At 44.3% G+C, this 288,358-nt stretch overlaps 4 protein-coding genes across 7 annotated transcripts; 2 read left to right on the top strand and 2 right to left on the bottom strand.

Annotated features, from left to right (window-relative positions):
- Window positions 1-9,392: 9,392 nt before the first annotated feature.
- gabpa (GA binding protein transcription factor subunit alpha) lies at window positions 9,393-72,616 on the bottom strand. 3 transcript variants are annotated; one of them, XM_068041254.1, is made up of 11 exons: window positions 72,478-72,616; window positions 62,704-62,769; window positions 50,831-50,926; window positions 49,409-49,556; window positions 42,968-43,052; window positions 41,758-42,003; window positions 38,334-38,528; window positions 33,150-33,206; window positions 26,224-26,364; window positions 17,666-17,858; window positions 9,393-9,974 (listed from the first exon to the last, which is right to left on the bottom strand). In XM_068041254.1, exons 3-11 carry the CDS (start codon window positions 50,899-50,901, stop codon window positions 9,743-9,745), a joined length of 1,368 nt encoding a protein of 455 aa, XP_067897355.1. In that variant the 5' UTR covers window positions 50,902-50,926; window positions 62,704-62,769; window positions 72,478-72,616; the 3' UTR covers window positions 9,393-9,742. The 3 variants fall into 3 exon arrangements, with proteins under 3 accessions (XP_067897355.1, XP_067897353.1, XP_067897354.1); XM_068041252.1 differs by having other exon boundaries at window positions 41,758-42,006; XM_068041253.1 differs by having other exon boundaries at window positions 41,758-42,006; window positions 50,831-50,983.
- Window positions 72,617-72,807: 191 nt separating this feature from the next.
- atp5pf (ATP synthase peripheral stalk subunit F6) lies at window positions 72,808-81,680 on the top strand. The gene is made up of 4 exons (XM_068041255.1): window positions 72,808-72,967; window positions 79,061-79,261; window positions 80,944-81,068; window positions 81,561-81,680. The coding sequence occupies exons 2-4, from the start codon at window positions 79,092-79,094 to the stop codon at window positions 81,587-81,589; spliced, it is 324 nt and encodes a 107-aa protein (XP_067897356.1). The 5' UTR covers window positions 72,808-72,967; window positions 79,061-79,091; the 3' UTR covers window positions 81,590-81,680.
- Window positions 81,681-83,582: 1,902 nt separating this feature from the next.
- Window positions 83,583-171,759, bottom strand: LOC137374713 (junctional adhesion molecule B-like). Of its 2 annotated transcripts, XM_068041256.1 has the most exons (10): window positions 171,521-171,759; window positions 134,271-134,336; window positions 115,254-115,367; window positions 113,535-113,684; window positions 106,072-106,274; window positions 100,978-101,080; window positions 99,272-99,379; window positions 98,734-98,749; window positions 95,282-95,324; window positions 83,583-87,020 (listed from the first exon to the last, which is right to left on the bottom strand). In XM_068041256.1, exons 1-10 carry the CDS (start codon window positions 171,567-171,569, stop codon window positions 86,988-86,990), a joined length of 885 nt encoding a protein of 294 aa, XP_067897357.1. In that variant the 5' UTR covers window positions 171,570-171,759; the 3' UTR covers window positions 83,583-86,987. The 2 variants fall into 2 exon arrangements, with proteins under 2 accessions (XP_067897357.1, XP_067897358.1); XM_068041257.1 differs by lacking the exon at window positions 99,272-99,379.
- A 32,558-nt stretch (window positions 171,760-204,317) lies between these two features.
- On the top strand, window positions 204,318-240,501 carry mrpl39 (mitochondrial ribosomal protein L39). The gene is made up of 10 exons (XM_068041259.1): window positions 204,318-204,564; window positions 212,206-212,412; window positions 214,363-214,502; window positions 223,123-223,222; window positions 224,083-224,150; window positions 227,739-227,851; window positions 229,473-229,538; window positions 231,322-231,475; window positions 235,459-235,506; window positions 235,665-240,501. Exons 1-10 carry the CDS (start codon window positions 204,522-204,524, stop codon window positions 235,713-235,715), a joined length of 990 nt encoding a protein of 329 aa, XP_067897360.1. The 5' UTR covers window positions 204,318-204,521; the 3' UTR covers window positions 235,716-240,501.
- Window positions 240,502-288,358: the final 47,857 nt, after the last annotated feature.

Below are 288,358 nucleotides of genomic sequence, written 5' to 3' on the forward strand. Positions count from 1 at the left end.
TTGTGTGCAGAGTAGCACAGCGATCGATCTTGTAGTTATGACTAGCTTGGCTCTTTGCTTTCCAACTGATTTCTTCAACGTCATCAGCAGGCTTTGAACTACTGACTGCTTGCCCTTTCCATCAAGAAGGCAGCTCTTGGGTGTCTTCAAGACAAAAGACTTGCCTCTGTATTGCATCTTTCATGATGTCAAGGTGTCCTAAAGTGTGTGGCAGCCAATGAAGTACTTTTGAAGTGCAGTCACTGTTGTAAAACAGGAAAACATATTACACAGCAAGCTCTCCTAAAAAGTGGTGTGATAATGACCAGGTAATGTGTTTTAGTGATGTTTGTTGAAGAATAAATATTGGCTGGGATACCAGGGAGAACTCCCCTGCTCTTCTTACAATAGTAACAGGGGATGTTTTACATTCACCTGAGAAGGTAGACTGGATCTTGGTTTAACATCTCATCTAAAAGACGGCACCTCCTATAGTGCAGCATTCCCTCAGTACTGCACTGGAGTGTCTTGCCGTGGGAGATGGTCATCGCTGCCAGGGGGGGTGGGCTGTCCTCCAAGGTGGGCTCCTTCTTATTTGAGCTCACTAGGAGGCTGCCAGGCCTGGCGGCATCTCCATGTGGCAGTGGGCCCTTTAGGCGTTGTTAAATGCCAGGAGAGGTGGGAAGCAGCCCTTAAGTGGCGGTTATTTAAATGGCTTAATTGGCCTCTCAGGGGACTTCCTGTCCGCCAAGCTTCTCGCCGCGGACAAAAATGGCATGGCGGATGCCACCCATACCATTTTGTGTGCTCCCCGCCTTGCAGACTGTATCCAATGGCCGGATAAAATCCAGCCCAAGCAGTTCTTGTAAAGGGTAGTTGAAGCCTCTTTGGATCAGTCAAGAACCATCACGAGATAGATGAGGTTCAACACCAACACCTTGTGTTTATATAGTATGCTTAATGTGGTAAAATGCTGCACAACATCAGGTTTGCAGCACCATGGGCAGATTTAAAATCTTTCACTTAGGATTGAGTTGAACTGCTCATTCTACAGTGACAAATACTAACATCTTGTTGAAGATGAAATCTGAAAATGTAGGCGTATCTCAGTCACATGCTGCTGCTTTAGTCCAACACCTTCTCTTCAGAGCCTCAGATCAATAACTGGAGAATTCACGCTGAGACCAAGTGGGCCCACATCAGAGACGCCATCTATGAGTCAGCTTTGACCACCTACGGCAAAAGTGCGAAGAGAAATGCAGACTGGTTTCAATCTCATAATGAAGAGCTGGAACCTGTCATAGCCGCTAAGCGCATTGCACTTTTGAACTACAAGAAAGCCCCCAGCGATTTAACATCCGCAGCACTTAAAGCAGCCAGAAGTACTGCACAAAGAACATTTAGGCGTTGCGCAAACGACTACTGGCAACACCTATGCAGCCATATTCAGCTGGCCTCAGACACCGGAAACATCAGAGGAATGTATGATGGCATGAAGAGAGCTCTTGGGCCAACCATCAAGAAGATCACCCCCCTCAAATCTAAATCGGGGGACATAATCACTGACCAACGCAAACAGATGGACCGCTGGGTTGAGCACTACCTAGAACTGTACTCCAGGGAGAATGCTGTCACTGAGACTGCCCTCAATGCAGCCCAGCCTCTACCAGTCATGGATGAGCTGGACATACAGCCAACCAAATCGGAACTCAGTGATGCCATTGATTCCCTAGCCAGCGGAAAAGCCCCTGGGAAGGACAGCATTACCCCTGAAATAATCAAGAGTGCCAAGCCTGCTATACTCTCAGCACTACATGAACTGCTATGCCTGTGCTGGGACGAGGGAGCAGTACCACAGGACATGCGCGATGCCAATATCATCACCCTCTATAAAAACAAAGGTGACCGCGGTGACTGCAACAACTACCGTGGAATCTCCCTGCTCAGCATAGTGGGGAAAGTCTTTGCTCGAGTCGCTCTGAACAGGCTCCAGAAGCTGGCCGAGCGCGTCTACCCTGAGGCACCTACCCTGGCTTTCGTGCAGAGAGATCGACTATTGACATGCTGTTCTCCCTTCGTCAGATACAGGAGAAATGCCGTGAACAACAGATGCCCCTCTACATTGCTTTCATTGATCTCACCAAAGCCTTTGACCTCGTCAGCAGACGTGGTCTCTTCAGACTACTAGAAAAGATTGGATGTCCACCAAAGCTACTAAGTATCATCACCTCATTCCATGACAATATGAAAGGCACAATTCAACATGGTGGCTCCTCATCAGAGCCCTTTCCTATCCTGAGTGGTGTGAAACAGGGCTGTGTTCTCGCACCCACACTTTTTGGGATTTTCTTCTCCCTGCTGCTTTCACATGCGTTCAAATCCTCTGAAGAAGGAATTTTCCTCCACACAAGATCAGGGGGCAGGTTGTTCAACCTTGCCCGTCTAAGAGCGAAGTCCAAAGTACGGAAAGTCCTCATCAGAGAACTCCTCTTTGCTGACGATGCTGCTTTAACATCTCACACTGAAGAATGCCTGCAGAGTCTCATCGAGAGGTTTGCGTCTGCCTGCAATGCATTTGGCCTAACCATCAGCCTCAAGAAAACGAACATCATGGGGCAGGACGTCAGAAATGCTCCATCCATCAATATTGGCGACCACGCTCTGGAAGTGGTTCAAGAGTTCACCTACCTAGGCTCAACTATCACCAGTAACCTGTCTCTAGATGCAGAAATCAACAAGCGCATGGGTAAGGCTTCCACTGCTATGTCCAGACTGGCCAAGAGAGTGTGGGAAAATGGCGCACTGACACGGAACACAAAAGTCCGAGTGTATCAGGCCTGTGTCCTCAGTACCTTGCTCTACGGCAGCGAGGCCTGGACAACGTATGCCAGCCAAGAGCGACGTCTCGATTCATTCCATCTTCGCTGCCTTCGGAGAATACTTGGCATCAGGTGGCAGGACTATATCTCCAACACAGAAGTCCTTGAAGCGGCCAACACCCCCAGCTTATACACACTACTGAGTCAGCGGCGCTTGAGATGGCTTGGCCATGTGAGCCGCATGGAAGATGGCAGGATCCCCAAAGACACATTGTACAGCGAGCTCGCCACTGGTATCAGACCCACCGGCCGTCCATGTCTCCGTTATAAAGACGTCTGCAAACGCGACATGAAATCGTGTGACATTGATCACAAGTCGTGGGAGTCAGTTGCCAGCATTCGCCAGAGCTGGCGGGCAGCCATAAAGACAGGGCTAAATTGTGGTGAGTCGAAGAGACTTAGTAGTTGGCAGGAAAAAAGACAGAGGCGCAAGGGGAGAGCCAACTGTGCAACAGCCCCAACAAACAAATTTCTCTGCAGCACCTGTGGAAGAGCCTGTCACTCCAGAATTGGCCTTTATAGCCACTCCAGGCGCTGCTTCACAAACCACTGACCACCTCCAGGCGCGTATCCATTGTCTCTCGAGATAAGGAGGCCCAAAAGAAAAAAGAACAAAACGCACTTTAAAGTTGAAATATAACCAGAATTCACAGATGTACCAACATCTGAAAAAATGGGTTAATTCTTCCAGTGAAGGGCCTTTGTTTAAACCTCTTCCCTTACTCAGCAAATGCAAGATTTGGCACCACCTTGTGGTTAGGGAAGCTCACTGCATGGAAAACAAAGAACTTGCATCATGCCTGGGAATAAGAGGCAGCTGTTTAAGACGTAGTGAGGCTAGCAGCTACTGTCAGTCTAAAACTGGATGGGGGTGGAGCTCTGAGGCAGGGTGCAGCTTATAAATGTTCCCTTAGCTCAGTCAGCTGTGAGTCACAAGGCTTGAGCCCTGATTAAGGATTTAAGTGCGCAATCTAGACTGAGACACTACAAGCATTGTTCTTCAGAGGAGATGTGAAACCAAGGCCCTATCTGCATGGCCTTTGGTTTAGGCAGATGGTGAAGATTCCATGCAGTTATTCAAAGCTCCCCATCCTGGGAAACATTCCTACTTTAACAAACACACCGCCAAAAGCAGCTTAACTGGGGCTGGGGGGAGGGGAGTGAATTACTTTTGTCTGTCATATGAGACTGATTCACTTTGACTACATGCCCTCTGGTACTGTTTGTGCTCTCATTTCCAGTCCAACAGCTGTCTTACATTTACATCACCTTTACTTCTCAGCTTGGGCAACCCGAGTGTGCAAACATTTTATGAAATTACTTTTCTATTTTATTACATTTGCCAAAACTTTTCCATGAATATTCCTGGGTAATTTTTGAGTGTAATTTGTGAGTCCTTATTGTATGTTGGTTGCATTGGGCACACTGAGAAAAACCCATGGCACCAACTACGGATCCTAAAGTTTAACTAGCTATGTTGATGAAGATTTGCATTGACTAGAAACATTTAGTGAATGGTCAATAACTACACGCAGGCAACAAAGCGACCAAGTTTGGCAGAGGCCAGCCCTCTGGAGAATGTCACACAACCAGCAATATGTGATAGACATTGTTATGGCCAGGTGAGGAAGGGGTCTCGGGCTCCCCTTTCGCCCCTTCTCTGGTTTGACTGCAAGTGTTAATCATTTATTAACACAGTGATCGAACTTACCACCTCAGTGAGCGCCTGCTCCTCGAATGTAACTGCAAAAGAACCAAATAGGTTTTGACTTTAAACAAGAAAGATGCAAGTTTATTACTCTTAACACTCTAAACTGGTTAAAATTACTAAAAATACACTACACGTTCACGCGAGAGTCACACACACCATTAGATTACAGAGGTTGGAGTCGAGTCCAGAAAAAAATGGAATTTAAATAGAGTTTTAAATCTCAAGTCCTCAGTTGAAACTGTAGTCCTGAACTCCTGGCTGGGCCACGTACAGTTGTGGGCTTGCTTCTTTCAGGTTTCCTGAAGGCAGAAGAGGGGTTTGATTCTTGTCCCCTGGTTGTTGGGTGTGGCGGTCTGCAGGCTTGAGGGGCTTTCCCTGTTGCAGCTGGGTCTTCTCTCGATATTCACTGGGAGAGAGGGAGATAGAGAGACCTGATTCGTTGATGGTCTTTCAGTTACTCATCTCTGTTTTCTGCATGACAAAACTTAACCTCTCCAGAGCTGCACAGGCAGTCATATGACATTACCAAGCCTCTTTGTTGTTTTAATAAGGTCTTTCAGGAATATTCTGAGATTCAGGGTGTTAGAATGACAGAATAAAACAGTGCAGAAGAGGCCCTTCGGCCCATCGAATCTGCACCGATGCATTAAAACACCTGACCTGTCTACCTAATCCCATTTGCCAGCACTTGGCCCATGGCCTTGAATGTTATGACGTGCCAAGTGCTCATCCAGGTACGTTTTAAAGGATGTGAGGCAACCTGCATCTACCACCCTCCCAGGCAGGGCACTCCAGACAATCACCACCCTCTGGGTAAAAAAGTTCTTCCCCAAGTCCCCCTTAAACCTCCCGCCCCTCACCTTCAACTTGCGACCCCTCGTAACTGACCCTTCAACTAAGGGGAACAGCTACTCCCTATCCACCCTGTCCATGCCCCTCATAATCTTGTACACCTTGATCAGGTCACCCCTCAGTCTTCTCTGCTCCAGTGAAAACAACCCAAGCCTATCCAACCTCTCTTCATAGCTTAAATGTTCCATCCCAGGCAACATCCTGGTGAATCGCCTCTGCACCCCCTCCAATGCAACCACATCCTTGTTATAATGTGGCAACCAGAATTGCACACAGTACTCCAGCTGTGGCCTTACCAAAGTTCTGTACAACTCCAACATGACCTCCCTGCTTTTGTAATCTATGCCTCGATTGATAAAGGCAAGTGGCCCATATGTCTTTTTCAACCACCCTATTAACCTGCCCTTCTGCCTTCAGAGATCTATGGACAAACACACCAAGGTCCCTTTGTTCCTCGGAACTTCCCAGTGTCAGGCCATTCATTGAATACTTCAGTGACAGACTACTCTTTCCATAGTGTATCACCTCACACTTTTCAGTGTTAAATTCCATCTGCCACTTTTCTGCCCATTTGACCATCCCATCTATATCTTCCTGTCACCTAAGACACTCTACCTCACTGTTAACCACTCAGCCAATCTTTGTGTCATCCGCAAACTTACTGATCCTACCCCCCACATAGTCATCTAGTCGTTTAAATAACAATAGGGGACCCAGCACAGATCCCTGTGGTACGCCACTGGACACTGGCTTCCAGTCACTAAAACAGCCGTCTGTCATCACTCTCTGTCTCCTACAGCTAAGCCAATTTTGAATCCACCTGTCCAGGCACACTTGGAGGGGGTTGGTTCTTTCGAAATCAATGGGTGTAGATGGCCGCTGGCGACCGTGAAAAGGCCATTGCAGGTAATTAAATCACCGAGCATCCCATTGTTCTGGCTAGGTTGAGGCAGATGGGTCATCTCCAGTCCAGTCTTTCGGTGTTTCAAATATAAATTGCCATCTTGGCTGCCAGTTTACTTTTAAAAAGTTACTCGTAAGAATTTCCAGTAAAAGTCTAATGCAAGATTCCAACCGATGAAATTAATATTTCCCATTTGGCATACAAGGTTTTCATGATACATATCTCTGCTCATCTATCAAGCGGAGGGAAGGACCTTATATTTGCCTTCCCATCACATCATCTACCTCCAAAATGAATTTAAGATTTTAGAGGGACATAGACTTAAAATTAGAGCGAGGCGGTTCAAGGATGATGTCAGGAACCAATTCTTCAAAGGGTCGTAGAAAGCTGGAATTCTCTCCCCCAAAAGCTGTTGAGGCTGGGGAGCAATTGAAAATTTCCAAACTGAGACTGAGAGATTTTTGTTGGGGATGGGTATTAAGGGTTACAGAACCAAGGCAGGTAGATGGAGTTAAGATACAGATCAGCGATGATCTAAATTAAATGGCAGAACAGGCTCCAGGGGCTGAACGGCCTCATGTCCCTATGTACCACTTGAGAGAAGTAAAGCTACTCCTGCCCTCTCCTCCTCTCTAATTAGATTGCAGGTAGTGGAGGTATGGCACCTCCTGGAAGTGCCTTGCTGAGGTCCCCGATACTGGAGTTTTGGCAGGTTATTTGAGGAGGAGGATTGGGGGAAATCAGTCAATTCTGATCCTATTTCAGTCCTGCCATTTGAAGCTCAATTCTCAGATACTTCGGAATCCGTATCGTGGTGGAGGGTCACAGAAAAAATTTCTACCGGGCGATAAACCCAGAAATTACATTTAATATTCAGATTGAGCACAAGCGTTCAGCTTAGTGTGACAATGCCAGATTTAATTGCTACTTTGTGCCAAGTGAGCAGCAATTACAAGTTATATAGTGCCAAATAGGGCAATAGTGAAACTTTACAATTGGCCTCTGCCAGTGGATTAGTAATCACAGACCTCCCATCTAAACTATAACACTATGTAATACTCTTTACATGCAGCACTTTCATTAATGTCAGTAATGGCTCAGTTGGTAGCACTCTCAGTTCAGTCACAAGATTCCCTGTTCAAGTCCCACTCCAATGAAGGACTGAGGGAGTGCTGCACTCAATCAACATCACCAAAAACGGATTACCTGGTTGTCATCACATTGCTGTTTGTGGGATCTTGCTGTGCTCAAATTGGCTGCCGCGTTTCATGCATTACAATATTGACGACAGTTCAAAAGCACTTCGAGATGCCCAGTGGTCATGAAAAGTGCTATAAGTTCTTTTCCTTTTTTTAAAAAAAAGACAACAGGAATTCAGTGAGATAGGTGTGCCTGCTCCCGACAGCATGTCTATCGTTGGTGTGGTGTTCGACACTGCCACTCGTAGATCATTCTCCATTTCCAGACGGACCTGCACTTTGTCTTCATTGCTGTCAAAGTAGAAAATTATGTTTCAAAAATGTACATTGTTAGGAATGGTAACACTTTCATTGCTTCATTTACCAATTCAGGGTACTCAGCAGCAACAGGTAGTGAAAACTGGGAAGGTGTTTGTTCCTGAAACTTAATTCTCAGCGAGTGGCCACAGGACAGTTCCACCAGCTCCTCTTGTTTTTCCACTTGAGCAACAAGATGACGCAGTAAATGTTGAAAATGGATCCCAAACCTAACTGTACTTATGTTTATATTTCCAAAATAAACACTGAAGTACTCTGCCAATGTTGCAAAATGAGCAATCATCCTTTCACACACAGAACTGTCATTGTCTTTGCTTCCAGGAACTCAGTAGTTGGAATAGATCTGAAACTCCATTGATTAGAAATATTTGCAGCTAACGCAGGGTTGTGCACATATAGAAAAGCCTACAGCTCTTCACAAAGCTCAAAAGCTCTTTCTAGGATGCTCCCGTGAGATAGCAGACATACTTCAGCAATTTTTCCTGCCCCGCACCCATTTCTGAACGCAGCTTTGCAAACAGACATGAATTCACAGGTCTGGACTTCACAAAATTCACAGCCATTATAAGCTGCATTTAACAGCCTGTAATTCAGGTTCCATGCTTTTTGAAACGAATGCTTGGTTTGTCACCATTACCTGTGGTTTTATGGGTCTTATTCTGGCAACACCACCACTGTCTGCGCAAACAGCAACAGCATCCTCATTGCTCGCCTCATAACATCTGACAAAAAAAGAAAAGCTTCTGAAATTTCCCACAAACACAGTGAACATAAAGTAATAATTGTGCTGCAGTTGTCGCATTTGAGCTGAATTGCAAACTGCTCACATTCATGAATCCTGTCAATTGGTATTTCAGATCTCTTGAAAGCTCCTCGATTCTTCTATTGTCTTTAGAAAGTGGGATGGCCTTCAACATTGTGTTATGTCTTCAATTATCATCTTGCCCATTTATACAGCAGCTGAAACCAGCATCTCTTCTCTAGTATGGGTTTTCTTGCTTTTAACGATCTGAAATTGTTAAGAGGAATGCTTTCAGGACCATTTGCAGAACAGAGGTTCTATTTGCCATTTGAGTGTTCTGATAACTTTTTTTAATTCAAAGAAGTCTTTCGATTTTCCTTTATATTCTGGATGCCTTGTAGTGGTGTCCTTAGAACCCAACTCTTTTACAAAGTTTCTATTCACCATTCCCAATATCTCCTTCCTTGGTTTGGTCAGATTATGCTTTTGTGGAACTCTACGGAATGTTTTTCCCTACATAAAATCAAGTTGTCCTCGTCATCTTATCTGAAGATTGCACCTTCCACACTGCCAAAGGGCTCCCAACTGAGACGCGCAGGATAAATGAGCTATTAGCAGAGGTGGCAGTGGTAGGGAGTGGGGAAAAAGTAGGGAGAATGTTTACTAAAAGCCTCATAAAACCACACTTCCAAGCCCACCTTTAGGAGACGGAAGAAATGCTGAGCTGGGAGGGGTAGGAGTGGCCATCCAGCATAACAATACTGTTTATAAGTGCAGGTACATTAATCACACGTGTGAAGATTTGAGTATACCTTTTTTATTCAAAATTCACATAAGGGTAAAAATATCTGCAAAAATAACTCAAAAAATTTGATAGAATAAGGTGAAGCAGGTACACTTGTTTAATATACCATGAAGTCTGCTGCTAATGCTTGCTCCATTTTTACACTGCTAATGCAGTGTACATATAACAGTGGGACAGAGAGTCCCTGCCTCGACCTCCCTCTGAGGCAGCTCATTATGTTTACACTGTACAGTCCCAGAAGCTGAAGGAGGATGAAGTCACTCGACCCGACCAGGATACCAGAGAACAGGCGCCATTCAAAGTTGGAGAAAAACGCCTGTGCACACCAAGCTTCAGGCCTTAGATAGGATACTTCAACTGTCTTTCTCAGTCTGCAGGGAGGCTGCAGCCAGCGTTACTGTGGTGACTGGCTGTCCTGCCATACCGTGGATTTGCATCTTGGCCAGTTTCTTCTGTTCGCACTCTGTGACTAGGCGGTTCAGCTCCGCTGCGCTGTAGCCAATCAGCGTCTTCAAATCGCATACAAATTTATAGACGAATCTCTTCCCCTGGACCTTACATATCATGTCTCCATCGTAATAATATCTGGGCAAGAAAGAGGACCAGAAATTAAACAGTACACAGATACAAGACTCAGCATTTCCTTCCTTCTACCATCTCCAAGCTTTTCAAACCAAAGCCAGAAGTCACCTGATTGCTACTTCTCCCTCTAGTTTTCTTCAGCTGCTTTCTGAACTACAGCCTTTGCATGCAGTTTCTTCAAATAGAAGAAACCCTATGGACTATTTCCTGGGTGAAAATCACCAAATCTCCACCACTGCTGCTATAAACTGGCTGTTTGCACGTTTTGGAACAGCTGGGAGGCTACAGCAGGGTTGATAACTCTCAATTCACTCCCCACAACACAAACCTGCTAGTCTTTCTCCCATCAGCTCTCCTTTTCTCCTCTGGGTAAGGTGAATGGTGCTGAATGTTTGTGCTCTAACAGTCACAAATCTTGGATAAACACAGGTGTAATTGTTGATTTAGTGAGTCCCGCTGACTGTGATGTGAAGGCTGTGGGCAGCTGGGAATGAACCAATGAGCTGAAAGGCCCCGCTTCACAGGAACTGGTGATGCTCAGTATCTGAATCACCAGCAGTCGCTTGCCCTCTTCCTGAAAGTGTGGACTCCAGACAAGCTCATAAGATAATTGATGACTTTTCCCTGATAATCTAAACTAATATACTCCTCCAAATTGTAGACCCTTTCTCTCTACCTCCATCTCCCCACCCACCCTTTCTAATAAACATAAAGGAGAGCCAAAGAGATCCCAGACCCTTTTTCCTCCTTCCTGCCTTTGATATGCAAGCACAACCTATTCTTATAGCTCATGTTAAGTGGGAAAACAGATGGATATAATCTTTGCTGAGAAAACATGAGCATTGCTACAAATTTGCCCTGCCACTTTCTCCTCAGTACAGTAAAAGCTTTGTTATCCGACACCAAACCAAACGGCAAGCGCTATTATCTGGCGTTTCCAAAATCTCTCAAAAGCTCTCCCGGGCCGAGTTTTCCTGAGTGCAGCCGATTGTCCTTGGCATTAGTTAGTGATGCTTGTTGGAAAGGGCTGATTTGCACGTGTACTGCAGGTATATTGGTGCACTGACACTGTATGATTAAGCAAAATTAAAAATCTGCTTTCCCTGGGTATCCTTCGGTCTTTCGGTGATAACTTTCAGAATGGAATATCATTGCCACCGGCCTTGCCAAGTACAACTCTTCAGTGGAATTTTTGATTATCGGGCACCTCTTAGATCTGGTACATGCCGGATAACAAAGCTTTTTACTGTATATTGTTGCACCATCTAACATTATGAAAAAAACCCAAAAAGACACAAACAGAAAATAGATTGTCAATTACGCTGGATTCTTTCACATATAAGTTTGAGAGGATACAATTCGCCAAAATTAATGAAAAATAGGATAGCAGTGATTTCAGACTCTCTTTTGTAAGAAATTTCCACGAACTTCCACTGTGAAAACTCCTCACATCAAATAGCGATTAAATTCCACCCTTAGGTAAAAGTTACTTACAGGAATTAGACTTGTGGCTTAGAAACATAGGAGCAGCAATAGGCCATTGAGTCCATCGAGCCTGCCCCACCATTCAATACGACACCTTCAATGCCATTTTCCCACAGAGAGAAAGAGCAGCTTAAAGCAGAGCTGCAACAGGCAGCAGAATGCTTCAAGGTATAATGCTCCAGTCCAATACAAAAGTGGGATGAAGGGCACATTATAAGTGTGACAAAGTAGTTTCGAAACAATTTTTGTTGGTGGGAAGCCCCTCTGCTGGGAATGATCATTTCACCTCCTCAGAGTGGATTCCTTACTTGCTCACTGACTCACTGAAATTTGCATGCCTGACAACTGCAGAGTAACGAGAATCTCTTAAAACACCTGACCTACATAATAAATCAAGCTGCATATTTACAATCTAGAGCTCACAGGAGCATTAAAAGGTTTGAATGAGCTAGCATAGAGAAGAGAAACTATATTCAAGCAAATATTGAAGACAAGTCTAGAAGACTACAGGTTAAATTGTGACAGTATAGGACAAAGGGTCATGAGCAAAATGGCAAATTCAGCACGGAGGTCAGGATGCTCTCCACATAAAAAGGTTGTCAAATGGACTACACATCTGTGCAGTGTAGTGGAGACAGAGACCTTGGAATCATTTAACACCTTGAAGCTGTAATTGTAGGACAAGTTGACTGTTCTTCCTAAACATATGATCAGATTGGAGTTTGTTTTGTTATCTTTGTGAAGTAGAAACAAATACAATTTAGCATCAATGGGCATGGTCAAGAGGCAACTACCGAAGAGGGCTACGAATGTCAGAAATAAACTTTGGTTGGGGAAGAAGAGGAGAGAGACTGATATATAGAGAAGCACAAGAGTAGGAGTATGGGGACGGAAGGTGAGATGAACTGTAGGGAAATAGTCCACAGGCACCCAAAAGATGAAGTGGGTTTCCTTGTGCCCACCACCAGCCCCCACCCGGGCTGGGGAGGGGGGGGGGGGAGCTGTTCTCAACCACAAGTGTGGGGAGGCGATGTCGTAATGGTAATGTCACTGGACTGGACTAGTAATCCAGAGGTCCAGGCTAGTCCTCCAGGCACATGGTCTCGAATCCCACCATGGCAGATAGTGAAATCTGGAATTTTTAAAAAAAGCTAGTCTAATGGTGACCATGAAACCATTGTCGATTGTTGTAAAGACCCATCTGGTTCGCTAATTACTTTTAGGGAACGAAATCTGCCGTCCTTACCTGCTCTGGCCTAGATGTGACTCCAGACCCATGGCAATGTGGTTGACCCTTAAATGCCCTCTGAAATGGCCTAGTGAGACCAGCGGTGTTTAAAAAGTGCAGCGACAGCGGGAAAGGAGGAGACTGAGTGAGACCAGCGGTGTTTAACAAGTGCAGCGACAGCGGGAAAGGAGGAGACGGAGTGAGACCAGCGGCGTTTAAAAAGTGCAGCGACAGCGGGAAAGAAGGAGACTGAGTGAGACCAGCGGTGTTTAACAAGCGCAGCGACAGCGCGCCCGAGTTTTGAAAGGGGAAGCCAACAGTGACATCACAGGAGAGCTGCAAGGTGATTGGTAGGTGAGTAGAAGCTGTTAGAATATCTTAAAAAATAAGGGGTAAGTTTTTTTTTGTCGAAAATAAAACCTCTGGAGATAAGGTGAGTACCACTAAAGTGTTTTTTTAAAAAAAAAGAATTTTAGACTGAAGTGGGTAGATCAAGGCCCCGAGTATAATTAGTATTTTTTAATTCAGGGAATAACGAATTAACCCAAGGGTAAGTCATGGCCGGAGCGCTCAGCCCCGTGATATGCTCCTCCTGCGCTACATGGGAAATCAGGGACGCTTCCAGTGTCCCTGAAGACCATGCGTGCAGGAATTGTATCCATCTGCAGCTACTGACTACCCGCATTATGGAGCTGGAGCTGCGGGTGGATTCAATTTGGAGCATCCACGATGCTGAAGACATCGTGGATAGCATGTTTAGTGAGGTGGTCACACCGCAGGTAATGGCTGCACAGGCAGAAAAGAGATGGGTGACCACCAGACGGAGTAGTAGGCGCAAGCAGGTAGTGCAGGAGTCCCCTGTGACCATCCCCCTCTCAAACAGATATACCGCTTTGGATACTGTTTGGGGGGGGGGGGGGGGGGGGGGGTGTGGTGGGGAGATGAACGCCCCCCCCCCCCAAGGGGATAGCAGCAACAGCCGAGTTCGTGGCACCACGGAGGGCTCTGCTACACAGCAGGGGAGGAAAAGGGTTGGAAGAGCGCTAGTGATAGGGGATTCTATCGTAAGGGGTGCAGATAGACGTTTCTGTGGCCGCAAACGAGACTCAAGGATGCTATGTTGCCTCCCTGGTGCTAGGGTCAAGGATGTCTCGGAGCGGCTGCAGGACATTCTGAAAGGGGAGGGTGAGCAGCCAGAGGTCGTGGTCCATATTGGTACTAACGACATAGGCAGGAAAAGAGATGAGGTCCTGCAAAGTGAATATAGGGAGTTAGGCAGAAGGTTAAAAAGCAGGAGCTCTAGGGTTGCAATCTCAGGATTACTCACTGTGCCACGTGTTAGTTGAGGGTAGGAATAGGAGAATTAGGCAAATGAATGCATGGCTGAAGAGCTGGTATAGGCGGGTGGGCTTCAGCTACTTGGATCATTGGGATCTCTTCTGGTGCAGAGGTGACCTGTACAAGGAGGACGGGTTGCATCTAAACTGGAGGGGGACCAATATCCTTGCGGGGAGGCTTGCTAGCACTACTCGGGAGGGTTTAAACTAGTCTTGCAGGGGGGTGGGACCCAAAGTAGTAGTCTCTCAGATGAGATAGTTGAGGCAAATGTAGAGGTTAAAGCAAGTCCAGTAGGCAGGCCGGGCAGGGGCAGGACAGGGAGCGTGAAAGGTCTGGTAGGCTAAACTGCATTTACTTTAATGCAAGCAGCCTTACAGGTAAGGCAGATGAACTCATAGCGTGGATTGCGATATTATAGCTATTACGGAAACGTGGTTGAGGGATGGGCAGGACTGGCAGCTCAATGTTCCAGGGTACCGATCTTTCAGGCGTGACAGAGGTAGAGGTAAGAGAGGAGGGGGGAGTTGCACTATTGATTAGGGAGGACATCAAGGCAGTACTTAGAGAGGCCATATGGGTAGAAATTAGAAATAAGAAAGGGGTGATCACTTTGATGGGATTATACTATCGGCCCCCCAATAGTCAGAGGGAAGTGGAGGAGCATGTATGTAGGAAAATCACAGATAGGTGTAGGAATTATAGGGTTGTAATAGTAGGTGATCTTAACTTCCCCAATATTGACTGGGACTGCCTTAGTGCTAAGGGATCAGAAGGGGAAGAATTTGTTAAGCGTGTCCAGAATAGTTTTCTGGAGCAGTATGTGGATAGCCCTACGAGAGAAGGGGCTACACTCGACCTCCTCTTAGGAAATGAGGATGGGCAGGTGTTTGATGTCAGTGGGGGAGCACTTTGGGACCAGTGACCATAACTATTAGCTTCAAGATAGTTATGGAAAAGGATAGGGCTGGTCCTCAGGTTGAAGTCCTAAATTGGGGGAAGGCTAATTTCGATGGCATCAGACAGGAACTCTCAAAAGTTGAATGGGAGAGGCTGTTTACAGGTAAAAGGGACATCTGGCAAGTGGGAGGCTTTTAAAAGTGAGATAGGAAGAGTTCAGGGCTGGAATGTTCCTGTTAGATGGAAGAGCAAGGCTGGCAAGTTTAGGGAACCTTGGTTGACGAGGGATATTGAGGGTCTAGTCAGGGCAAAGAAGGAGGCATATGTCAGGTATAGGCAGCTGGGATTGAGCGAGTCCCTCGAGGAGTATAGGGGATGTAGGACTACACTTAAGGAAGAAATTAGGAGGGCAAAAAGGCGCCATGCGATTTCTCTGGCAGATAAGATAAAGGAGAATCCTAAAAGATTCTATAAGTATATTAAGAGTAAAAAAGGGTAGCTAGGGAGAGAGTAGGTCCCCTTAAGGGTCAATGTGGCAACCCATGTGTGGAGCCACAGGAAATGGGCAAGGTCTTAAATGAATATTTCTCGCCTGTATTTACCGTGGAGGTCATAGAAGCTAGTGAGTTCAACGGAGGGAACAGCGATATCCAGGAGCATATCAACATTACAAAGGAGATGGTGTTGGAGGTTTTGAAGCATATTAAGGTGGATAAATCCCCAGGGTCTAATCAGGTGTATCCTAGGATGCTATGGGAAGCAAGGGAGGAGATTGCTGGGGCCCTGGCAGAGATTTTTGTATCATCGTTAGCCACGGGTGAGGTACCGGAAGACTGGAGGATAGCTAATGTTGTGCCTTTATTTAAGAAGGGCAGCAGGGTTAAGCCAGGGAACTAAAGGCTGGTGAGCCTTACATCAGTGGTGGGAAAGTTATTGGAAGGGATTCTGAGAGACAGGATTTATATGCATCTGGTAAGGCATGGGCTGATTAGGGATAGTCAGCATGGCTTTGTGCGTGGGAAATCACGTCTCACGAATTTGATTGAGTTTTCCGAGGAGGAGGTGACTAAGAGGATTGACGAGGGCAGGGTGATGGACGTTGTCTACATGGACTTTTGCAAGGCCTTTGACAAGGTCCCGCATGGTAGGCTGGTCCAGAAGGTTCGAACACATGGGATCCAGGGTGAGCTAGCAAACTGGATACAAAATTGGCTTGGTGACAGGAGGCAGAGGGTGGTAGTGGAGGGTTGTTTTTCAGATTGGAGGCCGGTGACCAGTGGTATGCCGCAGGGATCAGTGCTGGGCCCTCTGTTGTTTATCATACATATTAATGACTGGGATGTGAATGTAAGGGGCATGATTAGTAAGTTTGCAGATGACACCAAAATTGGTGGTATAGTGGACAGTGAAGGTGGTTGTCTAAGGTTACAATAGGATATAGATCAACTGGGAAAGTGGGCAAGGGATTGGCAAATGGAATTTAACGCAGACAAGTGTGAAGTGATGCATTTTGGGAAGTTAAACCAGATGAAGGCGGCGTATGGCATGCTTGCCTTCATTGGCCGAGGCACTGAGTACAAGGGTTGGGAAGTCATGTTACAGTTGTACACAACATTGGTCAGGCCGCATCTGGAGTACTGTGTGCAGTTCTGGTCACCGCACTACAGGTAAGATGTGATTAAGCTAGAGAGGGTGCAGAAAAGATTCACAAGGATGTTGCCTGGTTTGGAGGGCTCGAGTTATAAAGAGAGATTGGATAGTCTAGGTCTGTTTTCCCTGGAGCGAAGGAGGCTGAGAGGGGTCACGATAGAGGTATATAAAATTATGAGAGGCATAGATAGGGTAGATAGCCAGAGTTTGTTTCCCATGGTAGGGGTGACTAAAACTAGAGGGCATAGATTTAAAGTGAGAGGGAGGAGGTTTAAAGGGGATAAAAGGGGCAAATTTTTCACAAAGAATAGTGAGTATCTGGAATGAGCTGCCTGAGGTGGTGGTGGAGGCAGGAACAGTAGCAACATTTAAGAGGCATCTGGACAGGTACTTGAATGAGCAAGGCATGGAGGGATGTGGAATTAATGCAGGCAGGTGGGATTAGTAAAGATAGGCATTATGGTCGGCATAGACGCAGTGGGCTGAAGGGCCTGTTGCTATGCTGTACGCCTCAGTTCAAGGGCAATTAGGTATGGGCAATAAATGCTGGCCTAGCCAGCAACACCCACATCCCATAAATGAATTAAAAAAAAAAACTGACCTCAGCACCCTTTGCTGGTGGTGATGAAAATAAAAATAAAAAAAGATAGCAAGATTTCTGTTCCAAATCCAAATGATCCTTGCTGTAGAGTCTATACATGTATTTGTGCGCCCATGACGGATGTCAGCCAAGGACAGGATCAAGCTGGGCCATAATGCGCCCCATGGCCAAATACCTTGCTGTCATTCACTGTGTGGGCTCATATGGGAAGAATTACCACTTCAGCAAGTCACTGGACAGTGACTGTGAAACTACAAGTCATCATAGAGAATAAAGAGCACATTTAATAGATGACCAAATTTTGGATTGCACTTACATTGGCCTAAGAAACAACCAGGAAACACTGGCATCTTAATGAATTGTCACTGACCTATGGCTGCATCATGTAATTATTAAACCATCTGAAAGCACACAATCCTATCAATCAGTCAGAACTGCCGGTACAACTGAATTATAAAAATATCGGGGTGATGCAGCTTTGCTCAGTTTACTTACCTAAGTGCACGGCTCAGTTTCTCATAGTTCATGGTGGGCTTGTTTTTCCGTTGACCCCATTTCTGAGCTACCAACTCTGGCTGGTTCAGTTTGAACTCCCCTTCGTCTCCAACCCATGAAATGCAGTCTCGTGCATCTTTGTCTGTCAGAAGCTCCAGGAGAAACTGCCAGAGTTGGATCTGCCCATTGTTCCCTAAAGGCACAAAGCATACAACTCATTATCACACATTTTTGCATCAGTGCTAAATACACAGTATAAATCATCTTGGTGTTTTTAGATGTATATATTAGTGCTTCAAACATAGACAATTAATATGCTGAGGGCATTAAGAGCTACACGCAATCCAAATTCCCTCCCCTGAAGGCCATCAATCTAGCAGCTTTCTGTGGTTAATTTTCTGGTGTTTTCCTGTAAATTGCCAAATTTATTGATTTTAATTTCATAAATTGCTATGGAGGGATTTGAGCTCACTGCTTCTGGGCTACCTACTAAATGTGCTTTTAAAAAAATTCACAGGATGTGGGCACCTCTGGCAAAGCACCATTTACTGCCCATCCCTAATTGCCCGGGAGAAGGTGGTGGTGAGTTGCCTTGAACTACTGCAGTCCATGTGGTGTAGTTATACCCACAGTGCTGTTAGAGAGGGAGTTCTAGAATTATGATCAAACAACGGAGAAGAAATGGTGATTTATTACCAAGTCAGGATGGTGTGAGATTTGAAAGAAAAACTTATAGGTGTTGGTGTTCCCATGCATCTACTGCCCTTGCCCTTTTAGATGGTAGAGGTCGGGGGTTCGGATGGTGCTGTCGAAGAAACCTTGGTCACTTACTGCAGTGCATTTTACGTATAGATGGGACACACGGCAGCCATGATGGAGGGGCTGAATGTTTAAGGTGGTGGATGGGGTGCCAATCAAGCAGGCTGCTTTGTTCTGGATGGCATTGGAGATTCTGGTGTGCTGTTGGAGCTGCACTTAGCCAGGCAAGTGGAAAGTATCTTATCACACTGCTCGACTTTGCCTTGCAGATGGTGGATTCTCAACAGCATGTCTGGATTGTTCAAAACCAGGTCTTAACATAAATCAAAGGAGATTCTTTCAGAAATAACATAGGCTGCATCTGTCATAGGGGACAGTAACAGCACAAATCTCACAAATTCCTTACCACTTATTCTTGAGGTGGATCATTTTCCCATAATGCCCATGGACTAGGACTGAACTTGGAGAAGCCTGGCCACAAGGAAAGGTTGGACAGGCTAGGCTTGTATCTGCTGGAGTTTAGAAGAGCAAGAGGCGACTTGATTGAAACATACAAGATTCTGTGCAGTCTTGACAGGGTGGATGTGGAAAGGATGTTTCCTGTTGTGGGAGAATTTAGAACTAGGGGTCACTGTTTAAAAATAAGAGGTCGCTCATTTAAGCCAGAGATGAGGAGAAATTTTTTTCTCTGAGGTTAGTGAGTCTTTGGAACTCTCTTCCTCAAAAGGCGGTGGAAGCAGTGTCTTTGAATATTTTTAAGGCAGAGGTAGAAAGATTCTTGATAACTAAGGGGGGTGAAAGGTTATCGGGGGTAGGTGGGAACGTGGAGTTGAGGCTGCAATCAGATCAGCCATAATTTTACTGAATGGCGGAGCAGGCTCAAGGGGCAGAGTGGCCTACTCCTGCTCCTAGTTGAACATGCATACATTCATGCAAACATGAGTTTTTGTTTTAAATAGATGGGTGGATTGGAGCGAGGGGCAGGGGGGGGGGGGGGAAAAAAAAAAAAAAGAGAAACCGATGGAGAAGTTGCCAAACCTCTACCAATGCCACTCGAGATAATCTCGAGGGGTGGTAAGCAAGAAAAAACCCAAGGTGATTCTACGTTCAGGCAGTGGCTGAGCACAACAATAGACAGGAACGCCAACAGGCTAATCTACCATCACACCAGGCTAAAGAGGATTATTTTTTAAACGTTAACATTTGGTAAACACATGATTTGGTGTGGAATTGCGCCATTCTGACGTGAAGATCCAAGATTCGATCGCCAATCGGCATAGAGTTATAACTCTTGGCTGGGTCACAATTAGGGTACAATTGGGCTTAAAACCCTTGGATTAGAGAGCAGAAATAGATAAACAAAGCTTTATCCAGTGAGCTCACATACATGGGTTTTTAGATGAGCAAAGAACCAGGCACTCTGCTCCACCAGCCACCTCTGGGGTAGGACAGTCCCCCAACAACCACTTCCTAGCCTTCAATTAAAACTCATACAAGATAGCAACCAAAAATCAGCCCCTTCTGCAGAGGGAGGAAAAAAGGAAAGCAACATTTAAAGTCAGCACTCTCTTCACAGTTGTCCAGGCATGTCAGCTCATCTGCAAGCACTTAGCTCAGTAGTTTGGGATTGAGGTTATCGAGGGAGAAAGCCCAAACTTTTCTCTCTGTAGGCCACACAGTGTGGACCTGATTAAGAATTTATTCACCATTGAGGCACCATCAGTGGGAACAGCCCTTTTCCAAAACTCTAGCCAGTACAGAATTATACAGGATGAACAAATAAAAAAATACAAGCACAAGATTGCTTAGGCATTGAGGGTTAAGTTGTCAGGCCATGCAGCTGCACATTTCCAAACAGCAGGAAACTTCTGTGTTGCATCAGCTTATCTCTTCACAAATTGGTGTCAGATTGGCACATTAGACTAGCAAAAACAAGAGCACAAAGAATTGGAGGTGACCTTGTGACATGGATCAGTAAATGTTTGGGATATAGGGTTCATTCACTGATTGGCAGGAAGTGAAAAGTGGTGCTCCCCAAGGTTCTGTACTGAGACCTCAGCTTTTCCGCATATTTAGTAATCGTTTGGATGATGGAATAAGAGTTGTATATCCAAGTGAGCAGGTGATACTACGTCAGAAGGCACAATATGTTGCGTGGATGGAAGCAGAAGCTGCAAAGAAACAGACAGATTAAATAAGTGGATTGCCACTTGAAGGCAATAGACTTACAGGGCTGGGGAGTGGGACTGACTGAGTAGCTCTGTGGAGAGCCGGCATGGACTCGATGGGCCGAATGGCGCCCTTCTGTGCCGTAAATGACAAAGTATGGCAGGTGGAGTTCAATGCGGCAGACTGAGAGATATCCATTTTGGAACACTTACTTCATGGCGAGAGGTGGATTTAGGTGTTGTTACGATCACCTGGTTTATGATTTGTATTAATATTTTAGTTTTGGAGAATTAAATGTGCAGCTGTAAGAATTTCAAAAAGTTGGAGACCACCCAAGATTTAAAGTTCAAAGATGTCTCCATGAGACAGAGAGCCATAAAACTTGATTCGTTTAGTTTGAAGTTGGAAGCAGAACATCTGGAAAATATTGCTTTGTTTTATTAGCGATATCAATTATTCATGTGAATATCAGAAATCAAAGATGTCTTGTGAGTTGGAGGTAATTAGCTTAACTTGCTATGGGATATGGGACATCCCATATCTACCACAAGCTGTAGAGACAGATGCAGGGAGTGCCTGTTGGCGTTTTGACCTGTGTGCTTGCTGACAAGCGGTTGACTTTTGGAAAGCTGTTCACTTCAGACAGGCTGCTGGCCACAAAGAAAGTAGGGGTCTTTTGGACAGCTATTGGCTTTGGGCTCAGGAGCAAGGAAGCCATCAGGAACCAGAAGAGTTTCTGTTTTGAGTAAGGTCTGTGCTCAAACTGGGAAGTCCAGTTTCAGGAAGTGTTGGAAGAGAACTGGAGGATTTACCTAGCCGGAAGCAAGAGGGAGAATCTCTGCAGATCTGAGACTTTGGAAGATAGCAGAGAAACTAGGGAATAGAATTGAATTCCTAAGAGCTGTGGTATGCTTTGGATTGGTCTAGCAGAAGTGAACAAACTATCGAGATACTGTAACATATAGAGGAACTCTTGGGGTGGAAAGTAAAAGTCAGGCGAGGGTGTTCTGTTGAGATTTAGAGTTTGAAGTATACGACTTCATGTTCTGTTAAGATTTTAAGTTTAAAATATAAATGTTTCCAAATAGTGATGTTTAGTAGTGTTTTGCTTTAACTCTCAAAGCTTTTTGTTTAAAAAAATGAAATCTTGTGGTATAATTCTCTCAGTGATAACTTTTAAAAAGAAAAAGGTTAAATTGCCTGTTAACAGTTCTCAACAGGATCGTAACAGTTTCCATTTACAAAAATCACTAAAAGCTAGTGCAGTGGTACAAAAAGTTAATGGGACGATGGCCTTCGTCTCATGGGCAGCTGGAATGCAAGTGAGAAAGACTGCATGATATTGCGGCTTAAAGGGTTACATGATGACGACAGGTTGTGTAAACCTTGAGCTTAGAATGCAGAGGGTTGATCTAATCAAGGTGTTTAAAATGATAAAAGGATTCAATGGGGTAGACACAGAGAAATGATTTCGTCTGGTGAGGGGAAATAAAGAATGATTATCTTGGAGCTAGGCCATTTAGGAGTGAAAATCTGGAGTTTACACCCAAAAACGTCTATGGATACTGGCTTAAATTGAAATTCTCAAGACTGACATGGATATATTTTTGTTAGGCAAGAGTATCAGACCCACCAGCTGTCCATGTTTCTGCTTTAAAGACATCTGCAAATGCGACATGAAGTCCTGCGACACTGACCACAAGTCGTCGGAGTCAGTTGCCAGTGAGTGATCGCCAGAGCTGACAGACAGCCATAAAGGAGGGGCTAAAGAGTGGCGAGTCGAAGAGACTTAGCAGTTGGCAGGAAAAAAGTGTAACAGCCCCAACCAATGTTATCTGCAGCACCTGTGGAAGAGTCTGTCACTCCAGAATTGGCCTTTATAGCCACTGCTCCACAAACCACTGACCACCTCTAAGCACTTACCCATTGTCTCTTGAGACAAGGAGGCCAAAGAAGACTATCAAGAAATATGGAGAAAAGGATCATACCACCGAATAATACAGTACAGAAGAACATAAAACAACTTAATAGGAGCAGGAATGGACAATTCAGCCTAGAGTCTGCTCTGCCATTCAATACGATCATGGCTGATCTACCTCAAATCTACTTTCCTGCCCACTCTCCATATCCCTTGATTCCCTGAAAGATCAAAAATCTCTCAGTCTTGCATCCATAACCCCCTGGAGTAGATAATTCCAAAGATTCACAACCCTTTGAGTTAAGAAATTTCTCATCAGGCCTAACTAATTGACCCCTTATCCTGAGATTGTTCTAGATTCCCCAGCCAGTGGAAACCACCTCTCAGTGTCTACCCTGTCAAGTACCTTCAGAATCTTGTATGTCTCAATGAGATCACCTTTCATTCTTCTCAACTCCAGGAGTAGAGGCTCAATTTACTCAGCCTCTCATTATAGGACAAACCTCTAATCCCAGGAACTAATGTAGTATACTGCCACCAATGCAAGTTTTTCCTTCCTTCGATATGGAGGCCAAAACTGTGCACAGTTATCGGGGTGTGGTCTCAAAGTCCTATAGAATTGTAGCAAGACTTCCTTATTCTTGTACTCCAATCCCCTCGAAATAAAGGCAAATATGCGTTTTGTCTTCCTAATTGTATGCTGTACCTGTGTTAACTTTGTGCGTCCCTTAGAACAAAAGAAAATTACAGCACAGGAACAGGCCCTTCGGCCCTCCAAGCCTGCGCTGATCCAGATCCTCTATCTAAACATGTCGCCTATTTTCTAAGGGTCCGTATCTCTTTGCTTCCTGCCCATTCATGTATCTGTCCAGATACATCTTAAAAGACGCTATCGTGCCCGCGTCTACCACCTCCGCTGGCAACGCGTTCCAGGCACCCACCACCCTCTGCATAAAGAACTTTCCACGCATATCCCCCCTAAACTTTTCCCCTCTCACTTTGAACTCGTGACCCCTAGTAATTGAATCCCCCACTCTGGGGAAAAAGCTTCTTGCTATCCACCCTGTCTATACCTCTCATGATTTTGTACACCTCAATCAGGTCCCCCCTCAACCTCTGTCTTTCTAATGAAAATAATCCTAATTTACTCAACCTCTCTTCATAGCTAGCGCCCTCCATACCAGGCAACATCCTGGTGAACCTCCTCTGCACCCTCTCCAAAGCATCCACATCCTTTTGGTAATGTGGCGACCAGAACTGCACGCAGTATTCCAAATGTGGCCGAACCAAAGTCTTATACGACTGTAACATGACCTGCCAACTCTTGTACTCAATACCCCGTCCGATGAAGGAAAGCATGACGTATGCCTTCTTGACCACTCTATTGACCTGCGTTGCCACCTTCAGGGAACAATGGACCTGAACACCCAAATCTCTCTGTACATGAATTTTCCCCAGGACTTTTCCATTTACTGTATAGTTCACTCTTGAATTGGATCTTCCAAAATGCACCACCTCGCATTTGCCCTGATTGAACTCCATCTGCCATTTCTCTGCCCAACTGTCCAGTCTATCTATATTCTGCTGTATTCTCTGACAGTCCCCTTCACTCTGCTACTCCACCAATCTTAGTGTCGTCTGCAAACTTGCTAATCAGACCACCTATACTTTCCTCCAAATCATTTATGTATATCACAAACAACAGTGGTCCCAGCACGGATCCCTGTGGAACACCACTGGTCACACGTCTCCATTTTGAGAAACTCCCTTCCACTGTTACCCTCTGTCTCCTGTTGCCCAGCCAGTTCTTTATCCATCTAGCTAGTACACCTTGGACCCCATGCGCCTTCACTTTCTCCATCAGCCTACCATGGGGAACCTTATCAAACGCATTACTGAAGTCCATGTATACGACATCTACAGCCCTTCCCTCATCAATCCCTTATTTTTTTTTTAGATTTAGAGATACAGCACTGAAACGGGCCCTTCGGCCCACCGAGTCTGTGCCGACCAACAACCACCCGTTTATACTAATCCTACACTAATCCCATATTCCTATCACATCCCCACCTGTCCCTATATATTTCCCTACCACCTACCTATACTAGGGGCAATTTATAATGGCCAATTAACCTATCAACCTGCAAGTCTTTGGCTTGTGGGAGGAAACCGGAGCACCCGGAGGAAACCCACGCAGACACAGGGAGAACTTGCAAACTCCGCACAGGCAGTACCCAGAATCGAACCCAGGTCCCTGGAGCTGTGAGGCTGCGGTGCTAACCACTGCGCCACTGTGCCGCCTATGAGAACATCCGAGACTCCTCTGAACATCGATATTTAAAAGTATACCACCTTTTAAAAAAATATTCTGCTTTTCTATTCTTACTACCAAAGTGAATAACGTCATACTTCCCCACATTATACTCCATCCGCCACCTAGCTGTCCACTCACTTAACCTGTCTATACTTATTTGCAGCCTGTATTCTTCTCATAGCTTACATTCCCACCTAACTTTGTATCATCAGCAAACTTAGATAATTGCTCTGTCGCTTCATCGAAGTCAGATTATAAACAGCTGAGGCCCCAGTACTGATTCCTGTTGCACTCCACTAGTTACAGACTGCCAACTTGAAAATGCCCCATTTATCCTTACTCTCTGCTTCCTGCCCATTAACCCATTCTCCATCCATGCTAATACCCACAACTCCATGAGCCCTTATCTTGAATATAAACCTTTTGCATGGCATAGGTGGCAGCCATTCGGCTTATTGTGGCTGTGCTGGCTCTTTGGCAGAGCTTCCAATTGATCCCACTCCCCTGATCTTTCTTCATATCACCATCACTAATCTTGATAATCTTTGAGTTTCTTCTTGTCTGGCGCTTATATTTATATTGGAATTCATTAGCATTTTAGGCAATATTATAAACCACAGAATACAATTCAGTGGCTTGCTAGGGACGGGATTCTAGTGGATTAACAGCTTGTTATTGACTGTTATAATAATTAGTGTTTAACAGTGATGGATTGAGATTTTACATATTGTAAGCCTTCATATTAGTTTTATAAAACAGGACATCTAAATTTTAAAGGATACTGAAATGTACAACACCTTGCATTAATATAGCATCTTCAACACAGAAAACATCCCATGAAGCTTTACAGAAGGGGGAGTGTGAATAACTAAAAGGGATAAAAAGGGACAGACACTGAGCCACAGTCGAAGTATTAGGAAAAATGACTAGGAGCTTGTTCAAAAAGTTGGGCTCCAAGAATATTTTAAAAGATGGAGAGAAATGAAGAAATTTAGTCCAGGATATGAAGCCAAGGTGCCTAAAGGTTCTGCCACCAATTGTGGCGAGATGGGGTTGGATGAAAAAAAAAAAGATTTGAGGACCAAAGGACGCAGTGTGAAATGGGAATAAGTGACCAAAAGGCTCTGCCATTAATCGTATGGTAATGAAAATCTGCCATTAATAGTGTGGTGATGAAAATGGTGGCTGGGGTGGAGTTTGCAGGGTGGAATGCACATAAGCCAAGAGTTGCAAGGAGCAGAACATTTAGGCAGTAAAGATAATAGATCCAACTGAAATGGCAGAACAGGTTAGAGGGGCTGAATGACCTACTCCTGTTCCTATTAACACTGTTAGTATATTATGTTGCTCAAGGATCACCAATATTAAAACCCACTTGCTGCTCTAATCTCTCCTTACCTGTCCTATTCCCAGGTGAACTTCTATCTTCACCAGAGATCCGTGGAGCACGTGGGACTTTGGCAGACTTGGGTGTTCCGGTGAAGACTTTGATGGTGGTGGGAGTTGCTGACTGCACAGTGGCAGGAATTATTTGGACAGCTGAAAAGAAAGTATTAAAGTGTAAGTGAGCTGCATTAGGCAGATGGTGCACAGAACCTCACACCAATGTTCAGCTCACAAAATGAAACCCATAATTTACAGAACTACATGGACACCAGTTAAGGTGGTTAAATTCCAACAGCTCTTTCCCTTTCAGCAGCAAAATACAGAAACTCATGAAAATAGAGCTAGAGCTGAAGCTAAACATTTACAAACGCCTTCCAATCTTTCTTCAAAGTCAAACTGACCTCAAGCCGTACTTACTTCGAGAAAGTAGACTGTGACCTTAAAAGCTGGATCGCTTAAACACTGGTGCACCTTAGCAGAACATATTGCAAGTTACATGGTAAAACACTCCATCATTATAAACAGTACATCACACTCCAAGTAACGCTGCAGGGTGTTTTTGCATAGAATTTACAGCACAACAGGCCATTCAACCCTACTGCTCTGTGCTCATGTAGGGAAGCCCAGCGAAGACGAAGGAACAGTGATGTATTCCCAAGTCAGGATAGTGAGAGACTTGGAGGGGAACTTGCAGGTTTGAAAGATGCTGTTTGAAGCAGCCTTGGGGAGTTGCTGCAGTGCATCTTGTATATGGTTAAACACTACATACATGCTAATAAAAGCAAAATACTGCAGATGCTGGAAATCTGAGATAAAAACAAGAAATGCTGGAAATACTAAGCAGGTCTAGCAGCATCTGTGGAAAGAGAAGCAGAATTAACATTTCAGGTCAGTGACCCTTCTTCAGAAATGACCTGACAATACACAGTGTTGCACGGGGTGGATGGCGTGCCAATCAAGTGGGTTGCTTTGTTCTGAACGGTCTTGAGCTTACAGTGTTGTTGGAGCTACGCTCATCCAGACAAGTGGAGAGTATTCAATCACTCTACTGCCTTGTAGATGGTGGAAAGGCTTTAGGAGTCAGATGGTGAGTCACTCACCGCAGAATTCCCAGTCTCTGACCTTCTCTTGTAGCTAGTACAGTTGAGTATCTGGTCGTTGATAGTGGGGAATTTACAACGGCAATGCTATTGAATGTGAAACATAGAAAAATAGGAGCAGGAGTAGGCCATTCAGCCCTTCGAGCCTGCACCGCCATTCAATATGATCACGGCTGATCATCCAAACTCAGTACCCTGTTCTCGCTTTCTCCCCGTATCCCTTGATCCCTTTAGCCCCAAGAACTAGATCTAACTCCTTCTTGAATATAGTTAATGATTTGGCGTCAACTGCTTTCCGTGGTAGAGAATTCCACAGGTTCACCACTCGCTAGGTGAAGAAATCCCTCCTCATCTCAGTCCTAAATGGCTTACACCTTATCCTTAGACTGTGAGCCCTGGTCCTAGACTCCTCCACCATCGGCAACATCCTTCCTGCATCTAGTCTGTCCAGTCCTGTTAGAATTTTGTACGTTTATATGAGATCCCCTCTCATTCTTCTAAACTTTAGCATATACAAGCCTCATTGACCCAATCTCTCTTCATACGTCAGTCCTGCCATCCCAGGAATCAATTTGGTGAGCCTGCCCTACTCCCTCCATAGCAAGAACATCCTTCCTCAGATAAGACGACCAAAACTGCACACAATACTACAGATGTGGTCTCATCAAGGCCTTGCATAACTGCAGCAAGACATCCTTGTTCCTGTACTCGAATCCTCTCGCTATGAAGGTCAACATACCATTTGCCTTCTTAACTGCCTGCTGCACCTGCATGCTTACTTTCAGCGACTGGTTCACAAGGACACCCAGGTTTCGCTGCACCTCCCCCCTTCCCAATCTATTGCTGTTCAGATAATAATGTGCCTGTTTTTGCCACCAAAATGGATAACCTCATTTATCCACATTATACTGCATCTATGTATTTGCCCACTCACTCAACCTGTTCAAAATCACACTGCAGCTTCTCTGCATCCTCCTCAGCTCCCACTCAGCTTCATGTTGTCTGGGGAGATTGTTAGATTCTGTCTTGAAGAGGTTCTTTGCCTAGTACTTGTGTGGCATGAACGTTACTCGTCACTTCTCAGCCAAAGCCTGAATGTTGTCCAGGTCTTGCTGCATGTGGTCACGAACTGCTTCGTTATGAGAGGAGTTGCAAATGGTACTGAATATTGTGCAATCTTCAGTAAACGTCCCAATTCGAACCTTATGCTGGAGGGCAGGTCATTGCTGAAGCAGCTGAAGATGGTTAGGCCAAAGACAGTACTCTGAGGAGCTCCTGTAGTGATGTTCTGGGACTGAGATGACTGGCATCAAACAACCACAATCATCTTCCTTTGCACTGGATATGACTCCCGCCAGTGGACAGGACATTCCTGGGTCATTTTCCACTGTCAGGTAGATGCAAGTTTTGCAGCTCTATTGGAACAGCTTGACTAAACGGGTGGTTCGTTGTGGAGCCCAAGTCTTCAGCATTACAGCCAGGATGTTGTCAGGGACCATAGCATATGCTGTAGCCTGTGCATTCAGGACGGTGCTGAGATGGATCATCCACTTGGCATTTCTAGCTGAAGATGGTTGCAAAAATGTTTCCGCCTCCTCTTTTGCACTCATATTGGATCCACCATCATTTAGGATGGGGATGTTCAATGAACTTCTCCTTCCATCAGTTGGTTAACTGGCCACGACCATTCATGACTGGATGTGGCAGGTCTGCAGAGCTTTTATCTGATCCATTGGTTGTGGGATTGCTTAGCTCTACCGCATGCATGTAGTCCTGTACGATAGCTGTACCAGGTTGGCACCTCATTTTAGGTACACCTGATGCTGCTTCTGGCATGCTCTTCTGCTCTCCTTGTTGAACCAGGGTTGGTCTCCTGGCTTGATGGTAATGGTAGTGTGGAATATGCTTGGCCAGGAGATTACAGATTGTGGTTGAATACAATTCTGCAGCTGCTAATGGCCCACAGAACCTCATGGATTCCCAGCTTGATCTGCTTCAGAGAGTCAGTCATTTACAGCACAGAAGGAGGCCATCCATCTCATCGAGTCCATGCCAGCTCTCCACAGAGCTATCCGGTCAGTCCCACTCCCCCACTCGATCCCTGTAGCCCTGCAAGTCTATTTCTCTCCAGTGGCCATCCAACTTCCTCTTGAAGGTCATTGATTGTCTCTGCTTCCACCGCCCTTGTGGGCAGCAAGTTCCGAGTCATTACCACCCACTGTGAAAAAAAAGTGCTTCCTCATATTCCTCTGCACCTTTTGCCCAAAACTTTCAATGTGTCCCCCAGTCCTTGCACCATTTGTTAATGGGAACAGCTTTTCCTTGTCTAACTTATCTAAGCCTTCATAATCTTGTATACTTCTATTATATCTCCATTTGATCTCCTTTGTTCGAAGGAGAACAAACCCAGTTTTTTCAACCTAATCTTGTAACTAAAATCCACTATCCCTGGAACCATTCAGGTAAATCTCCTCTGCATCCCCACATCCATCCTGAAGCGTGATGACCAGAACTGGATGCAGTACTCCAGTTGGAGCAAGGGTTGGCATCCCTCCATCTACAAAAGGTGATGGACACGCAGCAAACAATCTATTTAGATGGGGTGTCCTCTCTTGGTGCACCTTTGCCGATGGTTGTGAAGGTCAATCCTTGAGAGGCAGGTTCTGCTACAACTGCCGCACGTGAAGCTGCCACATGACACGGAGTTGTTGTTTTTGATGTTGGCGCTTGTTGCCAAGCTGCTGTAGCAACTGGTCATCGAGGCAGTGCACACCAATCCACAGGATGTGTCGCCATTTTCCTCTTTCGCCAGTTAGTGACTCCCAGGTGCGATAGTCGACATTTAGGGCCTTCATGTTACACTTTCAAGCATCCTCGAAGCAGAGCTTTGGGTACCCCACTGGTTGTCTGGCCCCAGCTACCTCACCATACAGAAGGGCATGTGACTATCTTCCATCCTGCGGATGTGTCCGGTCCATCGAAGCCGCCTCTGTTTGATTGGTGCCAACACACTTGGGAACTCTGCCTCTGAGAGGACTGCCACATTTGAGAGATTTTTGTCCTGCCAGAATATACTCAATGCGCTGCAGACGGCGAAGATGGAAATTATTGAGCTTCTTTTCCTGGTACATGTAAGTCGCCCATGTTTCACAGCCATACAGCAAAGTGCTGAGAACACAGGCCTTATAAACCATCAGCTTGGTCCTAAGGGTCAGCTTGGTGTTATCCTATGCACATTTTGCAAGTTTGCCAAAGGTAATAGCTGCTTTCCCTATGCGTGCAGAGCTCCGCATCAAAGGACAGATTGTCTGTCACCATGGACCCAAGGTAGCAGAATTTGTTAACCACTTCCAGTGGGGAGCTATTTAGTGATCAGGGGCAGAAATGCATCACCTTGTCCCATAAGTCTTTGTTGCTGAGTTTCTGTGGAAGCAACTCATGTAGCATCAACGTAGAGGAGTTCTCTGATCAAGATATGATGTGTTCTGTCTTAGCTTTCAGCTTTGATAGATTGTAGAGCTTGCCATCTAACCTAGTGTGCAAGTAGCCTCCTTTCATATCTGCAGGGAAGGCGACGGTCAGGAGCCATGGAGATGATGATGCCAAACAGAGTTGGGGCTAGGACACAACCCTGTTTCACTCCATTCTTCACACAGAAACTGTTGGAAATGGAGCCATCAACTGTACAGAGCAGTGCATATTGTCATGGAAGGCGCAGACGAGTCTGAGGAGCTTCAGTTGGACAGCCAATTTTCCCAAAATCTTGTAGATCCCCGCTTTGCTGATGGTGTTGAATACCTTAGTGAGATCTACAAATGTAAAAGGGGTATACTCTGTTCCCTACACTTCTCTTGTAATTGGCATATGGAGAAGATCACATCCAGAATAGATCTGCCGGCACGGAAACTGCACTGCTCTTCCGGGCATGCTCCGTCTGCAAGTAAATTGAGTCTTTTAAGTAGGATCCAAGCAAAGGCCTTCCCCATGACACTAGGGAGTGAGATGCCCCTGTAGTTGTTGCAGTCTCCTCCGTCGCCTTTGTTTTGATATAGTGAGATGATTTTGGCATCACGCATCTCCTGCTAGAAAGTTGGAGGTTAACCAAAGTGTTATACAAGGTTCAGCATAACTTGCACACTTTTGTACTCAATGCCTCTATTTATGAAGCCCAAGATCCCATATACTTCACTAACCACTCTCGCAATATGTCCTGCCACCTTCAAAGATCTATGCACATGCACTCCCAGGTTCCTCTGTTCCTGTACACTCTTTAGAACTGTGCCATTAAGTAAACATTGCCTCTCCCCATTCCTTCTGCCAAAATGCATCACCTCACACTTGTCAGTATTAAATGACATCTACCACCTGTCTGCCCACTCCGCTAACCCATGTCCTGTTGCAGGCAGTTCATATCATCCTATTTGCCGCACCTCCAAGCTTGGTGTCACAGGCAAATTTTGAGATTCTACTCTATATTGCAAGATGCAAGTCATTTATATGTAGCAAAAAAAAGATCTGTTGTAAATCTACCCCAGTGCCACATAACATGATTGGCCAGGGGTGAGGGGGCATGTCCTTCATTTCCACATGGACTATGCGGTGATCACTACCAATAACGGTTATGGATGGATGAGTCTGTGACAGGTAGACCGGTGAGGATGAGTCAAGCATGTTTTCTCATGTTGGTTCTCTCACCACCGGCTGTAGGACCTGTCTGGCAGGTATGTCCTTCAGGACTCGACCAGCTCAGTAAGTAGTGCTGCGACTAAGCCACTCTTGGTGATAGACACTGAAGTCCCTCACGCAGGGCATATTCTGTGCCCTTGCTGCCCTTAGTGTTTCTCCCAAGTGGTGTTCAACATGGAGGAGCACAGATTCATTAGCATCTACTGTCCTCCCTCAGCTGATTAGCAGGTCGCTTCCTTGCCCATGTTTGACCTGATGCCACAAGACTTCATGGGGTCTGCAGTCAATATTGGAGAACTCCCAGGGCAACTCCCTCCTGACTACACACCACTGTGCTGCCACCTCTGCTGGGACAGGACATACCCAGGAATGGTGATCGAAGAGTCTGGGATGTTGGCTGAAAGGCAAGATCCTCTGAGTTTGGCTAAGTCAGGTTGTTGCTTGACTAGTTGGCACGTCCCCAGGAGGACGACTTTGAGGGGTTGACTGGGCTGGGCACCGATGCACAACAGACTGAACCAGCTACACCATTCGGATCCAGTCCAGACTGATGGGATGAAAGTCTCCTCTCGATGTTGGCTCTAAGGTATATGTATGAAGTTAGTCGAGCACACTGTCAACTCTGTTCCAGTGGGTATAAATAACCATCTCAAGGGATTGCTGTGACATGACACCCTATTTCCACATTTACCACAGGTGCTGGTGCACAAAATGGAAGGAGTAATTTAACATGATCCGCTTAACATCAGAAATCCCATAACCTCATGTAATAGAAAACAAATTGGTCTCAGTCACCGTATACATGTGGGGCCAAATATAAAAATTGTGGAAATGCAAAATGTAGTTCCCAAAATGTCAAAAACACATTACAAGAAAAACACAATCTCGACTTAAGCTGTGACCCAGATAATAACAAATCACTTGCCCGTCAATAACTCAGCAAATCTAAAAGCCTTACTCAGAGAGTCATTAATGTAGCTGATGGAAGTTGAAAGCTTGTGAAAATCAATATGGAACTGTTGTAAAACATGGCTGTTTATTGGTCAAATGAGCAAGCGGAGAGTAAACAGTTAAGAATTAAAACAAGCAATAGACGCACAACATATATTCTCTTTCTAATGCAGAAAGATGTATTTCAAGTCAAGTACTCACGTTGGTCAATTGTAACGGTTGCTATTTCACCCGTGTGCTCCTGGCTTGCCAACACGTCTGTAGGGCAGAAACAAGCTTCATTAATTAATTTACCAAAGTAGTTTAATCTGTCTGTTCAACTAACCTCACTATACCCCCAAATACAAAATGAAATTCTGTTGTGTGTGCAAATTTATTCAGTGAAAATGTTAGCTTCAATCATAGGTCTGTGCTGAATTAGGTGCTCAGCAGGGGCAAATAAGATGTTAGAATTAGGTTCAACACACCCCATATGGGTACGTAAGGGATGGGGAAAAAGGGCAGCAGGGGTGTTGGGAGATGAAGAATCAGCCAGGGTCATGGAAGAGGGAGACACACAGACATCTATTTGACAGCAGTTCCCAAACCTGTGACCTCCACTACCTAGAAGGACAAAGGGAGCAGGTGCAAAGAAACACCGCCTCCAAGCTTCCCCCACCCCCGCAACTCCCAAGTCACACGATCTGACTTGGCCATATATCAATTTTCTTTCATTGCGTTGGATCAAAATCTTGAACTCCCTATCCAATTAGGAGAGTGGGAGTAACTTCACCACACTGACTGCAACAGTTCAAGGCAGCAGCTCACCATCTTAAGGGAAATGAAGGATGGATAATAAATAAAAGCAAAATACTGCTGATGCTGAAAATCTGAAATAAAAACAGAAAAAGTGCTGCAAAAAACTCAGGTCTGGCAGGATCTGTGGAGACAGAAGCAGAGTTAACGTTTCAGGTCAGTGACCTTGCACCAGAAAAGGTGGATAATAAATGCTGGCCTTGCCAACGGATGCCCAAATAGCAAGGATAAATTCAAAACTTATATATATTGTATATATTGCATGTCTGGCAAGGACAGGATTAGCTGCAGTGCCAAAAATGCTGTTGGGGCAACTGAAGGGCATGAAATAGTTAACCATGATGTACAGGAAAAATAAGTTAATTGAGACTTTGACTCATGATCAGCTTGGAGGACATTAACAACTGGACAATGCCATAAGTCAACTGAAATTATACATCCTGATCAGTTCCTGGCAAGAATGGAAGACACATTGAATCAATCGTCACCATAGAGGATACACATTACTTACTCCCTCCCATTTCCTGATTTACAGCTATTTCTGGGAAGTTAAGAAAAATACAATTACCAGGGAAGTGGTACTGAACAAATTGTTGGAGCTGCGGGCTGACAAATCCCCGGGTCCTGATGGACTTCATCCTAGGGTCCTAAAAGAAGTGGCTAGTGAGATAGTGGATGCGTTGGTGTTAATTTTCCAAAATTCCCTAGATTCAGGGAAGGTTTCGCTAGACTGAAAAATAGCAAATGTAACTCCTTTATTCAAAAAGAGAGGGAGACAGAAGGCAGGAAACTACAGGTCAATTAGCTTAACATCTGTTGGAAGAAATGTTAGAAGCTATTAAAGATGTTATAGCAGGGCACTTAGAAAAGTGTAAGGTAATCAGGCAGAGTCAACATGATTTTGCGAAAGGGAAATCATATTTAACCAATTTATTGGAGTTCTTTGAAGTAGTAACATGCCATGGATAATGGAGAACCAGTGGATGTACTGTACTTAGATTTCCAGAAGGCATTTGGTGAGGTGTCACATCAAAGGTTATTGCGGAAAATAAAAGCTCATTGTGTACGATTAAAGCTAACATTTTGGCATGGATAGAAGATTGGCTAGCTAACAGGGAACAAAGAGCAGGTATAAATGGGTCATTTTCTGGTTAACGAGATGTAATGAGTGGTGTGCTGCAGGGGCCTCAACTTTTTACAATTTATATAAATGACTTTTCAGAAGGAGTTTGAATTTTCAGAAGGCGCTCGATAAGGTGCCACATAAAAGGTTATTGCACAAAATAAGAGCTCACAGTATTGGGGGTAATGTGTTGGCATGGATTGAGGATTGGCTAATACACAGAAGGCAGAGAGTTGAGATCAATGGGTCTTTTTCAGGTTGGAAAGTCGTAACTAGTGGGGTGCCATAAGGATCAGTCCCAGGGACTCAACTATTTACTATCTATATTAATGACTTGGAGGCAGGGACAGAGTGTAGTGCATCCAAGTTTGCTGACGATACAAAAATAGGTGGGAAGGCATGTTATGATGAGGACACAAAGAACCTGCAAAGGGATATAGACAAGTTAAGTGAATGGGCAAAAACTTGGCAGATGGAATTCAATGTGGGAAAGTGTGAGGTCATCCACTTTGGTAGGAAGAATAAAAGGCAGATTATTATTTAGATGGAGAAAGACTACAAAATACTCCAGTACAGAGGGACCTGGGTGTTCTTGTACATGAAACACAAAAGGTTAGCATGCAGGTGCAGCAAGTAATTAGGAAGGCAAATGGAATTTTGGCCTTTATTGCTAGCAGGTTAGAGTTTAAAAATAGGGAAGTCTTAGTGAGGCCACACCTGCAGTACTGTGCACAGTTTTGGTCCCCGTATTTAAGGAAGGATATACGAGCATTGGAAGCAGTTCAGAAAAGGTTCACTAGGCTGATTCCTGGGATGAAGGGGTCGTCTTATCAAGAACGGCTGAACAGGTTAGGCCTTTATTCATCGGAGTTTAGAAGAATGAGAGGTGATCTTGCAGAAACATTTTAAGGGGGCTTGACAGGGTAGATGTTGAGAATATGTTTCCACTGGTGGGGGAATCTTGAACTAGAGGACACAGTTACAGAATAAGGGGGCACACATTTAAAACTGAGATGCAAAGAAATTTCTTCTCTCAGAGGGTGGTGAATCTCTGGAATTCTCTACCTCAGAGTGGTGGAGGTTAAGTCATTAAATGTACTTAAGGAGGAGGTAGATAGATTTTTGAAATCCCGGGGATTCGAGGGGTATGTGGAGTAGGCCCAAAAGAGGAGTTGAGTGAGGCCTGAGACAGATCAGCCATGATCTTATTGAATGGCGGGGCAGGCTTGAGGGGCTGGATGGTCTACTCCTGCTCCTATTTCTTATGTTCTCATGACTTGGATGAAGGGACTGAAGGTATGGTTGCTAAATTTGCTGATGACACAAAGATAGGTAGGAAAGTAAGTTGTGAAGAGGACATAAGGAGACTATAAAGGGATATAGGTAGGTTAAACGAGTGGGCAAAGATCTGGCAAATGGAGTATAATGAGAGAAAATGTGAAATTGCCCATTTTGGCAGCAAGAATAAAAAAGCATATCTAAATGGAGAGATTGCAGAGCTGAGATGCAGAGGGATCTGGGTGTCCTAGTGCATGAATTGCAGAAGGTTAGTATGCAGGTTCAGCAAGTAATTAGGAAAGCTAATAAACTGTTTATTTATTTAGAGATACAGCGCTGAAACAGGCCCTTCGGCTCACCAAGTCTGTGCCGACCAACAATTACCCACTTATACTAATTAATCTACATTAATCCCATATTCCCTACTACATCCCCACCATTCTCCTACCACCTACTGACATATAGGTAAATTGGACATTGTAAATTGCCCCCATCAACCTGCAAGTCTTTGGCTGTGGGAGGAAACTGGAGCACCTGGTGGAAACCCACGCGGTCACAGGGAGAACTTGCAAACTCCGCACAGGCAGTATCCAGAACTGAACCTGGGTCGCTGGAGCTGTGAGGCTGCAGTGCTAACCACGGCGCCGCCCAAATTATCATTTATTGCAAGGGTAACAATGCAAAAGTAGGGAGGTTATGCATCTGTTATATAGGCATTGGGGAGACCACATCTGGGAGTACTGTGTACAGTATTGGTCTCCTTATTTAAGGGCGGATGTAAATGCATTGGAAACAGTTCAGAGAAGCTTTACTAGACTAATACCTGGGATGGGCGGATTGTCTTACGAGAAAAGGTTGGACAGGCTAGTCATGTATCCACTGGAGTCAAGAAGAGTAAGAGGCGACTTGATTGAAACATACAAGATCCTGAGGGGTCTTGACAGTGTGGATGTGGAAAGGATGTTTCCCCTTGTGGGAGAATCTAGAATTAGGGGTCACTATATATAAATAAGGGTTCGCCCATTTAAAACAGAGATGAGAAATTTTTTCTCTGAGGGCCGTGAGTCTTTGGAACTCTCTTCCTCAAAAACGCAGAGGAAGCGGTATCTTTAAATATTTTAAATGCAGAAGTAGGTAGATTCTTGGTAAGCAAGGGGGTGAAAGGTTATTGGGGGTAGGCAGGAATGCAGAGTCAAGGTGAGAATCAGATCAGCCATAATTTTATTGAATGGCAGAGCAGGCTCGAGGGACTGAGTGGCCTACTCCTGCTCCTAATTTGAATGCTTGTATTAACACCTGAACAATGCCATGAGCTAAGCGCCCATCACTGTGAATGAAATCACATTATCTTTATGCTGTGAAGACAGCAGGAAAGGAGGTGAGGAGTTGTCTCTGATCTTGCAGTTCTGCATAGCTCAGGAGATTGAAAGACCAAGAGGTGTGAAATAGCATATGACTGAAACACTACAAGAAAAGGACAACATCAGCTCATGGGCACTGCAGTTAGGCGAAGAATGGGACCGGTCATCTACGGATCCAGGCCTACACTCAACATTGGTAATGACCAGTTGCGTGGGTGATTCTAAGTTTCAGCCAAATCAAAGGGGTTTGTAATGTGGTTTTGTTGGTCTAATAAACTAACGAACTCAGGTTGAGCCAAAACCTGTTTGTCACGTGTATTTTGTTCTTGTAATTCCGGGGTCAAAGAATCATTGTAAAGGGAGGAAGGAAACTGAAACCCTTACACTACTGTAGGGAGAGCTCCAGCATGAAAATGTTTGTGGCTACTGAGCAGGGACAGGATCCGACTCTGCTGCAACACCTAAAGTTGAAAAGCCGACCAACATCATGGCTTGTGTCATGTTGAGGAGTTCCTGTACTTGCCTCTGATATGAGCGAGAGGGTTAAAAATAACGAATGAAAGGCAAGTAGATGAGAGTGAGAAAATACATAAAGATGACAAAATAGAAAGTGAACAAAATTCTGAATGAATGGAAAGAAACTAGACACAAAAGTGGAGCAAAACCATGCTCATGACTTAAAGTAGGACAAGTACAGTTAATTTGGGGCCTGCACCTATTTGATTACTGGTGACACAATGTGACTCTCTTCAAAAGAAAGTTCAATGATCAAAATTCTAATCTTCAGCCAGTTGACAAGGTCATGCATTATTTTGAGATTTTACTCACACTTCCTCAGCAATTCCAAGTGGCTCCACAGAATTTCTCCTTTTGGTACTCTCTGCAGGAATTCCTCCTGGCTGAGGGCACACAGGTCTTTCCCCAGAAAGCTCAAATCCTTCACATCCACGTCAATCATGGCAAACTCCTTCATTACCCACACGGCCCAATGCAACACCTGGTCCACTGACCATTGAATTGGATCTAAAGCAGGAAAATATAGACAATACAACCAGATGAAATTCATGCAAAGGATGTTAGTTCTGTTAACATTCTATTTAAATGCACAGCTTTTGAGGAGTTTTTTTGTACCCTATCTCAGCAACTGTAACCCAGAGTACAGCCAACACTGGCGTGAACTGTTGAGATTTTCTAAGTGTAACCACTGAAAGCTTTTCTAGGGAAGGGAGAAGCAGGGCAGCTTAGAAGACCTCAGATGAAGCTCTACATACACCAGGGGAGAGAAAAAAATTTAAATTAGCTAAATAGAAACATCTATTTCAGTGGTTACAAGGAGCCCTCAGCAAATAGAACGCTTTCAATGAATACAAAATGGAGGTTATAGCAGTATTCTGCACTTCAGTCAGTATGACAGAACTAGTCTTTTCCCAAAGCTGAAGATAAATCCCCATAAAGTGTCCTCCTGCCCAATGACATTCCAGCTTCAGAATCAATCCAACACTTGGTCAATAATCACAACCTAACAGCACTGTGGGTGCACCTACACCATATGGACTGCAGCAGCTCAAGGTGGTGGCTCACTACTGTCTCAAGGGCAATGAGCAATGGGCAATAAATGCTGGACTGGTCAGCAATGCTCACATCCTAAGAATGAATAAAAATAAATGGAAAGGTATCCAACAAAGCATTTTTTAAATTTTCACTGATTTACGAGCCAAATGATGGAGCAATTGCCACAATACTGATCAGAAAGGAAGACAGAAAGTCATTTACCAAGTTTTGGTAAAGTCAGTATTTTTGGTGAGCTTGTGTTTTGGACTAGACCGTTGACATCTTGTGACTTTATCTCCCTGGTCCTAACAACACAAGGATAAAAATTTATGATTAAAGACTGGAGACATAAATGGGTCGTCATTATAGATCAGGCGTGGGCCCTGATACTTGGAGAGTTTGGTCATTTTATAATGAGCTGCTAGTCCTAGAGCTCTTGTGATGAGTTACTCTGGAAATACATTATTAAAATTGCTACAGGGCTTTTTGAAAAAGAGAAATAGACCCAACAAGCATTTTTTAAATTGATACTTTGGCTTTTATTCCCCTGCCAAGTGGGTGACTCATTACTGGCATATGGCGTCCTGGAGACCAGTCATCATTTGGTACCGCACTCAACTGGCCATTATTTTTGTGTCTCTGCTTTGAGTGGCAACAGACTATTCGACTATGAGAGGCAGTATAACAGAGCTTGATCCTATCCTCAAATGCATTTGCAGTGGCAGTTGCTGGCTAGTGAGTGAAACAGAACTCGTGAAAATTTTCTGGTCCTAGCCCAGGGCAATGAGATGAAGTGAAGCAGCTTAACCCAGGAGAAGATCAGTAAACAACTTTTGGTGGTGTGGAGAAAAGAGAATAATATTTCAACGTAATGCTTCACTTAAATAGCGTAGCATCTTTAAACACTAATGCACTCAGCTACAGTGCCAGGATATGGGCTTGTGCTGTACTTTTCACCAGTGAGCTCCTGACCTTAACTAGAATGTGGTGATACGGAAGGAAATGAAAGATGGGTGCTTTCCCACAGAAGGTTAAAATTGGGAGTCAGTTGGTTCTATTGTCCGTCAATCATGGCTTGGAGCAGCGGCAAGAGAACAACTTTCCAAGCCATTCCCTTGCCTAAAGAAACACCATGATTTTGGCAAGGGCAAGAAGGGAGGGCAGGAAGAGAAATCAAGAGAAGAAAAATTTCATAATGGTGATTAAAAAGATAACTCCAGAAATCAGATGACCTATCAGCTGCTTCTTGCAATATGTTTGTCGTCAGTATTCAATGTTTTATTACATTAAAGGCGATAGAATAAAACACGAGAACAACTTGCATTTACCTAAGTTTTTGAACAACGAAGCATATTATCTAAATGGAGAGAGATTGCAGAGGGATCTGGGTGCCCTACTGCATGAATCGCAAAAGGTTATTATGCAGGTACAGCACGTAATTAGGAAAGCAAATAGAATGTTTTCGGTTATTGTGAGGTGAATTGAATACAAAAGTAGGGAGATTATGCTTCAGCTATACAGAGCACTAGTGAGACCACATCTACAGTACTGTGTATAGTACTGGTCTCCTTATTTAAGGATGGACGGAAATGCATTGGAGGCAGTACGGAGAAGGTTTACTAGACTAATACCTGGAATGGGCGGGCTGTCTTATGAGGAAAGATTGGACAGGTGAGGCTTGTATCTGCTGGAATTTAGAAGAGTAAGAGGCAACTTGATTGAAACATTTAAGATCCTGAGGGGTCTTGACTGGGTGGATGTGGAAAGGATGTTTCCCCTTGTGGGAGAATCTAGAACTAGGGGTCACTGTTTAAAAATAAGGGATCACCCACTTAAGACAGATGAGGAGAAATTTTTTCTCTGAGGGTTGTAAGTCGTAGGAATTCTCTTCCTCAAAAGGCAGTGGAAGCAGAGTCTTTGAATATTTTTAGGCTATAGGTCATAGATTCTTGATAAGCAAGGGGGTGGAAGGTTATCAGGGGTAGGTGGAAACGTGAATTAAGCAGTTCAACCATGAAGTTATTTAATGGCGGAGCAGGCACGAAGGGCCGAGTGGCCTACTCCTGTTCCTATTTTGTATGTAACGAACACTGCCAAGATAAAATCAAAGTGAATATAAAATTCAGGGCCTGCTAGTTGTAAGGTTCTGCTCTAAAAGAGTCTGGATAGACCAAGGCCTGGACCACAGTGTGAAACTACTTCCAAGTTGCCATCGGATTCAGGGAAGCCATTTTATATCGGATATGGGAAATAGAAAATTGCCAAACTAGTACATTAGGAGGAGCTTTTGTGATAATGGGGATGATGTTCACATTATTAGGGCAGAATAAAGGGAGCTTTACTGAGCAAGTACCTAATTTGGGAGTATTTGAATTAGGGAATTTCCATTCCACAGCAATTGACGTCTCACCTCGATCAGCAAAACATTTCAAAAATAAAAACACAGCCTATTTACACAGCTCAGGAATTTTCCATCACATGGAGTAGTTGAGGATAATAGGATAGAAGCATTTCAGGGGAAGTGAGAAAAGTACATGAGGGAGGAATAAATAGAAAGATAAATTAATAGGGTGAGATGAAGGAAGGTAGGAGGAGGCTCATGTGCAGCATAATTCCCAGTATAGGCCAGTTGGGCCGAATGGCCTGATTTTGTGCTGTACATAGAATTTCATATAACCAGAATGTAAAGTCAATTCCATACCATATGGTATTCCAAGATGCTCCTGCTCTTTCCGATAACCCTCGAGGGCTGCAGCCCATCGCGTCACTTGCTCAGATGTCTCATCTGGTATTGTTGTTAGCTGCTTTGAGCCGTCCAGCATTATCACTTGCGCTTCCTCTACGAGCTGGGCTTCGGTAGCTGCCTGATGTGCATCAGGGTCAATTACAACTTCAACTGTTTCAACTGGCTTAACAATCTCCAGGATGTTCAGTTTTGGTTCCACTCCTGCTAAAAGTACAGCACTTAAACAAAAGTAATTGTAGAAGACAGGTGTCCCTCCCCACCAACAAGGTAGGCAAAAGGCCAAACTACAAGGCAACATTAATAAACTTGCAGAATGGGTGTGCAATTGGCAAATGAATTTCAACATAGATAAGTGTGAGATGACGCATTTTTGTAGTAAAAATAAGGAGGCTTCATACTGTTTGGAAAAGAATCATCTAAATGGGGTAGAGGAGCAAAGGAATCTAGGAGTGTAGAAAGACAAATCAATAAAAAGTAGTGACACAGGTTTAATAAGGCCATTAAAAAAAAGCAAAAGGACTGGGGATCATTTCTACAGAGATGGATTAAACTAGTACAGAACCTTGATTAGGCCACACTTGGAGTGGTCTAACTGTTCTGGTCTCCATATTAAAAAAGGTACTGGAGAAAGTGAAAAAAAAATTTACAACGATGATACCGGTTTCCTCCCACAGCCAAAGACTTGCAGGTTGAGAGAAAAATTGGCCATTATAAATTGCCCCTAGTATAGGTAGGTGGTAGGGGAATATGGGCTTAGTGTAAATGGGTGGTTGATGGTCAGCACAGACTCGGTGGGCCGAAGGGCCTGTTTCAGTGCTGTATCAATAAATAAATAAATAAAAGATACCAGTACTGAGTGGTTATTTTCAGGAAAGGCTAAAGGCACGTTAAGATGGGATTCTGATCGCTATCCTCATGCAGTTACATTCAGATCCAGTTATGCTCCTGACAGCTGAAAGGGGGAGGGTGACGAGGAGGCGGAAGAAAAAAAAATATATAATGGAAAACACGATCTGGGAATATGCCAATAAATTTCTGATTAAGCTCCCTACAATCAGTCTGGTTAGGTCATGCTTCCTGATTAGGAAAAATATGTCTGTTCTTAGGCCTTGAACACAGCATGCAATGCAAGGTCAAGCTGTTCTAAGATTTAGGCCAAGCTTACCTTGTCTGGAAATGACTTCCACGCTGAGTTGAACAGTGCCATCAGTTTTCACTCCTTGGTCAAATAAACTGCGGTTAGGATCCAGCTATAACAGAAGATAGACAATACAAGAAATGTTATTAGATGCAAAGGGTATCCAAATCTAATTCATTAGATGCGATTCGACTGCAGTAGGAAAGGTTGGGTGTTATACAAGTTGAAGCTAGTAATAAACTAGAGGCAGAGAACTAACTGTCCACAGTGCAAAAACAACTGTTCTGCTGGAAAGGAGAGATTAAGCTTCTTAAAACAAGTATTCAGAAATAAAACAAGCTGTTAGCTTTGCTCCGATGTCCTCCAAGCAGACAAGTTTAATGAAGGATGATTAGAAGCGTTCAAGCTTACAGCACTGAAGATAATGTGACCCATAGTGTAAGTACTGGCTCTTTGCAATCCCATACTAATCTATCTTCCCTGTTCTCTCCCCATAACCCCATACCTTCCACTGCTTCAAACATTTATCCACCTTTCCCTTAAAAGATACAATTATCCCTGCCTCAGCCACTCACTATGGTAAAGTATCCTGTGTTCCAGTAACCCCATGTAAAGTTTTTGTCAAAATTGATGACCCCTGATAACATAGCAAATAGTCCTTTGCTGTTCACTTTATCAAAACCCTTTATAGCTCAGGAAAGGAAATCAGCCATCCTTACCTGGTCTGGCCTATATGTGACTCCAGATCCACAGGATTGCGGTTGACTTTCAACTGCCCTCAAACAGCCTAGCAAGCTACTCAGTTGTATAGGGATGTGCAATAAATACTGGCCTTGTCAGCAACAGCCAAATCCTGTGACTGAACTAAAAATATATGCAACAGAAGGTGTCAAAATCAGTTGAAGGACTCGAGCAGAAAGTGAGAGAGAAGTTAAGTGAGGTAACAAACCCAGTCGAAGAGGCAAGTTTTGAGCAGACTGCCGAAGCTGTAGAAAGAGACAGCAAGAGATGTAGGCAGAGATTTCCAGAGCGCAGGGAATGTTATGGCTGAAGACTCGGGCTCTGATACTGGAGCAGAGGAAGATGCAGTGCAAACCAGAGTTGGAAGAGCACAGGCTGTGGCATGCCAGGATTGTAAGAGTCTTTTGAGGGACATGAAGTAGATGATAATGATTCAGGAATAGATCTGTTGGGTAGGGAAGGAGCCAATGGAACTCAGTGAGGACAGGGTGTTTGGAATTTAAAACTTGGTAAAAGGACAGATTGAGCACCAGATATTAGACAAGTCTAACATTTTTCACACTCGACATTTCATCTACAATTACACTCCAAGTTTTCTTCTCGTCTCCCCAGGTTATGCGCCAGCAGCAAAAGTGATAAGCAAGTGGCTCTCAGCCTCTATCCACAGCCCTTTGAATCAAGATAGCAGCGATAGTGCGAGCGAGGTCTCAGCTGGGAAGGTGAGTTTCAGCATAAAATAACTTACCTTTTGTTTCGGCGGACACGGGGACTGCTGGGTAAGTAAACATATATTCGGGCAGTGGCTAAACCCGAAACACTACACGTGTAGTGTCTCCCACCAATCCTCCTCCTCTAACCAATAAAAAAAAAAGGCCTCTTGTGTGGAGGGTTTGGTAAGGTAAGGTTTTCCTTTTTATAAAATCTCTGTTGTCAATTTAGAGCAGAGGGGATGGAAGCAAGGGCAGTTGCATGCTCCTCTTGCAGGATGTGGGAGGTGAGGGTCACCACTGGTATCCCTGCAGACTTCACCTGTGAGAAGTGCACCCAATTCCAGCTCCTCGCAGACCACGTTAGGGAACTGGAGCTGGATGAACTTCGGATCATTCAGGATGCTGAGGGGGTGATAGAGAGCAGTTATAGGGAAGTAGTGACACCTAAGTTACAGGATAAAGGTAGCTGGGTGACCGTCAGGGGAGGGAATAGGCGCACAGTGCAGGGATCCCCTGTGGCCGTCCCCATCAATAATAAGTATACCGTTTTGGATACGGTTGGGGGGGGGACGACCTACCAAGGGAAAGCCACATTGGCCAGGTCTCTGGCACGGAGCCTGGCCCAGTGGCTCAGAAGGGAAGGGGGGAGAATAGGAGAGCAATAGTGATAGGAGATTCAGAGGTTAGATGAACAGACAGGAGATTCTGTGGTCGCGAACGAGACTCCCAGATGGTATGTTGCCTCCCGGGTGCCAGGGATGTCTCGGATCGAGTCTACAGGATTCTTAAAAGGGAGGGGGAGCAGCCAGAGGTCGTGGTACATATTGGTACCAATGACATAGCTAGGAAAAGGGATGAGGACCTGAAAAGCGAATATAGGGAGTTAGGTTGGAAGCTGAAAGGCAGGACGAGCAGAGTAGTATTCTCAGGATTGATACCGGTGCCACGTGCTAATGAGGCTAGAAACAGGGAGAGTGCAGCTGAACACGCGGCTACAGAACTGGTGTAGGAGGGAGGGATTCAGATATGTAGATCATTGGGATACCTTCTGGGGAAGGTGGGACCTGTACAAGAAGGATGGGTTGCATCTGAACTGGAGGGGCACCAATATCCTGGGCGGGAGGTTTGCTAGAGCTCTTCGGGAGGGATTAAACTAGTTTGGCAGGGGGATGGGAACCGGAGCTACGGATCAGTGGATGGGGTAGCTGTTGAACAGGCAGATACCGAGTGCAGAGAGTCTGCGAGGAAGGTTAGACACTTGACAGGGCAAAGTTGCAGCCAGTATGACGGGCTGAAGTGTGTCTATTTTAACACAAGTGTCAGAAATAAGGGTGATGAACTTAGAGCATGGATCAGTACTTGGAGCTATGATGTTGTGGCCATTACGGAGACGTGGATATCACAGGGGCAGGAATGGATGTTGGATGTTCCGGGGTTTAGATGTTTCAAAAGGAATAGGGAGGAGGTAAAAGAGTTGAGGGAGTGGCATTGTTAATCAGAGATAGTATCACAGCTGCAGAAAGGGAGGTCGTCGAGGAGGGTTTGTCTAGTGAGTCATTATGGGTGGAAGTCAGAAACAGGAAAGGAGCAGTCACTTTGTTGGGAGTTTTCTATAGACCCCCCAATAGCAATAGAGACATGGAGGAACAGATTGGGAGGCAGATTTTGGAAAGGTGCAGAAGTAACAGGGTTGTTGTCATGGGTGACTTCAACTTCCCTAATATTGATTGGAACCTCCTTAGTGCAAATAGTTTGGATGGAGCAGTTTTTGTCAGGTGTGTCCAGGAAGGTTTCCTGACTCAATATGTAGATAGGCAGAGTAGAGGGGAGGCTATGTTGGACTTGGTGCTTGGCAACGAACCAGGCCAGGTGGCAGATCTCTCAGTGGGAGAGCATTTCGGTGATAGTGATCACAACTCCCTGACCTTTACTATACTCATGGAGAGGGACAGAAGCAGACGGGATGGGAAAATATTTAATTGGGGGAGGGGGAATTACAATGCTATTAGGCAGGAACTGGGGAGCATAAACTGGGAACAGATGTTCTCAGGGAAATGCACGACAGCAATGTGGAGGTTGTTTAGGGAGCACTTGCTACGACTGCTGGATAGGTTTGTCCCGATGAGGCAGGGAAGGGATGGTAGGGTGGAGGAACCTTGGATGACAAGAGATGTGGAACAGCTAGTCAAGAGGAAGAAGGAAGCTTACTTAAGGTTGAGTAAGCAAGGATCAGACAGGGCTCTAGAGGGTTATAAGGTAGCCAGGAAGGAACTGAAGAATGGACTTCGGAGAGCTAGAAGGGGACATGAAAATGTCTTGGCGGGTAGGATTAAGGAAAATCCCAAGGCGTTCTACACTTATGTGAGGAACAAGAGGATGGCCAGAGTGAGGGTAGGGCCGATCAGGAATAGTGGAGGGAACTTGTGCCTGGAGTCGGAGGAGGTAGGGGAGGTCCTAAATGAATACTTTGCTTCAGTATTCACTAGTGAGGGACCTGGTCGTTTGTGAGGACAGCGTGGAACAGGCTGATATGCTCGAACAGGTTGAGGTTAAGAGGGAGGATGTGCTGGAAATTTTGAATGATATGAGGACAGATAAGTCCCCGGACCAGACGGGATATACCCAAGGATATTACGGGAAGCGAGGGAAGAGATGGCTGCGCCTTTGGCGATGATCTTTGCATCTTCACTGTCCACTGGAGTAGTGCCGGATGATTGGAGGGTGGCAAATGTTGTTCCCTTGTTCAAGAAAGGGAATAGGGATAACCCTGGGAATTATAGACCAGTCAGTCTTACGTCGGTAGTGGGCAAATTATAGGAGAGGATTCTGAGAGACAGGATTTATGATTATTTGGTAAAGCATAGTTTGATTAGAGACAGTCTGCATGGCTTTGTAAGGGGCAGGTCATGCCTCACAAGCCTTATTGAATTCTTTGAAGATGTGACAAAACACATTGATGAAGGAAGAGCAGTGGATGTGGTGTATATGAATTTTAGCAAGGCGTTTGATAAGGTTCCTCATGGTAGGCTCATTCAGAAAGTAAGGAGGCATGGGATTCAGGGAAAGTTGGCTGTCTGGATACAAAATTGGCTGGCCCATAGAAGTCACAGGGTGGTGGTAGATGGAAAGTATTCAGCCTGGAGCTCGGTGACCAGTGGTGTTCCACAGGGATCTGTTCTGGGACCTCTGCTCTTTGTGATTTTTATAAATGACTTGGATGAGGAAGTGGAAGGCTGGGTTAGCAAGTTTGCCGATGACACGAAGGTTGCTGGAGTTGTGGATAGTGTGGAAGGCTGTTGTAGGTTGCAATGGGACATTGACAGGGTGCACAGCTGGGCTGAGAAGTGGCAGCTGGAGTTCAACCTGGAAAAGTGTGAAGTGATTCATTTTGGAAGGTCGAATTTGAATGCGGAATACAGGCTTAAAGACAGGATTCTTGGTAGTGTGGAGGAACAGAGGGATCTTGGGGTCCATGTTCATAGATAGCTCAAAGTTGCCACCCAAGTTGATAGGGTTGTTAAGAAGGCGTATGGTGTGTTGGCTTTCATTAACAGGGGGATTGAGTTTAAGAGCCGTGAGGTTATGCTGCAGCTCTTTCAGGCCCTGGTTCGACCACACTTGGAATATTGTGTTCAATTCTGGTCGCCTCATTATAGGAAGGATGTGGAAGCTTTAGAGAGGGTGCAGAGGAGATTTACCAGGATGCTGCCTGGACTGGAGGGCATGTCCTACGAAGAAAGATTGAGGGAGCTAGAGCTTTTCTCATTGGAGCGAAGAAGGATGAGAGGTGACTTGATAGAGGGGTACAAGATGATGAGAGGCATAGATAGAGTGGATAGCCAGAGACTTTTTCCCAGGGTGGAAAGGGCTATCACCAGGGGGCATAATTTTAAGGTGATTGGAGGAAGGTTTCGGGGAGATCTCAGAGGTAGGTTCTTTACAGAGTGGTGGGTGCGTGGAATGCGCTGCCAGCGGTGGTAGTAGAAGCAGATACATTAGGGACATTTAAGCGACTCTTGGATAGGTACATGGATGATAGTAGAATGAAGGGTAGGTCGTTGGTTTGATCTTAGAGTAGGTTAAAGGTTCGGCACAACATCGTGGGCCGAAGGGCCTGTACTGTGCTGTACTGTTCTATGTTCTATGAAAGCATTGGGGTTAGGCCACAAGTAGAGTACTGTATCCAGTTTTGGTCATCACACTTTAGGAAGGATTTGAGAGTCCAGAGGAGATTTACCAGAATGGTTCCACAGGGATTTCAGTTACAAGCTTATGTTGGAGAAGCTGGGGTTGTTCTCCTCAGAGCAAATGAGATTGTGGGGAGATTTGATTGAGGTGTACAAGATTCTGACAGGTTTGGCCAAGGTGGACAAAGAAAAACTGCTGCCATTAGCTGATGGTACAAGGACTTGGGGACACAGATTTGAGGTTTTGGGCAAGAGATGCAGGGTGGATGTGAGGAAAAACTTTTTTTTTTTAAAATGCAGCAATGGGTAATGAGCTGGAACTCACTGCCTAGGAGGGTGGTGGAAGCAGAGACAATGAATTATTTCAAAAGGAAATTGGATGGGCACTTGGAAATAAAATTACAGTGCTGTGGGGGATAGAACGGGGGAGTGGGATTGACTGGATTGCTCCAGAGAGCTGGCATAGACTCGACGGGCTGAATGGTCTCCTTTTGTTTATTTTCTATTCGTTCGGGAGATGTGGGCATCACTGGCTATGCGAGCATTTATTGCCCAGTCCTAATTGCCACTCAGAAGGTGGTGCTGAGATGCCTTCATCTGCTGCAGACCTTGGGGTGTAGGTGCTACAATGACTATGACTCAAGTACTAGGAATAACTCCATTGGCTTAAATGTCTGGTACCTACTTAGCAACACCTAGCACCCACAATGCTGCAACATGAACTAGAAGCTCATCATCATAGAAAATTGGACAGCCATTTTCATCACTGACACAGCATGCATGCTCCAAACATTTGCGTTTTGAAAAAAAATCAAATTTTTTTTCTTTACCAGAATCTCTTGGAGACAAATTTCATGTGCTTCCAAGGAACACTGAAGGCGTGGCTCTAACAGCTTTTTGAGGTTTCCAACAGGTTCGTTGATGTCAATGGACTGGCTCACAAACTCTGCTGTGGTAATGGCTGTCTGCTCTGCAATGCTGAATAGAAAATAAAGGGATTAGAAACTCAAAAAAGAAAATCAAGCTTATTTTGGTCCATAATTAGAACAGTTCTTTAAACGAACTGATATAAACAAACTATATAAACTGAGATTGGATCTTATTTTAAACTTTGTGTTGTGTGCGTTCCATGTAATAAAGGAAAAACACTCAGATGTTTGCCGCAACAACTCACCTCCTGTGCACAGTAGGCCATTCAGCCCCTCGAGTCTGCTCCGCCATTCAAATCGATCATGGCTGATCTATATCTTAATTCCATTTATCCATTGTAGCTCCACATCCCTTGATGCCCTCACCTAACAAAAATCTATCAATCTCAGTCTCGAAAGCGCCAAGCGTCCCTGAGAATTTACAGCCTTTTGGGCAAGAGAATTCCAGACTTCTATTACTCTGTACGAAAAGAGTGCTTCCTGATTTCACTCCTGAGCAGCATAGTTCTTAGAATAAAATTAGGTCTTCTTGTTCTTGATTTCCCCCAGAGGAAATAATTTCCTTGTATCCACCCCCATCAAATCCTTGCAACATAGTAAACATCTGGATCACAACACCTCAATCTTCTATACGCAAGGGAATACAAACCAAGTGTTCAATTGCTGGAACAAGAGTTAAAAGAAAACTTGACAACATGGTTACCCAACATTGTCCAACAATGTCCAACATTGGCAGGCCAGAATTCGTCCTGCCAATCTACCTGTGGCTTGGCTATTGACAGCTCCCCGTTCGACAGGTGGAGGGTGTAGGTGATGGCCCGATGTCAACGGCTGTCAATTGTGAAACTGACAGCTATGTTCTTAAAAAGGCTGCTCTGGAAGAGACGACAAAGGGAATTTTCTCACCTCCAGTCACGGCGACGATGAGGAAAGGCCTCATGAACAGTTTACACTGACGGGCTGGATGGAAACATTTGGCGGGCTGGATCCTGGCCCGCGGGCCGTATGTTGGATAACCCTGTGGTAGAGGCTCATTGTTTGGAGCCAATCAGCAGTAGCGTCACTCTGCATTTAACTACATTGTACTTGCTCTGCGAGTGCGGATACCTGTTGCTAAAAATACCCACTTCCCAGCAGCAGATACTCCGCTCCACACAGTGAAAAAAAATAATCTATCTTCCAAAAGGAAAATACACAAATGAAACAAAATCACTAAGCAAAATCCAAAGGCTCTTTAAAACATTCAAGCAATTGCATTAATAAACCCATTGAGGGATGGGGTGTAACAGAACGTGCTATCTGTAGAAACATTTCCCAACGTACCTCTCTTCCGTGCAATGCCGCTTCTCCTCGCCATCTATTTCTATTTCTATTTCTGCTGATCTCTTCGTCATGGCTGTGGAATCGGGAACTTACAATCTGCATTTCAAGTAAAGACAGACATCTTTCAGCAAAGAAAGTTTTGCATAATTTAATCTGAAAAATAAAGCATGTACAATCGGGTTGAGAAGCTGCAGATTTAAAATGTATTGTCAAAATGACGTGTTCCTCACCTCATCATTCTTTCATTCTCTCTCACTGCCCTGACTCTATTCTCATCTTCGAGGTGCTGACTCTTTCAGCTTTAGGCTGCAAGTTGTTCTTTGGTACCCATTATTTATGCATGAATTGAAAGGTCACAGACCTGTAACGTTAACTCTTCTGCTCTCTCCACAAATGCTACCAAACCTATGAATTTCCAGCATTTCGTCTTTATTTCAGATTTCCAGCCTCTGCATTATTTTGCTTTTATTTATACATGAATATTCATCAACATCTTTCAGATGAGATGCCTTCCCTCAGCCACTCGCTCTCCCCGTCCGCTCAGCTATTCGCTCCCGTCCCACTGGCCACTCTGCCACCTCGGCCACTTGCTCCAGGCCTCCCTGCTTCCCCCGCCCCCCCCACCCCAGCCGTTCGCTCCAGAGCTCGCCACTGCTCCCCCTCTTCCAGGCCAATCGTTCCCCCCCCCCCCCAACCTCGCTCTCCAGTTGCATGTTCCCTGCTCCCGCCCCTCCCCCACCACCTCAGCCACATGCTCCAGGCCGTGCTGCTTCCCTCTCAGCCACTTGCTCCCATGTCACCCCGCTCAGCCTGCCTTGCTTCTTCAGCTGGCGCAGCAGGGTACGATTGAACATGGGAGCGAGTGGCCAAGAGGAGGGAAGCAGCGCAGCCTGGAACGAGCGGCTGCTGGCCAGGGGTGGGGGAGAAAAACGGCGAGGCCAGAGCAAGTGGCTGAGGGAAGGCAACAGGGAACGGGCGGTGAGAAGATGGGCGTAGAAGGGAGCAGGGGACTATTGGAGGTGGCATGGAGGCGGTGATAGCAACCATTTTCGGGTTGAATTTGTTTGCAATAAATTGAGCAGCACCATCTTTAATCCTGGCAGCTGCCTGAGAGGTCGCCGACAGTGACGTTTCAGTGGATGAGGCTGCATTTGTGTATGTGCTAGTACTGCGGCACCTAGTGGTTGCATTGTCAAATGCAGCCTAAATAAAATCATAGTATTCTTGACAACACAGCCAGCAGCTGATGTCAGACTGCGCCAATCTGTGCAGATGGGCTCTTGCTCTGCGTTCCGCACTGCCAGGACTGGTTGGCACATGCGCAGATGATGTCATCGCAAACAGGGCGAGAGAGCGGGGAGAAGGTGGGGGAAGTGGGAAGAGAGCTCTCCTCCTCAACCCCCCCCCCCCTCCCTCCCTGGCCATTGTGTGCTGCCATCTGTTTACGTTGCCTGTGTGTGATTATTTGAGCAGCCCCATCTTTAGTCCTGGCAGCTGCCTGAATGTCTCACACTGACGTTTTAGTGGCACAGGCTGCATTTGCGCATGTGCAACTGCAGCGCCACCTAGTGGTTGAGTTGTCAAACGCAGCCAACTTTAAAAAAAAAAAAAAAAAAAATCGCTTCAGAATCTACCAACACCCGGCTAGCTAAAGGCACTAATTAGTACAGCACTGAGCCACACAGATAAAGGAGTTGCATCTCAGTCTGTGGCAAGTAACCAGACTTTAACAAGGCCAGCAGCTGGGGGACTACAATTGGTTTCAGTACCCTGGAATTAGAGAGAGGGAGAAATTAATGGTTTTAAAACAGCCCCAATCACAATGCAGAGGTTCTCAACTCTTGATCGCTAACCCAGTGAAAGTACACGCAAATGTGGCCATCTTAAACCTGCTTTAAAATCACTAATTAGCAGACTACACGATGTAAACAGAAAGGTTCCTGTAAATCAGGATCCTATCTGTTTGGTCTGCAGGAACCAAATTAAACAAGTCACATTCAAGCTGGGAACAGGTTTATCAGTGTTGTATCGGTCACTGGTGAAATTAACTCCTCCATTTTTTTCAGAAGGGGAATTTAATTTTTGTAAAGAGAGGAGAGATTTATTGTTTGAGAAAGATAGGGAAACATTTGCATGGGTATAGGGAAACAGTAGGGGAGTGGGACAGGCATGGTGGGCTGAATGGCCTCCTTCTATACTGAAAAATTGACCCAAATGCAATCTGAGAACACCCCAACCATCCTCTGTAAAATAACCATCTTTTAAAATAATTCTTCGGGTGTGGCCACAACTAGTAAAGGTAATGCATAATACCCATTTAATTGTCCCAAGGGTATTAAAAATCAACTTCACAGCATGGGATTGGAATCACAGTTGGAGCAGATCAGATAGGGATGATTAATGAGCCAATTAATGACAAACCAGCAGCCACCATGGTTGATTTTTTGATGCCAGCTCAGAAATGATCAGATTTACTGAATTCAGTTTCACTACTTGGTATGGGGAGGCAAGTGGGAATTTGAGTACTCAGTTTCTGGCTTGCTAGTTTCAGTACTAAAACTGCTAGGTTACCATTGTAATCTAGTTTTATAGATTAAAAAAAAAATGACCACTTAAGTAAGGTATGCGCAAGTATTCTTGGCAGAAAAGGAGAGAAAAAGTGGAATATATGTCAAATCATCAACATTTTGTGCGAGCAGAGAGACTGTCTCGCTACTTAAAGAGAAACAGATGGTGACGTGCCCACACATCTAACATCTCCACGACTGACTGCACAGATTTTGATCTTTTACTTTTGATCAGCAACACCATACCCCTTCGACACCAAACGCACAATATGTTTTTGTAATTCGCATAACCATGACTGAAATAATCCACACGACTGTCAGTTTGGTTTTTTGCTTTGAGATCAAGACAGATTTAATTTTTATGCACCCGCTACAAATTAGATACCACCAGGTCTCTAGTCAGCAGAAATGCCCAACTCCTGTACAGAAAACATATCACTTGGTTAGAGACAAAGAATCATTTGAGACTCCTTGGTGACCTACCAGTGTTTCGCTTAGTGATACATGGACCCATAGAATGGTTACAGCACAGAAGGTGGCCATTCGGCCCGTTGCATCTATGCCAGTTCTCTGCAAGAGCAACTCATCTAGTCCCACTCCCCTGCCTTTTTTCAGTAGCCCGCAACTGTTTTTCTCTTCAGATAATTATCCAATTCCCTTTCGAAAGCCACGGTTGGATCTGCCTCTCAGGCAATTCATTCCAAATCCTAACCACACACTGCATAAAAAGTTTTTCCTCATATTGCAGTTGCTTCTTTTGCCAATCACCTTAAATCAATGTCTCTGGTTATGAATCCTTCCACCAATGGAAACAATTTCTTCCCATCTACTCTGTCCAGCCCCATGATTTTGAACTCCTCTATCAAATCTCAATTTCTCTGCTTCTAAGGAGACCAGACCCAGCTTCTCCAACCTTTCCACGTAACTGAAGCTCCTCATTCCTGGAACCATTCTCAATCTTTTCTGCATCCTCTCTAATGCCTTAACATCCTTTTGAATTGTGGTGCCCAGAACTGGACACAATACTCCAGTTGAGGCCAAACTAGTGTTTTGTACAGGTTTAACATAACTTCCTTGCTTTTGTACTCTGAGCCCCTATTTATAAAGTCCGGGATCCCACATGCTTTTTTAACCGCTTTCTCAACCTGCCCTGGTACCTTCCATGATTTGTGCACATATGCCCCAGGTCCCTCTTCTCCTGCACCACATTTAGAATTATACCCTTTAATTTATATTGCCTCTCCTCATTCTTCCTATCAAAATGAATCACTTCACACTCTTCTGCATTAATTTTCATCTGCTACTTAGAGTCATAGAGTTATACAGTACAGAAACAGGCCCTTCGGAGCACCGTGTAAGTGTCAGCCATCAAGCACCTAACTATTCTAATCCCACTTTCCAGCACTCGGCCCGTGGTTTGTAGGCTACGGCATATCAAGTGCTCATCTTTGTAGTACTTAAATGTTGCGAGGGTTCTTGCCTCTACCACCCTTTCAGACAGTGTCCCAGATTCAAATCATCCTCTGGGTGAAAAAGTTTTTCCTCAAATCCCCTCTAAACCTCCTGTCCCTTACCTTAAATCTATGCCCCTGCTTACTGACACCTCTACTAAAGGAAAAAAAGTTTCTTCCCATCTACCATATCTATGCCCCTCAATTTTGTATACCTCAATCAGGTCCCCCTTCAGCCTTCTCTGCTCTAAGGAAAACTACCCTAGTCTATCCAGTCTCTCTTCATAGCTGAAATGCTCCAGCCCAGGCAACATTCTGGTGAATCTCCTCTGCACCCTCTCCAGTGCAATTACATCCTTCCTATAGTGTGGCGACCAGAACTGTACATAGTACTCCAGCTGCAGCTGAAGTAGTGTTTTATACAGCTCCATCATAACCTCCCTGCTCTTATATTATATGCCTCAGCTAATAAAGGCAAGTATCTCATATGCCTTCCTAACCACCTTATCTACCTGTGCTGCTGCCTTCATGGATCTATGGACAAGTACACCAAGGTCCCTCTGACCCTCTTGTCTGCCCATTCCAGCCTATGCTCTCGTGAAGTTTATTATCCTCCTCACAGTTCATAACACTTCTAAGTTTTGTCATCTGCAAATTTTGAAATTGTGCCCTGCATAGCCAAGTCTAGGTCATTAACATATATCAAGAAAAGCAGGGGTCTTAACACCTCTCTCCGGTCTGCTCGGATTTCTTTCTCAAGGAACTGAAGACACGTGAACTCCAAGAGAGAAAAGTCTCCCACAGTGAACAAGGTTGAAGAATACTGGGTCCCAACGAAAAGCAAGACTATTTACAAAAGGACTACAGTGAGCTTGAAGCACAGTAAACAAGAAACTGTTCTGACATTGCCTCAAACCTCTATTTTTCTTCTGCTCTTTTCTGTCCTATTTGCAGGTGTGCATTGTGTGCGCATGCTAGCGTGGGCTCGTCGTATAACAGTAGGCATTAACCGTATTAGAGTTTAAGTTTAAGCTTCAATAAATTTCACTTTTCTTCTTTAAACCTAAGAAAGCCTGTTTATGCTCATTTCTTTGCCTTATAATTGGAAAGTGAACAAGGATTCACCAAGAGGGAGCTCAAAACAGTGGTCCTATTACAATAAGACCAGGTGAAGATAGTAAAATGACTCCTAGACACCTTTATCACCTGGTTGTAACATTATGGAAGACTTTTAAATTCCTTTTTATGCTGGTTGACAGTCTCGGTTCATACGCTTTCTCTGCTACTTGCTTGTTTTTTCACTTCCCCCTCCAAACCTTCTATATTCAGCCTGGTTCTCAATTGTATTATCCACTGGATATCTGTCATATGCACCCTTTTTTGCTTCATCTTACCCTCTAACCCTATCATTCAGGAAGCTCTGGATCTGTTTGCCCTCCTTTTCCCTTCGTGGGAATGTACCTCAACTGTATCCGAACAATCTCCTCTTTAAAAGGCAGCTCACTGTCCAGTTAGTTAGTTTTGCCTGCCAACATTTGACCCCAATTTACTTGGGCCAGATCGGTTCTCACGCCATTGAAGTTGGACCTCCCCCAATTAGCTAGCTTTACTCTGGATTACTCCTGGTCCTTTTCCATAGTTAACCTCAACCTTATGATGCTATGGTCATTGCCCCTTAAAAGTTCCCCTACTGACACTTGATTGACTTTCTGATCTATATCAGTTGTCACAGGTTTGATCTCTAAACTACACACAATTAACTGTTCCTAGTAAGTCTGACAGCAAAGGCACTATAATTAACCACAACACAGCTGGCTTGTTGGAAGAAGGGCGAGGGAGGTGGCTAGTAGCCAGGGTTCCCAATTCTGATTGCTACTCATTGATCCCAAAATGAAAGTGCACGTGTAGACGTTGGGCGAGTGCAAGAATCCTTAGTGGTCAATTGGAAAGAATTTGACTGGTTTAACACTCTGCACCTGTGGCTTTATACCAAAGAGAGTTTCTTAAAGAAATTAACACCTTCTTTGGCAAACCTTGACAAAGGGTCTCCCAACAGCATAGTGTTGTTTTTGCCTGATGGTTGACATTTTCCTCTATGGGAGATGTCAATCTGCGCTGACATATAGTTACATAAGTGCCAGCCACTCTGCATTATACTGAACTGGACATTCATCATGTGAACAACCAACCAACCAGGGTGATGGGGAAGAACAGGGGCTACATCAGATCCATGCCAAAGCTCGACATTTCACACACATCTTTCCAGCAATCAAACCTTGACCAAATTAAATTCTTCCTAATTTTCAATCCCGATTTACATGCTGACTCAAACTCTCTGAAATAATCCCAAATCGAGTGAGAACTTGAGGTCACCCCCGCATCAGCAGATAAATGGCACAGAATTTTTTTTTAAATTAAAGACAATTAGTTCCACTATTATTTTCTCCCATAGCTTTTTGAGGCTGTTTGAAATTAATTCACCTACATTGTACAGAAAAATTTATTTCTGGGAGGAAAAGTGAAAAATAAAAAGCATTCTGCAATGTTCATTTGCAAAGCTCAAAGCCAGCAGTGAGCTGATCTAATTAGGTTGCACAAAGAGATTCAATAAGGAATTCAGGTGAAACTTCTTTGCTCAGAGAGTGGTTAGAATGTGGAGCCTGCCACCACACAGGGCAGTTGAGAAAAGCACAGATGAATTTAACGGGAAGCTGGATAAACACGAGGGAGAAAGGAACAGAAGGATGTAAATGCGTTGGAGGCAGTATAGGGAAGGTTTACTAGACTAATAGCTGGAATTGGTGGGCTGTCGTACGAGGCAAGATTGGACAGGCTAGGCTTGTATCCGCTGGAATTTAGGAGAGAGGGGTGACTTGATTGAAACATACAAGATCCTGAGGGGTCTTAAACGGGGTGGATGTGGAAAGGATGTTTCCCCTTGTGGGAGAATCTCAAACTAGGGGTCACTGTTTAAAAATAAGGGGTCGCCCATTTAAGACAGATGAGGAGAAATTTTTTCTGTGGGTCATGAGTCCTTGGAATTCTCTTCCTCAAAAAGGCAATGGTAGCAAAGTCTTTAAATATTTTTAAGGCAAGGGTAGATAGATTCTTGATAAGCAAAGGGGTGGAAGGTTATCAGGGGTAGGTGAAAATGTGGAGTAATCAGTTCAGCCATGAACTTATTGAACGGCGGAGCAGGCTCGAGAGGCCTACTCCTGCTCCTAATTCGTATGTTATGCCAATAATAGGGTAAAATAAAGAAGGGTGTAAGGAGGATTGTGTGGAGTATAAACATCGCAGTGATCAGTAAGGCCAAATTGCCTTTTTCTGTGCTGAAAATCCTATGATGAGTGAATAATCTAAGCTGACACTCCAATGCGGTAGCAACAATGCTTCATTATTGGAGGTGCCATCCTTTGGGTGAGATATTAAATAGAGATATTATCTGCCCGTTCAGATGGCCGTTAAAAGATCCTTGACCTTATCTCAAGAGTAGGGAGTTCTCCTGGTTCCTTGCCAACAGTTCGTCCTCAACCACCAACAGATCAACTAGTTTTTTTTGGTCTTTCATGGGATGCAAGTGTTGCTAGCAAAACCAGCATTTGTTGCCCATCCCTGATTGCCCTCAAGGTAATGGTGAGCTGCCTTCTTGAACTGCTGCAGTCCATCTGGTGTAGTTACACCCATAGTGCTGTTAGGAAGTTACAGGATTATGACTCAGCGACAGTGAAGGAGCAATAATATATAGTTCCAAGTCAGGATGGTGTGGAGCTTGTAGGGGAACTTGCAGGTGGTGGTGTTCCCATACATATGCTGCCCATGTCCTTTTAGGTGGTAGAGGCCATGAGTTTGGAAGGTGCTGTTAAAAGGAGCGCTGGCAAGTTGCTGCAGTGCTCGTGGAGGAGGGAATGAACGTTGAAGGTGGTGGACGGGGTGCCAAGTCAAGCAGGCTGCTTTGCCCTGGATGACGTTGAGCTTCTTGAGTGTTGTTGGAGGAGCACTCATCGAGGCAGGTGGAGAGTATTCCATCACACTTCTGACTCATGCCTTGTAGATGGACAGGCTTTGGAGAGTTACTTGCTGCAGAATTTCAGCCCCGACCTGCTCTTGTGGCCACAGTATTTATATGCGGATCCGGTTAAGTTTCTGGTTAATGGTAACCTCAAAAACATTGATGGCGGAGGATGCAGTGATGGTAATGCCATTGAATGTTAAGCGAGCTGGTTAGATTCTGTCTTGTTGGAGATGGGCATTGCCTGGCACTTAAGTGGCAGTTAACATTTGTGCCACACATCAGCCTAAGCCTCAATAATGTCCAAGTCTCGCTACATGCAGGCACAGACTGCTTCAGTATGGAGTTGCGAATAGTACTGAACAGTGCAATCACCACACTTTCCCACTGCTGACTTTATGAAGGTGGAAAGATCATTGATGAAGCAGCTGAAGATGGTTGGGCCCAGGACACTAACCTGAGGAACTCCTGCAGCTATGTCCTGGGGCTTAGATGTTTGGCCTCCAACAACCACAACCATCTTCTTTTGTGTTAGGTATGACTTCAACCAACCAATGGAGATTTTTCCCACCGATTCCGGTTGACTTCAATTTTGCTAGGGCTCCTTCATGCCACAAGTGGTCAAATGTCGCCTTGATGTCAAGGGCAGTCACTCTCACCTCACAAATTAAGATAGATTATCCACTTTTGGACCAAAGCTGTAATGAGGTCTGGAGCCAAGTGGCCCTGGCGGAATGCAAACTGAGCAGGTTATTGCTGAGCAAGTCCTGCTTGATAACATCAATGACACCTTCCATCACTTTCCTGATGAGAGCAGACTGATGGTAATTGGTCAGATATACCTTGGGCAATTTTCCACATTGCCGCATAACTGCCAGTGTCGTAATTTTACTGTAACAGCTAGTTCTGGAGCACAGATCTTCAGTATGACTGCCGGGATGTTGTCAGGGCCTCTGCTTTTGCTGTATCTAGTATCTTTAGCCGTTTCTTCCTATCACGTGGAGTGAATCGATTTGGCTGAAGACTGACAGTGATGCTGCAGACCTCAGGAGGAGGCAGAGATGGATCATCCACTCACCATTTCTGGCTGATGATTACAAATGCTTTAGCCTGGTCTTTTGCAGGATGTTGCTGGTGCAAAACGCCAGCTTTCATAACACAGTCAGTGTGTTCAAGTAATCAATTGTATGTGCTATGACCTCAGTGAGTGAGACATTTAATGCTAAAATAGGACCCAATTTAAAATTACAAGATTTCTAGCTTTAAGACTATCATAACAATTAAACGAAAAGAAATCCCCATTAGCCAAATAGTACTTTATAAGTAGCTGATACCCCAGATTACAAAGAAAGGTATTTTCTTATTAAATACTTGAAAACGTCACACCACACAGACGTTAGTTATTTTTGATGGCAAAATCCTTAGTGGTTAAAAGTCCCAAACTCCTCCCAGTATCAATGGATTGGGTCTCCCAGACCTTTTCAAAAATTAATATTCTCTTCGCTCACTTCCGACCTGGACATCCGTGAATAGGGCAATTCCTGGTGATCTGCTGGTCTTCTACTTCTTTTCAAGCTTCAACTTTCAAAACAGGTTTGCGTCTTTGCAGCCTTTTACTGTATCAGGCTTCCGAGAGCAGGTGTCTGCTCTCTCTTGAAGCTGCAACTGCTGGGTGTCTGCCTTATAGCCTGCAACCACTGGTTTCCTCGCTTACAGCCCATCTTCTTTCAGAAAATCTGTTAAATTTATCTGGACTCAAAAATCAATAGCTTGAAGTGTGGTTTCACAGAGCCACCAGGGCCTTCCATTGTTTCCAGGTGTTAACAGCTGCTTGATACATTTGCATCTTCAGAATCACTGACTCCTCAATTTACGACCAGCAAGTTGGGGAGGGCAAAACTCATTGTTCTTCACGTGTTACCCCTGCAATCTCTTTTAAAAATGTCTTTGATCGGTCTTGTCCTTTAGTAGAGTGTACATGAGGTCACATGAACTTCCGGACTCTATCTTAAATTTGTAAAAATCTCAATTTTTTAAAAACTTAATCATGTTACAAAGTCCAGGGTTCATAACACATGTTCAGATATTTCAGTGTAAAGCATGTACATACTAAATGTATATACCAAAGTACTAGTCTGGGCAGAAGTGTGGCAACTAGATAGAAAATTGTGCACAATTCACAACAAAACAAAAAGCAATGCAAACAGTGAAAAACAGTGTAAACAAAAAGATATTGGAAGTAAGTGGCCTCCTAGTGGCATAAATGACTAACTGCGCAGTAGGTCAGTCAGCCTCGGAAAGAGAAATGTGGACTAATGATTCAGATGGGGACACTTCAATAGAACTGCTGACGGCCACTTTTGACTGTACCTGGAGACAGTATAGTGTACATACTGCACAATAATAGTTTAAGTCCAAGATTTCCTATAATGGTGTCCCAATAACACTACAACTCCAAAACCAACAGCAAATATTCTTTTAGTTCCTTCATAAGCAATTATTATTACCTAAGTAAACTAATAGGGCTGTAATCCACAAGAAAGAGGATAGCATATTCCTTGCTCTTCATGCACTATGCACATAGACTAAATAGGACAAAAGGTTATCTCTGACTCTTTGCATCCTCCAAGCTGCATAGGCTTCAATGCCACAAAACAGATTTTGTAGGCCACAATGCATGATCAAGGCTGAAAGAGTAAAATGGAGGAACAAAATCAGGAACTGGTGATTAGGTGATGCCAACATTGAAGGGAGGGAAGACTGGAACTGGTAAAATACTCCAAGGGTTGGAGGTCCTAGGGTAAAAAACAAGTTTAGAGTAAGAGGCGGCGCAAGAGTCATAAGTTCAACATAGAGATGCAAGGAAGAGAAAGATTACATAGGATGTCGTATTTGTATCCTAGACAGAAATTCAGAGGACCATTAACCATAGCAGCACTGATTATGACAGACAAGTCAGGAAGATGGGGGTACGAAAAGGATTGTCTATTAGATGACTATATTTTTCTTGAACTCAGCACTTTCCTCACTAAATACCACATGTTTTCCTGTGCGCAAGATTGTGAACATGAAATGATGTTACTTGTCCAACGACACTATTTGAAAGTATGAATTTACCTTTACAAGTGATACCATTGTGTTTTTAATGCCCCTTTCATATCACTGTGTAACCAACAGCAGACTTGACTTATGTAACAATAGTAATATAAATGAGCAGCTGACCCTCTGGAGGCTGCAGGGCAAATGTTGCAATGAGCTGAAACTGTGTTAGGTTTTGGCCTCGGGCCACTTGTACAGGACACACGTGCTCCTTTTTACTTCTCTCCTCCAGAGATTGGGAAAGGATCACCAAAAAGATGAAAGCAAAAGCACAGGTCTTTTTAGGCTTGTTGCACATGTCCCAAAGTTAGCACAAAGTGAAAACTCAACAGTCAGAATACCCGAGGAAATATGCATGATAGAAATACTTTGAATACAGATAATTCTGCAATATAAAATTGGCCAACAGGTTGATTTTGCTTTTAAGTAGTGCGAACTGTTGAGCTACTGAAGCTAGGGCTGCCATCTGGACCCAAGGAGGCATAACAAGGGCAAGTGATTTATTAGCACTTAGCAAAAATCACATTTTAGCTGTAGCATGGGTGTTTTGGTGCAACACTGCAGTATTGGGCAGGAAATCAAGCTACGCAAGTTAAATGCAGAAATTTATAGGATGTGATTCCTCCATAATTCACCTCCTTCAGTAATAAGATGTCTATCACAACCATGGAGCATAAAACAAATTTCACAAATTCCATTATAAAGACAAAGGTTACATAACAGAATTCTGTATTGTAGACTTACAACGCCAAGCTGCAACTTCAAGCTGCCCAGTTCTGAAAAAGGTTGAAAATGGATCCAGTAATGCTTCTGGAAAAAAAAAAGTCATACAAATTCAAGCCTTCATAACAACTTTCATTTATACAGTGCCTTTAATGCAAAGTAGTAACCCTCAATTAGAGGAAAACTTGATTACTTAATTTTTAGAACAAATAAATACATCACAAACTTGTAATGCAAGTGGCTAACTTTTATACTTAAAAAAGTTCTTGAAGTCCAACTATTATAATTTCTCTGTCACTCCAGCCATTTCAAGCTCAAGTTGTGTGTGTTGTCTTTTTACTTTTGGTGGATGGCTGGTTCTTTGGCTAATTTATCCCAGCTGGATTAAATAGCACAGGACATACTGCAAAGCCAAAAACAGACTTAGTAACCAACTGCATCAGTCCAAAGGCAAGCCAGAAAACTATTACCTGGCGACCCACGGGACTCTGGCTACCTGAAAACATTGCATCAGGACCCTAGAGGAGTGGCACCATATAGAAATGAACACAATATCAAATTTCACAGGTAGGACCATATTTAGACGAAAGTAAATTTAAAAAAATCTTTAATCAGAAAGGCTTTACTCTCAACAGCACTGGTTGCCTTGTAGATGGCATGCTCCGTCTGTCTTTAAAACTGCCTCAAAAAGGAGGAAGTAGCTGCAAGTTGGAGATTGGCTGCAAATTACATCCACAAAGGCTTTAAACCTGCTCAATAACCACAGACGCTACTTTCTTCACAACCAGCATCCAGAAATCTAGCCAGCAACATGTCAATTTATAATTCATTCTTGCCAATCCCTAGTTTCCCTGAGAACTGATCTAACATACAAGGCCACTTCAGAGTTCAGTTAAGAATGGTGTGGGACAGTGAAACTGGGTAAGGAAAGCAGGTTTACTTCCCTAAAAAAAGGACATGAATGACCCAGTTAGGTTTTTAATGACAATCTGACAGCTAGTACTCTAAAATGAAAAATTGAAGCTTTTTATTTCAGATATTTTAAAATTCTGGTAGCATACAGCTTTTAGCCCGAAAAGATATGCGTGCTCCAAGCTGTCAGTAACACAAGGGCAGCAGAACACATTATAGCATCTTCCTTCCAAACTCGCGACCTCTACCACCTAGAAGGACAAGGGCAGCGGATACATGGGAACACCATCTGCAAGTTCCCCTTCAAGCCACACACCATCCTGAATTGGAACTATATTGCTGTTCCTTCACTGTCACTGGGTCAAAATCCTGGAACACCCTTCCTAACAGCACAGTGGGTGTACCTACACTCCAAGGAGTGCAGCAGTTCAAGAAGGCAGCTCACCACCACCTTCTCATGGACAATTAGGGATGGGCAATAAATGCTGGCCTAGCCAGCGATGCCCACATCCCCTGAACGAATAAATTAAAGCATAAACATACTGCGTCTACGGTTTCACACTCAGCAAGTTAAAATGAGCTCTGCTAGCGTAAGCAAAAGAAAAAACCTTGCTCACAAATATCAATTGATTAATCAGTTTTAAGTCCATCATCCTCAGCTTACATTGGGGAAGCCTATATATAGTGTTCAGTAGCCATATACCCATCGATCATACATAGAACCAGTCAGAATACAATTATGTCTTAATTGCCAGGACAAAATGTTTTTATTTCAATTTCCAGCATCTGTGGTATTTTGCTTTTGTAGTACACAGGCAGAGCTAGCTCACAATAATGTCCTGTGCCACAAATATTCAAAACACAGATCAAGAACACAGACACAAATTCCTGTGCTCACATGAACACAAGAAATAGCAGAAGTAGACCGTATGCCTGTTGAGCCTGCTCTGCCATTCAACACGATCGTGGCTGATCGAAGGTTTCAACTCCACTTTCCTGCCTACTTGCCATATCCCTTTATTTCCTGAGAGACCAAAAGTCTGTCTATCCCAGCCTTAAATATATTCAACGATGGAGCATCCAAAACCCTCTCGGGTAGAGAATTCCAAAGATTCACAACCCTTTGAGGAAAGTAATTTCTCATCACAGTCCTAAATGATCGGCCCCTTATCCTGAGACTGTGCCCCCGTAGTTTAGATTCCCTGACCAGCTGAAACAAACTCTCAGCATCTACCCTATCCAGCCCCTTCAGAATTTTGTACATACTGCACCTATCTAAATGCATAGTCACAGTACATAAGTGCACTGTGCAACATACACATCTAAAACAAAAACCACAACTCTACTCCTCAGCAGAGAGGCAAAACACTCAAATCACCAAACTAATCCATCGGTACAGTCCTGTCCTGAAAGATTTACTTGTCACAGTTTGTTTCTACTTGTCACTGTTTCTGGAGACAGTTAGTTCTACTTCAATATAACATGCACCCACTATGTGGAGATAGGAACATTACTGAAGCACTGACTCAGATTGTGACTGATGCCTTTCAGTAACAAGCCTTCAACACATGCTCCTTGCACTCCCACACCCAGTAAACATGTTGAGCAATGATCAAAATATGTCTCAAAGATAGCAGTGTTACTGTAGAGCAAACTTTTGGGTTCTGCTAGAGCAGGGACTTTTCAGCTACTGATTCTCCGATAAGCTTAACTTATTTTAAATGATTTTAAATATACGGTTTCTCTTTTACTTAATTTCCCTCTCCAGTGGAGAGGAAAGCACATGGATAATCTTTTCTAGAGCTGTTTTTGATCTGATCATTCCTCCCAACTTGCTTGATCTTATGGTATAAGGAAGCTACAAACACAAAGCCAGTTCGCCCTCATTTGGAGCTAGAGGAAATGGGAAGAAGTGGGACTTTTCACACAGTAATGTAATCACCCACGCACAGAGGGAATAGGTCAAATGGCCTCCTTCTGAGCTGTAACCAGTCTATGATTCTATAATTAGGGTTATGTCAAACACCAGAACATTCAAAGCACTCTTAAGGTGAAAAGAGACGTCTGGTTGAAGTGGGAAGACAAAAAGAACTTGCATATACATAGCACCTTTCACGACCACAGAACTTTCCAAAGCACGATACAACCAATGAAATACTTTTGAAGCGTATTCACGGTTGTAATGTAGGAAATGCATAAGCCATGCAACGCAACAAGCTCACACAAACAGCAATGTGATAATGACCAGATAATTTGTTTCAGTGATATCAAGGATAAATACTGGCCAGGACAAAGGCGAGAACTCCCTGCTCTTCAAAATAGTGCAATGATAACTTTTACACGCACCCGAGAGGGCAGACGTGGTCTCTGTTTAACGCCTCATCAAAAAGAACCCCAGAGAGTACTGCACTCCCTCAGTACTGCAATGGACTGTCAGTCCAGATTTTTGTACTCAAGTCCCTCAAGTTGGATGAACTCACAACCTTCTGACTCAGACAGCAGTGCTACTCAGTGAGCCACAGCTGACACTTATAAGGGGAGGGTGGATGTTGAGCAGTGTGCATGAAATGGTAGGTCATCCTGAATATCAAGTCTTTATAAAAGGAAATCAGGGACCCTTGATGGGGAGAAGGGAAGAGGAGTTTTCCCCATATTTGTTAGTTCATCGTCACAGGCGCCTCAAGGGATCATCGGCCGTTGAGAGAGAAGAGACTGGGCTCCTGCAGATCCTCATCTCTACTCACATCCTGGCCTGTTCTGAAAGAAGCTGAGGGAAAAGAACCGTAACAAAACATTGGCAGCACTCCAGGGGAGAAAGTCATGTCCAATATATCCTGGGTTCTTCCCACCTATTACCTTCAATTTTCTGCCCTCTGTCCTGAGGCAGGGAATTGCGCTGCAATACAGCTGCACAGGTACCGAAGGCCTCCTTCTCACCGATGCCTCATCCAAGATGCCATTCTGGATATGCAAGCCTAGTCAATGAGTGTAAGCGGGCTATTGAACAATGAAGGATGTCAAAGTAGCACTTGATTTTATTCACACTCAAGTCTGGTCAATAGCAACGTCTAGTAAGGGTGACAATGATCAGAAGGGCGAACTCTGGCTGGTAATCCTCTAGCCCAAAGAAGCTGACCAAATGCTGTCCCAGCTGAGTTAGGCTCAGCCCGGACCGGACCCCAAACCTGCAACTTGTAGTCTCAGGCAGTGGGGTTACCCACCAAGGCCTCAAGGGAATTAATAAGCTGAACTAAGACACAAATCAACTGAAGCACAATTAGAAAACAGCTACTACACGTGAACAGTATTCAGTTACAAAAGCTGCAAGCAATTGTGAACCAGCTTTAATGCATCCTAATCCAGTAAAAGGAAGATAGGAACAGGAATAGGCCGTTCAGCCCCTCAAGCCTGTTCTGCCATTCAACAAGATCATGACTGATCTGTACTTTGATTCGATCTACCCAACCTGGCTCAAAATAGAAATACAGAATAGTACAGCCCAGAAGTGGGCCATTCAGCCCATTGAGTCTGTGTTGGCTCCTTTGAAGAGCAATCCACTCGCCAGCTCTTTCCCCATATCCCTTCAATTTTTTCTCCAAGTATTTCTCCAATTCACCTTTTTAAGAGACTACTGCATCCACCACTATATCAGGTAGAGCATTCCAAATCCTAACCATGCAAGTTATGTAAAAATGTTTTTCTTCTTTTGCCAATCACATTAAATCTGTGCCCTCTGTTTATTGACCTGGAAACAGTTTCTCTATCTACTCTATCTGAACACTTAATGATTTTAAACACCTCTATAAAATGTCCTCTTAGCCTTCTCTGTTCTAAGGAGAACACTCCAGCTTCTCCAATCTAATCACGCCACTCTAGTCTCTTGAACCATTCTCGTAAATTTCTTCTGTACTTTAACCAAAGTTCCACGTTCTTCTTGAAGTGTGGTGCCCAGAATTGGATGCAATACTCCAGTAGGGGAGTAAGGAGCATTTCATCTAGGTGTAGCATAACATCTTGGTTTTTTTGTACTTTATGCCACTATGTACAAAGCCCAGAATTCCATATCCCTCAATGCAAGCAAAAATGTACCAATCTCAGATTTAAAATTATTAATTGCGCTAGTGCTACTGACTTTTGTGGGAGCACCTTTCACACTTCTATCACCCTTTTCATGAAGAACTGCTTCCTAACTTTTCTCCTGAATGGCCTAGCTCTGATTTTATGATTATGTCCCCTTGCCCTAGATTCCCCCAAGAGAAAAAGTCTCTCTGTGTACCCTATCAATTCCTTTTAAAATCTTGAAAGCCTCACTCAACTCCCCCCTTAAACTTCCCGATTCAAATCTTACACATTGACTGCCAAGGACTTATGCACAAGTAATGTCTAGAAGCTTCAATAGGAAAAACAGGTCTTGCCCCCAGCAAGGGCAAGTCACCAGGCACTAGAGAAGTCCCACATCCATCACCAGACAGCAATGTCAAATTTTAGCTCAATTTTTGAAACCAGATCTAAAACTAATATTTTCCTTTGTTCTGACACACACTATTACTACCAAGAAATGTACTGTTCACTGAGTGCAGGTTCTGCTTCATAAATCCAGAGAATTTAACTAAGGTTGGCAAGACCCAAACACCTGGGATCTCAAAAGTGTGCCCGAGTTAACCAGCTAAAACTGCACAGCACTTGCAACATTCTCACTGCTTGCCCCAGTCAGGGCCACTTACCAGTTGGGGCACTGGATTGTAGTTTTTGGGTGTGAAGTGTTAAGAACGTCAGTGACCATGCGTGTTTCATTAATGAGCCAAGCAGGCCAGTGGCTGGCAGTACAGAGGACAAACCTGGCTCAAGCATCAAGTCTGCCATAGTGGGCTCACCCAGTTCAGAACTTCCATTGCCTGACATGTCATCTTGGAGGCACCTGTACCATTCTTATCCCGCATTCAGGGAGGACAATCTTCCGACAACTAATGGATGTAGATTTGAGTCGCTGCAAGCTGTGCAGCAGATTCCTGGAACTTTCCTCAAGTGGCTTGGTACATGGTGTAACTCACCATAACATGCAAGCACCATGTCGACAACTTACTGAACCTTGCGTGAACACATACCATACCTGGTCTATCAGTGGTTCAACAATTGAAGGTGCTGAATTTCAGCAGAATCTAGTGCTGCTTTGCACCACAGTCATGCCAGGCACCAAACCCCGGGTATACAAACATATTTTCTCATACTGAGCCCCCTGGTAATACCTTCCAGCAACAATCTTTCAAGGCTCAGAGCTTCCTCTTTAATTAGATGCAGGGCAGCTGTTGACACACCAGCTACTTCGATGCTTTAAAAGGTTGAGGTACATGTATCAGGCATAATGTTATGCACCAGGATTATGCATCACCAAGTGCCTGCTGTTTTCATGAGGAGCTCCGGCAGAGAAATACCCAGAATAAGGTTAACCCCTCCAGGATATGCAGAAACAGGCCAGTGTCTGAGATAAAAACAAGAAATGCTGGAAATACTCAGCAGGTCTGGCAGCATCCGTGGAGAGAGAAGCAGAGTTAATGTTTCAGTTCGAAGAGTCACTGACCTGAAACGTTAACTCTGCTTCTCTCTCCATGGATGCTGCCAGATCTGCTGAGTATTTCCAGCATTTCTTGATTTTATTTCAGATTTCCAGCATCTGCAGTATTTTGCTTTTATTTCAGTGTCTGACAGAGCCCTCCCTACTTACCCTTTCTTTCAGCCACAAGTCCATTTCACAATTTGATGCTGGATTAAATCAGTTTAAGATAGCTTCACCAAGCCCACAAATTTCAAAATCCAAATGTTTTCTCTCTTCCCGACCAATGGTCCCTGTAGGTTCCAAGTTTATCCCTTTCCTGAAGGTGCTGACACTTTTTAGGAATGGTTCTACTGGTGATGGGTGGCCTTTGACACCTCACCAAAATAGCTATTCATGTGCAAGGCTACTCTGCAATTTATCTCAGTCAAGCCACATGATCTCTGCATCCAATGTTTACACAGCACACCTTCTAGCAGTGGATACAAACAGGAATTCTGGGCAACATGTCCCTTCGAATGCTGGCTCCAGTTGTGGGTTTAGTTACATACTAACGACTAAATCGTTTTTCATTTTTCTGTCAAACCCGCAGATTAGGTGCCAATGCTCGTAGGAAAGTACAATAAGTACCGACAGTTCAGGCAAACAGGATGATTCCACACCCTGATATAAGATTTAGAAAACTCATCACCTACACAGAGTTTCAATCTCAGCTACACTGATAATAACATCACAAACCAAATAGACCATGCACACAGGGAAATGAGCACAGGAACCACGGGGGCTTTAATCTGCTCTATTCAACACAGTTAGGATACTAAACCATGGACTATCACCTCTTGTATACTTGCAGGGATACACAAAACCCTTGGGAAGAATCCCATCCACCTCCCACCCCACTATGATAGACAGGCAAGGAGTGCAATAACCCTGACAACACAACCAACAATAAGACAAGGTATTAACCTAGGAAGGACTGCGCCCACATGCATCAGGCAGTGACTGTATTAATCCCGATGTATTCAGACCACAGAACCTGGGCTCATGCCCCATACACAGACATAGTAGTAACTGCACCAATCCGATTGACAAGCTTCCCATGTTGATGGGCACAAATGCCAAAAGTGTGCTTTGCTAAAGTCAGGGCACTAACTGCTGAAAACTGCATATGGGGCAGTGACGGGAGTAATTCCTAAACAACTCCACTCTGTGTATGAAGCAATAAGCAAATGAGCTGCGAGTTAAAGGGAATGTTAGTCCATTAGACGGCCATTTCTCCTGTCAACACCAGCACCGAACCACTGGGGGCTCCGACTCCCCGGAGAGGGGGACATAGTCCCCTTGTGCGGACAGACACCGAGCCCCAGGGACAGGGGGCACAGTCCCCTTGTGCGGACAGACACCGAGCCCCAGGGACAGGGGGCACAGTCCCCTTGTGCGGACCGACACCGAGCCCCGGACAGGGGGCACAGTCCCCTTGTGCGGACCGACACCGAGCCCCGGGGAGGGGGCACAGTCTCCCCGTGCGGACCGACACCGAGCCCCGGGGAGGGGGCACAGTCTCCCCGTGCGGACCGACACCGAGCCCCGGGGAGGGGGCACAGTCTCCCCGTGCGGACCGACACCGAGCCCCGGGGAGGGGGCACAGTCTCCCCGTGCGGACCGACACCGAGCCCCGGGGAGGGGGCACAGTCTCCCCGTGCGGACCGACACCGAGCCCCGGGGAGGGGGCACAGTCTCCCCGTGCGGACCGACACCGAGCCCCGGGGAGGGGGCACAGTCTCCCCGTGCGGACCGACACCGAGCCCCGGGGAGGGGGCACAGTCTCCCCGTGCGGACCGACACCGAGCCCCGGGGAGGGGGCACAGTCTCCCCGTGCGGACCGACACCGAGCCCCGGGGAGGGGGCACAGTCTCCCCGTGCGGACCGACACCGAGCCCCGGGGAGGGGGCACAGTCTCCCCGTGCGGACCGACACCGAGCCCCGGGGAGGGGGCACAGTCTCCCCGTGCGGACCGACACCGAGCCCCGGGGAGGGGGCACAGTCTCCCCGTGCGGACCGACACCGAGCCCCGGGGAGGGGGCACAGTCTCCCCGTGCGGACCGACACCGAGCCCCGGGGAGGGGGCACAGTCTCCCCGTGCGGACCGACACCGAGCCCCGGGGAGGGGGCACAGTCTCCCCGTGCGGACCGACACCGAGCCCCGGGGAGGGGGCACAGTCTCCCCGTGCGGACCGACACCGAGCCCCGGGGAGGGGGCACAGTCTCCCCGTGCGGACCGACACCGAGCCCCGGGGAGGGGGCACAGTCTCCCCGTGCGGACCGACACCGAGCCCCGGGGAGGGGGCACAGTCTCCCCGTGCGGACCGACACCGAGCCCCGGGGAGGGGGCACAGTCTCCCCGTGCGGACCGACACCGAGCCCCGGGGAGGGGGCACAGTCTCCCCGTGCGGACCGACACCGAGCCCCGGGGAGGGGGCACAGTCTCCCCGTGCGGACCGACACCGAGCCCCGGGGAGGGGGCACAGTCTCCCCGTGCGGACCGACACCGAGCCCCGGGGAGGGGGCACAGTCTCCCCGTGCGGACCGACACCGAGCCCCGGGGAGGGGGCACAGTCTCCCCGTGCGGACCGACACCGAGCCCCGGGGAGGGGGCACAGTCTCCCCGTGCGGACCGACACCGAGCCCCGGGGAGGGGGCACAGTCTCCCCGTGCGGACCGACACCGAGCCCCGGGGAGGGGGCACAGTCTCCCCGTGCGGACCGACACCGAGCCCCGGGGAGGGGGCACAGTCTCCCCGTGCGGACCGACACCGAGCCCCGGGGAGGGGGCACAGTCTCCCCGTGCGGACCGACACCGAGCCCCGGGGAGGGGGCACAGTCTCCCCGTGCGGACCGACACCGAGCCCCGGGGAGGGGGCACAGTCTCCCCGTGCGGACCGACACCGAGCCCCGGGGAGGGGGCACAGTCTCCCCGTGCGGACCGACACCGAGCCCCGGGGAGGGGGCACAGTCTCCCCGTGCGGACCGACACCGAGCCCCGGGGAGGGGGCACAGTCTCCCCGTGCGGACCGACACCGAGCCCCGGGGAGGGGGCACAGTCTCCCCGTGCGGACCGACACCGAGCCCCGGGGAGGGGGCACAGTCTCCCCGTGCGGACCGACACCGAGCCCCGGGGAGGGGGCACAGTCTCCCCGTGCGGACCGACACCGAGCCCCGGGGAGGGGGCACAGTCTCCCCGTGCGGACCGACACCGAGCCCCGGGGAGGGGGCACAGTCTCCCCGTGCGGACCGACACTGAGCCGCAGGTGATACCCCACAGACCTCACTCACCGCTCTCTTCTCCCTCCCTGAGTCTGAAGCAGGGACCTGGATTTTCCGTTCTATCCGCCACTGATCCGCCGGGAATTTTATTCCAGATTTTTGATGCGCCAGCCCGCTCGCGAGAACCGGAAGCCCACCCTTCCATTTCCGGTGGCACCAAATCCATCCCCGGGCCGATCTCAATCTGTAAATTAATATAATAATCGGTGATTTGCTGACAATAAAACCACACCGGTCTTTAATCTGCCGGTGAAAAACAGCAGGATTGTAAATAGAATTTTTTAAAAACATTTGCCCTTTAACCCTGTGCAGAAACACTTCCGGGTCACCGTCCCTTCGACGCAAATTTTAACAGAAGTTTTTGAATTTTTGTTGACTTTATGTGTGCTTATTGAATTTGTTGTGGTTATTTGGTCACAGTTGTAATTTTGAATTAGAGTTTAATTATTTGGTGACCATTGGCCCCCCCTGATGCTTTGCTGCAGTTGCTGAGGGCAAGGTGAGTGTCTGAGTTGCTCGCTGTTGGTAATCCTTCTTTTCAGGGTTTGATTCATAGATAGGTATATTTTTGTTTTTGGGTTTTAATTTTCCCTTTTCCACTTGCTTTTAAAAACAAAATTGTAGCTCAGAGGAAATTTAATGAGAGCTGGTAAAAGTCTTGGAGAATCCTCCTCCCACCGCTCAGTGAGGGCAGAAAGTTGAGATCATTCACCGAAGGGCAATGGGAGAACTTAGAATTTTAAAAAAACTAACTATATCTAGTTATGCGGATATCTTTGGTCATTTGTTCTAATTTCGCTTAATGTGGTTCCATGTCACATTTTGTCCTATACCACTCCTCTGAACTGCTTTGGTACATTTTACTATGCTAAAGGTGCTATATAAATGCAAGTTGTTGTATGTAGAGGCTTGTTACTTGGAATGCAGTATCAGAAAGAGTGGTAGGAGCTGAATCCACAATAGATTTTAAAAGGGAAGAGATAAACATTTTGAAGAAGGAAAATTGGGAAGTGTCTGATGTGAGGGATTTAAATGGATAATGGTAGTTCAGAGGAACTTTTTACAGAGAGGCAGCACAAGGAATGCCTTGGACTGAATGGCCTCCTCTCATTGTGTAAAATTCCAGCAAGTCTTTTGATTTGCTTTGTAACTAGATTTAACTGTTTAATTCTTTTTTAGTCTTGTCTTTAGACCCCTCCCTCTGGCCCCAAGAAGATTTTTGTAACAAGGTTGTCACTTGTTTTGTTTAGTGTCACAATGATTTGGGTTTACACTGGAATTTCTATAAGTTAAAATCAGAATATATGTATCAGGGCGACGCAGTGGTTAGCACCGCAGCCTCGCAGCTCCAGCGACCCGGGTTCAATTCTGGGTACTGCCTTTGTGGAGTTTGCAATTTCTCCCTGTGTCTGCGTGGGTTTCCTCCCACATGCCAAAGACTTGCAGGTTGATAGGTAAATTGGCCATTATAAATTGCCCCTAGTATAGGTAGGTGGTAGGGAAATATAGGGACAGGTGGGGATGTGGTAGGAATATGGAATTAGTGTAGGATTAGTATAAATGGGTGGTTGATGGTCGGCAGAGACTCGGTGGGCCGAAGGGCCTGTTTCAGTACTGTATCTCTAAACTAAACTGTCAGTTGTTCTGACCTGCCTTATGATGTGGAAGCCTTAACTACTCAAGATTTGGGATGAATTTTCATCAGCAGCATAGCACCGTCAACTCAAACCAGCACCCATGTATTATCTTAACTTGGTCTGGCTTTGGGAAAGGGGTGGTCGAAAGATGCTAAAATTAGTATGAATTATTCTATTACAAATAGATAATGGTCCAAATTTTTTGGGTGTTGGAGTGTTAGTTGGGCAACTAGCATACTATTTGTTGGAAATGATTTATCTCTGATCTTGCACTTTTTAATTTTTTTGGTGGGCAGGAGATGGGAGAATGTCTACATTCAAATCATTGAACGGTTACAGCACAGAAGGCAGCCCTTCGGCCCATTGAGTCCCTATCAGCTCTCTCCAAGAACAATTTAGCTCATCCCACTCCCTCACCTATTCCCTGTAGCCCTGCTTATTTTTTTCCCCTTCAGGTGCTTATCCCTTTTGAAAGCCACAATTGAATCTGCCTCCACCATACCCTCGGTGCATTCCAGATCGTAACCGCTTGCTGCATAAAAATAGTTGGTTCTTTTGCCAATCACCTTAAATTGGCATCCTCTGGTTTTTGACCCTTTCGCCAATGGGAACAGTTTCTATTTACTCTGTCTAGACAGTTCATGATTTTGAACATCTCTATCAAATTTCCTTTTAATCTTCTCAACTCAAAGGAGAACAACTCAGTTTCATCAATCTAACCATGCAACTGAAGTTCCTCAATGCTGAATCATTAAATTTCATCTGCCACATGTCTGGCCATTCCACCAGCCTGTCTTTGTCCTCTTGAAGTTTATTGCTATCCTCTTCACAGTTCACAATACTTCCAAGTTATGTGTCATCTGCAAAGCTTGAAATTGTGTCCTGTGCACCCAAGTTTAAGTCATTAATATATTAATCAAGAAAAGCAGTGGTCCTAGTACCGACCCCTGGGGAACCCCACTGTATATCTTCCTCCAGGCTGAAAAGCACTAATCTCTGTTTCCGGTCACTCAGCTAACGTAATATCCATGCTGCCACTGTCCCTTTTATTCCTTGGGCATACTTTGATAAAGTGCCACATAACAGGCTTGACAGCAAACACCTGCTGGAAGTCTATCAACTAACCTCATCAACCTGTTACCTCATCAAAATCTGCTTTCCAAGAGTTTTATTCTCTAGCCATCTATATTAAGTGCTTTCTTCCCATTATTGCAAAAATGTTTTTTTTATAAAATTGAAGCAAAATACTGTGGATGCTAGACCCATCTGAAATAAAAACAGAAAGTGCTGGAAATACTCAGCAGCTCTGGCAGCATCTGTGGAGAGAGAAGCAATGTTAATGTTTCAGGCCTGTGACCTTTCTTCAAAATTGTAAAGTTGATATTGCCTATGGCTCCTGGAGAAACATTTTGTTTCTATTTTGGGGTTCTAGCGCTTTTGTAAGTGCTTTATTATTTTTTTGTGTTATGCAGATGGATAAGTGGCTTCTTGGTTACCAGTTCTAATGTCTGGTGGTTTTGAAGCCTGTCCTTTAGTTTTCCCTCTGCTGTTTCTGATTTGTCACATTCCTTGTCTGATGAGCAGAAATTTCCTTCAATGAAATATTGAGAAGGTTGAAGTCATTGTATTTTGTCCCCACCACTGACTCCATTCCCTGATCACCATTTTCATTCCTGGCAACTGTCTGAAGCTGAGCTCGACTGTTCATATCTGAGTAGAGCTTCCAATCACATGTCAGTTGCACCTCCACCTCTGTAACATCGCCCAACTGACTCTGTTTCAGCTCATCTGCTCCTCATGCTTCTGTTATCTCCAGACATGACTATTTCACTGCACTCCTGCCAACACCCCCATCTTCCACCCTATATAAACTTGTGCCCTTCCTTTTCTCTAATTTCTTACAGCCCTCAGATATCTGCCCTCCTCTAATTCTGGTGTCTTGCGTATCCCCATTTTAATTGCTCCACTATTCATGTCTGTGCCTTTAGTTCCCTTGGCTCTGAGCTTTGGAATTCCCTCCCTAAATCTCTTGGCCTTCCTGTCCTTCATTAAGATGTCCTTAAAATCTACATCTTTGACCAAGCTTTTGGTCACCTGTTCTAATATCTCCTTAAAAATTATTTTTCTTGCCATTGCTCTTAAGTAACTTGGGACACCTTGCTATCTTAAAGGCGCTATATAAATGCAGATTGTTGGTGAACTGGAATTCAGTGCTCTCTTTGGGACATGTCTCTCGTGCATTAACCTCATCCTGTTCCTCATTCAATAGTAATATTTTTCTCTTATTCAGCACTTCAAAAAGATTTTCCATTTCCCAGTTTTCTTCCCCTTCCACAACCATAAAGACATTTGCTCATGCAGGAGTACGATGGCATAGGTGTTCGTGCCTTTTTGTGCGAGCCTAGAGCCAGTGAGTGTTGGGAGGATATTCATATATGTGGGGCATCACAGAGGGGCTTGATCCTGTCCATGAATCCACCTTCTAATTTTTACTGAATAGCAGTCAGTAGGGACCCCAGCATGATTTTGTTTCCCATTTACTACCGTGGGATCTTTAACAGCAACTGCAGCATCTCCACCAGTACTCCAGTTATGTTCTGATAATGCAGCACACACTAGAGTGGGGGAGGTGAAAGCACATAGATTGCACTTGGAACCTTCCTTGTCCGTATGGCTCAGTACTGGGGCATCCATTTGTCAGCAGAGCCATCTTCGGGTGGGTGTGAGGGAGGGCAGGATTTAACCCAATTCCTTTTTTTTAAACAAACAAAGTAGAAAGTTATAGTGAAGTTAAAATAAGGGTACACGGGCAGAAGAACAAACAGTTTAAATAAAAGAACTTCACCCAGTAGGTGGTGACTGTGCAGAACATTCTGCGCATTGAGGTTGATAATTCAGAACAGGAGATACTTGGAGCCATACTCTGCAGAGAAAGAGATTGAGGGCTATGAGGCAGCAGTTTTGGGCTCAACCAAGTGAGCTGCAGTCACCTCTTCCAGTCCTGCTGGTTGCTCAAACTTTTCACAACTCTGGAAATAATTTGATTTATTGCTTTGCATTTTACTTTAATATATGATTTATTTATTTAGAGGTACAGCACTGAAACAGGCCCTTCGGCCCACTGAGTCTGTGTCGACCAACAACCACCCATTTATACTAATCCTACATTAATTCCATATTCCTACCACATCCACACCTTCCCTCAATTCCCCTACCACCTACCTATACTAGGGGCAATTTACAATGGCCAATTTACCTATCAACCTGCAAGTCTTTGGCTGTGGGAGGAAACCGGAGCACCCGGCGAAAACCCACGCGGTTACAGGGAGAACTTGCAAACTCCGCACAGGCAGTACCCAGAATCGAACCCAGGTCGCTGGAGCTGTGAGGCTGCGGTGCTAACCACTGCGCCGCCCTTTTCCTTCAGCTACAAGGGTCAATTAATCTACCAATGTTCCTCTGTAGCTCCGATATTGAGATTACTTTCCCTTTCTCTTAGCCATTCCCTATACCTTGACATCTAGCTTGATGACTGAACTGAGGTTAGGACTTCATTTATAAGCTGAATCCCCCCCATCAACATCCTGGGGGTTACCATTGACCAGAAACTAAACTGGAGCAGCCACATAAATACCAAGGCTACAAGAGCAGGTCAGAGGCTAGGAATCGTGCGCCGAGTAACTCACCTCCTGACTCCCCAAAGCCTGTCCACCATCTACAAGGCACAAGTCAGGAGTGTAATGGAATACTCTCCACTTGCCTGGATGGGTGCAGCTCCAACAACACAAGAAGCTTGACACTATCCAGGACAAAGCAGCCCACTTGATTGGCACCTCATCCACAAACATTCATTCCCTCCACCACCGATGCATAGTGGCAGCAGTGTATACCATCTACAAGATGCACTGCAGCAATTCACCAAGGCTCCTGCAACAGCACCTTCCAAACCCGCGACCTCTACCACCTAGAAGGACAAGGGCAGCAGTTGCATGGGAACACCATCACCTGCAAGTTCCCCTCCAAGCCACACACCATCCTGACTTGGAACTATATCGCCATTCCTTCACTGTCGCTGGGTCAAAATCTTGGAACTCCCTTCCTAACAGCACTGTGGGTGTACCTACACCCCAAAGACTGCAGCGGTTCAAGAAGGCAGCTCACCACCACCACCTCAAGGGCAATTAGGGATGGGCAATAAGTGCTGGCCTAGCCAGCGACACCCACATCCCATGAATGAATAAAAGAAATGCACCAGATGATTTCACTGATAAATTCACTGACTATTGTGTTATAGAGGGGGTGCAACGAAAGTTCATTAGACTGTTTCCTGGGACGAGGGGATTGTTCTAGATTGAGTAGCCTAAGCCATTATTCCCTGGAGTTTCGTAGGATGGGAGGTAATCAAATTGAAGTATATAAAATTCTTCAGGGATTGACAGGGTAGGTGCTGAGAAAATGTTTCCCTTGTCTGGGGAATCGAGAACATGGGCACACAGTCTCAAAATAAGGGATCAGCTATTTAGGACTGAGATGAGGAGAAACTTTTTCCCTCAAAGCATTGTGAATCTTTGGAATTCTGTACTCCAGAGAGCTATAAATGCTCAGTCGTTGTGTATATTCAAGACAGGGATCGATGGATTTTTGGGTACTAAGAGAATTGAGAGTTATGGGGATAGTGCAGGAAGGTAGAGTTAAGTTGCAAGATCAGCCATGATATTATTGAATGGCACAGCAGGCACGGGGGATTGTGTGGCCTACTCCTGTTCCTATTTTTTATGTAGAACCCATACAGACCAGGAAGGCCCCAGTTTTGAGCTAGCTGATCTTGCTCGGTGCTACAATTGGCTTTGCTCTCTTGTCCGGGGACAAAGGGAGGGAAATTTTACGGTTGTGCAGAGGTGGGGATGTTTGCCTATCTGGACGGTTTTATACACCATGTATTTTGTTTTCTGCAGTGTTAGCTCTGATCCACTCAGCCGCGTCACCATGATTCTGCACCGCTTGTTCCAGTTTTCTACTGTTCTGCGATCTTCGCTTTCTGTTGAGCTCCGGCGAAATATTGGGTTCACGGCAGTGGTGTTTAACAAGACTATAAGCCTTGACCCTATCCAAAAACTCTTTGTCGATAAGATCCGAGACTATGATACTAAGAGCAAGTAAGTAACTAAAAACAAAATAGACTTGCATTTGTACAGTGCATTTCGTGCCCTTGGTCATCCCAAAACACCTTACAGCCAATGAAGTATTTTTGAAGTGTAACCACTATTGTAATGCAGAAAATGTGATAGGCAATTCATGCACAGCAAGCTCCAACAAACACCAATTTGATAATGATCAGATAATTTGTTTTCATATAATAAAGGCAAAATACTGCAGATGTTGGAAATCTGAAATAAAAACAAGAAATTTTGGAAATACTCAGCAGGTCAGGCAGCATCTGTGGAGAGAGAAGCAGAGTTAACTTTTCAGATCAGTGACCCTTCAGCAGAACTGGATTGTTCTGAATTGGTTTGAATTTGTTTCCATGATGTTGCTTGAGGGATAACCGGGGGAGGGGGGAGGAATCCCCCCTGCTCTTTGAAATGGGAACATGGGATCTTTTAATATGGGAGGACAGACTGGGCCTCGGTTTAACATCTCCCATCTCAAGTGGGCATAAAAGATCCCATCAAAGTACTTGGGACTTGAACCTACAATGTCTGACTTGGGTGAGAGTGCTACCAACTGAGCCACAGCTGACACTGCAAGTGCTATATAAATGCTGTCCAGTCTGTCTCCGAAGATGTTGGATAACTGGTGGCAATGGGAATGCTGTTTAGCTCTCCCCCCACCCCCCCCCCCGCCCCCCCCAACCCCACTCTAAGGAAGTACACTGAGGCCAATTGTAGCATACTTTCTGCTGCCCCAGCTGAAGTTGGCTAACTCAACAAAGACCAGCAATGAATTCACCCAAAATGTTGTGAATCTTTGGAATTCTCTACCCCAGAGGGTAGAGGTTGCTTCATTGTTGAACATATTTAAGGCTGGGATAGACAGATTTCTGGTGTCTCAGGGAATCAAGGGGTATGACGAGCGGGCAGAAAAGTGGAGTTGAATCCTAAAATCAACCATGATTATTTAGAATGGTGGAGCAGGCTCGATGGACCATGTGGTCTACTCCTGTTCCTATTTCTTGTGTTTCTATAGTGTCTTGTCTGCAGCATCCTGAAGATCTGCATTCTTGCTTTTTGGAAAGGCAATAGTCTCTACTTTTCATTTCTCCTCAACCAGAGGAGAGGGAAGGGAAAAACAACAGCAAAAGCAATAGGAAGGTTTTATTTTTCAATTGAGAAACCTAGGTGAAAACCCAAGACTACGAAGACAGCATCGAGGCTGAGCAGTAGGTGAGGACATTGAGGAGGAGTGATAAGGTATCTTTAAATTTGAGTTCGAGGAGGAAGATTGCTTTCGATTCTAGGAGAATGTCATTTACACTTAATCCAATCAGTTAATATACCCAGATTTTCAAAGTGAGAACATAAGCAGTTTGAGGGAGGTACGTAGATCTACCAGTGAGTAGTTGTGGAAAAGAATGAATTACAGTAGGAGATAGAGCCGAGTGAGTCACGAGGGAGGTATAATATTTAAATAGAATTATTGGATATTCAGGTGGGGTGGGGGATGGTGAATGCATGCTGCTCCAGAACCAAAGAGGTGCAGCTTTCATCTAATGCTTTATAATGATACCAGCAGAATCACTTTGGTTCTGAATTGATTGCAATGATGGGTAATGTCTAAATGTGAAAGCAAGATATTTGATGTCAATCTTAGCGTTTTCCTCCCTTCCCTATAAATACAGGAAAGCGGGTGGTCCTATTGACGCTGGTCCAGAGTACCAGAAGAACATGGATGCGGAAATTACCAAGCTGCAACGGCTCTATGGGGGAGGAGACCTCACCAAATTCCCAGACTTTAAATTTGAGGGTAAGGTGTTCTGAAAGATACAAACTGTAAGCAAAGGAATCCTGGGCTCCCTGGGCAAACTTGGCATGTGTCTGCGGACTCCTTGGCAACCTTCGTTGCAGCCCGTTACCACTGTGTAAATATCGGACAGTGCTGTGCAATGTGAATTACAGCAAGGTTTTAAAATACTTAACGTTCTAATTTCAGAGCTGTGGTACCTGTGTATGTACAGGTCCTGTGCTAGTGGGCTGTTTCAGGACAGATTCTTGCTGGCCTCTGCAGTGCCGAGCCAACTTATCTTAACTTTTAAGGCTGCTGGAGTAGAAAAGCATCTCTCTTCTGATGACTGAGTGACATGGACTAGCCGTGGCATAGGGGCTGGAAGATTAGTTTCCAGTGAGGGAGTGGGGTTTGGAACAGCCAAACAAAGTATTAATAACTTGCATTTAAAAACAAAATCGGAGGGAAAGGTTTTCCAGTAAACTGTCTTTTTATTTATTTTTTGTCATTTAGAACCAAAATTTGATGAAATCAGCAAGTGATTAGTGTCTTCAGAAAGGAAGGGACCCTTCGTTCTTCGTTTGTTTCCTGCGACTAAAATTGTAACTTAATAAATTCTATTGGATTAAAGTACTTTTTAATGTCATGTTGATTACTGTAGACTGAGTGTGTCCGTTCTGTATGTGCACCCGATAAACTAGTGTCTGGATGAATCAGTTGGTTTGATTTCCTATCTCTGCCTGCTCCCTCGTCCATACCAGCCTCGAACTCCTAGGATTCTTGTTCAGATGCCAATCTTTACAAACATATGAATTAGGAGCAGGAGTAGGCCATTCAGCCCCTTGAGTCTGCTCCGCCGTTCAATACGATCATGGCTGACCTGATTGTAACCGCGACTCCACATTCCTGGCTTTGTAAATGTTAGGCACGCTGCTTCCTTTCCTCTGCGTCAGTGTAAGAATACACTCCACTTCTCTCTTATTGATTCATTTACCGATGGCGACAGTGGCTGTGAAATCTTTGCCCGTGTGCCATACTTGTAAAGAATTGGAAGTTACTTTTTTAAATGAGAAGCTGTATCCAACAAACTGAAGCCACCCACCTGTTGGAGATGGGGCATACCGTAGAGGGATCTGTTTCCCTCTACAGAGTGTCTAATCTTTGTAGACTGTGATTTAAGGTCCAAATTCATGTTCCCAATTATTTACATGAACCTTACCTTGCTGATACTAAGAGACTTTGATGAATAAATTTTATCAGAACACCAATGAGGCAATGGGAGTCGAACCTCCAGGCCTATGAAAGGTAAATGGGGCAAACCAGAAAAGTTTAAATGGAAGAATTACTTGGACTGGATTTGGTTCATGGGGTGTAACGTGGGCCCTTTTTCTCAGTAATGGGGCTGTTTATCGCCATGTTTAAAAAAAAAATTACTAACTTACTGCATTGGGGTTTAATACACCAGATGTTATACTTGTAATAACTTTAAATGTATACATGATAGCAAACTAAATGGCTTATGTAAACATAATTCAAAGTATTTATTAATGCTATATAAATATATTTCAATTCATGCACTAAAACTGACATGGTGACAGTAGGAAAAAGTGTTATGGCTAGGTAGAACTGGAGTGCATAACATTAGCATTAAAAATAGTTATGAATTATGCTTTAATATGCCATTTGTTATATGTACATCTAAATTTAAACTTTGTTAAAAATTGAAGCTGCACAAGGACTTCATAAACACCCTGCACTGTGTGTGTGTGTGTGACTGTCTTCTTTGGCCTCCTTATCTCGAGAGACAATGGGTAAGCGCCTGGAGGTGGTCAGTGGTTTGTGGAGCAGCGCCTGGAGTGGCTATAAAGGCCAATTCTAGAGTGACAGGCTCTTCCACAGGTGCTGCAGAGAAATTTGTTTGTCGGGGCTGTTACACAGTTGGCTCTCCCCTTGCGCCTCTGTCTTTTTTCCTGCCAACTGCTACGTCTCTTCGACTCGCCACACTTTAGCCCCGCCTTTATGGCTGCCTGCCAGCTGTGTGTGTGTATAGAATATATGTATTAGATGCAATGGTAAATTTTTGTTGACCATTTTCAGGAGCATAGATTGATAGTGGGAGTGAATTTCTCTCAGGGTTCTTTCACTTTTAAGCTAAAACTTTGGTGGAAGAACGATGGAAACCCCAGATAACTGGCAGGTAAGTGGGCGAATTCATCCTCCAATAAAGACAAGTATGCATTTATAGATTATGCATCTTTCAGGACATCTCAAAGTGCTTTGCCAGCCAATGAAATATTTTTGAAGTGGGGTCACTGTTGTAAGGAGAGATTATGTTGGCTATGATTGAAAACAGGTAGTGCCGCACAGTTCAAAATCAGAATGTTTAGTTGGTACTGGGTCATTTTTTTGTGATTCTTCAGTATGTAAAGTTGTGTCCAGAGAATGAAACTGTGCTTGTGAGGGGAATCAAGAAGTTTTACACACAGTCACTAACAATTGAAAGTTCCACATACTGTTTAATCAGTGTTAGAAAAACATTAGTGGCAAAACAGGACCTTGGGTTTAATGTTAACTCATTACTGACTCAAGTTATTAGCAGATAAACTGTTAAAATTACAAGATGTGCTCTGTTAAAAGTTAAAGTATTTATAAAAAAATCTTGTTGGATGTTATACACAGCAACAAAAAGTTTATCTGTACCAATTCAAGTTACATACCTCAAAGCAGCTAAAAAAAAATGTAAAAAGAGCTAGTTTTAACTCATTTATAAAGAAACAACAACAGAAAATGCTGGAAATACACAAGACCCATCAGCACCTTAAAGACAAAGGATAGGTTAATGTTTCTGACTTGGCCCTTCATCAGAGCAAACTGGAAGACGAGTAAACCCTTTTTATAGCAACTGTGTTCACATTTTTCTGGCTTCAGACCCTCTGCAAATACTGATATATTCCTGGGAACCCACCTGGAAATATGCCATAGGGATTCCCCATGCAAATACTGATAGTCTTGGGGACCCTCCCCTCTAAATACTAATATCTTCCTGGCCACCCTCGTTGCTAATACTGATACTGTCCAGGATCACATGCAATATTTATAAAATTCTCACGTCTCCTGCAAATACTGATGCAGTCCCATGCATTCCGCGGCACCCTCTCCCAATTTCCTGAGAGAGTAAATAAGTTACTGTAGGAACAGGAGTAGGCCATTCAGCCCCTTGAGCCTGTTCTACCATTCAGTCAGATCATGGCTGATTTTTACCTCTACTCTATTTGCCTGCCTTTTCTCTTTAATCCCTTGATACCCATACCCAACAAAAATCTAAGGAATCTCAAGTCTTGAAAATTGCAATTAACCCAGCATTTACAGCCTTTTGGTGGAGGGAATTCCAGATTTTCACTAACCTTTGTGTGGAAAAGTGCGATCCAGTCCCACTGCTGAATGGCCTGGCTCTAATTTTAAGATGACGTCCCCTCATTCTTGATTTCCCTCACCAAAGGAAAAAGCTTCTCCATATCTACCCTATTGCATAACTCATCATTTTGAACACCTCAATTAGACCATCCCTCAACCATCTAAACTCAAGAGAATCTGCCCTCAATTTAACCCTTTAATCCTTACTCTAATTCTGGTGAATCTGTGTTGTACCCCTTCCAAGTCCAATATATCCTCAAGATGTGTTGCCCAAAACTGAACATAGTACATTAGGTGGGGTCTGACCAAAGCCCTAAACAATTGAAGCATCGCTTTTGAATTCCAACCCCTCTTGAGATAAAGGCAAATATTCCGTTTGCCATTTTGATTACTTTTTGTACCTGTGCACTAGTTTGATTTGTGTGCATCCCTTTGCCCCTCCACAGCTCTGAGTGTTTTCTGGTACATTAAGAAAACTGACCGATTTGTCTTTCTCAGATTCAAGATTCAAAGTGGATGACCTCACACTGCCATGGCCTGTTCCATTCAGTCTCTCTACGCATAGGAAATCAGTGCCATCATTATAGAAAAATGTTCATTAGTACTCCAAGAAATTAATATCGAGCTAATAAATCAACAAATATAGAGAACAAATATAGAATACCTTAGGTCTTGAGCCACTTTGCTTGCAGGCACCCAGATATTCACTTATGGGATCCCATGAGGTCTGTTTTAGTTTTATACATCTGGGGAATTTGGAGAGATCGCTTCTTAATGCTGTTGTCTGTGTTGTGGCTCAGGGATAACGCTCTTGCCTATGACTCCAAAGGTTATGGCTTCAAGTCTCACTCCAGAGACTTGTGCACGTAATCTAGTCTGACATGCCAGCACAGTACTGAGGGAGTTTTGCACTGTCAGAAGTTCCATCTTTTGGATGAGACATTGAACCAAGGCCACGTCTGTTCCCTCAGGTGGGTGTAAAAGACTCCCATGGCACTATTTTAAAGAGCAGAGGGGAGTTCTTCCCAATGTCCTAGCCAATATTAATCACTTGATCAACATCACTAAAACAGATTATCTTGGGATCGAGCGGGGGAATGGTTCTGACTGGATTGTTCCGTGGAGAGCTGGCATAGACTCAAAGGGCCGAATGGCGGCCTCCTGTGCTGTAAATCACTAATATCATTGTGGGACTTTGCAGTGCAGACATTGGCGGTCACATTTCTGATATTACAACAGCTGCTACACTTTAAAAATACTCCAATACCTGTGATGCGCTTTGGGACGTTCCGAGCTTGTAAAAGGCGCTATGTAAATGTAAACCTTTATTGGTGGTCAAATCCTAAGTCAGAACATCAAGATGTCTGTAATTTGTGGTATATGCAAGTTAATGGGGGCCATGGTTTTAAATAAATATTAGCACAGACAGGTTTGAGGTGCCTGGGTTTTTAGGGCTGGATTGCAAGAGGTCACAGACACCCACCGCTGCCACTGCTTTATAGGAGTGAATCAGTAGGTGTGTAGCTAAAGAAAGAAAAAAGGAAAGAACTTGCATTTATGTAGCGCCTTTCATGACCTCAGAACATGCCAAAGCACTTTACAGTCAATGAAGTACTGTTGACGAGTAGTCACTGTTGTAAGGTGGGAAATGCAGCAGCCAATTTGTGCCCAGCAAATAGCGAGGTGACCAGACGATCCCTTTTTAGTGACATAAGTTTTGGGATAAATTTTGGCCAAGACACTGGGGAGAATTCCCTATTCTGGTTAAGTAACGTAAAAGTTAAGTCAGAACTCCTGACTCATGCTTGATTTCCAGCATTTGCAGTTCCTTTCCCTTTTTTTTTGAAAAAACTAATAGGAAATTTAACTGTAGAAAAAGAAATCCCTTTCTGTTATGTGCCAAGACACTCTTTAATGGAAGGTGGAGTTTATGGGACTTTCCTTTTTTTTTTGTGGATAGGCAGTGGTTTATGTGCACGACCATGAGCCAATAGTACCTTCAAGCATCAGACATAGGATAATGTCTTCAACTGGAGGATTCAAAGCTACTTTTGAGCATAAGTCATTGGGGTAAATCTTGACTTTGAGCAATATTGTAGAAGGGGTTATAAGTGATAGAGTCAGCATCTGTTTTAATATCTCAATTCTTATCAAAGACAATCATAGAGATGTAAAAAGGATTGCCAGCTCACTGTCAACAACTTACATTTATATAGCGACTCAAACGTAGTAAAACATCTCGAGGCGCTTCACAGGAGCATTTATCAGATACTGAGCCACATAACGAGATATTAGGGCACAGAGTAAATTCTAAGGATCATCCGAAAAGGAGCAGAGAGAGGCAGAGAGGTTCAGTGAGGGAATTCCAGTGCTTGGGCCTAAGCAGCTGAAGGTAATTGGGGATGTGCAGAATTGGAGGAACAAAGTCAAGATTTACCCCACTGTTCTAAATACAAGCCAAATATTCTTTACAGACATGAATAGTGGTTTGGAATTCTTCACAGATGTATTGTCCTTCTCTCTGCTTCAGATAACAAAAGACTTGGTATGTTTGAAATCCTGCGATAGTAAAGAAAAAAAGAAAATCAGATACTGTAAAATAAAAATAAACAAGTGAACCAGCTATCACATGCTGGTTTCTTCTGAACTGGAGCTGGAAGTTTGGAAGTCCCACCAAATCTGCAACCTCCCCTCATCGACAACTAACTGACCGCAGGATGTGCTTACTTGCAGCCATTAGACTTGGTGGCTTTAGAAGGGTGGGGTGAGGGCAACGTGAAACCCCTTCAAACAGAGAAAGTCGCAAGGTTACTCGCTGGAAGTATTATTACTGATCCTGTTGTATCCTGTCTGCCAAACTGCAACAGCTGCTTTAAAAATAGCAAGTTTGGTGTACACTACAAGGAATAGGAGACCCTGTGTATATTATAGAGGAATAGCAAAGGCGTAGAAAAAGCTTTGATGGAGTGAAGTATTATTACCATGTTCTGGTCTCTCCCTGCTACCTGACTCTGTCTTGCCTATTTGTTGAACAGAAAACTGAGTGGAAAATGGCCAAGGTATGTCTTGTCCATGATGAGCAGTAAAAATCCAATCTGGTCAATTGCCATCACATCAGTCTACTCTCAATTAAAGGCCTGCTCAGGTTGGGGAAAAAGAACCCGACCCAAGCCCAAGTCCCTCCAATTTCGCCCCACGCCCAACCCGACCCGAGCCCGAACCGACCATCCCTTTACTTAGCTTCTGACTGGGAAGCTCCATGAAGCTGCAGCGCATGTGTGATGATGTCATAGTGATGTCACTCGCTCACTGCGCAGACTCAGTTTCGTCTCAGCTCAGGTAAGTTTTTTATTTTTAATACTTACCAGCAGAGCACTTACTCACATCCTGATCTGACCCGAGCCCGAAAGCCAGACCCGGAAGAGGGGCCTGACCCGACCCGGACCCAAACCCGACACGTGTCATCAGGTCCCTTCGAGCTCGGGTCGGGTAGCAGGCCTTTACTCTCAATCAGCAGAATACTGACGGAAAGTGTTGTTGACAGCGATATCACAGACACTTCCATGCCAATAATCTGCTCAGTTTGGCTTCCACCAGGCCCAATCAGCTCGAAACCTCATTGCAGCCTTGGTCCAATCATGAAGAGGAGCTGAATTCCATAGATGAGGTGAAAGTGACTGCCCTTGACATCAAGGCAGCATTTTGACCTGAGTGTGGCATCAAGGAATCCGAGTAAAATTGAAGTCAATGGGAATTGGTGGCGGCAGGATGGGTAGTCTTCAATGGTTCAAGACATACCTAGCACAAAGCAAAATGGCTGCGGTTTTTGGAGGCCAATCATCTCAACCCCAGGACATTGTTACAGGAGTTCCTCAGGGCAGTGTCCTGGGTTCAACCTCTGCTTCATCAATGACCTTCCCTCCTACAGAAGGTCAGAAGTGGGGATGTTCACTGATGATTGCACAATGTTCAGTACCATTCACAACTCCTCAAATATGGAAGCAGTCTGTGCTACCATGCAGCATTCTAGACAACATTCAGGCCTGGGCTGATAAGCAGCAAGTAACATTTGCACCACACAAGTGCCAAGCAATGACCATTTCCAACAAGAGAGAATTCAACCATCTCCCCTTGACATTCAACAGCATTACCATCACTGAATCCCCCCCATCATACATCCTGGGGGTTACCACTGACCAGAAATTTAAATGGACCAGCCAAAAAAATACTGTGGTTACAAAAACAGGTCAGAGACTGGGAATTCCGCAGTGAGTAACTCACTTCCTGACTCTCCAAAGCCTGTCCACCATCTACCAGGCACAAGCCAGGAGTGTGATGGAATACTCTCCAACAACACTCAAGAAGCTCGAGACAAAACAGCCCACTTGAGTAACCATTCACTGCCGTAAACATTCACTCCCTCCACCACCGACGCACTGTGGCAGCAGTGTTGGTCATATACAAGATGAACTGCAGCAACTCGCCAAGACTACTTCAGCAGCACCTTCCAAACCCACGACCTCCACCACCTAGAAGGACAAGGGCAGCAGATGCATTGGAACACACACTGGAAATTAGGAGGGCGAAAAGGGGCCATGAGATTTCCCTGACAGATAGGATAAAGGAGAATCCTAAAAGATTCTATAAGTATATTAAGAGTAAAAGGGTAGCTAGGGAGAGAGTAGGTCCCCTTAAGGATCAGTGTGGTAATCTGTGTGGAGCCACGGGAAATGGGCAAGGTCTTAAATGAATACTTCTCGTCCATATTTACCGTGGAGAAGGTCATGGGAGTGAGTGAGTTCAACGGAGGGAACAGCGTGATCCAGGAGCATATCAATATTACAAAGGAGGAAGTGTTAGAGGTTTTGAAGCGCATTAAGGTGGATAAATCCCCAGGGCCTGACCAGGTTTATCCAAGGATGCTATGGGAAGCAAGGGAGGAGATTGCTGGGGCCCTGGCACAGATTTTTGTATCATCATTAGCCATGGGTGAGGTACCGGAAGAATATTGTGCCTTGATTTAAGAAGGGCAGCAGGGATAAGCCAGAGAACTCCAGGCCGATGAGCCTTACATCATTGGTGGGAAAGTTACTGGAAGAGATTCTGAGAGACAGGATTTATATGCATTTGGAAAGGCAAGGTCTGATTAGGGATAGTCAGCATAGCTTTGTGCGTGGGAAATCATGTCTCACAAATTTGATGGAGTTTTTCGAGGAGGTGACTAAGAGGATTGACGAGGGCAGGGTGATGGACGTTGTCTATATAGACTTTAGCAAGGCCTTTGACAAGGTCCCGCATGGTAGGCTGGTCCAGAAGGTTTGAAGACATGGGATCCAGGGTGAGCTAGCAAATTAGATACAAAATTGGCTTGGTGATAGGAGGCAGAGGGTGGTAGTGGAGGGTTGTTTTTCAGATTGGAGGCCAGTGACCAGTGGTGTGCCGCAGGGATCGGTGCTGGGCCCTCTGTTGTTTGTCACATATATTAATGACTTGGATGTGAATGTAGGGGGCATGATTAATAAGTTTGCAGATGACACCAAAATTGGTGGTATAGTGGACAGTGAAGAAGGTTGTCTAAGGTTACAACAGGATATTTCATCGGGAGTTTCGGTGGAGCAGGGACTGCTGGGTAAGTAGAAACCTATATATTTGGGCTGTTTCTGAACCCGAGACACTACTCTTGTAGTGTCTCCCACCCGCCCTCCTCCTCTTACCAAAAAAAAGGACTCGGTTGTGTGTAGGTAAGGTAAGGCTTTTTCTATTTCTCTTCTTGTTTTATCGTGTGATTGGTTAAAAACTTGGGAATTTAGAACAGTGGGAATGGAGGTTAAGGCAGTTGAATGTTCCTCCTGCAGAATGTGGGAGGTAAGGGTCGCCAAGGGTGTCCCTGCTGACTGCATCTGCGGGAAGTGCACCCAGCTCCAGCTCCTCGAGGACCACGTTAGGGAACTGGAGCTGGAGCTGGAGGAACTTCGGATCATTCGGGAGGCGGAGGGGATTATTGAGAGGAGTTATCGGGAGGCAGTCACACCTCAGGTAAAAGAAGAAGGTAGATGGGTTACCGTCAGGGGAAGGAGAGGGAACCAGCAGGCAGTGCAGGGATCCCCTGTGGCCGTTTCCCTCAACAACAGGTATACCGTTTTGGATACTGTTGGGGGAGATGACTTACCAGGGGTAGGCAATGGGATACAGGTCTCTGGCGCAGAGTCTGTCCCTGTTGCTCAGAAGGGAAGGGGTAAGAGGAGCAGAGCATTAGTCATTGGGGACTCCATAGTTAGGGGAACAGATAGGAGGTTTTGTGGGAACGAGAGAGACTCACGTTTGGTGTGTTGCCTCCCAGGTGCCAGGGTACGTGATGTCTCGGATCGTGTTTTTGGGATCCTCAAGGGGGAGGGGGAGCAGCCCCAAGTCGTGGTACACATAGGCACCAACGACATAGGTAGGAAGACAGATGGGGATTTAAGGCAGAAATTCAGGGAGCTAGGGTGGAAGCTTAGAGTGAGAACAAACAGAGTTGTTATCTCTGGGTTGTTGCCCGTGCCACGTGCTAGCGAAGTGAGGAATAGGGAGAGAGAGGAGTTGAACACGTGGCTGCAGGGATGGTGTAGGAGGGAGGGTTTTGGTTTCCTGGATAATTGGGGCTCTTTCTGGGGTAGGTGGGTCCTCTACAAACAGGATGGTCTTCCCCTGAACCAGAGGGGTACCAATATCCTGGGGGGGAGATTTGCTAGTGCTCTTCGGGGGGGTTTAAACTAATTCAGCAGGGGGATGGGAACCTAAATTGTAGTTCCAGTGTGCAGGATGTTGAGAGCAGTGAGGTCAGGGATAAGGTTATAAGGACACAAGAGGGCACTGGCAAGCAAGAGCTTGGTTTAAAATGTGTCTACTTCAACGCCAGGAGCATCCGGAATAAGGTGGGTGAGCTTGCAGCATGGGTTGGTACCTGGGATCTCGATGTTGTGGCCATTTCAGAGACATGGGTAGAGCAGGGACAGGAATGGATGTTGCGGGTTCCGGGATTTAGATGTTTCACTAAGAACAGAGAAGATGGTAAAAGAGGGGGGGGTGTGGCATTGTTAATCAAGGAAAGTATTACAGCGGCAGAAAGGACGTTTGAGGACTCGTCTACTGAGGTAGTCTGGGCCGAGGTTAGAAACAGGAGAGGAGAGGTCACCCTGTTGGGAGTTTTCTATAGACCTCCAAATAGTTCCAGAGATGTAGAGGAAAGGATAGCAAAGATGATTCTTGACAGGAGCGGGAGTAACAGGGTAGTGGTTATGGGGGACTTTAACTTTCCAAATATTGACTGGAAATACTATAGTTCGAGTACTTTAGATGGGTCTGTTTTTGTCCAGTGTGTGCAGGTGGGTTTTCTGACACAGTATGTAGACAGGCCAACCAGGGGCGATGCCACATTGGATTTGGTACTGGGTAATGAACCCGGCCAGGTGTTAGATTTAGAAGTTGGTGAGCACTTTGGTGATAGTGATCACAATTCGGTTAGGTTTACCTTAGCGATGGGCAGGGACAGGCATATACAGCAGGGCAAGAATTATAGCTGGGGGAAAGGAAATTATGATGCGATTAGGCAAGATTTAGGATGCGTAGGATGGGGAGGGAAACTGCAGGGGATGGGCACGATCGAAATGTGGAGCTTATTCAAGGAGCAGCTACTGCGTGTCCTTGATAAGTATGTACCTGTCAGGCAGGGAGGAAGTTGTCGAGCGAGGGAGCCGTGGTTTACTAAAGAAGTTGAAGAGCTTGTCAAGAGGAAGAAGAAGGCTTATGTTAGGATGAGACGTGAAGGCTCAGTTAGGGTGCTTGAGAGTTACAAGCTAGCCAGGAAGGATCTAAAGGGAGAGATAAGAAGAGCAAGGAGAGGACACGAGAAGTCATTGGCGGATAGGATCAAAGAAAACCCTAAGGCTTTCTATAGGTATATCAGGAATAAAAGAATGACTAGAGATAGGTTAGGGCCAATCAAGGATAGTAGTGGGAAGTTGTGTGTGGAATCGGAGGAGATAGGGGAAGTGTTAAATGAATATTCTTCGTCAGTATTTACAGTGGAGAAAGAAAATGTTGTCGAGGAGAATACTGAGATACAGACTACTAGGCTGGATGGGATTGAGGTTCACAAGGAGGAGGTGTTAGCAATTTTGGAAAGTGTGAAAATAGATAAGTCCCCTGGGCCAGATGGGATTTATCCTAGGATTCTCTGGGAAGCCAGGGAGGAGATTGCAGAGCCTTTGTCCTTGATTTTTATGTCGTCATTGTTGACAGGAATAGTGCCGGAAGACTGGAGGATAGCAAATGTTGTCCCCTTGTTCAAGAAGGGGAGTAGAGACAGCCCTGGTAATTATAGACCTGTGAGCCTTACTTCGGTTGTGGGTAAAATGTTGGAAAAGGTTATAACAGATAGGATTTATAATCATCTTGAAAAGAATAAGTTCATTAGAGATAGTCAGCACGGTTTTGTGAAGGGTAGGTTGTGCCTCACAAACCTTATTGAGTTTTTTGACAAGGTGACCAAACAGGTGGATGAGGGTAAAGCCGTGGATGTGGTCTATATGGATTTCAGTAAGGCGTTTGATAAAGTTCCCCACGGTAGGCTATTGCAGAAAATACAGAAGTATGGGATTGAAGGTGAATTAGTGCTTTGGATCAGAAATTGGCTAGCTGAAAGAAGACAGAGGGTGGTGGTTGATGGTAAATGTTCATCCTGGAGTATAGTTTCTAGTGGTGTACCACAAGGATCTGTTTTGGGGCCACTGCTGTTTGTCATTTTTATAAATGACCTGGATGAGGGTGTAGAAGGGTGGGTTAGTAAATTTGCGGATGACACGAAGGTCGGTGGAGTTGTGGATAGTGCCGAAGGATGTTGTAGGTTACAGAGGGACATAGATAGGCTGCAGAGCTGGGCTGAGAGATGGCAAATGGAGTTTAATGCGGAAAAGTGTGAGGTGATTCACTTCGGAAGGAGTAACAGGATTGCAGAATACTGGGCTAATGGGAAGATTCTTGGTAGTGTAGATGAGCAGAGAGATCTTGGTGTCCAGGTACATAAATCCCTGAACGTTGCCACCCAGGTTAATAGAGCTGTTAAGAAGGCATATTGTGTGTTAGCTTTTATTAGTAGGGGGATCGAGTTTAGGAGCCACGAGGTCATGCTGCAGCTGTACAGAACTCTGGTGCGGCCGCACCTGGAGTATTGCGTGCAGTTCTGGTCACCGCATTATAGGAAGGATGTGGAAGCTTTGGAAAAGGTGCAGAGGAGATTTACTAGGATGTTGCCTGGTATGGAGGGAAGGTCTTACGAGGAAAGGCTGGGGGACTTGAGGTTGTTTTCGTTAGAGAGAAGGAGGAGAAGAGGTGACTTAATAGAGACATATAAGATAATCAGAGGGTTGGACAGTGAGAGCCTTTTTCCTCGGATGGTGATGGCAAACACGAGGGGACATAGCTTTAAGTTGAGGGGTGAAAGATATAGGACAGATGTCAGAGGTAGTTTCTTTACACAGAGAGTAGTAGGGGCGTGGAACGCCCTGCCTGCAACAGTAGTAGACTCGCCAACTTTAAGGGCATTTAAGTGGTCATTGGATAGACGTATAGATGAAAATGGAATAGTGTAGGTCAGATGGTTTCACAGGTCGGCGCAACATCGAGGGCCGAAGGGCCTGTACTGCGCTGTAATGTTCTATGTTCTATATAGATCAACTGGGAAAGTGGGCAAGGGAGTGGCAAATGGAATTTAACGCAGACAAGTGTGAAGTGATGCATTTTGGGAAGTTAAACCAAGGCAGGACATATACAGTGAATGGCAGGGCCCTGGGGAGTGTTGTTGAGCAGAAAGACCTTGGGGTGCAAGTACAGAGTTCCCTGAAAGTGGCAACACAGGTAGACAGGGTGAAGAAGACGTACCGCATTTGGAGTACTGTGCAGTTCTGGTCACCACACTACAGGAAAGATGTGATTAAGCTGGAGAGGGTGCAGAAAAGATTCACAAGGATGTTGCCTGGTTTGGAGGGCTTGAGTTATAAAGAGAGATTGGATAGGCTAGGTCTGTTTTCCCTGGAGCGAAGAAGGCTGAGAGGGGACATGATAGAGGTATATAAAATTATGAGAAGCATAGAGAGGGTAGATAGCCAGAGTCTGTTTCCCATGGTCGGGGTGACTAAAACTAGAGGGCATAGATTTAAGGTGAGAGGGAGGAGGTTTAAAGGGGATCAAAGGGGTAAAATTTTTCACACAAAGAATAGTGGGTATCTGGAATGAGCTGCCTGAGGAGGTGGTGGAGGCAGGAACAGTAGCAACATTTAAGAGGCATCTGGACAGGTACTTGAATGAGCAACGCATAGAGGGATATGGAATTAATGCAGGCAGGTGGGATTAGTAAAGATAGGCATTATGGTCGGCATGGATGGGGTGGGCCGAAGGGTCTGTTTCTATGCTGTACGACTCTATGACACCACCTGCAAGTTCCCCTCCAAGCCGCATACCATCCTGACTTGGAACTATATTGCCGTTCCTTCACTGTTGTCGGGTCAAAATCCTGGAACTCCCTTCCTGACAGCTCTGTGGGTATACCTATGCCACATGGATTGTCGCAGTTTAAGAAGGCAGCTCACCACCATCTTCTCAAAGGCAATTAATGATGGGTAATAAATGCTGCCCTTGCCAGTGACACTCACATCCCAAGAACGAATAAAAAAACAGTTTTGCAACTCAAGTTTTCTTTCAGCAGTGACGTACATCGATGCCAAGGCATCAACAATCCTCCTCCCATACATACACACTCACATATCGCATTATTTCAAACTTACTTCAGTAGGTGGAGAAGCTGTCCTGTGGTTGGTGCTATTTCCCCTGTGGAAACACAAACGGCAAGTGAGTACAGTATAACCTGAAGGGGAGAAAGGATCAGAGAGTCAGCAAGTGATTCGGCGAATTCTTGGGGAAAGAAATGAGGAAAGCCAATAATATATTTGAAGTGTTATAATGTAGGAAATACAGCAGCCCATTTGCACACAGCAAGCTCCCACAACAAGTTGTGATAATGACCAGGTCATCTGTTTATTCGAGAGGTTGGTTGAGGGAGAGATATTGGCCAGGACATAGGAGGGAACTCACCAGCTTGTCTTGGAAATGGGATCTTTTAGGTTAACAAACGCGCATTGTTTCAAAGATTTTATGACAGAGTATGGGAGTAAATGTACCTGGTGGGACCGTAGTTGGCAGGGGTAGGCTTGATGGCCTGATGTTCTTTCTTTGTGCATTCGGTAAAGAAACAGTTACACAAAAATAGAGGCAAAGATAAAGAACGAAACTACATTTATACACAGTTTATCACATTCTCTGAATGCCTGAAAATAGTTCACATACAGTGAATTACCCTGGTGCGATGTGACTGTGCTTGCGGTTCATAACCCTGGATCCAGGGCAATGTTCCCTCTAATTTCCCTTCACTGTGCACGGCCCATTTGTTGCAAGGCGTGGTCCCTTTAAGATTGCCCCTTCAAAAGGAACCACTGCTTGGCACACTCCTGATTGCTGTGTGGCTGCACACTCGCACAGCTTAGAGGGATGCAGGCAATCTCAGCACAGCAGCTGGCTATTATAAGTCGATGAAGCTTCCTTTCAGCTGTACTATGGACTTTAAAAGGTCAGTGTTTCTATTCCCCCGAGCTTTGTAAAGCATTTACTTTTTATTTGCTTCTGTCTCCCTTACCACCTTCTTCACAAGTTGTTGAACAATGCTGCAGCAGGTTTTCACTGCTGTCTACAGCTCTCCAGTATTCTAAACGCACACCTATTCATCTTTGAGTGCTCCACTACAGAAAATGACATGAAAGTCACAGGGAGCATACAGTGTAGACTCACCAAGAGGATGTGCCAGGGATGGAAACCAGTTACGAGGAGAGACCCGAGATTCTGAGACTATTTCCACCGGAGCAGAGAAAGCTAGTTTAATAGGACTTATTTTTTAAATTATCAAATATTTGATACTGTGAATGAGGAATGGGTATTTTCTCTGGTTGGGGTGTCTGTGATTAAGGGGTCATCAATTTAAAACTGAGGAGAGAGATGAGGAGATATTTCTTTATGCTAAGGATTGTTGCAGTGTGCAATGTTTTGCCACAGGATTGAGGGAGAGTCCAGTGCATCCTTTCAGAGAAAATTGGATAAATATTTGACAGAGAGAACAGTACAAAGCTGTGGGGATACAGTAGGGATGTGGCATGAGATTTTGGGTTGCCCTAGCAAAAGAGCTGGCAGAGACACGATGGGCAGGATGGCCTCCTTCAGTGCATTTAACATTCCATGGTGGAACCCTACATGCTTTACTTTTCTGTCTTCCTATCTCCCACTCTACCTGCTGCAGGAGTTCAGCCACTAATCTCTTCCAAAATCACTTTGTCTTGCCTTCTCTTCCCGTGCCTTCAAACGGCTCTTTTCAACAGTGTCCTTGAGATTTCTCTCTCCACCCCCCGAGATTCCTGACTTACTGTTCAGTGCTCATCGCTCCCGCCTAAAATGTGTTCAGCTATTGAAGGGGCACTATATAAATGTAGGTCATTTGAACCTGGGGAGGGAGTGTGGGGATAAGTTCCAAGCTGGATCCTGTCCTCATGTGATATTCACACACGCACATCTTGCACCTGACTCACTGCATAGTACACAGGAACAGGAGGAGGCCATTCAGCCCCTTGAGCCTGTTCTGCCTTTTTTATTGGATCAAAACTGACCTGTGAGCTAACACCATACACCCTCCTTTGCCCCATATCCCCTAATACATTGGGTTATCAAATATCTAGCAATCTCAGATTTGAACTTAATAATTTATCAAGCGTCAACTGACATTTGCAGAAGAGAGTTCCAAACTTCTTTGCGTGTAGAAGTCTTTCCTAACTTCAGTCCTGAAAGGCCTGGCTCTAATTTTTAGGCTATGTCGCCCATTCCTAGAGGAGCAGGCTTTTTCCCATAGGAACAGGAGGAGACCATTCAGCTCCTTGAGCCTGTGCCACCAATTAGGTTATGGCTGATCTGTATCATAACTCCATCTACCCACCTTAGTTCCATAACCCTTAATACCCTAATAGCCTAAAAAATATCTATAATCTCAGATTGGAATTTCAATTGTACCCTAGATGCAGTAGCTTTTAGGAGGAGAGTGTTCCAAATTTCCACTATGCTTTGTGTGAAAAAGTGCTTCCTGATATCACTCCTGAATAGCCTTGCTCTAATTTACACGTTACAGCCCCTTGTTCTGTAAAGGCCTGCTCAAGTGATCAAAAAAGCCCGACCCAAACCCGACGGAACCACATGGGACCCGAGCCCGACCCGGCCTGAGTCCCTCCATTTTCCCGCCCCCGAGCCCAGCCCAACCCAACCCGCCCTGACTCGACCACCGGAATGTTCCCTTTACTTACCTTCCGGCTCCCAATCTGCCAGAAGCTGCAGCATGAGTGTGATGACTCAAGTTTCCCTGCTGAAGCCCCGGACTTGCCGTTCAGGTATGTTTTTAACTTTTAACACTTACCTTGCTGTGTGTGTCCGGCCCGACCCCGCAGACCGGACCCGGAAGAGCGGCCAGACCCGACCCGAACCCGACATATGTCATCGGGTCCTGTCGAGTTCGGGTCGGGTAGCAGGCCTTTATTGTTCTGGACTCTTCCACCAGAGGGAAATAGTTTCTCTCCACCAACCCTATCAAACCCTTGCATCATCTTAAGCACCTCAAATAGATCACCCCTTAATCTTCTTACTGTTCCCAAAGCCAAGGGCACGAAGAGAAGCCAGAGTGTGCAGACTTGACTTATCTCAGCTAAGGTGACAGTCGGGGCTTGGGGAGAAATAATTTCTGCCCACTCCCAATCGCTATCCAGTCACTCCAGTTTAAAATGAGCGTGTGTGTTGAGCAAGGAGAGGATGAGGCCCAGGCTGCGAAGCCCCTACTGCCCCTTAAATACTCCACTTGTCCACGTGTGAAGAATGGTCAGTTGAATAAGGTAGCAGGGGGTGCCCGATGCCCCTGCAATTGTATCTCATGAAACAACCAACAACGACTTGCCATTAACATGGTAAAACGTCCCAAGGCGCTTCACAGGAGTGATTATCAAACCAAATTTGACACTGAGCACAAAAGGAGATATTAGGACAGCTTGGTCAAAGATCTAGTTTTAAGGAGCATCTTCTAATGGTGGAGATGTCAGCTTCAGGAGAGGAGGTGGGGTGCGGGGAAACTTGGGGGTAAAGGAAAAACCCAGTTACTTACTTAGATGACCTTGATTCTGTGAAGAGAAAAACAAACCAGAATTAATATTTAACAATTACAAACAACATTATGAATGGGAAACATGCTTTGGAACAAATATAAAACAAATCAAACAATTGAAATAAATATGAGAAGGAGGAATGCTTTTGTAGGACGGATGGTTATACAAATATTGTTTGATGTTAAAATTTACAAGAACAAGTCACAGCTCATTTTACTAGATTTCTGCATCAAATATTTCCCCTTTCTCTCCCCTCTCTCAATTACTTCCCTGTCTCTCTTGAAGATGAAGACTCTTACTGGCAGTGTAGTTCTATGGACTTCATTCACCTTGCCTCAGTGGCCATTCTCCATGTGTGAGCCTTGAGGGTCGGCATCACCTGGCTATTTGACTGTGGAAGGTATCGCAGAAAAGCCCATTCTCATCAGAGCTCCACACATGTGCAGCTCACTCAATCTGCCCCCTTGCTCACAGGAGATAAATCATTTCCCAACAATCCGCTACAGACACTGATCCATGAAACAAGACATTACTCACTCCCTAAGTAGCCCTTTCTGTGGGCATAGTACACTCCGAGCCCGCACAGTGACAGTACCAAGGCGATGATTACTACGGTGATGACGATTGCACTGACGTCGAGATCATCTGTGAACAAGTGTGGAGGGTGAGTGTGAGGCAAACAATCTCATCAATGGACAATATGAAGAAAAGAAAGGAAGAACTCACATTGATATAGTGACTTTCACACCCTCAGAATGTCACAAAGTGTTTTACAGCAGTTATTTGAACCAGAGGCTTTGAACTTTTAATCAATTCTTTAACTTTATGAATGTTCTTTTAATAGAAGAATGCTAACTTTATTATTAAGTATAAACTCATTCAAAAAAAGACACATTTATGCAGCACCTTTCACACGCGCAGGACATCCCAAAGCGCTTTGCAGCTTTACATCTCGCTTTTGTGGTGTAGTCATTGTTGTAAGGTGGGAAAGCAGTTTGTGCACAGCAAGGCCCAACAAATAGCAATGTGATATTGACCAGATCATCTGTTTTTTCCAGTTGGCTGAGTGGGAAATATTGGTCAGGACACCAGGGAGAACTGCCCTGCTCTTCTTCGAAATAGTGACATGAGATCATTTACGTCCACCTGAGAGGGCAGACGGGGCTTTGGTATAACAGCTCATCCAAAAGACAGCACCTCTGACAGTACTGCACTGGACTGCAGCATCAGCCGAGAACTTGTGCTTGAGTCTCCAGAATGAACCCACAACCTTCTGACTCAGAGGCAAGAACACTATCCACTGAGCCATGGCTGACAGTTATGCATTGAAGTAATGAAGATGGCTTCTGGTATTTCATCGATATTTGTAAATTTATGAAGGGTTTTGGTACAGCGAATATGGAAAAACTATTTCCCCTGGTTGGGGAGTCAGTGATAAGGGGGTCATCATTGTTATTAAGAGTGAGGAGAGAAATTATGAGAATATTCTTTACATCGCAGACTGTTGGTACATGGAATGCTTTGGCACAGGTTCTGGTTCTGGTTAAGGCAGAGGCCATTGTATCTTTTAAAGGGAAATATTTGAAGCAGAAGAAGATACAAAGCTGTGAGGAGACATTAGGACGTGGGTTAAAGAGGCAACACAGACACAATAGCCGGAATGGCCTTCTTCCCTGCTGTAAACTTTCAGATTCTATCTCTGGTCTTAGCTGCTTTTGCTGATCTTTGTTGGGGAGATTGTGGGAGTCTAGGGGTCACAAATAGAAGATAGATACTGATAAATTTAATAGGGAATTCAGGAAAATCTTTATCCAGATAGTGATGAGAATGTGTAACTTGTTACTACACGGAGTAGTAACATGGATGCATTTAAGGGAGATCTAGATAAACATATGAGAGAGAAAGGAATAGAAGGATATGCTGATAGAGTTAGATGAAGTAAAATGGGAGGAGGCTTGTGTGGAGCATAAACATCGACAGAGCCCAGTTGGGCTGAATGTCCTGTTTCTGTGCTGTATGTTTTATGCAATTCGTAAAGATTCTGATTCACACCCAAGAATGTTTCTACATGAACCAAGCTGACAAGCAAAGAATACAAAAGATGGGAGGACATGGTGATGTTATTCTGGTCTATAAAAATCAGTCTTTAGTTAGGCTCCATTTATGGCAAAGAACTCCTTCCTCTCTTTAACACAACAAGACAGGGAAATGCATGATCTACGTACAAATGCGGCAGCACTTACTGATTTGCATGAACTTAACAGAACATCTCTGTGTCTGGCCAACTCCATTATTCGCTTCACAGAAATATGATCCACTGTTACTCTTTCTGACAGGATTAAATGTCTGCCAAAGCAAAAAAAAAATGAAAAATAGGAGCATACAGACATGGAATAAAGATCATTGCTTGGTTATCATCTCCACCTGGTTTCCAAATTCATTTCACATTGTGAGCTGGTTCCCAAGCAGAGAAACCATTCTTCTAGTGCTGGTCTCCTAGTTTTAGAGACAAGGAGGCCTTTTATTTTTAGTATTCATGATTGGACAGTATGGAGCTGGATTTTAATTTTAAAAAACTTTGTACTTGTACAAACAGACCTGTTTCCTTAATATGCAGAACTTTCCCACCTCAGTTGGGATGTCCGGACTGGGCAAAAAGTTGACACCCAATGTTAATTATATATCAATTTGGTGTTTAATTATATTCAGGTGAAGGGCATTAACTGGGGATTCACTCATGCTCATATATATTGGAGCAGGCTGAAACTGAGGTTGTTGGATTGGAGGTTTATGATATGTAATATGTGTCTCTGTATAAAGGCTCCAGTTCTGTTCTTCACTACCTGGCTATCTGAGTTGTAACACCCAAACTCCAAGGATGACAGTCAATATCAAGCATCATTGCTAAAAGTTGTTCTTGGGATGTGGGTCACACTGGCAAGGGTACATTTGTTGCCCATCTCCAGATGCGCTGAGCTCCCTTCTTGAAGAGTCACCCATAAAGTATCAGATTGAAGTTACATATAGGCCAGACCAGGTAGGGGTCACCACATTAGTGAAATAGTTGGATTTTCACGGTCATTGATTTTCACCTGGTACCAGCCCACTAATCACTAGACTTATTCATTGCAATTTCCCATGGTCGGATTTGAACTCATGATCTTTGGGTTGCTAATCCAGTACTATAATCACTACCACACTCTGTAAGCAATGACATACCAAATCTTGGCTACAGTGTTTGGACCCAACTCTTGAGAATATATTCTTACAGAAACCAAATGCTGAGCGGTTAGATTGATAGGTACTACGATGCCACAATTACATGGGCTGGGATTTTACCCTTGGCGGATGGGAGCCGTCCACCGACTGAAAAGTCGGTGGCAAATTTGCTTCCGCCTGGCCTGAGGATCTGACCCTTATTTTGCAGGTGTCGGGCTTTAATTGGTCTGAGGCAGGACTTCCGCCCGCTTGAGGTAGGAAGTCCCGCCTAATAGAGCTGCCGGCCAATATGTGGGCCGGCAGCTCTCTGTCCCAGCAACGCCACCGGGAGTGGTGACGACTGCTGGGACTGTAACCCAGCTGCGTGAGGAAAATGTCAGGGAACCCCAAAATGCAGGTACGTTTCTGTGATCGGTCGGGCCCGGCGAGGCAAGGGTGGTCGATTGGAGGACCGGGGTGTGTGTTGGGTGTTGGCAGTGGTTGGGGTAGCGGGGGCAGCCCACCGTCGGGCACAGGGTGCCCGATCATGAGGCCACCCCACCCCTCAGGATGCCAGACAACCACCTGCTTTTAACAGGCGGCTTTTCTTTGGCCTGGCTGCCCGACCAGCCACGGGTAAAATCCCCGTGGAGGTGGGTGGAGTAAAGCATGACTACCCGACCCGAATCCGACCAGACCCGACAACATGTGTTGGGTTCGGGCTGGGTCGGGCATTCAAGCTCGGGTCGGGTCCGGCTGGACGTGGACACAGTGTTGCCTTGCTCAGGGAGGGAAGTAATCTTCAAAATTAACTTCATTACAGTAGTCGGGTCGGGCGCAGAAAAAAAATCAAAGGACTCGGGCCTCTATCGGGTTCGGGTTGGATGTGGTCGGGTCGGGCCAGGTCAAATTTCAATTTCATACCCGAGCAGGCCTTTAGGGCAGAGGCCATTAAGTGGCCACTTAAGTGCCTTGACTGGCCTGGGGTTGGCAGGCCATTTTTAGCTGTCGCTGCCCTGCGTAAAGTGGCGGTGGAGGCAGGAGCAGGTTGAGAAGGGCCCCCTGAGCCTCCCACTCCATTTTACGCCCCCCCCCCTCATCACCACCTTCCACTCTTTGGGGAGGCGTAAAATTCCGGGCATGCTCTCGCTGTCAAGGAGTGGGAACTGAAACAGGCTTGAGCCCATTTCCACTAACTTCCAGCATGAAGCAGGACAGGCTTGCTGCGAGCATTCATATAGGAAAGGAGGAGAGGGAAAGACTAGCTGATCCGTCCAGCTTGTCCTGTTTTGGCACTCCTGCACCCCATCAACCCCCTCCCACAGGCACGTAATCTTCTGAGAGAGAACCTTAGAGATCTGATTAAAAATAAAAGCGGGGTGAGGAGGAGAATTTTTTTTTAATGCAGCGAGTTGTTATGACCTGGAATGCACTGCCTGAAAGGGCAGTGGAAGCAGATTGAATAGTAACTTTTAAAAGCGAGTTGGATAAATACTTGAAGGAGACGCATTTGCTAGGCTGTGGGGAAGGCAGGGCAGTGGGACTAATTGGATTGCTCTACCAAAGAGTAGCCACAGGCACAATTGACTGAAAGTGCACAGAAGGAGGTCAATCATTCTATGAAGTTCCCTCTCAAACCGCAAAGTGATCAAACAAGCTCTAGGAGGCAGTGGTGTCTGAATGGACACAACCCCCAATGACCCACCTGTAGATATGTTGGCCACTCTCAGGAACTCACCCAGGTCCCTTTCTGAACCCTTGTAAGGAAAACACACACACTGACTTGTCAGCAACTTAATGCAGATGTCAATGACTATCTCCAGAAAGACGCATCTCCTATCATCTAACCTAGCTCTATGTTTACCTAACTTGCACTCATGCCACTTGACCTCCCTAACCTATCTCGCTCAAATAGTCCATCCACTTGGACAGAATCTAATCCTTTCATTATTTCACACACCTCAATCAAATCTCTTTGAAGTGAAAAGACCCAGATCTCTTAGCGTATCATGGTAACTCAAGCTAGTTGTCAATTTAGTGGCCCTCCTCTGAACCTTTTCTTGAGCCTTGATATCACCCACAATGTGAGGAGACCAAAACTAGACGCAGTACTCATCTTATTCTTTCTCTCACTTTCCAATGTCGGATTACAAAGCCAGGTGTTAGAAACACGGTCCTTGTGGGCAGAGCAGGGCAAGAGGCCCTTCTGTTGCTGAAAGTGGAATGTCCCAAACTCCAGGACATTTGAGGGAAATGAACAGGCCGGCCAGCATTTCCCTGGATGCATTCGCCTGTGACAATGCTTCTCACTGTATCTGTGGATATATTAACTTGTGACTAGGCTTGCTATCATCTCCTGACATGCCAACTCTTCGCGAATTTTCACAAGAGACACGATTTCTCAGCCAAATCCAGCCTCACTCAGGATCTCATGACAGGGCTGTGAAATCTTGCGATTTTTTTTGCTGCTGATGTTTGCTCGGGGAGCCAGACTTGGACCAGCTGCTGACTCTAGAACAGGAGTGGCAGCACTACCTTTCTTTCTTGGCTCAGGCACTCCAAAAGCCTTAACTCTTTGGCCTAATTTTCAAATTCCTGCACACTCTACTCCTCCAACACTAAGCTTCTTACTTTTTTTTTCACTCCTTCACTATTGATGGCCCCTCATGTACCACTACAATCCTGCCCTCTCTATTCAGTTTGCTTTCCCCAATCTGCTTTAAAAAAGAACTCTAAAAACACTTTTTTTCTACTATGCTTTTCACTTCCTAACCTACTCTTTATTTTTAAACTTTCTCCTCTGCTTACCGTCCACTATTTTGCACTCTTCAACGTAAAGCACTTTGAGCTGTGTCCCTGCATTGGTAGTAGTGTAGAATTGCAAATTGTCTATTGGTACTAAAAGAGCAGCTCAGCTGTACTGTTCACTGAGTATCGACTATTCTGCATGTCTCTGTTATATTAAATTATTTCAAACATGAAAATAATGATTAAAACTGATCATTGAAACTAATAATTGAAATCATTACATTTTCTGGGTGGGAGCGTATATATAGTGATAGACAAGGTATTACAATTGTGTGGGACAGGCTGGATGGACTAGAGGCTCTTTACCTGTCTGTTATTATCAATATGTTTGTATTAACGTAACTGCCACCATCATACTTTGAATAACACAAATTTAAAGGTGAAAATAGTTACTCCACTGTAGACAAATGTATTTTTAAAATACTAATGCATTCAACTGGGACATGTGTGTTAGATTTCATCCAATAAGAAGGCAGCTGTTTCAGCCAATAGTGACAGTGGTGGACGGATGGATCCTTCCTGCATCCCAGTGGATGTATTAGCCCGTAACTAGGCCTATTGCCTTCTCCATTTATATATTAGCCTGTGACTAGGCTTCTCACTATCTCCATGGCTGCATTAGCCTGTGACTTAGCCTCTAACTAATCTTCAGTAAATCTGCGCAGTATTTTCAGCCAGTTGACACATTTTTGAGGGAGGGGCAATTCAGTCAAAAATCATCAGATCAAAATCACACAAAGAAAAGGCACATCAGCAGCCACTTGTGACTTAGCAGTTACCTGAATCAAATGTTTTAAACTTTTAACCAATCCCTTTACTTTATGAATATTCTTTTAACAGAAGAACGCTAGTGAACTTTATGAGGAGGTATAAACTTATTTAAAAAAGAAAAGGAAGACGTGCATTTGTATAGCACTCAGCCACTGAAGTAGTTTTCTTTTCAAAGTATGGCCAATGATGTCATGTAGGAAACGCAACAGCCAAATTGCACAAAGCAAGCTCCCAGAATTATATAATCTGATTATATGATATTGGTTGAGTGATAAATATTACACCAGGGAGAACTGCCCTGCTCCTCTTTAAATAGTGCTGTAGGATCTTTCACGTCCACCTGAGTGGGTAGACAGGATCTCCATTTAATGTTTCATCTGAAGATGGCACTTCTGACAGTGCAGAACTCCCTCAGCACTGCACAAGCTTCTGCCTCAGAGGCAGAGTGCTACCCAAATGGCCACATTTGACCAAAGCAAGAACAAGTGAGGTGGACATTTTAAGCCTCACCATTAACCATAATAGCATCCCCAGAACATTCCCCAAAAGTCTCCCTTTACCAGTAATCCAGTCTTTCGATTCACTGTGTAGGATATGTTTGTGACAGTCGAATCCTTGACAGGAAGATCCAGGAGTTTTGTGTTGTCTTTGTACCAGATGTACTGGGAGGGCGGTGAGCCCTCTGACTCCTTGCAGGCCAGCACGACCATCGACCCCGACATCGCAGAGCTTGGAACTTTACATATGGGAACAGCCGGCGGCACTGGCAATGAGACAGTAGAGATGAAGGGTGCACTGCCATGTAAATCATCAAACACCAAGAATGCATTCATAACTTGTAGTGTGTACCATCTACAAGATGCACTGCAGCAACACACCAAGGCGTCTTCAACAGCACCTTCCAAACTCACGAACCTCTACCACCTAGAAGGAAAAGGGCAGCAGACGTATGGGAACACCACAACCTGCAAGTTCCCCTCCAAGCCGCCCACCATCCTGACTTGGAACTATATCGTCGTTCCTTCACTGTTGCTGGTTCAAAATCCTGGAACTCCCTTCCTAACATTGTATTGACAGGCAGAGAGGTCTGGGTGTACAGGTCCACAGGTCACTGAAAGTGGCAACGCAGGTGGATAAGGTAGTCAAGAAGGCATTCGGCATGCTTGCCCTCATCGGTCGGGGCATAGAGTATAAAAATAGGCAAGTCATGCTGCTGCTGTACAGAACCTTAGTTAGGCCACACTTCGAATATTGCGTGCAATTCTGGTCGCCACACTACCAGAAGGACTTGGAGGCTTTGGAGAGGGTACAGAGGAGGTTTACCAGGATGTTGCCTGGTGTGGAGGGCATTAGCTATGAGGAGAGGTTGGAAAAATTCGGATTGTTTTCACTGGAACGACGGAGGTGGAGGGGCGACATGATAGAGGTTTACAAAGTTATGAGCCGCATGGACAGAGTGGATAGTCAGAAGCTTTTTCCCAGGGTGGAAGAGTCAGTTACTAGGGGACATAGGTTTAAGGTGCGAGGGGCAAAGTTTAGAGGGGATGTGCGAGGCAAGTTCTTTACACAGAGGGTGGCGAGTGCCTGGAACTTGCTGCCGGGGGAGGTGGTGGAAGCAGGGACGATAGCGACGTTTAAGAGGCATCTTGACAAATACATGAATAGGAAGGGAATAGAGGGATACGGACCCTGGAAGTGCAGAAGGTGTTAGTCTAGGCAGGCATCAATATCGGCGCAGGCTTGGAGGGCCGAATGGCCTGTTCCTGTGCTGTACTGTTCTTTGTTCTATCACTGCGGGCGTACCTACCCCACATGGACTGCAGTGTTCAGGAAGGCAGCTCACCACCACCTTCTCAAGGGCAATTAGGGATGGGCAATAAAAGTTGGCCTTGCCAGTGATACCCACATCCCACGAATGAGTAATAATAAAAAAAGGACCATGAATGTAATAAAATGTCCCAACATGATTCATAGGAGCATTATCAAAGTATGACACCAAGCCATGTAAGAAGGTATTAGTGCAGATGACCAAAGGGCTTTGTTTAGCTAAAGCATGACTTAAATCCTCACATTCTATTCATCTAGATATAAAGGCTAGGAAGTTAGGTTTTAAGAAGCATCTTAAAGTAGGAGAGGTAGAGAGGTGGAAAGGTTTAGGGAGGGAATTCCAGAGCTTAGGGCCCTGGCAGCTGAAGGCACAGCCACCAATGGTGGAGAGATTAAAATCAGGGTTGCACAAAAGGCCAGAATTGCAGGAGTGCAGAGATCTCAGAGGGTTGGAGGAAGAACTATGAATGAAGGAGGCCATTTAGCCCTATTCCACCATTCAATAAGATCATGGCTGATCTGTGACCTAACACCATATCCCCGCCTTTGCCCCATATCCCTTAATACCTTTGGTTAACAAAAATCTATCAATCTCAGATTTAAAATTGCCATTTGCAGAAAGGACTTCCAAAGTTCGACCACCCTTTGTGTGTAGAAATATTTCCTAATTTCACTCCTGAAAGGTCTAGCTCTATTTTTTAGGCTATGCCCAATCATCAGAAATGGTTTCTCTCTATCTACCGTATCTGTTCCCCTTAATATCTTGAAACTTTTGATCAAATCACCCCTTAGACTTTTAAATTCCAGGGAATACAACCCTAGTCTGTGTAATCGCTCTCGTAGTTTAACCCTTGAAGTCCAGGTTTCATTCTGGTAAACCTATACTGCACTCCCTCCAAGGCCAATATATCCTTCCTAAGGTGTGATGCCCAGAACTGCTCTCAGTACTCCAGGTGTGGTCTAACCAGGGCTTTGTATAGCTAAAGCATGACTCACATCCTTGTATTCTATTCTTCTAGATATAAAGGTCATTCCATTATCCTTTTTGACTATCAGGTTACAGAGATAGGAAGGGGTGAAAACATGGAGGGATTTAAACACAAGGATGAGAACGTGGACTGAGAACCAATGTACGGCAGCGAGCACAGGGATGATGGGTGAACGGAACTTGGTGTGAGTTAGGATATAGGCTAAATGCATCTTTGCTTCTCGGTTCTGGTTTCCGGAGAATGGTGCTACACCGGCCAACTGGTGGCGTTCATTCCCCTGCCTCTGGCACGGTGCTCCTGGCCAGCGGTGCAGCCTGTGAATTTGGTGGCAATCTGCAGGACCATGATAAAGTGGGTCTCTGTTGCCACAGAGACAAGGCATTCAGTCTTTTTAGATTCCTAGGTCAGTTGCAGAGGGAGAACTGGACTCGGCTGCCTTTCTGTAACATTAAAGTGCCTTCGGTTAGACTTTGTTGGGTACAGATATCAAGTATTATGATCACAGGCGGTAAACGATTGAATGGCCTACTCCTGCTCCTATGTTCATTCTACAGTGAATGATAACAAAAAAGGAAGAAAGGACCAGCAAACCCACCCTACCCAGACTCCGTGGAACCACGCTATTTACTCTCCCTCGAACCTCACAATCTCCTGCAAGAGCCAAAAACAAAAACCCAGAAGGAAATCTGCGGCCAATATCATCATATAGAGTATCAAGGAAAAAAGACTTGCACTTTTGAAATGTAGTCACTGGTGTAATGTAAGAAATGCAGCAGCCAATTTGCGCACAGGAAGCTCCCACAAAAAGCAATGGGATAATGACCAGATAATATGCTTTAATGATGTTGATTGAGGGGTAGATGTTGACCAGGCCAGCTCCCCTGCTCCCTTTTGAAATAGTGGCCCAACCAAGACGATAGACGGGTCCTCAATTTTAATATCTCCTCTGAAAGATAGACCTCCAACAGTGCAGCACTCCCTCAGAACTGCACTGCAATGTCAGTTTAGATTTTTATGCCCAGATCTCAAGACTGAGAGTTGAATCCACAACCTTCTGACTCAGAGGTACAAGTGCTATTCACAGAGCCACAGCTAACACTGGGCACTAATAAGCAGCAGATTTGAGAGAATTGGTGAATGTTAGTGAAAGGCCTTTTAAACTGTCAATATAAATTGTTCCAGGGGACAATTAGGTCATTTCTGAAGAGAGGAGATATAGTGGTAATTCGGATGGGTGGGGCTAGTCTCAGTTAAGGGAACAAGCACCTTGGGCCTAATGTGCTCATGCACTTTTTTTTATTCGTTCATAGCAAGACCAGCATTTATTGCCCATCCCTAATTGCCCTTGAGAAGGTGGTAGTGAGCTGCCTTCTTGAACCACGAGAGGACATGGGGCGAAAGTACACCCACAGTGCTGTTCGAGAGGGAGTGCCAGGATTTTGACCCAGCAACAATGAATGAACAATAATATAGTTCCAAGTTCTAGGTGGTAGAGGTCACAGGTTGAGAAGGTGCTGGTGAAGGAAACTTGGCAAGTTGCTGCAGTACATCTTGTAGATGATACGCACTGCTGCCACTGTGCGTTGGTGGCGGAGGGAGTGAATATTTAAGGTGGTGGCTGGCCTCCTGAATGGTGTTAAGTTTCTTGTTGGAGCTGCACATATTCAGGCAAGTGGAGAGTATTCCATCGCACTTCTGACTTGTGCCTTGTAGATGGTGGACAGGCTTTCGGGAGTCAGGAGGTGAGTTACTTGCTGCAGAATTCCCAGCCTCTGACCTGCTCTGAAGCAACAGTGGCTGATCCAGTTGTTTCTGGTCAATTGTGACCCCCAGGATGTTGATAGTGGGGGATTCAGTGATGGTAATGCTGTTGAATGTCAAGGGGAGGTAGTAAGATTCTCTTTTGTTGGAGATGGTCATTTCATGACATTTGTGGGGTGTGAATGTTACTTGCTACTTATCAGCCCAAACCTGAACGTCCAGTTCTTGCTTCATTCAGGCACGGACTGCTTCAGTATCTGAGGAGTTGCAAATGGTACTGAACATTGTGCAATCATCAGTGGTCATCCCCACGTCTGACCTTATGATGGAGGGAAGGTCATTGATGAAACAGCTGAAGATGGTTGAGCCTAGGACACCACACTTTTTACACAACACCTCTCACCAACATCTTGAAGTGCTTCCCTAAATTATTTTTGAAGTGCAGCTATTTTGCACACATCATGATCCCATGAACAGAATGAACCAGGTAACGTTTTTTGGTGTTGTTGATTAAGGGAAGAATGTTGGCCAGGACACTGGGAGAACCCTCTGCTCTCCTCCCAATAGTGTAAGGGGAATTTTGATAATTGCCTGAAACGTGAAACTCGACCTTGATGTTAACACTTGACCTGAAGCATGGATTTAAGCTATTGAAAGACTGTTTCTATTGATCAAGATTATGATAAATCACTGGGCTCCAGAACTCATTATAGCCTTGGTCCAAATATGGACAAATGAGCTGAATGCAAGAGGAGAGGCGAGAATGACAGCCCTCAACATCAAGGCAGCATTTGACCGAGTATGACATCAAGGAGACCTAGCAAAACTGGAGTCAATGGGAATCAGGGGTGGGAAATCTCCGACGGTTGGAGTCATACCTAGCGCAAAGGAAGATGGTTGTGGTTGTTGGAGGTTAATCATCTCAGTCCCAGGACATCGTTGCAGGAGTTCCTCAGGGTAGTGTCCTAGGCCCAACATCTTCAGCTGTTTCATCAATGATCTTCCCTCCATCATAAGGTCAGAAGTGGGGATGTTCGCTGAAGATTGCAGTGTTCGCGATTCTTCAGATACTCAAGCTGTCTGTGTCCACATGCAGATCTGGACAACATTCAGGCTTGGGCTGATAAGTGGCAAGTAACATTCACACCCTACAAGTGTCAGGCAATGACCATCTCCAAAAAAGAGAATCTAACATCTCTCCTTGACATTCAATAGCATTACCATTGCTGAGACCCCACTGCCAACATCCTGGGGGTTACCATTGACCAGAAACTTAACTGGACCAGACAAAAAAGTACTGTGGCTACAAGAGCAGATCAGAAGCTGGGGATTTTGCAGCGAGTAACTCACCACCTGACTCCCTAAAGCCTGTCCACCATCCACAAGCCACGTCAGGAGTGTGATGTAATACTCTCCACTTGCCTGGATGAGTGTAGCTCCAACAACACTCAAGAAGCTCTACACGATTCAGGTCAAAGCAGCCCACTTGATCAGCACCCCATCCACTACCTTAAACATTCACTCCCTCCATCACTGACGCACAGTGGCAGCAGTGTGTACCATCTACAAGATACACTGCAGCAACTTGCCAAGGCTCCTTCAACAGCACCTTCCAAACCCGCAATCTCTACCACCTAGAGGGACAAGAGCAGCAGATGCATGGGAACACCTGCAAGTTCCCCTCCAAGCCACACACCATCCTGACTTGGAACTATATCACCATTCCCTTCACTGTCGCTGGGTCAAAATCCTGGAACTCCCTTCCTAACAGCACCAGATGGACTGCAGCGCTTCAAGAAGGCAGCTCACCACCTTCTCAAGGGTAATTAGAGATGGGTAATAAATGCTAGCCTTGCCAGTGATGCTCACATCCCATGAAAGAATAAAAAATGTTATTAAATCACAAGCTGTGGAAACCCAGTGATTATGGCACGGGACCAGCTACCCAAAGGATAATGGAGAGCAAATAAAATAAGGCAGGCTGTATTGACCTACCCCAACCAAAGTTTTATTAAGCCACAAACAGGGATTTTATGCAGTACCATTTCAGCACCAGCAGAGGACACTGGAGCACCATATATAACAAAGAACATCACTGGCCACTTGACCCCAAATCTCCTGTCACAGTCCTAACCGCATATTAAATCACTCCAGTGTTTTTAACTTCCATTCCTCTCCCTGGAAGATTTCTCTAAATATGTAGAACTCTTTGATCAAATAATTCCTTCCCAATATGTGCATCAGTTTTAAACTTATTTTCACTTGTTTAAATTTAAGTTCTTAGAGTCTTGCAGTACAGAAGGAGGCCATTCAGCCCATCGCGAAAGTGCTATCCAATTAGTCCCACATCCCTAGGGGTTCTTTCCCCACAGCTCTGCAATCTTTTCCTTTTCAAGTACGTCTAATTTCATTTCGAAAGTTACTATCGAACCTGCTTCCATCACCCTTGCAGGCTGTGCATTCCAGGTCACAGCAAGTCACTGCATTAAAAAAAAGTCTCCTTAGTGGGCGGCGCAGTGGTTAGCACCGCAGCCTCACAGCTCCAGCGCCCCGGGTTCAATTCTGGGTACTGCCTGTGTGGAGTTTGCAAGTTCTCCCTGTGTCTGCGTGGGTTTCCTCCGGGTGCTCCGGTTTCCTCCCACAAGCCAAAAGACTTGCAGGTTGGTAGGTAAATTGGCCATTATAAATTGCCCCTAGTATAGGTAGGTGGTAGGGAAATATAGGGACAGGTGGGGATGTGGTAGGAACATGGGATTAGTGTAGGATTAGTATAAATGGGTGGTTGATGGTCGGCACAGACTCGGTGGGCCGAAGGGCCTGTTTCAGTGCTGTATCTCTAAAACTAAAACTAAACTAAATCTCCACTCTGGCTGTTTTGTCGATTATCTTCAATCTGAGTTGTCTGGTAACCAGGCAAGTGACTAAAAGCCTGGTCAAAGTGCTAGGTTTTAAGGAGGGTCTTAAAAGAGAGAGGCAAAGAGGTTTAAGCAGGGCATTCCACAGCGAAGGCACAATATGGTTTAAGGCACAGTTGCCAATGGGGCGGGGGAGGGGTGGAAGGACAAGAGGCCAGAATTGGAGAAGTGGATGGATCTCGGAGGGTGGGAAGAGGGCTGGAGGAGGTTACTGTGATGGAGAGGGGTGAGGCCATGGAGGGATTTGAACACAATCAAGTGAAGAGGGGAGAAGTTTTTTCTTTCCAAATCATTCCAACAAACTAAATCTGTAGCTGCATGCATTTCTGTGGGGCAGCTGATTAGTGCCAGTAGGTATCAGTCAGACACTCAGAGTCATCAGCATCAATCAATAGCTAGAAACCTAAAATATCCAGAATGTCTGCGTTCAGAAGCTGATGGGACTTGCTATGCAATTCTAGCCACTTTCTTTCTGAATTGCGTGTTTAAAACAAAGTGACCTATGACCTTGCGCAGTTCATCACAGCTCACCTAAGACAATGAGTTTGAATGCTGTTTCTGTGAAGACCTTCGTATCCTTCTTGGCTGTCACTTCACAGCGGTAGGTGGCCATGTCTGCCCGGGTCACTTTATTTAGTACGATGCTTGACCCTCTCATCGTCGCCCGGTCCTTATACTTCTCTTCAAGAGGGAAAAATAGACACAAAAATAAACTCAGCAAAAGATCAAAAAAAATACTTGCATTTACATAGCCTTCCATGTTATCAGGACTCCCCCAAAGTGCTTCACGGCCAATGAATTTTGTTATAAGCAAACACAACAGCCAATTTGTGCACAGCAAGCTCCCACAAACAGCAATGAGATAAATTGTCAGTTGTCAGCTGTGGCTCAGTGTATCTCTCTATGACTCTATGACTGTTTTGAAGAGCAGGAGAGTTCTCCCCAGGACTTCAAAATAATGCATTGGAATCTTTTAGGTCAACATGGGAGAGCAGAAGGGCCCCCAGTTTAATGTCTCATCCAAAAGACGGTTTTAACTCTCAAAGATTAGATGCCACTTTGAAAGGAACCATTAGCTCAATGGCGGTGGACTGCTGAGTAGAAAGAACAGCCAGCCATCCTGCTAACACAGGGTGAGGAAAGGGTAAGGTCACGTGCACAATGACCCACAACATTCCTCCTCCCCATGCCTCTGACCATACACCCACTGCTGCTGTTACCTCAAAACTTGACTTCTCCCACCTTGCTTCCTGAGCTACGGCTTAAACAAACTCCATCTCACTCAAACCTCACACCCTGTTCTGCATTACATCCTGCGTGCCCAGCACCCCTGGTCTTGCCAAGCTCCACTGCTTCTCATCTGGAGATTCACCTACACCAAAGTTGCCCTGACCCACCTCCATCAACCACATTCCTCAGCTCATTCAGAATTCTATCACCAGGGCCTCCCCATGAAGAAAGTCCTCTACTCCCACGCTCCTTCATCTGTTCTAGTAGTTTCAAGATTCTCCTGCTTTCCTTCAAAACCTCTATCGATTTTCTCCAGACTCCCTCAGCGTCCCTCAGACACATGCTTATTCATTGCTCCCTCCACTGCACCGTTTCAGTGAGGACAATGCTACCCTCTATATCTATAGCCCTAAATCCCTCCACCTAGTCTCTTCTCTCCTAAACACCCTTTTCTATGACTATGCGTTTGGTCCTGCTTCTTCTTGCTGAATTGGCAGAATCCTCCCTCCAGCCCTCACCCCTCCTCACAATCCCTTATTCCGCTTGCACCTTCCACTTAAATTCTTCAACTCATTCCCATCCTTCCATTTTGATCCCCCAACATCAACTTTCCAGTCCAACCTCCCTCAGCCTGTGCCCATCCAGTCCAATCTCTCCTGCTGTGCCCATCCAGTCCAACCTCTCCCAACCTGTGCACATCCAGTCCAACCTCTCCCAACCTGTGCCCATCCAGTCCAACCTCTCCCAACCTGTGCACATCCAGTCCAACCTCTCCCAACCTGTGCCCATCCAGTCCAACCTCTCCCAACCTGTGCCCATCCAGTCCAACCTCTCCCAACCTGTGCCCATCCAGTCCAACCTCTCCCAACCTGTGCCCATCCAGTCCAACCTCTCCCAACCTGTGCCCATCCTGAGCAATCTCTCACAACCCGTGTCATCCCATTTTTTTCCCTACCGGGAGCAGTCAGTGCGACAGCATTTTGCTTGGAACGCCGAGCATGCCCACGTTTCAACACATACCCACGAGAGAACCTTCAAAGTACACGAAGGAGATCTGTTCTCCTTTGATTTTCTTCCACTCCAGCCGAGCGCTATCATCTCTTTCCAGGATGTAATTACAGGGGAGAATTGCCGCTGGGAACAACAAGAAGAGGACAGTTAGAGTGGGGTGGAGTGAGGGTGGGGTGACGATGGTGGGGCAGGGGGGAATATTCTCTAACACTAACGCACACAATGTTTGAAAGTCTTTTTAACAATTCTCCAGCTCTCCTGCTGACGGTTGCTGGGTAAATAGCCCAACTGGTCATTAGTGATATGTGAACCCAGACAGTGCGGAATGACAGGCGATTCAAAGTCCCTCATTCCTGGTATCATTCTGGTAAATCTGTGCTGTATCCTCTTCAAGGCCTTGACCAGGGTATGCGATGAAATAGAAAAGCTATACAACAACCAACTACACAAAATACAAATCATGCTATCAAATGTTAGATAGGAACAGGAAGAGGCTATTCAGCCCTCGAGCCTGTTGAAGCATTCAATTAGATCACGGCTGATCTGTATCTCACCCACCTTTCACCCATATCCCTGCACACCCTTACCCAACAAAAATCTATTGCTCTCAGCCTTGAAAGTTTCATTTGACTAATTCAAGTCATAGACACACAGCAGAAAAGACGGCCATTCGGCCTATTACATCTTTGCCAGCTATTTGAAAAGACTATTCAATTACCCCTCTCCCCTGCCCCATCACTGGGCTGAAATTTCCCAACTTGAAAAATTTTCCGAAGGCGGGACCATTTGTGGGTCCCGTCCCCACTCGCTTCCGCAGTGTGCCTGCCAGCTTAATTTTACAGGAATAAAAGCAAAATACTGCGGATGCTGGAAATCTGAAATAAAAACAAGAAATGCTGGAACCACTCAGCAGGTCTGGCAGCATCTGTGGAAAGAGAAGCAGAGTTAACGTTTCAGGTCAGTGACCCTTCATCGGAACTGACAAATATTAGAAAAGTCACAGGTTATAAGCAAGTGAGGTGGGGGTGGGGCAAGAAATAACAAAGGAGGTCTAGATTGGACCAGGCCACATAGCTGACCAAAAGGTCACGGAGCAAAGGCAAACAATATGTTAAAAGACAAAGCATTAGTACAGATTAGCTGTTAATACACTGAATATTATACAGCAGCAAGTGCAAACCTGAAAAAAAACAGTGGGTAAGCAAACTGAACAAACTAAGATGAAATGAACTCAATGCAAAAAAAAGATTGTAAATAAAAAAGGAAGAAAAAAAATAACTAAAGATGAAAGTGAAATGGGGGGCTGTCATGCTCTGAAATTATTGAACTCAATGTTCAGTCCGGCAGGCTGTAGTGTGCCTAATCGGTAGATGAGATGCTGTTCCTCGAGCTTGCGTTGATGTTCACTGGAACACTGCAGCAATCCCAGGACAGAGATGTGAGCATGAGAGCAGGGGGGAGTGTTGAAATGGCAAGCAACCGGAAGCTCAGGGTCCTGCTTGCGGACTGAGCGGAGATGTTCCGCAAAGCGGTCACCCAGTCTGCGCTTGGTCTCCCCAGTGTAGAGGAGACCACACTGTGAGCAGAGAATACAGTATACTACATAGAAAGAAGTACAAGTAAATCGTTGCTTCACCTGAAAGGAGTGTTTGGGGCCTGGGATAGTGAGGAGAGGGGAGGTAAATGGGCAGGTATTACACCTCCTGCGATTGCAGGGGAAGGTGCCATGGGATGGGGACGAGGTGGTGGGGGTAATGGAGGAGTGGACCAGGGTGTCGCGGAGGGAACAATCCCTTCGGAATGCTGACAGGGGAAGGGAGGGGAAGATGCGACTGGTAGTGGCATCACGCTGGAGGTGGCGGAAATGGCGGAGGATGATCCTTTGGATATGGAGGCTGGTGGGGTGAAAAGTGAGGACAAGGGGAACCCTGTCATGGTTATGGGAGGGAGGGGAAGGGGTGAGGGTAGAGGTACAGGGAATGGGCCGGACACGGTTGAGGGCCCTGTCAACCACAGTGGGGGGAAATCCTCGGTTGAGGAAAAAGGTCATATCAGAAGCACCGTCATGGAAGGTAGCATCATGAGAGCAGATGCGTCGGAGACGGAGAAACTGGGAGAATGGAATGGAGTCCTTACAGGAGGTAGGGTGTGAAGAAGTGTAGTCGAGGTAGCTGTGGGAGTCGGTGGGCTTATAATGGATATTAGTAGACAACCTATCCCCAGAGATGGAGACAGAGAAGTCGAGGAAGGGAAGGGAAGTGTCAGAGATGGACCAGGTAAAGGTGAGAGAAGGGTGGAAATTGGAAGCAAAGTTGATAAAGTTTTCCAGTTCGGGGCGGGAGCAGGAAACGGCACCGATACAGTCATCGATGTACCGGAAAAAGAGTACGGGAGTTTGCCATCCAATTTGGGATGACACAGGGGTCATGGAGGTTCGCAAATCCATTAAAAGAGCACAAGCGCATTTCACATCAATATGTGTAAAAACCTTGTTTGCAAATATCAGATGACGTATCAGAGAATGTTGATGAAGGAAAAGCAATAGAGGTTGTCTATATGGAATTTAAGAAAACATTTGACAAAGTACCACATAAAAGGCTGGTTAACAGTTGATGCTTATGGAATAGGAGGGTTGGTGTCAGCTTCGATAAAAAAAATGGCTTAAGGACAGAAAACAGCAAATCATGGTAAATGGCTGTTTTTCAGAATGGAGGAGAGTAGTCATTGGTGTTCCCCAAGGTTGAGTCTTCAGACCACTGTCTTTTGATATATATAAATGATTTAGATATTGGAATACAGAGTAAAATCTCAAAATTTGCCAATGATACCAAACTTGGAGGTGTGGCAGACAAATAGGATGATACCAATCGACTGCAACAGGACATAGAAGGGCTAGCAGAATGAGCAGACAATTGGCAAATGGAATTTAATACAGAGAAGTGTGAGGTGATACATTTTGGCAGAAGGGATAGGGAGAGGCAATATATATGTAATGGCACAGTTCTAAAGAGTGTACAGGAACAGAGGGATCTGGGGGTGTATGTGAAGGTGGCATCTTTGAAGGTGGCAGGACATATTGAGAGAGCAGTTAGTAAAGCGTTTGGGTTACCTAAATAGAATAGTTGAGTACAAAAGCAGGGAAGTTATGTTGAGCCTTTATAATACTCTGGTTAGGCCACAACTGGAGTATTGCATCTAGTTCCGGTCACCACACTTTAGGAAGGATGTGAGGGTCTTTGAGATGGAGCAGAGGAGATTTACCAGAGGTTCCAGGGATGAGGGATTTTAGTTACAAAGTTAGTTTGGAGAAGCTGGGGTTGTTCTCCTTGGAGCAAAGGAGATTGAGGGGAGACTTGACTGAGGTGTACATAATTATGACAGGTTTAGGTAAGGTAGACAAAGAAAAGCTGTTCCTGTTAGCCGATGGTACAATGACTAGGGGACACAGATTGAAGGTTTGGGGCAAGAGATACAGGGGGAATGTAAGGAAGAACGTTTTTACACAGAGAGTGGTGATGACCTGGAACTCGCTGCCCATGAGGGTGGTGAAAGCAAAGGCAATCAATGATGTCAAAAGGAAATTGGATGGACACTTGACGGAAACAAATCTGGAGGACTACGGGGATAGAGCAGGGAAATGGGACTGATTGGATTGCTCGACAGAGAGCTGGCCGAGTGGCCTGCTTCTGCACCATAATGACTCTATAACTCTACGGCAGTTCCAACCCTGAGCAGAAATCACTTGGGCTGAGGGAAGCAGTCATGGACCTCGATTTTCACGGAAGCAAATTGCTAATTGGTTGGAGGGTGGGATTGGTGACCAATTAGTTAACGCGGGGGTAGGAATGGAAGTGGGACTGTGCAGGTGCTGGCCCTATTTAAATCCGCCACAGCAGCCATTACTGTGGCTATGATGCGAGAGAAAAAGCAGAGGGCTTGCACTTAGGGGCAGGGCTGCCCCTCGCTTAACCGACACTGACCTGGAGGTCCTCCTTGAGGTAGTGAGGGAGAGGAGGTACGTCCTCTTTCTTGAAGGTGGCAGGAGTAGGCCACCCTTCCAAACTAAGCAGGCCTGGACAGAGGTGGCTGAGAACGTGAGCAGACAAAAAGTGGTCAGGAGGGGCTGGGTGCAGTCCTGGAAAACTCGCACTTTCTTCGCTCTTGCAAGATAAGTGCAAATCCAGACCCTCATGACAGGCCTCTGGATATTCATTCTCCAGCAGACACTCCACCTGAGGAGGCTGAGGATGCATGCTGCTCCTCAACATGGGAGGAAAGTGCGTCTCGGGTACCGAGGACCAGTCAGCACTGATACATGCAGCTTTTTATGTCAATGAGCTGCTGGCATTGGCCAAAAAGGCCAGTAGTGCTTCATTTCTCTCTCTTTTGTCCTTGCAGGAGAAAAGGGCACACAATGCCTGAGAGAGGGCACTGACCAGAGGAGGAGTGCCCCATCTGCACATCATCTGCCATGGAGAAGGGAGCCCCAGGAGCAAGAAAGAGAAGGCGAGATGTGTATTCCTGGTGGAGAGGGTGAAAAGATATTGCAACCTGTAGATGAAGGGGGTGGAGTGCACTCCTCCCCGTCCAACAGCATGCTGAAGACTCAGCTACATTGGGAAACCCTGCAGAGGCTTCAGCTCTCAAAGGCTAGTTCTCAAGAACACTTCTTGTGCATTTTGCATGTTCTGATGTGGAGGGGGGAAGTCAGAGTCCTGTGATGGCACCGAGGCAAGCACTGCCAACAGAGACGTCAGAACAAGCACCGTTACATCTTACAAGCACACTCTCCACCATTACAGATACACCCACATCGGTGGGTCCTCATATGAGATTAGTTAGGGTGGCACTGGGTGAAGAGCATGTGACGAGTGAGCAGGAGGAGGAGAGAGAGGCAGAGGCAGCTGTGGACAGTCCCCCTCGGATGATGGAGGTCAGGCGCAGACCTGCTCAGCTGGTGTAAATACAAGGTCTCAGGAGTCACAAGAAAGGAGACTCTATTTAAACCAGCAGCAACCGATGTGCTCCCACATGTCAGAGTTCCCTGAGGCAGTGTGGGGTTATGAGCTGAGAATGGAGTACTCCCGCATTGAGCAAGTGGCCAACCTCATGGAGAGTCATATGTGGCAGCCCTCTTATGAGTGGATGCAGGAGCAGCACAGTGACGTGCACAGAATGCATACCGCAGTCTGTAGCATTGACCAGTCAGTGGCATTGGCGGTACAGAGATACTCGGAGTGAATGCCAGTTGTGCCGCAGCTTGTGGTCCCCTCCAACCATCCGGAGCACCATAAAAAGGCTGAGGCAGTCACTAAGGAGGGTGAGGGAGCCTTCCCTCATGGGGCGCCATCATCATCATCAGCCTCTTTGGCCCCTCTGACTGAGGGACCATCTATGCAGCAGATCCCAGTGACAGAGACTGCCCCTGCATTGACACCAGTGCAGCAGCTTCACTGGCACTTTCACAATGAGGACGACCGCCGTTTACATCTAAGCAAGCAGAGACAAGCAAGCAGGCTGCCTCCATCTCAGCCGTGGCCACAAGTGGAGCACTGCGTAGAAGTGGCCGAGAGCAGAGGCCAGTGCATCAGGTACAGCACTGAGTAGGTCATTGGGGTTTATTCCACCTGTAAATGTGCACTTTTTCTCTTATTCAACACAATGTAAATATTGACCTATGACGTCAGACTTGTGAACTTCCATTCTTTAATGGTGACAGTGGAAAAGAGGAAAGAGGTGGTGAGAGGAAGCAAGGGTATTGTAGGGGGACATTGACAGATGTGGATTATTCATTGGCGGTAAGAATTGATCTATTCCAGGCTGCATCTTCAATGGAAGTGCTCTCACAGGCAGCTCAAACTGAGTTCCTGACCATGTCGTCCTCCTGGATTAGAAGTGCCCAGCTGAAATGTACCTGGATCACATGATCCCCAACATTGACAGCATCCTGACAAGACCCTGCGCCGGCCCTGGCCACTGTGACTGACTTCTGTGTAACATTGAGAGAGCAGGACCGAGGCAAAGTCTGCCAGAAGCAGACATCCCAAGGTGAATTGTTGGGCCTGGGAGGGAGACACATATGTCACACTGCAGCTTTACCACAGTTTTGCAGCTTTGCTATCTTTTACACAGATGTCTGCTGAATTTTAGTCTACATTCTGAGGAAAGAAATATAATTCTGTAGGCCTTTTCAAAGACACAGATGACCAGGATTTTGGTTACAGAATGACCTCCCCTTTACCATAAACAGCTGGATTCACTGCAGGCTTCGGTTTACCTAGAATCAGGTCGACTAATGATTCTCACACAGCAGTGGAATCAGATTTCTATCCTGCAGAATCTTTGTGTCACCTAAGCAAGATAATGTTAACTGGCCACACTCCCTCATCCATTATTTCAAGAATAAATCATTGATGCTGCTGATATTTCCATAATGGCAGGCAATGAAGATGATGAGGGATCCAATACAATCATTAATTAGAAAATTAAATATCCTAACAAGTAGAATACAGCATTAGTCATTCTGGATTACTCACGGTCTCTGACATCCAGTTCACATCCTACCACATAGCGTATATGTTTCCCTAGTGACTAATTCATCAATTCACAGGTAGCAGCAGAACACGCACCTTACAACCAATGCACAGGCGTTGTGGAAACCCAAAAGTCCCTGTGCGGGCCAAGTATAAGTCGGCCTATTTAAACTACTGCGCAAAAAAAAACGTAAAGGGGCCATGCACTTAAATAAATCACCCGCACATTCCAGAAAAAAGAGGGAACACTGCCTATGACCATGCGCATGTGCACACTGCGTGGAATCTTCCCAGCCTCGTGGAGTCGGCTTTGGAGGCGGGAGAATAGGGAAAATTGGACCGCAACGTGTTGGGTCTGCTCCCCGATGTATCTATCTATCTATCTACAGATACAGCACTGAAACAGGTCCTTCGGCCCACCGAGTCTGTGCCGACCAACAACCACCCATTTATACTAATCCTACATGGCCCTCCTGCCTTGGGCGCTATGGCATTGGAAGGATGAATGAGAATGGGCAGAGACTGCTTGAGTTGTGTACCTATCATAACCTCTGCATCACCAACTCATTCTTTCACACTAAACCCTGTCACCAGGTTTCATGGAGGCACCCAAGATCGCGTCATTGGCACCAGCTAGACCTCATCGTCACAAGGCGAGCCTCCTTAAACAGTGTTCAAATCACACGCAGCTTCCACAGTGCAGACTGCGACACCGACCACTCCCTGGTGTGCAGCAAGGTTAGACTCAGACCAAAGAAGTTGCATCATTCCAAGCAGAAGGGCCACCCGTGCATCAACACGAGCAGAATTTCTCATCCACAGCTGTTACAAAAATTTCTAAATTCACTTGTAACAGCCCTTCAAAACACTCCCACAGGGGATGCTGAGACCAAGTGAGCCCACATCAGAGACGCCATCTATGAGTCAGCTTTGACCACCTACGGCAAAAGTGCGAAGAGAAATGCAGACTGGTTTCAATCTCATAATGAAGAGCTGGAACCTGTCAGAGCAGCTAAGCGCATTGCACTGTTGAGCTACAAGAAAGCCCCCAGCGATTTAACATCCGCAGCACTTAAAGCAGCCAGAAGCACTGTACAAAGAACAGCCAGGCGCTGCGCAAACGACTACTGGCAAAACCTATGCAGTCATATTCAGCTGGCCTCAGACACCAGAAACATCAGAGGAATGTATGATGGCATGAAGAGAGCTCTTGGGCCAACCATCAAGAAGATCGCCCCCCTCAAATCTAAATCAGGGGACATAATCACTGACCAACACAAACAAATGGACCGCTGGGTTGAGTACTACCTAGAACTGTACTCCAGGGAGAATGCTGTCACTGAGACTGCCCTCAATGCAGCCCAGCCTCTACCAGTCATGGATGAGCTGATACAGCCAACCAAATCAGACCTCAGTGATGCCATTGATTCTCTAGCCAGTGGAAAAGCCCCTGGGAAGGACAGCATTACCCCTGAAATAATCAAGAGTGCCAAGCCTGCTATACTCTCAGCACTACATGAACTGCTGTGCCTGTGCTTGGACGAGGGAGCAGTACCACAGGACATGCGCGATGCCAATATCATCACCCTCTATAAAAACAAAGGTGACCATGGTGACTGCAACAACTACCGTGGAATCTCCATGCTCAGCATAGTGGGGAAAGTCTTTGCTCGAGTCGTTCTGAACAGGCTCCAGAAGCTGGCCGAGCGCGTCTACCCTGAGGCACAGTGTGGCTTTCGTGCAGAGAGATCGACCGTTGACATGCTGTTCTCCCTTCGTCAGATACAGGAGAAATGCCGTGAACAACAGATGCCCCTCTACATTGCTTTCATTGATCTCACCAAAGCCTTTGACCTCGTCAGCAGACGTGGTCTCTTCAGACTACTAGAAAAGATTGGATGCCCACCAAAGCTACTAAGTATCATCACCTCATTCCATGACAATATGAAAGGCACAATTCAACATGGTGGCTCCTCCTCAGAGCCCTTTCCTATCCTGAGTGGCGTGAAACAGGGCTGTGTTCTCGCACCCACACTTTTTGGGATTTTCTTCTCCCTGCTGCTTTCACATGCGTTCAAGTCCTCTGAAGAAGGAATTTTCCTCCACACAAGATCAGGGGGCAGGTTGTTCAACCTTGCCCGTCTAAGAGCGAAGTCCAAAGTACGGAAAGTCCTCATCAGGGAACTCCTCTTTGCTGACGATGCTGCTTTAACATTTCACACTGAAGAGTGTCTGCAGAGTCTCATCGACAGGTTTGCGGCTGCCTGCAATGAATTTGGCCTAACCATCAGCCTCAAGAAAACAAACATCATGGGGCAGGATGTCAGAAATGCTCCATCCATCAATATTGGCGACCACGCTCTGGAAGTGGTTCAAGAGTTCACCTACCTAGGCTCAACTATCACCAGTAACCTTTCTCTAGATGCAGAAATCAACAAGCGCATGGGAAAGGCTTCCATTGCTATGTCCAGACTGGCCAAGAGAGTGTGGGAAAATGGCGCACTGACACGGAACACAAAAGTCCGAGTGTATCAGGCCTGTGTCCTCAGTACCTTGCTCTATGGCAGCGAGGCCTGGACAACGTATGTCAGCCAAGAGCGACGTCTCAATTCATTCCATCTTCGCTGCCTCCGGAGAATACTTGGCATCAGGTGGCAGGACCGTATCTCCAACACAGAAGTCCTCGAGGCGGCCAACATCCCCAGCTTGTACACACTACTGAGTCAGCGGCGCTTGAGATGGCTTGGCCATGTGAGCCGCATGGAAGATGGCAGGATCCCCAAAGACACATTGTACAGCGAGCTCGCCACTGGTATCAGACCCACCGGCCGACCATGTCTCCGCTATAAAGACGTCTGCAAACGCGACATGAAATCCTGTGACACTGATCACAAGTCGTGGGAATCAGTTGCCAGCGTTCGCCAGAGCTGGCGGACAGCCATAAAGACGGGGCTAAAATGTGGCGAGTCGAAGAGACTTAGTAGTTGGCAGGAAAAAAGACAGAGGCGCAAGGGGAGAGCCAACTGTGCAATAGCCCCGACAAACAAATTTCTCTGCAGCACCTGTCACTCTAGAATTGGCCTTTATAGCCACTCCAGGCGCTGCTTCACAAACCACTGACCACCTCCAGGCGCGTATCCATTGTCTCTCGACATAAGGAGGCCCAAAAGAAAGAGAAAAAAGAACATTAATCCCATATTCCCTACCACGTCCCCAACTTCCCTCAATTCTCCGACTACCTACCTACACTATGGGCAATTTATAATGGCCAATTTACCTACCAACCTGCAAGTCTTTGGCTGTGGGAGGAAACCGGAGCACCCGGCGGAAACCCACGCGGTCACAGGGAGAACTTGCAAACTCCGCACAGGCAGTACCCGGAATTGAACCCGGGTCGCTGGAGCTGTGAGGCTGTGGTGCTAACCACTGCGCCACTGTGCCGTCCCGATGTGTTCCTGACTTCAGGAGATTTCTTGGAAGAGGGCTCCCTATGGCAACATATGCCCGACCCTCCGCGGCAGGTTGCCAATCAAGGCCTCGCTTTGTGTCAGAAGTCCAGAAGCTTATCAGAGGTGGCCTCATAACGGGAGGTTAGAGGGCATCGGAGGCTGTGACCATGGAGCTACAGCCATGGCCTAAAGCATTCCTGTGAAGGGGCTCTCCTTCCACACTGATGGCTTTAACAGCTCTGGGCCTTCCTTTTTTTATTAACTTCTGTGAAGCCTTTTGAGAGCGACTCTATTTTGAGGCACCCTTGCACTTTCCATCTGCCTAATATATTAGCATCAGTTAATGGACAGGAAGCAAAAGGTAGGGATAAATGGGGCATTTTCAAGTTGGCAGGCTGTGACTAGTGGAGTGCCGCAAGGATCAGAGCAGGGGCATCAGCTACTTACAAGCGATATTAGATGAAAAGATAAATAATGTATCTAAGTTGCTGATAATACAAAGCTAGATGGGAATGTAAGCTGTGAGGAGGACACAAAGAGGGTGCAAAGTGATATAGACAGGTTAAGTGAGCGGGCATCAAGGTGACAGATGGAGTAGGATGTGGTCGTAAGAATAGAAAAGTGGAATATTTTTTTAAAAGGTGTGAGCTTGTAAATGTTGATATTCAGAGGGACTCGTGTGTACTCATACAAGGAACTCAGAAAGTTAGCATGCAGGTACAGCAAGCAATTAGGAAGTTAAATGGTATGTTAACCTTTCTTGCAAGAGGGTAAGAATACAAAAATAAATAAGTCGTGCTACAATTGTACAAAGCTTTGGTGAGAGCACACTGAGTACTGTGTGCACTTTTGGTGCAGCAAAGATTCACTAGATTGGTTCTTGGGATGAGAGGGTTGTCCCATGGTGAGATGCTGAGTAAATTGGGCCAATCCTTTCTGGAGTTTCGAAGAATGAGAGGTGAACTCATTGAAACATATAACATTTTGAAGGGGCTTGACAGGGTAGACAGTGAGGTTGTTTCCCCTGTCTGCGGAATCTAGAACACAGGGGCACAGTCTCAGGATAAGGGGATGATTGTTTAAGACTGAGATGAGGAGAAATATTTTCACTGAAAGGGTTGTGAATCTTTGGAATTCTTTACCCCAGAGACTTGTGGTTGCTCCATCATTGAACATATTTAAGGCTGAGATTTTAGTGCCAGAATTTTACATTGGGCGGAAGGCCCCGTCCACCGGCCGAAAAGTCGGTGGCGAGCTCACCTCCGCCGGGCCTGGGGAGCCATGTCGGGAATTTTCGCTCTCCAGGCCCTTATTTGGTCTTGAGCGGGACCTCTACCTCCTTGAGGCAGGAAGTCCCGCCTAATGGAGGTGCAGCCAATCAGCAAGCCGGCAGCTCTTCATCCCAGCAGAGCCACCGGGAGTGGTGGCCACTGTTGGCTCTACACCCAGCCATCAGAGGCAACAGGAAAATGGCCCCGAAACTCAATTAAGTTTTTAGGGCCTCTCCGGGGACAATCGGACGGGCCCCATTCACCCCCTACCCCACCTTGCCACCTTTCACGCCACTTTCTGCCTCTGATCCCGCCTCGAGGTGGTGGTGGGGGGGGGGGGGGGGGACTCCTAAAATCCCGGCCATAATGTGCCCCGCCGCGCACACATACACGAGCACAGATACACGTACCCTACAACATCACGTTTGCACTTGCACATTAGTTCCTATATGTGCGCACACGTTCACACATGTAGACATGTACATGCATGCACAACGGAGAGAAGCACACAACAGTATGTTCATCTGACAAGCAAGAAAAATGCTACAATATAAATCAAAAAATATTTTTAAAAATTGCAGCACTCTGGGGAAAGAGCAGGGGAGTCGGACTAATTGGATTACACTTTCAAAGAGCTGGCACAGGGAAGATGGGCATGAATGACCTCCTATTCTGTATGATTCTACTCTCTATATACACAATATAGGTACAATAAGGAAGGCCATTTGGCCCATCCATTCAAAAAGATCCTCAAGTTCCTCCCAAATATTTTGTGAATAATTCCAGGGAGTTTAACTTGACTATATTATCTGGAAGTCTATTGACCACTCTGTGTGAGGGAGAATTTCCAGACAGCAGCCCTACACTTGATCTTTACTTTTCTACTCGTGTTTAGTTTGAAGCAGTTTGTTGGATGTACCTTTCTCGTTATTTCTACTGTTTTATATACCAGTTACAAATTTGCAGTCTAGCCTTAGATATTCTCTCGGATCCAGAGGTGCGAATGCCCTGCATTTTAAAGTGTGCTCTTAATGCCCAATGTCGAACTATACAATCGCATCAGCTGGGCTGGATGCACAGATCCTTCTTCAATCTTTTCGAACATGGACCAAGCGCGTACTTGGTGAGAGGGGGCTAGACAAGAGTTGTTAACCTGCTTTAATTTCACATCAAGTGAACAACCACAACTTGCATTTATATAGCGCCTTTAGCGTAGTGAAATAACCCAAGTGCTTCACAGTAGAGTTCTCAGAAAAACCCGACACGAGCCACATCAGGAGATATTAGGACAGATGACCAAAAGCTTGGTCAAAGTGATTGGTTTTAAGAAGCATCTTAAAGGAGAAGAGAGAGGTAGCAAGGAGGTCAGGTTTAGGGAGAGAATTCTAGAGCTTAGGGCCTTGACAGCTTAAATCATGGCCACCAATGACGGAGCTCTGAAAATCGGGGATGCGCAAAGAGGCCAGGTGGTGGTTTCAGGGATAGGGAGAGGCGAACCTATGGAGGGATTTGAAAACAAAGATGATAATTTTAAAAGTGAGGTGTTTCTGGAGCAGGAGCCAGTGTAGGTCGGCAGCACAGGGGTGATGGGTGAACAGGACATGGTGTCTTGAGTCTTGGATGAGCTTAAATTTATTGACAATCAACATACAGAGCAAGTCCACTTAATAGAAAATCATACAAGTTGCATCAGGTAATAATACAAAATATTGAAAGTGCTATGTTTTCCTAACTCAGTGGGCTATCTTGCTTGACTTAAATAGAAAAACTTCTGAACACTCCTTCATTTTAAGCGTCTCTCAGGCTTTTCTGGGATGGCTGCCATATAGCCTTTTGTTTCAAAAACCTGGCTGATTGCCCATGTCCCTGTCTCTTATTTTGCTCTGTTAAGTCAGAAAGAGATTGGATACTATCCAGCAGAAGGGGTGTGACGTGCGCTTCATTGCTGAGACATACTAATGAATTGCCTGTTATTTACACTCTATGGGAAAACAACTTCTTAACTGTTAACTGCCTCACAGTTTTGTATAAAAAAACTTGCATACACTTTGCTTTCAAACACAACTTTTAACGGTAACCTTTTCCCCCCAAAACCAAAAGAATGGTCAAAAAGTGACAACACCACTAAATTTGCCTTTCAGCCACCATTTCCTTGTACATTTTAATGCCTTTGGTCAAACTTACATGGCTCTTCTCTGAACTGCCACAATGCCTTGAACGGCTCCCCCCCGCACTTTGGTGACCAGAATCGGACACAATAGTCAAGGCGCTTTGACCGAAGAACCAGGAATTGTGCCTTCCTCAGACCCTGGCCTCTTGTGCATCCCCCATTCCCTTTTTCCCACCACTGGTGGCCGTGCCTTTAGAAGTCTTGGCCGTATGCTCTGGAGTTCCCTCACTGAACCTTTACACTTCTCTCTGCATCTGTAAGACCCTCCTTAAAATCCACCTCTGACCAAACTTTTAGTTACCCTCCTAATAGTTAGTCCTTTGTCTCGGCTTTCCTTTTTGTCTGATTACACTTCTGTAAAGCACCTTGGGATGTTCTTCTATGTTAAATGAGTAGAAGGTAGACATTTAATACCATTGACTGCAATGGAACTGAATGTCAGCCACTGTGTATTATGGGCGGTCAATCTGCTACTGTCTGTTTTGTGCCACCACTACCTTTCTACCCTGATGTGTTGTTGTTATAATAGGAGTTGTGGTACAGTTTGAGCAAGAATCGATCACCACTTGGAGAGGCAAAATTTGATTAGGATTAGTCAGCATGGCTTTGTCAGAGGGAGGTCATGCCTAACAAATTTGATTGAATTTTTTGAGCATGTGACCAGGTGTGTAGATGAGGGTAGTGCAGTTGATGTAGTTTACATGGATTTCAGCAAAGCCTTTGACAAGGTCCCACATGGGAGACTTATCAAGAAAGCAAATGCACATGGGATACAAGATAACTTGATAAGGTGGATTCAACATTGGTTTAGCTGTAGGAGACAGAGAGTGATGACAGACGGCTGTTTTAGTGACTGGAAGACAGTGTCCAGTGGCATACCACAGGGATCTGTGCTGAGTCCCCTATTGTCATTTATATAAACGACATAGATGACTATGTGGGGGGTAGGATCAGTAAGTTCGTGGATGACACAAAGATTGGCCGAGTGGTTAACAGTGAGGTGGAGTGTCTTAGGTTACAGGAAGATATAGACGGGATGGTCAAATGGGCAGAAAAGTGGCAGATGGAATTTAACGCTGAAAAGTGTGAGGTGATACACTTTGGAAGGAGTAATGTGGCACGGAAGTATTCAATGAATGGCCTGACACTGGGAAGTTCCGAGGAACAAAGGGACCTTGGCGTGTTTGTCCATAGATCTCTGAAGGCAGAAGGGCAGGTTAATAGGGTGGTGAAAAAGACATATGGGACACTTGCCCTTATCAATCGAGGCATAGATTACAAAAGTAGGGAGGTCATGTTGGAGTTGTACAGAACTTTGGTAAGGCCACAGCTGGAGTACTGTGTGCAATTCTAGTCACCACATTATAGGAAGGATGTGATTGCACTGGAGGGGGTGCAGAGGCGATTCACCAGGATGTTGCCTGGGATGGAACATTTAAGCTATGAAGAGAGGTTGGATAGGCTTGGGTTGTTTTCGCTGGAGCAAAGAAGACTGAGGGGTGACCTGATCGAGGTGTACAAGATTATGAGGGGCGTGGACAGGGTGGATAGGGAGCAGCTGTTCCCCTTAGTTGAAGGGTCAGTTACGAGGGGTCACAAGTTTAAGGTGAGGGGCGGGAGGTTTAAGGGGGATTTGAGGAAGAACTTTTTTACCCAGAGGGTGGTGACGGTCTGGAATGCACTGCCTGGGTGGGTGGTAGAGGCAGGTTGCCTCACATCCTTTAAAAAGTACCTGGATGTGCACTTGGCACGTCATAACATTCAAGGCTATGGGCCAAGTGCTGGCAAATGGGATTAGGTAGACAGCTCAGGTGTTTTAATGCATCGGTGCAGACTCAATGGGCCGAAGGGCCTCTTCTGCACTGTATTATTCTGTGAAGACTTCCTTCAACTTGTACCCGACTGTTCTGGCCATTAGTTCAACATTGTATTTGATTGAGTGCAATTTGATACTCAATAACTCCAGCACCAAGAAGTGTGTGCCAGTTATCTGAAGCTGAGGCCAAGCTATTCAATTCAATTATACACTTGGACATAGCATGTACAGCACAGAAACAGGCCATTCAGCCCAACTGGTCCATGTTGGTGTTTATGCCCTACATGAGCTTCCTCCAACTTCATCCAACCCTATCAGCATATCCTTCTGTTCCTTTCTCCAATATGTACTTATCTAGCTTCCTGTTTAATTCTAACAGCCTCAACGACTCCCTATGGTAGCGAGTTCTACATTCTAACCACTGTCTGTCTAAGGAAACTTCTCTTGAATTCTCTACTTGATTTATTAGTGACTATCTTCAGCTTTACACACTTGCATAAGTGAATATATCTTCTCTGCATCTACACGATCAAACCATTTCATAACCCTAAATACTGCAATCAAATCACTCCTTCAGCCTTCTCCAGCCCCAGCCTATTCAATCTTTCCTGATCGTTATATCCTCTCAGTCCTGCTATCATTCTTGTAGATAATTTTTGCACCTTCTCTACTGCCTTGGAATTTATAATGTAAAAAGTTGACACGAAAGTCAGACAAAATCATGGGAATAGGAAGTAAAGTTTTGTGGATAAGAAGTGTGCATACAAACTCATTTTTTCATGCATTATAAATAAATAGAACAGTGATAGATCGACAGACAAGCAGACTATCAATCCACAGAATTCCCAATGGAGAATGGATATCCTGAATAAAATCAAATCAACATTTCATTTATGAAAGGAAAATACTGCAGATGCTGGAAATCTAAAATAAACACAGAAAATGCTGGAAATACTCAGCATGTCAGGCAGCATCTGTGGAGAAAGAAACAGAGTTAATGTTTCAGGTCATTGACCTTCCATCAGAACAGGTGAAAGGTCACAGATCTGAAGTGTTTAGTCTATTTTTCTCTCTCTACAGATGCTGCCTGACCTGCTGAGTATTTCCAGCATTTTCTGCTTTTGTTTCAGCATTTCATATGTTGGTGTGACATACACAATCCACACAACAGAATGAAGCATAACATTCATATCAGATAAATAATCCTGCTAATTTAATGAAGGAAAGATGAGCAATTGAAATCATAGTAACAAACAACGTCGCGTGAAACTGATATAGCACCTTTAATGTAGTAAAATGTCCCAAGGCGTTCCACAGAAGCGTCATCAGACAAAATTTGACACTGAACCAAAGATGGAGATATCAGGACAGATGGCCAAAAGCTTGGTCAAAGAGGTAGGTTTTCAAAAGCATCTTAAAGGAGGAGAAAGAAGTGGAGAGGTCTAGAAATGACATTCCAGAGCTTAGGGCCTAGGCATTATTACCTGAGCCATGAGCAAATTGGTGTTGGGTAAATAAAAGTAGAGAGTTAAATGTGTGGCTGAAAGATTGGTGTGGGAGAAATGAGTTTCGATTCATGGGGCACTGGCACCAGTACTGGGGAAAGTGAGAGTTGTACCGTTGAGCCTGTCTTCACCTGAACCGTGCTGGGACCAGTGTTCTGGCGAGTCGTATAACTAGGGTGGTAGAGAGGGCTTTAAACTAAATAGTGGGGGGAAGGGATCAAGTGAGAGAAAACGTGATAATTTAAAGAGAGAAGAGAAGGCAAGAGAGCAAGGTAGCAATAAGGATAATGATAATCAGAGTGTGGCAGGAAGGCCTCAAAGCATATAAACTTAAGAATGCATCAGCAGCTAAAGTTAGAGGTTGTGAAAATAATAAGGACAGAATTGAAGGCATTCTATCTGAATGCGCACAGCATTCGCAACAAGATAGATGAACTGACAGCACAAATAGAAGGAACAGGTATGATCTACTTGCCATAACGGAGACAAGGCTACACAGTGACGAAGGCTGGGAACTGAATGTTCAAGGGTATTTGACATTTAGGAAGGATAGGCAAAAAGGAAAAGGAGGTGGGGTAGCGCTGTTAATAAAGGATGAGATCAGTACATTAGTAAGAGAGGATCTTAGATCGAAAGATCAAGATGTAGAATCAGTTTGGGTAGAGCTAAGGAACAGCAAGGGGCAAAAACATTGGTAGGAGTTGTTTATAGGCCACCAAACAGTAGTGGTAATGTAGGGCACAGTATAAATCAGGAAATTAGAGGTGCATGTAACAAGGGTCATACAGTGATCATGGGGGGTATTCAATCTACATATAGACTGGGTAAACCAGAGGATGGATTCCTGAAATATATATGAGATGGTTTTCTAGAACAGCATGTTGAGGAACCAGCTGGAGAATGGGCTATTTTAGGTCTGGAATTATGCCATGAGAAAGGGCTAATTAATAATCTCGTTATAAAGGAGCCTTAGGGAAGAGTGACCATAATATAATAGAATTTAAAGTTTGAAAGTAATGTAGTTCAATCTGAAACTATGGTCTTAAATCTAAACAAAAGAAACTACAAAGGTATAAGGTGCAAGTTGGCTGTGGTAGATTGGGAAACTGCATTAGAAGCTATGACGGGAGACAGGTAATTTACTGGCATGCATTGAGACAATAGGATTAAATGGGTCATTCTCAGGTTGGCAGATTGTGACGAGTGGGGTACCACAAGGATCAGTGCTTAGGCCCCAAAATATTCACAATCTATATCAATGATTTGGATGTGGGGACCAAATGTAATATTCCCAAATTTGCTGGTGACACAAAACTAGGTGGGAATGTGAGTTGTGAGGAGGATGCAAAGAGGCTTCAAGAGGATTTAGACAGGCTAAATGAGTGAGCGAGAACATGGCAGATGGAATATAATGTGGAAAAATGTAAAGTTATCCACTTTGGTAGGAAAAACAGAAATGCGAAGTATCTATTAAATGGTAAGAGATTGGGAAGTGTTGATGTCCAAAGGTACCTAGGTGTCCTTGTTCATAAGTCACTGAAAGCTAACATGCAGGTGCAGCAAGCAATTAGAAAGGCAAATGGTATGTTGGCCTTTATTGCAAGAGGATTTGAGTCCAGGAGTAAATTCTTGCTGCAATTTGTATAGAGCTTTGGTGAGACCGCACCTGGAGTATTGTGTACAGTTTTGGTCTCGTTACCTAAGAAAGGATATAACTGCCATAGACGGAGTGCAACGAAGGTTCACCAGACTGATTCTTGGGATGCGGGATTATCCTATGAGGAGAGATTAAGGAGGCTGGGCCTGCATGAGTTTAGAAGAATGAAGGGTAATCTTATTGAAACATGCAAAATACTTACAGGGCTCGACAGGGTTGATGCAGGAAGGATGTTTCTCCTGGCTGGGGGGATCTGGACCTGGGGACAATGTCTCAGAATAAGGGGTAAGCCATTTAGGACTGAGATAAGGAGGAACTTCTTCACTTAGAGGGTGGTGAATCTTTGGAATTCTCTACCCCAGAGGACTGTGGAGGCTCAGTCATTGAGTATGTTCAAAATAGAGATTGATAGATTTCTAGTTATTAAACCTATCAAGGGATATGGGGATAGTGTGGGAAAATGGTGTTGAGGTAGATGATCAGCCATAATCTTGTTGAATGGTGGAGCAGGCTGGAGGGGCTGAATGGCCTACTCCTGCTCCTATTTCCTATGTTCCTAAGATGGAAATTGGAGATGGTGCAAGAAGCCAGAATTGGAGCAGCACAAATAAAAATCAGCACTTACTTTCAAATTCGTGCACTTCAACATCGCGATCTGAAGATACGATGGTGACCCCGTAGTTTTGATGAACTAAAAACAGATAAAATGGAGAAGTCACTAAGCGAGGTTGTGTTGAGTATTACAAGCTGCAATGTTTGAGGATGTTGGTCCAAGCACACTGCCAATTAAACCTTTCATTAAGTGAACTCAGCACACAGTTACATCCCCAGCACACTTAAAAAGGCACTCAATATTTACGTCCTCTCCCGCCTAATATTCTGAAGTTGCTGACTCATTTTAAACTCCATGGGCACAACAAACAACAGCAACTTGCACATATATAGTCGCTTTAACATAATAAAATATCCCAACGTGCTTCACAGGAGTGTAAGGAGGCAAAAAACTAGCACTGAACTACATATGGAGACATTAGGATAGGTGACCAAATGCTTGATCAAAGAGGTAGATCTGAATGAGTGTCTTAAAGAAGAAGAGAGAGGTGGTGAGGTGGAGGTTTGGGGAGGGAATTCCAGAGCTTAGGGCCAAGACAACTGAAGGCATGGTCGCCAATGGTGGTTTGAAGAGCTCTTAGTACCCAAACCATTCTTTATCTGTGAACCTAAACTGTGACAATGGGCAGACTTACTATCTACCGATGGCATCCCAGCTGTGTACATCCCATCCTCACCCAATGTCCACATTTACAGCAGGGGTCACTGAACGCTGATCAGGAGCAGGAACTGGGCTTATTCCACCCCTCTCCTTTACCTCCAAACCCACAGGTTTCAAAGCTAATTACAGTGTGCCTACCAGCACCCTCAGACCAAAATCTCCACAGGACTTGCTGTTTTCCACACTAATGCCTTGTTCCCACCTCTCTCCCTCTTCTACGGTCATCTCTGACGAGTACAGTTCATATTACAAAAATATTCATATTCAGCCTCCATATTACAAAAAGTGATATTGAGGTACCGGAGAAGGTGCAAAAAAAGTTTGTCAAGGACGATAGCAGAACTGAGAGATTATTGCAACCAGGGAAGACCAAACAGGCTCGGACTCTTCAAGCAAAGGCTGATGGGTGACCTAATAGAGGTCATTAAAATTACGAAGGGGATTGAAGGGGTAGACATAGAGATGCTATCCACGGTTGGAGGATCCAAGACTAGGGACTGTAATTATAAGATAGTCACTGATTAATCCAATAAGGAATTATGCTTGTGAAAAGCATTATATCTGAGTCCAATCATGCTCTCACCTAACACGCACTTTCCTGCAAGGGTGATAGGAAAACAGTCAAGGTTCGAAATACCCACCCAACTCCCAATTCCAAGAGCACTGGTTGAGATCACTAACTCAGCACACACTCATACTGAATGTGGCTCCTTCTGCTTCTACCATAAGCCAACCAGATGCTTGCACCCCTTCTCCTGCTTTGAAACAATCCAGTACCAAGGCACATTCACAGCACTTGGCGGACCAGCATAAAACGGCATTTACAGATGCCAAAGAACAAGTAGTGCCCTTCCCTTTAAATACCCATGACTATACTGCTGCCACTCCTCAGGAGAGAAGTCATCTGCAGCAACTGCTTCTCAATCCTGAGGAAATGCTGTCAGGTTACCACCATAAAGGAGACTTGCAAGGATGTCAGCTGTGGCTTAGTGGGTAGCACTTTCACCTCTTAGTTGGAAGGTTGAGAGTTCAAGTTCCCCTCCAGATACTTGAGTGGAAAATCTAGGCTGACACTCCAGTGCAGTACTGAGGGAGTGCTGCACTCTTGAAGGTACTGCCTTTTGGATGAGGTCTCAAACTGCCCATCTCAGGTGGGCGTAAAAGATCCCATGGCATTATTTTCGAACAAGAAACAGGGGGTTTCCTCCCAGTGTCCTGGCCAATATTTATCTCTCAACTGACATCATTAAAAGAAAACAGATTATCTTGTCATTATTACATTGTTGTTTACAGGACCTTGCTGTGCTTAAATTGGCTGCCACATTTCCCACATTTTAGCATTAATTACCCTTCAAAAAGTACTTCATTGGTTGTGAAGTGTTTTGGTAAATCCTAAGGTCGTGAAAGGCAAGATATGGATTTCTTTTTCTCTCTACAGCAGCTCCCTGGCCATCCTTCCTATTCTGGAAGTAGGGCTGGCTCACAACTGTGGTTGCTAAGCAACACACACTTCAGGGGTCAGATTGTTCTCAAACTAGTCATTATAAAAATGAAGAATAAAGTCCCCAAAATTCTACTGAGGCTGGGGACCAAATGACAATTTCAAAACTGAGACTGACAGATTTTTGTGAAGTAAGGATGTTCAGGGGTATGGTACCAAGGCAGGTGAATGGCATTCAGATACAAATCAGCAATGATCTAATTGAATGGCGGAACAGTCCAGAGGAGATGAATGGCTTACTCCTGCTCCTATATTCGTATGAGCTGGGATTCTTTGAACGTTTTACACATCATTAACCACACACTTGTCTTGGTCCATTTTGCTTATAAAACCCACCCAATTTTCGTGCAATTTGCTCATCTCCAGACACTCTAGCACATCTCCACATAAACTAACACAGCTCCCATGGGATTTGTCATGGTAAGTCGGATGATGCGCTGTTTTACAATGACTGCAGCACTGTATCAAACAGTACACTATTTAGTATTCTGCTGTTTAGAAGGAGCTAGGCTTAACTTGACCCTATCCCTTTAAGGCCAGAAATACTAATTACTGTAAACTGCTGTATCTTAGGCCAATTGGAGGAAAATTGCTGAGGAAGGTTTGTCAGATGCTCATTAGTTCGCCAGCCCCTCCCCTTGAGGAAACTGTTATTGTCATGGTCAGAACAAGCAAGTGTAAGATGACCATCTTCTTTGTTATATATTTAAAATGACTATTTATTCAGCGGTAGGTTCGATATTTGTCCAGTTGTGCTATGTTGCCGTTTATGAATATCAACAGCTTGCATTTATAAAGCGCCTTTAATGTAGTGAAACATCCAAAGGCATTTCACAGGAGCATAATCAAACAAAATTTTAAACTGAGCCACATAAGGTGATATTAGGACAGGTGAACAAAACCTTAGTCAAAGAGGTGGGTTATCAAAGACTGTCCTAAAGGAGGAGTTGTAGAGAGGCAGAGAGGATTAGTAAGGGAATTCCAGAGGTTAGGGCTTAGGCAGATGAAGGTACTGCTACCAATGATGGAGAGATTAAATTCAGGGATGCATGAGGCCAGAACTGGAGGAGCGCAGAGATCTTGGGAGGGTTATGGGGCTGGAGGAGATTACAGAAATAGGGAGGGGGTGAGGCCATGGAGGGATTTGAAAGCACCGGATGAGAATTTTAAAAATGAGGTGCTGCTGGACCAGGAGCTCAGCGAGCATAGGGATGATGTGATGGCTGAATGGGACCTGGTACGGCTTTTCATAATGTAACACTTTTGATTGGGATACGTTTGCTAAACTGCAAGACCTGTCTGTATTTCTGTTAAGTAAACATGATGCGAGTTCATACAGGTGCTATATAGAAGTTAAAGATATTTTGGTATTGTACGTTCCTGCAGAGTTCCTTTGTTTCTTTACATCCTTTCTTTGAAGTACGGCATGAAAATGTGGGTGAGAGAAAATGCCCCAGACATGACACAAGTGCACAAAAAACATACATTTATACTTTTCAAATTAAAGTATGGGTGTACAGTAAATGCAGTTCCACAGGCATCCATATCGTGCCTAAGTGACCAAATATCATGTATGCCTAGACTCCAGACAGTGAGCACCACTGACAGCTCATCCTGTCCTCACGCAACATTTACATACTTGCACTTTCTAGTAGGATCCACACTCATTGATCAAGACTGGAAACTTTGGCTGATATTTCTCCTTCAAGGTCAGGACACATTGGGGATAAATGTTGCACCCCACTGAAACTCTTAAGCAAAAACAACTAACTCGGGACAAATTATGAATGAATACAGAACCGTCCGAGTCTGACTGGCTCAGTGACGTACTGTGATGCAATGGGCCATTGGGACTCAATGGGCCACCAGCCTCTCATGTCTCTTGAATATTGTTTTCTTTTTATGTATTAATGCATCTTCATCCATGTTCCTGCCTCTAGAAAAGAAGACAACTGGTGGTTGTCTTATGCTGCTCGTGTGCAGGAAGACATTCTGAAGCATTTCACATAGGACCAGGAGCACACTATTCAACCACTTGAGCCTGTCCCTCAACTCCATTGACCCTCCTTAGATTTGGCGAGACATGACAGAATTAGGCAGAGAATTCCATAGAATTGTTCTTCTGATCCACAAAAATGAACTTAGTGTCATCAATCGCAGCTCAGTGAACTGGTTCAACTGATGACCTTCCCAAACAAACCCAGAGTCCTTTTGCTACAGAATTCTCCATGATGGTTATGCCAGGGAAGGAGGAATCAATGACGTGTGCAATGTAACAATTAAGGACAGATCCAGTGTTTTGCTTGATTACCTTTGTGGAGCAAAAACAAACTTGATAGAAACATTCCACAGGAGATTTAAAGGCTACATTTTCCTTTTGCATGAGGAAGCACAAATGCATCAAGGACAATGCAATCCCAGTAGAAATTGCTATCTGTTACCACGGTTCTGAGAATTACACCAATCCAAACTAGGGTTTGTGGAAAAAAAAGTGGCTTTATGTTTTTCAAGGCTTGTTAGATGCCAAGTTGGAGTTGGAGAGCAGTGGAAGAAGTGGGCAAAAAAGGAAAAAGGTGAGTATGGAACTCCAGGTTAGTTATAAAAAGAAAAAAAAGCAAGATTTCAAAGCATCAACACAGCACTCAAATATTACAGCTGTGGCTTGGTTGGTGGCCTTTAAGTCAGAAAGTTGTGGGTTCAAGCACCTCTCTAAAGATTGGAGCAGAAAGTTTCAGCTGACTGAGGGAGTGCTGCACTCTCTGAGGTACTGTCTTTCAGGTGAGACTTTAAACCATCTGCCCTCTCAGGTGGATGGAAGAGATCCCATGTTACTATTTTGAAGAAAGCAGGAGAGTTATCCCCAGTGTTCTGACCAATATTTATTCTTAAATCAGCATCACTAAAACAGATTATCTGGTCATTATCACATTGCTGTTTGTAGGACCATCTTCTTTGGCCTCCTTGTCTCGGGAGACAATGGGTAAGCGCCTAGAGGTGGTCAGTGGTTTGTGGAGCAGCGCCTGGAGTGGCTATAAAGGCCAATTCTAGAGTGACAGACTCTTCCACAGGCGCTGCAGATAAAATTGGTTCTCAGGGCTGTTAGACAGTTGGCTCTCCCCTTGCACTTCTGTCTTTTTTCCTGCCAACTGCTAAGTCTCTTCGACTCGTCACTCTTTAGCTCCACCTTTACGGCTGTCCGCCAGCTCTGGCGATCACTGGCAACTGACTCCCACGACTTATGGTCAATGTCACAGGACTTCATGTTGCATTTGCAGACGTCTTTAAAGCGGAGGCATGGACGGCCGGTGGGTCTGATACTGGTGATAAGCTTGCGGTACAATGCGTCCTTGGGATCCTGCCATCTTCCATGCGGCTCACATGGCCAAGCCATCTCAAGCGCCGCTGGCTCAGTAGGGTGTATATGCTGGCGATGTTGGCCGCCTTGCGGACTTCTGCATTTGGAGATACGGTCCTGCCACCTGATGCCAAGGATTTTCCGGAGGCAGCGAAGATGTAATGAGTTGAGACGTCACTCTTGGCTGACATACGTTGTCCAGGCCTCGCTGCCGTAGAGCCAGGTACTGAGGACACAGGCTTGAAACACTGAGACTTTTGTGTTCCGTGTCAGTGCACCATTTTCCCTCACCCTCTTGGCCAGTCTGGACATAGCAACGGACGCCTTTCCCATGCGCCTGTTGATTTCTGCATCGAAAGACAGGTTACTGGTGATAGTTGAGCCTAGGTAGGTGAACTCTTGAACCACTTCCAAAGCGTAGTCGCCGATTTTGATGGATAGAGTATTTCTGACGTCCTGTCCCATGATGTTCGTTATCTTGAAGCTGATGGTTAGGCCAAATTCGTTGCAGGCAGCCGCAATCCTGTCCATGAGTCTCTGCAGACACTCTTCTGTGTGTAAATTGGCTGCTGCATTTCCTACATTACAACAATGTCTACACTTCAAAACTATTTCATTGCCGGTAAAGTGCTTTGGAAGATTCTGAGGTCAGGAATGTGATGGAATACTCTCCACTTGCCAGGATAGGTGCAGTTCCAACAACACTCAAGGAGCTCAACACCATTCAGGACAAAGCAACCCGCTTGATTGGCACCCCATCCACCACCTTCAACATTCACTCCCTCCACCACTGATGTACAGTGGCGGCAGTGTGTACCATCTACAAGATGCACTGCAGCAACTCAATAATGCTCCTTCAGCAGCACTTTCCAAACCCACAATCTCTACCATCTAGAAGGATATGGGAACATCACCACCTGCAAATTCCTCTCCAAGTCACACACCATCCTGACTTGGAACTATATCGCCGTTCTTTCACTGTCGTGGGGTCAAAATCCTGGAACTCCCTTCCTAACAGCACTGTGGGTATACCTACACCCCAAAGACTGCAGCAGTTCAAGAAGGCAGCTCACCAACACCTTCCCACGGGCAATTAGGGATGGACAATAAATGCTGGCCTAGCCAGTGGCACCCACATCACACAAACAACTAAAAAAATGAAAGGCACCACATAAATGAAAGTTCTTTCTTTCTCTTCTGTTGCAGGGCAGTTTTCCATGCCATGGCATGATTGAGGTGTGCTGCCTAATCTATAGGCAGGGACAGTCACCCATTTGCATTTTATACCAGATGATCACCAGTGATTTAACTTTGATTCCACACGGTCCCTCCAAAGAGATATCACAGGAGTCAGCCACTTTGCAGTCCACATCTCCATTAAGGAGGTAGGTAATTGAAGCAGTATCCAGTAGCATAGATTTCTCCCACAATGATGGCTTTCCTCAAGGTACAGGGTATCATCAGATTTCTGTTTATAGGACCTTGCTGTATGGAAATTTTGTGTTTCCTACATCGCAACCCTGAACAGAAATGGCTATCGTTTCATCAATGAACAAATGATGCGGGACTCCCATCAGAAAAATTGAAGTGCAGCCTCGGAGCTGCAGATGATTCTTACATTCTCAAATACTCGAACATGACCCAGCCAGTGGAAGAAGGAAGTCAGGAGGGCTCTCAGCGACACAGGCTGCAGATTGGAAGGTAGCAAATGTCACCTCACTATTTAAAAAGGGAGGGAGAGTGAAAACGGGGAACTACAGACCTGTTAGCCTTACTTCAGTAGTAGGGAAAATGTTAGAATCTATTCTAAAGAATGTGATAAACGGACACTTGGATAATAATGATCTGATTAGGCAAAGTCAACATAGATTTATGAATGGGAAATCATGTTTAATGGACCTGTTGGAGTTTTTTGAGGATGTTACTAAGGGAGTTGGTGGACGTAGTATACTTGGGTTTTCAGAAGGCCTCCACAGGAGGTTGGTTAGCAAAAATAAAGCACATGGGATAGCAGGTAATATACTGGCATGAATTAAGGATTGGTTAACAGGCAGAAAACATACTTGACCTCATCTTCACCAATCTGCCTGTCACAGATGCATCTGTCCATGACAGTATTGGTAGGAGTGACCACCACACAGTCCCTGTGGAGACGAAGTTCCGACTTCACATTGAGGATACCATCCATCATGTTGTGTGGCACTACCACCGTGCTAAATGGGATAGATTTCGAACAGATCTAGCAATGCAAAACTGGACATCCATGAGGCGCTGTGGACCATCAGCAGCAGAAGAATTGTACTCGACCACAATCTGGAACCTCATGGCCCAGCATATCCCTAACTCTACCATTACCATCAAGCCGGGTGACCAACCCTAGTTCAATGAAGAGTGCAGGAGAACATGCCAGGAGCAGCACCAGGCATACCTCAAAATGAGGTGTCAGCCTGGTGAAGCTACAACACAGGACTATTGCATGCCAAACAGCAAAAGCAGTATGTGACAGACAGGGCTAAGCGATCCCACAACCAACGGATCAGATCTAAGCTCTGCAGTCCTGCCACATCCAGCCGTGAATGGTGGTGGACAATTAAACAACTAGCAGAAGGAGGAGGCTGCACAAATATCCCCATCCTCAATGATGGGGGAGCCCAGCACATCAGTGCAAAAGACAAGGCTGAAGCATTTACATGCATTTTCAGCCAGAAGTGCCGAGCGGATGATCCATCTCTGCCTCCTCCTGAGGTCCCCAGCATCACAGATCCTAGTCTTCAGCCAATCCAATTCAGTCCACGTGATAGCAAGAAAAGGCTAAAGGCACTGGATACTGCAAAGGCTATGGATCCTGAGAACATTCCAGCAATAGTACTGAAGACTTGTGCTGCAAAATTAGCTGCGCACTTGCCAAGCTATTCCAGTACAGCTACAACTCTGGCATCTACCCAGCAATGTGGAAAATTGCCCAGGTATGTCCTGTATACAAAAAGCAGGACAAGTCCAACCCAGCCAATTACCACCCCATCAGTCTACTCTTGATCATCAGCAACGTGATGAACGGGTTTATTGACAGTGCTATCAAGTGGCACTTGCTCAGTGACACTTAGTTTGGGTCCCGCCAGGGCCACTCAGCTCCTGACCTCAATACAGCCTTTGTCCAAACATGGACAAAAGAGCTGAACTCCAGAGGTGAGCTGAGAGTGGCTGCCCTCGACATTAAGGCAGCATTTGACTGAGCATGGCATCAAGGAGCCCTAGCAAAACTGGAGTCAATGGGAATCGGGGAGAAAACTCTCCACTGGTTGGAGTCATACTAGCACAAAGGAAGGTGGTTGTGGTTGTTGGAGGTCAATCATCGTAGTCCCAGGACATCACTGCAGGAGTTCCTCAGGGTAGTGTCCTAGGCCCAACAATCTTCAGCTGCTTCATCAATGACCTTCCCTCCGTCATAAGGTCAGAAGTGGGGATGTTTGCTGATGATTGCACAATGTTCAGCACTATTCGCGATTCCTCAGATACTGAAGCAGTCCGTGTAGAAATGCAGCAAGACCTGGACAATATCCAGGCTTGGGCTGATAAGTAGCAAGTAACATTCAGGCCAAACAAGTGCCAGGCAATGACCATCTCAAACAAGACAGAATCTAACCATCTCCACTTGATGTTCAGTGGCCTTACCAACACTGAAACCCGACTATCAACATCCTAGGGGTTACCGTTGGCCAGAAACTGAACTGGACCAACCACGTAAATACTGTAGCTACAAGAGCAGGTCAGAGGCTGGGAATTCTGCAGTGAGTAATTCACCTCCTGACTCCTCAGTGCCTATCTACCATCTACAAGGCATAATTCAGGAGTGTGATGGAATACTCTACACTTGCCTGGCTGAGTGCAGCTCCAACAGTACTCAAGAAGCTCAACACCATCCAGGAGAAAGCAGCCTGCTTGATCAGCACCCCATCCGCCACCTTCAACATTCACTGCCTTCATCACCAACGCACAATGGCAGCAGTGTGTATCCATCTACAGGATGCACTGCAGCAACTCATCAAGGCTCCTTCAACAGCACCTTCCAAACTCGCGGCATCTACTACCTAGCAGGATAAGGGCAGCAGATGCATGGGAGTACCACTATCTGCACGTTCCCCTCCAAGTCACACACCATCCTGACTTGGAACTATATCGGCGTTCCTTCATTGTCACTGGGTCAAAATCCTGGAACTCTGTTCCTAACAGTACTGTGGATGTACCTACCCCACATGGACTGCAACATTTCATGAAGGCAGCTTACCACCACCTTCTCAATGGCAATTAGGGATGGGCAATCAATGCTGGCCGAGCCAGCGTTGATCCCATGAACGAATAAAAAAAAGCTAGACATAAAAGATCCTGGTACTATTTTGAAGAAGAGCAGGGGATTTCACCAGGTATTTATGCCTTAACCAACACCAGAAAATTCGATCATCTGGTCACTATCACAGTGCTGTTTGTGGGAGCTTGCTCATGTAAAATGGCTGCCGTGTCGCCTGCATTACAACAGTGACTACACTGTAAAAAGTACTTCATTGGCTGTAAGGCATTTGTAATGTCCTGCGGTCATGAAGGGTGTTGTATAAAGGCAAGTCTTTCTTTCCAAATCAGAGCCAAGCATGATCTTCTCCTTATGCTCACTCTCACATTCCACTGCTTACCAATTAGGATATTAACCCTAGTTGATGTTCCTCCAAATGGTGAATTTACCAATTAAGCCAATGGGACAGGAAGGAAAAAAGAGGGAAGAGATTTCTATAATGCTTTGCTGATTATTTCTCACAAAGGCTTCAAGTCAAATTAATGACTTACTCAAGTGATTCATAGCAATGTTTAGTTACTTATACATTTGCACAGCACACTGTATCAGAGATGAAGAACGATATTCCCAAAGGCAAAATCATAGCTGTCAGGCCTGATAGGAGGGTAGTCCATTACTAAACCAATAAGACACAGCCTAAGTAAAGGAAGGAACTAGTCATCAAATGTTCAGCCGCAAAGTTTGGTTCCTGCAGCAAAATAATTCACCCTCCATTACTTAAACCAAACAATGGATCCCAGCTGCGGCAGCGGTTGGGGACTACAGTTGACTTTAATTCCACTCTTAGGTAGCGAAAATTTCCTGAAGGGTTCTGTCTGCTGGTTGTTGTACAGTGAGCCCTATTGGAAATGGACAAATAGACACGGCCATCAGGTGAGGCCAAGGTCAGGGCTCATTTACTATGCGTTGTGCACTCAAATAAGCTGCCAACACACACGATCAACGTTCACCCAAAATAAAGAAAAAAAAATCAGATCCTGCATTTATAGAACATCTTTCATGATCTCTGGATGTCCCAAATTACTGACAGCAAATGGAATAGTTTTGAACTGTAGTCACTTGTAGGAAAGCCAGCAGACAATTGATGCACAGCAAGGTCTCACAAACAGCAATAAGATAATGACCAGACATTCTATTTTTAGGCATTGGTTGAAAAATAGACATTAGCCAGGATACCCTTGTTCTTTTTCAAACTAGTGCTATTTTACATCCACCTGAGAGGGCAGACGAAGCCTCGCTCTAATGGCTCAGCCGAAAGTTGACACTTCCAACAGTCCTCACTTCCTCAGTACTCCACTGTACAGCTTGGATTTTGTGAAGATATCTGTCTCTGGAGTGAGACTTGAACCCAAAACGTCTGCCGTGGTGTGATTTGAACTCATGTTCCCAAAGCATTAGCCTACATCTCTGGATTACTAGTCCAGTGACATTACCACTATGCCATTGCCTCCCTACTATGCCACCACCTCCTTAACAGGGCAGAAGGAGCCTTAGTTTAACATCTCATAGAGTCATAGAGAGATACAGCACTGAAACAGGCCCTTTGGCCCACAGAGTCTGTGCCGACCAACAACCACCCGTTTATACTAATCCTACATTAATCCCATATTCCCTACCACATCCTCACCATTCTCCTACCACCTACCTACACTAGGGGCAATTTACAATGGCCAATTTACCCATCAACCTGCAAGTCTTTGGCTGTGGGAGGAAACCGGAGCACCCGGCAGAAACCCATGCGGTCACAGGGAGAACTTACAAACTCCGCACAGGCAGTACCCAGAACCGAACCCGGGTCACTGGAGCTGTGAGGCTGTAGTGCTAACCACTGCACCACTGTGCCGCCCATCTCATCTGAAAGGCAGCACTTCCAACAGTCCAGTACTCCTTCCGTACTGCATTCAAGCACCAGCCCAGATTATGAGCTCAAAGCTGTGGATTAGAGCTCGAACCCACAACCTTTTGACTCAGAGATGAGAGTGCTACCAACTGAGCCACAGCTGATGGGAGCCAATACCTTCACGAGCAGAGGGGGTGAATAAGCAGCAGAGAAAATTGATGGAAAGATAAAAAAACACTTGGGGATAGAGAGAAAAAATATATACATTCCTCGCAACAGCTCCCCTTCCCCAAGTCAATGAAAAGTAAATCAAACACAACAGCACAAAACTCCTTATAAAACACAGCTCGATTTAACTGGCTTCTTTGGCTTCCATTCAAATGAATATTCCTGTCAGTCAATGATTTATCATGCTGAAGGACTCCACGGTTGTATAATCTTTCTCTGGTTCACTCTCCTTAAATTGTTCCGTTCCAAGTCTAGTGCAGCAAGCTCATCCCCAGTTGAAAGGGTTACCCCAATCTGCAGTGAGATCATTGCGGTTGTACTACATTCATTTAAATGTTCCACACCTGCAGTAAGGACATAGCAGGAATGGTCTAAATAGGTTTCTAAAAATCAAAGCCAAGGATGCTGGTGAACAATTCACGTTTTCAAGACTGAGATCAATAGATTTTTTTTTCTAAGGTTATCAAGGGATATGAAGTAAAGGTGAGTAAATGGAGTTGGGGTACAGATCAGCATGACCTAGTTGAATGTGGAATAGGCTCAAGCAGCTGAATGGCCTACTCCTGTTGCTTGCTTCTCGAGGTCGAGGGAAGAGAGCCATTTGGTAGCGAGAATAAAAAAGCTAGAAACCAGCTGAAGAGGAAGCCTGGTTTCACTTATACAACATTTTATTCAGCCACATCAGCAACTAAGGGACTGTGACATATCAACTGAAGCTAACTGCTGTACTGGCACATTCCCATCTGGACAGTCCAGTTCCACACCACTGCTGTGTTATCGTATATGTTTTTATGTACTTTTTGCTCCCTAGATATCAAACTAGTGAGGTGACATTTCATTAGCTTGAGTTAACCGAGCTCCTGTGACTGTCCTCCACACTCCTAAGTCACACTCCTATCCCTTGGTGTTATGCTTTGAACCATCTGTGGTCATGCTCTTGTTGACCAGTTCTTTATTGTAGCTGTGTCACCCAGTACAGGGTGTAATACTGTCGGCTAATTCAGGGATCAGTTCATCACCTTCTGACGTCATTTTCTCCATCAAGGGTCCTACTACCCTTGTCTAGGCGTTCATTTGCACCATCACCATGGGCCAAGTTACTTAACTACTTGGTAGCAGGTTACAGATAGCAGCATCATTAAAGCTGCAGGTTTTAACACTGGACCCATTTGTAATGTAAAAATATACATTAATTCTTGGGATATTAATGTTGCTGGCAAGGCTGACATTTGGTGCCCATCCCTAGTCGGTGATGCAACTAAGTGGCTTGGCTGGGCCACTTCAGAGGACAGTTAAGAATCAACAACGTTGGTGTGGGACTGGAGTCACATACAGGCCAAACCGGAAAAGGGCTGTAGGGCTCCTTCCCTGAAGGACATTAGTGAACCAGATAGGTCTTGACTACAACCTTCATGGTCACTTCTTACTGAACCAGATTTTTTAAACTCTCAAACTGCCCTGTGGGATTATGGACTCACCTTCTATGGATTAACAGTCCAGGTCTATAGATTACTAGTCCAGTGACATAACAACGACACTATGTACCCTTTCAGTGCTGACCTGATAAATTAATATAGTTCTCCGTCTTTTAATCACAAAAGCAGTTTAGCCATTTTCTGGGTGGCAAAAAGACAGGGTTAAATAGTTCCACAGACTGGAAAGATGCAGTCAGTGATGTCAAAGTGTAGTCACTGTTGTAATGTAGGAAAGGTGGCAGCCAATTTGTGCACAGCAAGCTCCCAAAAACAGCAATGCGATAATGACCAGAAATCTGTTTTTTTTGTAATATTGATAAACATTGGCCAGGACACCAGGCAAAACTCCCCTGCTCGTCTTTAAAATTGTGCCATGGGATCTTTTACCTCCACCTGAGAGGGCAGACCGGGCCTTTCCTGAAAGACGGCACCTCCAACAGTGCAGCACTCCCTCAATACTGCACTGAAGTGTCAGCCTAGATTTTATGTTCTAGTCTCTGGATTACTGGTCCAGTAACAGATTCACTACACTAACATATGCGTTTGAGATTATAATTTGATGATGGCGCCAAACGTGCATATGGCAAATGATGACAAGGATTGAGACTGGTGTGGTAGAAATGAGTTCTGGTTCATGGGACACTGGCACCAGTACTGGAGAAAGTGGGGGCCGTACTGTTGGGACAGTCTACACCTGAACCATGCTGGGGCTGATGTTCTAGCAAGCCACATAACTAGGGAAGTAGAGAGGGTTTTAACCTAAATAGTGCAGCCAAGGGATCAAATTTGGGAAGATGTGGTAAATCAAAGAGTAGAGACAAGGCAAGAGAGGAAGGTATTAATATGGGAAATGATAAACAGACGTGACGGGAAGTGATAGAGAGTACAAATCTAACAGTAAATCAGCAGTCAAGGCTAGATGTTACAAAAATAATAAAAGGACAAAACTAAAGGCTCTGTGTCTGAATGCACATAGCATTCTAAACAAAACAGATGAACTGATAGCGCAAATAGAAGTAAATAAGTACGTTCTGATAGCCATTACAGAGACATGGCTGCAGGATGACATTGATTGGGATCTGAATATTGAAGGGTACATGACATTTAGGAAGGACAGGAAGCTAGGAAAAGGTGGAGGGGTAGCTCTGTTAATTAATGATGGTATTAGTGCATTAGAGAGGGGTGACCTATGTTCAGGAAACCAGGATTTAGAGGCAGATTGGATAGAGATGAGAAATGATAAAGGCAAGAAGTCACTTGTGGGATTGTTGTGCAGGCCCCCTAATAGTAAACATATGGTAGGTCAGAGTATAAAGGATGAAATAATGGGAGCTTTTCAGAAAGGTGCAGCGATAATCATGGGGGATTTTAATCTACATATAGACTGGAAAAATCAGATGGGCAAAGGTAACCTAGATGAGGAGTTCATAGTTCCGAAGAAGGGTCACTGACCCGAAACGTTAACTCAGCTTCTCTTTCCACAGATGCTGCCAGACTTGCTGAATGGTTCCAGCATTTCTTGTTTTTATATTGAGGAGTTCATAGAATGTTTTCAGGATTGTTATTTAAAATAGCACGTTTTGGAGCCAACCAGAAAGCAGGCTATACCAGACCTGGTATTGTGCAATGAAATAGGATTAACTGATGACCTCATAGCGAAGGCACGCCTAGGTAGCAACGATCATAATATGATTGAATTTTACATTCAGTTTGAGGAAGAGAAGAATGGGTCCATGACTAGTACTTTAAACTTAAATAAGGACAATAATGAGGGCATGAAAGCAGAGCTTGCGAAAGTGAACTGGCAAAGTAGGCTAAGGGATAGGTAAATAGAGATGCAGTGGCAGACATTTAAGGGGATATTTCAGAATACACAGAATAGATACATTCTAACGAGAAAGAAAAACTCCCAAGGGGAGGACCCACTATCTGTGGTTAACTAAAAAAGTTAAAGATAGTATCAAACTTAAAGAAAAAACATGTAATTGCGCAAAGATGGGTGGCAGGTCAGAAGATTGGACAGAATATAAAGAACAGGAAAGAATGACTAACAGATTGTTAATGAGGGAAAAATTAGAGTACGAGAGAAAGCTAGTTAGAAATATAAAAACAGATAGTAAGAGTTTTTACAGATATTTTAAAAAAAGAATTAACAAAGTGAGTGTTGGTCCTATAGAAAGTGAGTCTAGAGAATTAATAAGGGAAAATAAGAGATGGCAAACGATTTGAACAGGTATTTTGCATTGATCTTCACCATAGAGGAAACAAGTAACATCCCGGAAATAGCTGTAAGTCAGGAAATGGAAGGGAGGGAGGAACTCAAGAAAATTACAATCACCGGGGAAGTAGTACTGAGCAAATTATTGGATCTGCGGGCTGACAAGTCCCCGGGTCCTGATGGACTTCATCCTAGAGTCCGAAAAGAAGTGGCTAGTGAGATAGATGATGCGTTGGTGTTAATTTTCCAAAACTCCCTAGATTCGGGGAAGGTTTCATTAGATTGGAAAATAGCAAATGTAACTCCTTTATTCAAAAAGGGAAGGAGACAGAAAGCAGGAAACTACAGGCCAGTTAGCTAAACATCTGTTTAGTTTAATTATACAGCACTGAAACAGGCCCTTCGGCCCGAGTCTGTGCCGACCATCAACCACCCATTTATACTAATCCTACACTAATCCCATATTCCTACCACATCCCCACCTGTCCCTATATTTCCCTACCACCTACCTATACTAGGGACAATTTATAATGGCCAATTTACCTACCAACCTGCAAGTCTTTTGGCTTGTGGGAGGAAACCGGAGCACCCGGAGAAAACCCACGCAGACACAGGGAGAACTTGCAAACTCCACACAGGCAGTACCCAGAATTGAACCCGGGTCGCTGGAGCTGTGAGGCTGCAGTGCTAACCACTGCGCCGCCCTCTTAAGGAAAAAGTTATAAGCTATTATTTAAGATGTTAAAGCAGGGCATTTAGAAAAATTCAAGGCAATCAGGCAGAGTCAACATTGTTTTGTGAAATGGAAATCATGTTAACCATTTTATTGGAGTTCTGTGAATGTAATATGTTCTGTGGATAAAGGGGAACTGGTGGATGTACTGTACATAGATTTTCAGAAGGCATTTGATAAGGTGCCACATCAAAGGTTATTGCGGAAAGTAAAAGCTGATGGTGTAGGGGTAACATATTGGCACGGATAGAAGATTGGCTAGCTAACAGGAATCAGAGAGTAGGCGTAAATGGGTCTTTTGCTGGTTGGCAAGATGTAATGACTGGTGTGCCACAGGGATCTGTGCTGGGGCCTCAACTTTTTACAATTTATATAAATTACTTAGATGAAGGGAGCGAAGGTATGGTTGCTAAATTTGCTGATGACACAAAGATAGTTAGGAAGGTAAGTTGTGAAGAGGACATAAAGAGGCTAAGAAGGCGTATAGATAGGTTAAGTGAGTGGGCAAAGATCTGGCAAATGGCGTATAATGTGGGAAAATGTAAAATTGTCCATTTTAGCAGGAAGAATAAAAAAGAAGCATATTATCTAAATGGTGAGATTGCAGAGCTCTGAGATGCAGAGGGATCTGGTTGTCCTACTGTATGAATCGCAAAAGGTTAGTATGCAGGTTCAGCAAGTAATTAGGAAAGCTAATAGAATGTTATCGTTTTTTGCGAGGGGAATTGAATACAAAAGTAGGGAGGCTATGCTTCAGGTATACAGGGCATTGGTGAGACCACTTCTGGAGCACTGTGTACAGTATTGGTCTCCTTATTTAAGGAAGGATGTAAATGTGTTGGAAGCAGTTCAGCGAAGGTTTACTGGACTAATACCTGGAATGGGTGGGTTGTCTTATGAGTAACGGTTGGACAGGCTATGCTTGTATCCGCTGGAGTTCAGGACAGTAAGAGGCAACTGGATTGAAACATATACGATCCTGAGGGGTCTTGACAGGGTGGATGTGGAAAGGATGTTTCCTCTTGTGGAACAACCTAGAACTAGGGGTCACAATTTAAAAATAAGGGGTTGTCCATTTAAGACAGAGATGAGGAGAAATTTTTTCTCTCAGAGGGTCATGAGTCTTTGAAACGCTTTTCCTCAAAAGGCGGTGGAATCAGTGTCCTTAAATATTTTTAAGGCAGAGATAGATGGATTCTTGATAAGTAAGGGAGTGAAAGGTTATTGGGCGTAGGCGGGAATGTGGAGTCGAGGTTACAATCAGATCAGCCATGATCTTACTGAATGGTGAAGCAGGCTCGAGAGGCTGAGTGGCCTACTCCTGCTCCTAATTCGTATGTTGAGAGAGACTGCAGGAGGAGGTAGATAAACAAGCTCGATGAATAGTTAGGTGGCAGTGCTGTTCAAAAATGTAGGAAATATGAATAATACATTTTGGAACGACAAATAGGGAAAGAAAATACTGTGGTCTTGGAGTTTGGAGGTGCATGTTTGTAATGTGTAGCTCTGTAAATAAAAGCTTGTAAGTATGTAAGATTAGGCTCAGGTTCTATCCTATTTATGTATAGAGAGAGATAACTACAAGCAGATAAGGCCAGTTGAAAAAAAGCAAATGGAATTCTTGGGGTTGTATCTAGAGTATACAAACAAGAAAATGATGTTTTAAATCATTTTTTCTTTGTGTAACTTTGAACCCATAATTCAGCACAGGAAGTTCCCTGACCATTTCCTGTGATACTGAAGATGACTGATGCACAGACCATGTCTTCTGAAGCTCTGCAATCTTATCTAGTTTGTTGCTAATTGAAACGAATATACAACACCAGAATGCTGAACTTGTACAAGCCCTAGTGCAGGAACAGTGATCCAAAAAGTGGCTTTAAACTGCAGTGATGAATTCTGAATATCAGGCAGCAAAAGGTATATCCGATCATAGGGGACTAAAAGCGACTTACAGGAGCGACAATGAACCCAAGAAATTATCAAAAATATGACACCATAAAATAGTCTCATCCATTTACAGAGTTTAATATTATTCTGCATTAAAGCGCCCAAGAGAGTTAATATGATATGTTTAAACTATGTGAAAGCCTGCAAATATTGATAGGTGTCACTTAATAACACTGACCCAAGTATTTTCCATTGGTTATTAATTGTGTGATCATAGATGTTTTAAAAGTGTTCATTTTTGATCACTCTGGCAAGAGGAAATTAACTACTGTACTCTATGTACTGCAGCATCCCTGCTGTGATTGGTGTGGCTTGTCTATCTATTACTTTGGATGAGTTACTGCAAGACAGTTCAAGCAAGCTGAACTTTAACCATCTAGAAAACTATACACATGAAAAATCCAGGTAGCAGCTTGCCATCAATTAAGAAACCGTAATCTACCGCCCTGAAAGGATTCATTGTGGGGAACTCAAGACAGTTCCTGGAGGTTGGGTTGGGGTGGGAGCTGGGGGCGCGGGGGAGGGGGGAGGGAAGGGAATAATCAGCCAAGCAGGACACCCATCTGCCTTTGCACTTATATCACCATTCAGCACAACTTTGAGCCCCCGGTGGCTATCTCACTTATCGCACCATGGTCTTACAGGAAAAGAAGTAGACAGCCTGAGAGAAGGAATACCACAGCTACAGATGGACACAAGCCGTGCATATATCCTCAGAAGGTGAACAGGGATATTTCAGAGAGATCAAGAACTGCACTACTCTACTAAAGCCAACCTAGGAATGACTAGTCAAAACTAGTAACTTCTCAGCAATACTCTGAAATGTCCTAGAGGTACCAGCTTCCAGGATCCTGGCACTAGCAGTTGCAAGTTGTGCTGTGCCCCATGGCTGGCATTCCCCCATGCAAAGGCATTGGAGGGGATATTAAGGAAGCAAACGCTCTGCCACTCACTGAAGAGACTATCATCTGTGCACATTCCTTGCAGAGCACTAGTCTGGAGTACAGTTTCTAAGCTGCTACTGGTCATCATCACAGACCGAGTAGTCCAACCATATCTTGGAAGCCTGTTAACTGTCATGCTGGAAACCACCAATGTCCTCAGAAGCTCTTCATTGGGAGCTTTGATAGCCTAGGAAACTGTTGCACTGTTACAGTCTCTAGGGTGTTCTGCAGGTCATGAAAATCTTCCTGCAATGCTGCAGATCATCTCAACCATATTTCTGGATGCCATTTCCAGCACATCTACACGAGATCAATGATCATGAATCATTACTCTTTTAAATTATCTCATTGAACCAGTAAAATTCTTAGAGGGTTTGGCAGGTTAGATGTGGAGAGGCCAGTTCTCCTTGTTGGGGCATCTCGAACAAAGATTCAGAGTCTCAGGATAAGGGGCAGGCTAGGACAAAGAGGGGAACTTTATCCAGTCAGACAGTTGTGAATCTTTGAAATTCTCTACTACAGAGAGCTGTGGATGCTCAGTTGTTGCGTATATTCAAGACAGAAATTGACTGATTTTTGAACCCTAAGGGAACCAAGGGATATGGGGATAGGGTGGGAAAGTGTTGAGGTAGAAGATCAGCCATGATCTTATTGAATGGCGGAGAAGGAACAAGGGCCATATGACCTACTCCTGCTCTCGTTTCTTATGTTCTGAAAACTGGGCCCCCGAGATCAGAGAGGAATTTCCAGTGTATTTTTCCTTTATTGGCTCTAGGTTTTCCTCTGTTTCATTCAACTCTCCCAGTAGATTACATGGCTGCTGGGGGCAGGGTTAAGGAAGCATGTGCCATTATGATCCAGCCATCATGGTGCAGGGCATTTTGTTGGTTCGTAGACGGAGTCCCCAGGCTCTTCAGCTGAGGGTAGTCTTTTCTCCACCTTCCATGGAGGAGTAGCTCTCTCTCTGGCCACTCACAGACACTCATTCTCACAGAGACTCACTCAGTGACAACCCTTCCAAGTCCCTCACAAATTCCATGCTAGTGGGCATCTGTAACCTCATTAATAGAAGAAAAACCAAGTAACTCCCCACTAGCTGGTTTGGCCCTAGTCCAAACCCGCACTTCAGTGCAGTACTGAGGGTAGCTGTTTCAGAGACATTGTCTTCAGCCAAGATGTTAAACTGAGGTTGTCTATCTGTCTGTTCTGGCAGTCCGTGTTGATGTAAAAGATTCAAAAAGCAGCAGGCAGCTGTCCTGATGAGCATTCCTCCTCCAAATCCATACCACCACAAGCAGCTGAAATTGTCTTTGATCTCATTGCTATTTCTGGGATGTTGTGCAGAACAGGATTGCTACATTAACCTAGATTACACCAGTGACCACTCTTCATAGCATATTCATTGTGTGTGAAGTGATTTGGGATGATCCTGAGAGATGTGGAAAAACATGATATAAACGGGAGGCCTTCTTGATCTGTGCAGGCCTTGAAGGTCTCAGGTTCGATCCCTGCTGAGTTAGCTGATCTCAGTTGAACCAGTACTGGGGTCATGAAACCTGGCATCAGCTCTCTTAAGTGAGAGAGGGGACTTAACAGTCACGGCTTCTGATACCGGTCACTGTGCAGCAGGCGCCTGCTGGAAACTCCACCTGTACTAATATTATGGGAGGAGAAGATCAGACTCTATACTGTAGAATAGTCCGGCACCACATGTCCATTTCCTGGGCTGTGATGCAGATTGGCCACTTGCGTAAGGTGCCAGAAGGTTGTGGGTGCTCATGGAATTGTACACACAATCAAGGAACCGTTGGGAGACACTGGTTTTTTTTTGGGTGGAAATGCCAAGAAAATTAGCAACACGTTGAAAGGAGGTCCGAGGTTTGAGTTACACCCTAAATTGGGCCTCAGGCCTCACCTCCATAATTCCAGTGAGCTGCAGAGGCCAGTCAGGCACCCTGTGGCAATTCACTTCCAAACCCCGGCTGGCCTATCCAGGGCAGGCTGGCAATACCTGTGGTATTGCTGCGGAGCCAGGCTGAGTGCTCCAGCTACTACTGGCTCCACATGAAGGCCAGTCAAACCGCTGGTTAGACTGATGTAGCATGCACAGTGTCTGCACCCCATCCCACTACTTTTTGCCTGATTTAGCATCGGAAGCCCTGAAACACACGATAGGCCTCTGATTATTAGTTTGAAGGGGGGCTGCAAGTCCAGTTTCAGGTAGGAATCCTAGATGATTGCCCATCAATTCAGTGCTTGCTAACCTGCATTGTTTCCTGGTTAAGCAATGTCTAGACTTTAAAATTCCCCTCCCTGGTTTGTAAATCCCTCCATGGCCTCGCCCCTTCCTATCTGTAATCTCTTTCAACCCTACAAGATATCTATGCTCCTCTAATTCTGGCCTCGAACATCCCCAATTTTAATTGCTTCCCCATTGGTGACCGTGCCCTCAGCTGTCAAGGCCCTAAGCTCTGGAATTGCCTTCCTAAACCTCTCCGCCCATCTTTCTTCCTTTAAGATGCTCCTTAAAACCTACCTCTTTGACCAAGCTCTTGGCCATCTTCCCCAATACCTCCTTATGTAGCTCGAATGTCAATCTGTATTTGATAACTTTCCTATGAAGCACCTTGGAACGTTTTACGATGTTAAAGGCACTATATAAATCCAAGTTGTTGTTGATTAAAAGTCACCTGATCCATATAGGTGGACCCTGGCAACGATTTTGGTGCAGATCCCACCCCCCCCCACCCCCCACCACTTGATTTTTCCACCTGAGAAAAGGATCAAAATAAGGTTGAATTTCTCCCTGCCTTCAGTTAAGAGGAGAAAAACTGGAAAATAAAAAAAACAAACTGATGCAAATTAACCTCCACAACAACATATTTTGGCTGGGGAAGGGAAGTGATGTTGAAATCTGTGCCTTCAGTAGAAGTACTTTAAGGAGACGCTGCGTGAAATATTCACTCAAGTCCAAACTCTTAGGCAACAGAAAGGAAACAAAAACGAATTGAACTCATGCCATTTTCCCTCACTTATCATAAAAGTCCTCAAGGCTTTGTTAAGCTTTCAAGCTGTGTGTTCAGAAAGTAAAACTGGCTGGCCATGGTTGATACAGAGCACAAATAGTCTTGGATGATTGCTTTTTCTGCAGGATAAAAATGCGTCATCGTCTGCAGACTCCTCACTTGCTATACACCATCCAAACTCAGCTCAAAGAAGTGGAGTCCCACCATATACAGTCAGAGGATCTGCTGTGTCTTAGTGCCTGCCTGTCTCCAAAATGAACTAGAAGCAAGGACTTTTTTTTTTAAAAGCAGCTGAATTGAGAGTGAACACATTCTATCACTAGAAAGTTGAATGACACAAACTGAAGGGTCAATAAGAAAACATACCACATAGTTTGTGACTGAGGTAGACAAACCAATAACAGCTTGGATTTATATAACATTTTTAACATGGAACAATATCCCAAGGCACTTCACAGAAGAAAAACTGACTTTGAGCCAAAGAAAAATATATTGGAGAGGGGTGACTAAAGGTTTGATTTTAAGGGAGGTCTTAAAAGGATAGGTAGAAACATGGAGAAGTTTGGGAAGGGAATTTCAGAACTTAGGGCCTAGATGGCTGAAGGCACGGCCGCCAATGGTGAGGCAAAGGGAGTGAGGGATGTACAAGATGCCAGAGTTGGAGGAACGTAGATTTCTCATGGTTGTAGGGCTGGTGGTTTCAAAAATCAAGTAGCTGTTAGTTTGTATCTGCTGGTAGGTTGGACGGGGACCACACTTGAAATATAATCAACATTCTGTTTACAGTTTTTGCTGGAGAACAATATATTATCTGCTTTGTGCACCCAGTGCCATTATCGAGCATTCCCATGCTAAATACAGACATGCCAAAGGAAGAATAAAGAAGAGTTATTGGAGGCCAAAGGCTGCTGTGATTCAATCCTACAATATCTGTGTCACTCCCACAAGGGCATCTCCTGCAGTTCCAGATACTTCTCCATTTCCAAAGCAAGCAGTTTTTGTTCAATGATTTACAACGCCTATATTACTGAAGCAAAACTGGGAGTACAGACATATTCTTGCTTCTTGCTGTTTTAGTAGGGAGGTATCTTTCAGCCCCTCCTGCTCCTGCCACACCTCAGTGGACCAGTGCATTGCCTAGCGTGGTATAAAGCAGACAAAACCATCCCCGTTTTTTTGCTGAATTACCTGATTGAAGACGGGGATGCAGTAGGGGAGCTGCATCTCATTTCAGCACTCTCTAAACTAAGGAAGGGGGGAGTTTAAACTAAACTGATCAGGATTAACCCCTCCTGACCGCTGTCCAGCGACTTTCTCCTGAAAAAGTCTGATGTTTAAAAGTTGTTGGAGGGCACGATTGGACTCAGACCCTCACAGTTGAAGGGCCAGATAACATTCAATATCTACAATGGTGCATACAAAGACTAGGCCTTTGGATGAGATACTCAAGGTGGTTGCTGCTCGGGATCCGTACTGCAATAGGAGTCAACGGCTTCAGGATGGAAGAAAAATAAAAATAGAATGTGAGGAATAGTACATGCAAGACAATTACAGACAGCTGGACATGCTGCAGGGAAACTGGGATACTCAGTAAAAAAGGGACAATCTTTGCATTCTGAAAGGTACCAACACAAACAAAAGGAGTGACACATCCCAGAACCACCAAAAACTACTAATTCAAAGTCATTTTGAACTGGGCCTGACTAGAATTGCAGACCAATAGATTGATGCTATGGTCCAAGGATAAATAAGGTTAGCAACCTCTGAAGCACCTTGAACAACAGTTGATATTAGCAACCTGTTGTCATTATCACAATTTAGACACCAGCAAAGAGATGAATGAAGCATCGAACAGAGAGTCTACATTGTGTTGAATTAATTAAACTCTGGCAATTATAATTTTTGCATATTGTCCAATTGAAGGACATCGTGGAAAAGAGCTCCTTTGAGTGAATTGGTTTATGAGGGGCATTTCACCTAAGTGGGATTTCCATATAATATTTAAGGCGTTTATGGTCATGCTTTGTCCACCCAAATCAATTTTTGAGGAATGTTTGGAGAATGATTCTCTGGGTTAAAAATTTATTGGGAGTTGAGCAGAACTTTTGAAGCAGGTCTTCAAACGTTGAGTGTTTTAAAGTGAATGTTAGAGAGTTAGGAAAGGATGAGTGTTCAATCAAATAGGAGCAATGCTTAAGTCCACAAGCGCAGAGACAAAGTATCGTACAAGAGTAGAGAGAGTTATAAGGTGCAAAACTAACGAAAGCTAGAAAAGGATAACCGAAGTAAAAAAGGACATGGACCATGCATGACAACTCATTGCAAATATCTACAGAAATGAAGCCATATAATCTAGAACTCATCAGGATTGTCCAATAGCACATAAACCAGCCTACTACCGAAGGAGAAGGTGTATATATAAAACTCATATCATCGAAGGACTTATTGGAAACTAAGTAATGGAAAAACAACTTGCATTTATATGCTTGTATTATATATAAATGATCTGGAGGAAAATGTAGCTGGTCTGATTAGTAAGTTTGCAGACGACACAAAGGTTGGTGGAGTTGCGGATAATGATGAGGATTGTCAGAGGATACAGCAGGATATAGATCGGTTGGAGACTTGGGCGGAGAAATGGCAGATGGAGTTTAATCCGGACAAATGTGAGGTAATGCATTTTGGAAGATCTAATACAGGTGGGAGGTATACAGTAAATGACAGAACCCTTAGGAGTATTGACAGGCAGAGAGATCTGGGCGTATAGGTCCACAGGTCACTGAAAGTGGCAACGCAGGTGGATAAGGTAGTCAAGAAGGCATACGGCATGCTTGCCTTCATCGGTCGGGGCATAGAGTATAAAAATTGGCAAGTCATGCTGCAGCTGTACAGAACCTTAGTTAGGCCACATTTAGAATATTGCGTGCAATTCTGGTTGCCACACTACCAGAAGGATGTGGAGGCTTTGGAGAGGGTACAGAGGAGGTTTACCAGGATGTTGCCTGGTCTGGAGGGCATTAGCTATGAGGAGAGGTTGGATAAACTCGGATTGCTTTCACTGGAATGACAGAGGTGGAGGGGCGACATGATAGAGGTTTACAAAGTTATGAGTGACATGGACAGAGTGGATAGTCAGAAGCTTTTTCCCAGGGTGGAAGAGTCAGTTACTAGGGGACATAGGTTTATGGTGAGAGGGGCAAAGTTTAGAGGGGATGTGCGAGGCAAGTTCTTTACACAGAGGGTGGTGAGTGCCTGGAACTTGCTGCCAGGGAAGGTGGTGGAAGCAGGTACGATAGCGACGTTTAAGAGGCATCTTGACAAATACGTGAATAGGATGGGAACAGAGGGATACGGTCCCCAGAAGTGCAGAAGGTTTTAGTTTAGACAGGCATCAAGATCGGCGCAGGCTTGGAGGACCAAATGGCCTGTTCCTGTGCTGTACTATTCTTTGTTCTTTTACATAGCGCCTTTCACAACTGCCAGATGTCCCAAAGCACTTTACAGTCAATGAAGTATCCTTGAAGTATAGGTACTGTTGTCATCTTGGAAGCACAAGAGCTAAATTGTGCACAGCAAGATCACACAAACAACCAAGTGATAATGATCAGATCACTGCTTTTTTGTAAAACAATATTGCTTGGCCAGGTCACTGGGTACAACACCCTTGCTCTTTTTCCTATCATGCCCTGGAATCTTTTACATCCACCCGAGAGGCCAGATGGGGCCTTGGTTTAGCATCACATCTGAAAGAGGTTATTTTGAATATAGACTGTAAGCTTAACCTTAATATGCTGTTCTGAAATCTTGGTTAATGACTTCGGTACGGTAGTATAGTGGCTACGTAACTGGACAAGCAACCTAGAGGAGACTAAGAGTTCAAATTTACCATTGCATGTAGTGAAATTGAATTCAATAAATCTGATAGTTACGGACTGACAATAGAAAGTTGCTCAGGAACCTGCCAGATTGTCATAAAAACCCAACTGGTTCACTAATGTCCTTCATGGAAGGGAATGAGCTTTAGTTTCCTGGATCACTGGGTCTGTTTCTGGCGAAGGTGGGACCTGTACAAGTTGGACGGGTTGCACCTGAACCGGAACGAGGCCAACATCCTTGCTGGGCGGTTTGCTACTGCTGTTGGGGGTGGGGGTTTAAACTAATTTGGCAGGGGGATGGGATACTGAGTAGAGGTACAGTAGGGGGTGATGCACAGTCAAATATACAAGAGAAACTGAGTCAGTCTGGAAGGCAGAACAAATATAGACCTGTTAAGGCACAAGCGAATAATGCAAGGCTGGATTGCATCCATTTTAACGCAAGGAGTCTTACAAGTAAGGCAGATGAATTGAGGGCGTTGATTAACACATGGGAATATGATATTATTGCTATCACAGAGACATGGTTGAGGGAAGGGCAGGATTGGCAGCTTAATATTCCAGGGTAATGAATCTTCAGGTGTGACAGGGGGGCTGTAAAAGAGGAGGTGGCATTGCACTATTGATCAAGGAGCCAATTACTGTATTAAGATGATATCTTAGAAGGTTCCTCAAATGAAGCCATATGGGTAGAACTTAAAAACAAAAAGGGGGCAATCACTTGGCTGGGTGTGTACTACAGGCCTCCAAACAGTCAGAGAGAGATAGAGGAGCAGATATGTAGGCAAATCTCACAGAGGTGTAAGAATAATAGGGTAATAATAGTAGAGGATTTTAACTTCCCCAATATTAACTGGGATAGTCTTAGTGCAAAAGGCTTAAAGGGGGTGGAATTCTTAAAGTGCATCCAGGAGAGCTTTTTTGAGCCAGCACATAGAAAGTCCTACAAGAGAAGGGGCAGTACTGGACCTAATCTTAGAGAATGAAGCTGGATAAGTGGTAGAAGTGTCAGTGGGGGAGCATTTCGGGAATAGTGACCGTAACTCTAAGATTTAAGGTAGTTATGGAAAAGGACAAAGATGGACTGGAAATAAAGGTACTGAATTGGGGAAAGGCCAATTTCAATATGATAAAACAGGATCTGGCCAAAGTGAACTGGGAGCAGCTAAAGTCTACATCAGACCAGTGGAAGTCATTCAAAAACGAAATGTGAGCATTCAGGGCCAATATGTTCCCATAAAGGTGAAGGGTAGGACCAATAAGTCCAGGGAACCCTGGATGACAAGGGATATAGAAGATTGGATAAGGAAAAAAATGGAGGCTTTTGGCAGATTCAGAGGGTTGAAAACAGCGGAGGCCCTAGAGGAGTATAGAAAGTGTCGGGGGGTACTTAAAAAAGTAATTTGGAGAGCAAAGAGGGGACATGAAAAAATACTGGCGGGCAAGATAAAGGAAAACCCCAAGGCATTTTATAAGTATATTAAGGGCAAGAGGATAACCAGGAAAAGAGTAAGGCCCATTAAGGACCTAAGTGGCAATCTGTGTGTGGAGACGGAGGATGTAGATGAGGTTTTAAATGATTACTTTTCATCTGTGTTAACTATGGAGAAGGACGATGTAGGTGTAGAGATCAGGGAGGGGGATTGTGATATACTTGAACATATTAGTATTGAAAGGGAGGAAGTATTAGCTATTTTAACGGACATAAAAGTGGATAAATCCACAGGACCAGATGAGATGTATCCCAGGCTGCTATGTGAGGCAAGGGAAGAGATTGCAGGGGCTCAAGCACAAATTTTCAAACTTCTCTGGCCACAGGAGACGTGCCAGAGGACTGGAGGACAGCGAATCTGGTACCATTATTCAAGAAGGGTAGTAGGGATAAACCAAGTAATTACAGGCCAGTGAGTCTAACATCAGTGGCAGGGAAAATATTGGAAAAAATTCTGAGGGACAGGGTTAATCTCCACTTGGAGAGGCAGGGATTAATCAAGGATAGTCAGCATGACTTTGTCAGGGGGAGATCATGTCTAACAAATTTGATTGAATTTTTTGAGGAAGTACAAGGAGTGTAGATGAGGGTAAAGCAGTTGATGAAGTCTACATGGACTTCAGTAAGGCTTTTGATAAGGTCCCGCACGGGAGATTAGTCAAGAAGGTAAGAGCCCATGGGATCCAGGGCAATTTGGCAAATTGGATCCAAAATTGGCTTAGTGGCAGGAGGCAGAGGGTGATGATTAAGGACTGTTTTTGCGAGTGGAAGCCTGTGACCAGTGGTGTACCGCAGGGATCGGTGCTGGGTCCCTTGCTGTTTGTAGTGTACATTAATGATTTAGATGTGAATATAGGAGGTATGATCAGTCAGTTCGCAGATGACACGAAAATTGACAGTGTCGTAAATAGTGAGAAGGAAAGCCTTAGATTACAGGACGATATCGATGGGCTGGTAAGATGGGCGGAGCACTGGCAAATGGAATTTAATCCTGAGAAGTGTGAGGTGATGCATTTTGGGTGGACTAACAAGGCAAGGGAATATACAATGGATGGTAGGGTCCTAGGAAGTACAGAAGGTCTGAGAGACCTTGGCGTACTTGTCCGAAGGCAGCAGCACAGGTAGATAAGGTGGTTAGGAAGGTATATGGGATACTTGCCGTTATTTGCCGAGGCACGGAATATAAGAGCAGGGAGGTTATGATGGAGCTGTATAAAATACTAGTTAGGCCACAGCTGGAGTACTGTGTACAGTTCTGGTTGCCACACTATAGGAAGGATGTGATTGCACTGGAGAGGGTGTAGAGGAGATTCACCCAGGATGTTTCCTGAGCTGGAGTATTTCAGCTTTGAAGACAGACTGAAAAGGCTAGGGTTGTTTTCCTTAGAGCAGAGAAGGCTGAGGGGGGACATGATTGAGGTACACAAAATTATGAGGGGCATTGATAGGGTGGATAGGAAGAAACTATTTCCCTTAGCGGAGGGGTCAACAACTAGGGGACATAGATTTAAGGTGAGGGACAGGAGGTTTAGAGGGGATTTGAGGGAAAAGATTTTCAACAAGAGGGTGGTTGGAATCTGGAACACACTGCCTGAAGAGGTGGTAGAGGCAGGAACCCTCATGATATTTAAGAAGTATTTAAATGAGCACTCGAAACACCATAGCATACAAGGCTATGGGCCAAATGCTGGAAAATGGGATGAGAAGAAATGGGTTGAAGCTGGAGCGGGCACGATGGGCCGAAGGGCCTGTTTCTGTGCTGTAGAATTCTATGACTCTATGAGACACCCGTGTCCAGTCGGGCCTAGGCAATGACTCCACTGTTAGTCCTCGGGCAACTAGGGATGGGGAATTACTATTGCCTACAGCCTAAGAGCAAATTAAAAACAAAAACGCAGTTAATGCTGTCTGTGATGATTTCGGCTTTTCTGGTTTGATATTCTCAATATTTAACCTTGTAACTGTTTTAATTCCATTATAGATGTTAAATAGAATAATGTTAGTTAATGCTGCTCTGTGTCTGACATCTTCATTATGAGTCTGGCAAGTCGGAATTAAATTAAACTAATTAGGGCTGTATTACAGTCTACAGTGACTGATCTAGTTTGGTTAATGATCAGTATAATTTGGATTGGGATATCTGGAGCAGTCTAATGAAGAGCTATTTTAGACATCCTATAAACTCTGGAGGTAAATGCCACAGTCCATTCCAAAATCCACTTCGACTGGGTTAGGAAAGAGGGTTGTCTTTTAAAAGGCTACACCTCAATAACTTACTATTCCCCACTTGGTGAATTATATATCATCGCCATGCTGTCATAAGGGAAGCACGTGAAAAATAGCAGAGAGAAAAATAGTTAATCGGGTCATCTTCTGCCTGGTGCTCAGAGAGGCCGTCGCAGAGAGCAAGGAATTCAGACCTCTCGTTTAAGACTGGTGATTGGCAGGTGATGAAAAAAAGTCAGGGAACTGTTTATCTTCGATGTCACTGTTATTGTTAGTTTGCTGCCTATGGAATTTGGCTAAAGGCTTAGGTCAAGACAGGAAGTACTGGAAGTGCTTGGCTTTTAAAAGCCTATAGATTGTCAGAGAAAGGAATCTCTAGCGGAAGGAGATACAGAATTTTCTATTCTTGGGAGTCTGATGAAGCTTCAGCTGTTTTAATGTCAATTTCTCGTCATGTCCCTGCAACTTGGGTTGCAGGAATCACCGAGTAGTCTACCCCTTAAGCACTGCTGACATTATGGTTGGTAAATGGTGTCCGTTTGGCCCAATTGATTTTGATGAACTCACTCTACGGTAGGGATGAGGGAGCAAATGCTAGCAACAGATCAGATACCACAGAGCAGGGGCTGCTGCAACTGAGTATGCTGCCACAAGACCAAGAATGGACCAGAAGAACAGACTTGGATTAATATATGTCATTAATATAGCATTTTTCATGACATTCGGACATCCTAAAATGCTTGCCAAACAACAAACGTCTTTTGAGGTATAGTCACTGTTGTAATGTCGGAAACGCAGCAGCCAATTTGCGCACAGCAAGCTCCCACAAACAGCAATGTGATAATGACCAGATCATCTGTTTTAGTGACGTTGGTTGAAATATAAATATTGGCCAAGACACTGCGAAGAACTCCCCTGCTCTTCTTCAAAATAGCAACATATCCAATATGACAGGGCAGACGGGGCCTCGGTTTAACTTCTCATCCAAAAGACAGGATGGGTGGGGAAGGTCAAGCGAGTCGGCTGCATTAAATGTCATGGGATAATAGTGAAGCACTAGCCTAGATTTTGGGCTCAAGTTTCTGGAGTATGACTTGAATCCTCAACCTTCTGACACAGAGGTTAGAGTGCTCGCACTGAGCCATGGCTAACAGGACTAATGAGAAAAAAGACAGCAGTCTCAATCCATTTCCAAATGGGGAGAGGTAAATACAGCAAAACTAGCCCGAATTTGACAATTCACTTTGCGGACGCCAGGATGGCTGGCATGTGGAATGGACATAGTCACTCCCGTGCAGCAGGGGTTTAAGCACTTCAGTGGGGAAGAGCAACTCTCCCTTTATTTTGCATCTAACCTTTGCTGTAACTGGTGTAACTGTGCTGGAACAGAAAAGCCAACATCCAACATCCCTCAGTTTAATGAGCCCAAAACTCGCACACAAAAAAAAAGTTATAAGCAAAAATAAAAATGGTAGATAACAAATCTGTACACGGTTCACCATACCAAGGAATTCCAAACTCTCACAGCAAGGGGAAACCAACCAGGAGTTTGTTGCATTCCCATCTGTCTTTGTGAAGTAGTGTGTCTCTCAAAACGAGCAGCTGAGCGGAATTCCAGTCAAGAATGAGTTTTATGTGCTCCACTTGAGGCTTTGTGGTGACGTGTACAGTGCAGTGTGGTACTGAGTCACAGAAACCAGGAAGGTCCCAGTTCACTGATCCCCTCATGTCAGTACCGAGTTTGCTAACCTCAGTCAATGGGGTAGACACTACAATTAGTTTCCGTATTCTTGGACCAAAAAAGGAATAAATCGGACAACGTTTCATGTGCAAGCATCAGGAGGGAACAGGATCAGGCTAGGCGGCAATGCGTTCCAAAGTTGCATACTCTGCGAACACTAGCTTTCCGGATCACATATGAAGAATAATGATTTGCGTGTAGTATCAGAACTGTTTGAACCACACCCCAGTATAAATCACTGCTGCCAGGAAAAGACTGGAAGAAACTTAGAGGTGGGGGTGTTGAATTAATAAGAAAGATTTGCATTTACAGAGCACCTTTCATGACCTCTGAACATCTCAAAGCATCTTACAGCCATTTAAATACTTGTGAAGCGCAGTCACTATTGCAATATAGGAAACACACAGCCAGCTTGCACACAGCAAGATTCCATAAAGTGGTGTGATAATGACCCGATAATCTGTTTTCTTAATGATGTTGGTTAAGGGATAACTATTAGCCTGGACACTCTCCTGCTCTTCTGCATGGTCAGGATTGGCTCAGTCTTTAACACCCATCTCCTTGTGTTAGAAAGTTGTGGGCTTAACTCTCCCTCAGAATTTAAACCCAGGCCAACACTCCAAATTCACACACAGAAGGCTGGATTTTGATGTCATGCTGCCACGCTGCTGCAATTACGCAGCAGGAGGCCACTTAACATATTGACGATGGTCGCACCCCCCCCTCCCCCCCCTTCCCAGTCACGTGGTGGGGACAGCATTGGTGATGCTCTTCATTGCGTCACCTGATGCCCGAGCAGGTGCTGGTGCCATTTTTAAAAGTCCGCCAGTCCTGCAAACAGTTCACAATAATGCAGAGTTGACCCCTTTCGCCGCCGAGAAGATCGGGCCTGGGAATCCCGGCGTCAGGTTCCGTGGTGGCTGTTGCTGTTCCGATTCTCTGGCTCCCCACCCCACCGCCACGAAAGTGGACGTCGGGCTGTGAACAAAATCCAGCCCCGAGAGTGTGACTATGTTGGGGTTGTTGAAGTGAGGCCCCATCCACTTATTCAGGTGGATGTTAATGATCCCAGGGCAGCTGAAGGAAAAAGAGCAGGAGAGTTCTCTTGACCAACGCCTTCAGAAAGCAGTCAAACATGTCATTCCTCCCAGTGATGTTTGTGGGATCCTGCCCCATTTTTTGACGACACAAGAACAGTTCCTGGGCTTCAAAGTAATCAATATATTAAACGTGCTGTACAATGGCAAGTTGTTATTGTCTTTATTGTGAAGCATTTTGAAATGTTTGTGAGATATGATAAGGTGTTAGTATCATGGAATCTTACAGCAAGGAGACGACCATTTGGCCCATTGTGCTTGTGCTAGCTCCTTGAATTAATCCCACTCCCGTGATCTTTCCCACAGCCCTGCAATTTTCACCTTTTTAAAAAAAGAAGTATTTATCCAATTCCCTTTTGAAAGTTATTATTGAATCTGCTTCCAGGCAGCACATTCCAGATCATAATAGCTCACTGCATAAAACAAAAATTCTCCCCTCCCCCCAATTCCTTTGCTAATTCTTAAATCTATGTTTTCTGGTTACTGACCCTGAAAATGAATAAAAACTCTTTCTCCCTATCAAAATCCTCATAATTTTGAGCACCTGTATTAAATCTCCGCTACAAGGAGAACAATTTCTGTGACTCTAGTCTCTTTGCATAACTGAAGTCCCACATCCCTGGCACCACTGTAGTAAATACTCTCTGCATCCTCTCTAAAGCCTTTGACATCCTTCTGCAATTATGATGCTTAGAACTGCACGCAATAGTCCAGATTTATAAAGGTTTACCATAACTTTCTTGATTTTGTACTCAGTGCACTTAAGTATAAAGCTAAAGGTCTTGTACGCTTTTAACAGCCTTTTCAACTTGTCTTACCATCTTCACTGATTTGTGCACATATATCCCCAGGTCTCTCTTTTCCTGCACCCACTTTAAATTTGTACCATTTAGTTTATATTGCCTCTCCTTATTTTCCTTCATAAATGCAGAACTCTATAAATGCAAGAAATTTCTATCAATACAAGATCTTTTTTGTCTTTATAACAGGTGAAGACTGCCAGACAGTAAGAGGAACATGGGCTGCAGCCAATAGAGGGGGGCAATATACACAGTACGTGTTACTGTCCATGTACTGGAACTAATATCATTACTGCTGCACTGGTTGGCAGTCTGCCAAGGTCAAGAGAGAATCAAGCTAACAGGGATGTAAAAAAACAAAAACTCTTTCTGAACTTTTCAGAAAAATAAACATATTAAAAGAGGAAACATTTGTAGGGCTCGAGCAGAGGAGTGGAACTAATTGAATAGCTCTTTCAAAGAGCCGGTACAGGCACTTTGGGCCAAATGGACTCCTATTGTCTATGATTCAATGATAAAGTAGCCCCACAACAAGTTTGGCCAGCGAGTAGCTGAGCAGTAAAGACTAGGAAGGTCCCACCAGCCTATTTGGAGTTAGTTGGTGGTACAGTTGCTACAAGAGGATTTAGGGTAAAGACTGTTCAGCCAGGGTCCCCAATCCTGATCACTATCCTTTGACCCTGCTGGACAGTACATCACTGGGCTGAAATGTGATGCCCTCCACAGTTAATAAGCCTACCACTACTCAAAGCCAAGGGCTCACACACTTCCTAAGTCGGTAACTTCTACCACCTAGAAGAACAAGGGCAGCAGGTGTAAGGGAACACAACCACCTCAGAGTTCCCCTCCAAATCACAAACCATTCTGACTTGGACATATATTGCCATTCTTTCATTGTTGCTGGATGAAAATACGGGAATACTCTCCCTAATAGCATTGTGGGTGCCTTCACCATTCAGACTAGGGCAGTTCAAGAAGGTGGCTCACCACCACCTTCTCAAGGGCAAATAGGGACAGGCAATAAATGCTGGCATTGCCAGGGAGACCTACATCCAGAGAATGCATTTGAAAAGAACTCACTGAGATGCTAGTGCCCATGGAACCAAATCCCAGCAAGGCACTAGCACTAAAGGGGAACAATTGGCGAGAAAATTATTTTCTTTAAAATGCCATTCCTGAGAGATGTAAACAGTGTCATTTAGTTAAAAACTCAGGTTTTCAAAAAGATTTTTTCCAGTTTTAATGCGAATCTCCAGAAATGAATTGATACAGCAAAGATGGAGGTCATTCGGCCCATTGTGCCTGTGCTGTACGACATATGTTGAAGGAGGTTTCCGACCCCTTCTTTGGTGTCCATGTATTACCCCAGGACAATGAGAGCAGCAGACTTACTTCCATCATCCTGCTTCCAGAGACTGGATGGTGAACATGAGGTGCCAGGGGGGCGGGGAGGAAGGGTGACCATCTCTGATGTTGCCTTTTCCTCAAAGAAATGCTCACCCATCCCATTCAGCCTCATCAAAGATTAGCAATCAGGGACTGCAAGCACTTCCTGTAGCTCAGCTGCCTGACATCAAGATCTGTTTTACTTCTATTCTCCCGCCAACATTTCTGTTTCCACCCTCACTAACCGCCTCCCTGCCACCACCTCCCTCGCTCCTATGGCTTCTTGGTCTGTGACTCTGTCCCCATTAGACCATCTGTGCCGTGTACAGGATGCCATCATTCATGCGTGGGCCTACACTGTGATGCCAGGAGCCTATCTGAACTAATTGCAGGATGAGGAAGGTCATTTGACCCAACTCGCGCATCCATGCAGTAGGATCCGAACATCCTGCCCACTGAAACATCCCACTGCTACTTAAAAGATACCAGGGTTTTCACTGCTGCTTTGACATTGGTTCCAAATTTGCCTTTTACTACTTTAAGCCCATGAATCAAAAGAAAGAACTTGCATTTTTATATTGCCCCCTTGACAACCTCAGGAGCTCCCAAAGCGTTTTACAACCCAATGAAGTACTTTTTGAAATGTAGTCACTGTTGTAATGTAGGAAACACAGCGGCCAATTTGTGCACAGCAAGCTACCACAGACAGCAATGAGGTAATGATCGGGCAGTTTGTTTTAGTGATGTTGATGGAGAGATAAATACCGGTCAGGACACCAGGGAAACTCCCATGCTCTTCTTCAAAATAGTGTGGTGGCATCTTTTATGTCCCCCTAAGACAGCAGTTGGGGCCTCGGTTTAATATCTGATCTGAAAGACGGCACCTCCGACAGTGCAGCACTCCCTCGCTACTGCCAGTCTAAATTTTGTGCTCAAGTTACTGGAGTGGAAACTATCCTTCTAATTTAAAATAATTTCCCAGATTTAGCTCTTCCCAATCCCTTATAATCTTCTTTACATCTATATGAGTATATAAAATATGAGAGACATATTGGTTCTCCCAGGCTGTCCCACGCAGTTGAGCTTCACAATACACACACTTTATAATATCCCTTCTCAGATGTTTCCTTTCAATGGTTAAGAACCAGTTTCTCCAGTACTTCATTGTAACATAAGCTTTTCTTACCCAGTACACACACTCCAGGGTGATTGGATCAGGAGTGGGATATTCTTCCCCCCTCTAAATTAAGAGTACTGACGCCAACTGTAGCACCCCAATCACTACCTTGGCTGGGATCAACTGATCGCTGGCCTGCTGGAAGATTAAATCCGAGGCCTTGCTCGATCTGCAATCGCTGCCTTAACCTGAGGATTATTTCACAGCATTAGCTTGTTTAAGACAAATTATATAAATATAGAGCAGAAGGGCCAGGATAAGAATTGGACAACTGCCAGTTACATGGAAAGAACATTTTCAGGAGAAAAAAAAAAAGGAATTGTGTTATTCAGCCAGAATCTGGGCAACACAAGTCATTCCCAGGTTTTAAAATAGAAAATGCTGGAAACACACAATAATACCACCAGGATCTTATGAGACTGATTAGACCATTCCCCCTTTCAAAAGCCTATGAACCCCTCTTTTTGACTATTCCTTCACGCCACCCACTCCCCAACCTCTGCATTAGTCCCCCTTTTTTCCTTTTGCTTAATGTCACGGTATTATCTCCAAGCTGGAAAGTGCTCAACAGCCAACACCCCGCACCCCCCCCCCCCCCCACCCTCTCCCACTTCTGTATGGGAGGAGGTACTCTGTCTGAACTGAGGGGCGCATTCTGACAAGGGATTAACCCATCTTTCAGAACTATGGCAACATTTCCAGAATTTTCAGTTTTGATTCCAGATTTCCAGCATTCTCATCTCCCCCACCCCCCCCCCCGCAATCTCCCTTTAAATTCCCACTGTTGACAGCTGCAGAATGGGAATTTGGGTTTTAAAAACAACTTTAACTTTTGCACGAAAGTTTATTTGTTTTCCCCAGAGTGTTCTATTCAGAGCCTCTTGGCCCAAACTAAAGGAACATTTATGGAGGCCTCTCTCCCAAGTCCTTGGGGACATTGATAAAGGGGGCGGGGGGGAAAAATCAACAACATCAGGGATGGATCCCAAATAAATGAATCAGAATCCATGAAGCTGCCAACAGTCAAGGAGTAACCAGGAGCTAACTCATCCCCCCCAGATTCAAGGTGACTTTAGGAATACAACTCTTGGCAAAGGAAACCGTTAGGAACAAAAGAGCTGATGGGGTTGGTGGGGGAGGTGTTGGGGAGAGGCTCTGAATACAAAGTTAAAGGGACTTTGTAAAGTACTTACTCAGCTGCAGGAGGCTGAAGGAAAACAGAAAGACTTCAACTCTCGCCATGTTACTGCCCGTCAGACAAAAACAAAAAGTTTCCCCCCAAAACTTTTTTTTTTTTGGGAGGCTTCCCGATGGTTGTTCCCCCTGTGTGCAGTGGAATGGGAGCTGGGACTGTTCGAACTGTTTAGTGCTGCTGCTGCTGCTGCTGCTGCTGCTGCTTCTTCTCCGCCTGTCAAGACTGCTTCATTCTCCGTCCTCCAACACAGCAGCGCTCGCTGGGTCCTAGCGCCCGGAGTTTCCACTGCCCGACTCTTCCCAGGCGCCACTGACAGCACTCGTCCCTCTGCCCACCTCCTGCCTCCAAGTATTAGACTGCTCGGGGCTTTCGCTTTCCTGGAGCTACTCTTACCTTTTGTTCAATGAGCTATTTGGAAAAATAAAATTGATGCAGCACAGGGTAGCAACAAAGCCTAAGGTGCAAAACTCCACCCAATGAAAGTACAAGCAGCGACGAACAAGTAAAGACCCTCTGGTTCCATCCAGTCTGTTCCACATAAAGGCCGGCTCGGGTCTGCAAATGAAACTCGACTCGAGCCCGACAGAACCACATCCGACCTGGCCCGAGTCCTTACATTTTTTCTCATGCCTGACCCGACCCGACCCGACCATCAGTTAACCTAGCTTCCGTTTTTCACTTTGTTGCTTATCTGAACAAGCTTAAAAAACTGTGACTAAACAACCTTTCAAGTCCAAAAAGTACATGAACATTGAAGCCACGCACTGAAGGTGGTGATAGAGCGTGTCTGACCCGACCCTACCCGAGCCCGAATGCCGGACCCGGAAGAGCGACCTGACTTGACCCAAACCCGACATATGTTGTTGGGTCCCATCGGGTTCGGGTCGGGTAGCCATGCTCTAGTTCCACGCAATTGTGATGTCTTCTGCATCACAACAGAACATAAGAAATAGAAGCAGGAGTAAGACATATGGCCCCTCAAGCCTTTCAGTAAGATCATGGCTGATCTAATACCTTAACACTTTCCATCTGTACATTCTCCACCTTACTTGAAAGTCATGTGATTTCATGCGAGAGATGAAAATCCAAATAAAAACACAGGCCAAATTGGGGAAAAATTTCTGGGAAATTACTCTCCAGCTGCCCGAGACAATCGAGACTAGTCCAGGAGACTACTCTGGCCCTGATAATTCCTTGAAGTACCTACCCTTTTGTACAAGGTGATCTCTTCCCCAGCCGGAAACAGCTCCGGCTTTTGCTTGAAGGAATTCAACTATACGATGTCCATCAAACGAGCTGGCAGCCTGTTCCAGCAGCTGGAAAAAGAACCACTTCCTGACACCTAACCTTGATCTGACCTTATACAATTTAAAATTGTGACCTTTGGTCCTTATCACATTGCTGTTTGTGGGAGCTTGCTGTGCATACATCAGCTGCTGCATTTCCTAAATTACAACAGTGACTAGACTTCGAAAGTACTTAGGTGGTTGTCAAGCACTTTGGAACATTCTGAGGTGGTGAAAGGCACTATATAAATGTAAGTCTTTTTTTACCTTGATGGCAAGTTTCACACTTCTTACTCTTTCCCAAATTGATTCCTGGTCATTCTCAAGGAACATCCAGTAGCTAGTGCATGGCAGGTGTAGTATAAGGGTATAAAGGGTTAATACCCAAGACAGTGAGAGACACCCCTCCCACTGTATGAGGGATGATGTAACAGTCATATCATAGCAGCACAGAGGATGCTAGCTTAGGTGGCTTGCAGAGAGTGTACATAGTAACTGTAAATAATGAAGAATTTTTAGTTAACCTTTACCTGAGTCTAAGACTTTAGAACAACCTACAACGTTACTAATACAAACCCAACAACGCAACGGAGAATTTGAAGACCTCTTTTCCTTTAGAAGAAACACCAGGGGAACAACAGAGATATTTAAAGATAAATACTGGCCCGGGACATTAAGAAAACTACTTACCGGCATAAGGGTCTGTGAAGATCTCTGCAGCCTCTCACACCACACCACAGCTGCGTGGAACTCTGGCGTGGGCGCGTTGTATATCCGTAAGTGTTAACTGGATTAGAGTTTAAGTTTAAGGTTTAATAAATTTCATCTTTCTTCTTTAAACCAAAGAAAGCCTGTTTGTCCTAATTTCTTTGCTTTAAAATTGGAAAGTTGTGAACAAGGATTAACAAAGTGGGAGCTCAAAACACAGTGTGTTTAAAATTAAACCCTGTTACACTAAGACCAGGTGAAGATAGTAACAGACCGCTAGACATCTTTCTCACCTGGTCGTAACAGGATGCAAAATTGGGAATGCTGGAGAGTTTCCAGAATAAAGAATGTCCCAAACAGGCCCAAAGTTGGCTAGTGTGAAGAAAAATGTTCTTAAGGCTCAGAATTGCTTCTCATCTCCATACCAAATCTGATGTGGAGCAAGTGAACACCCTCCTGCGTTCAGTAGGAGCAATAGCGCTTGACGTAATTGTCCGACAAGGGATTAACGAGGCTATCGATAAATTCGAAGAGGTACTCCAAGCCTTTGATAAATAGTTTAATCTCCAAACCAATAAAATCTTGGAAAGAGTCAAATTTAATAAGTGGGCTCAGATGATTGGTGAATCTGTATACTCCTATATTAATGACCTTTATAGATTGGCAGAAGGTTGCGAATACAATGAATTAAAGGCAGAAATAATCATTGTCCTTGTCAGACCTGTTGCAATCCAAGGAAGACCTTACACTGGAAAAGGCCATTCAAATTGTAAGACAGGCTGAACTTAGAACCATAGAACCATAGAAAAGTTACGGCACAGACAGAGGCCATTCAGCCCATCGGGTCCGTGCTGGCCGAAAAAACTAGCCGGCCAATCTAATCCCACCCTCCAGCACCTGGTCCATAACCTTGCAGCTTGCAGCGCTTCAGATGCATGTCCAGGTAGCTTTTAAAAGAATTGAGGGTTTTTGCCTCCACCATCGCTCCTGGCAGTGAATTCCAGACACCCACCACCCTCTGGGTGAAAACGTTTTTCCTCATATCCCCTCTAATCTTTCTACCAATCACCTTAAATCTGTACCTCCTGGTAATTGACCTCTCTGCTAGGGGAAATAGGTCCTTCCTGTCTACTCTATCTAGGCCCCTTATAATTTTGTACGCCTCTATTAAGTCATCCCTCAGCCTCCTCTGTTCTAAAGAAAACAACCCTAGCCTATACAATCTTTCCTCATAGCTGCAACTTCCAAGCCTTGGCAACATTCTTGTAAATTTACTCTGTACTCTCTCCAGAACAATTATTCCCTTTCTATAATGTGGTGACCAGAACTGTATGCAATACGCCAGCTGTGGCCTAACCAGCGTTTTACACAGTTCCAGCATTAGATCCCTGCCTTTGTATTCTATATCTCGGCCAGTAAAGGAAAGCATTCCTTTTGCCTTCTTCCCCACTCTATCTACCTGTCCTGCCACCTTCAGGGACCTGTGGACATGCACTCTAAGTTCTCTCACTTCTTCTATCTCTCTCAATATCATTCCGATTATTGTGTATTCCCTCACTTTATTTGCCCTCCCCAAATGCATTACCTCACACTTCTCTGGATTGAATTCCAGTTGCTACTTTTCCACCCACTCAACCAAACCATTGATATCATTCTGGAGTCTACAGCTATCCTCTTCACTATCAACTACACGGCCAATTTTTGTGTCATCAGCAAATTTCCCAATCGTGCCTCCCAAATTTAAGTCCAAATCATTAATATATATCACAAACAGCAAGGGACCCAACATTGAGCCCTGTGGAATGCCACTGGAAACATCTTTCCATTTGCAAAAACATCCGACTACTACCCTTTGTTTCCTGTCACTGAGTCAATTCTGGATCCAACCTGCCACATTTCCCTGTATCCCATGGGCTTTCATTTTACTGACCAGTCTGCCATGCGGAACCTTGTCAAATGCCTTACTAAAATCCATGTAGACCACATCCACTGCACTACCCTCATCAATCCTCCTTGTTACATCCTCAAAAAACTCAATTAAGTTAGTAAGACACGACCTTCCCTTAACAAATCCATGCTGACTACCCCTGATTAATCCGTGCCTTTCTAAGTGGCAGTTTATCCTGTCCCTCAGAATAGATTCTAGCAATTTACCCACCACCAAGGTCAGACTGGCCGACCTATAATTATTTGACGTACCCCTCGCACTCTTTTTAAACAATGGTACAACGTTTGCAGACCTCCAATCGTCTGGTACCTCGTCTGTATCTAGTAAGGATTTGAAGATGATCCTCAGTGCATCCGTTATTTCCTCCCTGGCTCCCTTTAACAACCTGGGATGCAATCCATCTGGCCCTGGCGATTTATCCGGGATGTCAGACCCTCTAATACTTCCTCTCTCATTATGTTTATCGTATCTAATATTTCACACTCCTCCTCTTTAACTACAATGTCTACATCAACCCTCTTCTTTGTGAAGACAGAGACAGAAAACTCATTATGAACCCTGCCCACATCTTCTGCATCCACACATAAGTTCCCTTGTACATCTCTGATAGGCCCTACCCTTTCCTTAGTTATCCTCTTGCTCTTAATGTACTCATAAAACATCTTTGGGTTTTCCTTGATTTTACCTGCCAATAATTTTTCATGTCCTCTCTTTGCTTTTCTAATTTCCTTTTTTACTTCATTCCTGCACTTACTATACTCCTCTAGGCTTTCTAAAGTATCAAGATTTTTGTGATTGTCATAAGCTTTCTTTTTCTGCTTTAACTTACCCTCTAGATAACTTCTAGATAACCAGGCGGCTCTAGATTTGGCAGTACCACCCTTTATCTTTGTGGGAACATGCCTACACTGTGCCTGTAGTATCTCGCTTTTGAATGCCTCCCATTGGTTTGCCACTGATTTTCCTTCAAGTAGCTGTATCCAGTCCACTTTCGCCAGGTCACCTCTCAGTTTCATAAAATTTGCCTTCCTTCAATTTAGAACTATTACTCCTGTTTTATCTTTGTCCTTTTCCATGATTATGCTAAAACTAACTGTATTATGGTCACTATCTCCAAAATGGTCACCCACTGTTACTTCATCCACTTGCCCAGCTTCATTACTGAAGACTAAATCTAGAATTGCGCTCCCACTCATTGGGTTAGTAAAGTGCTGGCTAAAAAGGTTCTCTTGAATGCAGTTCAAGAATCTTGTGCCCTTTGTGCTCTTCACACTGTTTGTTTCCTGGTTGATATTAGGGCAGTTGAAATCCCCAACTATTATTGCCCTATAGTTTTTGCACTCAGAAATTTACCTACATATTTGTTCTTCTATCTCCCTCTCACTATTTGGGGGTCTATAGTACACTCCTAGTAGTGGAGTCAGCTCCACCCATATGGTTGAGTTTATAATAAATGGAATTCAGTTACTGGGTGGTAATGTCCTTGATACAATGTCCTCAATTGAAGTTAAGGTCTTGGAGTCCTCCCTGGGCCTCAGTTCAGAATTTCAAGCTTGCTTCTCTGGTACCAGAAGGCCGAAGAGAGGCTTTGTCTTTAGTTTTGAAGCATAGATGTTGCCATTGTAGTTTTTCCTGGAGCTTTGCTGGAGAGAGAGAGACAGAGAGAGAAGTCTTCCTTCTTCGTGTTCGAATTGCAGTCTGTTCCTTTCTGTGAGGCACAATTCAAAAAGCCTCAGTCTTACCAGCAGGTAGGTCAAGTGACCATCTCTGTTTGAAACAGCAGCTTCTGGGAGGGTTGTTAGATTTCAAAGCTTTCCAGACATACTCGGTGGGGGGGGTGGTGCGGGGGGGCGGGGGGTGGGGGAATTCTGGCTCTTACACCGACAAAGGATGTTGATCATCAATATTGTCTAGACTAATCTTGTTAATTGAATCAAGGAGCACTTCCATTGTCTCTCCATTCATGTCTCACAGAATGCAAATGTGCAACTATGTTTTCAGCCGCTCAGCTCTATTTTTTTTAAACAAGTTCTTTGCAATGTCCAGTAAAAAAGTTTCAAATGGTGTCTCATGACAAAATTAATATGTTTCCATTTGGCAGGTGTGATTTCCATCAGAGTATTGCATGACCAAGAACCTTGGGTGAAGAGACATTACCTGCAACCGACTGATATACAGTTACATGGTCCAGGCAGGGCACAACTGCGAGTAAAAGGCAAACTCCAAGCAACTCTTCAGCATAGAGACAACTAACTGGTCAAGACCTTATATGTCTTCTACAATCAAGAATTTTCTTTACTGAGCAGGAATACATGTTTGGAACTGCAGTTGATTGAAAAGGTAACCGAAGTCAAGCAAACAAAGGTAAACAATTCCTTATTATCACCAGCAGAATTACTAATGGGATGTAAGTTAAGAACACAGCTTCCAGTATTGCCTCAACAATTAGTGCCAGGATTGAAGACGCAAGACTACGAGAAAGTTCGAGAAAGAGAAAACTCCTACAGAAGGAAACAAACCTGGAATTACAATAGGAGATTTTGAATGAGAAGCTTACTCAAATTAAACAGTGGTCAAAAGGTTTGGGTACATGACCTGCAACGAGAAGGTACAGTAATCCATAAACATGAGACTATCAGCGATTGTATGTTCTATTAATGAATGAAGGGAACATATGAAGGAATCAGAGGTATATCATTCCTATTCCTCAATAGCAACAGCCAATAATCCATCTGCAAGAGCCAAATGAAGATGAACAAACCCAAACCTAGTGAAATACTGCAACCCGTAGAAACGAGAAACCAAGTCAACAACCCAGACTTCCTACGAAGACTACTGATTGTCCCAGACAGATTACCACCAGATCGGGGAGAATTGTCAAACCTCCAATGAGATGGAATCTGTAAAGTCAGAAACTTTGGGGGAGGGAGAGTTTTAGAGAAGTCATAACTTATATACGTTTGGAAAAATGTTGGATAAAGACTTGGGGGGGACATGTAGTATAAGGATGTAAAGAGTTGATACCGAAGACAGTGAGAGAGACCCCTCCCACTGTAAGAGAGATGACGTAACAGACCCATGAGATAGGCTTGAGAATAAGGTAAGCAACACTAAGGATGCTTGCTTAGTTGGCTTGTGGAGAGTGTATATAGTAACTGTAAATAATGAAAAGTTGTTAGTTCACCTTTGCGGAGTCTAAGACTTTCTCTAGAATGCCCTACAATGCTACTAATACAAACCCAACCATGCAACAGCAGGACGATTAATGGATGAGGCAGCTTCCTCACAGAGTAATGCCATATGCACCCAACCCAGCTGTTGGCCTCAGAGGACTGAAGGAGTGGCTGGGAGTGGGCAAAAGTGTTGGCTGTAGTTACAGGGCCATCTCATGTTCCAGTATAAGAAGGTACAGTTCCACAGCTGCATCAACAACTTGCATTTATATAGCACCTTTAATGCAGTAAAATGTCCCAAGGTGTTTCACAGGAGCATTATTAAACAAAATTTGACATCAAGCCACATAAGAAGATATTAGGACAGATGATACAAGAGCATGGCCAAGGAGGTAGGTGTTAAGGAGCATCTTAAAGGAGGAAAGAAAGTAGCGAGGAGGAGAGGTTTGAGGAGGGAATTCCAGAGCTTAGGACCTAGGCAGCTGAAGGCATGGCCACCAATGATGGAGCAATTAAAATCGGGTTATGTGCAAGAGTCCAGAATTGGAGGTGTGTAGAGTTTTCACAGGGCTGTAGGGATTAAGGAGGTTACAGAGATTGGGAGGGGCCAGGCCATGGAGGGATTTGAAAACAAGGATGAGAATTTTTAACATAAAAGCAACATACTGCAGATGCTGGAAATTTAAAATTAAAACAGAAAATGCTGGAAATACTCCAGTTGAGCAGCATTTGAAAAGATCTGGAAAGAGAAACTGTGTTAATAGTTCAGGTCAGTGACAGTTCTCTGTATAATTAGAACAAGTCAGCATGGTTTTACTAAAGGGATACTGTTTCACAAATTTATTAGAGTTTTTTGAGGATGTATCTAGTAGGGTAGATAAAGGGGAACCAGTAGATGTAGTATACCTGGATTTCCAAAAGACCTTCGATAAGTTGCCACACAAAAGGTTAATAGGTAAGATAAGGGCTCATGGAGTTGGGGTAATATATTAGCATGGATAGAGGATTGGTTAATGAGGAGGAAGCATTCAGTGGGCATAAATGGGGCATTTTCAAGTCGCAGGCAATGAATTGCAGAGTGCCGCAGGGATCAGTGCTGGGGCCTCAGCTATTTACAATGTATATTAAGGAGTTCGATGACGAGGCAGAGAGTAATGTATCTAAGTTTGTTGATGATACAAAGGTAGGTGGAAAGGTAAGAAGACTCAGATAAGCTGCAAAGAGATATAGACAGGTTAAGTGAGTGGACAATAAGATGGCAGTTGGAGTATAATGTAGGGGAGTGTGAAGTTATTTACTTTGGTTGTAAGAATAGAAAAGCAGAATATTTTTTAAAAGGTGTGAAACTTGTAACTGTCGATGTTCAAAGAGACGTAGATGTGCTTGTACAAGGAACGCAGAAAATTAGCATACAGGTACAATAAACAATTAGGGAAGCAAATAGCATGTTGGCCTTTATTCCAAGGGGACTGGAGTACAGGAATAAGGAAGTATTGCTACAAATGTACAGGGTTTTGGTGAGACCGCATCTGGAATACTGTGTGCAGTTTTGGTCTCCACATTTAAGAAAGGATATACCTGCCTTGGAGGCGGTGCAGGAAAGGTTCACTAGATTAGTCCCTGGGATGAAGGGGTTGTCCTATGATGAGAGGCTGAGTAAATTGAACCTGTATTCTCTGGAGTTTTGAAGAATGAGAGGTGATCTCATTGAAACATATAAGGGGCTGGATAGAGTAGACACTGAGAGATTATTTCTGCTGGTCGGGGAATCTAAAACACAACGGCACAGTCTCAGGATAAGGGGCTGATCATTTAGGACTGAGATGAGGAGAGCGGTGAGAAGGTGGACACGGGAGGGAGCGGGAAACTGAATGCAGCTATTGAAGTGGCGAATGCAGGAGGGAGTGGGGAAGAGAAACAGCGATCATGAAAGGGTACTGTTGGGGGGGGGGTGGTTGCGTGGAGGCAGTAATCATGGCCATTGAGGGGCGAGGGGGTTTGGGTTCAATGTTTTTTCTGTTAAATTGAGCAGTGTCATCTTTATTACTGGCAGCTGTCTGAAGTTGCAGACAGTGACGTTTCTGTCAATGAAGCTGCAGGTCCGCATGTGCAGGACTGCGCCACCTAGTGGTTGTGCAAGCTAATGTATTATTTTACCTTTTAATGTACAATTACGTTTTAACCATGTAACTGCTCTTTTATTTCTTTCGTGTTACGACCAGGTGAGAAAGGGGTCTAGGGCTCCCCTCTCAGTCTCTTCCTGGTTTGGCCAGAACAAGACTTAACTTTTGAAACACTGTGTTTTAGCTTCCCTCTCAATGAGTCCTGGCCCACTGCTCTCTAATTGTAATGGCAAAGAAATCAACCAGACAGTTATTCTCAGATTTAAACAAGACAGGTGTAAGTTTATTCACCTAAAAACTCTAATTCAGTTAAAACTACTAAAAATATATGACGCAACCACGCTAGCATGCATGCGCGATAAACACACACGCAAATAGAGACAGAGGAAGGGAAAGAATTAAGGGGGAAAGGTTTTAAGTAATAGATTGAATTCAATTACTGGTTTTGGATTGGATGTGAAGTCTTTGATTTAAGTTAAGTCTTGCAGTTCTCATTGGGGTCCAGTGCACACTTTCAAAGTTGTTTCGCTGATCATCTGTCTTGAGGCTTTAAGTTACTTCCATGGTTTCCTGGAACTTTGCTTGAGAGAGAGAGAGACAGGGAGAGACCTTCCTTCTCTTTTGTCTTAATTTGTATTAATGAATGTAGACTGGTTGTGGTGGAGTCCTGTGTGTGTGGAGTCTGTCTCATGGTGACAACATGGAGCATTGGAGTATCCAAACCGAAGACATCTAATGAACTATATGGTGGGGTTGAAAATACAAGGCAAGATGGTCAATTCTAGTCTTGACAGAGCCTTATCAGAATTAGCAAGTTCTGGAAAACTAATTAAACTGCAAAAGTGCTAGCATCCGGGAAGAGATCCAGGCCTTGCTCATTAAGAGTCTGTACCAGGCTAAAGATTGATAATGGTGCTAGAGATAACGAAGCAGAGAAAGTGTCTTTGTTATCCGAAGCAGTGGGCCTTGAAACTCTCACATGAGGCCCAGCCTGTAACCTGTTTCCAAAAGGACAGTGAGGTAACTGCAGACCAATTGAAGTAGTTGAAAACAGGTTTTACCTTATATGGAACAGGGCCGTAGCAAAAAAAGGTATAAAGACAGAGCCCAAAGGAACATCTCTGCTGCAGTGTTTAGGGTGGTATGGTCGGCCAACCGGAAGTCACGCACGGAGGATTTGTTGGCGAGAGGGACTCTGGCTCGCAGGACCTCTACCCTCACCGCTTCCCCTCCCTCCCAGAACTGCGACGTAGTTACCCTTGTCCTCACTTTCCACCCCACCAGCCTCCACATCCAAAGGATCATCCTCCGCCATTTCCGCCACGTCCAGTGTGATGCCAGTACCAAATGCATTTTCCCCTCCCCTCCCCTGTCAGTGTTCCGAAGGGTTCGTTCCCTCCACAACACCCTGGTCCACTCCTCCATTACCCCCACCACCTTGTCCCCTTCCCATGGCACCTTCCCATGCAATCGCAGGAGGTATAAATCCTACACATTTATCTCCTTTCTCCTCACTATCCAAGGCCCCAAACACTCCTTTCAGGTGAAGCAGCGATTTACTTGTACTTCTTTCAATTTAGTATACTGTATTCGCTGCTCACAACGTGGTCTCCTCTACACTGGCGAGACCAAACGCAGACTGGGTGACCGCTTTGTGGAACACCTCCGCTCAGTCCGGAAGCATGACCCCAAGCTTCCGGTTGTTGGCCATTTCAACACACACCCCTGCTCTCATGCCCACATATCTGTCCTGGGCATGCTGCAGTGTTCCAGTGACTGTCAATGCACAGTGGTGCAGTGGCTAGCACCACAGCCTCACAGCTCCGGTGACCTGGGTTCAGTTCTGGGTACTGCCTGTGTGGAGTTTGCAAGTTCTCCCTGTGACTGTGTGGGTGTCCTCCAGGTGCTCTGGTTTCTTCCCACATCCCAAAGTCTTGTGGGTTGATAGGTAAATTGGCCATTGTAAAAATTGCCCCTAGTGTAGGTAGGTGGTGGGAGAATTGTGGGGATGTGACAGGGAAAATGGGATTAATGTAGAATTAGTATAAATGGGTAGTTGAATTTCAGCATGGACTCGTTGGGCCAAAGGGCCTGTTTTGGTGCTGTATCTCTCTATGACTCTAGGCTTGAGGAACAGCATCTCATTTACCAATTAGGCATGCTACAGCCTACTGGACTGAACATTGAGTTCAATAATTTCAGATCATGAGAGGCCCCCCTTTTTATTTTCAGTTTCTCTTTGAAACATATAAGGGGCTGGATAGAGTAGACACTGAGAGATTATTTCTGCTGGTCGGGGAATCTAAAACACAACTTAACCTGTCTATATCTCTTGCCCCACCCTGCTTGATTTGCTTAAAACCTATTACATTTCTAACCTTTGCCAGTTCCGCTGAAAAGTCACTGGCCTGAAACGTTAACTCTGCTTCTCTCTCCACAGATGCTGCCAGACCTGCTGAGTAATTCCAGCATTTCTTGTTTTTATTTCAGATTTCAAGCATCTGCAGTATTTTGCTTTTATTTTAATGTTTTTGTGATGTTGATTGCGGGATAAATATTAGCCAGGACAGTGGGGACAATTCCCCTGCTCTTCTTCAAAATAGTGCCATGGGATCTTTTACATCCACCTGGGAGGGTAGACAGGGCCCCAGTTTAATGTCTCATTTAAAAGATGGCACCTCTAACAGTGCAGCACTCCCTCAGTACTGCACTGAAGTGGAAGCCTAGATTGTCATGCTCTGGTGTGGGACTTGAACACACACCTTCTGACTTAGAGGTGAGAGTGCTACCAACTAAGCCATGGCTGACACTACACAGTAACACCATGCAAAGGTAACCAGGGAATTCTCCTGGTGACCTGAATAACATTCAGTCCTCAATTTGGTACGGCCTAAAAACTCCGGCCATTCATCTAGTTGTTGTTTTGTGGAACAAGCTGACGTCTCACTGCTTTAAGTAGAACAACACAGTAAGGAATTGCTACCAGATTTGCTTACATAGCCATAGTCCTTTCGAAAAGCAATACATTGTGTAAAGCACATTGAAGCTTTTCAAAGTAAGCCAACAATAAATGCAAGTACCCAGGCTATACATTTACTGAGGCTTCAGGAAGACTGAAATTCTGTTTTCCTATGATCATTGGTAAAAGATCCAGAGGGGATTAGAGGAGAATTTCTTTCACCCAGAGTTGTCAGGATCTGGAAAACTCTTCCTGCAAAGGTTGTGGAAGCTGATTCCATAAATTATTTATTTAGACATACAGCACTGAAACAGGCCCTTCAGCCCACCGAGTCTGTGCCGACCATCAACCACCCATTTATACTAATCCTACATTAATCCCATATTCCTACCACATCCCCTCAATTCCCCTACCACCTACCCTAAGGGCAATTTACAATGGCCAATTTACCTATCAACCTGCAAGTCTTTGGCTGTGGGAGGAAACCGGAGTATCCGGCGGAAACCCACGCGGTCACAGGGAGAACTTGCAAACTCCACACAGGCAGTACCCAGAACTGAACCCGGGTCACTGGAGCTGTGAGGCTGCGGTGCTAACCACTGCGCCACTGTGCTGCAGTGGAGTTAGACAGATACTTGAGGGTGAGGAATTGGCAGGGATATAGATAAAAAGTAGAGGTGTTTGGCTGTTCTTTCAAAGAGCCAGCCTGGGCATTATGGGTCAAATGGCCTCCTCTCTGCTGTACATTTCTATGGTTCTATGATACAACTTGCTAAAGATGGTAAGACTTTGTCATTGCTCCCCTGGTACCAAGCAATTACACTTTGGCAAAATGTGTCTCAGGTACTGTAAAGACTAACTGCACTTGAAGAGATTGAGGAGCAGTTGTTTGCATTCAGGGCAGCTTCTGAACACAGATCTGCTCCCTTTCCTCACAGATAGCTTCCTAGCCAAACAAATTCTGTCGCTGCAGGAAAACTGTCGAGAAAATTCTTCAATTACTTCCTTTTAACTTTTGGCACTGACCTTCAGATGAAATGTCTTATTGATTTACTGTGTTACAGACAGATGGGAAATGATGTGGGTGACTTCACTTTTCACCTCTCAATTGACCGCATTTTGGTCAAAAATGGGGAAAAAATTGCATTTATATACCTTTCACAACCTCAGGATGTTCCAAAGTTCTTTACAGCCAATAAAGTATTGTAGCCACTAGTTGTAATGTAGGAAATATAGCAGAGACTTTGCACTATATAAATGCAAGTTGCGTCCAAAAAGAACAGAAATGAAAAGGGTAATTGAATTACATAGAATATATAGCACAGAAACAGGCCATTCGGCCCAACTATTTATATTCCATATGAACCTCCTTCCACCCTACTTCACCTAACCTTATCAGTATATCCTCTATTCCTTTTCTCTTTCATGTACTTATCTAGCTTCCCCTTAATTGCATCAATGCAATTTGCTTCAACCACTCCATTGATCACTGTCACAGATTGAAATTCATTAAAGCCTTGCACTTTTCCTAGATAATACATATATAAGGCATGAAAAAGATAGAAGGGTGAATTATATTAATGACCCTTGGCTGCCTCCTGCTGCTGATTTGGTGGACTCAGATTCCCAGCTGAATTATGTTCATATTTCTGCTACACAGCAAAGCTTTGTGTACATGGCAGTCATCTCACGCCCAGGGTAAGGTAGCCGAGTGGCAATAATTTTGGACTCGTAACCCACAGGTTCTGAAAATTAACTTCAATAAATTTGTAATTTGTGGACTAACATCAGTAAACAAAATGACTCCGAAAGCTGCTGTTTTGTTGTAAAAGCCCAAATGGTTCACCCTACAGAGAAAGGACCCTGGCCACTCCTACCTATGGCCTACACATTGCTCCAGTCCTTTACTAAGTGATTGACTCTTAACAGCCACACAGTAACTTAGGATGCACAATAAATATTGCCTTGCTGGTGCTGCCCATATCCTAAGAACAAATCTAAAAAACACACCTAGGATTTGTTTGTCAATGGCAAGGAAAGATACTGCCATGATCTTATTGAATGGTGGAGCAGGCCTGAGGGGCCAAATGGCCTACTCCTGCTCCTATTTCTTATGTTCTTATGTTATTACTCATTAACTCTTATTTTACAGATTAAAATATACTTCTAGATGTAAGTCCCCCCACCCCCCAACTTTACAGCTGAAGATCTCCATGACTTAATTGGCCTTTCACCTCACTAGTATAAAATAATCCTTTCGTAAGGACGTCCGTGCCTTCGTTATGAGATCATTCGTATGTTCATATTATTTTTAAGGCAGAGATAGATAGATTCTTGATAAGCAAGGCGGTGGAAGGTTATCGGGGGTAGGTGGAAATGTGGAGTAATCAATTCAGCCATGAGCTTATTGAATGGCAGAGCAAGGTCGAAGGGCCGAGTGGCCTACTCCTGCTCCTATTTTCTATGTTTCTATGAGGTTTGCAGTTTGCCTGAGCAAAATGACTACAACTCAGCACAAAATGCACTTTGTGCACAAGAAAACCACCATATTGTTGACAATGCAACCACTAGGTGGCGCAGTATTAGCATATCTGCAAATGCAGCCTCATCCACTGAAAGGTCACTGTCTGTGACCTCTCAGGCAGCTGCCAGGATTAAAGATGGCGCTGCTCAATTTATCACAAAAAACAAATTCAACCTGAAAATCCCCTCAATGGCTGCCATCGCCGCCTCCTTCCCACCCCCAACAGTGCCCTGCTCCCTCCTGCCGGTAAGGAAGGATGGAGTGGACAAGCCTCTGTCTTTCTCCAGTCCTGAATTGCAGTGGGTTGGATGTTTAAACAGTCTGTAACTGTGTCTGTTGGATGAGTAGGCGACAGAAACAAGACCAGTTCCCATCCCTGTGCGACTGCCGCTCCTTCTGTCCTGTGTGTGCAGGATTAACCCAGAGTCCCCTTATCCAGCTCTGTCTGCTATATCTGGAAAAATGCTGAACCTTTCACTTGTTGGTCTGCTCAAACTGAATTCAAGGCCTGAATAGTGAACAGAATGTCTCATTAATTCTTTGAATAGTACAATGATTGAACAACAGGTTATGATTTACTCTGCCAAAGACTGGAACATTTGCTGTGCATTAATCTTACAACAAGGAGTGCGAGGATCACCTGGCTCAGAGTGTTTTCAGGATACAGGCCTAGGAATCGACAACTATCCCCTGCGAATATACAGCAAAGACTGTGAGCATGAGGAGATCTAACAACTGGGAGCTGAAACTCTGGGATGGGCTCTATTGTCAATGTGTTTGTGTGTCCAGTATAATTGCAGTAGTTCTGTGTCTCTTGTTTAGAATGAAATGATGAAGAATGCTGTTCGGTATTATTGTCTTCGACCGCGGATTTCACTCCAGTTAGACAAACCTTTGCTGGCTGAAATTAATTCCGCATGGTCCCAGCAAAAACACTGGGAGGTGGTGCGGCCTAGAGTGAGCGGTCGGTGAGTGGGGAGTGGGGGTGGGGGGGGGGGGGTCAGTGGTGCGGTGGGGGGGGGGGGGGGGTGGCGGTGCGGCGCAGCGGGAAGCGAGGAGCAGGGAGGTCTGGAGCGAGCGGCTGGTGGGGAGGGAGAGAGTAGCTGATGATGTTTTCCCATGCATGCGCCAATTAATCCTGGCACGACGTAGGCTCCGCATGCACAGCATCTCACAGAGCGCAGGAGACTGCGCTTGTGTGCAGCTTGGAGCACTCTGATGATGTCAGCGGGCTGCTGCGTTGTCAGGAGTCACTTTTGTTTTTGAAACCATTGTCTTTCGATGCACTATCCAAAAAGTAAATGACAAAATTGACCAATATGGCATGGGATTGAGGCAACTAGCAACCAAATGTGACTTCGGTGATGTCGCACATGTCGAATGGGAAATCAAAACACAAATTATCAATGGCTGTCTCTGCAGTCAACTATGCTGAAAAGCACTTGAGAAAAACAGAAAGCTGTCAGAGCTGTTGGAGTTAGCAAGATCACTATCGCTTTCAGAGTCCAGAGCGACTGAAGTTGAGGCTGTTAACTAACTCCCACACTCCAATCTCAACTCCTGTGAACACTGTTCATCTCTCACATGCCAGGAAACCACCTGCAAAGCAACAACAGCTGTCCCACAAACTTGTCCAAAGAATGTTTCCACTGTGGCGGTGCCTACCCACACCAGACAATATGTCCTGTTATTGGTAAACAGTGCAAAGCCTGTGGAAAACCCAACCACATTGCTCATATTTGTCGCTTATCAGTAAAATCAACTACTAAGACCAATACCAGCAGAAGGGTAACGTATGTGTACCAAAGCAAAAAGGCAAGTGAATGTAGTTAATGTACAGGCAGATGACCTGAACATACTTTATTCTCTCTCTCAGACACAGTGAACAGCCAAGTGTGATTGTGACCATTGGCTGCTCGGATGTAGATGCTCTCATAGACACAGGAGCTTCTGTCAATGTCATGAGAGACAAAACATCCAACAAGTTTCAGGTTTGCCCCATTCTCTGCAAACCAGGGAATATGAAAATTTTCCCTACAACATTGGCAAACCACTGAAAATCCACACAGATTTTGAAATGCCAGTCTCATTCGAAGTCACTAGAAAGAATGCTCTATTCTATGTCTTATCAGGAGAATGTGACACGCATATCAGTTTCCACACAGCAACAGATTTTCACATGATTCAGTCACGCACACAATTCTTATGCATAAGTGTGAATGGGTAGTTAATAATAGATAATAAGGAAATGGTGAATGAAATGAACAAATATTTTGCTTCTGTCTTCACTATAGAGGATACAAAAAACATTCCAGTAATAGCTGTAAATCAGGAGGTGGAAGGAAGAGAGGACCTTGGTGAAATTACAATCACTAGGGAAACGGTATTGACCAAACTGATGGAGCTGAGGGTTGACAAGTCCCCGGGTCCTGATAGGCTTCATTCTAAGGTCTTAAAAGAGGTGGCTAATGAAGTAGTAGATGCGTTGATGTTAATTTTTCAAAATTCTCTAGATTCTGGAAAGGTTCCATCAGACTGGAAAATAGCAAATATAACCCCTCTATTCAAGAAGTGGGGGAGGCAGAAAACAGGTAACTATAGGCCAGTTAGCTTGACGTCTGTTGTGGGGAAGGTGTTAGAATCGATCATTAAGGAAGTTATAGCTGGGCACTGAGAAAAACTCAAGGTAATCGGGAATATTCAGCATGTCTTTGTGAAAGGGAGATCATGTTTAACCAATTTATTGGAGTTCTTTGAAGAAGTAACGTGTGCTGTGGATAAAGGGGAGCCTGTTGACGTACTGTACTTGGATTTCCAGAAGGCATTTGACAAGGTGCCACATCAAAGGTTATTGCGCAAAGTAGGAGCTCATGGTGTAGAGGGTAACATATTAGCATGGATAGAAGATTGGCTGGCTGGCAGAAAACAGACAGCTTGCATAAGTGGGTCCTTTTCGATTGGCAGGATGTGACGAGTGAAGTCCCGCAGGGGTCTGTACTGGGGCCTCAACTTGTTACAATTTGTATCAATGACTTAGATGAGGGGAGTGATGTTATGGTAGCTAAATTTGCAGAAGACACAAAGATAGGTTGGAAAGTATGTTGTGAAGAGGACATAAGGAGCTTGCAGACTGACATAGATAGGTTGAGTGAGTGGTCAAAAATATGGCAGATGGAGTAGAATGTGGGAAAATGTGAAGTTGTTCATTTTGGCAGGAAGAATAAAAGAGCAGAGTATTACTTAAATGGGGAACAACTGCAGAATTCTGAGGTGCAGAGGGATCTAGGTGTACTAGTGCATGAGTCACAAAATGTTTGTATACAGATACAGCAAGTAATAAAGAAGGCTAATGGAATGCTATCCTTTATTACGATATTATTATGCAGTTATACAGGGCATTGGTGGCACTACATCTCAAATATTGTGTACAGTTTTGGTCTCCTTATTTAAGGAAGGATATGAATGTGTTGGAGGCGGTTCAGAGGAGGTTTACTAGATTGATACCTGGAATGAGCAGGTTGTCTTATGAGGAAAGGTTGGACAGACTGGGCTTGATTTCACTGGAGTTTAGAAGAGTGAAGGGAGACTTGATTGAAGTGTATCAGATCCTGAATGGTCTTGACAAGGTGGATGTGTAGAGGATATTTCCTCTTGTGGGTGAGTCCAGAACTAGGGAGCACTGTTTTAAAATTAGGGGTCGCCCTTTTAGGACAGAGATGAGGACAGACTTTTTCTCTCTGAGGGTTGTGTGACTTTGGAACTTTCTGTTTCAGAATGTGGTGGAGGCGGGGTCACTGAAAAATTTTAAGGCGGGGGTAGATAGATTCTTGTTAGGCAAGAAATAACGAAGCAAAGCATTAACTCACAGAGTGCAATATGAAAGTTCCCTTTTACCTTAGCCTCTCTCTCTCTCACACACACACACAATGATTAACTGAAAAAAATAAAGATTTTTTTTCTTTAGAGCTCTGTTACAAAAAAAAGACAAAAAATACTTTGGCAAAATACTTGCTAATTCTTGATGAAAAAAAGAGAAAATATGGAAAGATGTCAGTTGTCCCTTTTTGGTTTGGTGTCCCAAATACGTGTAAATAGCTGTCACTGGGATCTTTCTGGAACAGATCTTTTCAGACGATGTTGAAGATCAGTCTGGCAAGCTTTCCAGGAGAAACGCAGCAACAGCGGTTTCTTGCAGGCCTTTCAGGAGGTATTCAGCATCAATTTCTCCATTGCTTACACTCGCTTCTAAGAGCTTCTCAAAGAGATGGAAAAGCTAGCAGGCTTTTCAAAGAGATGGAAAAGGCTGAGCTGGGGTTTTGTCATAGAGTCATAGAGTCGTACAGCATAGAAACAGGCCCTTCGGCCCACCCCATCCATGCTGACCATAATGCCTATCTATACTAATCCCACCTACCTGCATTAATTCCATATCCCTCTATGCCTTGCTCATTCAAGTACCTGTCCAGATGCCTCTTAAATGTCGCTACTGTTCCTGCCTCCACCACCTCCTCAGGCAGCCCATTCCAAATACCCACTATTCTTTATGTGAAAAATTTACCCCTTTGATCCCCTTTAAACCTCCTCCCTCTCACCTTAAATCTATGCCCTCTAATTTTAGTCACCCCTACCATGGGAAACAGAATCTGGCTATCTTCCCTATCTATGCCTCTCATAATTTTATATACCTCTATCATGTCCCCTCTCAGCCTCCTTAACTCCAGGGAAAACAGACTTAGCCTATCCAATCTCTCTTTATAACTCAAGCCCTCCAAACCAGGCAACATCCTTGTGAATCTTTTCTGCACCCTCTCTAAGCTTAATCACATCTTTCCTGTAGTGCGGCGACCAGAACTGCACACAGTACTCCAAATGCGGCCTAACCAACGTTATGTACAACTGTAACATGACGTCCCAACTCTTATACTCAATGCCTCGGCCGATGAAGGCAAGCATGCCATATGCCTTTTTCACCACCCTGTCTACCTGTGTTGCCACTTTCATGGAACTATGTACTTGCACCCCAAGGTCTCTCTGCTCAACAACACTCCCCAGGGCCCTGCCATTCACTGTATATTTCCTCCCCTGGTTTAACTTCCCAAAATGCATCACTTCGCACTTGTCTGCATTAAATTCCATTTGCCAATCCCTTGCCCACTTTCCCAGTTGATCTATATCCTGTTGTAACCTTAGACAACCTTCTTCACTGTCCACTATACCACCAAATTTGGTGTCATCTGCAAACTTACGAATCATGCCCCTTACATTCACATCCAAGTCATTAGTATATATGACAAACAACAGAGGGCCCAGCACCGATCCCTGCGGCACACCACTGGTCACCAGCCTCCAATCTGAAAAACAACCCTCCACTACCACCCTGTGCCTCCTATCACCAAGCCAATTTTGTATCCAATTGGCTAGATCACCCTGGATCCCATGTGTTTGAACCTTCTGGACCAGCTACTCTGCGGGACCTTGTCAAAGGCCTTGCTAAAGTCCATGTAGACAACGTCCACCACCCTGCCCTCGTCAATCCTCTTGGTCACCTCCTCGAAAAACTCAATCAAATTCATGAGACATGATTTCCCATGCACAAAGCCATGCTGACTATCCCTAATCAGACCTTGCCTTTCCAAATGCATATAAATCCTGTTTCTCAGACTCCCTTCCAATAATTTTCCCACCACTGATGTAAGGCTCACCGGCATGCAGTTCCCTGGCTTAGCCCTGCTGTCCTTCTTAAATAAAGGCACAACATTAGCTATCCTCCAGTCTTCCGGTACCTCACCCGTGGCTAATGATGATACAAAAATCTCTGTCCTTAGTAGGTTGATTCTTAAACTCTGTTCAGAACACTGCCCAAACCCCAAATGACTGTCCAGAACGAAACCAAAAACAATGTCAAGAGTCAAGCCTCCTGACCCCTATAAATCGTGACCTGTCATTTCACTGTAAACATTTCTCCCAAGTAAAAAAGCTCCTGCTGGGTGTTTATCTGAAGACAGGTGACTTCCAGTAAGGTTTGTTTACAAAACAAGTCCAAAAGACTTTCCGATGACCTCAGTGAAAAAAAAGCATCCATGGAATGCTTTTCAGTTTTTTCAAATAAAACAATGTCCGTAATTTTAAGATACATAAATCCTCAAAAAAATATTTAATAGAAAATATAGAAGCACTATCATAACAATGCTGTCCACTTCATTGGTATCGGCAGGTTGAAAGGTGTTACATTCAAACTGCATGTAGATCCTGATGTGCCCCCAGTTGCGTATCAACGGCGGCAAATACCATTTCACATCAGGAAACAGACAGAGAAGGAAAGTTGGGGATGAGCCTACCCCTTGGGGTTCACCCATACAAGTCGTCAAGAAACCCAAGAGTGAGAACCAGATTAGAATGTGTTGATATGTGATCACCAAACCAAGCCAAACAATGAGAAAGACACTTGACACTGACAATTGATGATAGAGAAAAATGCTGAACACTTTGCTAAACTTAACTTCAGTGCAGGCTACCATCAAATTGAGCTTGCAGAGAATCGAGATATCTTACAGTATTTCTACTCACATCAGTCTTTTTCAATACAAGAGGCTCAACTTTGGACTCAGCTTAGCAGCTGAGGTATTTCAACCTTTCAAGGACTTGAAGGCATGTTGAACATCAGTGATGACATTCTCATCTATGGTCACACTGAAAGGGAACTCCAGACACGCCTACATTCATGCCTATAACGTCTCAGAATGTAACCTCGTCTTGAACCAAGATAAGTGCTTGTTTACTGAAAGCAGAATTGAATTCTTTGGTCCTGTGTTCAGTGGTGAAGGAGTATCATCGGATCTACGGAAAGTTGAAGCCATTGTGGATCCTACAAACATACAGGAAGTTCAGAGTCTGCTAGGACTCATCACATATTGCAGTCGTTTCATTACTGACTTTGCTACGCTATCTGCCCCCCTACACATTCTGACAAAAAGAGACCAGCAAGTGAGAATGGACTAAATCAGATCAACAGGCAGTACACCAGATCAACTGTCAGAAAGCTGCACAAATGCCTATTTTGATCCTGAGAAAACCACCCAGCTAGTCATGGGTGGAAGCCCGGTTGGCATAGGTGCAGTTCTCGTATAGAACAACAAAACAGATAACCCATCAATTGCCGCAATGGCAAGCAGATTGTTACTGCCTGCAGAGCAATGTTATTTGCAAACAGAGAGAGGTGCTCTCAATCACATGGAGTATCTTACACTTTCATCTCTACCGATATAGAAACGAGTTTAAAGTAATAACCGATCATAGACCACGAGCGAGCTTGTTCAACAATCCACATAGTAAATCACCGACTCGAATAGAACGTTGGATACACAAACTACAAGAATACGAGTTCCAGGTTGAGTATCAGCCAGGAAAGCTCAACCCAGTGGACGACCTTTCGTGACATCCAGTGCAGACAGTCAGTCCTACTTGTCATGGGGAAAAGGCTGCTGAACAACATCTTAACTACGTAAGCATAAATGTGGTGCCAAAGTCGCTGAACAAGTCGACATCATAGCAGCAACAAAACAAGGTGAGGCTTCGTAATTATGCACGCAACCAGAAAGATGTGATCCAGAAAGCATCAACCAATGAAATCGCTCACACACGACAATGTCTTCATTGTCTTCAATATTAGCTCACTGTTACAACCATATTTGATCTTGTATTATGTAACAACTGTATTGTTATTCCACACTCATTGAGGTAATGTGTTGTCGATATAGCACATGAAGGACACCAGGGAACTGTTAAAACCAGACAACTCCTTCAGGAAAAGCTATGGTTCCCAGGAATTGACAGGATCATGGATTGAAGTCTGTGTTGACGTCACAGATTTTCCCACGGTGAACACCTACCTATTATCACTGACGACTACAGCAGATTACCAATCATAAAATTCGTCACATCAACTTTAACGAAAGCAGTTATCCCAAAGCTTGACCAGATCTTTGCCTTGTGACAACGGACCCCCATTCAACAGCGATGAGTTCAGTAAATTCGCTGAGTTTCACTCATCGGAAAATCACACCCCCTTGGCCAAGAGCTAAGGGATAAATTGAGAGATTTATGTAAACCTTGAAAAAAGTGATACTTACAGCTACAGCTGAGAAGAAGTCATGACAGTAAGCGATATATCACTTTCTTTGTAATTATAGAGTGATCCTCACTTGACGACTGGAAAACCTCCACCTTCACTCATCTTTGCACATCCTATGCACACACATCTTCCTGAGCTACCTTGCGGAGCTAATGATCAACATGTATGTAAATGCAATTGAGAACAGTAGGATCGAATGAAAGAAAATGCAGAGTGAAACATGAGAGCTACACTGCTAAAGTCAGGAGATAAAGTACTTGTGAAATGTGATGGTGATAGGAACATAGGGACATAGAAATGCAGGCCATTCAGCCCATCAAGCCTGCCCCGCCATTCAATATGATCATGGTTGATCATCCACTTCAATGCCTTTTTCCCACACTATTCCCATATCCCCTCATGTCATTGGTATTTAGAAATCTGTCAATCTCTACTTTAAACATACTCTGACTGAGCTTCCACAGCCCCCTGGGGTAGAGAATTCCAAAGATTCACAACCCTCTGAGTAAAGAGATTTCTCTTCATCTCTGTCCTAAGTGGATTCCCCCTTATTTTGAAATTGTGCACAGGGTACAGGCATCTTCAAGGGAAAGAGATTGTTGTGATTGTTTGTTTGAAGCAAAGAACCCCTTATGACACCCAAACATTTGTTGGGACCAACACAAAAGGATCAATGATCACTGCTAAGCGCAGTTCACAAATCATCAAAGCACTGAAAACACCACTCACAGGCATTGAATACGTTTTCGACATCGACACCTCAGATGAAGAACATGAGTCAAATGAGACTACATCTAGTGTCAGACAATATCCTATGCGTGAGAGAAAACACCCACCATACTTAAGTGACGATGTTAGAAGTGAGTTATTTTAAGTTTAAGTTTGTTGTTCACATTTTTGGAAACAAACCACTAAAACATGCTATGTCTCTCATTTACTAAGAACGGGAAGTATGTAGTGTTTTGAAATTGCAATGTGCAATGTGTAGACTTGGGGCTGCTGCAGAACACACATGCTAGCAAAGGGAAAGTGAAAATAAAAACAGAATAAAAAAAACTCCATTATGTTCAGCAGCATGATGCCTTTGTTTCAGTCTCTGCCTCATAGCTCTTACTAAACTTGGCTAAATCTTGCTCCAGTCCCAAGAACACCACACATGAGAACCTAAGATTCAAAAGCAACCTATAAAGGTGGCACATTACAGCTTGATATAATAGTGGAGAAAGCATGAGATGCATTACAGAGAAGGACTGATTTGGACATAGGTTAAGGGGAGATGTATTATTACATTAAATATAAATATATAAATAAAAGTTGTGATAACATGAGAGTGCTTGAGATGGCATACAGCGAAAGATCATTTTCATTTTGTTGGTGTGGGGGGGAGGGGGGGGGGGTGCGTGGTGGTAGTGCAATCAGATGAATGACCCGATAATCTGCTTTTGATTGAGCTATTAACATTGACATGAATGTTATGGTGGGAGTACTGCCTAATCTCTAAATAGTGTCACGGGATCTTTAATGTCTGTCTACAGATAGAACCTCAGTTTACCATCTCATTTGAAGTTTGACCATGTATATAGTTGAAGTTTGACTGTGCATATTCCCTCAATCGTGCAGGGGAATTATCAAGTGTGATTGACATGTTGGTTCAGTAGTAGCTCTCTTGAATTAAAAGATTAGTTCAAGCCCCACTTCTGGGATTTGAGCAATCAATCTATGCTGCAGAATTGGAGGATTTGTTGGTGGTGCTGTTTTGCAGATGAGGCATTAAGCTTGTTCTAATGGCTTCAATGAACAAAGAACAAAGAACAAAGATAATTACAGCACAGGAACAGGCCCTTCGGCCCTCCAAGCCTGCGCCGATCCAGATCCTCTCTCTAAACATGTCGCCTATTTTCTAAGGTTCTGTATCTCTTTTCTTCCTGCCCATTCATGTATCTGTCTAGATACATCTTAAAAGACTCCATCGTGCCCGCATCTACCACCTCCGCTGGCCATGCGTTCCAGGTGCCCACCACCCTCTGCGTAAAGAACTTTCCACGCATATCCCCCCTAAACATTTCCCCTTTCACTTTGAACTCGTGTCCTCTAGTAATTGAAACCCCCACTCTGGGAAAAAACCTCTTGCTATCCACCCTGTCTATACCTCTCATGATTTTGTACACCTCAATCAGGTCCCCCCTCAACCTCCGTCTTTCTAATGAAAATAATCCTAATCTACTCAACCTCTCTTCATAGCTAGCGCCCTCCATACCAGGCAACATCCTGGTGAACCTCCTCTGCACCCTCTCCAAAGCATCCACATCCTTTTGATAATGTGGCGACCAGAACTGTACGTAGTATTCCAAATGTGGCCGAACCAAAGTCCTATACAACTGTAACATGACCTGCCAACTCTTGTACTCAATGCCCCGTCCGATGAAGGAAAGCATGCCGTATGCCTTCTTGACCACTCTATTTACCTGCGTTGCCACCTTCAGGGAACAGTGGACCTGAACACCCAAATCTCTCTGGACATCAATTTTCCCCAGGACTTTTCCATTTACTGTATAGTTCACTCTTGAATTGGATCTTCCAAAATGCATCACCTCGCATTTGCCCTGATTGAACTCCATCTGCCATTTCTCTGCCCAACTCTCTAATCTATCTATATTCTGCTGTATTCTCTGACAGTCCCCTTCACTATCTGCTACTCCACCAATCTTAGTGTCGTCTGCAAACTTGCTAATCAGTCCACCTATACTTTCCTCCAAATCATTAATGTATATCACAAACAACAGTGGTCCCAGCACGGATCCCTGTGGAACACCACTGGTCACACGTCTCCATTTTGAGAAACTCCCTTCTACTGCTACTCTCTGTCTCCTGTTGCCCAGCCAGTTCTTTATCCATCTAGCTAGTACACCTTGGACCCCAAGCGCCTTCACTTTCTCCATCAGCCTGCCATGGGGAACCTTATCAAACGCCCTACTGAAGTCCATGTATATGACATCGACAGCCCTTCCCTCATCAATCAACTTTGTCACTTCCTCAAAGAATTCTATTAAGTTGGTAAGACATGACCTTCCCTGCACAAAACCATGTTGCCTATCACTGATGAGCCCATTTTCTTCCAAATGGGAATAGATCCTATCCCTCAGTATCTTCTCCAGCAGCTTCCCTACCACTGACGTCAGGCTCACCGGTCTATAATTACCTGGATTATCCCTGCTACCCTTCTTAAACAAGGGGACAACATTAGCAATTCTCCAGTCCTCCGGGACCTCACCCGTGTTTAAGGATGCTGCAAAGATATCTGTTAAGGCTCCAGCTATTTCCTCTCTTGCTTCCCTCAGTAACCTGGGATAGATCCCATCCGGACCTGGGGACTTGTCCACCTTAATGCCCTTTAGAATACCCAACACTTCCTCCCTCCTTATGCCGACTTGACCGAGAGTAATCAAACATCTGTTCCTAACCTCAACATCCGTCATGTCCCTCTCCTCGGTGAATACCGATGCAAAGTACTCGTTTAGAATCTCACCCATTTTCTCTGAGTCCAAGCATAACATTCCTCCTTTGTCCTTTAGTGGGCCAATCCTTTCTCTAGTTACCCTCTTTCTCCTTATATATGAATAAAAGGCTTTGGGATTTTCCTTAACCCTGTTTGCTAAAGATATTTCATGACCCCTTTTAGCCCTCTTAATTCCTCGTTTCAGATTGGTCCTACATTCCCGATATTCTTTCAAAGCTTCGTCTTTCATCAGCCGCCTAGACCTTATGTATGCTTCCTTTTTCCTCTTAGCTAGTCTCACAATTTCACCTGTCATCCATGGTTCCCTAATCTTGCCATTTCTATCCCTCATTTTCACAGGAACATGTCTCTCCTGAACGCTAATCAACATCTCTTTAAAAGCCTCCCACATATCACATGTGGATTTACCTTCAAACAGCTGCTCCCAATCTACATTTCCCAGCTCCTGCCGAATTTTGGTATAGTTGGCCTTCCCCCAATTTAGCACTCTTCCTTTAGGACCACTCTCGTCTTTGTCCATGAGTATTTTAAAGCTTACGGAATTGTGATCACTATTCCCAAAGTAGTCCCCTACTGAAACTTCAACAACCTGGCCGGGCTCATTCCCCAACACCAGGTCCAGTATGGCCCCTTCCCGAGTTGGACTATTTACATACTGCTCTAGAAAACCTTCCTGGATGCTCCTTACAAATTCTGCTCCATCTGGACCTCTAACACTAAGCGAATCCCAGTCAATGTTGGGAAAATTAAAATCTCCTATCACCACCACCCTGTTGCTCCTACATCTTTCCATAATCTGTTTACATATTTGTACCTCTATCTCACGCTCGCTGTTGGGAGGCCTGTAGTACAGCCCCAACATTGTTACCGCACCCTTCCTATTTCTGAGTTCTGTCCATATTGCCTCACTGCTCGAGTCCTCCATAGTGCCCTCCTTCAGCACAGCTGTGATATCCTCTTTGACCAGTAATGCAACTCCTCCACCCCTTTTACCTCCCTCTCTATCCCGCCTGAAGCATCAATATCCTGGGATATTTAGTTGCCAATCATGCCCTTCCCTCAACCAAGTCTCAGTAATAGCAATAACATCATACTCCCAGGTACTAATCCAAGCCCTAAGTTCATCTGCCTTACCTACTACACTTCTTGCATTAAAACAAATGCACCTCAGACCACCAGTCCCATTAAATTTATCATCTGCTCCCTGCCTGCTCTTCCCCTTAGTCACACTGACTTCATTATCTAGTTCCTTACAGGCTTTTGTTACTACCTCCTTACTGTCAACTGACCTCAATTGGTTCCCATCCCCCTGCCACATTAGTTTAAACCCTCCCCAACAGCGTTAGCAAAAGCACCTCCAAGGACATTGGTTCCAGTCCGGCCCAGGTGTAGACCGTCCAATTTGTAATAGTCCCACCTCCCCCAGAACCGGTCCCAATGTCCCAAAAATCTGAACCCCTCCTTCCTGCACCATCTCTCAAGCCACGCATTCATCCTGACTATTCTTTCATTTTTACTCTGACTACCACGTGGCACTGGTAGTAATCCTGAGATTACTACCTCTGAGGTCCTACTTTTTAACTTGGCTCCTAACTCCCTAAACTCTGCTTGTAGGACCTCATCCCGTTTTCTACCTATATCATTAGTGCCTATGTGCACAATGACAACTGGCTGTTCACCCTCCCCCTTTAGAATGTTCTGCAGCCGATCTGAGACATCCCTGACCCGTGCACCTGGGAGGCAACATACCATTCGGGAGCCTCGTTTTCGACCACAGAACCGCCTATCTACTCCCCTTACAATCCAATCCCCTACGACTATAGCCCTTCCACTCTTTTTCCCGCCCTTCTGAACAGCAGAGCCAGCCACGGTGCCATGGACCTGGCTACTGCTGCCTTCCCCTGGTGAGCCATCTCCCTCAACAGTATCCAAAAGGGTATACTTGTTTTGGAGGGAGATGACCGCAGGGGATTCCTGCGCTGCCTTCCTGCTCTTTCTCTGCCTTTTGGTCACCCATGCCCTTTCTCCCTCAGCAATCCTAATCTGCGGTGTGACCAATTCACTAAACGTGCTATCCACGATCTCCTCAGCATCGCGCATGCTCCAAAGTGAGTCCATCCGCAGCTCGAGAGCCGTCATGCGGTCTAACAAGAGCTGCAGTTGGACACACTTCCTGCACGTGAAGGAGTCAGGGACATCAGCCATGTCCCTGAGCTCCCACATTGAGCAAGAGGAGCATGACACGGGTCTGAGATCTCCTGCCATTTTTAACCTTAAGCTTAACTTAGTTAAATGAAAAAGGAACGAAAAGTTTTTACCAATCACAATAAAACCAGAGAAATCGAAAAAGCCTTACCTTATAAACACCCCACCGAGTCCTTTTTTTTTGGTTAGAGGAGGAGGGCGGGTGGGAGACACGACAAGTGTGGTGTCTCGGGTTCAGAAACCCCCCAAATATATAGTGTTTTACTTACCCAGCAGCCCCCTGGCCTCCGCCGAAAAACAAAAGGAAATTAAATTTACTTTCAAACTGACCTTCCCAGCTGCTCACTCGCTCACACTCTGCTCCCGAAAAAGCTGCTGCAATGAAAGGAAAGTTATTTTAAACCGCCCAAATATATAGTGTTTTACTTACCCAGCAGCCCCCTGGCCTCCGCCGAAAAACAAAAGGAAATTAAATTTACTTTCAAACTGACCTTCCCAGCTGCTCACTCGCTCACACTCTGCTCCCGAAAAAGCTGCTGCAATGAAAGGAAAGTTATTTTAAACCGCCCAAATATATAGTGTTTTACTTACCCAGCAGCCCCCTGGCCTCCGCCGAAAAACAAAAGGAAATTAAATTTACTTTCAAACTGACCTTCCCAGCTGCTCACTCGCTCACACTCTGCTCCCGAAAAAGCTGCTGCAATGGATGTTAAAAATCCCATGGCACAACTCAAAGAGCAAGAAAGTTCCCTGTTTGCCCAGGCAACATTCCCTCCTCAACCAACATTCCCCCCACCCCGCAAAAAAAAGATTAACTACTGCTTGTGCGACCTTGTTCTGTGTAATTGCAAAGCTTCACTTCAAAAAGTAAATCATGTAAAGTGCTTCTGGACCATTCTCAGGATGTGACAGGTGATACATAAATGTTCTTTGCAGGTCAAGCAGCATCTGTGGAGAGAGACGCAGAGTTAACATTTCAGGTCTGTGACCTTTCATCAGAACTGGCAAAGGTTAGAAAAGAATGAAGGTTTAAGCAAGTGAAAAACGTTAGTGCGGGTTGTATATAGACCCCCAAACTGTGGTGGTGATGTTGGGAATGGCATTAGACAGGAAATTAGAGATGCATGCGATAAAGGAACATCTGTAATTATGGGTGATTTTAATCTGCATATAGATTGGGCAAATCAAATTAGTCACAATACCGTACAGGAGGAATTCTTGGAGTGTATACGGGATGGTTTTCTGGACCAATATGTTGAGGAACCAACTAGAGAACAGGCCATCCTAGACTGGGTATTGTGTAATGAGAGAGGAATAATTGACAATCTAGCGGTGGGAGACCCCTTGGGGATGAGCGACCATTATATGATAGAATTCTTCATCAAGATGGAGAGTGACGTAGTTGATTCTGAGACTAGGGTCCTGAATCTTAGTAAAAGAAACTACGAAGGTATGAGGCTTGAGTTGGCTATGAAGGATTGGGAAACATTACTTAAAGGGACGACGGTGGAAAGGCAATGGCAAACATTTAAAGAGCACACGGATGAACTGCAACAATGGTTTATCCCTGTCTGGCGCAAAAATAAAATGGGGAAGGTAGCCAAACCATGGCTTAAAAGGGAAATTAGAGATAGCATTCGATTCAAGGAAGAGGCATATAAATTTGCCAGAAAAAACAGCAGACCTGAGGATTGGGAACAGTTTAGAATTCAGCAAATGAGGACCAAGGGATTGAATAAGAAGGGGAAAATAGAGTACGAGAGCAAACTTGCGGGGAACATAAAAACTGACTGTAAAAGTTTCTATAGGTATGTGAAGATAAAAAGATTGGTGAAGACAAATGCAGGTCCTTTACAGTCAGAAACAGGGGAATTTATTATGGGGAACAAAGAAATGGCTGACCAACTAAATACATACTTTGGATCTGTCTTCATAAAGGAGGACACAAATATCATACCAGAAATGTTGGGGAACACAGGGCTTAGTAAGAGAGAGGAACTGAAAGAAAAAAGTATTAGTAGAGAAATGGTGTTGGGGAAATTGATGGTATTGAAGGCCGATAAATCCCCAGGGCCTGATGGTATGCATCCCAGAGTACTTAAGGAAGTGGGCCTAGAAATAGTGGATGCATTAGTGGTCATCTTCCAAGATTCTATAGACTCTGGAACAGTTCCTACAGATTTGAGGGTGGCTAATGTAACCCCACTATTTAAAAACGGAGGTAGAGAGAAAGCAGGGAATTATAGACCAGTCAGCCTGATGTCGGTAGTGGGGAAAATTCTAGAGTCCATTATCAAAGATTTTATAGCAGAGTACTTAGAGAACAGTGGTAGAATCGGGCAGAGTCAGCATGGATTTACGAAAGGGAAATCATGCTTGACAAATCTGCTAGAATTGTTCGAGGATGTAACTAGTAGAGTTGATGAGGGGGAGCCAGTGGATGAGGTTTATTTGGACTTTCAGAAGGCTTTTGACAAAGTTCCACATAAGAGATTAGCGTGTAAGATTAAAGCGCATGGGATTGGGGGTAGTGTACTGCGATGGATAGAAAATTGGTTGGCAGACAGGAAACAAAGAGTAGGGATAAATGGGTCTTTTTCCGAATGGCAGGCTAGTGGGGTACCGCAGGGATTGGTGCTAGGACCCCAGCTATTCACAATATATATTAATGATTTAGATGAGGGAACTAAATGTAATATCTCCAAATTTGCAGATGATACAAAACTGGATGGGAGGATGTGTTGTGAGGAAGATGCAGAGAAGCGTCAGAGTGATTTGGACAAGTTGAGTGAGTGGGCAAATGCATGGCAGATGCAGTATAATGTGGATAAATGTGAGGTTATCCACTTTGGTAGCAAAAACAGGAAGGCAGATTATCAGAAAGGCTATAAACTGAGAGAGGGGAATATGCAGCAAGAACCTGGGTGTTCTTGTACACCAGTCGCTGAAGGTAAGCATGCAGGTGCAACAGGCGATAAAAAAGGCAAATGGTATGTTGGCCTTCATAGCGAGAGGATTCGAGTGCAGGAGCAGGGATGTCGCTGCAATTGTACAGGGCCTTGGTGAGGCCACACCTGGAATATTGTGTGCACTTTTGGTCTCCTTATCTGAGGAAGGATGTTCTTGCTATAGAGGGAGTGCAGCAAAAGTTTACCAGACTGATTCGTGTGATGGCGGGTCTGACGTATGAGGAGAGATTGAGTCGGTTAGGATTATATTCGCTGAAGTTCAGAAGAGTGAGGGGAGATCTCATAGAAATCTATAAAATTCTAACAGGACTTGGAAGGGTAGAGGGAGGAAGGATGTTCCCGATGGTGGGGGAGTCCAGAACCAGGGGACATAGTCTAAGGATATGGGGTAAACCTTTCAGGACTGAGATGAGGAGAAATTTCTTCACCCACAGAGTGGTGAACCTGTGGAATTCGCTACCACAGAAAGTAGTTGAAGCCAAAACATTGTAAGTTTTCAAAAAGGATATCGCTCTTGGGTCTAAAGAGATCAAAGGGTATGGGGCAAAAGCAGGAACCGGTTACTGAGTTGGATGATCAGCCATGATCATAATGAATGGCGGAAAAGGTTCGAGTTGCCGAATGGCCTACTCCTATTTTCTATGTTTCTAAGTGGGTGGGGAGTGTGGGGAGGGGGATGGTTGGGAAGGGAGCGAAGGCAGGAGAGATTAAATAACAAAGCTGTCCTGGGACAAAGGCAAAGAGTGTGTTGCAGCTTGTGGTGAAAGAGCTATCCCAGGACAGCTTTATTATTTAATCTTTCCTGCCCTGTGCCCTATCACACACCTCCCCTTTTGTTCTCTTCCCCACCAACCTGCCCCCATCCCATTCATTTGCTTAAAACCTAACTCTTTTCTAACTTTTACCAGTTCTGATGCAAGGTCACAGACCTGAAATGTTAACTCTGCTTCTCTCTCCACAGATGCTGCCTGACCTGCTGAGTATTTCCTACACTTTCTGCTTTTATTTCAGATTTCCAGCATCTGCAGTATTTTGCTTTTATTATATAAATGTTCTTTCTCAGATTATGTGCTCAAGAGATGATTTTTTTTTTCCCCCTTCCAAAGAAAGTGTCATCTACCCACCAGTTCCCCGACACATTGCAGCTGCACTGGAACTTGTGAATGACAGACTGAGGGGCATCTGGCCCCGCCCAGTAATCGAGCAGGGCGGGTGGGATGACGCCATCCGCATCTTTACGTGCCCGTGACGTTCAGTCGCCGCGTCCGCGAATCTGACGTGAAGGTGCTGTGGGTTACCCGACAGGAGGAGCGGATAGGTTTAAGCAAGTTTCAGCGGCCCGGCGTACAGGTGGCGATAGCGGGTCGTTAGCGGCCTGTTTCTGCGGGCGATCAATTGCGTTATTTTGTTTATTTTTCCTGTGATTCGGCATTTTTTTTGCCCCAACTTCATCACCATGGCTGCTCACTGTGTTCGCCGGGTTTTGGGTCCGTGTGACAGTGAGTATCAGTCATTTGATTCCGGCTTCAGTTCTTCCCTCGCTTCTGATGCTGGAGGATTTCTTTGAAGTTTACCACATGTAGTACAATCTATAATGTGCAATACAAACAGTAATAGTACATATAACTACAATCTGCAATGTGAAATATGTTCATTAATATAGTTTATACAAGACAACACGTACGATCACAGAAATACAGTACAGGATGAAGCCATTCGGCCCATGGCGCTTTTGCTGGCTCTTTAAAACAACTGCCCAGTTTATTACCATTCTCCAGCTAATCGCCATAGCCCTGCAAATTAGTTCTCTTCGTGTACCTGCCCAATTGCCTTTTCAAAGTTTCAATGGAATCTGTTTCCATCACTTTTTCAGGCAGTGCATTCCAGATAATAATACTCTGTGGAAAAAAAAATCTCCTCATTTCTCCTCGAATTCTTTTGCCAATGTGACCTCTGCCACATTTGCCGTAGGAAATAGTTTCTCCCTACTTTCTCTATCAACGCGCACCATAATTTTCAGTACAATAAAGGTTACCCTTTAACTGCTGCTTTCAGGAAAATATATGAACTTCTCTATATAACTGAACTCTCTCCCCTTTATCACTTTGATAATCCTCCTCTGTATTCACCCAAGGTCTTGATACCTTTCCTAAAGTGTAGTACTTAAAATTATGCACAATACCACATGGCCAGTCTATGTGTTGTCTGCAAACTTCTGGATCACGCCCCTTACATTTACGTCCAAATTGTTAATATATACCACAAAAAGCAGGGAATCCAGTACTGAGCCCTGTGGTGTGGAATGCCACTAGAAACAGCCTTCCAGTCACAAAAACACCCGTCAACAATTACCCTTTGTTTCTTGCCACTGAGCCAATTTTGTATCCACGTTGTTGCATTTCCCTGGATCCATGGGATTTTTTAAACCAGTCTGCCACATGGGACCTTGTCAAAAGCGTTGCTAAAATCTATGTAGACCACATCAACTGCACTACCCTGATCTATCTTCCTTGTTACTTCTTCAAAAAATTTGACGAAGTTGGTCAAACAAGATCTTCCATTAACAAATCCATGCTGACTATCCTTGATTAACCTGTGCCTTCCTAAGTGACAGTTTATCCTGTCTCAGAATAGATTCTAATAATTTGCCCACTACTAAGGTTAGACTGACTGGCCTGTAATTATTTGGTCTATCCTGCGCTCCCTTTTTAAACAGTGGCACAATGTTAGCAGTTCTCCAATACTTCAGTACCACACTTGTATCCAGTGAGGACTGGAAAATGATGGTCAGACCTTCTACTATTTCCTCTCTTGCTTCTTTTAAAAGCCTAGGACACATTTTATCTGGCCCTGGTGATGTATCAATTTTCAAGGATGCTAATCCCATTAATACTTCCCCTCTCCCTATGTTTATCACATCCAATACTTCACACTCCTCCTCCTCCTTAACTACAATAACTGCATGGTCCCCGTCTTTTGTGAAGACAGACACAAAGTATTCATTAAGATACGTACCATGATGGGGGATTCAGTGATGATAATGTCAAGGGAAGATGGTTAGATTCTCTCTTGTTGGAGATAGTCAATGCCTGATATTTGTGCTGTCATTAAACCTTCTTGCTAGTGCAGCTGATGCAGTGCCACTGCTGGCAGATTGTGTCATTTCTTTTTATTCTTTCATGGATGTAGGCGTCGCTGGCAAGGCCAGCATTTGCTGCCTGTCCCTAATTGCCTAACTGAGTGACTCGCTAGATCATTTCAGAGCCAAGTGAATAGTCATCCACATTGTTGTGGTCTGGAATCGCATGTAGGCCAGAGCAGATAAGGACTGCAGGTGTCCTTCCCTAAAGGACATTAGTGAACCAGATGTGTTTTTATGACAATCGATAGTTTCATGGCACCAGCACTGAGACCAGCTTTCAATTCCAGATTTTAAAAAATCAATTGAATTTATTAATTCAATTTAAATTCCACCAGCTGGCATGGTGGGATTTGAACCTGTGTCCCCAGGGCATTTGCCTGGTCCTCTGGATTACTAGTTCAGTGACATTACTGTTATGCCATCATCTTCAATTATAGTATGACAGGTTTATGTGGGCAATTCCCAAATTAAATGTCAACATATGAATTTATATAATGGAGATATAAAAGTAGGGTTAGAGAGAGAGTTAATTGGACCAGGGCATGCAGACGTAATTTTAAAGCCATGCATTCTGATGTTGTAGGGGGTAATTTGCCGAGTTATGGTTAATATTTGGACCATGGAGAGAGAATTCTACGTCCATTGCTGCTATTGCCATGGCAATAACAGGGTGCCACCTGGTACTATGAAAGGTTTTGATCGGTAGATAGTGAGAAACTGTTCCAACTGGCAGGACGCTTAGAAACCAGAGGACACAGATTTAAGATAATTGGTAAGAGAACCAGAGGGGAGGTAACGCATTTTTTAAATGCAGCAAGTTATGGTGATCTGGACTGCATTGCCTGAAAGGGTGATAGAAGCAGATTCAAAAATAACTTACAAAAGGGAATTGGAAATGTACTTGAAGAGGACGAATTTGCAGGAGGAAAGAGTAGGAGAGTGAACAAAGAACAAAAGAAAATTACAGCACAGGAACAGACCCTTCGGCCCTCCAAGCCTACGCCGATCCAAATCCTCTATCTAAACCTGTCGCCTATTTTCTAAGGGTCTGTATCTCTTTACTTCCTGCCCATTCATGTATCTGTCTAGATACATCTTAAAAGACGCTATCGTGCCCGCGTCTACCACCTCCGCTGGCAAAGCGTTCCATGCACCCACCACCCTCTGCGTAAAGAAATTTCCACGCATATCCCCCCTAAACTTTTCCCCTTTCACTTTGAACTCGTGACCCCTTGTAATTGAATCCCCCACTCTGGGAAAAAGCTTCTTGCTATCCACCCTGTCTATACCTCTCATGATTTTGTACACCTCAATCAGGTCCCCCCTCAACCTCCGTCTTTCTAATGAAAATAATCCTAATCTACTCAACCTCTCTTCATAGCTAGCGCCCTCCATACCAGGCAACATCCTGGTGAATCTCCTCTGCACCCTCTCCAAAGCATCCACATCCTTTTGGTAATGTGGCGATCAGAACTGCACGCAGTATTCCAAATGTGGCCGAACCAAAGTCCTATACAACTGTAACATGACCTGCCAACTCTTGTACTCAATATCCCGTCCGATGAAGGAAAGTATGCCGTATGCCTTCTTGACCACTTTATTGACCTGCGTTGCCACCTTCAGGGAACAATGGACCTGAACACCCAAATCTCCCTGTACAACAATTTTCCCCAGGACTTTTCCATTTACTGTATAGTTCACTCTTGAATTGGATCTTCCAAAATGCATCACCTCGCATTTTCCCTGATTGAACACCATCTGCCATTTCTCTGCCCAACTCTCCAGTCTATCTATATTCTGCTGTATTCTGACAGTCCCCTTCAGTATCTGCTACTCCACCAATCTTAGTGTCGTCTGCAAACTTGCTAATCAGACCACCTATACTTTCCTCCAAATCATTTATGTATATCACAAACAACAGTGGTCCCAGCACGGATCCCTGTGGAACACCACTGGTCACACGTCTCCACTTTGAGAAACTCCCTTCCACTGCTACTCTGTCTCCTGTTGCCCAGCCAGTTCTTTATCCATCTAGCTAGTCCACCTTGGACCCCATGCGCCTTCACTTTCTCCATCAGCCTACCATGGGGAACCTTATCAAACGCCTTACTGAAGTCCATGTATATGACATCTACAGCTCTTCCCTCATCAATCAACTTTGTCACTTCCTCAAAGAATTCTATTAAGTTGGTAAGACATGACCTTCCCTGCACAAAACCATGTTGCCTATCACTGATAAGCCCATTTTCTTCCAGATGGGAATAGATCCTATCCCTCAGTATCTTTTCCAGCAGCTTCCCTACCACTGACATCAGGCTCACCGGTCTATAATTACCTGGATTATCCCTGCTATCCTTCTTAAACAAGGGGACAACATTAGCAATTCTCCAGTCCTCCGGGACCTCACCCGTGTTTAAGGATGTTGCAAAGATCTCTGTTAAGGCCACAACTATTTCCTCTCTCGCTTTCCACAGTAACCTGGGATAGATTCCATCCGGACCTGGGGACTTGTCCACCTTAATGCCTTTTAGAATACCCAACACTTCCTCCCTCCTTATGCCGACTTGACCTAGAGTAATCAAACATCTGTCCCTAACCTCAACATCCGTCATATCCCTCTCCTCGGTGAATACCGATGCAAAGTACTCGTTTAGAATCTCACCCATTTTCTCTGACTCCACGCATAACTTTCCTCCTTTGTCCTTCAGTGAGCCAATCCTTTCTCTAGTTACCCTCTTGCTCCTTATATATGAATAAAAGGCTTTGGGATTTTCCTTAACCCTGTTTGCTAAAGATATTTCATGACCCCTTTTAGCCCTCTTAATTCCTCGTTTCAGATTGTGCCTACAATCCCGATATTCTTTCAAAGCTTCGCCTTTCTTCAGCCGCCTAGACCTTATGTATGCTTCCTTTTTCCTCTTAGCTAGTCTCACAATTTCACCTGTCATCCATGGTTCCCTAATCTTGCCATTTCTACCCCTCATTTTCACAGGAACATGTCTCTCCTGCACGCTAATCAACCTCTCTTTAAAAGCCTCCCACATATCAAATGTGGATTTCCCTTCAAACAGCTGCTCCCAATCTACATTCCCCAGCTCCTGCCGAATTTTGGTATAGTTGGCCTTCCCCCAATTTAGCACTCTTCCTTTAGGACCACTCTCGTCTTTGTCCATGAGTATTCTAAAACTTACGGAATTGTGATCACTATTCCCAAAATAGTCCCCTACTGAAACGTCAACCACCTGGCCCGGCTCATTTCCCAACAATAGGTCCAGTATGGCCCCTTCCCGAGTTGGACTATTTACATACTGCTCTAGAAAACCCTCCTGGATGCTCCTTACAAATTCTGCTCCATCTAGACCTCTAACATTAAGTGAATCCCAGTCAATGTTGGGAAAATTAAAATCTCCTATCACCACCACCCTGTTGCTCCTGCAGCTTTCCATAATCTGTTTGTATATTTGTACCTCTATCTCACGCTCGCTGTTGGGAGGCCTGTAGTACAGCCCCAACATTGTTACCGCACCCTTCCTATTTCTGAGTTCTGCCCATATTGCCTCACAGCTCATGTCCTCCATAGTGCCTTCCTTCAGCACAGCTGTGATATCCTCTTTGACCAGTAATGCAACTCTTCCACCCCTTTTACCTCCCTCTCTATCCCACCTGAAGCATCGGTATCCTGGGATATTTAGTTGCCAATCATGCCCTTCCCTCAACCAAGTCTCAGTAATAGCAATAACATCATACTCCCAGGTACTAATCCAAGCCCTAAGTTCATCTGCCTTACCTACCACACTTCTTGCATTAAAACAAATACACCTCAGACCACCAGTCCCTTTGCTTTCATCATCTGCTCCCTGCCTCCTCTTTCCCTTAGTCACGCTGATTTCATTATCTAGTTCCTTACAGGCTTTAGTTACTACATCCTTACTCTCTACTGACCTCATTTGGTTCCCATCCCCCTGCCACATTAGTTTAAACCCTCCCCAACAGTGTTAGCAAAAGCACCCCCAAGGACATTGGTTCCAGTCCGGCCCAGGTGTAGACCGTCCAATTTGTAATAGTCTCACCTCCCCCAGAACCGGTCCCAATGTCCCAAAAATCTGAACCCCTCCCTCCTGCACCATCTCTCAAGCCACGCATTCATCCTGACTATTCTTTCATTTCTACTCTGACTATCACGTGGCACTGGTAGCAATCCGGAGATTACTACCTCTGAGGTCCTACTTTTTAAACTTGGCTCCTAACTCCCTAAATTCTGCTTGTAGGACCTCATCCCGTTTTTTACCTATATCATTGGTGCCTATGTGCACAACGACAACTGGCTGTTCACCCTCCCCCTTCAGAATGTTCTGCAGCCGATCTGAGACATCCCTGACCCGTGCACCTGGGAGGCAACATACCATTCGGGAGTCTCATTTTCAACCACAGAACCGCCTATCTACTCCCCTTACAATCGAATCCCCTATGACTATAGCCCTTCCACTCTTTTTCCCGCCCTTCTGAACAGCAGAGCCAGCCACGGTGCCATGAACCTGGCTACTGCTGCCTTCCCCTGGTGAGCCATCTCCCTCAACAGTATCCAAAACGGTATACCTGTTGTGGACGGAGATGACCGCAGGGGACACCTGCGCTGCCTTCCTGCTCTTTCTCTGCCTTTTGGTCACCCATTCCCTTTCTCCCTCAGCAATCCTAATCTGCGGTGTGACCAATTCGCTAAACGTGCTATCCACGACCTCCTCAGCATCGCGGATGCTCCAAAGTGAGTCCATCCGCAGCTCCAGAGCCGTCATGCGGTCTAACAAGAGCTGCAGCTGGACACACTTCCTGCACGTGGAGGAGTCAGGGACATCAGCCATGTCCCTGAGCTCCCACATTGAGCAAGAGGAGCATGTCACGGGTCTGAGATCTCCTGCCATTTTTAATCTTAAGCTTAAACTTAGTTAAATGAAAAAGGAATGAAAAGTTTTTTACCTGTCACACGATTAAAAAAAAAGAGAAATAGAAAAAGCCTTACCTTATCTAGACACCACCAAGTCCTTTTTTTTTTTGGTTAGAGGAGGAGGGCAGGTGGGAGACACTACAGGTGTAGTGTCTTGGGTTCAGAAACGGCCCAAATATATAGGGTTTTACTTACCCAGCAGCCCCCTGGTCTCCGCCGAAAACAAAAGGAAATTAAGTTTACTTTAAACTGACCTTCCCAGCTGCTCACTCGCTCGCACTCTCTGCTCCCGAAAAAGCTGCTGCAATGAAAGGCAAGTTATTTTAAACGGCCCAAATATATCGGGTTTTATTTACCCAGCAGCCCCCTGGTCTCTGCCGAAAACAAAAGGAAATTAAGTTTACTTTAAACTGACTTCCCAGCTGCTTACTCGCTCGCACTCTCTGCTCCCGAAAAAGCTGCTGCAATGAAAGGCAAGTTATTTTAAACGGCCCAAATATATAGGGTTTTACTTACCCAGCAGCCCCCTGGTCTCCGCCGAAAACAAAAGGAAATTAAGTTTACTTTAAACTGACCTTCCCAGCTGCTCACTCGCTCGCACTCTCTGCTCCCGAAAAAGCTGCTGCAATGAAAGGCAAGTTATTTTAAACGGCCCAAATATATAGGGTTTTACTTACCCAGCAGCCCCCTGGTCTCCGCCAAAAACAAAAGGAAATTAAGTTTACTTTAAACTGACCTTCCCAGCTGCTCACTCGCTCGCACTCTCTGCTCCCGTAAAAGCTGCTGCAATGAAAGGCAAGTTATTTTAAATGGCCCAAATATATAGGGTTTTACTTACCCAGCAGCCCCCTGGTCTCCGCCGAAAACAAAAGGAAATTAAATTTATTTTAAACTGACCTTCCCAGCTGCTCACACGCTCGCACTCTCTGCTCCCGAAAAAGCTGCTGCAATGAAAGTGGATCTAATTGGACAGCTCTTTCAAAGAGCATGATGGGCCAAATGGCCTCCTCCGTCCTGTTACAACTCTGTGAACAGCCTTTTGTGTTTTCTATCCAGGATTTCTTTCAACATCTGCACACTTGAGGCTGGCAAGCACAGAGCTGCTTCAGAAGCGCAGTGAACTGTTTGACCAGGAGAAAGCCAGACAGCGAGTCCTGGTCCCACGGATTGAGAAAATTGAAGTTAAACATGTGGGAATGCCCGATCCTGGAACGGTCTTCATCATGAACAAGGGCCTTTCCACTCCCTACAACTGTGCCATGCGTAAGTAGCTGGTTGATAAATTAGAAAACAGTTTAAGTTTTGAGAGTGCCCGTCACTGGGTTCTTCCAGTTTGCCGAAAGGGAGGAGCAAGGCCATGAGAGGATGAGAATTTTATATTGGAGACATTGGGGAACCGAAAGCCATTGTAGGCATGGTAACAGAGGTGTGATGGTGGAGCAGGACTTGGTATGGGATAGTGGCTGAGCAGAGAGTTTCAAATGAGCTGAAGTTTAGAGGGTGGAGGATGGGAGGCTGGTCAGGTGAGCATTGGAACAATCAAGACTGAAGCTAATGAAGGCATGGATGAGAGTTTTACCAGCAGATGGGCTGAGGCAGGAGATGCTATGGAGATAGAAGGAGCTGGTTTTTTTTTGGTGGAGTTTTTTGAGCTCGTTGTCAAATAGGACATGAAGATTGTGAACCGTCTGGTTGAACTTGAAAAATTGTCTGAGGAGCGGTTTGACATCAGTGTCAAGAATATGATTGTGGTGGGGGCTGAAGATAAAGGCCTCAGTCTTAATGTTTAATTGGAGGCAATTATGGCTGATCTCAGACTGGATAAGCAATCTGTTGGCACAGACAGGGGACAGAGAGATGATGGAGAGGTAGGGCTGAGTGTTGTCAATGTACTTGTGAAAGCTGGCCCCAGGTCTAATGATGCTGCCAAGGGAAGCATGTAGATGAGGAAGAGCAGGGGGGCAAGTATAGGTTCTTAAAATACAGCAGAGGTCACAGGGTGAGAAGCCATTGCTGGAAATTCTTCGGCTTTGGTTTGATGGGCAAGAATGGAACTGAGCAAGAGCAGTCCCACTGTGCTGGACAGCAGAAGAGATGTTGGAGGAGGATGAAGTTGATTGTGTCAAAGGCTGCAGAGAGATAGGAGGAAAAATGTGCCATTGTCAGATTCACAGAGGATGTCATTTGTGACTTTGATTAGGGCCATTTTAGTTCTCTGGCAGGGCGTGGAAAGGTTCCAAAGAACATGGGTACTGATTTTGGAGGTGACGATGCTTTCAAGGACTCTGGAGAGAAATGGGAGGTTAGATGTGGGGTGATGATTTGCAAGAACAGATGCATTCATGAAGTTGCAGTTGCAGCGGGGGAAGTGATCAGCATTTTTTCTCTTGTCTGTGCTCTTTCCAGTGTTGAGATTTGAACTCGTTGAAGGGGCTAAAGCTGAGAACGGATTGTGCAGCATCTGAAATGAGAAGGTTAGAGGTCACAGTAAAACCCCGGCAAACGGGAGGAGGGAGGTCACTCCCAAAGTACTAACCTGTCTCCATTTCAGATGCAGTCAGGTCCCTTCCCCGTTTCCATGTATTTTTGTTGCTGATTTTTGAAACCGAAACTGCATCATGCTTCCTTAATAGAGATTGATGTCTTGTTTGTCCCTAGTTCTCCACTGTATGTCCAGCCCTTGCACCTGCCTTGAAGCAGTGATGCCTACAATTTCACCCTACTGTACTGGTTGACCTACATTAGCCCCTGTTCTGGCAACACTTACATTTGAAAATTCTCACCGTTGTGTTCAAACCCATCAATGGCCTCGCCCCACCATACCTCCTCCAACCCTCCACGATCTCTGCACTCCTCCAGTTCTGAGCTCTTGTGCATCCCCGATTTTCATGGCTGCACCATTGGTGGCTGTGCTTTCAGCTGCCTCGGCGCTAAACTTTGGAATTCCCTCCCTAAACCTCTGCCTCTCTGCTTTTCTCCTCCTTCAAACCTATCTCTTTGACCAAGCATTTGGTTATCTGTCCGAATATCTCTCTCTGTGGCTCGGTGTCAAATTTTGCTCTGATTAAGCTCCTGTGAAGCACCTTGATGTTTTACTATGTTAAAAGAAATGCATAAATGCAGGGTGTTTGTAACATTGATCCTCCATGCCTTTAGAAGTGTCAGCTGCTCCATTTTGTAATCTCTTCAAACACTTCTTGTCCCTCTGCACAGATATGAGTGAATGGTTTGTAAGGCGTTCCATACTTGCACTCGTGGATGGGGAAATCTGGGATATGTATAAACCCCTCAACAAATCATGCGACATCCAGTTCCTCACTTTCAAGGATGAGAACCCAGAAGAAGTTAATAAGGTAAAGACCCTACCCTACTGTTCCATTGTGATGTTGTGGACAGAGATCAGCTAGCTGAACAGGCAGAAATCAAACCTGGGATCCTCCTGACTCAGTTCCATACTTGTGGCTGCTTTACTGAATGATGGAACCATTGGGGAATGTTTTATTTTGCTTAAATCAATTGCCGGGGAGGGTGTTGCCACAAAACCAATTTGTTCGACTGTAATTTCTAGATGTGTTTTGACAGGTGATGACTATGGAGATGATAATTGTTGCTGCTCTGCACCCGCCCCCTTCCATAGCGACCTTGTCAGCTGTAGCCTGGCTTCTTCAGAGAGAAAAAGGGAGCTTAATAAAAGAAGGCAGCAGAAATGTTCTGGCAATAGACATTGCGCTCATTGCTGCTAATTCATCACGACAAATAGCTCTCACTACAGCCGCTACCAGTAACAAGCCTATAACTACTAGTACAGCCCAAAGTGCTGTCTCCATAGACAATCCAAGCTGGGAAAGATAAGTCTACATTTTATTTTTCTGCAGTTGAATTGAACAAAATATGAAAAATTCATACACATATTTTGCTGCAATCATTTTGATGAGTCTGCACTTGAATTATCCACTAAATTTTCCTGTTGTGGTGTCACCACTTTAAATGGATGCTGCTCACCACACTCCCACTCTAATTCTTATGTTTAGCAACTCTTTTATATTCAAACAACTAACTGCTTACAAAGGTAGCTTTCTATCCATTTTCCTAGTTCCACTCCCCTCCCCCAATGTTATATATGTTCCAGTGCTGCACCATTATATTTATGTTATCACGACCAAGTGAGAAAGGGGTCTAGGGGTTTCCTCGCAGCCTTTGCCTGGTTTGACTGTCACAGGGTTTAATTTTTAAAATACCGTGTTTTTAGCTCCCCCTCAGTGAATCCTTGTTCATTGCTCTCCAGCTGTAAGGCAAAGAAATCAACCAGATAGGTTTTCTTAAACTTACACCTTTCTTGTTTAAATCTATTAACCCTAAAACTCTAATTTGGTTAAAACTACTACGAATATGCGATAAACACAAACGCAGATAGAAACAGAAAAGTAGAAAGAATGAGGGGGATAAGTTTGAAGCAATAGCTGGGGTTTATTTACTATCCTTTGCGTTCGATGTAGAGTCTTTGATTGCAGTTAAATCTTGCCACTTCGTTGGGGCCCAGTGGACGCTTTCAAACTTGTTTCGAAACAGGAGTCTTCTCTCTTGAGGTTTAAGTGTCTTCAGTGGATCTGGAAATTCATGAGCAGGAGAGAGGCTCTTCAAATTCAGTTGCGGTCTGACCAAAACTGTTCTGTGAGCAGTTCAGAACCAAACCTGGGCAAGCAGGTTGGTCATGTGACTTTTTTTTGTGGATTCCTTTCATCTTAGAAGCCACCCACAGTGGGGGAATGGAATGCTGGCTTGTTCCACATTCAGTGTCTAGTGATCAAAATCCGTTTGGGTTAATTGGATCAGGGAGTCGTTCTATTGTCTCTCTAGGCAACTGTGTCCAGTTATGCAAATTTTTCCAGCCATTGCTGATCTCTTTAAACAAGTCATCTCTTCAGTCCAGCAACAGTGTAACATTAATGTTTCACATGACGAAATTAATATGCCTCATTCTTGGCAGGTGGGGTCTTCATGACAACATGTCCATTGGTAATTATGCAGTGACCTTTCCCTCTTGTTCATCCTGAGCTCTGAATGTAGCATCATCTTCCTCCCTGCAACCTCACTGCGTTGGCTTTTCACACCAACTCCTATTTGCAATTTTCCATCTTGAGACGCTGAAACTGTGGTTTTTCTTCCCTCCCTCAATCTTTTAAAACTTAAGCTTGGTAATATCTAATCACTGCTCCCTGATTTACTTCGTGTTCTCTCCTATCATTTTCAATCTTGGTTGAGTTCTGCACTGTTACAGCTACCACTGCCATAACTGAAACTTGCATTAATACAAAACATTAAAATGGAAAAATGCATCAGTGTTTTTACGGAGATGTCATTAGAAACTGGATGCCGAGCCAAAGAAGGAGATATTGGGAGAGACGACCATACATGTGGTCAAAGAGGTTGGTTTTAAGAAGGAGATGGAAAGGCAGTGCAGTTTCAGGAGGGATCCCAGAGTGTGGGTTCGTGTTGGCTGCCACTTGTTGAGGTCAGTGTTTGTGGGGTTGGGGAGCGATGAGAGGTTGTAGGGCTGAAGGATGTCACAGGGAAAGGGAGGCATGAAGGGATTTACACACACATGCAAGAATTTTAAATTTGGTGTTGTGGGAGTGGGAGCCAATACATATGAATATATGAATTAGGAGCAGGAGTGGGCCACTCGGTCCCTCAAACCTGCTCTGCCATTCAATAAGATCATGGTTGATCTGACTGTAACCTCAACACCACACTCCTGCATACCCCCATTAACCTTTCACACCTTGCTTATCAAGAATTGATCTATCTCCCTAAAAAATATTCAAAGGTTCTGCTTTCACCGCCCTTTGAGGAAGAGAGTTCCAAAGACTCACGATCCTCAGAGAAAAGATTTCTCCACATCTGTCTCTAATGGGCGACCCCTTATTTTTAAACAGTGATCCCTTGTTCTAGATTCTTCCACAAGAGGAAACGTCCTTTTCACATCTACCTTGTCAAGACCCCTCAGAATCTTATGTTTCAATCAAGTCACCTCTTACTCTTCTAAACTCCAGTGGATACAAGCCTAGCCTGTCCAGCCTTTCCTCATAAGACAACCCGTCCATCCCAGGTATTAGTCTAGTAAACCTCCTCTGAACTGCTTCCAATGCATTTACATCCTTCCTTAAATAAAGAGACCAATACTGTACAAAGTACTCCAGATAAGGTCTCACCAATGCCCTGTATAGCTGAAATATAGCCTCCCAACTTTTGTATTCAATTCCCCGTGCAATAAATGATCACATTCGCTTTCCTAATTACTTGCTGTACCTGCATACTAACCTTTTGCGATTCATGCACAAGGACACCCAGATCCCTTTGCATCTCAGAGCTTTACAATCTCTCACCATTTAGATAATATGCCTCCTTTTTATTTTCCTGACAAAATGGACAATTTCACATTTTTCCACATTATACTCCATTTGCCAGATTTTTGCCCAGTCAACCTATCTATCTCCCTTTGTAGCCTCCTTATGTCCTCTTCACGAGTTACTTTCCTACCTATCTCTGTGTCACCAGCAAAATTAGCAACCACACCTTCGGTCCCTTCATCCAAGTCATTTATATAAATTGTAAAAGTTGAGGCCCCAGCACTGATCCCTGTGGCACACCACTCATTACATCTTGCCAACCAGAAAATGACTCATTTATGCCTACACTGTTTTCTGTTAGCTAGCCAATCTTCTATCCATGCCAATACGTTGCCCTCTACACCATGAGCTTTTATTTTCCGCAATAGCTTTTGATGTGGCACCTTATCAAATGCCTTCTGGAAATCTCAGTACAATATATCCACCAGTTTCCCTTTATCCACAGCACATGTTACGACTTCAAGAACTCCAGTAAATTGGTTAAACATAATTTCCCTTTCACAAAACCATGTTGACTCTGCCTAATTACCTTGAATTTTTCTAAGTACCCTACTATAACTTCTTTAACAATAGCTTCTAATATTTTCCCAATGACAGATGTTAAGCTAACTGGCCTGTAGTTTTCTGCTTTCTGTCTCCCTCCCTTTTTGAATAAAGGAGTTACATTGGCTATTTTCCAATCTATTGGAACCTTCCCCTATTCTAGGGAATTTTGTAAAATTAAAACTAATGCATCAACTATCTCACTAGCCACTCTTAACACCCTGGGATGAAGTCCATCAGGACCCGGGGCCTTGTCAGCCCGTAGCTCCAACAATTTGTTCAATACCTCTTCCCCGGTGATTGTAATTTTCTTAAGTTCCTCCCTCCCCTCCATTTCCTGATTTACAGCTTTTTCTGTATGTTACTTGTATCCTGTATGATGAAGACTGATGCAAAATACCTGTTCAATTCATCTGCCATCTCCTTTTTATCCATTAATTCCCCAGCCTCACTTTCTATTGGACCAATGCTCACTTTAACTCTTTTCTTTTTAAAACATCTATGGAAACTCTTACCATCTGTCTTTATATTTCTCGCCTGCTTTCTCTTGTACTTTAATTTTTCCCTCCTTATTAATCTTTTAGTTGTTCTTTGCTGCGTTTTATATTCTGTCCGATGTTCTGACCTACCACCTGTCTTTGCACCATTATACGCTTTTTCTTTAAGTTTGATACTAGCTTTAACTTATTTGGTTAACCATGGAAGGTGGGTTCCCTGCCCCCCCCCTTGGAATTTTTCTTTCTCATTGGAATGTATCTATTCTGTGTATTCTGAAATATCCCTTTAAATGTCTGCCACTGCATCTCTATTGACCTATCCCTTAACCTAATCTGTCAGCTCAGTTTAGCTAGCTCTGCTTTCATACCCTCATAATTGCCCTTATTTAAATTTAAAATATTAGTCCTGGACCCATTCTTCTCTCCCTCAAACTGAATGTAAAATATTATGATCACTGCTGTCTAGGGGCACCTTCACTATGAGGTCATTAATTAATCCGATCTCTCTGGTTGGCTCCAGAACATGATGTTACGAATTAGGACATACGAGCATTCGAATTAGGAGCAGGAGTAGGCCACTCGAGCCTGCTTCGCCATTCAATAAGTTCTTGGTTGAACTGATTACTCCACATTTCCACCTACCCCCGATAACCTTCCACCCTCTTCCTTATCAAGAATCTATCTACCTCTGCCTTAAAAATATTCAAAGTCTCTGCTTCCACTGTTCTAAGAAACCATCCCGAAAACATTCTATGAGCTCCTCATGTAGGCTGCCTTTGCCCATCTGATTTTTTCAATCTATATGTAGAATAAAAGCCCCCATCGCTGTACCTTTCTGACAAGCACCTGTTGTTTCTTCCTTTATACCCCGTCCTACTGTGTGGTTACTGTTAGCGGGGCCTATACTCCACTCCCACAAGTGACTTCTTGCCTTTATCATTTCTCATCTTGACCCAAATCTACATCCCAGTTTCCTGAACTTCGGTCATCCCTCTATTGTGCTAATACCACCATTAATTAACAGAGCCAGCCCTCCACCTTTTCCTAGTTTCCTATTCTTCCTAAATGTCATGTACCCTTAAATATTCAGGTCCCAATCTATGCCATCCTGCAGCCATGTCTCTATAATGGCTATCTGATCATACTTATTTATTTCTATTTGCTCTATCACTTCATCTGTTTTGTTTCGAATGCTGCGTGCGTTCAGATACAGAACCTTTAGTTTTGTACATTTATTATTTTTGTAACCTCCAGCCTTGTCTGCTGATTTGCTCTTAGATTTGTACTCACTGTCCCTCCCTGTCGCAGTTTGTTATCTTTTCCCATATTCATACCTTTCTCTCCTGCCTTGTCTCTCCTGCCTTGTCTCTACTCTTTGATTTACCACATCTCCCTAAATTTGATCCCTTGCCCCCACTATTTATTTTAAAACCCTCTCTACTTCCCTGGTTATGCGACTCGCTAGAACAACGGTCCCAGCACGTTTCAGGTGTAGACTGTCCCAACGGTACAGCCCCCACTTTACCCAGTATTGGTGTCAGTGTCCCACGAACCGGGACCCACTTCTATCACACCAGTCTTTGAGTCATGCATTCATTTCTCTAATCTTATTTGCCCTACTCCAATTTGCACATGGCTCAGGTAATAATCCAGAGATTATTACCTTTGATGTTCTGCTTAATTTGGTACCTAGCTCCTCATACTGACTGCAAAACCTCCTTCCTTGTCCTGCCTATGTTGTTGGCACATATACGGACCACAAAGACTGGATACACTCCCTCCCACTGTAAGTTCCTCTTCAGCAGATATCCCGAACCTTGGCACTGGGCAGGCAACACAGCCTTCTGAGCAACATTGCTCTTTGCTGCAATGAACAGTATCAATCCCCCTCACCACACTGTCCCCTACTACCATTACTTTCCTTTTGGCTCCCTGGGATCTGGGTGTCCTAGTGCATGAATCGAAAAGGTTAGCATGTAGGTACTGCATGTAATTAGGCAGGCTAACAGAATGTTATCATTTATCGCAAGGGGAATTGAATACAAAAGTAGGGAGGCTATGTTTCAGCTATACAGGCATTGATGAGGCTACATCTGGAATACTGTGTACAGTATTGGTCTCCTTATTCAAGGAAGGATGTAAATGCATTGGCAGTTCAGAGAAGGTTTACTAGACTAATATCTGGAATGGGCGGGCTGTTTTACAAGAAAAGATTGGACAGGCTAGGCTTGTATCTGCTGGAATTTAGAAGAGTAAGAGGTGACTTGATTGAAATGTATAAGATCATGGGGGGTCTTGATAGGGTGGATGTGGAAAGGATGTTTCCCGTTTTGGGAGAATCTGGAACTCGGGGTCACTGTTTAAAAATGAGGAGTCGCCCATTTAGGACAGAGATGAGGAGAAATTTTTTTCTCTGAGGGTCGTGATTCTTTGGAATTCTCTTCCTCAAAAGGCAGTGAAAGCAGCGTCTTTGAATATTTTTAAGGCAGAGGTAGATAGATTCTTGATAAGGGGCTGAAAGGTAATCGGGGGTAGGTGGAAATGCTGAGCAATCAGTTCAGCCATGAACTTATTGAATGGCAGAGCAGGCTCAAGGGGCCGAGTGGCCTACTCTTGCTCCTAATTGGTATATTCGTATATCCTCCTGTACTACAGTGCATGGTCAGCCCCCACTTTTGTTCATACAAGCTGCAAGAACCTCAAACCTGTTGCTCAATTGCAAGTGGCTCCTCCACTCCCACCTTCTTGTTCCCCTTACCTGCCTGACTTGCAGTCACACCCTCCTGTCCCTGGCCACTGGCCAAAATAGATGACCCTATCCTATGGGGTGTGACTGTCTTCTGCAACAAAGTGACCAGGTTACTCTCTCCCTCCCTGATGCATCGCAGAGTCTGCAGCTCAGCCTCCAGCTCAATGCCACTGAGACAAAGCTCCTCAAGTCACAAGACACTTACCACTCACGTGGTTGCCATGGATTGCTGTGGCATCCAGCTGTGACACATCACCTGTCCTGCCATCTTTATTGTATTAAAATGTAATTTAAAAAAAAATTATAGTTCCCCTCCTTACCAAACTCCCTCATGTACCAAACTCCCTGCTTCACACTCCGTGCCCTCCAGCAGCAGTCAGTGCAGACAAGTAACACCGAGTGTCCCCTAAATTTATACTCTGAAAACAAAGATGTCAGCTCTGCTAGAGCTCAGAAACCAATTTAAGCTAGCTACCTAATTAACTAGCTACAGCTATTCTGAGCGCTTGTATAACCCTGTTTAAAACTGTAAGAAACCTAACTTGCCTCTTAACTTAAACAGTAATTTCAATTAATTGCTACATGTAAACAAAACAAAAACTAGACTTCAGAGAGATTAACCCTTAACATTCACTCACTTACCAAACCCCCTTCTTCGCACTCTGTGCCCTCCAGCAGGCACTCAGTGCAGATGTAGGTCAATGAGAACAGGGAAGATAGGCAACTGGGACTTGCTCAAGACAGAATTCAGAGTTTAGGAAAAGCTGAAGACTTATGGAGGGTACAGAATGGGATGCAAGCAGGGAGAGTTGAGTCTGAAGAAGACAAAGGCATGGATGAGGGTTTAATTGACTGGCTGTGGCAGGGGCAGAAGTGGGTGATGTTAAAAAAGATGATAGTCTCTGTCATGGAGAGGATGCAAGGTTGGAAGCTCAGTTTGGGGTTGAATAGATTTTCAAGGTTGCAAACAACCTCTGAGGGAGAATTTATGGGAAGGGTGCAGAGTTCATCGTGGGGGAGGGGTGCGGTGGTTGGGTCGATGGGGGGGTGGCAGTGCTGAAAGATGCTGGCTTTGGTGGTCTTAATATTTATCTGGAAGGAATTGTGGATTATCCCGCACTCTATATAGGCCTAGGCCCTTCATCAAAGTATTTCAATTTAAAAAGTAACTCCCGAAGTCCCATTTATAAAAACTGAAAATTAAATCCCCTTTTCCTCTACTCTGCCTCATTGAGAAGGGTGGGTTACTTTTTACAACTGTTTCTGGTAATTGTGTGAGAAAGGCTTGGGTTATCTTTTCTCCCTCCTCCTTTGAGGAGATCTCCTGATCATCAGAGAAAGGAAAAAAAACGACTTACATTTATGTTGTACCTTACCGTGTCACTGAAATGTTACGCTCAATTGTTTTCCAAGTGGCAATTATATGAGGACAAGTTCGGAAGCAACTCTGTGTCTGTAAACTCCCAGAAACAAGGATACGATGCTTGTCTAGTTAAACTGTCTATGTTGCCCCTTGTTGCTCATTATGGAGCGGCTTTAGCTAGGACTTGAGAGCAAGCAGCTAAAATGTGGGGTCAGGGAGAGATTCCAAAGGGTAAGGTGAACACAAGAGAATGGAATGGAAGGGATTAAAAAGAATCCAAGAGCTTATTCCACCATTTATTTTTGGAAGGGGAGATGAAAGTTTTGTATGAGACCTTCCAAATCTCATCCAGCTTTGCTGTTCTTGTGAAGATGTGATTTAACACTTGTTCTGCATTTTTCTTTTTAACAGGCTTATTGGCGATCGTGCGCTATGATGATGGGGTATGTCCTTGAAACAGCATTTAAAGATGAGTACAACGTTGAACTGATCAGAGCACCAGAAGTACCAGGTACAGTGTATTGTTTTTAAGGAAACTGAACTGAGCGCCATTTTACTTTGTGTAATGTCCCGATTAATCCAACTGTCAATCTTACCATCCTCTTGGTTCCCAGAGAATATGGAACTTGCTATCGTGTGGACTAGTTGAGGCAAATAACAGACACATTTAAGGAGAACCTAGAGAAACACGAGGGTGAAAGAAATAGAAGGATACGCTGATGGGATTAGTTGAAGAGGGGTAGGAGGAGGCTCATGTGAAGCATAAGCACTGGCATGGGCCTATTCGGCTGAATGGCCTGTTTCTGTGCTGTATATTCTATGATAGTGCAATGGGTAACTGCGCAGCTGATGTGACACTGAGCTGAGGAGCAGGAAGATTCCTGATTTGATCTCCAGTTTGTTTTGAACTGGTTGATTTCAGCTGGGAAGGTCACGGGAGTCAAGCAACTGGTCTCAGAGTTCTCTGGGAAAATCAGCTTGGGCTTTTGACTTTTTAACTTCCCTGTTAACTCTGCTGGGAAGTGCGTGTGTGTGGGGATTGGGCCAGGACAAAGATTCTGCTTTCTGTGATGCCCCTGTAGTTGAGTAGCCCACTTAGTATTTGCCATCCAGGAAAACATGAATTGTGATCACATGGAGGGCTGCTGATAACTGTGGAGCTATGATCCGGCATAACACCCGATGGAGTAAGAGAGGCAAAGGAGAAATGATTCACTGCCCCCATAGTACTTGGGAGTCACCAACATGAATGCAGTGGACCTAAGCGGGTAAGGGTTCAAGAACCTGAAAAAGGCACTCATCCTGTCCTCAGTAATTAATGTGTTTTCCATTTCAAGATTGTTGCAATGTAAGATTTCCTTTCTGTTATAGTGATTTCTGGAGCTTTCTGTTATGATGTGGTGCTGGATGGACGGCTAGATGATTGGACACCCTCGGTGGTAAGTGTGCTGCTGTTGGTCCATCCCTCATGCTTAGATATCCCAAGCAGCTGTCCTCTGATTTTATTTTGTAAAGTTCCCCCACCATCCCACCGTAGGTCTCCCTTTGTCCTATACAGCCCAGAATGTGAATAAATTTCCAGTGTTCATATCTAGACCAGAAGAGAGATTATCCCTGAGTGCTGTGTATTAACTTTAGATACCAGCTGATTTCCCATGGCATTGCTCATAAGCCAGACAATGGGCTGATGTATAACAATGGGAATGTTATATCATATAGCACACACTATTGTTCTGCTGCAAAGGTGGAGCTGTGTCTAAGTGGCCTTTTTTTTAAGGTCACAAAATGTAATACAAATCAAGATCAAGGTAGAGGTTAATTGCTGTTGCGAAAAAGCACAAGCTCGGTCAAGTAGAAGTTAAATGCTGCAACTGAGCACAAGCTGAGGTCAGTTAGAGATTAATTGCAGCTGCAAATAAGCACAAGTTCAAGGTCAGTTGGAGATTAATTGCCATTGGTGAAGGAAATTTGTAGATTCCTAGATTCTGGTGTATTTCTAGCTATCTCTGTAACCACCTCCAGCTCCACAACCCTCCGAAGTATCTGTGCTTCTCCAATTCTGGTTTCTTGCACATCCCGATTTTAAACCTCCACCGCTGGTGGCTGTGCCTTCAGCTGCCTAGCTGCTAAGCTCTGGAATTTCTTCCATAAACCTCTACGACTTTCTACCTCTTTTGTCCTTTTTAAGATGCTCCTTAAAACCTATCTCTTTGACTAATCCTTTGGTCATTTGCCCTAATATCACCTTATGTATCACGGTGTCAAATTTTGTTTGATAATGATGCTGTGAAATGCTGTGGGTCATTTTACTGTGTGAAAGCTGCTGTATATGTGGCAAGTAGTTATTGTTTAGCCCAATATGATCCATAGCTGGCCTCACAGTAAAATGCCTGTCTTTATAAAAACACAGGATTGAAAGATGTACATTTGACACTTTGAAACCTGTCACCTGCCTCATGATATCTGCATGTGTATTGTCAGACGTAGGCTCGTCGGGAGCAGATTGAATCATACAATCCAGGAATGAGTTGAAGAGACATGCAATATATGACCTATTACCTGTGAATAAGATGGTCTTCATGGCTGAGAACAGCCAACTAAGCACAGACTGGGGATTGAGCTGCTATTTTTCTGGCTTGTTTTCTGCGTTTGTAAGGGCAGTTCACTGTGAGGTGCATTGCAGAAAGATAGCTGATAGCAGACCCTACGTTCTCCTTCTGTCCTTACGCTAAAGAATTTGACCTTTTTGGAACTGATAGCATTGTAGATAGTGTTCTACAGATCAAGTAAAGGATTCTGCTTCTGCAAATTAAATTCAAGGACCGAATGTCCCTCTTCCCATTTGTGTATAATACCCATTATCTAGTGGAGCCCAGCATGATCAGTACGTGTCTAAAATGGCAACAGGGTATGGAGGTTGCTATCCTGGTTTTAGCATGTGATGGAAAAGCATGATTCTTTGCCTTTTGATAAGAAGGCTGCATTTCCCCAGGTGCTGTTTGTTGTTCTAACCACATGGTGTCACCCTCATCACACCTCTTTACAGACTGCTGTGCCTCTCCTGACACTGCTGTGAAAATGAGCAGAAGCCTCTACCATCGCAATACTTATAATTCATTGCCTGGAGGCAGAGTGGAGACTGCTCACCGTGGGCTGTAAACACAATGTTAATGCCTTTATTTCAAGTGGTGATCTCAGCTAAAGCCACAGTGCAGACCTCTTAAAAATCTGAAAGCTCTGTTCATGCCTGGAGAAACTTGTAAGAAGTGAAGCTCCAAGACAGCTACTTTATCCCAAGAGTTTAGAAGTAGCTTTACCTGGTGTATTTATTTTCCTGTTTGATTTGGGTTTTCATACTTGGGTGGAGTAGTGTTTGTACAGTGGGTGTGAGGGATAGTTTATGGATAAAGAACTAGAGGGGAAATGAGAAGTTTCTTCACAAAGTGGGCTGTTGTGATCTGAAACGCACTACCGGAAAGGGTGGCGGAATCATTCCATAGAAACTTTCAAAAGGCAATGGATATTCATTTGTAGGAACTAATTTGCAGAGTTATGGGCAGAAAGCTGGGGTGTGGGACTAAATTGGATAGCTCGTTCCAAGAGTCGGCACAGACACAACTGGCTGAATGGCCCCCTTCTGTGTTGTAAGATTATTTGCATCTGTGTTACTTGTGGCTGTACCCTATCTGTTTGAAGTATTGGAGAGGGTGAAAGTCTGGACATGGAGTGATAACACACTTATCTTGGCATTAGAAATCTGGAATTCTCTTCCTGTGGATACTGGGACAGTTGGAGCTTTCAAAACTGAGATTGATAGATTTTTGTTTGGTAAGGGCATTAAGGGACATGGAGCTAAGGCGTGTAAATAGAGTTGAGGTATAGATCGGCCATGATCTAAAGGAACAGGCCCAATGGGCTGAATGATCTACTCCTGTTCTTGTGCTCCTGTTCTCGATTTCAGTTGAAATGGGCAGTGAAAGTATAAGGGAGAGTGAGTTTCAGAAGGTATTTATATTGGTAACATGTTCTTGAAACATCTCCAAGCTCTTCATCCAATCAACCATTATGTGCGTACTTCTCCAATTGCTCTCGTACACCTCCAAATGGTCATTTAGATAGCACAGGCACCAGTAATTTCCGAGTTCTCTGTCCTTGGAGATGAAGAATGGTGGATTATTTGGGGCAGAAGCAGAATCTAAGAGGGGAGGATTAATTATTAGTTTTGAGATTTCTCCAAACTCAACACTTTTCAGAGAATTACAGCCAACAGAGAAAGGAAATTTCATCCCCTCAGTCTAGCTTGAATTTTAACTGAAAACTCAGAAGTTAGCATTCCTGTCCATTCCTGAGTCTCCCTTCAGATGGACTTTTTATTAAATTGACAAATAAATGCAATTTTTCTAACATGTTTCACACTCTTCCTCTTCAATCTCCTGCCTCCTCTTGAAGACACTAACTCTTGCTAGTGCACAGTTTCATTGTCCTTGGTGCGAAGTATGAGAGTCTAAAAGTGTGGGTCTCAGCAAACTCTTAACAGCAGAGAGTGTTACACTAAACCCAATCCTATTGTTGGCCTGGCTGAGAGCAGCTAAATACAGTGCAGACCAGCAGTTGGAGCTGAGCACCTCTGGTTAATATGCCTCAGTGCCACATCGGACAGTGCCTGTGGGGGAACTTACCAATTTCTCTTTTGGGAGTGCCACTGTTTTTTACTTTGTGTTTTATGGAAATGGAAACTTTCACCTTCCGAAGGAAAAATATTTGTCGCAGCAGGGTATGAGGGATGAGTGACACAATGGAATTAGTTTTATTATACCGAAGAGACAGTGCAGACACAGTGGGCTGCATGGTCACTTTCTGTTCTGCAAGCTTCCTTGGTCCTGTATTCTCTTGTACCTTGGGTTGCACAGTGGTGTGTCTTTGAATGCAGCCGCATCAGTCTCCCCTACAGGCGGGTTTGGGTAGGATTTATTTACATGCATAAGGTGTGTTCTCACAGCTGTGTGTTTCTCCCTTTTATGTTCCAGGAGAACTTGCATTCCCTCACTAAAGAGGCTCACCGGCTTATTCATAAAGACTTGCCCTTTGAATCATTGGAGGTGGCACCCAAGGTTGCGGTGGAAATGTTTCAGGAGAACAAGTAAGCCTGAGGACGTCTGAGCGCCACTTCTGGAGAGTTCCAACTGACGCAGTCAGCTGCTGTTTTGCCTAGAAGACAATCGGCATGCTACCATCAGTGTACCCCAGGTGTTACTGTTTAGTACTGGCCCCTTTTTGTTCTCCCACCCCCCATTCCAATTTTCTCTCACACCTGGGAAGCTGTTGCTGGGATACAGTTCCACAGATTCCGAACACCCTCTAGTACCTCGCCCCAGTGACCATTCTTGGCATGTGAACCTTGGATGGGGAATGCTGGTGTGCTATTCAACCACGCAGTCCATCACAGAGAAGCCAGATTTCCCTCTGATATGTCTCACGGATTCGTGCAAGCACTTAATCATTTCCCAGCAGAAATTATTGACCATCTGATCAGGAGTGAAAACCCTGGCTGATTTTTTTTGTTTCCTTCCCTTTCCAATGGGTTAATAGTGACACCCCTACCATCTCCCCAGGATTGAATATCTAAAATTATCTGGGAATCAAACCTGGGATTTTCTTTGCAACTGAGATATACAGCTCATTTATCCCACATTTTAGAGAGCTTTAATATTTCTGCTAATTTTGAATTTATTTTCTAAAATACTATACCAGTCCTCTATACACAAGGGTGGACAGGAAGGTGGAGTGGTCTAGGGGTTAGTCAAGTGCTGCTTTGACCAACTGCTGAGGCAAGAGGCATCTGGACAGGTACTTGTATGAGCAAGGCATAGAGGGATATGGAATTAATGCAGGCAGGTGGGATTAGTATAGATAGGCATTATGGTCAGCATGGACACGGTGGGCCGAAGGGCCTGTTTCTATGCTGTACGACTCTATGCTCAGACTTGCACCTTTGTGCCCCACAGATTCTCTACTTTTACACTTATTTTTCACACTTGAAATTCTTTTATCCTTGTTACTCTTCCTTCTTTACTGGGGGGAAGCATTTAGCCTGTGATCAGCCTGGATTAGTGGCTCTACCTCTGTTCCCTCGCCGTGTCTGAATGTGTTCAGCCTTTAACTCCTGACTCCAGGGCTCATCTGTGCAGCTGCTGTTCTGTAAACAAACTGGCTCAGTCCTCCTCCCACCAAGAAAGCTATTAGTGGTGCAGTACGTTTGGGGCTTGTGCACATTGGGGAATTCACAATTTCATTTGGGGAATGAAAATCCAACATTTTGTTCTTGCCCCTTTGGGTAGGCACACAGGAAGTGCCTGGTGTTCCAGTTCAGAGAGGCACGATCTGCCACCTGGGACATGTGACCTTTCCCCTTTTTTCATGGGTTGGTGTGAGATAATTTAAATGGTGTTTGGGAATCTGAGGTGACTACTCTTGTGCATTGTGTAGGTAGGTTAATGTATTCATGTCTTCAGTAGTTTTTATTTAAGTTAACGGAATGTGGCATGGATTAGTGTGTGTTTCTGTGTTTGCACTTGATGATGGGTATTGGTGCACACAAAGACAATGAATATTCAGTAAGCTTGATTTCTGTGTCCTGACAGAGCTTTATGGGTGTGATTGTGTGTATTTGGCAATGTGTATGATTGTGATGGATGTGAGTGGGTATGTGTGCAATGACAATCAGCATACAACGTGCTTAACATACCTGGACCTCTTTACAGATGCAAGCTGGCTGCAATTGAGGAGCAGGCTGCCCTCCATCCCAATAAACTTGTAAAGCTGTACAGGTGAGAACTGCTTAAATTACTCTGGATACTGTCTAACTCAGTATGGGTGATCAATCTGTTTCATTACAAATGTGTAATACATAGTGAGTGAGGACAGCAATCTTCTGCAATCTCAGTAAAATGTAAGTGAGCTTGAGGTGTTCTTTTGTAGCAAGTCTTCCTGAACTATGAAGAGCACCTGGCGTTATATATTTGCCCTTCCGAACTTGGAGGTTGGATCTGGAAAGTGCATTTAGAGCTGTTAGGCTATGATGAAGCGCTGGTGGTGCGAGTAACTTGAGGTGAATTAATTAAACGCCTCACACAGAGGTGGTTTTCCCTGGCTGGAGAGTCTAGGACTAGAGGTCATAATCTCAGAATAAAGGTTCAGCCATTTAGGACTGAGATGAGAAGCTGCTTCACGCAGAGGGTTGTGAATTTTCAGAATTCTGTACCTCGGAGCTCTGGATGGTCAGTCATTGAGATCAAGGCTGAAATCGGTAGAGTTTTGGGTGTTGAGGGAATCGAGGGGAATGAGGATTAGGCGGAAAGGTAGCGTGGATGCAGAAGATCAACGATGATCTTATTAAATGGTAGAGTAGGATCGAGGAGCTATGTAGCCTACTCCAGCTCTTATTTCCCATGTTATTATGTTCTTGATTAAAACATACAATTTCGGAATTGAATTTTTTTCCCCTAGGAAGGAAGTGTATGAAAGCTTCTTGAATTTCCGAAGTCGCCTTAGCCCAGACACCTCCAGTATCTCCTCTTCCTCTGCAGTTAATGTGGTCTCTGAGAGCTTAGTGCTGCTGATTGGTGATAATATGGCTCCATTCTCCTGCACTGACATTTATCAGCTTGAGAATTTTCCTATAATTATTTATTTCTAAATTTTTTAAATACATAAATTTGAAAAATACTTTAAAAATAAAACTGATTGCGATATGGGCATTACCACCCAGGCCAGCATTTATTATCCATTCCTTGTTGCCCAGAGAAGTTGGTGGTAAGCAGCTGCCTTCAACTAATGCAGTTATGTGGTGATGGTGAAAGATGCAGTGGTGTGTTACTGCAATACATCCTCTATATAGTTCAACGCTGTAGTTCTGGTACGTCGGTGGTGGAGGGAGTGGATGTTTAAGCTGGTGGATGGACTGTCAGTCAAATCAGCTGCATTGTCCTGATTATGTTTAGCTTCCTGAGCGTTGTTGCAGCTTCACCAAATCCAGGCAAGTGGAGAGTAATCCATCACACTCCTGACTTGTGCCTTGTGATTCCCTTTCTCTTTGACTCATGAGTTAAGTGGTTCATTATTTTAGTATCTTAGTTATTTAGCATTTAACTTAGGCCTGCAGTAAGTTCCAGTTTTGAACTGCTCTGTAGGCTATTGTTTAGGGGACAGCCAGAACCATTCAATTGGATGATGCAATGCAGTTTGATCATTAGAATTTCGGTAAGGTGTAACGGTGGGTGTGAAATTTTCATCTCCTCTTCACGTGATCTTGATCTGAAAAACAACCAGCAGGACAATTAAAGATGTGAAGATTTTAACTATTCAAACTAGGCTGAAAGAGTGTGAGTGATTTGATGTAACTTATTAAGAGTATCATCCAACGATAGAGTTTTTGCTTAAAAGAACATTTTGCTCATGGCATATTAGTAGCAATGCACTAAATAAGCCTGGGAATAACACTACAATGTACTTTGAATGGCATGAATCTCACTAACTGTTCTCGCCCTTGTGTTGAGTGCAAACAGACTGTTCACAGTACAAGTGTAAGCCTCTCGATCTCTGTCTCTGTAGGTGTGGTGATTTTGTAGATGTCAGTGATGGACCACATATTTCCAGGACCAGTGTCTGCTCGCAGTATGAGATCACTGCTGCCCACAATCTGAACACAACCCAGTCTGGACTGGTGCGTAGATTCCAGGGGATCTCTCTGCCCCTTCACCTGAAGGTAAGCTGACACAAATGTAGACTAGGAGTTTAAATCACTCTTTATATTTGCTCTTTTGTACCTTATTTAGCCTCTTTATGATTACGAATGTGACCTCTGTCCCAGTGTGATGGCTTTGTTTGATACTCAGTGGTAGTTCTAGCAGATCCCAGCTTCAATGTTTCGATTCTATAACAGTAAATTACAAAGGAAACAACTTGCCTTTATTGTTTCCCTCTAATTGCTTCTTTAGGTCCATCGTATTGTCTATTTTATTTCCTAGAGGTGTTTATTCTTCCCAGGTCCAATTTCATATTCTTTGTTGCCCATCTAGTGCTCTTGCTGGGGTAACCATTCTTCATGTGTAAGGCAGTGAGGGTCAGCAAGGCAGAGTGTTGAAAGAGGTAGCTATGGAGATAGTGGATGCATTAGTGAAGATATTCCAAAATTTTACTGATTCTGGAGCAAATTCTGGAGCGGTTCCTGCAGGTTGGAAGGTCGCAAATGTCACCCCACTATTAAGAAGGGAGGGAGAGAGAAAACAGGGAATTACAGACCTTGTTAGCCTTAGATCAGTCGTTGGGAAAATGCTAGGATCTATTCTAAAGGATGTGGTTAATGGACACTTGGATAATAATGATCTGATTGGGCATGGTCAACAGGATTTATGAATGGGAAATCATGTTTCACGAACCTGTTGGAGTTTTTTGAGGACGTTACTCATAGAATTGATAAAGGGGAGTTGGTGGATGTGGTATACTTGGATTTTCAAAAGGCTTTTTATAAAGTCCCCCTCAAGAGGTTGGTTAGCAATATTAAAGCAACATGGGATAGGAGGTAGTATGCTGGCATGGATTAAGGATTGGTTACAGGCAGAAAGCAGAGAGTAAGAATAAACATTTCATTCTCACGTTGGCAGGCTGTGACTAGAGGGAGTACCGCAGGTATCACTGCTTGGGCTTCAGCTGTTAACAGATATCAATGATTTGGATGTGGGAACCGAATGTAATGTTTCCAAGTTCGTGGATGACACAAAACTAGGTGGGAATGTGTGTTGTGAGGAAGATGCAAAGCGGCTTCAAGCGATTTGGACAGACTTAGTGTGTGGGCAAGAACGTGACAGATGGAATAACAATGTGAGGTTATCCACTTTGGTCGGAGGAATAGATGTGTAGAGTATTTCTTAAATAGTAAGAGATTAGAAAGTTTAGATGTACAAAGGGATCTGGGTGTCCTTGTCAATAAGTCATTGAAAGCTAACATGCAAGTGCAGCGAGCAATTAGGAAGGCTAATGGTATGTTAGCCTTTATCACAAGAGGATTTGAGTACAGGAGTAGTACAGTCTTGCTTCAATTGTATAGAACCTTGGTTAGACTGCACCTGGAGTACTGTGTGCAGTTTTGGTCCCGTTAACTTAAGAAGGATATTATTGCCATAGAGGGAGTGCAACGAAGATTCACCAGACTTGTTCCTGGGATGGCGTGATTGTCCTATGAAGAGAGATTGGGGAAACTGGGCCTATATTCTCTAGAGTTTCGAAGAATGAGAGGTGATCTCATTAAAACCTACAAAATACATAAAGGGATAGACAGGGTAGATGCAGCTAAGCTGTTTCCCGTGGTTGGGGAGTCTAGAACCAGCGGATGCAATTTCAAAATTAGGGGGAAGCCACTTAGGACAGAGATGAGCAGAAATTTCTTTACTCAGAGGGTTGTGAATCTTTGGAATTCTCTACCCCCGAGTGCTATGGAAGCTTAGTCATGGAGTATGTTTAAAGCAGAGATTGACATCTTTCTAAATACAAATGACATTAGGGGCTATGGGGATAGTGTGGGGGGAAAAAGGCATTGAAGTGGATGATCAGCCATGATCGTATTGAATGGCTGGGCAGCCTCGATGGGCTGAATGGCCTACTCCTGTTCCTATGTTCCTATTTGACTCTGGGCAAAGATCACAGTTTAGCCCAGTCCTGTTCTTACCCAATCAGCATTCGCTTTTTGATCAGGGTAGAATGAGAGGCACAAACACTCGTTAATTTCTTTATAAATTTTATATTTACTGGTCTCTGCTGATTTTCCTGATCTTTACCAGGTCAGCAATTGGGGATTAGAGTGATAACGATGTCTAGGAAGGGAGATAAAATAAGCAATTGCTCATCTGTAGAACGGTGGAGCGGCAGTGGCTGTGAATCATCCTAGTAATCATCCTGCACCACGTGGACTGTAGCGGGTCCAAGAAGACTGCTTACCCCACCTTCTCGAAGGCAATTAAGGATGGGCAATAAATGCTAGCCTTGCCAGCAAGGCTTGCATCCCAAGAATGAATAAATTTTTTAAAAAAAGTAATAGATGCATAGTGTCTCGAGATAAGAGCTGAGATCAGGAACTTCACTACAAGAGGGTGAGCAGTGAAGGGCCAGTCTCCCCATCCATACATGGACAGTTTATAGAGCGATAGTGGGAGAAGGGAAGGAGCAGGTATCTTCCCCACAATGAAGGGTGAACAGCTATGTTGATTGTAAACTGATTGGATTTCAAACTGCAATTGGTTCATCATCAGTAAATTACCCTCTGGTTATTACGTTCCAGTGTTATTTGCTGGTAAGGCAGGAGGGATTCGTTCTTTGCTGATTTAATCCTTCATTGCAGATGTTGCACTCCGACTGGTCAATGTAAGAAAAAAAAACTGATGGCAAACAAAATAAAAAAGCCTCAAGTACATAAGCACATATGGGCCTGATAGCCTTTTCTTCAAGAAACATAATGATTCAATAATAAACTGTCAAAAGGGAATTGGATCAATACTTTAGGGAAGAAAATTGCAGGGCCATGGGGAAAGAACCGGGGAGTGGAACTAATGAGATAGCTATTTCAAAGACCTGCACAGGCATGATGGGCTGAATGGCCTCCTTCTGTGCGGTGAGATTCTGTAACAAATCACAAAGGAAACAGTTTTACCTTTTTTGGACTGGGAATAGAAGACAGAGAAGAGTTCAGTTGGCAACAGGGCCACAGCTTGGCATTTTCTGGCCTCCTCACTGAGGCTATTTCCCTCTAATTGCTTCTTTAGATCCACCATATTGTCTATTTTCTTTCCTAAAGGTGTTAACTCTTCCTGGGCCCAATTTCATCGGCTTCGTTGCCCATCAAATGCTCTTGCTGGGGTGACCATTCTTCATGTTTAAGGCATTGAAGGTCAGCAAGGCTATTTGACTCTGAGCAAAGATCACAGTTTAGCCCAGTCCTGTTCTTACCCAATCAGCATATGTTTTTTGATCAGGATAGAATGAGGGGCACGAACCCTGGTTGATTTCTTTATAAATTTTCCCGTTTTCCCCTAGTTCAGGAGCACTGGGGTCAGTTATATATCTCCTACCATCCTAGTCTGTGTGGTTAAGTTCCATGCAAGGCAGTGTACTTCCCAGCAGAGATACCAAAGGAGGTCTGCATTTTTGGATGTCAGCTGTATAAGCACTCTTGTCTCTGAGTTGGAAGGCTGTAGGTTCAATTCCTACTCCACAGACTTATGCATGTGATCTGGGATGACTGTTCAGTGCTGCATTGAGGGAGTGCTTTATTGTCAGAGGAGCTACTTTTCAGATGAGACATTAAACTGAGGCCCCCATCTGTCCCCTCAAGTGGACATAAAAGATCCCATGGCATTATTAGAAGAGTATGGGAGGAGTACTGGTGTCTGGCCAAAATTTAATACAAAATGGATTATCTGGTCATTTATCTCATTGGGACATTGGTTTGTGCAAATTTACTGTTGCGTTTGTAACATTGGCTGCTAATTGCTGTGGTTCATCCTGAGGTGGTGAAAGATACCAACCAGTACTTTTTCTCTTGTTTCTTCCAAAGACCTTATGGCTCATCCAAACTTAATGTCAAGGGTTTGGATTGTATTTTAATCCTTCGAGGATCCCGATATACTTGAGGCTTGTTTCTCCTCTTCAGTTTCTTCCAATATAACAATCCACTTTTTTCCCCATCCCTTTCCATAGACCCTTTTCTCTGTGTGGGACAGATTAAGGCAGAGATCACAAAAACTGGTGAGTTGGAAAAGTTTGTTTTAATTCTGTTACTGGTGTACTTAGCTTCACATAGTTGATTTTTGGAGACTGGTTTGTTTGTACTGAACAATGGTGCCATTTGATGTGCTAATGAAAAAAAAAGCTTTGCATTTTCCCATTTATTCTGTGTTCTGCAGATTACAGATGACAAAGGCCATGCAGAGACAGTGGAAGCAACAACATCGTGAACAGATTGCGGAGAAAGACGAGCAGGGAGGATCAACCGGCTTGCTTTTTAAACAAAATTGTAATATAAGTAAATGGACAAATTATGTACACAGTAAAATATAAAGTATTATCCATATTGAGCTTGTTGTGTTGTAGAGGGATGTATGAGTGAGTTGTGATCTGGAATATGCTGTCTGAAAGGGTGGTGGAAGCTGATTAGTAGGGAAGTAGATATATATCTAAAAAGGAGAAATTTGCAGGGCTACAGGGAAAGAACGGGGGAGTGGAATTAATTGGATAGCTCTTTCAAAGAGCAGGTACAGGAATGATGGGCTGAATGGCCTCCTGTACTTTATCATTCTGTATAAATATCAGGACAAAAATGTCAAGCCTACATTGGTTTTCTCTACTTTGTTCTTGAAGACATTGATCTTTTGCTGGGTTACAGTTCCACGGTGCTGGTAGCCCTCGAGTACCATGCCCTGAAAAATCACGTGGCACGAGTGTGAAATTCCTGACATGCACTCCCAGTGCACTGCAGGAGTGTCAAGGTGGAAAATCCAGGTGTGAATGTTAACCGGATGTTGAACCTTGGAGGGCATCATAACCAAGTCTGACCCTGTCCTTATCTGAGGCATGAGGGCAACCTCCAGTAGTCCTGTGTTAATCTGCACCAGACAAAGGGAGGTGCCAGAATGAAGTCAGGACTTGCCTCTCCTTGCATTTCCATCTATTTGTAATTTTTAGATATTTATGAAAAAATAATTTCTTCACAAGTAGTTTGGCTATATCAAAGTTTTTTAAAACCGGTTTCTTATTCCTGAATCTTCAGGACGACACGGGGTTCAGTATCCTATGAGCACTAACTGGTTACAGCATTATACAGACAGTTACTGCCCCCAGGTAGACTGACAGTGTGAGCTGTTAGCTTGGCTCAGTGGGTTTAAACTCCACTTCACACGTTCTAGGTTGACTCACCAGTTCAGTATGCAAAGAGCACCACATTGTCAGAGATAGTGAGACATTAAGCTGACATCCTATCCTTCTGTTCAGCTGAATCAGGTGGATGTTAACATAGGAACAGGATTGGGCCATTTAGCCTCTCAAGCCTGTTCTGCCATTCGATAAGATCATGGTCGATCTGCGGCCTAACTCCATATAGCTGCCTTATATATCCCTTAATACCTTTAAATCTATCATTCTCATTTTAAAATTAACAATTGACCCAGCATCAATTTACCATTTTTAGAAGGGAGTTCCAAACTTCTGCCACCCTTTGTGTGTAGAATTGTTTCCTAATTTCACTCGCGAAAAGTCTGTGTTACGGTCAAGTGCGGAAGGGTTGAAGGGCTTCCCTCTTTTCCCTCTCCTTGTTAGACCACAACAGGTTTAATTCTTTCAAAGTAGATGACCTGACCAATTCAGTAGGTGTTTCATTGGTTCTTGTAATGATCATAACAAGAACCAATGGGACAGGTTTTCTTGAGTTAACAAAGAAAGAGGTTAACTTTATTGTACCTAAACCGAACTAATAAAATAATAAACAATGTGCCAACTTTCCCTTACACACACACACACCAGAGGTTTACACACGCACAAATAGGTTACAGAGTGGGAAAAGGTAGATTGGTTGAGTTAGAATCCATAAAACAAAAGGGTATACAGTCTGTGGAGTTTAGTGATTCAGCTGGCTTCTAGCTGATTTCAGTGGTCCTGAGGCTTTTAGTTTAAAGAGGTAGATGATTGGGTCAGTGGGTCTCTTGGAGACAGCGATGTGGATGATTTCCTCCAACGGGGTTTCTGATTGTAGCCAGAGTATGCAAAGATGATCAGTCAATAGGCAGGATTTGAAAACTTTCAAGCTGGAATGGAGAGAGGGAGAGGGAGCTCCACTTAGGTTCTGCTCGTGTCAGAATCCAGTTGCTTCTCCTCTGCTGCAGAGAAAGCACCAGCTTGAGATCACAGATGGGAGGGGCTTGTCACAGGACAGTTGCTCAGTGATTCAACCGTAGCAGTTAGCAACATTTCTTCTTGCTGAGAGAAAGGTAGTTCCTTTAAACTTCCTGGGTCTTAGTTCTTGCTGGGGTCTGAGCAGACATTTCGTCTCTCTCCTCACAGTCCTTTGCAATGTAGGATATAGTGTAGCAAACTAGGTGATCATCTTGAGCTGCTAGCAGTCATCCTGTTTTAAATGTCTTTTTTTAAAATGTCTTTTTAAAAAAATATATAAATTCAGATCTCCAGTCAGTGGACCAAAGAAAATTATCATTCAACAAGACACATTGGCGTAACATCTGGTTTTAATTTCTAGCCTATGCTCCCCAGTCCTAGACACCCCAACCAGCAGAAATAGTTCATCAACTCTATCTGTTCCCCTTAATATCTTGAATACTTTGATCAAATCACACCCTAACCTAAATTTCAGGGAATACATCCCTAGTTTGTGTACTGTCTCCTCATAATTTAACCCTTTGTGCCCAGGTATCATTCTGGTAAATCTATAATCTCTTCCCTCTAAGGCTGATATGGTATTCTGGCATCTTTAAGGATATTTGAACAAGAACTCTGTACCCTGGGCAACATTCCTTCATCAACCAATGTTACCACCAACTTATTAATTAGTTGTTACTGAGAGTGAAATAGAATTTACAGTACAGAAACAAGGCTATAACAGTGCTTATGTCCCACACAACCTCCTTATACCTTGCTTCCCTATCTATCTCAATCAACATATCCTGTTCCTTTCTATCTCGGGTACTTATTTAGCTTCCCTGATACTATTCATCTCATTTCTATTTGTGGTAGCAACTTCCACATTCCAATCACACTTTGGGTAAAGAAGTTTCCCCTGAAAGCCTTATTGGATTTATTAGTGACTCTTATATTTATGACCCCTAGTTTTGGACTCCTTCATGAGTGGAGACATATTCTCTATGTTTACCCTGTTAAATCCCTTCATAATTTTAAAGACATCTATTAGGTCACCCCAAGCCTTCACTTTTCTAGAGAAAAGAGCCCCAGCTTCTTGTTGCTGTGTGAAATAGCTGCCATGTTGGCGTCCACGCCAAAAGTCACCTCACTTCAAAATGATTTATCCGTTGTCATGTGAAGTCCTGAGGTGATGTGATAAGGTGCTATATAAATGCCAAGCTCCTTTTGGTTGAATTCCGGAGTGAGTGATTGCAGGATATTGACTCCTGCTATGAATGTTGTATAGCACACCGTCAGACTCCTTGAGGCTAGGCAGAAGTTTTTTTTTGAGTTGAATAAAGCAAGCCCAGAAATATAAGCAAGGCAGGCAAACAGGATTTAGTATATCCCTAACACATTTGTAGTAATTACACAATACATTCTGAGACAAAATGATTTTCTAGGCATGGTTGCTATTGACTGTAATTCTGGTCAAAGCTGAAGCCTGTAGGTACAGATTAGAGAATAAATAATATCCACTTTAATAATCATAATAGTCAGCATATCTATCAGTTCTGTACTGTAGGTCTATTTTCACACGAGACTGTCCAGTCAATTTCCTTAGCGAGGAAGAGATCAAACTGGACCTTCCTAAATTTGAATATTGCTTTTCTGCTCATTCTCTTTTCCAGCATATCATTGTCATGTAGTTATCTGACTCTGACCTGCTCAATCACCTCTTTGTTACTTAATGTCAGGTCAAATAACCCCATTGCTTGCGTAGTGAAGTTGATCAATTATTTCACCCTTTAGAGATTTACACCACAGAAGAAATCATTTGATCCATAATACCAGCTTGGCTGTTTACTAGAGCAATCTATTTCTGGCAAATCAAAGTCACCCATAATATACCTGTTCCTGTATGTGTTTCCCCTACTTCACTACAAGGTTCTTGGTCTGATCCTGGCTCCTGCCCTAATAGTCTGCTGCAGACGGCCGCAGTTAGTGTTCGGCCCTCATGTGTCTCATCGCTATGCAGAGGGTTCCGACCTTATCGGCTATCACATCACATCTTTGCTATAATCAAAAGTTCACTCATGTAAAAGGTTACGACTGAAGTTGGCTGTGTCACAGTACATTTACCCAACCCTGAGCCATACATGCCAGAATGGCTCAAATTCAATTCCTGGCCTCTGCTGCTAGTTGATTTTAGTCAGAGTGCTGGTGAGGGTGCTACAGTTAGTCCCTGCCCTGTTGGGACTAGAAAGGGGTGGGGGCTTTTATCCAGGGTTCCTCCTTCAGATCAGTGGCCACCACCCCCATCTCCCCTGCCACAAGTACGTTTGGCGAGGACAAGATTGGGCTCGACCTGGTGGCACTCTGCCTATACCCAGACATTGAGAATGGCCAGCTGAGAGAGGTACTGTCGGGCTGATGGTACCTGAGGACCTGTGCTACATTGCAACAGAAGTTAAAGTGAATTGAGGTATAAATTTTAAAGGAAGTCAGGTGAGGAAGGCTTGGCCCAGCAGTGAAACAAGTAAAAATAGGACTTTTAAAAACTTTATTTCATTTTCAACCTGTGTTCTTGCAGATTTATTTTGCAGTTTGAATGGTGGGTGATGCCCATTTTGGATGGGGGATGCAAATCGGGCAGGATTGCACCCACTACCTGTGAAATATGATATTCAGTTTGGATGGGGCGTATGACTAGCAGCAGATGTGCTACACCCTGTTGTATCGCTACTCAAGTATGTTTTTACCCCTAATGAGTCTCAGTATTGTGTTTCATGTAAATTAAATATATATGTTTTGATGTTGTACAGCTGTGGGTGGTCTGTGGATGTCTCAGGTTGTACATTCCACTGTCTATTGCGTTTGCAGGTCAGTCTTAAGTTGGTTGTCTCAGTCTTTCAGCCAAGCTGCTGTCGATGGCTCTGAATTGGGTTGGTTGCTGTGTGGCTTCTGGCTGATGGTACATGCTGTGGTTATCTAATGCAATCTTGCCTTTGTAAAGGAGTGTTCTCCCTTGAAATCATTAATTATTGGAGCACTATTCTACAGGTTCTGAAAGACCTCCAGTATCTCTCTCAAGTCCTGTTCTTCATGTGTGGAAGGGTTGTCAGGCTCTTTCATTAGAGTGGGTATAATAAGCTGAACCCAATCCTGTCATCCTCCAAACTCCTTGCATCATCACTTGCAACTGGATAGTGATCAAGTGTAGGACCATTGCTAATTCAAGCCCTCCTCCCCCTCCACAAGCCAAAGATGCTGATCCAAGTACCAACTATAGTGCCTTAAATGCAGTTGTGAACAGGAACTTTTCAGACTTATTGCTCATCTGTAGTGTCTTGACTGCTCCCCTAGCTGAGATGTGTTAAGTTGAGATTAGAATGGAACTCGACACCTTCCTTCACTCTATGTTGGAATGCCCAACTGGGCAATCCCTCTACCCATTCAGAAAATTCCAATGGCTGTCACATATATTGGAATAAGTGCAGCAACGAGCTGGTTCTCAAGCTTGTTTCTGAAATTCCTGTACAATGATATAGGGAGCATTGGACAAGGAACTCAGCATTCCACAGGTTCAGTACTGGGCCGAGTATTGAATCACAATCACTTTCTATTCCATCTTATACAGCACTTCTAGCAGATGCTGCTGTTGAAATTTCTGTCCCTGTTGCTCGGGCACAGATCTGGGCTGGATTTGGGCCAAGGTCCTAGAGTAGAATTGGCAGCATGCTAACCTACAGTGGCAGATTCAGAACCTTGACTACCTACTCAGGATGGCTATGCAAATTCAAAATGTCAAGGCTTCAGCTACTCCCACGCGCTATCTGTTGACTTTTGCTTGATGCATGAAATAATATGCGTAATAATCTGCATGACACTAAAAGGGCAATTTGTTAATTTTAGAGAAAATGTCAGTATCAAAGCTTCCATTGCGAGGTCTTCTGAATGCTCATCTCCATCGGTGCGTGTGCACAATCGTTGAAAGGTTAATGACTGAATTTGCTTACTTATCCTTGTTGAGAGTCATGAAGGAGGAAGAGGCGGTTAAAATCAGAGTGGTAAAGCTTTTGAGAAGGGAATGTCTCATTAAATACTGGATGATTTAGAAATGATATGACTGTCTCCAAAGAAAGTTGATTCCATCTGTTTTAGTATGATTGAGGAGCTGGGGTGAAGAGAGATCAGGGGATAAAGTCCATGTGTTGGTGCAGGAAACACTCGGCTTGTAAAGAGTAAGAGAAAATTAGATATGTTATGTTATGCTTGATAAGTTTGGGTTTAAAAGCCTATGGATTGAAGGGAGGGAGGGAGTTTGGAAGCTTTGGGAAAGAATGAGTTTGAATAGGCACAGAGTTTTCAGTGCAGTGAAGATTAAGTGGTGAAGAGTGAGGAGGATGGCTTATTTGAAGCTTTCTATGAACGAGAGGAAAGTTTAGAGGCACAATGACAGTATCAATCAATAGTGGACATAAAGGGTTGCAACATGAGAGGTTGCAGCATGGAAGGAGAGAAGGGTCACCTGTCAGTCAATAGATTCTTGTGTCTCCTCCATCAGTGCAAGCAAACTGTTGGAAATGACACACTGATGGATGAGCAGAATTAAGTGAATCTAGGTGTGACATAATTGTGTTTCATTGTGGAATTCTGAATGTAATGAAAGATTACTTTGTTAGGAGAAAAGTTAACTACTCTTTTTGAGTTATTTACAAATCTTTCAACATCTGACAGAACGCTTATAATCTGTTTCTTAATCCAAATAATTCAAAGTTGATAAGAGGTACATTGGGTGGATTAGTGGGTTATCATGTTCTTACTCCTCTAAGCTAGGGGTCCATCTGGTCTGAATGTCACAGCTCGACACTGGTGAATCCAATGTTTCCTGGTTGTCACAAGGCTGTTGACTGTACGGTGCTTAGCGGGAGAGGTATTTATAATCTTAGAAAAGGATAACTAAGAGAAATGACTTAAAATGTTTTATTCTTTTATTGTAAGTTACAGCACATTTTTCTCAAATCTTCCATTCGCTGATCTGTTGTGAAAACCATTCAAGATTGGAATACTGTTACAATGATTAAGCATATTTTTATTTCAAGTTAAAACAGAATGGTGCTAGTACACAACCAGTCACTCTTCTGATGAGTGATTCCATCCCAATCATTAACTTTGCCTCTTTTTCAGATGCTAGCCAACCTACTTGCACTTTCTGTTTTTGTTTCGGATTGCCAGCATTGGAGCTTTATTTGATAACTTAGTATGATTCAGCTGTGTAGATGTGTCAAACTGTACCTCAGGAAAAATATATTGTTCTTAGAGGGTTGCAGTCCTGGATTCACCAGACTATACTAGGGATAAAAGGGTTAAAGTATGAGGACAGGTTGCAGAGACCAGGCTTGTGTTCCCTGGAGTATAGATAGCGGTGGATGATCTGATTGATTCTGGCTGAACTCCCTAGAGGAATCAACACTGTCGCCAGCATTCAGAACTTAATACCGGTTAGAGAGCAAGATGCACTCGGGACTCCTGCACCTTGTCTAGTGGTCACCCATTCCCTTGCTGCCCGTATACCCTTGAGCTGTGGAGGGACCACCTCTAGCAACCTCCTCTTAGGCAGTTCTTTGGGATTGAGATGACTTGCTTCTGCTCTGGTTTGATGAGTTCTGAGGTGGCTGATAAGTCCAATGCACGATCTGCAGACTCTGCCACATGAGGGCAGGTGCTTGAAGGGTCAGGTAGAAGAATAGTTTGGAGGTTTGTGCGCTTCCTCCGAGACCTCGACTTGGCCTCTGCATGTTCCCAACAAAGTCTCTCGAGGTGTACGATACCCTCCCAAGTGAGCTTCCTCCATCTAGGACAGTCATGAGCCAGGGACTCCCACGAGTCGACGGGGATGTTTAATCTCTTCAGGGATACTTTGAGGACATCTCTAAAGTTCTTACGCAGTCTTCCTGGGAATCTCCTACCATGACCAAGTTCTGAGTAGGACTGCTTTGGGAGTCTGGTGTCAGGGATGCGAACGACATGTCCTCCCCAGCGGAGTTGATTTCGGATGATTAGCACCCGGACAGATTGGCTTGGGAGAGGATGCTGCTGTTGGACTGCCTTTCCTGTCACCGAATTTGAAGAATCATGCTATCCATGTTGCTGTCAGGCTCGCAGCTACACTGCAGTCATGCCAGCTGTTGCTCAAGCTGCGAAAACCCGAACTTGAGCTCCTCTAGCTGATGACACTTCCTGCACATGTTTGCCCAGGAGTTGAGAAGCATTCTGGAGTTCAGGGTGCGCATTCCATGGGACTGAGGTGCCCTGCCATGCCTCTATTTATTAGACTATTAACTAAGTTAAGAGGAATAAAGACTTAAAAGATTACTCACCAGCTACTCAGCAATATGCACCTTCCCTTGTGTTAGCAGCACTTTAGGTGTTTTTATTACCTTTCTCTCTAAAAGCTTGTGCTCCCTTTGTGCTCGCTGATTCAATTTAGCTTATTTTTAGTTTTTAAATAGTTTGTGCACAGGACACAATTTCAGAGTTTGCCGACGCAGATCGGGCCTGATATAATTGAATGGCAGCAGGCCAGGCTTGTGGGGCTGAATGGTCTCCTCCTGTTCTTGTGTTCCTAAACCGAAGGGACATGCCATAATTGCTAATGCTCACACATGCTGTCTTTCTTTCGCAGAAGGAGAGAGGTTAATTAGAATCTGATAGAGGCCATTTGGCTTATTGTGCCTCTGGCAACTCTCTGAAACTCTCTACTTTAGTCTAGTTCTCCATAACCTTAATTTTTTTTTTCTCAAACATTTATTCACTTCACTTTTAAAAATTATTATGGATTCTGCTGCCGCTACTATTTCTTGGATTTCATTTCATTTCATTGCCTAGTAAACTTTTCTTTATGTATGAAGGAAGACTGAAGCCTGGACGAGATTTAGTGTTTGAATTCCCTTTGTGTCCTGTTAGCATATTCATGTTCACTTTCCGCTCAATTTTAACACATTTGTTAAGCTGTTTTCAGTCAAATTTTAGCAGTGTTAAAATAATGGCAACAGGAATGCAACACACATATGGTCACCTTCATGCTAGAATAACTGCAAGGGAATGAAGCCTCTACGATTACTGAATTTCTTGTAGATGAAGTGAATCTAAGGTAATCAGAACTCTGGTACAGTTGGTAAGTCTCACCTGAGGCAGGTAATTCCCATTACAGTGGATAGCTCGTAAGATATAATGGGTTGGAAATGTGGGCCAATGAGAATAACTGTCATCATCTTTCAATTGGGACTGTGCTTAATGAATCGTCATGTTGCCAGGGCTTGTAAAGTCAGTCAGCTGTGCAGTTAATTTTGCAAGAACATGATTTCTCATTAATGCTATTACTGAGTGCATTGCTGGCAGAGGTGGCGACCTTCAGTCTGTTTGCTGAGTCTGTGATACATTTTATTCAGAAGGGCCATTGGGTAGCATCTTGTTGAACTAAGTTATGTTCATCAAAAATAATAATTCCCTCTCCACACTTCTCCCCCTCCTTGTCTTTCATATTCCAGGGCTAAAAGAGTTTAAATTATGAGGACAGTTTGCATAGACTTGGCTTGTACTCGCTTGAGTATGGAAGATCGAGGTGATCTAATTGAGGTGTTTAAGATGATTAAAGGAGTTGATGGGATAGACAGAGAGAAACTATTTCCTCTGCTCGGGGAGTCCAGAACAACAACAAAAAAGCAACAATGACAACTTGTATTTAATATATTAAACCATCCCAAGGAGCAAAGGGACATAACCTTAAAATTAGCAGGGATGAAGAGTTACAGTAATGAAGGGATCTTGCAAAGTTGGGACTCCTTTCACTAAAGTTGAGAATGACTTGTTAGAGGTCTAAAAGATTATGAAGGGTCATGGTAAGGTGAATAAGATAAATTGTTTTGGGTCAAAGGTCAGCAGAACAGTAACAAGTGGTGAAACGTGTGAGCTAATTACAGACATAATTGGGGGGGGGGGGGGGTGGCTTGACACATGTGCAGGATATATAGAATTGCTTGTCACCAATTGTTAAAAGGCCATAAATTGCTTCAAAAAGATAAGTAGTTAGCTACTTGAAAAAGAATAATATTAAAGTGTACATAGAACTAAACAAGGGTAGACTAAGTGGCTCATCAAAGGTGTTTAAGATGATTAAAGGAGTTGATTGGGCAGATAGAAACCATTTCCTCTGGTGGGGGGAATCCAGAACAAGGGGGCATCACCTTTAAATTAGAGCTAGGCCATTCCGGGGTGATGGCAGAAAGCATCTCTTCACAAAGTGTTACGGCCAAGCGCGGAGGGGGTCACAGTCGCCCCTCTTGCCCTTCCTCTTATTTGACCGCAACAGGGTTTATTCCTTTTAAACAGTGGTTGTGCTTACCACCTCTGAGCGTTTAACTTTTTCCTTTACTGTGATTGTGAAAGAAACAATTGGACAGGTTTTCTTGAGTTTAAACGAGAAAGGTAAGTTTATTATACGCAGCAAGCTAAACCCGATTTTAAATAATAAAAAAAACTCTACACATTCACATGTGGATCACAGACACACAAATAGATTACAAAGTGGAAAGTAGTTTTATTTGGTTGGATTAAAATGCAGAATAAGTAAGTTAAATGCACAATCTGAGGTTGGATGATTCACTGGTCTTCTGGCTGGAGTTGTATTCTTGAAGTCTTGGCTGGTCAAAGTGCACTTTGTGGCTGGCCCACTTTGCTCAGTGCACTTTTCTTGGAGGCAGAATTGTAGTTGGCTGTCTTCTCCTGGTCTCTGGCTGTAGCAGTTTGTAGGCTTGGAGGGTCCACAGTCACAGATGGTTTTCAAACTTGATGTTCTCTGGACAGTGAGAGAAAGGCATGCAGCCTTTTGCTGCTGCAGAATCTGAGTTACTGCTTGCCTCTTTGTCCAAGGGGGAGAAAATAACAGCTTCCCCAGAGATGGACAGATGGTCACATGGCTGCTCAAGGTTTTCTGGAATCTTCTCATGAAATTCAAAATTAGGAATTGGCTCCATAGGTCCCAGGATGCCAATTTACACTTGGAACGGGTTTGCTCTTACAAAGTCAAGGTGTTAGGATTGCCTTGACTGCCATGTTAATGAAGCTATTTTAGGTAGTTCAATCATTTGGAGCAAGCCATTGTCCTGGGTCTATGCTGCTCAAACCTCTGGCTCCGTTTGGATCTTTTTGAATATGAATGTGTTTCAGAGGCAAATTGCGGTGGCCATCTTGGCTGCTAGCTTTTTAAAAAAAAAATTAACTGCAAGATTTTCTCCATTAAAAGTCTAATGTAAGTTTCCAAATGATTGAAATTAATATTTCTCATTTGGCATATAGGGTTTTCTTGAAACAAAGAATAGTGGAAATCTGGAACTTTCTCCAAAAAGCTGTTGAATTTGGAGGTCAATTGCAGATTTCAAAATTGATGGATTTTTGTTAGGCAAAGCTATTAAATGAATCACAGGGGTGAATAGAGTTCAGATATAGATCAGCCGTGACCTCATTGAATGACAGAACAGGCTTGAGGGGCTGAATGGCCTCCACCTGTTCCTACAAGTTGTTAAACTGGGCCTCTGTCTGTCTCCTAAAGTACATGTAGAAGGCACAGTGGCACAATTTGAACACGAGTATGGGGTATTCTATTAGTTTTCTGGCCAACTCCCTGCCTCAGTCAACATCACCAAGAAGGTGATGCACTGATCATTCATCGTATATCCTACTTGTGGGACTTTGGCTGCTGTGTTTGCTTACATAACAGTAACTGCACTTCAAAACTAATTGATTGGCTGTGAAGTGCTTTGGGATGTTATGAGTTTGAGAGAAACTGATACCTGTACATAAATACAAGTTATTTCTCTATTTTTGCTGCAGAATGTTAAACACCAAAATCTCTTTGTTACTTAGTACTCTAGCCATGTTTCTGACTCTGTTTTTCTGAGGGGTAGGAGGGGGTGGCGGGGTGTGGTGGGGGGGGGGACACAGTTTGTGCTCAATATGGGGAGGAATGTTAGTGCTGGGAATACAACACTTTCCCATTTTAGGAGCCCAGTATCAGTATTAGACACTGGTCAGATATATCACAGTTAGATGCAGACTGAAACTCCTTCTTTGATCCAACAATGTGTCTCGGTCCTAACTTCAGAAGAGTTCCCCCTACTGCACAAGTGACATTTTCCACACCAGCCATCCCTATTTCTGCTCTGGAATTGGCAATTTAATGCTAAATTAGGGGCAGTTTTGTATTGTTCCTAACCCATTAACAACTGTGTTAAGACTACCCCAAAGCATTTTGCATAGAGCTTTTGCAGCAGACAAAAGGAGGAGATCTTTGTGACTGTGATTTGAAAATTGACAAAGGTTATAGGGCAGTGTTACTAACCCATTACACCACTCACTTCCTCAATCCTATTAATGTGAATGAAATGTCACAGACTTTTAATTAATTTTCTCCACATTTCAATTAAATGTTAATTCTGCGAGTTGTGGATAATGATGATGTCTTCATCCAGAATGAGATTTTGCTTTTAGAGAGAGATTTATTTTAACACTTTGGGCTCTGAGCCCAGACAGTATTTTGACTCTCTGGCTGGTTGATGGCGGTTGCGAGTAACAGAAAATGTAAACTATAAACCATTTGAAAGAGGCCAAATTATGCAGCTGGACCACATTTAAAATTTTTCAGAGGGAGTTGGAATAGCACTGATAGTACACCTGTGTACTTGAATGCAAAAGCTCCGTCGCTGTCTGCTTAATGACTTTGTAGGATTCCTATCAGACTGTGAACAGGTTAGAAGAACACATCCTATCACTTAAACGTCTTTTACTTCTGCTGTGCGAAGTTAGGTATAATGATTTGTTTTTGTGTTCCTGCTGTTGAGCTCATGAAGGAACTAAAATACTGAGTTGTTGTCGCGTGTAATGATATCAGAAGGTTCCAGAATGTACACAACAGGCCATCAGCATCACAAACGTTAACCAACCTTTCAGATGGTAAAGAATGAAAGACTTGCATTTCTACAGCATCTTTCATAACCTAAGGACCTCCCAAAGTGCTTTACAGAGCAGAAGTACTTTTGATGTCTAGTCACTGTTGTAATATAGGAAATACAGCAGCCAATTTGCACACAGCAAGTTCCCACAAGCAGCAATGTGATAATATCCAGATATTATGTCTTTTAATTATGTTGTTTGAGGCATAAATATTGGCCAGGACTCCAGGAATAACTCCGAGGCTCTTCTTTGAAACAGTGCCAGGACCTCTTTTATGTTCACCTGAGAGGGCAGGTGGGGCCACGGTTTAATGTCTTATCTGAAAGATGACACCTTGAACAGTGCAACACTCCCTCAGTCCTGCACTAGTGTCAGCTTAGGCTTTTGATCTCAAGTCTCTGGAGTCAGATTTGAACCCACATCCTTCTGACGTTGAGGCAAGTGTGCCACATGGATATAACCAATTGCACTAAAACCATCCCTTTCATAGAAACATAGAAAAAATAGGAGCAGGCCCCTCGAGCCTGCACCGCCATTCAGTACGATCATGGCTGATCATCCAAACTCAGTATCCTGTTCCTGCTTTCTCCCCGTATCCCTTGATCCCATTAGCCCTAAGAACTATATCTAACTCTTGAATATATTTAAAGATTTGGCCTCAACTGCTTTCCGTGGTAGAGAATACCACAGGTTCACCACTCTCTGGGTGAAGAAATCCCTTTTCATCTCTGTCCTAAATGGCTTACCCCTTATCCTTAGACTATGGCCCCTGGTCCTGGACTCCCCCGCCATTGGCAACATCCTTTCTGCATCTGGTCTGTCCAGTCCTGTTAGAATTTTGTAGGTTTCTATGAGATCTCTTCTCATTCTTCTAAACTAGCGAATACAAGCCTCATCGACCCAATCTCTCTTCATATATCAGTCCTGCCATCCCACATGTCTGGTGAGCCGTTGCTGCACTCCCCCCACAGCAAGAAAATCCTTCCTCTGATAAGGAGACCAAAACTGCACACAATACTCCAGATGTGGTCTCACTAAGGCCTTGTATAATTACAGCAAGACATCCTTGCTCCTGTACTCGAATTCTCTCGCTATAAAGGCCAACTTACCATTTGCCTTCTTAACTGCCTGCTGCACCTGCGTGCTTACTTTCAGCGAATGGTGCACAAGGACACCCAGGTCTCACTGCACCTCCCCCTTTCCCAATCTATTACTGTTCAGATAATCTGCCTTTCTGTTTTTGCCACCAAAGTGGATAACCTCACAGTTATCCACATTATACTGCATCTGCCATGTATTTGCCCACTCACTCAAACTGCCCAAATCACTCTGGAGCTTCTCTGCATCCTCCTCACAGCTCACACTCCCACCCAGCTTTGTGTCATCTGCAAATTTGGATATATTACATTTAATTCCCTCATCTATATCATTAATATATATTGTTAATAGCTGGGGTCCTAGCACTGATCCCTGCAGTACCCCACTAGTTGCTGTCTGCCACTTGGGAAAAAGTACCCATTTATTCCTACTCTTTGTTTCCCGTCTGCCAACCAGTTCTCTATCCACCTGAACCCCAATCCCATGTGCTTTAATTTTGCATGTTAATCTCTTATGTGGGGCCTTATCGACAGCCTTCTGAAAGTCCAAATACACCACATCCACTGGTTCTCCCTTATCTATTCTACTAGTTACATCCTCAAAAAATTCCAGTAGATTTGTCAAGCATGATTTCCCTTTCGTAAATCCATGTTGACTTTGTCTGATCCTGTCATTGTTTTCCAAGTGCTCTGCTATTACATCTTTTATAATGGACTCTAGCATTTTCCCCACTACTGATGTCAGGCTAACCAGTCTCTAATTCCCTGTTTTCTCTCTGCCTCATTTTTTAAATAGTGGGGTTACATTAGCTACCCTCCAATCCTTTGGAACTGTTCCAGAGTCTATAGAATTTTGAAAAATGACCAGCAATGCATCTACTATTTCTAGGGCCACTTCCTTAAGTACTCTGGGATGCATGCCATCAGGCCCTGGGGACTTATCGACCTTCCATCGCATCAATTTCCCTAACACCATTTCCTACTAATACTGATTTCATACAGTTCCTCCTTCTCACTAGACCCTATGTTCCCCAACATTTCTGGGAGGTAATTTGTGTCCTCTTTTGTGAAGACAGAGCCAAAGTATGTATTTAATTGGTCTGCCATTTCTTTGTTCCCATTATAAATTCCCCCGTTTCTGACTGTAAGGTACCCACATTTGTCTTCACTAATCTTTTTCTCTTCACATATCTATGAAGCTTTTACAGTCAGTTTTTATGTTCTCTGCAAGCTTACTCTCGTACTCTATTTTCCCCTTAATCTATCTGTTTGTCCTCCTTTGCTGAATTCCAAACTGCTCCCAATCCTCAGGTTTGCTGCTTGTTCTGGCTGTTTTATATTTCTCCTCCTTGGATCTAATACTATCTCTAATTTCTTTTGTAAGCCACGGTTGAGCCGCCTTCCTGTTTTTTTATTTTTGCGCCAGACAGGAATGAACAATTGTTGTAATTCGTCCATGCGCTCTTGAAATGCTAGCCATTGCCTATCCACTGTCAACCCTTTAAGTAATGTTCCCCAATCTATCATAGCCAACTTGCGCCTCATACCTTCATAGTTTCTTTTATTAAGATTCAGGACCCTAGTCGCTGAATCAACTCTCTCACTATCTTAATTAAGATAGTATCATGTTATGGCTGCTCTTCCCCAAGGGACCCCGCACAACAAGATTGTTAACTAATCCTTTCTCATTACACAATACCCAGTCTCGGATGGCCTGTTCTCTAGGTCCGGAAAATTCAATCAAAATAAGCCAACAGATAAGAAATGTAAGTTCAAATATTTGCATGGGCTTTGAGGCCTAGATTGGGAACCGCATGGCAGGTTAACATACCTGCAGTATAGCATGGTAATTTTTGAACTTTGTGGCTAGCTGGACAGACATTTTGGTCTTTTCAGATGTCTTGCATTCCTTGTCTGACATTGCAGTGCAAAAATATTATAAGGATGACTTGCTGACCTCACGGTCCCATGGAAGGAGGTTTTTGATGGGAGCGTGGGTTGGAAAATTGTGTCTAACCTTATGACCAGTCAGCAGTCCCAGTGAGTCAGGTCCTTTACTGAATGTGGGGTTGATGTGTCACTCCTGATACTACTTGTGCTTAACATTATTTCAATTCCTGTTTGTGTATTTTTGTTCACCACTTAACTGCAAACAGCAGCAATTTGGTCTTTCATGAGGTGTACCATCTGACTTGTTTACCAGATTATTTGTTGCTCCCAGTTCCATATCCTATTGATTATTGCATTTATTTATGATATAACAGCGAACAAATTCCAGAATGGTATATATAGAAGCAATGTGTTGGTTTTGTACAATATAGAGTTTTTGAAATTTCTGGGTACCAACCAATATGAATAATGTCTGGCCTGAGGCATCAGCATGTTTGCTCAGGGCCAAGCCAAGCCATACTATTCTGGAGGATCCCAAGCTTGGTTTCTAGTCCCAGCTATTGAACTAATAGCAACTACAGTGGCAATTAGGGATTGCAGTTTTCATTGATTTGCCCTAGTCAAGAAGGGGAAAATTGTCCTAACCTTTATAAAGCTCTGGTTAAGTCCCAACTGGACTCAAGTGCCCAGTTCTGGTCACCATGCCTCAGACAGGATGCGAGGGTCCTTGAGAGGGTGCAGAGGAGATTTACCAGAATGGTTCCAGGGATGGAGGATTTTAGTTACAAGGCTAGGTTGGAAAAGCTGAGTTTGTTCTCCCTGGAACAAAGGAAATTGAGGGGCGATATAATAGAAGTGTACAAGATTATGACAGGCTTAGATAAGTTCGACAAGGAAAAGCTCTTCCCATTAACAAAGGGCTAGGGGACACAGATTCAAGGTTTTGGGAAAAAGATGCAGGGGGAATATGAGGAAGCACTTTTTTTAAAGCAGCGGGAGGTAATTACCTGAAACGTGCTGCCATCGAGGGTGGTGGAAGTGGAGATGAGACAAAGGAAATTGGATGGGCACTTGAGGAAATAAACTTGCAGGGCTATGGGATTAAGTGGTGGAATGGGACTGACAGCATAGCTCAGTGGAGATCAGCATGGACTTGATGGGATGAATGACCTCCTCCTTTGCTGTAAGTGATTGACTGACTCGGTCTTGACAATTATTCCATGAACCACCACTCCCCACCCCAGCTTGGGGGGCGCATTTGTGAACCTTGGGTGATGACATGATCCAGCTGAGCTATGTTGACCCTGACAGTAACTCATTGCCACTTAGGTGAGGTGCCAGTGAGTGACCAGGGCTGACAGAACTAAGGAGTCAAGGGCTTTAATTGAGGAAGAGAGAACGTTGGCCATGATGAGAGAAGACTTCATGAACTTTCCTTTCAATTTCGTCTCCCAAAGACCCCACGCTGTAAGAATACCGATCAAAATGAATCTGGACAGTCTGAGCCCAGTGGATCACACATTGTCCTTTCACACTCTGGTACTGGGTGGGATAGTGGGTCATGCATTGATAGAAAGTGTTAATTAAGATGGAATAAAAATAGAAAGTGCTGGAAATACTCAGTAAGTCAGGCAGCATCTGTGGAGAGAGAAGCAGATTTTGCGTTTCAGGTCTGTGACCTTTCATCAGAACTGGTGAAAGGTCACGGATCTGAAACGTTAACGCTGCTTCTCTGTCCACAGATGCTGCCTGACCTGAGTATTTCCAGCACTTTGTTTTTATTTCAGATTTTCAGCATTTGCAGTATTTTGCTTTTAATTAAGATGGATTTGGAATATCATGGAGGTTGGGCAAGGATGAGATGGAAGGTGCTTGTATGATCAACTTGTGAAGTGCCTAAGGAAATTCAGTGACATAGGAGGTGTTGTGTTAAATCACCTTAATTGACCTGATGAATGAGCGAGAGACATCCTGTGTCATTGTAGGACCCTGAATGGTTGGGACACACCCGAGTAGGACAATGGGTAGAACAGGCACTAAAACAGTGCCAGGATGAGGTCATCATGGATGACTGGACAACGGAAGAGATGTCATCCTGAGCACACCAGTGGCAAGTTATCAGTCTATTGTCAGCCTGAATGCGGAATCACTGATTCCAGGGCAATGGTGAGCGTGGACACTGGGTTGCTTCAAGCTGAGAACATTAGTGAGCATTAACTGTACCTAATTTGTTCTTTAAGGTCTTGGGTGCAAAGATAACAATGCAATTTAAAGGTAACTTGTTTACACTGTGAGGTTTTATGGTTGAATTCTTTTGGTAACAGAAGAATTCCTCTGTTTTTGGCTTTGACAATTAAAAATTATACCTTCAAGATTAAGTGTTGCATCGAACTAAAATGACTGGTTCAATGAGAGATGTTTGTGGGAGGCTCATTATTTGACTGGTTTATTCTCAAACTCTGCTAACATTCCTATGCCCAAGCTAATCTCTCCCTATTGGTTTCCCAGTGGCCAATGACATTTTCTTCTGCAAATGTGCCAGTTTAAAGTTTATATCTCCTAACAAAGGAAGATAGGATCTGCATTTATATAGCACCTTTCACGACCTCAGGACGTCCAAAGCATTTTTACAGCCAATGAAAAACCTTTTGACTTGTAGTCACTGTTGTAGTGTAGGAATCACAGCAACCAATTTGCACACAGGAAGGTCCCACAAATAGAATGTGATAATGACCAAATAATCTGTTTTAGTGATGTTGGTTGAGTATTAAATATTGGCCTGGGTACTGGATTAACTTTTCTGTTCTTCAGCGTGCGCCACAGAATATTTAGGTCCATCTAAGAAGGCAGATGGGGCTATTGTTTAAAACACCACCCAAAAGATGGCACCTATGACAGTGCAGCCTAGATGTTGTTCCCATGTTTCTGGAGTAGGGCTTGAACCCACATGACAAAAGCTAGGACCTGAATATTCAAGGGTACATGACATTTGAAAGGACATGAAACTAGGAAAAGGTAGAGGGGTAGCTCTGTTAATTAAGGATGACAGTATTACATTAGAGAGATGTGCCGTTGGTTTTGAAAATCAAGATGTATAACCAGTTTGGGCAGAGATACAGAATAGTAAAAGCAGGAAGTCACTTGTGGGAGTAGTTGATAGGCTCCCTATAAGTAACCACACTGTAGGATGGGGTATATAGGAAGAAATAAGGGGGCTTGTGAGAAAGGTATGGCGATAACCATGGGTGATTTTAATCTACAGCTGGATTGGACGAATCAGATTGGCAAAGGTAGCCTGGTAGATGAGTTCATGGAGTGTTTTTGGGACCGTTTCTTAGAGCAGCACGTTCTAGAGCCAACCAGAGAACAGGCTACTCTACATCTGGTAATGTGAAATGAGACAGGATTAATTAACGACCTCATAGTATAGGCACCCTTAGCAGTGATCACAACATGATTGAATTTCGCATTCAGTTTGAGGCTGAGAAGAGTGGATCTAAGACTAGTGTTATGATCAGGTGAGGGGTCACAAGGCTCCCTTCTTGTCCTTCCTCTTATTTGACCGCAACAGGGTCTATTCCTCTAAAAACAGTGGATGTGCTTACCACTTCAGTGAGTGTTTTTTACCTTTTACATTTGTTGTGATCCTAAGAGAGAGAGAGCCCTTCTGGCTTCTGCACAGATCGAGTCTCTGGCATGGCTGACTTGTCCAAGGGAAACTCTCAGTTTTCACAGAGATGGACAGACAGTCACGTGACTGTCTCAGTGTATTCTCTGGTACCTTCTAATGAGATTCAAGTTTAGGAATTTCAATCTCTGAAGCCTCGTGGTTTCAATGTTCACCCCTTGAGGGGTTCGCCCTTTCAATGTTAATATCCCAGGATTGCTTTAAATGTCTTGCTAATGAAAGCAGTCTCAGGTAGCTCAATCAAAAGGGCAAGCCATTGTTTTGGGTACAGGCTAATCAGACATGTGTCCCCACTTTGATGCCTTGGAATGTGCAAGGTTTTCAAATGCAAAGGGTGGCGGCTATTTTTTAGCTGTGGCAAAGTCTTTGTAAAAGTTGTCTGTAATATTCCAGCTTTCCTTTTTTTAAAGTTTAACGTAAGTTTCCAACTGATGAATTAAAAATCCTCATTTAACATAGCATGTTTTCTTGACACGAGAGTTTTAAATTTAAATAAGGGTTTGAAGTCAGAGCTGGCTAAAGTAAACTGGGAAATTAGGTTAAGGGATAGGTCAGTCGAGATGCAGTGGCAGACATTTAAGGAGATATTTCATAACAATCAACAAAAATACATTCTAGTGGGAAAGAAAGACTGGGAGAAGGATGCACCATCCGTGGCTAAGGTAGTTAAAGATAGTGTGAAATTGAAAGAAAAAGTGTATAATTCAGCAAAGAGTAGTGGCAGGTCAGAAAATTGGACAGAATATAAAAAGCAGCAAAGAATGACAAAAGGAATAATAAAAGTGAAATTAGAGTACGAGAGAAAGCTAGCTAGAATTATAAAAACGGATAGTAAGAGTTTCTGCAGGTATTTAAAAATGAAAAGTGTAAGTAAAGTGAGTGTTGGTCCTCTAGAGAGTGAATCTGAAGAGTTAATAATGGAAAATAAGGAAATGGTGGAGGAATTGAACAAATTTTTTGCATCTGTCTTCATTGTGGAGGATACAAATAACATCCCCGAAATAATTGTGAATCAAGAGTTGAAAGGGACGGAGGAACTTAAAACAATTACCATCACCAGGGAAAGGGTACTGAGAAAATTATTAGGACTAAATCCTAGGGTCTTAAAAGAAATTGCTGCTGAGATAGTGGATGCATTGGCTTTAATTTTCCAAAATTCCCTAGATTCTGGAAAGGTCCCATCAGATTGGAAAATGGCAAATGTAACTCCGCTATTCAAGAAAGGAGGAAGGCAGAAAGCAGGAAACTACAGGCCAGTTAGCTTAACATCTGTCATAGGGGAAATGCTGGAATCAACTATTAAGGAGGTTATTGCTGGTCATTTAGAAAATCTCAATGCAATCAGGCAGAGTAAACATGGTTTTGTGAAAGGGAAATGGTGTTTGATTAATTTATTGGAGTTCTTTGAGGTACTAACAAACAATGTAGATAAAGGGGAACCTGTGGATGTGGTGTACTTGGATTTCCAGAAGGCATTTGATGAGGTACCACATCAAAGGTTACTAAACAAATAAAGAGTCCATGGTATAGAGAGTACCATATCAGCGTGGGTAGAGGATTGGCTAGCTAACAAGAAACCGAGTAGGCATAAATGGGTCATTTTCAGGTTGACAAGCTGTAACTAGTGGAGTGCCACAGGGATTAGGGCAGGGCCTTAACTATTTACAATCTATATCAATGTCTTGGATGAAGGGACAAAATGTATGGTTGCTAAATTTGCTGATGACAAAAAGATAGGTAGGTGAGTAAGTTGTAAAGAAGACATAAGGAGTCTGCAAAGGGATATAGATAGGTTAAGTGAGTGGGCAAAGATTTGGCAGAAGGAGTATAATGTGGGAAGGTGTGAGCTTGTCCACTTTGGCTGGAAAAATAGAAAAGCAACATATTATTTAAATGGAGAGAGATTGCAGAACTCTGAGATGCAGAGGGATCGGGGTGTCCTAGTACGTAAAACACGAAAAGTTACTTTGCAAGTACAGGTTGTCTTATGAGGAAAGGTTGAACAAACTGGGCTTGTTTTCACTGGAGTTTAGAAGAGTGAGGGGAGACTGGATGGAAGTATGTAAAATCCTGAATGGTCTTGACAAGTTGGATGTGGAAAGAATGTTTCCTCTTGTGAGTGAGTCCAGAACTAGGGGGCACTGTTTTAAAATTGGGGCTCACCCTTTTAGGACAGAGATGAGGAGAATTTTTTTTCTCTGAGGGTTGAGCGACTTTGGAATTCTCTGCCTCAGAAAGTGGTGGAGGCAAGGTCAATAAACATTTTTAATGTGCAGGTAGATAGATTCTTGTTAGGTAAGGGAATCAAAGGTTATCGGGGGTAAATGGGAGTGTGGAATTCGAGACACAATCAGATCAGCCATGATCTTATTGAATGGCGGAGCAGGCTTGAGGGGCTGATGGCCTACTTCTGCTCCTAATTCATATGTTGGTATATATGTGCGTAAGTGATTAAAAAGGCAAATGCAATGTTGCTGTTTATTGCAAGGGGAATGGAATGTAAAAATAGAGATGTTTTGCTACAGTTGTACAGGCATTGGTGAAACCACATCTAGAGTATTGTGTACTGTTTTGATCGTCTTAAGAATGGATATAATTGCATTGGAAGCAGTTTAGACTGGTTTTTGGGATGAGAGGGTTATCTTATGAGGAAAGGTTGGACAGGTTTGGTCTGTATTCATTGGAGTTTAGAAGGATGAGAGGTGATCTTATTGAAACATATTAGATCCTGAGGGGACTTGGCAGGGTGGATGTTGAAAGAATGTCTCCTCTTGTTGGAGAGACTAAAACTAGGGGAGACAGTTTAAAAATAAGGGGTCTCCCATTTAAGACAGAGATGAGGAGAAATATTTTCTCTGAAGGTTGTGAGTCTGTGGAACTCTCTTTCCCGGAGAGTGGTGGAGGCAGGGTCATTGAATATTTTTAAGGCAGAGGTAGACGGATTCTTGACAAACAAGGGAATCAAAGGGTATCTGGGGTAGGCAGGAAAGTGGGAGTTGAGTCCACAAAGGGATCAGCCATGATCTTATAGAATGGCAGAGCAGGCTTGAGGAGCCGAATAGCCTCCTCCTGCTCCTAGTTCATATGTTCATATGGGTAAATCATCTCTCCCTCTTCAGTTGCCTTCATAAAGGACACTATGGAGATATTCCTGAAGCGATTTGGGATGTCCAGAAGCTGTAACAAAATCCATTCGAAGAACCAAAAAGTTGATTCTTTAAATGGAAGTTCTTTCTATCTGTCTCTTTTCCTGGATTTTATTTTGTATGAACATACCCTAATCCCCAAGTGGTCCAAGTGAAACAATAGTTTATAAGTTCATCCTCACTATTCACAGTTCTCTCCACAGACTGCCTTAGCAATACAGCAACCCCCATGTCCCACAAATAGGATGAGTGATTCCCTGTGGTGACCTGAGTTGCTATACTCACCATTTGTAAGGAAGTAACTGAAATAGTGGACAGTGGAATGGCTATTGATGTAGTTTATATTTACTTTCAGCATGTACTCGATAAGGTCCCACGTAAGAGACTGTCAGCTAAAATTAAAGTTCATGGAATTGATGGCATTTTATTGACCTGGTGAGGAGATTGGTTAGGCGATAGAAGACAGAGAGTAGGGATAATGGTACTTGAATTAGAAGGAAGTGATTAGTGGTATCTCACAAGGATCTGTGCTGGTGCCTCAACTACTTACTGTATTTATTAATGACTTAAGAACTTCAAAGGTTAGATTATGAGGTTTGAATACATAAACGAGGCTTATATTCCCTGGAATAAAAAAAGGTTAAGGGATGATTTGATTTTGAAAGGAATTGATAGGGTAGATAGAGAGAAACATTTTCTGTTGGTGACTGAGTTTAGGACAAGGGGGCATAACCTTAAAATCAGAGCCAGGCCGTTCAGGAGAGAAGTTATGAAACACTTCTTCATTTGAAAGGAGATCGAAATGTATAACTTCCCCCAAAACAGTAGAATTAATAATTTTAAATTGGTGATTGGCTAGGAAAAGTCTAACAATGGTATTAAGAGATATGGAGACAAGGCAGGTGGATGGAACTAAGATACAGATCAGCTATAATCTCATTGAATGGCAGAACAGGCTCAAGGGGCTGAATTCCTTGCTCCTATTCCTGTGTTCCTAAGTAGCACGGTTTGGTGCCTGGTAAATTCAGGAGCCTCAAACTAGGCTAGAGATTGGGGAAAAAACCCATTTTACTGCAGGACACTGGGCAAGTGAAATAGAATTCCAGAGAAGGAGTTGGTTCCGAGATAATTGACTAGCTTTAAAGGGGAGCTAGATGGACATGGCTGAGAAAGGGAGTAGGGTTGTAGAGATAAAAACAAGAAATGCTGGAACCACTCAGCAGATCTGGCAGCATCTGACGAAAGAGAAGCAGAGTTAACGTTTCGGGTCAGTGACTCTTCTTCCGAAGACCCGAAACGCTAACTCTGCTTCTCTTTCCACAGATGCTGCCAGACCTGCTGAGTGGTTCCAGCATTTCTTGTTTTTATTTCCGATTTCCAGCATCCGCAGTATTTTGCTTTTATTTTAGGGTTGTAGAGATATGTGTTTAGTTTTACTTTCAGGGGAGCTAGGGCAATGAACCTTATATTTCTTAAACTAGGAAATTAACAGATAATGGGGATAGAAGTCCGGGATAGAATAGATAGATTTGTGATGGGCAAGTGTATTAAGGGTTACGGAAACAAGATGGCATTAAAATCATCTAACCGAATGGTGGAAATAGGATCGAGAGGCTGAATGATCCTGACTGTTCCTATGTTGCTGATAATCATGGATGGATTGAGCTTGACAGGCCAAATTGTCTTTTTATACTCTGAACACTCTTGTCACTGCTGCAATTTTGCATTTGAAAAGTCACAGAGGCAGTGAAAATGCTAGTTTCTCAACGGATCTGTGACGATAAGCCACTTTTCTTGTAAACAAATGACTTACCAGGCAGCCAGGTACAGAGTATTTGACTGTCATGTGCTGCTTTTACAGCGTGCTAATACCAACGGACTGAAGGCAGAAAGGAGCCTTTTCCAACCATTAGCAGCACCAAGATGACAGACTTATTAAGATTGGGGATTCGTAAGGTAGACTTAAACTCAGTGTTGTAGAGTGCTAGATACTTGCCCAGCTTGGTTCGTTTGGCAAGAAGTTGGCATCAGCTGCTTTTTTTTTTGATTGGTATTATTATACTTCTGTCATTTTATAACTAAAGGGCATTAGAGTCAATCTCATTTTCTGCCAAAGTGAGTTTACAACATGCTTTATTCTTTCTTTTTGAGGCCAGTTAATCTTATATCCACCTCAACTTCTCCCATTACATCACAAGAGATGAAAGCCCAAAGCATCTGCGTTGTCATAGTATCAGAGTAGGTGTTCGTCTCATCTTTGTGCATGGGTGCCAATGAGTCCTTTATTCTTGATATAGACCTCTTTGTGCCTGCATGTTTCCTGTGTGGTGGCTGAATACTGTTCCCAGAAACTCTGATTCATTGCTTTCCACCCAGTCCTCCCACTGGTCTCGCTGCGATTTCCCCCTCCCCCACTAACACACACCTGTTGACAGCAGTCACATCACGGAGCTAATGCTAATATGTAGGAGTTAGTCAGAGCTCAAAACCCCTATCACAATTAGCATTAAGTCCATAAAGACTTCAGTAGGAAGAATTAACTGTACAGACTTGCACCTTCAAAATGCAGCACCTGTAGAAAAAAAAAAGAAATGTGCAATGGGTTAGGAATCCAGCATAGGCAATTTGGTGGTTGTTCTATGAACCTTCCAACCCCCTTTGTTAAATTCTTGCCTGTAACGCGCCATAAACCTCTGAGCCCCTCAGTTTGGACTGTAGCTCATATAAGTTTATAGAGGGGGTGGAACATTAGGCAAGGCTTCAGCTTCTGAGCATCATGTAATGATAGTGCTACTAGAAAGCATCTAGATGTTGAGTGATTACAGGACTGGCTTCAGCTGTCATAATGCCCACCATTAACTATCCTGACTCTCACTGGAGGATGGTTTCATAGGCTCACCTGGACCTCTAATGCTTCTACTCAAGTAGCCTCAACCATGAGCGTCAGTGAACTATTTGAGTGCGGAAGATATCCTGAGGGTGCACAATTCTGCCCTGCCCTCACCTTCATACATGTGCAGTAACAGTAATGACCAGGAGCAGGAACCAGTGCTGATTTTCTTCCCTGGCTCCCTAAATTTCTTTACCTTCCCCACCATTGAGACAAAGTATGACCCTACCTTTGACCTACAAGACTCTGGTCACTTTTGTAGCATAATAACAGTTTCAGGCAGGTGAAAACCATTGGTCCATAGGAATTGCTGGACGAAGAAAGACCAAGGTCCATCTAATTCGCTTTTTACCATTTTGGTAGTCGCATGATACAATGATAATGGAGTTGTTGACTAATCACAGCAATCAATCTCTATCGATGAGTCTACAACAGTCCCAGACATGAGGCGAGGACAGCTTTGGAAATCATAGTTCCAAAGTTACCTTTCCTCCCAAACCCGTTACACTTACCATATGTCGTGTCTCAAATTACTAGGGGGAGATGGTGGCGTAGTGGTAATGTCACAGAACTGGTAATCCAGGGGACACAGGTTCACATCCCACCATGGAAATTAATTATTCTAATCTATGGAATTCTCTACCCCAGAGGGCTGTGGAAGCTCAATCATTGAGTATGCTAAACACGGAAATTGTTAGATTTCTGGATACTAATGACATCAAGGGATTATGGGGATAGTGGGGGAAAAAATGGCATAAAGGTAGATGATCAGCCATGATTTGTTTGAATGGCGGAGCAGATTCAACGGGCTGAATGGCCTCCTCCTCCTATTTCCTATAATTCTACTGTATCGCAATGTTATTTACTGAAGCTAATCTAATAATGAAATCTACAATCTAACACATCCACGTGTTGACAGAATTCCTTGATGCATGTCGAAGAACTATGAATCCCATTTATGAACTAAAACTAGGAACAGTCTAGTTCCTCTTGAAAACCATTAAGGTTTCTAGTTCCGTTCAGTGTGCTGATAATCTGTTGAACATACTTACAACCCTTTTGGTAAAAACTTAAGTTCCTCATCTAGCTCTTGCACTTTGTGAGTCTTGTCCACACAGGATTAGAGACAACGACCACTGCAACGTTGTACAACTGGAACAAGCACTCCAGTTTTCTTTGGGTATGAGCATGAGCGCGGAAGTGCCATCACTGAAAGACAGAAGCCCCACCTTTATGAATAGAGAGAGCGACTGTCAGCAGTAATGGAAAGGATTTTACTATTGGGTATGTACCATGGAATTTCCCCATGAGTTGTATGTGTGCTGGTTCATATTATCATTTGAAGGAAAAATAGACGACTGGCCTCTGTGTACTTGTTCCTCTGCCTTGCTGATATGTGCTGCATATGTTCCGTGTAAAATTACCCAGATGATACAATGATAGATATTCAGGTTGACAAAGAGCGAGCATGTCAGAGAGGGAAAGCGAGGAAGAGGGGGGAACTCTCCAGCGTTAGCACTCCTCATAAGGCATCGTTCCATCTGCAACACGCACTTTCAACAGATGTTACTGAGATATCACTGTGGGAGCAATGGGCACATGGAGGGATCAGAAAAGGGAAATCACCGCAGGTTCATTTCGTGTGTGTGGTCAGGTTTTTTTTTTGTTTCGAAAATGAGAAATAGATCAAAAAGATTGAGGTTTGAGTCATTGCAAGAGTAGAAAAAATCTACTCTGAAAAAGGAGTGGGGTGGGGGTGGGGGGTGGGGGGGGGGGGTGGGGGTGGAGGTGGAGGGGGGCGAGAAGGCTTTGGCTAAAAATGCTGGTTTTAATGTAGAATTTTTCCTGGAGGCAGCAGAGTAGAAGGATGAGGGGGAAAAACTACCAGAACTGAAATTAGTTAATTTTTTTCTTAAAATAATTTTGCTTAACAACAAACAAAACTTGTACATGTGTGTGTATATTTTGTTTTCTGCAGCAGGTGTCTGTATGGTGTTGGCTGCTATTTATGGACTGCGGTTCCAATAAACACACTGCAATAATTCGTGACCTCGCTGCTTTATCAGCTTCAATCAGGCAGCTGGTATCCCGTGGTGGGGTATGGTTCCACTGGCAGTGGTAGCCACCCCTCTCCGCTTCTAGAATCTCCAACTATCCTGCCTCCTGCCCTGCTTCCCAGCTCTCTGGGGGAAAGTTAGGCCAATTGTCATACCCTAACTACTGTCACTATTTGGGACCAGTGTAGAGATGGGTTTGAATGTAACCCATTCTGAAACTGTATGGCCCAGCACATGGCTCATTAACCATTTCAGTAGAAGTAGCGAACAAAAGACATCTTCCTGCCCTTTTTACGTTGCCATCAACAAATACCAACCAGAGGACATCTCCCCCTCTGCCACCCAAGGTGCTGAGGCAAACAGCAGCACCCAATCTGGTCAACTAACTCAGCACAATGCAGCAATCAAAACTGGGGCCCTCCTGAATTGCATTTGTATAGTGCCTTTCACAACATCAGGCCATCCCAAAACAATTTACAGCTAAAGAAGTACTTTTGAAGTGCAGTCAATATTATAATGTAGGATTTATGGCATTGAGGTAGAAGAGCAGTAATGATCTAGTTGAATGATGCAGCAGGCTCGAGGGGCCGAATGGCCTACTCCTGCTCCTAATTCCTATGAAACATGGCAAGCCATTTTTGCACAGCAAGCTCCCACAAACAGTAATGTGATAATGACCAGATAATCTGTTTTTTTGTGCAGTTGATTGAGGGATAAATATTGACCAGGATACCTCAGAGAACTTCCCTGTTCTTCTTTGAAATATTGCCATGGGACCTTTTATATCCACCTGAGAAAGCAGATGGGACCTCGGTTTAACATGTCATCTGAAAGACAGCACCTCTGCCAGTGCAGCATTCCCCCAGTACATCTACTCATACTCAGGATTTAAACCCACAACGTACTACCTCCGAGACAGCTGACACTAATGGCCCTCTATCACAGTGCAATTGCGAAAGAGCTATCACAGAAGCCTTTACTGTAGCTTTATTTTTGTCATTGCCTTTTCTAATGGGGGAAAATGTTCATTACTAAAGTTTAGCCATTTTCTAGAATGACAGTGAGAACATCCTGTGCTTATTGATAATTGTAGAGAGAGAGGAAAAAAACCCTACACAGGAAGTGACCAATTAAAGCCCAGGATACACCTGCTTTCTCCTTACCATAACAACCAAGTAACAAAGTGTCTGTGCCAGGAAGAGCAGTAACTGCCTCTTACTAAAGGCATCGTGGAAATTGAGGTGAACTCAAGCGGTTCTGTGTATAGGGGAAAAAAGTGTGGTTTCTCTTATTGGGAAGTGGGTAATTCTACAAATAGAAAGCAATGATTCTATTTTAATTTTGAATAAGTGCCTTTTTAAAAATGTGTTATATTCAAGCTCTCCTCCCTTTGGGAGATCCGCCGCTGAGTTACTGGTTTATGTATGCTCCCTTGGGTTAATGGACAGGACCCCTCTCCCCTTCTCTTTCTGTCTCCTGCATCCCCTGCTTCCCCACCTGCTGCTGGGTTGCTTTGAAAAATGTATGGTGAGGCGCCTGCTCATTTGTTGTGGCGTGTTTGCCGATTGCTCTGAATTGATCCTTTGTTAGATTCCAATCATTCCATCTACCAGCTGGAGAGAGGTAGACAGCAGACCTCTACCATCCCTGTGTCCCAGCTGGATGCATCTGTAAGGTAGAGTGAGGCTCTACAGTCCATTCCCCTCCCTACCAACTGTTGCTTGCTTTGATCATAATACCAACTTGACGGGAAGCACAGCTAAGTCTGCTAAGAGGCCTAGGCAGATCCAACACCATACTGCAGGAGAAAGAGTCAAAACCCATAGAACTGGATAAAGAGTAAAGGCCCATAGAACAGAACAAAAGAGTCAAAGCCCATAGAGCAGGAGACCATCAAGAAGTGAAAGTTAGTGACCACAAGGGGGTGAATTTCCATGGGGATTTTCCTGTCCATTCACTGTAACTTTGGCCGGTGAGTGGGACAGCCATTGTGTAAATTCAACCAAGCCTCTCGCCTGCCGACCACTCCCAAATTTAGTATTGAAAAATCTAAAGATTGTATGGGGAAGAAAATATTGAGGCACGTTCCACAGTTCTGAGGCCCTAGTTAAGAATGAGTCAGAGTAAGAAGTGGTGCGATGAATTATCGTTTCTATACAGTGAGGCTGTAGGGAGGAACCATAGCATGGAGGATGTTGCATCTGCAGCTTGAGAGCCACAAGAGAGAAAAGGAAGCAGAGCAGCAATGGACGCAGTAGTATTGGACTTGACATGAAAGGCTTTGTCTCATTTTGAGGAAAATAAACAGTGTTTATTCATGGAGGGAACTCCCATAGGCCAGCCCATCCCTTAATTTGTATCACCTTGAAACGGCGGGTGTCAGGGTTTGTGTGAAAAGGTGCTGAGGGGGAAGGATGCTGAAGTGTTAGATTCTACTCACGCTACCACTGAAACCAATTAAACCATTTTGAATTGTCTGCAAATATCCCTGACCAAACTGTAGGCATGTTTAATTAAGCAGGGCAACAGAAAAATGGTTTAAAATATAATCTAACTGGGCCAAAAAATTTTAAAATCCCAAACTTAAGTGAGGGATTAAAAAAGGTTTTTAACCATCTGAGGTTCAGGCTGGGCCTGGATAATTTGAACTGGAACTGGGCCTAAATACATTGGGGTAGGCCTGACTACTTCAAACTGGGCCTACTTGCATGAGATCAGGCTGTCTGTTGTGGGGTGAATCCACCTGCTTTGTTCGAACTGTGCTATATTTTTAATCTGGACTTGTCTATTTCAAGGCTCCAAGGCTTTTGCCTCCACTATTTTAACAGCAGGTTTATTCACATATTGATCACTCTTTGTCTGAAGATAAAGTTCCTGACATATATGTTAAAAGTACTCTTCCCCAGTTGCAACCTGTGTCTCCCAGTACTATACTATCTGTTTCATTTAAAGTAATATTCCAAGTTAATTTTTTAAATAATTCTATATGCACAATTCTCAGATTCTTCTTTTTTAAACTGAAAAGCAAAGTTTCTCCAGGCATTCCTCATTTCTCAGACCTCTGAGTCTGGGAATCAGATTACGACAAAACTTATGCTTAAGATGTGAAGGAGTGCATGGTGACCTGCTCTCTCTACTTTGCCCCACCGCTGCCTGCTCTGGAATTACTGTCAATCATGGACTTGAACGTGTCATGGCGTGAGCTGCAAACAATGGGGTGTTACAGCAAACTGATGCAATGTGAATTGTTACATTTTCAATTCCTTGTGGACTGCTCAAACACGGCAAAACTTTGCTTGGAACTTAATTTTTAAAAGTAGAACATAAGAAATGGGAGCATGAACAGGCCATGCAGCACTTCCCGAGCCTACTTTGCCATTCATTAAGCTCAGGGTTGTTTATCTACCTCAACTCCACTTTCCTGTCCTATCCCCATAAGCCTTAATTCCCTTCCTACCCAAAAATCTATCTATATCTGATTTGAATATACTCAATGACAGACAAAGATTCACAGCCCTCTAAGTGAAGAAATTTATCTTCATCTTGACACTATGCCTGTATCCTAGACTCTCCAAACATCGGAAACAACCTCTCAGCATCTATCTACCAGTCAAAACCGCACGTGAGACTATGCTGGAAATTGTTTTTTGTTGTTGCTTAAACTTGCTTTTATTCACCTGTCTCTTCCTGTGGCCAGCACCACCATTTTGTAACTAGGAGCCCATGCAGCACAGCAATCCCATCATGCCTTTGTGCATCACTGTATTAACCAAGTCAATTCCTCTTGCTAAGGCACGTTAGATATTGGAGGAGCAAACACATTCCCATTTTAATGTAAATAACTATCTGGAGGGATGGAAAATGGGCTGCTAACTTGCTATCATCCTGCCTTACACTCTTGCACAAAGTCAAGATCTATCTCTTCTCCCAACCTGAGTTATTCCTTATGTCACCTTGTTTGATGGTGAGACAGAGTGACTGAATCTTTTACGTCATCTTTTCTCGAGAAAAGAAAAGGCTGAGGGGTGACCTGAGGTCTTTAGGATTATGAAAGGGTTTGATAGGGTAGACGTCAAGAAAATACTTTGCGGGCAAGATCAGAAATAGGTGCCATGAATATAAGCTAACCACTAATAAATCCATTCAGGATCACAGAAACATCTTTATCTAGAGAGTGGTTAGAACTCGCTATCACAAGGATTAGTTGAGGTGAATAATATAGGAGAATTTAGGAGGAAGCTCAATAAACATGAAAGTAATCGAAGAATAAGCTGGTAGGGTTTGATAAAGGGTGGGAGGAGGCTTGTGTGGAGTATAAACACCAACATAGACCACTCGGGCCGAATGGTCTGTTTCTGTGTTTTAAATACATTGTAACACTTTGTAAAAGATAAATGAAAATATTTTGCAAAATGGGCCCTCACTGTCACAAAGTACATCTTAGTGAAACAAAGCCCTTCAATTAGGCCTCCATACATATCTATTGCACCTTCGTCAGAGTCTTTCAAACTAATGTGGCAGGAAGCACCGTAGTAACCATATGATTTCCTACTGCGGCATGTAAAAACCAGTAGAAATATTTTAACAGAGAAAGAAAAAGCTGCAGTGCTGGGTGTCTGAGCTTCCATCGCGTCAGCCGACCGCCTGCAACATGTTGCTTCCTGTGTGGACCTCCGACGCTTTATTTAGTTTGCTCTACAACCTGTCTGTCCTCTCAATTGGCTATGATATCAAAACAAAACTTAAAGTACAGTTTAAATAGGTTGGAGAAACTTCATTGACATCAGCCCCTCTCTTCTACACCCTCTCCACACATCCCCACATCCTCCCGGTAACAGGAAAGCATCAGGAACTTTCTGTTCAGAAAAGTTTACAGAAAATATAAGCATTTTGATAATCTTTCAGCACTAACTCTGTGGATAAATCCCTGATGAACTTCAACCAAGCCTAAACTCCTGCAACGCCAGTCTTACCTCTTCTGGTAGGTCGCCTTGCATTCACTCCCCACCAGCTTGCGTAAGTGAACGGATGGAATCTCAATGAGGTACACGACAGCACCGCAATCAGACGGCAGTGGTGAAGCTGTCCCCACATGACTGCCACCAACCACAATGCCACTGTCAAAGGGAGAGTGTGGAGCAACGGCCAACCAGCGAAGCTTCTCCCAGATGACTGGCGTCTTTATAGAGTGGAGTAGTGATGAGTCATTTGTGAAGCGAGAATGGATTATCAGAAGTATCAGGGGAGTAGGTTTTATTGCGAAACACATTGCACCTGTGAGGCTGAGTGCGTGAATTCCATTTCATTTTTCCCTTTTTTGTCCTCTTGTAACAACACAAAAAACAAAAGTTAATGTATGACTAGCAAAACTATTTTAAGCGCAGCTTTAAAAGAGTGAGGAGTGACAACGTGTGAATTCCTTTTTAATCGCGCAGAGGTATTGGAAATTGGGAACTCGCGTCCCCCAAAAAAACTGTTGGGGTGGGGGGGTGGTGTTAATGGAAAATTTTCATTGATTTTTGTTCGACAAGGGCATTAAGGGCTGCAGAACCAAGACGGATAAATTGAGTTAAGATATTGATCAGCCATGGTCTAACAGAATGGCAGAACAGGCTCGAAGGGCTGAACGGCCTACTCCTGTTCCTATGTTCCTACAACAGCAGCAACGAATGTGGGTTTTATGTAACATTTTTAATGTAGTAAAACCTTTACAGAAGTGTAATACAAGTGACTCTATGTCACTTATGGCGGGCAGCCATAAAGGCGGGGCTAAAGTGTGGCGAGTCGAAGAGACTTAGCAGTTGGCAGGAAAAAAGACAGAAGCGCAAGGAGAGAGCCAACTGTGTAACAGCCCCGACAAATAATTTTTTCTGCAACACCTGTGGAAGAGTCTGTCGCTCTAATATTGGCCTTTATAGCCACTCCAGGCGCTGTGCCACAAACCACTGACCACCTCCAGACGCTTACCCATTGTCTCTCGAAACAAGGAGGCCAAAGAAGAAGAAGAATACAAGTGATTCTATGTCAGCAATTTTGTTTACCTAACTTCAGCCATTCTGTTTTGCATGAAAATAAAAGACACTCTATTGTGGCATTTTCCTTTTCTCCTATATATTAAGCCACATGGACCAAGGAAAGTCCTGGGTTTGATCCCCGATCAGGGGTCCAGATTACGGGTCGGTACTATAACTGACCTCAGCACCACTGGGTTGGGTGAGGGTGAGATGGAGAGGGGTGGTGGGTGGTCAAAAAACTTCTGGTTGCCATCCAGTGACTCCTGTATGGAAACAGATAGGGTGTCAGATACAGTCAAGGTCAGCTTGGCAGTGAGGTCGAATAGCCGTCCGCCACTCAGTGTCTCAGCTCACGCCTGGGGACTACTGCACTCCCCCTCTCTCCTTGGACAAGGAGCCAGAGACGTCTTAGAAAGAGGGGTAAAACTCAAAGAATATTAAAAGTTAGGAAGTTTTCACTGAATAAACCTGTGATTGTAGAGCTGTCTCTTCACTGATTTTTTTTTTAGTTCGTTCATAGGATGTGAGCAAGACCAGCATTCATTACCCAGTCCTAATTGCCTTTGAGAAGGTGGTGGTGAACTGCCTTTCTGAAAACAACTGAGTGCTTTATCAGGCCATTTCAGAGGGCAGTTATGAAGCAACCACATTGCTGGGGGTCTAGAGTCACAAATAGACCAGATTTCCTTCCCTAAAGGGCATTTGTAAACCAGATAGTTTTCTTTTACAACAATCCAGTAGTTTCATGGTCACCATTAAAGATGCTACATTCTTATTTCCGGATTTATTTATTTAATTGAATTTTAAATCCCCCAGTTGCAACGGTGGGATTTTAACTTATGTCTCTTAGGTCATTTGTCTAGGATCTGGATTATTAGTCCAGTAACATAACCTCTATAATTACTGTACCCTACAATTCTGTAAACTCGGGTGGAAACCTATTTCAGAATATAGCATCACTTTTACTTTTGCTGGTTTCATCTTAGACCTTTGTCAAGACGACAGACTCTCACTTTAACTTCTTGCCTTTTGTGTTTCACCATAATCTTTTTGCTCGTTCTCTCACTTTACTTTCAGACTACTGAGCATCTGCTCTGGAGACCTGAGCACAAAATCCAGGCTGACACTCCAATGTGTAATGGGAAAGTGCTGCTTCCTCGGTCAAACTGAGGCCCTGTCTGTTCCTCAGGTGGATGTAAACTGTCCCATGGCACTATTTCAAAGACGAGCAGGGGAGCTCACCCCAGTGTCCTGGCCAAAATTTATCCCTCGATCAACATCACAAAAACAGATTATCTGGTCATTAACACCTTGCTATCTGTGGGACTTGCTGTGTGCAAATTGGCTGCTGCATTTTCTACATTACAACAATGACTGGACTTCAAAAGAAAATTAATTGGCTGTAAAGCGCTTTGGGGCGTCCTGAGGTTATGAAAGGCAGAATAGAAATGCAAGTGATTTAAGTCTTTAACTTTCTGCTCCTCAGATTGTTTCCCTTCAACGTTTTGTTGAAGCTTTTTCCCCTTTTCCCAGAGGCCAGGGTCAATTTGCTGACCTCCAGTAATCTCCCCACCCCTTTCCTAGTCACCACTCGTTAGGTGTGAGCACATAAATAGCCAATGCCTGCAGGCTATTTGACCACAAGGGTGCTTCACCTCAACATCCTTGCATTTGTGCTTTCCAACAGAGGGGAACCATGGTGTTGGAATGCCATCACCTCTAAGTTCTCTTCCAAGTCACGTGCCATCCTGACTTGGACATACACGGCCATTCCTTCATCATCACTGGGACGGAATGCTAGAGTTTTCTAGCTGACACCATTATGGGAGCCCCTTCACGACAAGGACTGCAGTGGTTCAAGGAAAAGGCCTACCAGCACCTTTTCAAGAACAACTAGGGATGGGCAATAAATGCTGGCCTTGCCAATGACACCCACATCCAAGAACAAATTAATAAAATCTCAAAAATATATATTACAACAGAACAACAACTTGCATTTATATAACACCCTTAGCACTGTAAAATGTCACTGAAGAGGATAATACGCCAAAATTATTCACCGAGTCACATAAAAAAGTATTAGGACAGGTGACCAAAAGTTGGGTCCAGAAGGTAGGTTTTAAGGAACAACCTTAAGGAAGAGAGAGAAGAGGCTGAGAGGTTTAGGGAGGGAGTTCCAGGGCCTAGGCAGCTGAAGCCAAGGTCGCCAACAGTGGAGCAAAGGAAATTACAGAGGCGGCCGGGCACACTCAGCAACCACGAAAAATACAGCCTGAAGACTTCAAGTTTGGCAAGATTCTTGGAGAGGGATCGTTCTCAACAGTTGTGTTGGCCCGCGAGCAAACAACTGGTAAAGAATATGCATGTTATGCATTGTATAATATTGATGCATTATAATAGATTGTACATTACAATTATGCATGGATCATAATGAGTAGGTTTCATGATTTAGTGATCCAGATGCAGAATATCAGCAATGATAAAACTTATTAGGAATTCTGGTGTGATACATGATCTGTAGTATGTTCTCTGACATATTTTGTGTTGATATGATGTAACAGCATTTAATTGTATAATGTTCAGCTCTGAGATTTTGGCAGCAAATTGCATTGCAAGTTCATTGGTTTAAGTCATGAGATTTAGCACCATTTCTGTGGCTTACCCTAACTAAAGTATATGATATATGTTATCGCATTTACTGCTTAGCATATTGTAACATAATGCATCGAATCTTGTTATTAAAATGTTTTGTATCTGTATGATTGTAGGGAACCATTTGTGCTTCCTAATTGGCACAGATATGGGGAAGGATAACACAGCCAAAGGTTGTGATCCATTTTGGAACCAAAGACATAGGTAGGAAAAGGTTTGAGGGCTGAGAGACAGATTTTCAGGAGCTAGGGAGAAAGTTAACGAGCAGGATCTCAAAGGTGGTAATCTCTGGATTACTCACAGTGCTAGTGAATATAGGACCAGTAAGATAAAACAGGTTAATGCATGGCTGGAGAAATGCAGCCGGAGGGATGGCTTCAGATTCCTGGGGCATTGGGACCAGTTCTTGGATAGGAGAAACCTGTACAAGATGGACAGGTCGCAACTGCACAGGGCTAGGACTAATGATCTCGCAGTGAGACTAACTAATGCTGTGGGGGGAAAGGTTTTTAAGGTAGTTTGGCAGAGGGAAGGGTACCAGGGTGAAGCAGTAGAGAGGTGATACAAGGTGCCTCAAGGACTGGGGTAGACAAACAGTATTAGAACAAAGAATAGTTCAGAATTAGAAGGGATGCAGACTAAGAAGCATTTGGAATGCATGTGTGTAAATGCATGGAGCATGGTAAATAAGATTGGTGAACTGCAAGTACAGTTAACTACATGCGATTATGATGCATGGCAATCATGGAAACCTGGTTTAAACAATGGGAGGAATAGGAACTTCAAATTCCTGGTTACAAGGCATTCAGGAAAGGTAGAGAAGGGAAAAAAGTCGGGAAGGTGGCAATAGTGATCAAAGATACTGCTATCGCACCAGAAAGGGATAATGTACTTGAGGGTTCAAAGACTGAATCTATTTAGTTAGAATTAAGGAACAATAGAGGAGCTATTACACTGCTGGGTATATATGATATATATATAAGCCACTAAATAATGGGAAGGAGATAGAGCAGCAAATTTACAGGCAAATTACAGAAAGATGCAAGAAATTTAAAGTGATGATAATGGGGAACTTCAGTTATTCTAATAGAGACTGGGAAAATAACAATGTAAAGGGCAACACAACAGAAGAATTCCTGAAATATATACAAGAGAGCTTTCTGGATCAGTGTGTTTCCATCTTTAGTCATCCAGGGAGCTTTAGCTTTGGATGCCCTTCTTTTCCCCCTCGTATGAATGTGTCCACTCTGTATCTGAACCACCATCTCTTTGAAAGCCTCCCATTGTTTAATTACTATCTTGCCTACCAATTTTTGATTCCAATCTACCTTGGCCAGTTCCCTTTTCAACTCACTGAAATTAGCCCTCTTCCACCAAAGTATTTTTATGCTTGATCTTTCCTTGTCATTTTCCTAAACATTCTATACCTAATGATGCTGTGATCACTGTTCCCCAAATGCTCCCTACTGAAACTTTCCCCACTTTATTCCCCAGAACTAGATCCAGCACTGCTTCCTTCCTCGTTGGGCTGGCAACGTACTGACCAAGAAAGTTCTCTTGTACACATTTCAGTAGTTCCTCCCTGGCTTTGCTAGTCAATTTTAGGATAATTGAAGTCCTCCATTATCACTATTCTGCAGTTCTTGCATGTTTCTGTAATTTCCTGCAAATTCGCTCCATTAACTCCTTCCCATTATTTAGTGGCCTATAGTATATACCCAGGAGCGTAAAAGCTCTTATAGTGTTCCTTAATTCAAACCAAATGGATTCTTCCTTTGACCCCTAAAAAATCATTCATTTTCAGTGCTATTATAGTTTATTTGATCAATACTGCTAACCCCTCCCTTTTTATCCTTTCTTGTCTTTCCTAAATACCTTGCCATCAGGAACATCAAGTTCCCAATTCTCTACTTCTCTAAGCCAGATCTCTGTTATTTCCATTATATCATAACCCAATGTAGTGATTTGTGCCTGCAGCTCACCAACCTTATTTACCACACTGCAAGCATTTACACGCATGCACTTCAAACTCATCTTAGACTGCCTTGCATTTGTCTCCTGTCTAATCCTTCCTTTTTCTAAACTATTCTACTAACAAATGATAAACTGTGGTCTAATGTAACATCTATTCAGGAAGCCATTAATAGGTAGAAACTGTATATATCAGACAGCATCTTAGTGATTCATGGCCTCGATAACCATCACCTGCAAGTTCCCCTCCAAGCTACACACTATCCTGACTTGGAACTATATTGCCATTCCTTCACTGTCACCGAGTCAAAACCCTGGAACTTCCTTCCTAACAGCACTGTGGGTGTACCTACGCCCCAAAGATTGCAGCGGTTCAAGAAGGCAGCTCACTACTACCTTCTCAAGGGCAATTAGGTATGTGCGATAAATGCTGGCCTAGCCAGCAACGCCCACATCCCCCGAGCAAATTTAAAAAATGTTACATAACATTCTTAGTGTCATGATAGACATTATAGACAATCTGTGATTGCCCGGTGTCTGGTATTCTGCACTTAGGGGAAATGATCTGACATAAGAAGTGACTCGTTATTACTGAGAAACCAGAGTTGTCCCTGCTTTTGGGACTTTTTATTAAAATTTTTTTATTAAAATGTATGTACCCAGGCAGTAGATTGCATTGTTCCTTTATGCTCTGAGTTCAGGAATTCCCAGGACTTTGTGTGTTAGAGAGTGGGCAATAAAACGAAGGACACCATCATAGGGAACTTCACTGTAAAGAGCACTAATCGACATCAAATGGTGGCATAGTGGTATTGTCAGTGGACTAGTAACCCAGAGACCCAGGGTATTGTTCTGGGGATATGGGTCCGAATTCCACCACAGCAGAAGGTGGAACTTGAATTCAATTAATAAATCTGGAATTAAAGTCTAATGATGGCCATGAAACCATTGTCGATTGTTGTAAAAACCCATCTAGTTCACTAATGTCCTTTAGGGAAGGAAATCTGCTGTCCTTACCTGGTCTGGCCTACATGTAACTCCAGACCCACAGCAATGTTGTTGACTCTTAAAAGCCTTCCAACAAGCCACTCAGTTATATCTAACCACTACAAAGTCAATAAAAAAGAATGAAACCAGATGGACCACCCGGCACTGGAAAAGGCAAACCCAGCCCTGTCGACCCTGCAAAGGCCTCCTTACTAACATCTGGGGGCTTGTGTCAAAGTTAGGAGAGCTGTCCCACAGACTAGACATGGCAACAGCCAGACATAGTCATACTCATGGAATCATACCTTACAGACAATGTCCCAGACACTGCCGTCACCATCCCCAGGTATGTCCTGTCCCACTGGCAGGATAGACCCAGAAGAGGTGGAGGCACAGTGGTATACAGTCGGGAGGAAGTTGCCCTGGGAGTCCTCAACGTCGACTCTGGACCCCATGAAGTTTCATGGCAAACATGGGCAAGGAAACCTCCTGCTTATTACCACCTACCGTCCTCCCTCAGCTGATGAATCAGTACTCCTCCATGTTGAGAAGCACTGAGGGTGGCAAGGGCGCAGAATGTACTCTGGGAGGGGGACTTCAATGCCCATCGCCAAGAGTGGCTCGGTAGCACCACTACTGACCGAACTGGCAGATTCTCTCGTCCTCACCAGTCCGCCTGCCGCAGATGCATCTGTCCATGACAGTATTGGTAGGAGTGACCACTGCATAGTCCTTGTGGAGACGAAGTCCTGCCTTTACATTGAGAATACCCTCCTTCGTGTTGTGTGGCACTACCACTGTGCTAAATGGGATAGATTTCGAACAGATCTAGCAATGCAAAACTGGACATCCATGAGGCGCTGTGGGCCATCAGCAGCAGCAGAATTGTACTCAACCACAATCTGTAACCTCATGAACCGGCATATTCCCCACTCTACCGTTACCATCAAGCCAGGAGACCAACCCTGGTTCAATGAAGAGTGCAGGAGGGCATGCCAGGAGCAGCACCAGGCATATCTCAAAATGAGGTGTCAACTTGGTGAAGCCACAACACAGGAGTACTTGCGTGCCAAACTGCATAAGCAGCATGAGATAGACAGAGCTAAGTGATCCCACAACCAACGGATCAGATCTAAGCTCTGCAGTCCTGCCACATCCAGTCATGAATGGTGGTGTACAATTAAACAACTAACTGGAGTGGGTGGCTCCACAAATATCCCCAACCTCAATGATGGGGGAGCCCAGGACATCAGTGCGAAAGATAAGGCTGAAACATTTTCAACAATCTTCAGCCAGAAGTGCCAAGTTGATGATCCATCTCGGCTTCCTCCTGAAGTCCCCAGCATCATAGATGCCAGACTTCAGACAATTTGATTTACCCCGCGTGATATCAAGAAACGACTGAAGGCACTGGATACTGAAAAGGCTATGGGCCCTGACAATATTCCTGCAATAATACTGAAGATCTGTGCTTCAGAACTTGCCGCACCCCTAGCCAAGCTGTTCCAGTACAGCTACAACACTGGCATCTACTCGGCAATGTGGAAAATTGCCGAGGTATGTCCTGTACACAAAAAGCAGGAGAAGTCCAACCCGGCAATTACCGCCCCATCAGTCTACTCTCAATCATCAGTAAAGTGATCGAAGGTGTCATCGACAGTGCTATCAAGTGGCACTTGCTTAGCAATAACCTGCTGTGTGACACTCAGTTTGGGTTCTGCCAGGGCCACTCAGCTCCAGGCCTCATTATAGCCTTGGTTCAAACATGGACAAAAGAGCTGAACTCAGGAGGTGAGGTGAGAGTGACTGCCCTTGACATCAAGGCAGCGTTTGACCGAATATGGCATCAAGGAGCCCTAGCAAAACTGAAGACAATGGGAATCGGGGGAAAACTCTCCGCTGGTTGGAGTCATACCTAGTGCAAAGGAAGATGATCGTGGTTGTTGGAGATCAGTCATCTCAACTCCAGGACATCACTGTAGGAGTTCCTCAGAGTAGTGTCCTAGGCCCAACCATCTTCAGCTGCTTCATCAATGACCTTCCCTCAATCATAAGGTCAGAAGTGGGGATGTTCGCTGATTATTGCACAATGTTCAGCACCATTCACGACTCCCCAGATACAGAAACAGTCCATGTAGAAATGCAGTAAGACCTGGACAATATCCAGGCTTGGGCTGAAAAGTGGCAAGTAACATTCGTGCCACACAAGTGCCAGGCAATGACCATCTCCAACCAGAGAGAATCTTACCATCTCCCCTTGACATTCAATCGCATTATGATCACTGAATCCCCCAATATCAACATTCCAGGGGCTACCATTGACCAGCAACTGAACTGGAGTAGCCATATAAATACCGTGGCTACAAGAGCAGGTCAGAGGCTAGGAATCCTTGGTGAGTAACTCACCTCATGACTCCCCAAAGCCTGTCCACCATCTACAAGGCACAAGTCAGGAGTGTGATGGAATACTCTCCACTTGCCTGGATGGGTGCAGCTCCAACATCACGCAAGAAGCTCGACACCATCCTGGATGAAGCAGCCCGCTTGATTGGCACACCTTCCACCAACATTCACTCCCTCCCTACCTACGCATAGTGGCAGCAGTGTGTACCATCTACAAGAAGCACTGCAGCAAAGCACCAAAGCTCCTTAAACAGCCCACGACCTCTACCAACTAGAAGGACAAGAGCAGCAAATGCATGGGAACACCACCACCTACAAGTTCCCCTCAGGTCACACACCATCCTGACTTGGAACTATATTGCCTGTTCCTTCACTTTTGCTGGGTCAAAATCCTGGAACTCCCTTCCTAACAGCACTGTGGGTGTACCTACCTCACATGGACTGCAGCGGTTCAAGAAGGCAGCTCACCACCACCTTCTCAAGGGCAATTAGGGATGGGCAATAAATGCTGGCCCAGCCAACGATGCCCACATCCCGTGAATGAGTGAATAAAAAAAAACTCAGTGCCCAGGACTGGTGGTATGGGAAATGATGCTGTCGTGGAGATGCTCCGCGATGATTGAGGTTTAAGACATGTAGGTGTTGTAGAGTTCAGGGAGTTTTACTTTGTAACCAAACCCAGGGTGCTCTACACTAGTCTATCCAGCACTCTCTGACCAGATGATTTTCATTTTGAGGCACACTTAACTCTGGATTCATTCACAACAGGAGTTGTCAACTCCGTTCGGAAGTATTCCTGGAACTTTCATCACATGCCCTTCCACCTTCAACAGCTCCAATCAGTAAATAGGCTTTATCCCCCATCTTCAATAATTTTGTAACTAATCAATTAAAGTGTTCAAAGCAAATTAAAAAAAGCACATTTATTTTATTGCCTCTATAACTTTGCTGCTCTCAGCAGTGTCCAGGACATTAATCTTTAATTGCCATAACTTCAGGACAATCCTGGAGGATTGGCAACCCTACCAATTTGGCAAAAAAAGAGAACTGTATTAATATCTGACTGAGAATTGGGATGAGCACAGACAAAGGTGATTCATTGCTGTGGGGGTCATGGTGATCGCTGAGTCGTTGACAAATGGTTCTGTGCCTACAATTCCCTTACAAAGTGCTCACCTGATTTCTAGAGTCCCAGTGGAGTCAGTTTCCAAATAGAAGGCCAGAGATTTCTCCACAGGAGGTAATGGTACTTCTGCCTTTTAATAGCATTCCTTTGTCTTCTTTGTTGGAGAGTAAGAAACAGAGAGAGAACATTAATGTAAGCAAATTTAGTTTGGTAGGCCACAAAGGGTGCCCAAAAGTCATGAGGAAAAGCAAAGTGAAGGGAAGATAGGCTGCAAAAGGCCCCAGTGCCTGACTACAAGTACTGCTAGTGTAGTTGAAGGATTACTGTGCATCTGACCCAGCCTGACTTGGGAGTGCTGGATTGGGACAGCGTAGTAAGAGATTTTTCTCACATTTAACCCATGCCTGCTACATCTGACCTGAAAATGATAGATGTTGACAGCAGTATCCCATCATTGACAGCTTGGCCGGCAATAATTTTAGTTTTCTCTTCAGTTTACTGTATACTGACTTTAAATTCAAGTCAGGGTGATCACATGCGAATATTCTTCCTGTCACCTCCCTCATGAAGGGTGCATAATGTGGGGGGCGGGTGCATGGATAGAGTTTTGGGCTTTTCCTGGCAACTTTCTCCCTTTTTGCCCATCAAAGGACTCAGCAGAACTCATGCCAGTTGGGACTTGAGGTCTTCTGATAACCTCATACCTTTATTAGAATAAGATAGTAAACCCATTTGGACCTTTCGGCCATTTTAAGCAGAGTGGAAAGGTGCAGTTTCACTTCAGAAGGGAAGATCGTGTCAGGCTGGGGTGGGGACAATGCTGATGGCCACTTACAAGTGCTGGCAACCTATCTTGGATATGCAGGTAGCCCTGTCCCCTGGACTTTGGACTGGGTCTCTATCCTTGGGTGAGGACACTTTGGTGATTCATCACTTATGCTGCCAGAGTGGGATCCCAGCAATTTCCAAGCTTATATTTAGCAAAGACTTAATCGCTGTTTCACTTCTCACTCAACTCACAATTACATTTGAAATGTGGAGCAATGCTAAACTGAACCTTCAATAACCTGTCAGTTTCCATTTCATATTTCCAGCACCTTTTCCAAAGGAAATGGCCGATGAACCAGCATTCTGTTACTCAGAGAAATCATTTCAATTTCTCTTTAACTTAAATTTCATGTGCACAATAAGGAATTCAGGCCTGCCCGCATACTAGTAACAGTACACCTAACAATATTGTATGAAATCCATTTAACGGTTGTTTTATCGGAGGTGCTCATCTCTTCAGTAAGAGTGGGCAAAGGAATTTCCTCTGGTACTAGTGTTCAAGCAGTGAGATTCAGAACTGAAGCAGGAGTTATATCGCACTCTATGTGAACACAAATGGGTCTGAGACAACCTCCCAGGATTGGGGTGGGTATGGGTCTTGCGCCTAGCAGACCTCAGGGCTGTGTAATTGCCTATGTTATACAGCCCCTTTTGAATTGATATACACATAAACTTTTGCATTGATGTTTAAGTGGCATTCAAACCGCACTGTAGTCTTAATTCTCATCTGTATTGACAAAAATTGCAATAATTTTTCCTGACAACAATCTTCTGCTTCCTTTTCATTGACCCCTATAACACTGCAACTCAACAAGGGTCAAAGCCAATAAGAAGTCACTTGACCTTGTGATGTGTCATGGGAATTAACAGTTTTCTAGATATCGGTCTTCTTGGCTCTATTCTTATTTCCTGTAGTCGTCAACACAGTTATGCGTTACACATATTTTTTGTTTAAGCAGCAATCTATTCATAAAGGAAGACATCTTTCACTGTATTGCCAATTCTTTATACCATAGGCCAAAGGGACAATGCTGAAAGGGCAACATGTAGGTGGGGAATTTTCAATGATATCATTGACAGTTTTCCTCTAAACAAAACTGTTGTGACTAATTGAGCCGAGTGAAATAAATCTTTTTATTTTTAAAGAAAGTTATATTGGGTTTCTTTTAATTTCCTTCAGTTTCAGTTTTGCCGGCTTGTCATCATCTGCATTATTTTTTTGATTTATTCAGATTGTTCCTAGATACGACACTTCAAACAGCCTGATCGATTAAAGAGATAAAATACGCTGCATGTACTAAGTTTAGCACGCAAGGCAACATAAGAAAAAAAATACCCAGATTTGTACAGTGCCTTAACAGTTTTTTTGTACAGAAATATTTTACAGGGGTTCATATGTGATGGATTGTTTTTGCAAGGCGGTGAATGTCTTGTGCAGCCAGTGTGGCAGGCATTTTGCACAGAGCAAGATCCCAAAACTTGACTTAATTGCTGGGTGCTAGTTGAACAAGGAATATTGACCAAGACACCAGGAGGACTCTGCTTTTATTCCAATAATGCCATGGCATCTTTAATAAACCTGAATTATTGGAACACCCAGGTTATAAAGTTACAATGTGTTTACAGTTCATTTAGCCCAATAGATACATGCTGGTGTTTATGTTCCACACAAGTGTTCTAACATCTTTTTTCATCTAACCCCTTTATCATATCCTTTATTCCTTACTCCCTCATGTGGTCATCGAATTTCCCCTTAAATGTATCAATGCTATTTGCCTCAACTACTCTATGTGGTAACGTTCCACATTCTAACCACTTTCTGGGTAAGGTAATTTCCCCCGAATTCCCTATTGGATTTATGAGTGACTATTTTATATTTATGGCTCCTAGTTCGGCTCTCATCTACAAGTGGAAGTATCTTCTCTACAAATCTTAATTTTAAAGATCACTATGAGGTCACTCCTCATCCTCCTCTTTTCTAGAGAAAAGAGTCCCAGCCTGTTCAATCTTTTCTGCTAGGTACAAAGAGGTTCAGTCTCTTTTAATGACTCATCCAAAAGACAACACCCCTGACAATTCAGTGCTCTCTCAGTTCTGCATTGAAGTCCTTTTTAATTATGTTCTGAAATTCTGGATCATCCACTTTATATTCACTTCACCTTCTGTGCTAAATATAGCACATGGAGCAAGTTTTATGTCATAAATTCTATTGAAAGGAAGAAGAAAGAACTTGCATTTAGATAACACCTTCCACAACCTCAGAATGTCCCAAAGTGCTTCACAGCCAGTGAAGTACTTTTAAAGTTAAAATTACTGAACCTGCTTGAGTAAAAAAATGGAAATAGCTTGTGTCCAAGTGGTAAATTCTTTAATAAGTAAAGAATGGGATAATCAGGCAATTGAACTGCAATTAAGATTAATTAATTAACAAGTGTAAATCGAGGATTACAGTTGCAACAAGAAGACCGTAACTGATCTAATAGCTAATGGAGAATTATGAGGTAAGTTTACCATTCTGTTCATGCATACCTTATGTAGCCCCCTTGGTGGCAAATAGTAGGGTTCGATTTTGAGCTTTGTTTGACCAACTGATGGAGTACGCTGGTGAGCCACCCATTCTGGTGATGTAGAGGCCCCCTTTCTAAGCAGTTTTGAGGCTTCGGCCTCACCTAAGTCTGCCAAGCGAGCTTGGGGCCGCCAAAAAGGCAGCTCGTTGGATTTAGACCTCAAGATTGTGTTGGTGTGACTACCAGCAGGGTCAGTTGTTGGTGGGTGCTGCGATTATGAAAGGTAAGAGTCCCTGATTATGTTTTGTGGACCCTGGAAGTTGCACTTGCCTTTGGCTGCGCCTTTCTGGTTCCATCGTCCATGGAACTAGTCGGAGTGCGCACGACTCAGGCTCCAACTAGTTATGACCAAAAATGGCATTCAGGGTACTATTTATGCCATAGGACCATGATTTCCATATTAACAAGAGCCTATCACCTGAATCAGGCGAGCTCTATGGACACCTGGTGTTACGCCTCTTTCAAAGTGGAGTTAGATACATTGCCAATGTTAATGGGACGTTGAGGTGACTGACCCCATTTTTAGTCCATTAATGTGAGGGCTAGGTATTGAAAATCAACTCTATTGTGTCCAACAAGGTGACACTTAAGAACCAAAATCCTGGCAGATTTTATTTTCCGTTTCTCTAGTCCAGGAACATGGAGACCACAAGTAGCCCTCATATCAGCATCCCAGTCGATATAGGGACCAATCATATGACTTTCCTGTCCTTCCTAGTGCTTGTGGGCAACTCATCAACTCAGGCCATTGGGGAATAGTGCGTGACCTTTAGCCCACATGGCACGCTGACAACTTGCACAAGCAACAGAATAAAATAAAATTGTCAGTACACTGCACATGACTAAATAGCTCGAAATTGCCTCACAATGTTGCCAGAAGGACCTTCAAAGCTGTTGGTCGGAGTCAATCGAAAAAACAGCGGTTGTTTTTGGTGCCCCATCTTCCACCAGCTCCCCTCCCCCTTCTGTGACTCGTTGAGGTTCCAACCCTCGGTTCACACATCCTGATGGTGAACGTGAATTGTGGTCATGGGCTGTCAGTCGTGGGATGTAGATGGTGGGTGGAACTTCCCTATTCATGATGTCACTGAAATTGATCACATCGTTGAATGGGAGAGTCTACTGTGCCTGCTTCTCATCAGTAATTTATAAGCTTTTAAAAAGATGTCTGTGATTTTCCTATAAATAACAACATATTGTATTTAAGACGCAGTAATGAAAATATTACGGTGAAGTTATACATATTGTAAAAGGAATAAAGCAGCAAAAAAGGAAATTCCAAAAACTGCTTGTATCTAGTCATCCTTGGGCCATTGTTATATCTGACCAATTCAAAGGAGCATATACAACAACAACATATATTTATATAGTGCCTTTAATGTCATAAAACATCCCAAGGCTCTTCACAGGAGCAATATAAAACAAAATATGATACCGAGACACAACAGGAGATATTTGGTGAGTTGACCAAATGCTTGGTCAAATGAGTGTCTTAAAAGCCAAGTGGAGAGACAGAGAGGTGTAGGGAGGGAATTCCAGAGCTTAGGGTTTAGGCAACTGAAGGCACGGCCACCGACAGTGGAGCGATTAAAATCAGGGATGCACAAGAAGCCAGAATCAGAGGAGCGCAGATATTTTGGAGGGTTGTGGGGCTGGAGGAGATGACCGAGATAGGAAGGGGAGAGGCTATGGAGGGTTTTGAAAACAAGGATGAGATTTTAAAATCAAGACCTTGCTTGACTGGGAGCCAATGTAGGTCAGTGAGCACAGGGGTGATAGGGAATGGGATTTGGTGCGAGTTAAGACATGGGCAGCAGAGCTTTGGAAGACCTCCAGTTTACGGACAGTAGAATGTGGGAGACCAGCCAAGAATGCGTTGGAATAGTTAAGTCTTGTGGTAACAAAGGCATGAATGAGGGTTTCAGCAGCAGATGATCTGAGACAGGGACAAAGTCGGGTGATGTTACGGAGCTGGAAATAGGCAGTCTTAGTGATGGCACGGATATAAGGTTGGAAGCTCATCTCGGGATCAAATGTGACACCAAGGTTGTGAACAGACTGGCTTAATCTCAGACTGTTGCCAGGGAGAGGGATGGAGCTGGGATCAGAGATTGGACGGGGACTGAAAACAACGGCATATAAGCCACTTTTGTGCTGTCATTCATTTAGCTTGATTCCAGTGAGCTGTCTCCTTGCAGTAACAATGGATCTAGGATTCTGCCACTTGGATAAAGGAGCCAGAGCTTGTCAGGTAGAGGCTGGTAGCTAGCTGGTGGATGCCTTTTGGTTAAAGTTATCAAGTTTCATTATCACACTGGCTGCAGCATCAGGGGCAGGTTGCTCTCAGCAGCATTGCAGCAGTAAGAAGGTATAAACATGAACAATAAAGTACAAGAATAATGGATAGTATAAATAGATTGAAGATACAATGGGGGTAATTCAAGATCCACCACAGACACATCCTCACTGTATGCTCCTATAACCTGAGCAAGTGGGTTAGTATAGTGTTGAACCAAGGAAATTATCCAAATTGGGGTCAAATGAACAAGGTCTGAAGGTCCGGCGTCTAAATCAAGGCAGGCTTTGATGGGACAACATCACAAGAGATGAGAGCAGATTCTGACCATGTCCATATGTAATTTGTCCACCTGCTCCATGCATAGGTTGAGGACGGTCTTCAACAGCAATCTAAGAAGAGGCAGCACCTTGAAGCCTAACCTCATTGTTTATCAAAACTCTTCATCAAGCTCCCTCCACATGGTGTGATACTGAGTCACACAGTGCTAAAAAGTTCTAAGTTCAAGATAAATCAGCCAGGGGTCACACTGCTGGTGGTAAGTGCACACTCGTAGACGCCGAGTGAGGACAGGAGCAGGCTCAGTGTTGATGCACTTTCCCTCTGTAGGTGAATAGTCTGCTGAAGATCACTGTTTATGTTCACACATGAAGAAATGTTGCCTCTAGGTGCTACCTAGGCTCAACTATCACCAGTAACCTGTCTCTAGATGCAGAATTAAACAAGCGCATGGGAAAGGCTTCCTCTGCTATGTCCAAACTGGCCAAGAGAGTGTGGGAAAATGGTGCACTGACAAAGAACACAAAAGTCCAAGTGTATCAAGCCTGTGTCCTCAGTACCTTGCTCTATGGCAGCGAGGCCTGGACAACGTACGTCAGCCAAGAGCGATGTCTCAATTCATTCCATCTTCGCTGCCTCCGGAGAATCCTTGGCATCAGGTGGCAGGACTGTATCGCCAACACAGAAGTCCTCGAGGCGGCCAACATCCCCAGCATATACACCCTATTGAGCCAGCGGCGCCCGAGATGGCTTGGCGATGTGAGCCGCATGGAAGATGGCAGGATCCCCAAGGACACATTGTACAGCGAGCTTGTCACTGGTACCAGACCCACCGGCCGTCCATGTCTCCGCTTTAAAGACGTCTGCAAATGCGACATGAAGTCCTGTGACATTGATCACAAGTCGTGGGAGTCAGTTGCCAGCGATCCCCAGAGCTGGCGGGCAACCATAAAGGCGGGGCTAAAGCATGGCGAGTCGAAGAGATTTAGCAGTTGGCAGGAAAAAAGACAGAAGCGCAAGGGGAGAGCCAACTGTGTAACAGCCCCGACAACCAATTTTATCAGCAGCACCTGTGGAAGAGTCTGTCACTCTAGAATTGGCCTTTATAGCCACTCCAGGCGCTGCTTCACAAACCACTGACCACCTCCAGGCGCTTACCATTGTCTCTCGAGATAAGGAGGCCAAAGAAGAAATAACCAACTTCAAAAGAAAGAGAAGGAAATTAAACTTTGCTCGCTCTTATAATCCAATCAATTAGTATTCACAAAGGTCAGCATCAGTCTCTTCAGTGGTGAAAGCTGGGAGAGAACATAAGCAAGTTGCCTCCCTTTGTGACATGAAGGAATATATGGAAGCTCAGATGGATCCAACCAAGAACTGAGGGTTCATTAGGTTGCAATTTCCTCCACCACAACTGTGCATCGGCACTCTGCTTGCTGATGAGCGCTCCGCTTTGACAAATAGGGTCTGGTCGCAATTCAAGTGACAAGAAAGCCTGATTTTATTTTTTTAAATATCTGTTGGGAGAAGTAGTTAGTCATGTCAATTGTGTGTTGCTCCTAGTGTAGGGGCCCTGGGCTGATACAGTCCACATTCTGCAAGTGTTGGATGATGAGGATGAGTTGGTCCTCAGACGACATGGCTGCTGTCACACGTTGGCTTTTATGTGCTAATCATGGTTAATTCCAAAGCTATGAGCATTGCCTGAATAACGTACAAAGAACTATCATACTACTATAGCAGACTATTTAATCTGATTTATTGCCCCCCATGACACCTCAGGTCTGGCTCAGTTTGTAGCATTCTTGCAATTTGGGTCAGAAAGTTATAGGTACAACTCCTGCTCCAGAGGCTTGAGCACAAAATCTAGGAGGATTCTCCAATGTGCTACTGAGGGAATTCTACACTGTTAGAGGTGCTGTATTTCATGTGAGGCCTTCAAACTGGCTGCCCTTGCAGTTGAACATAATAGATCCCATGGCACTATTCAAAGAAGAGGAGGGGAGTTCTCCCCATGTCCTGCCAATATTTATCCTTCTCTCACTAAAACGCAGAGTATCTAGTCATTATCATATTGCTGTTTGTGGGATCTTCTGTTTCCCTACCTTACAATGGTGATGACGCATCAGCAGTACTTTATAAAGAGCTTTGGGCTGTCTAATGCAAGTCTGTCTTTCTTACTATTTTTCTTTCATCAGTGGATAGCTTTTAACCTTACTGTGAGTCACAACCATACTTATTTGTGGAAACACTGTTGTGATCTCCTTTGCCCTGGCAACAGACAAACGACAAGAAATCTAGTGACCTGGGATAGCAGGTGGCCTCACATGGTGTCACTGAGGCAGAGGGGTGATTGATAAGGCAAGGTGACAGGGCAAGGCCTATAATGGAGGACTGCACTGAGTTTGAATAAAGGAAAAGATTATAGAAAACAGGAACTAGTGGTTAGATGATGCTGGGTTTTAAAAGTTTGCAGATTATTGTAGGAAGATGAGACTGAGGTTGGTAAGGAGTTTCACAGTTTTGATGTCCTGGGAAAGAATGAGTTATAAAAAAAGAGTAGGTGAGTGTTTCACCTTGGGCTGTTCCCCTAATAGCTAACGTGTATTCACAGCTACAAGGCAGTTTGCATAAGTGAAGGTGGCAGTCTTTTTAATCTGATTTATTGTCACCATGACAGCTCAGGTAATCCTCTCACCTCTGAGTTAGAAAGAAGGTCATGGGTTCAAAGGAGGATACAAATCTCTGATGACCCCGAAACTTTAATATGCTCGGCCTCAGATACTGTACCCAGAATTAACGATAACCCTTTTAGTATGATAATGTTTGTATTGTCCAATACTGGGGCGCCGTCTCAGGATTCGGGGCTCATCATTTAGGACTGCGATGAAGAGAAATTTCTTCACTTGAAGGGGTGTGAATCTTTGGAATTCTCTATCCCAGACGGTTGTGGATGCTCCATCGTTGAATATATTTAAGGCTGAGGTAAACAGATTTTTGGTCTCTCAGGGAATCAAGGGACATGGGGACATGGCTGAGTGGAATAGAGGCAGAAGATCAGCCATGATCGTATTGAATGGTGGAGCAGGCTCATATAGTCTTATCTTATTTATTATGCTCTTCAGCCACATATCACTAATTGGGAAAGCGAATGTGTCTAAAACATGCTGGAAAATATCCAAGATTTGACCATCTAATCCACAACTTCCACCTAACGGAATAGGATGAAACCCTTTTGAAAATCGAGGACAGAAATGTCGGTGGCACATCTTTGCGTGACCTAGATGTATTGATGTGGGTTGACAGTGGTATTCCTAACAATGCAGCAATTTATATTGCACCTCTACCAGACACTTAAGTCAGACAGAAAATCTGGTAGTGGTGTTGGTCATGAGGAGAGGTTAATTAGGAACAGAGAAACATAGAAACAGGAGTAGGCCATTTAGCCCCACGAGACTGTTCCACCATTCAATGAGATTGTGGATTATCTGCAACCTAACTCCATATACCCACCTTTGCACCATGTCTCTTAATACCTTTGGATTACAGAAATCTATCAATCTAAGTTTTAAACTTAACAATTGATCGAGCATCAATTGCCACTTACAGAAGATAGTTCCAAACTTTTACCACCCTTTGGCTCTGAGCGATGGGGGTCTCGACCACAGGCTGGCAAGAGGTCCATGTCGCCTCCTCTGGGGAAGGCCCGATAAATCAAGTGCCAATTAGGCACTTAACTGGACAGCAGATTGCCTTCCCCAGGACCAAGGACCCCGGCAACAGAAGTCCTGCCCTTTGAGAGCTATTGGCCAATCAGAGGTCGACAGTCCTTTAACTTTTTTTTCCCC

The sequence above is a fragment of the Heterodontus francisci genome, chromosome 10 (genome assembly GCF_036365525.1).
Source record: "Heterodontus francisci isolate sHetFra1 chromosome 10, sHetFra1.hap1, whole genome shotgun sequence".
Classification (NCBI taxonomy): Eukaryota; Metazoa; Chordata; class Chondrichthyes; order Heterodontiformes; family Heterodontidae; genus Heterodontus; species Heterodontus francisci.

Excerpts from the sequence above, each read along its gene's own strand:
- gabpa (XM_068041252.1), bottom strand. The coding sequence starts at position 50,901 with ATGACGAAGAGATCAGCAGAAATAGAAATAGAAATAGATGGCGAGGAG. Across the intron at positions 49,557-50,830 it reads CGGCATTGCACGGAAGAGAG|CATTGCAGAGCAGACAGCCA; the intron begins GTACGTTGGGAA and ends TTTTCTATTCAG. Across the intron at positions 17,859-26,223 it reads TTCACCTGGGAATAGGACAG|GGAACAATGGGCAGATCCAA; the intron begins GTAAGGAGAGAT and ends TTGTGCCTTTAG.
- atp5pf (XM_068041255.1), top strand. The coding sequence starts at position 79,092 with ATGATTCTGCACCGCTTGTTCCAGTTTTCTACTGTTCTGCGATCTTCG. Across the intron at positions 79,262-80,943 it reads GACTATGATACTAAGAGCAA|GAAAGCGGGTGGTCCTATTG; the intron begins GTAAGTAACTAA and ends CTATAAATACAG. Across the intron at positions 81,069-81,560 it reads CCCAGACTTTAAATTTGAGG|AACCAAAATTTGATGAAATC; the intron begins GTAAGGTGTTCT and ends TTTGTCATTTAG.
- LOC137374713 (XM_068041256.1), bottom strand. The coding sequence starts at position 171,569 with ATGGCGAGAGTTGAAGTCTTTCTGTTTTCCTTCAGCCTCCTGCAGCTG. Across the intron at positions 113,685-115,253 it reads CTTTGAAGGTTCTCTCGTGG|AGAAGTATAAGGACCGGGCG; the intron begins GTATGTGTTGAA and ends TCCCTCTTGAAG. Across the intron at positions 101,081-106,071 it reads ATCGAAAGACTGGATTACTG|ACATTTAATCCTGTCAGAAA; the intron begins GTAAAGGGAGAC and ends TTGCTTTGGCAG.
- mrpl39 (XM_068041259.1), top strand. The coding sequence starts at position 204,522 with ATGGCTGCTCACTGTGTTCGCCGGGTTTTGGGTCCGTGTGACA. Across the intron at positions 212,413-214,362 it reads TCCCTACAACTGTGCCATGC|ATATGAGTGAATGGTTTGTA; the intron begins GTAAGTAGCTGG and ends CCCTCTGCACAG. Across the intron at positions 229,539-231,321 it reads AAACTTGTAAAGCTGTACAG|GTGTGGTGATTTTGTAGATG; the intron begins GTGAGAACTGCT and ends CTGTCTCTGTAG.